The 213,330-nt window shown below is 39.0% G+C and overlaps 2 protein-coding genes and 1 long non-coding RNA gene across 14 annotated transcripts; 2 read left to right on the top strand and 1 right to left on the bottom strand.

Moving 5' to 3' along the window:
• Positions 1 to 5,809: 5,809 nt before the first annotated feature.
• On the bottom strand, positions 5,810 to 141,825 carry ABLIM2 (actin binding LIM protein family member 2). 8 transcript variants are annotated; one of them, XM_030491446.1, is made up of 21 exons: positions 141,690 to 141,825; positions 102,764 to 102,907; positions 90,203 to 90,386; positions 81,070 to 81,185; positions 76,849 to 76,975; positions 75,103 to 75,196; positions 59,437 to 59,524; positions 56,199 to 56,257; positions 51,812 to 51,889; positions 47,163 to 47,309; positions 45,476 to 45,508; positions 42,931 to 43,051; positions 35,648 to 35,749; positions 34,340 to 34,393; positions 30,322 to 30,374; positions 29,581 to 29,716; positions 23,370 to 23,428; positions 21,331 to 21,385; positions 19,926 to 19,990; positions 19,642 to 19,722; positions 5,810 to 7,571 (listed from the first exon to the last, which is right to left on the bottom strand). In XM_030491446.1, the coding sequence occupies exons 1-21, from the start codon at positions 141,703 to 141,705 to the stop codon at positions 7,458 to 7,460; spliced, it is 1,926 nt and encodes a 641-aa protein (XP_030347306.1). In that variant the 5' UTR covers positions 141,706 to 141,825; the 3' UTR covers positions 5,810 to 7,457. The 8 variants fall into 8 exon arrangements, with proteins under 8 accessions (XP_030347306.1, XP_030347309.1, XP_030347307.1 ...); XM_030491449.1 differs by having other exon boundaries at positions 19,983 to 19,990; XM_030491447.1 differs by having other exon boundaries at positions 30,322 to 30,371.
• On the top strand, positions 32,176 to 32,740 carry LOC115610251. Its single transcript, XR_003992165.2, has 2 exons — positions 32,176 to 32,389; positions 32,588 to 32,740. It is a non-coding gene; the product is annotated as an uncharacterized LOC115610251 (long non-coding RNA).
• A 12,850-nt stretch (positions 141,826 to 154,675) lies between the features above and the next one.
• SH3TC1 (SH3 domain and tetratricopeptide repeats 1) lies at positions 154,676 to 187,626 on the top strand. 5 transcript variants are annotated; one of them, XR_003992357.1, is made up of 18 exons: positions 154,676 to 154,750; positions 160,684 to 160,929; positions 163,467 to 163,541; positions 165,752 to 165,879; positions 168,493 to 168,598; positions 170,547 to 170,690; positions 171,338 to 171,500; positions 172,298 to 172,371; positions 173,259 to 173,454; positions 174,325 to 174,452; positions 176,579 to 176,620; positions 178,170 to 179,846; positions 180,514 to 180,694; positions 183,082 to 183,232; positions 185,227 to 185,349; positions 185,656 to 185,801; positions 186,606 to 186,802; positions 187,033 to 187,626. XR_003992357.1 is itself a non-coding variant. In XM_030492898.1 (18 exons), exons 2-18 carry the CDS (start codon positions 160,722 to 160,724, stop codon positions 187,261 to 187,263), a joined length of 3,966 nt encoding a protein of 1,321 aa, XP_030348758.1. In that variant the 5' UTR covers positions 154,676 to 154,750; positions 160,684 to 160,721; the 3' UTR covers positions 187,264 to 187,626. The 5 variants fall into 5 exon arrangements, 4 of the variants coding, with proteins under 4 accessions (XP_030348758.1, XP_030348757.1, XP_030348759.1 ...); XM_030492898.1 differs by having other exon boundaries at positions 170,556 to 170,690; positions 185,651 to 185,801; XM_030492897.1 differs by having other exon boundaries at positions 185,651 to 185,801.
• Positions 187,627 to 213,330: the final 25,704 nt, after the last annotated feature.

Genomic DNA, 213,330 nt, shown 5'->3' with positions numbered 1-213,330 from the left:
CTATTCGGATAAAACTGTGTTGTTTTACAATAGCATTACTCTTCAGTTGACTCGCTGTGATATTTCTCTTACTTTATATGAGTAATTTTCTTATTCCTTCAAGAAAGCTTAGCCAGGTTTGCTTTTAATTGCACTTTCAAAAGTAGCAAAGCCATACTTTTTCTGCTCCAAAAACCCTTTCCATTTTTTCCATTTAAGCCATTTAATTAGAAGGATTTTGAAAGAAAAAGACCTCATTTAAGTTCTGCATCTGCTACTTCAATGTTTACCTTCTGTACTGTGTTTGGAAATCAACGTCTGATAGTAGTATCAGACTACAATGTCAGATAGTAGTATCTTTGTGAGATTTGTTTTGCAAGTATTAAGCCTCTTCATTTATTACTGAATTTCTCACAGTAGATTTTTCATCATTTTTTAGTAAGCAAGATAGGGCTCAAGAAAATTTTCATTAATACTTCTAATTTCAGAATAATAGTAGTGTTACCAAACTGATATTAGTACAGAAATACTAATTTTAGTCATCTCATGAATGAGCCTATTTCAGAGGTACGAAGGTAAGGAAAATGTGAAAGCCATGTAGTCTAGTACTTATATTTTTATAGAAAATTTTAAAAACCATCCATTGACCTTGGAGGAAGGTGTCTGCCTTGAAATTCAGCACCTCATAATAACCTACAGCAGCAGAGTGCTTCCACTGATGACAACAGGAGAACATTTTTCTGTAGAACCCTTTAATTCTAGCCCTTACTCAAAAAAACTCCCCCCCCCAACATTTCAGCTCCTATCCTGTACTTATATTCTCTTCTGTGCCATTTAAAGTGGAATAAAGTATTTCAGTAGCATTTGATTATTGTTATTTTTATTGCACTATAAAAATAACCAGTTATTACAGTGAAAAAAAGGATTAAGGAAAAAAATGCATTTTGAACAATTTGATGCTTATAAAGTGACTCATAAAGTCCTGCAGGCACTTCCATCTATCAAAAACTAGCTGGGAGATGAAAAATGTCTAGCATGAAACTGGCAAAAACTGGCGAGCCCAAAGTGTCTATACTCCACATCCTTAACCTGAGAGAATGGGTTTTTAAAGTCTGACTAGCAAAACAGTCAAGTGACACGAGGGGTATTAACCTGTTCCCCAACTGAATTATTCTAGGCCAGAGAACTGGTAAGGAAATTCAGACCATTAATAACCTCAATTGTTTACTTTGCTGTCAAACATGGTACCTATTTACTTAGCCATTAATAGAAAAAAAAAATATAGATAGTAGTGTAAAAAATTATAACTAGTCTTATGTCAGAGTTCAGAAGCATGTCCACTTGGGAGGAAAAAACCCAGCAACTTGCAATACTGAGACTAGCTCAAGCAGGGCTTCAGCATAAGGTATACTTGTAGTAAAAAAGTCAAAGTCATTCTTACCTTTCTTCTTCGCCTGTAAAAAAGATATTATAGTATTTGACATAACGTGGTGAATATAAAGCAAATACTGTAATGCCTTTATTCTGTCAGACCACCTCCTGAATACAAGGTAGAACGGGCTGAGAGGAGGTTGCAGAAGAATTATCAAGGGCAAAGAAAGGTTTTAATCTTGAAAGAAATTGAAACCATTGCAATTTTTAGCAGAGAGATGAGTTAGAGGATGTAATAAAGGAGTGCATCAAAGCAAATAGAGAAAGCAGGTCAATAGCAAATCATCCACGACACAAATGTAACAAGATTCAGAAGCAGAAATCAAGGATAGCCAGACTTCTTCTAACAAATGGTAAATATATCATAGCTGACACAGTAAACTTCTTCTTTAAAGCCTTGAGTCATTATACATTTAGATATGTGGGACACATTGCTTTTGTCTCGGTTTGGTTTTCTACTGATCACTGTGCAGTTGCTGCTGCTGGGCAGTCTGGCATGGAAGGACTACTGGCTCGTCCAAACTTCTGCATATATTTGTTCAACCATTTTAAAAAAACATATGGAATCCACCTACTCAGTTGGACTTGATGATCTTAAAGGTCTCTTCCAACCCAGTTTGTTCTCTGATTCTACTTAGAAATACCTGTGTACATGGTAGGCAAGATGTCAAACACAGGGTGGTAGAAGAAAACCTGCGAAATCATGACAGTAAGATCACTTAGAAAAACACAAAACTACTTCTCTTAGCTGTAACTCTCAGAGATGGTGGTTGTGAGAGGGAATAACAACCAGCTGCACTAACCCAGAAAACTTCAAACTGCTGTGAGTGCTTCATTACCAGAGAAGTAAACTATTGAGATCTAATGTTTAAAACGAATGTGTTTTTACTGAGTACCATCTTTTCTGTCATGGCTTTTCACAGAATAGAAAAAGTGAGAAGGAATACAAAGACTCAAGAAGCCTGAGCTGGCATCTTCTGTGAGCCTTTGAGGATTTGGCTATAGCTCAGATATGAATTGGCAATGAAGAAGAAATGCAAGGCTCCAGTATAATTTTACATGTACAAGAGGGTTGCAGTCTGTCACTGTGATATTAAAAACAGTCGTCTTCAGATACTCAAAATATCTGAAAAATGGTAGCCATGTGTGTGACCTATCAAGTAATCACATTGGTCAAGGGTCAGTCATTGGGAAAACGTTAAATAGATGGTTCCTCATGAAAATGAGGAATGTAAGACAAGGCATTTCTCTTGGTCTGAACTGTATCTTTTTTGTTCATGTAAAAGTAGCCTTCTCTCAGGAGGTTATTGAATGCCAGGTAGCTTCTCACAACTATGTATTTTCTTGTTTCTGCAACTCCAGGTTTCAGAGCTCTCCCCTGAACCACAAGGAAAAGAAATAGCAGAAGGTCAGACAAAAATGTCCAGCCTTCTCAGACAGCTATAATGGTAATCTGGCATGCCTGATTTCCTATCTGGAATCATTGGTCAGATATTCCTCAGCAACCACAAAAATCCATGTGTTCCTTTGTCTCAAAGACTATGATGATGAAAGAAGTTGGCTCTTTCATTGCTGTGTTTGAGACATGCCTTCTTTAAAATACATGAGGTGAGAATTAGGTCATACATCAGGGTTGTCATGAACAGCTGGGACATACAACTCAGATCGAAGTATGAAAATGAAATCTCCAACAAAATACCCTTGCTTCTTCTATAGATATCACAATAGGTTACTTCAAGAGCTATATTGATCCTTTTGAGCTGCTCAGGCATGTCCACACTTAGCAAAACGCTGAAAGACAGCATTTCCTTGAAAACAAGACCATGGAACAGTATCTTCATAGCTCTAAAGAGTATTATCTAAAAAACAGCTGATGATTTGTCGAGACTTTTGGTTTGTTACTGCCAATGCAGGAGCACACTATCAGATGGAATATTCTGGCAAAGACTTACCTCATTACTCTGAAATGCGTTTTCCATTTCAGAGTGCTGTTTAAGATTAGCATATGGAACTCTAGAAATAAACCAGAATATTGATTATGCACATGTTAGTCTATTCACGTTTAACAAGACACATTTATGTTCCTGAAAGAAGACTACATGACTAAAATTCCAATTTTCAGTTTTTAAATGGGGAAAATATGATAAATTTTAGAAACAGAAACCCCCCCAAAGAGGCTGGTTGTTTTGACAGCCTTTCTCGTACTGAATGACAAGAACATACAGGCTCTTTCTTACAGGTATGATTTCACTTTAAGATCCTGAACATTCTTTCCTCCTCCCCCCTCTACCCCCCATTCTTGTAGAGGCATCTTGAAAGGTCTTACTGAAAAGTATTGAGCGGACCTTCAGAGGGTACCAATCATCACTTGCATCATCCAAGAGTTTTTCTTATACTTGTTTTCTCACCAGGATGTCACTGAGGTTTTGGGGCCTCTTAAACGAGTGAGTGGTCTGCTTATGGACTCAGTCCAAGGCAGATTTGAAGTGGAATTGAGTGTATCTTTAAAAACTGACCCACACTTTTAAAAACTGACCCATACTTGTATTCTCTAGTATGCTGTCTTCTGGTTTACAGAGTACAGGTGATGTACAGAAAACAGTAACGAAGTGAGTTACACCACCGCTCACTTCATGGCCCTTTTACACTGACATATTTGGCTGGTGCCAAATCCAGCATACAATATCATACTGTACATGAGAATTTAATTGGGCTAGAAAGTATAACTAAATAGGTCAATACAACACACGACAGTAGATGCTTTAAATATAGAGTGATACACCTATACGTGTCATCTGAAAAACAGAACAGCTTATTGAGTTATGCCACCTTTGCACAGAATAGACATCTACAGACCATTTCAAACTTTCAGGAAAATGAAATAAGAAGGACACACAAGAGTACTTGTTCATCTAACGTCAGCAAAGGTTTAGTGTATGGAAGCCAAAATTCCTTTTTGGTTTTGGCTGGTAGAAGGAACGTAAGTTGATAAACTGTCTGTCTTCTAAAACATTTTTGCGTGTTTGGCATCGAATACACGCCTGTTTGGTGAATAGTATAATGAACACAAAGAATTACTGTGTTAAGGAGTTTTGTGAGATCTGTGCAATTCAAAGTACCATTCTGATGGCTTGAAAGTGATGTGGTAACATGGTCTAGGAACTGCCAATGATTCTAAGACTGGTATTCCACCAACTTGGTAAGATCTGGTTTATTATTTTCACTTATAGACTGTAGGCAAAGAATTAATTTAATCTAAGATTAGATAGCTTGCAATGTGTACTTCTGCAGTTGGACTGGTTTTCTTTATATTCGTTGAGCAGAAATAAGATAGGTGCAGTTCATATAACTCATTTTGAACATTAGGATGTGATTGAAGTGTCTTTTTCACTTCACTGACCATAAAAGGGAGCACAGAATGACAAACTCACCTGTAAGCAAGTATGGACAGATGATGGGATACCACTCCTAGGTACAGTTGTGCATTGTGATAAGAACTGATGTTCATGAGCTATAACATCTCCATGGAGGTATGTAAAACAAAAGTTGTATCTGATTTAGTTTAGGTAGGACAAGGACCTTCTGGAGACACTTTTAAGGCTGTTGACATTCTAACAGACTAACTGTCTCAAAACAGCATAAATGGGTCAGACCTCACATGTTTTCACTGTCCTCACTTGTCATCAGCCATATTCTGCATAATACAGCAGCATGGAGCTGTTGAGCACGTGTTGCTTAGTAATACGCATTTTCTTTCCAGTACAGGTTGAATCCTACACCAGTACAATAGCTTCTGTGGTTACAATTTTCCAATCGTTATTAAGATAGCATATTAAACCTGATCTGCACCAGTATATGGATTTCTTTGATCAACCTGCAATATTCTTTCCTCATTGAGAAGATGCCTGCAATCAACCTGATGTCCCAACAAGGTTTAGATGAGAAGAGTGGTCTTCACCAATGTCCAACTTACTCATTCCCCACCCAATTGTTCTCCTGGATTTAGTTCTTCATAGTACCCATGGACCTTGCTGATCACATTTTGGACTGGCCCATTTCAGTGTGCTGCCAGTTTTCATATGTAGGCAAAATATTAAGCTATTCTGAGGTTGAAGAGCATTATGGATGTTGTCTACGTGTGATCGGGAGTTCTGAATTAAACTGGCTAATGGTTATGTACACTGAACATCACCAATGAAGCACCTTTGGCTTGGTGAGATGTGACAGTTGCTTAATGGATTGTTTAAATCCATTTTACAGTAATTTGACATTCAGAGGGACACATAATGCTCTCAGTGAGCAAATCTAATGCAAATTACATATTATTTACATTAATACCATGGGGAGACCCTATCCAGAGTAGCAGTACAATCTAAAAATTATACACACATTAGCAAAGTCATTCAGTTCTTTCTTCATTTTAATGATTTTTTTAAACATTTGTATCATCAGACAAAACATTTAGGTCATGAGAAAATATTTATTTCCAACAGCATGGACTTTCAAAGTTAGTTGGAAGGAGACATGTTCAATGCTATGATTTTTCCAATGCTGAGTCAGTTGAAATAGTGTGTTGTAGTGCATATATTAACCAGTTACTTTAAGGAAATGCAAAAAGACATAGTGAAGTAGGAAGTGAGTACAAACATTCAAGGCAGTAAAAATGCAGAATACTGACACATGGCTGAAAAATGTACTTTTCGTTATGCTCGTTTAGTATCACACAAAACTAGCAACTCACTTTAAAACATTCTTTGTCAGCAACCATACTTCTGACCATATGAAAGTATTATATTTAATACAGTCTTTCAGCTGGAAGAGATACTAAGGTCTAACGCTCATATCAAATGCTTAGATTTTGTTAGCTTTGCTTGTTATTTAAGATAGTTCCAAGGTACTGCATCAGTATCACACAGGTTTGTTTTCTTTTAAATTGATTTGCACAGAAACATGCGAATAGTAGTGCATGATGACTTTACATATTTGATTATAATTGGATGTATTATTGATAGAGCACACCAAGCTTTTTTTGTTACATTTTATGCTGAACCGTTCCATTTCCACACCTACCAATCGCCATCTCAGTTCTCATGGCTTAGCATGTAAAGCCAGAAAGTGGAGAAAGTAAGAATGCCTTTAATTAGGACACATATTTATGAAAACAATTCTTTTATAGATAGATATATCTATCTACATATAATTAAGATTACATGGTATTTTTATCAGCATGAAATGTAAAAAAAAAAGTTCTCCAAACACCCCAAACTAGCAGGAAAATACAGTTAACTGGCACAATACACTCTTAAACCAGTTTTGTATAAGGCTTCAGTTTTCCAGATGAATGGGACTAAGTTTTTAAGTAGTTCTGTATACATTTTAGTCATTATAACTGTTTTATGTCACAATATATTCTTAATAAAATAAAAGCTCTTGTGTTGTAATTAAAGATAGCTAGTTACCTTCTAGACAAATATGACCTTTCAAAGAGTAGGCTGTGTCTAAATATAAGAAGTAGAATTAAGGTGCTTCCATATTTTTGCTTTCATTCTTAAAAAGTACCACGCATAAACAATTGCAATAGTTGCTTGAGGACATGCTGTTCTTTGGCTTTTACCATATTTTTAATAGCATGTAATCCCCTGTTATAGAATTTTATATTCATTACTTACTTGATTTTGTAAAAATGGTGTTGTAAAACTCAATGGAACAAAATGTTGGATGTATTTCCTTTGTCACAGCTACACTTTTTTCTCTTCCTTTCAGAATTTCCATTTGCATCAAGCAATAACTGCTAGCAACAATAAATTTAAAGCTAGATTTTTTGCATGTTGTAAACTGGGTAGGACCAGGAGTTACTGACAAAACCAGCTGGTCATGCAAGATTAGCAAATTCTCTGTATTCCAATGCATTGCCATCTAATCTGTCCTGTTTCCCCTGACACATACTAACACAATGAAGCTGGACAATGGTTCAACAGCAAGTGCATGTGATAGTTCTGGCAAGACTATTTTTGTTTTGAGTAAGCACATATTTTATCTGGGAGGGCCTAGAAAAGCAGGGCCTTTTTCTTCAGATCATTCCGCTTCCAAAGTGCCAGACGATCAAATTCCTCAATGCTCATTTTGAAGACTTCCTGGAACTCTTCAGGAGACAAATGCCTCTTGAAAATGAAAATACAAAAGGTATCATTAAGCTCATCTGTGTGCATGAATATTTCTTCCCTTTCTAAGTTTTAAAACACACTGCAAAATAATGCATTCGGATTTGCACTTAAATTCCCAAACTGGTTCTGGAAAAGGCTGCATCAAAACCAAATATGCTCAGAGTAGCTGGGAAATGAAATTATTCATGGCAGTAATGACTTTGGAAAAAAAAAAAATCTTTTCAATATAGTTCCAACTGAGCAGCGCTATGAGTTTCAGGGGAAAAGACGTGTTTATACATAGTGCTTGATAACAGAGCATACTGAGACAAATTTAAGTTATTCCAAGACTTTAAAGAGAATTATAACAATGTAATTTCAGAGTTGGATTTATTTTGCCTTGATCTTTAATGAGAGTGGTGGACACCACACTGGTCCACTAATAGCAGCCTTGTAACAAAGAAGAAAGCACACTGCTAAATTCTTAAATCCCAAAATGCGCTCAACCATGGGGACAGACTCATATCAGAAGTCCAAGCTGCATAAAGTTTTGTTGTTTTTTTTATTTTTAAATGCCAAGAACTATGCTTCTATTTGAGGTTTTCATGGTGGTTTGTTTTTTTTTTTTAAGAGAGAAAAGAGCAGAATAGCAACATAAAGAATTGGAAGGACGTAGGATAACAATTGCCTAATAATTATTTGTACACGCAGAGGAAAAGCCGAAAAGATAAATGTGTGAATAAGAAATGAATATCATACAAAATTCTTCTGATACTTGTGGACTAACTCTTGCTCAAGCATTTCAGTAGTATCAGTTATGGTTCTCTGTTTCTAATGTGTTAAGCACACATTGTCTATAAGGGCCAGATTCAGTGCAATGAGAATTACAAATTCCAATTTTTAAACATGGACTCCCCTCTTTCACAGAGATTTCCTTGGAACCTGGAACCAGCCCTGCAATCTAACCCTCTCCTCCCCAACTCCCCCGAAGCAGTTCTCCTTCCCAGCACACCCAGGCAGCCTCAGCCTGAGCACCTCGGCACCTGTTGAAGTACCGCCTGCACCCAAAAATTATGTCCTCCAAAGCTGCTAAGCACAAGAAATGCTTGGATATGCCTCACACAGCAGAATCAGGCTCATCACACATTAGACAACTGTGTTATTTCAAAGGAAGGATATTGGCCCTTTCGTCTTACTATGTCCTGGCTGCAGAACTTCCCAGGATGTGAGAAACCTGGGTTCAATGTCCTCATCACTTGGAGAAGGTTCAAAACCACCATCTAGTCCACATCATTCACATTAATCAGATGCATGCTGGCAAGCCACGCAGGAGAGTAATTTTAAAGGAGATACAGCCCTTGCAAATGTGAATAATGCTACAAGGAAAAGTTGAGTGCAAGATGCTGAAGTCGGGGGAACACGGCACTCTCCGGGGTTAGGGGAGCCACTGGGTCCTTTAAACTGTTTCTACCAGTAACTCAAATAGGCCAAGGTCATTTGAAGTGGATCCTAGCATTGTCTGAAAGAGTGCTTGCTGCTATTAGCCAAAAATGTGGCAGGGAGCATGCTAATCTGCCCTGGTAACCCCACAATGGTTTACCTGACCAGAATGGACACAGCCCCATTGGCCCTACCTTACAAAGTTATTTTTTTGGCAAATTTGAAAGCAAAATTTTACTTTCTACTTATTACCAATGAGCTTATCTTTGTAATGTAAATTACTCCAGGAAAACTAATTAAATTGTTTGTAAGAAGTCACTATATTTAATTACCTTGAATAGTCATCTTGGGCTTTTGTGGTTTCTTAAAAAAGGACAGCCTTGGTTTTTTCCCCTTGAGATTCCACATATTCAGAACAATAGTGACTAAGACTTTGGAACTGAGCCTTCATTTTTCATTTGACCAATGACAGCAACCCACCATAAACACTATGCATAGCATGGAACAAACACGCCATGCGTATTTGGCAAAGGAGATCCTGTTTCGCATGGAAATGAGCAACATCTGACAATGTACTTTAGAAACAATATCTCACTAACAGAACTTAATTCTACTGGGTTTGGAAAGAAAAAGTAACTTCTTTCTGCATTGATTCCCGCTCCCCCCATATTTTCCTGGTAATCCAGTGGACAAATGTGAGCAAGCTTAACTTCAGCAATTTCTCACAGCAAGGAACATGTCTGTAAATTGTGGGATGATAAAGAAGTATGGATGAGCAAAGTGTGTCATATTTTGGTTTATCTTACTTTCTAGATTGTGGATAAGACTTGAGATGTCCCTTCACCTACAGGAGAAAGCAGTGACAAACTGCAGTTCACACTCAAAGAGAAAATCAGAAAGCCTATACCTTGCATGTAAATCCACTTTGCCAATCATCTAAAGACACAGGAAATGTAAAACTTCAAAATTAATATTTTCACTACCTTTTTTCTTGAGGCAAATTACACCATGTCTTGTCAGAAGCTGCTGTGGTCTCATCAGATGAAGGTCAACGGAGGGTCAGCAAGCCCTATGTCAGGCCTTGGGCCTTTTCTTCAGGGTGCCAAATACTCGCTACATCTTAACATCCCAACAAAGCTTGGAATCAATCTCAAGATAAGCTCTGCAATTCCCCCTTTCCTCCTCAAGGCCAATACTTCGCCATTTATCATTTTGCTTTGCCCTTGAGCGTACCAAGTTTTCAGTCTGCGTGCATCTATCCAAGCCAGTATGAATTAGATGTGTGCTCTGCTCCTCTGCTTGTACCCAGATGACATCACCTTCATTCCTTGCATGCACTCATTTTCTAATTACACTGAAGTTTTGTTTTACACCAGCACCATTTTTTGACTCAAAGAAGTTCTTAGTTGGTGCTGCCTGGTCTAAAGCAGTTGAGAGTTTCCAGCCCAGGGATGTAGTAGCAAAGATTGAGATTAAGGGAGCACAAGCTCATGTATTTCCACCTCCCATGCCACTAGACAGTTTCTTTGCTTTTAATTCTCTTCCACATACTGTCCCTCATCTCAAGGACTAACAACCAGACTGCAATATTAGCAAAGTTTCTTACTCCATCAATGCATTATCCATACAGAAAATTAATTCTAGTAGAAGGGAACACTTCCCCTTTGGTATGAACCCTCTTTGAGGACACCAGTCTGTGCCCAGTGTAGCATAATTCCCTGCATCTCAGAAACTTTCACCATCCCTTTCTTAAACATAAAGGGCTCTAGCTTTGGGACTGACTCTAGAAGCAGCAATGATTACAGTGCTGTCTGCAAATTTTGGAATAAATCTTGATCCCAGAAAGATGTTATCAAACTGGCAAAGCTTCAGATAAAAGTAACAAAAGTAATCATGGGTTGCAGAGTTTGATTTATGAGGAAAGACTAAAAGGACCAAGTATGTATAAGCGTAGCCAAATGATGACTAAGGGAAAGTATGGTAAATGTCTACAAGTATTTGAAGGGTCCAAACACCATGGGAATAGGCCAGTGTGGGAAGTTTATGTTCATACTTTTCTTCCTATGTGTGATGTTAAATTTTGTTTGCACTATTGTCAGGACTTTCCTAAACCTTATAGCATTAAGACCTAGACCTCTTTCCAAACAAAGGCAGAGAAAATGACCACTAAGAAATCTTAGCTTGATTTATTTTTCTTCTCAGCTATTTGAATATTAATTTGTCTTAACTGAAGCGTTACCTTGTCTCATTAACCAAACAAAAGAAGGGAAATTGAAAATTATGCATAGGGAATAGGGAGGATATTCATCTTGAGGCATGAGAGAAGATGTGTGTGTAAAGCTACACTTTACAAGGCCAAGAACATTTCTTTTTTCTTTCAGGATTGGATCAGCTTATAATATCCAGCTATGTCAATAATGCATCATTGGGCCATTAAAGGAATGGCCAAACTTATTAGTAAAAGTAACACTCATTCCTTTTTTTTACTAGTGTTGGCCTTGTTTACATAGGAAATCTGGGTGTCTTACAGCGTGCTAGTAACCGATTCTTAATTCCCTTTGTGACAATTTGGCTGTATTCAGGCAGCCTAACTCAATCTACTCCTCTGCGCTGCATCAGCGGCAAAACTGGACATGTTGCAGACACTGAGGAGAGTGCAGAGGACCAGATTAAGGTCCCCCTTCTGCCCTCAGTTTGAACTATTTAAGGAAGCTCAATTTGGAAGCTGCGTTGTGATGTTAACATGATGCTACCTGAAAATCTTGCTAAAAGATAAGGTAAACATTTTAAAGGTGGTTCTTAACTAAGGAGCCTGCTATCCCAGAGCTCGCAGCATCATAACATCAGCGTTTTGGATATATTTAGGCATAACATTGCCAAACTAGAAAGGACAACTGCATCATATTGTTTCGATAAGTATTAATCTGAGGCTTGTAAAGTCAATTGTGCTCAATCTTTTGTTTTGGATAGTATTTTGTGTCAACTTGCACGGGAAATCAGAAAAACAGTGAAACTCAAGTTCAGTAAAGTGGTGAGGATCCACCAGATGGGTCACAGCAGTGGCTTTGTATGAAAGAGGGGAGTCTTCTTTCCTCCAGAAGTACAATCTCTCACCTATGCTGACAGTGTTTTGGATTAGAGATATGAGATCACAACCCTGGAATCCCACTTTGGGAAGCCCAAAGATGGCCTGCATCTTGGGAATTGAATGATGCTGCTTTAATTCCTCACCTGGATGTTACCTATAAAGCACGGCACTATGTAAGAAGAGTCACAACACCTTGCAGTAATTATGTAGCTAGCTCTCCTAAAACATACGAACACACGATGGAAGAATTAAACCACAAATGTTTCTTATTAAGAGGTACAGAGCTAAGCAAGGGCTGAGCTAAACCTCTCCACTGCAACACAACCGCTACAATGGAAAATCCTCACGCTCTATGAAACACAGTCATTAAAATGAGTGGTACAGATATGCACTGAGTTTTGGGTGTCTCAAAACAAAAGTAATTAATCTACAGTCAAACACTTGCTGCACAGTGTTATCTTAGAAAGAAGTGGTTTTTCACTGTAAATTAATGAAGCTTGCCTCTATTTTTCTGTGACCTGCTAAAAAGCCAGTAATCATTCTAAATAAAGTTAGAATGTTTATTTACTTCAATGAGATTTCTTTTCCTTGAGTATAATTGTGCTTTGAATGAAATTTAGAGATGTTAAAAACTAATACTTAGGAATATGGCATTAGTGTGAATAAGTCATGAAAAGGGAAAATTGCAATTAACTTAGAGCCGTGCTGCAGTAAGCGGCGACTAGGTCATTCTGCACAAGCATGTTTTATTCTGTGTCAATAATTGGATGGAAGTCTTCATGTGAAAACCTGCTGACGTAGGAAATTCGGAGGATATCATACTTCCTCATGAGTCAATATTGAACCACTGAACCAACGCAGTGGATGGCAGGAGGTGATGAGTTGAAGACAAGGCAAATTGAAATCTTAATTCTAGAAGTCATTTAAAACCTCAGGTTTTTTCCTCTTTTGCTTTTTCTTACACTATGTTCGCAGGAAATAACAGCTGAATACCACATTGCCTTTGCTTGAACCCATAGTGAATCTTTCAGCTAGTCTCTCTCTGAAGCACTACTGTGCACTCTGTTTTATAAATTCTAATTTTGCATAGTTGTCCACTTCCATTCATTTTTATCCAGAGTACTTGTAACACTTCTGATCTCTGATCTGCCTTTTCCAGAGCCTTCAAAATGCAAAATACTCAAACTAAACTGGGATTTACTGGGAAAGGTTTATTCACAGGTAAGTGAGCATTCATGTAAATAACCAAAACTTATATCTTTAGGGTAATACAGAGGCTTTGCTGGTGCGACATAGTCTTTTTGTGTGTTAAGATTTAGGATGTCAGAGGTATTTCAACATTTGGAACAATAATAGCCTTCTCCCTTCTCCAGTTTTTCTCCTCTTCCCTTGTCCTCCATTCCCCTTCTCCTGTGCCTCTCAAAATTAGCCCAAATACTACTTTTGGATGCCCAATCATAATTCTCTGGAAAATTTTCTCTTTTATCTATTGCATTTTGAATCCTCATTTTGCTTTCTCAAGGTTTGCACTCCTCATCCTTCTTTCTGTTGCACTGCTGGAGCTCAGCAGGTTTTTCAGAGGTTTCTTCTAAGCCTACTGTATGGCTAATTACAAAGCTGTAATTAACCATGTGCCACATTTGCCAGGAGAGTATTGAATGTTGTGCTCATCTGTGGAGTAATTAAGGTTCACACTCAATAAATATTTCAAAGTATTAAGTAATTATGTGATCGGGGAGGGAAAAATAAGAATTGGCATCAGTTGCCACCTAATGAACTTCAAAAGGTACCAAAAGATAACTAGAGCAGCTCCATTGACTAGGGGATGAAGCAGGAGGTGCTGCAATTGTGGTCACGCTAGATCAGGGCACTCAGTCACAACACTGAAGAGTTGTGTTATCTTGTGCAAATAAGCCTTGGCAGGATGTGTAGATCCCCCTCTCTCTTCTGCTTCCACATAGCAATGTGGGTCCCCAAAAGGCTCCCAGGAAAAGTAGAATCATAGAATGGTTTGGGTTGGAAAGGATCATCTAGTTTCAACCCCCCTGCCATGGGCAGGGACGCCTCACACTAGACCATGTTGCTCAAGGCTCTGTCCAACCTGGCCTTGAACACTGCCAGGGATAGAGCATTTACCACTTCTTTGGGCAACCTGTACCAGTGCCTCACCACCACCACAGTAAAGAATTTCTTCCTTATATCTAACCTGAACTTCCCCTGTTTAAGTTTAAAAACTAGTATAACAGAAGCAGCAAGGAAAGGAGTCTGAAACCTTTCCCTGTGCTGATGTCACCCCAAATATCTATACAAGGCTCCTGGATCTGTGGCTATATGTCATTTAGTGTTTCAGGGTATCATAAAACTTCACAGAGTACCTGCATTCCACGCAGCACTACTACCGTGTGGTACTTAAAATCCAATGTCTTGTGAAATCACAAGGCACACACAAAATCCTCCACAGTAGCATTGTACAGTCAATATTTTCGCCAGCTGAGTCATCCATAAATATGCAAGAAACTGTTAAGATGCAAGTATTTTTCTCAGGGATATCAATATATTACCTACACAGTGGTACATGCAGAACATCTCTGAGGACAACCCGCGCCATCAGTCTGTCGTTCAATCAAATGAGCTTTTTCATACTGACATTATGTAATCACCTTCAGTGGACTGCTGATAAAAATGTTAATTAAGAAAATAATTCATAAATAAAACTATGAATCCCTAACAAATACTGAGAATATAAGAAGATTTTGAGTTTCAAAATTTTCATTAGATTTAGGCACAAAATATTCTTAAAGCAGATTTTCCAGTTTCCCTCAGTTTGGGCTTTAGTGTATCTGTAATATAATGCTCCACATCTAATCTTTGTTTGCTTCCACAGTGTTTCCATTCTCATAGGAATTAGCTTTCATATATATCACATCATTTATAATGCATATTTTCATTTTATAATGGCTCCTTTCGTAAGGGCTTTGAAAATTGATATACACATCCAGCACTGATCATAATACAAGCACATGCCTAGAATAAGAAACATCACACAAATGTTTTTCAAGTTAAACAGTGTGAAGGTCCACCAAAGTCAGTGACCTGCACTCTTTCACTCCAGGTTACGAGCTTCATCATGATTTGAGGTAATGAGCCCATTACCTCAAATCCAGCCCCAGACTAGAAACTGCACTTCTCTATGTTAAAACATAGAGCATTCCAGTTCTTCCCCATCCGAGCTCCAGAAGAGGTGGGACACACAACATTACTTGTGTGAATGACACCTAGGAGCTGGGGCTGTTATAAATTCAGGCTCAGTTACTGGAAACCAGTCCTAAAATGTTTGCAGCCCAAGTGGCTAGAGCCCAGAGTGATTGTTGAATAAAAACTAGTGGAAAAAATGTCATCCCTAAAACAAATCCAGACAAGCAGTTTCAGAAGGAAAAGCATGTTTGAATTAATGTGAGTGCTCTGTTCAAACAAGACCGCACCCATGATTAAATCTCTCATTTCTGTTTACAAGAGAACAAGGTGGCAGATGAAGGTTTGCTACTTAACATTCCAGAATATTTTTTTCCTTAGCAATTGTTTCAATGTATCCTTGTTAAACAAAGAATGAACAGGCTCAAACAAAAGCGGAATAATTCACTTTCCACTGCATTTGATAGGCATGAATGAATAATGCTTTTAGCTCTCTGACATTCAAAAGAAAAGGCTAAAGAAACGAAGATACATTAAGATAAGAAAATAAAATGAAAACACTAAAAGGTGGTTTCCAAATGGAAGACTCTAACTGTGTTGGCTTTCAAAACTACCAGCCTGTGACCACAAAAGAAATCTTATACTCTGTGATAAAAACTTCAGGAGGGGAAAGAAAATAAAAATCTACGCAGCTGGGCATGAACCATCAATTCGGATGTGGAAGCACTGACCCACATCGCTGTGACTGAACAACAGGCAAACAATACCCAAACTAAAAGTATCAAGTATCTGCTTTTAGGAGCTGAAGACCTAAATCATAACAGTATTCAAGTACTTAAAAGTTATCAAGTTTTTCAAAGGTGTCCATAAGACCAACTTCCTTAGGGAAAACAAAACAAAACCAAAACAAAAGGCCATGTAGAACACAGGGAAACTAGCAGGTAAGGAATGTGTACCATATATAATGTGTACCATAAAACGGTGATGTCTTAGATCCTGGAAACTCAGGATTTAAGTTGTCCAAAATAGGGAAGTTTGCTCCAGGACACTTATATTTAAGCCCCTGCGCAATAAAATGATCCTTTTGACAAAATGTTCCAAGATTACGTGTCTTTCTCAAATGCAACAAGATCACCAAATAATCCTATTTTATAATTACGTTAAGGCTTTGTCTTCACAGAATATACCAACCTAAGCAAATTAGGGACTCACGGAGGTCTTCAAAGCAGGACCGACTTAAAAATTAGACCACCTTCCTCAAGACCTTGTCCAGCTAAGTTTTGCATGCCTCTGGGGATGGAGACTCCACAGCCTCTTGGGCAATCTGTTCCAGCGCACTATTCTGCCAGTAAGGAACTTTTCCCTCATATCTAACTGTAATTTCCCTTCCTGCAACTTGTGACTGTTCCCTCTTGACCTTCCAGTGCCTAATTCTGAGACGGCTATGCTTTCCTCTATACTCTATACTATACGGTGGGCTGCTGACTTATGTTCAACTCCATCAGGACCATCAGGTACTCTTCTGCAGAGCTGTTCCTCCACCTTGTGCTGATGAATGGCATTATTCTGTCACCAGTGTAGGAACCTTCATTTGCCTCTGTTGAACTTCATGAAGTCCATGTCCACCCATTCCTCCAGCCTTGGCCAGGTCCCTCTGGATGGAGGCTCTGCTCACCTGAGCATCAACTGCTGTTCCCCCAAGCCTGTGTCATCTGCAGGTGTACTGAGCGTAATTCCTCTTCACTCAGACTGTATAATCCAAACTGCTTTGTTGTTCTGCAACATTATCTGAATTAACTTGTTCTTCACCATTTCCCATTAAAATAGGTGATGGGAATGCTGCTCCGTTCATTTAACATTAGAATAAATAGTACTACGGCAGACAAAAACTTCCAAAAAGTTCCTGTGTCAAATCTTTATCTAATGTAAATTCCTTGCATTTCTAACCAGCTTTAATACCAAATGAAGATCCAGGCTATTCTTTCAAAATCCAGAGTGCCAGTAATGCATTTAAAAATCAACAGGTTGTTTATTGTAACTAGTTCTCAATGCTGCATGTATTAGTTCACTGTTGGCATAAACATTTCCTGGAGGAGCATGAGGAACTGGGTACTTCTGCCCCACTGCTGAGTTAGAATGAGCAAACAAAAGCATGCCGAGTGTTTCCAAGCTTGGATATATGTGCTTTTGAAGAAAGAATGCTTACTATTTAAGTGCATTTATTACCAGATGAGCCTTCCTAATCTCTAGATACCTCTCGGGCTTAGAAAAATATGCATTTTTACAAGAAAATATTTTTTATAATCCTTAAAATGAATTTCTTACACAACAAGCATAATCTAAAAAATACTCACAATGGAAGCAAAGTCAGGAAAACACTACCACCCATTACACCCCACCCTCCTGCAGTCCTTGACCATTAGCCAAGGCCTTCATTGCAGCCTCCCTTAATTTGACCCGAAGAGCTAATACCATTTACTTGCGTTCACTTTTCATGACAGGAACACTCAACATAGGAGACTTCCCTTGGAAATGGGAATCAGAGACAAACAGAGCCTTTTCCACGACATCTGTGCTGGATCATTCAAAGTTCACAACAAAGTTTGTTGTGCAAACAGGAGCCCACTTCAAGTCAACTTGCAAGAGTTAAATAAATCTAGTTTATGCAGATTTAGTCACCTTATTGCTCTTAAGTAGACCAGGGAATCAGAAACATCATCTCTAAGTTATTCTAATCATACCAGACACTAAGACTGCTTTCAGGTTTGATAGTTGATATAAAACATGACAGTTTTAGGTCTTTCACTGGCACCACCTGTACCCTGTTCACAGCCATCACACCCAGGAGCTTGTTCTGATTTGCAGCAATGAGAGCAAAATTCATCAGAAGAGAACTGGAATGTTAGAACATATATTTTTGTTTTGTTTTAATTTCCTAGACAAATCACTCTACAGTTTGGATAATATATAGGCTTAGCAGTGCTATCACCTTCACCATTTCTGCAGGCACAACCCAGCCGTTTCTCAAGTGACATGGCTGTGCAAGATGGAAACAGATCAGCTGACAACCAATTCTGCTTAGAAGAGATCAGAAGTGCTCAGAAGAGCACTTGCATCCTAGAGAACTGTGAGCTTCGAATCATAACCTCCAGCAAATGCAAATGGAACTCTAGAAAAGCCTCCAGAGGTACCTTAGTACCTGTTTCCAGTATTCCTGGTGCTGCCTTCAAAAGCTTGAAGACACCAAGATATGCCACATAGGTCATCTACTAACAGATGGGGTGTGCGTGTCTCTAATCCTGGTATGCTCCTATGCAAAACTACAAACCCATGTAGTCCTGGGCTCCCTGAGTCCTGGATCTTGCCCAATCCTGAAATCTGCTGAAGGCACAAGTCAGCAACTAAATTACAATCTTTTTCTTCTTCTGCCACAAGAGAAAATAATGATAAACTGCTTTTCTATGCAAAGCTACTTATTTCCAGCAATTTTGTAATGCAGAAGGAAGGGACGAGGAGGAGGGAAGAAGCCAGCAGGGAAGGGAACAGTTTGTGCCTGTCACTCAGCTCTGCATATGGTTTGAATGTGTAGATGAGCTGCTGCCTCTGTTTTTCCAGTAGCTGTAATCCTATTAAAACACTGCTAATTTAATTGTTTAAAAAACTACCAATCCCTAATAAATGTAGGATGATCGACAAAGGAGTCCTTCCTGTAGACACCCATGTTTAACATAGTGCAGCGATCAGCGGGATCAGCGTGGTCCCCTTATCGCTTTTCTGGTGCAGGTTTGAAGCAGGTCTTGTTTATTGTTCTTTTTTTGCAAAACTCTGAGAGATCTTTGAAGTGGTTGGGCTCCTTGAGCCATCAGGCACCTGGTGAGAGGCAGCCTGAGCAACTCTGATGTTAAGCAAACAGTGATCCCAGCTGAGGATAGTGGATGCGTTACAGATAATGGCAGCCAGGACAGGCACGATCCATCCAAAGCAAACTATATGTTGTCTTAAAAAAGCAATTTGGAGCTGCATTTTTGATTCTGACCAGTCTGATGTGTTTAAACAAAAACTCTATCCTTTAACACACACGCGTGCACACACACTTATATCTACATCTATAAAAAGGATCCTTTACAGGATGTGTCCAGATGAGTATTCCTCCAACTCCCTGCTCCTTCTTCTGGACTCATTATGCTTTTTATTATTGCTATCACAACTAGTTAAATTGCCTACATACTAGTGTTTTGAAATAATTTATATAATGTTATTCCTCTCTCCTTTCTTTTTTCATTGCTATTACTTGGGCACAGGAGTATCTAAGATGGCAAACAGACAGGACAAAGACTCGGAAAGCCATCAAGCAAATATCATTCCTACCTCCAGCCTGGTCCTGTCCACATCCTTAGGCAATTTCACACGAACTCGGTTTGTTACAATAAGTGTTTCATAAGGATAAATCTGTTAAAAAGACAAGAGCATATGAACTCCAGCCATATCAGATTCTGATGTGTGGAAATGACAGTGGGGCGAACTTACTAATTTAAATGGTACATTCCTGCAGCCCGATTTGACAAGTATTTCACTGGGACAAAAATTAACAAAACAAAACAAAACAAAACAAAACAAAACAAAAGAAAAGAAAAAAAAGGAACACATGTAACCTTGCTAGGAAGTGCTGAATCTGATTGTTCTTCCAGTGGTGGAAAAGCCCTTCTTACCTTGTATTCTGCAAGAGAATGAGAACAGGTTCACAGTTTAGAATTTATAGGCTTCTTTTGGAGTCACCACAATGAACATCAGCAATTTGCTATACTAATACATTCCTCCCTTCTCAATAGTTGTTGGATAACTGCATGCCTAGTAAGCATTTGACCCCCATGCTCTGAATGCCTATTGCTGAAGCAATAATCCTTGTCCTTGAAATCAAATGCTTATTACAGAAAATCCATCTCCCGATGCTATTGAGTTACACAGTGACCATGTCTGACAAAATTGGGAATCTCTATTTACAGGAGACTTTTGTGGAGAGTTAAGTCAATCTGTCACCCAAAAGTCCTGCCCTTATTGCTCTTTAATGAAAATAGTTAAAATACTTGGATTACTAAAGACATGTCAGTTTGGGAACATATATAAAACCATCAAGTAAATAAAATATTCCAAGATGCCAATGTACTGCATTTTGGCTAACTTCACTTTTCTTCATGATAGTGAAGAAAAGATGATTTGGGGGTGGGGGGACAATGACTCCTGGATCTAAACTAGTACATGAGTATTCTAGTCAAATCAGTATATGGCTCTATGATATGACTACCACAAGGTCATTATTTACAACGATGATTAAATGCAATCAGGATAGCCAATATATTCATAGAGGTTTTTATGGTCTAAAATGAAATCAGAGATAAGTCTACTTTTCAAAATCTGTACTTCTAACTATTCAAACATAGAGACAAAGAATTGTATCAACACAGAGGCATAAAGTGAAGCATTAGAGTAAGATTTTTAAAATAAGTGTCTTGGAAACAAAATCCTACTCTTCCCCATGAGTAGATGCATGTTCCCAAATTGCTTAGCTCTATTGAAAATTCCAACCCAAGTTCCATATTAAGTTCATAGTCCACTTACACTGTAATAAAAAAAGTTAATGCAAATAAATTCTGCTTTTTGAATTCTGTATATTTTAACCACACTGTAGCACAAACAAGCAGCACAATGGACATTTTTTCTTTAAATTAGGTATGTCTTGAAGGAGGGAGTGATTATCTCAGATTTCTTCCTCTCTTTGATACAAGACCACCACCACAGAGGCTGTTGCCACATATTAAGGATACTGGGATTGATTGAGCATGGTTGCACCACTTGATGACGCACGACTTCAGTTAGGCCTTTGTTTGGTTAGATAAAAAGAAGATTCTCTGTGATAAACATGATATTGAGCTGGGTCTCTCTCTAGTCATTATTACATAAATTATGGAAAGATCTCACAGTATCTTTTATAGCAATATGTTAACAAGCATCCTTAAAGGAAGAAAACAAGAAGTGAAGTGGAAATGATTTGCAATGTACCTTTCATGCCCCAGCTCGCCTCCTGGTCCGTTTCGTATTGGCCCATATTTTCAGGCTGAAAGAGAAAGAAAGAAGCAGTGTAGCAGCAAAACACACAAACCCATTCTGCACACTGTTGGGAGAAAAAAGAAAACCAGCTCGTACTACACAATCAAAATACTGATCCTTGTGAAAGAGAAAGACTAAAGTCTCATTCAAACTCGACCTAATTGCTCCAGTAAGTAAGGTAAGACTGAAATTGTCATATGCTTTTCCCTGTGATGCAGATGTCTTGCTGCCATCATCACAAACCACTTATGCTGCATTGAAACTTGTCTCATTCTCCAGTCTGCTTCACACTGCTGATGCCACTTAGACCACGGAGAACTGTGCATTTGTGCCATAGCTTTGTGTGACCCACTCTCTTTTTCCTTGCTGGCTAATGCTATCGTGAAAAACATTAGGGGAGAGCATAAAAGCACTATTATATGACTTTTTTTCCCTGAATGTCATTTTTGCCTGTTAGTGTATCACCGGTATGCGCAGCTATGCTCGCAATAACCTGCATGGCTCCTTATTGTTTGGTTTTGGTTTATTTCGTTATGCAGCACTGGGCTGGCTGATTAAAAAATAACAAACCACAAAAGCTGGTATGAACCTGCAATCCAAACAGAGGACATCTATTCTGAGAAGTATTTTGGCTTCAAGGATTTGACCATGAGCAACCTTTTCAACTTCCTTAGTTTTCCGTTGTGAGGTTGGATGTTTAGGCGGGACAAATGCTGCCATCTGCTGCCTTTATATTACATTGCATGGCTTCAGCAATTGGCATTTCCATCAGCATTATGGTCAACTCCACTACTGATGGAGTTTACTTTGGCCTCATCTGTTAGAAGCCTTCTGATGGCTTCAGTGCCTCCCTAGCATGGTGGCTGGGCGCAAGTCACTTCAGGTTACTGAGAACTGTTATTCTGAAAAGTCAGTAAAATGCTGTTCCCTCCGGTCAGGGTTATCTGGTCCCTTCCAAATTCCTAAATCACATTTGATCAAGTTGCAGAGCCACAGGTTCCTTCAGAGAGGAATTCAAGCAATCAGGTATTGAAGCAACGAAGGCACAATTAGCCTTGTAATATTAACTCAAAGGGATGGACATTTCAGCAGCTACTGAAAAATACATTTAGCTACTCTCTGACAGTTGCTTTCTTGTAGCTCCTTCCAATGACCTGCAATTTGATTCTTATAACCGGGGAACTTTAATCCTGCTCATGTACTTGTACAGCTTTCACATTTTCCTTTGGAGAAAGGAGGGAATTTGGATGAGGTCCTGTTGATGAGATTTAGACACAAATCAATCTTCAAAATGTAAGTGCACATGCATCTATGTAATGCTAGCTTACCACTATTAACCATAATGGGTTTGTACCTAAAAATACAAGCTGTGAACTGAGAAGCCACAACGCCAGACACCACAGAGACTGCAGTGTCAAAGATGCTTTTTTCCTAAAGACATACAAAAAATATAAAAATGAATTAGAAAAAGAATGCCTAGTCTGACTGGATCATAATTTTGTTATGCGTTTTGCTTTCTAGATTGCTGCCTGTCATTTTCTTTATATTGCTCTCTCACCACTTTAAAATATGACAACTCTGTGTGTATATACACATATATACACACATGCATACTGGAAAAAAACAGAACAGATGGTTTAAGAAATGCAAGTGGGCTGCTCCACCTTTGCTCTAAGATAATTTCTTGCCTAATTATAGGCCTAGCCCTTTTTATCACTAATTCAAGCTATACTGCGATCTATTAATACACGCAGCCTGTACATTTTGGACCTTTGTTTTGGGAGGAGAATCAAGATTCCTAATGCTCATGATGGACACAATTAAAAGGAGAAGCTTCAGTCTGTCTTACTCTGGCAGACAGACAAAGGTATGAATCTGTCAGACAGGGCTGGCAGCCAAAACACCTTTGAAGTGTAGATTTTCAACCAGTTACTAGGCTGCCTATTTATGATACACTACTGCCTGGAGAATGCATTTAAATGTATACCTACCTGATGTAAGCCATTCTTTCCATAGCCAGGTAGAGAAGCAGATTTAGCGTATGGAAATCCTGTAAAAGATAAAACATGCAGCTATACTTTTTGTAAGTCTTTGTAAGCCTACTAAGTCACTGAATTAAGGAAAACATCCAGAAACAGCAATTAGAAGATCAATAAGTACATTCTATTAACAGGATGAAATATTACTAAGTAATGCTCATCTTTTCTCCATATTTAATGAACATGAACACGTGTAACAATGTCTATAAATAACAGCATGCCAGGATGCACTCACCTTACTGGGCAGGACATGACGAGATTTGTGGGACTCACTTTATGGAAGCCTTATGCAGCTATGCGATGCAAAGAAGATTTGAGAGCTTGTGTAACCTCTGCCCTCTAATTTAGTATTAAACCATAATTTGAAAATGGAATTAAAGGTACCGTCATTTTAGAGCTACATCACTTTTGATCATGATGTATGTGGTCTGGTTTTGCTTCTTAAAAAAGAAGGGTTGGTATCCTACCACTTTAAAAAATCCACAAAATTATTTCCTTTTTGCTTTCTTTAAAACTTCTTCTACTGCTTCAAGTAGAAAAAGGCATAAATGAAGATACGACAATAGATAAAGTAAATCAGTGAGAGTATAAACACTCTAGAGAACGAAACTTTTAAGATAGACAAAATTGGCAAAGTGCTGTTACCATGAACAAACTGGATGTAACATGGTGATGAAACTGTGTGTGGTCACTATGAAACAACTGAAGAGCCTTACTTTTAATATTGAGAATCTAACATGAGAGTTTGGAAATTCCTTTTGTTAGTGAAAGGACAAAAGTGTTTCATATTAGCTTTTAGTTAATAAAAATAATGCTGTATGTAAGTGACAAGCTGAATCAGTTTAAATTAAACAGAAGATGAACAAACACGTCTGTGATAAACATTCTTAATTCCAGCAGAGGAAACTTTGATAAATTGATGCAAAGAGTCACAGAAGTCAATTAGCTCAAAGAACTGAATGTACAACGCTTCTTTCTGTCAAAAATGTTACCAATCTGTGTCCAAAGGTGAATGCAGCAAGAGAATCCAGACCACACTGGATTAATACATACCCTAAGGAGATTATTACGAACAAGCGTACAGAAAGAAAAAACAAAAGATGGATCAGCAAAGAGTTCACGATGTGCTGAGATAAAGTAAGAAGTGCCAGAAGTCAAGCTGACTTAAGCACTGAAAATGATACTAAAACAAATAGCAAAAAGTTCTCCAGCTATCCAAATAAAAAGAGAACAAAGAAAGAAGAAATGGGATCACTGGGAGTTACACTATGTCAGTATACAGCAGAGGTGAAAGGTAACCTAGGTAGGGATCCAACACTGAAAGAGTATTTCACCTCCGTTTTAAGGAACAAAAGGTAGAGTACTCAGTAAGGGGGGGAAAGCTAAAGGAGGAAGGGTACGCCAACAAATCACAGGTGTGATGGAAACATAATTCAAAGCACATAATGTACTTAAACAGAGAGCAATAAACTCACATTGAATTGCAAGTCCAATACCTGTTACCATTGGAGAACTGCAACTATAGTTTTTATGTTCAAGAAGGGAAAAAAGGTAATAAAGAGCTACTAGTTTGCTCCCAACAGAAAACTTAAGGAAAGACTGAATAAAAACATTGAAGTAAACAGAAAATCAATTATATTCACATAGATTTTAATTGGTTTGACATAAGTTAAAGACACATTGACAGATTTGCGTGGTAGCTTTCTTTAAGAGAAATGACTTCTGCACATCATAAATTTTATCAGATCTCATCTGATGTGATGTCATTAAAGTGTTTCATATTTGCACATGGAATTAAACACAAATCTGGAGAAGATGGAGTTTATCAGAGGAACTGTAGAGTCAGTAAGGAAATAATGAAATTAAAGAAATGGGTAGTGAGAACTCAACAGAGCTGATAGAAATGCATCAGCATGGACTGGCGTTGAGTTGAAATTACCTCATGTTTTAACTAATATCCTGGACACCAAAAATAGTTATGGGCTAATAAACTTTCCTGTCTATACAGAGTTACAAAGCACTGAGGCAGGAGGAGGATTGTGATATCATAAAGAACTGGGATAACCTTGAACATTAATGTAATAGAAATTGATAAGGTTTAATAATTCATGGGAAAAGTCATGCACTTGTGGACTAATAAATACCCCAAACTTTTACAGTTTAAGCTGAGAGCTCATAATTTGGAAATGATGGTGAAGGATACAGCTTAGATATACAGCTCAATCACAAGATGACCTTGAGTTGCTAATATAAGTGTTAAAAAAGCACAAAAGTTTGAAAAGTCTGTCCTTTCACGTATTTTGTTATATATGTGGTGTTACTGTACAGGTACTGTACTGTACTGTACAAACTTTTCAGAATCATATTAGTGTTAATATGGTTAACTCTATGTAGTAAAGTTAATTCAATCTCATTAATCTTTGTTTTAGTCATCTGGGATTTCTCCTCTATATAATTTGTATTGCTTTGTTTTCATTCCATGTGGCTTGTGAAAGGGGTTTAAAAAAAACCCATCTGTATTATTTAGGAGGGAAAATCCTAGGAACAGCTAAACCAAGTGATGCTCCTGGATCACAGCGATATTATGGAGACTACAACTCTTAATTCCTAGCTACGCTTTTATAGTAAAACCTGAAAATATTTGTTATTTAGTTGGGATGTGGGAATTGATTTAAACTTCCTGAATACTGATTTAAAAAATATAGAAAAGATAGTATTTTCAGGCAGTGACAGTTGATCCTGGAGGAATCTTTTGTGCTGCTCTTGTTCATCCGTGTTCAAGTAGGCTAAATTAACTCCACCAGGTCAATGGCCTACAGGATAACTGGGGCAATGAAAGCTCATGACAGGAAAGTAAGCTTGATAAACTTCACTTATTTAAGCTAGTAAAATTAAGATGATTTATAAAAGCAAGAGATGTTTTAGAAACATAATCAACCACCATCGAGGAGTGGTATCAACTACAAGCAGAACTTTTGTTTTCAGCCTCGCAGGGGGTTTCCACGTCTGATACAGGGATGTAGGGCTGACTACTGAATTAGATGGATCATGTGGCTATTCTGGTTTGGAAACTAGAAACTTAACATTGCCTGTTATTCGAATGGCAGTGACACCAGAGGGAAAAGAGTTTAATAGTGTGAGGTAGAATGAATCTATGTGCAACAGAACTATCATCTCTGCTCCTGCCTGGAAGAAGATGCTGGTATTGAACATCAGTGCAGAGTTCAATTTCTTGGCCTCTTGCCTACAAAGAAAATGGGTGAGACAGTTTTGTTCTAAAATGCACCAAGGTAAAGCCTATTTTGAAAGCAAATGGGGTTCACTCCAGCAGGTCGCAGCTGAGGAGCTGCCTCTAGGCTGCCAGAGCTGAGCCACTGCTGCGGGCACAAGAGACCTCCTGTGGCCGGCTGGAAGAAACCCAACAGACGAATAAAGCTGCAATAGCCCAAAACAAGCTGGCAAGACCCACCGACTCCACTGAGAACAGTATTTCATTTAGCTTCTGTTTCCCATGAACTTAGTTACAAAGTTAAACACTTTTTATTTTGCCCTTTTTTTTTTTTTTTCAATATAAAGGAAAAATACAATACTAGAAGCCAACAACCACATACTGCTCATTATCACATCCAACCATTACAGTAAATTTTCTGGAGTAACTGGCCAAGATAAAGCAATCTTTCTCTCTAATTAGGCACTATCTGAACATCAGCTACTCTCTGCATGGGTATGGCTCCTGCTTTTCCCAGTACGATATTGACTTTAACCTGGATATTCTGAGGTTGCCTCTCAGCACATCAGGGGCACATGAACAACTTGGGTTATGCGCCCTGCCAGCTGTCTGCTTTCCTAAACATGCAACACTTGAAATAATGAGTTATGGTAAATGATTAATTATTAAACATCTACAAATACAGAAACAAAACACATTTACACAGGCAGATGTAAGGAGATGCAAGCTCCACTCTAGATGCCTGCTAATTATACAAGACTTGTACTGGTGTGTTTTGTTGTTAGATGTATTCTTCTGGGCATATAGCTAATGTAATGTGGCCAAATATCTTCCAGAGCAGAATAAACTTTCTCTGGTTTACTCAGAGGTTGCACAGATGAATGCAGGGTCATTTGTACACAGGGTTGTTTGCACAGGATGCTTGGACACATCACCAGAGATTCACAGTCTGATGCCTGCTAACCCCCTCCACTTTGCCTGTAACCACTTGGCACCAAAACTATACCCCAAAAGTGTATTTTCTCTGATACTCACTGACTATTGCCACAGAGATGCGTCTGAATGTCAGCGTTCTCAATCATAAGTGAAAAAGGCAGAGAAGCTACTTTTCCATGGCCAATGGAGCATGTGACAGACTACAGATATTCAGAACTAAGTAGGGAAACACTGAGTAAAGAAGAAATTACATAGGATGTCCATGGATATTAAAACAGTCAGGCGGCTGAATAAAATCATAAAGAAAAAAAAAGGAAATGTAAATGTCAGGAAGAGAAAACTTCAGTTTCATTTCTCTATGGCTGCTTATTGGGTAACAGGGCCAATTTTCAGGAGGGACAGAGAACTGCTGACAAAAAGCAATGGAAAATGAAGAACACAACCTATATTGCATTGGCACAGAGGTAATATTGACACTGACAGAGGTGTGAACCACCTTTTGCATTTCTACTTCTTATAGCTCCACATTCCAAGATAATAATAGTAATAAAAACCCCCCAAACAAATACCATAAAAGAAATGCTGGTATAGAAGAGTGACATTGACACTGTGTGTTGTTCCTGTGTAACACAGTTCTTGGTTGCTACATACTCCTCCATACTTAAAACTTGTGTACAAGGACTATCATAGAAAGCATTAGATCAATAGAACTATAGAAAATAGGACTATAGAAAAGCATTAGATCAACTCCAGGAAGCTCCCAAACACACCCAATGTGTGCATTACAATGAAAGGTTTAGATGTCAGGTGTGTGAGGTAGTCAGACTCAGTTTCCCTCGCACAGGCGAATCCTACAATACAGCTTGTGCACATGTATGCGATGTCCAGTTTTAAGGAATTAAGGAATTCCTTAAAATAAGGAATTAAGGAGGATTAAGGTATCAAATCCCTTCAATTTAGCCAGTGAGATGGATGATTCAAAATAACTTTTCTTTATCTTGTTACAGCCTTGTGACAGACTTTGTACCATCTGTTTTTCCTGTTCCTTGCATAGCTAAGCCATAATTTCCTTAATATAAGCTGATGGAGCCAGCTATCATATTACCAAAATGCCCACAAGACTGACATCCTAGTTCTGCTGCCAGACATGCCTTGCATTGGATGCATTCTTTTGGAAAACTGCTTCCCCAACTTGTTTACCTCAGATGACCTGCTACAGCCATGTGGTAGAGTGGAGGACGCAGGAAGAGGAACGGCCCAGTTATCTATTAAAATTCATTTAACCTATTTTTTTTAATTGTTTATGTAATCTAAATGTAATATTCGGACCCAACTCTGATGGCCATTTTCTTCACCTCCTGACTTGCTGAAATGTGGAGTAAGAAATGTGTAGACCATGCTTTTGGTACTGACAGCTAGCATGAGCATATTGTCTTCAGACCAGTGTTAATAACGAAATTATCCCATTATTCCACTTGCAAGATTTCTGTGAACTTACAGATATAACTGTGAGTGATAACAAAAAATGCCTATTCTAAGTTAACCTTTGGAGCAAAGTGTTCTTTATGCTTATCATGATACAGAAGAAATGGCTCTACTGATATTCAAACTCCATAATTTGAATGAAGGAGTTATTAGCACAAGTCAACAATCTACCATCCCATCTATTGAAAATAGATAGGACATTTTATGTACTAATGAGGGGTAGGTTTTTGTGATAAAGAACGTCTGCTCTTCAAAGAGACAATACAGCATCTGTAGAAACAATGCTGTTTCCTTCACTAACATAAAACTATAAACAGTTTCACTACCGAAATCTGAAGGCACTGAATGCTTACAAAGCCACAGCAAAACAAACTGACAGAGAGGTGTAATTATGATAGAGAGATGAAACAGAAAGCCAACTGGAGAGCTGTGTGGACTAGGTTGCAGCAGGGCCACCTTCCTTTGCCACATTCCAACTTGACAGCACTGGTGGCCAAGGGATGCAGTACTCACTGGAGTAGCCAGCAGTCTCCTGTGCCCTTGGGAAGTTTTCTCTGTCAGCAGCCAGAGACAGAGACCGTGTGTCTGAATCCGGGGAGTTAGTTCTGGTGTCTGTATCCCCTTTCAGAATAAGCCAACTGGTCTTTAGCTGGAAAGAGTAAAAGCCTGTTACAAGATTCAGGACTTAACATCTGAATGAAGTTCTCCTACCTTGCCTGTCATGGAAGTCTAGTGAACTGAGAGCATGTTTATGCTCAGTGCAACTTGTAGCATCTTTTATCAAATTGTAAAAGTTGACTATATCATGATTTAGACATCACAGCTACCAGAAACATTTAACTTCCAGCTAGGCTGAGGGTAGTTTCTCTGTTACTTAAGCTGCACACTGTGCCCCACTTTAGAAGATGCAATCATTTTCTTGTAACTAATCTGCTGCTAACATTTTTCTTCTATGCTTAATATGCACCCTAAGTAAAAGTCCGCAAGCTTAACTGAATCACCAATGTATATACTGAGTGAAAATCCATGAGCTTATTGCTTTTAATCTCAATATCCCTACTTCTTTCTTTATCGTAGAATGTATATTCTAAACCCTCTGGGTGAGAGATTAAGCTTTTCTTTATTTCCTTGGAAAGACCTAAATGATTATTTCAGTTATGTGAACGAATACCTTTACATATGAATATGTTTAAAAAAACACTTGCTTCAAAAAAGATCAATAAACTACTCCCTTTTGTTCTTTCTCATCAATACCTTTTTACTGTCTTGATCCAAGCTTCCATCCTCCCCTTCTGATCTTCTTGCTGCTGGAAGATTAAGTTAATTTTAAAAATTAGAACACATTACATCTTTTTTTGTCTTCTGTTTTGACTGTTCCAAATGTTTTTAAGAGTTAATAATAATAAAAAGAAAGAAACAAGAAAAAAATTTCCTGGGCAGGAAATTTGATGTGTAGAGCTGTAATTTCACAGAATTATTCAAATTATTTTGAAATTATTATACTAATACTCATCTTCCAGGTATGCAGTGAATTTAGACAATCTATTCCTGCTGGATTTCAAACCTATCTTTTTAGGAAGAAACTACTTTGAAGGAATAATTGGTGGGAAAAAACCTACATCATAATTTAGGGACAGATTTATATTGTCACTGCACACAGTGTGGTCATTTCCCCATTCTTCTGTGTTACCATGACCATGAAAGTACCTATGGTTTACATAGATATTTTGTGGTCTGCACACCTGGGCCTCCTATGGATGATAGGAAATGATGGCAAATAAGATAGGAACAAATTTGGTATTACTTCTTCATGAAATCAGCAAGAGAGACTGTGTCAGGCTCTAGAATTCACAGTTCTTTGACCAACCTCTTTTCTGACTATACTGCCCTCTTAAAGAGACCTTCAACAACAAGAAGAAAATATTGCTGGTATTTTACTATTGGCTTGTTGTCTTGTAACTTTCCATCTTGCTGAGAAAAAAGGAAAACCTAAAAGCTATTCATTAGATAGTCCCCAACCATCAAATGTGTTTTTCCTTGCCTTTTATGTCCCAGAGCATTCCAGACACAGAGTTACACCTCAGAAACTTGCAGAAAGATTTTGCACCAAATTTCACATCATTTCAGATAAATTCACAAAATTTGAGTCCTATTTGCCTACTTGATGTTGTTTTGCGGAGGGCTTTAATGGTACAAAACCGGAGCAATGCAGTGATCTAGCATTAATTTTAAACCCATGAGAAGTCATCACAGCAAGGGATTGTCTGCAATGCTTGAGTAAAACGGCAACACAAGAGCCCCATGCAATGCAATGTAGCCAGAAAACATATTTATTAATAATAAAAATAGTATGATAACACAAAAGGCTCAGATTAGGTTCTCAGAGACAGAGGCAAGGAGATTAAATTGCACCATCAGAAGTGCTGCAACACCCCCAGCAAGTCGGGAACAACTCTGTCCCATTTCCCCACCAGCATGTTAGGAGAGGATCTGCCCTTTATCTAAACAACATGGGCAAAAGGCCACCACCATAAGCATCTCAGTGCTGTTCTGTTTCATTTTCTGGTGCCATCATACAGATCACATCCAGACCTTAAGTGGTTTTGCTGAAGAGGTGATACTTCAAAAAAAATGACAAATTGTAAGGGAAAAATCTGTGGGTTAGAGGAGAAAATCTGCAACTCTAGAGTTGGGTTATTGTTTCTTTTTTTTTTTTTTTTTTTTTTTCTCAATTTAATGTGGCAAAACAAAGATGGGTCATAAAATAAAATTATGACAAAACTCAAGGTTTTCACAGTCAGTTAATAGCATCCTGATGAGAGCATTTTCCCAAGATGGAAAACTGCTTCTCCAAGAAATAAATAGAAAGAAATATCCATATATGACAGGTGAAGAATAAAGTCCCTACATTGTAAGAAGTACTTAAAACTGGTTCACTGATGTTTTGGTAGGCTCCTGCACTCTTCACTTTCTGACTCCAGGTCTCAGCCTGATCTCTCATATGCCCCATTTTTCCACCACCTTTTTTCATTCTGGAATTGGGTGTTTACAATAGAAACACAGAAGCTGTAGCTACAGCAAATCTGTTGGGCACTGCTGTAACTGAAACCTTTAAAGCCAAATGTTCTGGAAGAGCTCCTTGCACTTTTTGTTGTAAAGAACATTTTTGTGCTTGTTTGTTCAAACTTGCTCTCTTCAACGAAGGAATGTTCTCTGGCTCCTTTTCAGCATGTATTAGTTCAGTATCCCGTTAGCTTAAGGAGCTGAATCATCAGCTGCTCACGTGTTCATGCTTTAGCTGGAGGTTCTTCCAGAATAAAAGGTAAGATTTATTGTTTTATTTTTAATTTCTTTTTTATTGAAAGGAAAGCTCACTGATTTTTTTTTTGTTTGTTTGAGTTAGAGTAAGTTATGGTTTGCTCTTCAGTAGAAAAACAAGTGTGTATTTTCAATGTAACCTTTCAGAACACCTATAATCTATAAAATGAAGTTTAAAACATATATCTTTGTTAACCTACAGAAATTGCTGACTTGATAATTTAATTCTCGGCTCACTCCAGTGATTATGAGGAACAACTCCATCCAGCAGTGCAAAACTGACATAATCCAGACTTCGACTGCATATCTGATGGATGGAAAATTGAAATAAAAATGCCTTGCCTGGAAGAAAAAACCGCTGCTGCTTAGAATCCTCTTTTCAAACCAAAAAAGTCTATAAAATTAAACGATATGGCCAGGATACAGGACATCAGAGCCATACTGTCAGCTTGTGTAAATCAGTGAAGCTATGCTGATTTACACCAGATGATTTTAAGTTTGCATTTGCTCATGATCTTACCAAACACCACTACAATATGCAATTTTTTTTCCCTTGTCAGTAGCATTTTTTTTTTCCTCAGCCTGAGTACTTGCCTCAAGTGATTTGTGTATCTAAAGACAAGAAGGAATTAGAGAGCTTGGGCAGAATATAAGGTGGAAAGATTACATTAAATCAAGCACTAAACCAAACAGATCCTATCTTTTTGCCTGAGAGGTAACATTAGTTTGTCCAAGATTAGGACACTGTGAGCAGAAAATGTCTATGAAAGACCAACACCTAAAGTGCACTGAAACATTAGCAAGTCTTGCTTTGCTCAAAACCATACCCAGAAAAACCACAGAGGTTATCTAAATCTGGATGATCTGAATGTGCAGTTACTTCAGCATAAAGTACCAGTTACAGTGAACATGCACAGGCTGACTCACTGAGTTGGGAGACATTAGCTGACAATTTTCCTTCTATTGCTGTATCAGAGCCAAACTAGAACTTCATCCAAACCAGAAATAACTGTTGTTTTCCATGAAAGATAGCATAAAGATGGTAACTACCTGAAAGCATAATTTTTAAAACTTTTGCACTTTTCAGGCACCCTTATTGCAGCAGAATCCACACATATTTGTTTCCAAAGAATGGTGGAATTCATTTTGGGAAAATGAATTCCCTATTACTAATCCTGTATCACAAAGCAAGATCATTGTCAAACATTACTGAGAACATAGTAGGCAGGCACTGACAGCAACACAGTGATGCTCATTAGTGAAATATTAATAGAAGAACACAGACTTTATATTTCTATTTTTCACATTTACTAGGGTCTTAAGTCAGATTCTCAGTGGCAGAAAACATCACATATTTCTTGTGTTGTTTAGAAACTCAGACAGCAATCTTGTTGCTGGGTCTACCAAAGGTTTTCCAATCACATCTTGCTGATATTATCAGCTACTGAATTTGTTCCTACTGAATTTGTAGTCATGGTGTGACTACATTTATTCTTGATGTTTTATAGCTTGAAGAACTTGCAGATGAAAAGTAGGTATTTCATATACACCAATTATCAATGAACATTTTTTTCCCCAGCAATGTAGAAGTCAGAATTATTTAAAAAAACTAGGTATCCCAAAGCATGGTCTGAAAACAGGAGAGCAACCTTCAACATTTACATGTTTTGTAGCATTCCATAAATGAGAAACCTGCTTTGAAGCTAGTATAAGCTCTGAATTACCAAGAAAAATCAAAGTATCATTATTCAAGTTTTAGAGAACTTACTGAATCCTTGGATGGCATATTATATAAAATGCTATTTAATTTTCACATTACTTTTCTTCCTTTTCTATTTGAGATTATAGGGACATAATGAAATGCAAAGACTACAGCAAATTAATTTGGAAGTCAATATGCATTTCTCTACAAAGACATGTAGATAAAGCTGCAACAGAGAAAAGCAGACTGTACCATGCTGTTTGTAGATAGGAGGTTTCCTATAGATGTTATCTTTTACGCCAGTGTCTGAGGAAGAGGAAAGAGAAAGGAAAGAATAAAAGAGTAAGAAAGCAATTCAGACAATGCTGCTCGTTCTCCTCTCAGCAACACTCAAAATACAAACACTTCCCCAAAGACTTGAACATTCATTCAGTGGTTTGTCATTCACTGGTTATTACAAGAGAACGAAGCTTTATGCATCATCTTTATATATTTAAAACATTGGCTATACCTATCTACGCAGCATAATCCCCCCTAAATTTCTCAAAGTGCTTCAAGACACCTTGAATGGCGTCAATTTGCTGAAATGCAGGTGGTTACATCTGTGCTACCAATATATATTTCATAGACAACAAAAGGAGACTGGCTATACTTGCCACTACTTAAAATAAAACTCATATACAAGTACAGACTACTGTTATAGGCACGCTTGAAAAAGGAATTTCTCCACTAATTATGAAAACTGTACATGTTCAGATATAGATGTTTATATTTGAAATGCTCAATATTCTTACAGAAGATCCTACAATTTGCCTATATTTTGAATTGTACAGCTAACTCAGCCTTCTAGGATTTTTTTTAAAGTCCCCAGAGCCACAGTCCAGGGTTCTCATATCACATTGTACAGACATCAGATTTACGTAGTATTACAGACCTTAGCAGATACAATTCCTAATTATGGTTTCTTTACAGAAACGTTAGCCCTTTGAGCTAAAAATGAATAAGTTATTCCACTGAGCAGGTAGATGTGCTTAGCAGTCAAAAAGCTAAACAGTGTGGACATAAATTTAATGCTCTTGCTGACTGAATGTGAACTTGAAAACAGTATCGTACATATGCAAAGACATAGCCACAGTGAGCCTCCTGGAGTTTTAAAGTCTTCCAGCTATTTTCAAAGTCTATTTTAATATGACTCTAATTCAGAGAGTAGATGGATAAGGAAAAAAACCAAAACCAAAAAAACCCTTCAGCCTTCCCTCCTGCACACAAATTCAAGACCTATGCAGCCATGGCACTATAAATAATTGTACCTTTGTAGGCTTAATAACACTTGTCACTGCGTGCCTCCTCTAACACTTTCTTTTTTAACATCCACAAGCACACAGCTCTCTAACTTCTTTATTTCTGAGATGAAGGTAACAGGTAACAGATTTGCACTTATCAGACATTTTCTTCTCTTGAAGTTCAAATTGACAGATCAATGAAAAAAAGAATTACATTCAGAAGAGAATAAACAGGTGCCAGCAATTGAAGATCAAAAGCTAAGCAGTGAGTGCCTACCTGGGATATGGAAATGCCTAGGAGCCTGCTGATAGACAGAAGGTGAAGATTTGCTGTCTGAGTACATGGATAAGCTTGGAGTGCTCCGACCACTTTCACTGCCTCCAAGGGGAAGAGCAAAGAAAGCAGATAAAAGAAAAAATGGAAAGCAAAGTAGAGTATTTCAAGCATAAAAGCTTGTTCAGAATGACTTGTTAATCCAACAGTTTTAAATATATGTTTTTTGTGAAGCCCATTATTTTTCAGCACAGTGTATTGGCTTAGTCTCTGAGCATCTCATCGATAATGAACATCTGAAAGATAATATCAGATTAAACCGCCCCACTTTGAAACTAAAGCTTCTCTTTTAACAGCACTTCAATGAAGAAAATAAAAGGGTAAGAACTTCCACAGCCTTGCAATGTGTTTTGCATAGCCTTAACTGAATAATCTATCAATCAAGTTTTTTACAAATTTAATGCTATGGCTCATGGCCTGCCCTGAAACCAGTAATGAAATCATTCAGTGGTGTTTAAATTATCTCAGAGCAGGACTAGACTAAAAACCAGATGTTCCAGTAAAATAAAATATTCTTGCATATATCAGTGACAAAAACAGATGTTGAAATCTGGTTCTTAATTGAAAACTTTTCCCACAGGTAACATGCCACAGCTCTATTTATGCAAACAAGGTTGGATTATCAAGTCATAGATCTATAATGCCATAGTCACTTCACCAAATTTCAAGATATACATAGGATTGATGTGTATTCATTTTTACACTTGTTTTGTCAAATGCTCATTAGGTGCCACTTATTTCTTCTTAGCTTATTTCCCAGAAGCACACTCTATGGCATTATAGTGCTGCTTGGCAAACAAAAAAGTAAAGCTCTACTTTTTTGGGACTTGTAAAATCCTATTAGTTTACAGCACTGTTAAGCAACTTGAAGCCAAACATGACATTTATTCTAACATAAAATGGTTGTTAATTCACTGTTATTGTTTTAGTGCAGATGGAGCACAAATTTAATGGCTAGTAAGGATGAAATAATAGCAAGTTTTTTTAGGGTAAAGAACGTGCAGCAGCTCAGGGATACTAGATCTGTAACTGAGTTCCGATTTCAGGGAGGGGAAGTTTTATAACCATAAAACTACTGGATTACCACAACTTTCTAGGCCATGCCCATGGAGATGGTCTCTGCCTCTGCTGACAAACAGTGGGTGCATGGTCTTAGGTCTATCAGCAAAGCCAGCCTTGACATGCACCACTGAAGTCAGCTGGGTAGTGCCACTGTGTCCAGCAGGAGCACAAACAGGCCAGATGAGGTCAGAAGAGTGTGCTGTATATCTCATGATGATACACTAACTAATCCGTTCTAAATTGTGTGCCTGTTATTCTTACAGTTGGTGAAAAATCAGAACTCAAAATTTTTCAGCTGTTACCATTGTGTAGTCAATAAAAGAGATTTCTCCTTGAAAAAATGTAATCTGAGCAGTTGAGAGCTGAAATCACAACTGCACGTGCTGATAGCCTCTGGTCCTTCCAAACGGTAAGGGGAGAATTATGGAATTACTAAAATCCTGGTGTACCACCATCACCTTGAAGTCCAGCTGTCCTCAGACAAGGAAGCAGGCAGTTATTCGGTTTCTTGATTCCTGCTTTGCTCTTGGAAGGAAAGAAGTAGTGACAGGTTTTCAATGCACATTTATTAATTCCCTCTTTCTTTGCTGCTTGTTGCTCAGATGCCTGGCCATCCCTACTAAATGGAAGAAGCCTCAGTGTCACTCCCAGTTTGAATGCAAAGAGCAGTGGTACACACTTATTTAAGCAAGGTCCCTTATGACTCCAAACCCCTTAAAAAACTTGTCATTCATTCAAATGTGATGTTACTATTGGAATCTTTTAATTTAAAAAGAAAAGGAAAGTTTTCAAGTGATTTTCACAGTGTATTAATTCCTAATTTACTTAAAAACTAGCATATTATTAAAAATGTATAATCATATATGACCTGCATGAATAATCACTTCACTGAGCAGTGACCCCAAGGTGCTGCTATAGTACACACCTAGAGAGTCCTTCTTCAGGGATAGGATAGGTCAGCAAGGAATCAGAAGGAAGCATCGATTAAGAGGAATAAACTTCTAAGAGTACAGAATACAAGCACAAGCACTAGTGGACAGCAAATCTGCAAACTGCTTGATGCAAGGATCATCTGTGTGGAGTGGTCTGCAAAGTCATCACCTCTAACTTGCTCAAAAGGGAAGAATTAAGGATGAAATGAGGGAAAAGGCTCACTCATACAAGCTGATGCTCATTTAAACTTTAATTCTGCCACTGATTTGGACAAACACACAAGAGAAGTTGTATTCCACTTTTTGCATACAAAAAAAAGTATTTAATAACAAAGCAAACTGAAGACCCATGTAGAAAGTTCATGTGATGGTACTACAGACAGTCATTTCACCTAGTCTGTAATTAAAATCTCTCAAAAGAAACATCACCAAGAATCTCTCTCTTTCAAGATTTCCCTGGTATACACTGAAGAAGAACTTCAAAGAAGGTCTCAGAGAAATTACAACTATCCCCAAAGAGTGATTTTTCAAACATTTGGGTTTGTCTTTTGCCACAAGAAGCTGCAGGCTGTGATCTGCTCTACTGGTCAGTGCAGAGCAAAAAACAGAATCATGAACTCTTCCCTGGATTTTGTGTAACTTGGAAAGAATCTTACTTTGAACTTGAGTGTCAACCACAAAAACTTCCTTGTGTCTTTTGGCTGCTGACAGGGTAGGCAGCTCTTAACCTTGTGTTTGTGTAGCCAACTGACCAGAGCTCAGACCGTGCTCCCTTTTCAAGGGATTGTCAGGAAAAGTATAACATTGTTTATATCTCTTTCCTTGTCAGCTTTTCTCTTATCTGGGAGGACGGGAAATTTGATAACAAGTTACTTTAAGAGCTGTCTAAGTTCAGGATTGAACAACAAACAGATACCACTGGCCTGATGAGGGAGATGTCAGAGCCTACTCCTGAAACTGAATCCTTTAATATCTCTGCACATTGTGCATTAAGCAAGACAAAGTTTTTTGAAGTTTGATGACTAATTCTTTTCAAGCTTTCAAAGCCACATAAATGGGAAGCTGTGCACTAGAAAGGCAAGATACTTTCCACCATGATTTAAGTAAGTATTTTTCAGCAGGGCTCAGCACGGCTCACTGACTCCATCACCTCAAGAGTTACACCAAATGTAGGTACTAGGAATATCGCACTCTATGACAGTGAACTGTGAAGCTTTCTTGAAGTGAGGTTTTCAGAGGATTTATTTTGAGGACATTCCAAGACAAAAATCCTTAAAAGAGCATAACTAAATCACATGTCTGCATGATAAAGAACAGCTCACCCTACTACACTTCATGGGAGCTTGACTACAGCATACTGAAGAAAGAACAGGAACTCGGTAATCATATTTTTCACTGGAAAAATGATGAACCATGAAATTCTCTGGAAGAATATGATACAAAGTCATTGAAATCAAAAGAAAAATTCTGCCGGTTTTAATTTCTCCAGGGAAATTAACATTTTCTGTCTCCTGGAAGCCTAAAGAAACATTTTTAAAGCAACTGTGGAGTGCTGGTTTTACAAAGATTACTTCCAGTATTATTAAGTAGTGTATGATTTTTGGATTTAATAATTTTTTTTAAATGAGCTTGATTTCATTTTTTTAAAACTGAAAATAAGATAAAGGGAAAAAAAATACAGTCTGCAACTCAGAAAGAGGAATTAAGAGACCTTGAAGAGGATAGGGACAAATCTGACTCCTTTTGGACTAAGACATTAAATCCCTGTAAACCAGGAGGTAATCTATGCAACTTCTGCAGGGCTCAGGTTACCTATACAGGAAAGTGATAACCAGGCTCACCTGCCTCCCAGGAGCTCTGTGAGGCACTATAAGCTACTGCTTGCAAAATATTTCAGCTCCTTGATAAAAAGTGCTTCAGAATTGCAAAACATCATTTTGATCACATTACTAATAATTGTTTGGGCACAAGGAGGTGCCACTAGAGGATTTCTTTCTCCAAACAGAAGCACTAAGTAATTGTTGTTGCTCTGAGCAACAGCAGGTAGCACTGAACAGAAACTCATTTTAAGAGTGCTGCTAAGCAACTGCAGGCGGGCTTTCGAGTAAGAGCTTTCCATACAGCAAAATCATGCACTGCAGCACACGAAAGTGTTTTTCCTTACTCAGTACATCAGGTTGGATAACATCATCCAAATTTAGAGAACAGATCAAAAAACTGCTCAAGTAGTGCCTCAGAGAATACCAGGGTATGTGCCAGCCTTCCAGAAATGTGTGTGTGGGTGACTGCTTTGTGGTTGTGGGAAGGAGCTTTTCAGGTAGATTTTAAAATGGCAACAAATAGTTCAATCTCATCAGCTTTTTCCTCCCAAATTTTCTCTCAGGGATCATATTTGGAAGACTCGAGCCTGATTCTGTTCTTGTTTATACCAGTGAAATTCAGCTGACTGTGGGCAGAGCTCTTTCTGGATGTGTTAGGGCGCAATGAATATGCATCCATTATTTTTCCAAAGGCAATGAGTGCCTGCTATTCAGTTGAGTTTGCAAGTCTGGTTCCTGCAGAGGGTCACTTCCTCTTCCGTAATGTTACGGCAGCAAGAACAGTTTTGCTTTATTAAATCAAACAGTACATGAAAGTCAAGGAACAGGCTCTGAAAATGTTTGCCATTCATGTCTCCACCCCGCTGATATTGTCATTAGAGAGGACAGACTCAGGGGAAGACACATGGGGTAGCTGAATGTCTCCTCTTTCTGACATTTAACTAACTAGGTAAAAAAAAGTAGCCTTTGACTCAAACGTTCATGGCATTCCCCTGTACTGTCTCATCAGAACATGGAGTTCTTTCAAAGTTAACATCCACTGCAAAAAATAATAATAATAATAAAAATAATAATGGCAAGGAGAATAGATTCAGTTACTCTGTTTTAGGCACGGATTATTTGTTAATCAGTGCAGCTTTATTGATTTAACCAGCTTATCTGGCATATTTTTTGGTAATGCTACAAATAATATGAAGAATATCTAAAAGTAGGTTAAAAGATTAGATAACTGATCATCCAGTGTTGGATCCAATCATATGGTTATAATATTTATTTAGCACCACCAAAATAAGGTAAAGGTAAGCACTACATTTTAGAACAAACAGATTTCCAAATTATTCCCTCCCTTATTTTCATTATGGAAGCTAATTCCTTCCCTCCATCCCTTGGAAATACACTTAATGCTCACTGAAAAAAAAAGCAAAAATAAGCCCCATACCCACTCAGTTCTTCAAATTTACACAATACATCAAGAAAGCACTTGCACAAAATTAAGACAAATTTTATCCAAGTGGAAGCCATGCTTGCACAGACATAAAAGTGAAACACATCTGAATAAGTCTACAGTATCACAGCACGTTTTTGCATTCCTGGACCTTACCTTTGAAGAAAGGGATGTAATGATGTCTGAATGTAGATGTAAGGCTTGGGTGTTGGGGCAGAGAGATGCAGCTACTGGTACCAAGACTCTGAGTACCAGCTGGGGGCAACAGAGAGTAAGTGAAAATAAACTATTTAGTTCACTTACTGAAAGCCGCAAATTACAATGCCATCCTTTTTTCCAGGAACATTTTCCTCCTGATGCTTAGAAAACATATAGTTTATATGTGAGACTTCATCTTTCTCTAGTTATTGCTAAAAACAGCACAGTGGCCATACTATGTATTTGGCCAAGGGACACGGGCTTTCCACAGACAGAAAAAATATTACAGAAAACACTGATAATGTAATGCATCAGAAAATATTCCAGAAAAGGTACCACAAAAAGCATAGCTGCACTCAGGGGAAAATCTGCATATTCAAAAGCTGCAAGAGGGAATGATATATGCTCATAATGGATCTAATGAAATGAAATGGGGAGAGCCTTATCTCTGCCAAGAACTGTGCCATGAGTGGGCCCAGTTCTCCCTGCTGTCGGGTGCACATTCGTAGGATCTAGTTCACCAGGGCAGTCAAGTGCATGGCTAATTTAAGCATTTGAAGAAACATCCTGAAGTTATTTGAGCTCTGAAAGTTAGACATGTGGTTAAGTACTTTGGAAAACATTCTCAAAAGTTGTCTTTCTTTGCTTTGTTGTAATAATATCCTGATAATATATTTTGGCATTTATTAGAAGTGGCAGTAATGATGACCATCTTCTGAATTTTCAATGAAGCTGTAAAACATTAGAATTAATTTGGAATTTCTTTCATCTTTCCTCCTTGCTTTAACAGTGTGCAGCTAAACTTAAGCATAGTACAGCTGCCACACTTCCAGTGGAGACTAATCTTTCTGCTATTTAACAGATCTTTGATACTCAGTCTCATTTCCACTTTGTCAAAGACTTTATCTATATATATATATTCAATTCCTGTAAAAACTGTTTCTGTCATCCATAAAATTTTAATTTCCACTGGAAAGATTAAGAACTCCCAATTTACAAAACTGGTTTATAATTACAATGTATTCCCGACGAAATTAAAAGACACCCAAAAAAAAAAAAAATTATAAATGCTCTGTGTTCTCCATCGAAATGATGAAGTGGAGAAAAATTAGAATGATTCTGATCAATTTTGTTGATTATTTCCAAGGATAAAACTGTACGGTGCCCAAATATGAATGGACTTTTGTAATGGACTCCCATGCAAAGATCAAAAGGAGGTGATCTCTGTGTGATGAGAGCACTAGTGCAGCTGCTACTACAGCCCAAAGCTGCAATAAACATTGCTGTAAGCTTCTCAACTAAAGCAACTTGTCCTTCAAAATCCAGCCAATAGAATCACTAGTCATTCTCCAGCTCTTGCATTGTGGAGAGGAGACACAGACCATAATCTGCAGTACAAGGGCTCATGAAGTTACTCAATCACCCTCTCAGCTTTGTTTGCGTTCCCAACTACCACACCACACCTTGAAAGAGCTGGGGATTGAATGTGTAGCTTCAGGCAGGATGGGACCAGGACTAAATTCTTTAAACTGTTCTATCTTCTGTTTACATAGAAACAATCTTTCTAGACACCTGTTCTCATTTTCTTAGAAGCTCATTCCTGAAGCACTTGTTTTCTTTCTCCCCATGGGAGTCTCTGTTCACAGTAAATAAATCATTGTAAACCCACTACTCCACCTTAAACCCCTGTCTACCAGAGCCTACCTTACTTACAAAATAAGATAAAGTAGTAAAAAAACCTAGAGAATAAATAAGGGTGCTTTTCATTACCTGGTCTGCTGTAATGCTGAGGAGAATGGGAGGTTGGAGTGTAGCGACCATAGCCCAGTGAGCCAGCGGAGCTAGGACTTGACGTCCTGTACTGCTTGAAAGATCTGTCATCTTGGTCGCCCTGAGAAGAAAAGAGGAAATGTGTGTCATTAGGGAAGAGAAATAACTTCTGAAACAGACAGAATATATGATTTTGCACGTTTCTGTGCTGTGTAGAAGTCGATGCTATTGTAACACTCTATGGAACCCCAATGAAATGATGTGGCTTTCAGCCGTAAGCTCCTCCACTGCAGTGTGACTGAAAGAGCTATGCCAAGTATCAGAGACTGGTCATATTCCCGGGAAAGTCAGTACATACATGAATTTAAAATGACAATATAATTTGAAAAGAACAGAAGACTGTAAAAGTGTTGTTTCAGGACAGTGTAATTCTCTGAACATACACAGGTGAGTGGAAGATGGAATCAGGTTAGTATGGTAGTACTATAGTCACTTTTGTACCCATACAAATGGATGCATAATGGTTACAGGTGACAAAAAATCAGCATTTGTTGGCTTTATTGCATCACAGAAATGACTGTGTCTGCTGTATAAATTGCCCACCGTAGCATATTACGACATGGTCGTTACTAGCTAAATAATTGACAGAAACACTCATATATAGCATTAGTATTAATACTGCAGCATTGTGCAAAGCAAGTCATACAGCCCATTTCCCACTAAACCCTTGGTTTCAACCACTTAAAACCTTATGGACAGTCGTAGTCCAAAAAATGTTTCCCTTTTCCTATTCCAGTAGGAGTGAGTGAAGACATGCTATACCACAGCAAGTGCTAGTCACTTGTTATGAATACTGGGATATCTTCAGGCACCTGTATGACTCTCACTAGATCATTCACCATTTAAACATACAGGAGATCCTACTTTGCTCCATAATTATTGTCCAGATTGCTATCAGGACAACTTCATTACATCCAACAATTCATCTTTGGATACATTTAGCTTCCCCGGGATTATCCTTGACTCTATAGAGATGTACAATGCTTTCCCATCATCAGTTTTTCTTCTCTTGTCCAGGTGAGTTCCGTCCCTTCTACCTCACCCCAGACTCACTGCTTGCATTTTCAAAAATGGAAAATCAGTTTTATATAGTGGTGAGAAGCATTATTCCTTTAATTTCAGAAGAAATTATACAACCCCACCTCCCAAAAAACAGAGAACAATTGATGCCTTCCCAAGCTTACAATGGATGTTCTGAGGCATTCTGCCACCAACTCCTCTATGCCCAGTTTGAGATGTTTCCCTCCCAATGTAGCTACATTATTTAATACTCACTCAAACCCTTGCAAAGAGAGTTAACAAGCAGTATAGCAATGTCTCTAGAAAGTCTTGTGATGTTATTTAAATGACTGTTAACTGTCTATGATGTGTCCCATTGTATGATACAGTGGACTTTTCCTCTAATAAAAATCCCTGCAACAAAACTGGCGACAAGTTTGCAGATGATGATGCCTAGGCACCTGATCATAGACTCTTCAGAGAAAGAAAGCGAGTATGGCAAAGCTGGATAACATGGGAGCACTCGTGTAACACAAATCATGACAGCACCAACTTCCATACCAGTGTCACTTTTGGAATTTAATAGTATTGACATTTTGATAATTAGCAGCTAATTTAAACGAAATTATTATAATCTTCTATAACACCAAAATTTGATATTGTTTCAGACCTTACCTTTTGTGTATTTTGTGTCTCTGGAAGAAGCAATCAAGTGAAATCCAATATTAAATAAAGCACATTTTTATTTTTAAACTAGCAATTAAATTACATCCCTATTGGTTAACTTCTCCGTTTAACCAGTGCTTACAGTGGTAGTTTGTGTTTTAAAATCCTTGATAGAAATCTGCAACTCTCCACTATTATCAAAATTTTGCAATATATAAAATTGGGATAATGGAGAAATTAGCCAGGCCTGTGATATGTAACTGAGTTACTATCCGGGAAACTATGTGAAATGCTATCACTGCTTCCAAGGTGATGTTTTGTGAAACAATGACTGACTTTGATCATTAATGCACATCAAAACACACCTAGAAGTTCAGGTATGTGCAAATGATGTAACAGTATGTGTTAAACAGTTAAACAAGTAGTTTAACTATTTGTGGGGAAAAATAAAAAGACAAAGAGAAAGCTATGCTGAGCATTAATTCAAGTCAACTCATGCTGGCAGCTTATAATGTAAACATAAATCATATTTCCCAATGTAATTTATTTAGTAGAGCTTGAAGAAGTAACCACCATACAACCTTTATTTTGGAAAGCACAAACATGGATGACAGTGGAGGTAGATGTACATAGATGACAATCCAGAAGCAAAGCGCGTATTCAACACAAGTAACACAGTGGAAAACAAATTATAAAACCCCATGCACTGTAGAGGCTGGAGGCAAACCCCACATTTCAGACATTGCTGGTTATCAATATGACCAGGTTTATGCATCACAAAATGGGTCAGAACAGGAGAAACAAAGGCATTGGGGATTACCTCAGTAGGTGTTGGAGAGAGCAACTGAGGTGACTGCAAACAGCAACACACAACAAATTAGTGATACAAATTCATGCATGATGTTACTTGTGAGAAGAACTACCCTTAAAGTATCAATATCCATGTGTAACACATGATACAGTTGGAAAAACACCTGTCATTTAAGTTAGGGCAATTTTTGTTTTTAAATAAGTAAATAAGGAATAAGATACAAATAATTTCATAGGAAGATTTTGCTGATTTCTTTACTACAAAATCCTGGGGTCTGGCAAGGCCAGTCCTGTTGCCATTGCTGTTCAGTCATTTTTCTTTCAAAATTAAATACTATGTTTGGTTAGTCGAGCAAAGCAAGTCTACTGAAACTATCATGGCTGCAGGTAGTAGTGAGGATGCTGAAATTTGGAACACAGGATTTATTCCTGCCCTGGTAATATCAAGGATATAAATAATTGGAGCAACATGAAAATGTGCAAATTAGATTGCAAGCACAGCCCAAAACCACCTCAGAGTGGGTGCAATGACTGAGTCCTCACAGGAGCTGGGTGGGAGGTTGTTTAGTCTACACACCTCTGCCAAGCAGAGATGTAAATGGGCAGTTGAGGAGAGCAACAAACTATCAGCGCCCACAAGTTTTGACATAGAAAGGAAGTGTTTATACTCCATAGGTTCCATAGGGCTAGGCAGCAGCTTTTGGTTTTGTGAAATCAGAAACCTAAATCCTGTTCAAATCCTTTACCAGATACCATCTTAATTCCTTTAGGATGCATTATAATGGAGCAACTGTGGTTCAGCATTGTACAGAGATGGTTTGGAAGACAGTCTGCAAAACCTAACATATGTGCAGCATTTTATGTGAGAGTAGTACTGAGACTTTAGTGGTACTGATTAAGTGTAAAAGAGGTTATAATAAATAGTATGGCTATTATTTATAGCATGTTTCACTTAAACCTACAGAGAACAAAGCAGGTTTCCATTCTAGACCATGTATATCTTTCTAATATAACTAGATATATCTAAAAGGTTTGATTTGTAAAAACGCATCTAAGAGCACAGAAGAGAAATCAGAACTTCAAGTGAAAGGTAGAAATGGTTAGGGAAAAAAAAACCCAACTTGCATGACAGGAGCTATATATAAATATGCTTCACAAAAAAACAGAATTAGTATTAGTTAGATTAAGTTAAATTAAATTTCACTAGCACAAACTGCATTATATTAGCAGTGCATATGAATAGGTTGAAATGCATGCATGACATGAGGATGAACTTTAGTAAGGGACAGTTGAAAGAAATCTGTACTTGGAAAGTGATACCATTGTTGTGTTATAAAAATAACATGGTACACTTTAAAAAAAAAAAAGACATTTGGCTTCGCTTCTGATTTCTGTATTATAATTAGCAATGGCTCCTGTTTCCTACCGCATGCATGAACTCCTCTTGGAGAAAAACATATTTTAATTACATGTCATCTGCTTAAAAAATGATCACAGAAAGTTCCACAGACTAAAAAGTGAAATGATCATCTCGCTTGTTTTCATGAAAGGCCTTATGAATGAATGGATGATATGATTCAATTAACTGAAGTTATAAAAGTTGTTTTGTTGGTTTTTTTCTAAATTATGCACATGTTTAATGATGCACATAAATCTCAAATTCATAGTGAAAAAAAAAACAACCCATGTTTCAGTACCTCCCCGTAACTATGCCTGTCATCTGAAGAGTAACTGATATATGGAGAATAGGAGATCATATCTGGCCGGTCAATGTTATAGATGGCTTTATTTTTAGGAAGAGCAGCCAAATCCCTGTAGTCAAGAATTTCATCTCCAAGCTTTGCCTAAGAAAAGGAGGAAAGAAAGCAGTGAGAATAAGAAAGAATATGACCAGGATGCAAGCAGAAAAGAATAGATAAGTGTAGGTAGAAAAGCAATCATAAAATTAAACCACTTTTTCTGTTTGTGCACATTTAAATATATTTACTACAAAATGCTAAATATTACTGTTTTCTTTTTATATACTGGTGCTTTCTATTTTTCTTTGCCACTCACATTTGGCTAATAAGAGTAGCAAGGCATCATTCCAGTTCTCTTGGTTATATCCTACTTACTGCTAGCTGGACAAAGACACATGGGGGACAGATATTGAAGTATTTTTCAGGCAAAATGCCCTTCATTTTAAAGCGGTTTTGGTGTGCAGGGTCCCCCTACCATAAGCAGCACTGAATAATCAAATATGTATTTCCACCATATACTCTCCAGATGCTGAGAAACATTAATCAGGTCTTTAATTTTTCCCATTCAGTTGTGTCCCACAGCTTCACCTCCTTTCCTGACTATGTCTAAGTAGCCCTTAATTATGGGTCACAAACCAGCAGACGATGGATTTACACCAAGGTGGATTAGTTGGAAGATCACAGATGCCACTTAAGCAAAGTTCAAATCCTTTCATAAGACTCATGCAGCCAACAGAGGGAAAGGGCTGTGTCGCTCCCCATTCTCCTTTTACTATGCTTATTCCAAAAGCGTAATTATCAAAATGCCACTTTTGCACAGATTATCCTTAGGATAATGGTAACTTGCACCAAAACCCTGTCCAGCACATACTGTCTTGTAGATACAATGACAAGTTGACCAGATTCGGAGTGGAGAAATGGGCAGTGTAATTGTCTCATTCCCAGCTCAGGCTTTGCAGAATGATAAGCTCTTTCTTGGCAACAAAATGATGAGTGAACCTTGCTATTCTCTGAAAATCTCTGTATGATCAGCTATAAAACTGTAATAATTTTTTCCACATGCAAAAATATGAAAGTATCCAGGATTTATGTGTGTAGTGATAATATTTTTTTTCTTAGTATGAGCTAAGAAAAGTTCAATAGATTTTCCACGGAAGTTCTCTATTAGGTTAATCATACAGGAAAAAATTAGCGTGATAACTTTCAGTTACCCATTTTTCTAAAACAATGTATTAATTCGTGCAAATGTAAGCAACATGGAAAGGAGGAAGATTCCTCTTAACTTAAAAAAGTGGAACAAAGCTGCCGCAACCATCACGTATTCTTATCCTCAAAACTAATGAAAAAATGCCTTTTAATCAAATAACTGATTCTTCAGTTATCTACAGTTCTCACCTTCCATGCAGCTAGTTTAACAAGTTAAAGAGCAATGAAATAGCCCCTTAATGGAAATAAATCCTTCCCTACTGAGAACCAGTGGCAAGCTCTGATGCAGAGACAGGTCATGCAAAGGTAAGGAGAAGTCTCTCTATCAAGTCTGTTCCAGAAAGACTTTGGGCAGCATTGTACCTACAAGAAAGGCCAAGGAGGCTATGATAATTTCTTTTCTAAGGTATCCAGGCCTGCGGATACCATTCTATTGAACCCAAAGAAGTTCAAAATTGGGAATATTTAAATATGAATTATGGTAATTTTAGCCCCTATCTCTCCATGTAGATGTGCAAAACTTGAGATCCTCCCACTAGACTTCAGAACTGACAGGAGTAAAACTTAACTAGTTATGTAATTCTCTTCAGTTTAAATAGCAAAATGTAGGCAAATTTGGATTAAAAAACAACCCTAGAGATACAGTTTCTTTCTCAACACTCAATTCTACAAACATCCAGACTACATTGTTTTTTGTTTTATTTATTTCACCTACTTTCAAATATGTGAGTGGAATTCAAATATGCTAGGGAAGGCTCAAATTACAGTTAAGAGGCTTTAAAGTATCTATTTCATTTGGAATATGTAATTTTACAATTGTATAAATTGCAAATATGATCTGTATAAAAATGTGATTTCTATTCCTAATATGACAACGTACAACACAGCTATGTAACCTCACCTAAATCTTTGAGTTGTTTATATTAGGTTGAAGTACCTAATTCTATCTTCATAAAATATAGCTAAGTATAAAGAAGGACTTTTATTTAAGCCTTATTTAATCTCATAATTTAGAAATCAACTGATTTTTAAGTGATATTTAGGGACTCTGAAGGGATATCGGCACTAGGGTAAATTTTAGTCTGGATATAATGAAATCGTCATTAAAAATCATGAAAAGGTGCCCACCAACTTCAAAGGGCACTGACCTGTGCCCTATCTCAGTGAAAGAAAACACCAAGTCTGGTATCAACAGATGAAGAAAAAGTGGTATGGCTTTAGTAAACCGTCTGTGAACCACATTCAGGTGTAGTCAAAACATGCTTTCTCCACCATTCCCTAGCTGACCACTCAATCATGACCCTGAAACACGTCTCCCATGAGATGGCACACTGTTCGGAATGATGGCACGGCTGACTTGATGCCTTTGAACGTAGAAGCACCATGAATTCACAGTTCCTAAGCTTTAACCATTTTTTCTAAATTCTCTTCTGCCCAACATGATACTTCACGGAGCTCACCAGCTATGAAGGCACACTTTTACCATTGGTTTTAAGGGTCTGAATCCATGCTACTGCTGAAAGCAGCTGTTCTGTGTGCGTCTTCCCACTCTGCTCTGCCTTCTGTTCCACATTAGCATTAGAGGACATGTAGATGGCTGGGTCTTTTTTTGCCTGTTTGGTTGGCTGGAGGTTTTTCCTGGGTTATTTGTTCAGCTGAATCTGGTCTCAAATCTGACTGATCATACCTCTGTGTACCCACCAGTACTAGCATCAAAGAGGAGACAGGAAGACATGGCCAGGGAGGGACAGGGCTACATGTGTATGTGACCTTCCTTTCAGTGGTAGCATGAATTTAGGTTTGGTAAAAACAATCATGAAAGCACCCAAGTTAAATCTTGATCATGTCTGTATGTCATTACATTCCTGTAATAGAAAACAGATGCAAAAGATAGCCAAAGAATCATTCTGATAATATAGAAGTCGAGTAACATGGTTTTAATTCTTTTTACTTTCCTGTTCGTGAAAGCCAAAATAAGATTTAATCAATCTCACAGCTTTGACAATTAAGCAGTCAGAGATGAGACAGATATAGCAAGAACTTGCATGCCTCTGGGGAATCTTTTTTCCTAATTGACTCATATTTGCTAGACAACTTTATTTTTTCGCAGTCCCAGCTGCCTCTAAAGTATATTAAAGTAACAAACATTAGAGTTGTGTGCTGATTTAATGATATCCTTTAAAAAAAAATCCCCACACCCTGTTCCCTCTCCCCCCACAAAAAAACCCAGAAAAAGAGAATGGAGGTTTGACTTTTAGCTGCCTGTGAAGCATATTTAAAGCTGTAATCACAAACATCAAGAAAAACAGTACCGTCCAACAGTTAGATAAATGTCACTAAAAACATGTAAATCTTAGAAGAATGTTCATGCTTATAAAAACAATGAAGTGGTGCATGGCTGGAGAGATAGAGACCATCTGGTCAAAGAAAGTGCTTACATGATAATGTAAGCACAATGATTTGTCTTCAAAGTATTTGAGACAACAGTTTTTTACTGGGAATATACCACTGGAATCCACCAGCATGGAGCTCTACTAGAAGAAGGAAAAAGACATGTTTGGCTCCAAAGCACTTTTTGCTTGTCTTAGTGTAGAAGATAACAGCCCTTAATCTTCATAAAAATAAGCTCTCTGGCAATCAGCTGTATCTCCAGCAATTTCCTCTGCCTATGGTCCTATGCAATGAGAATGACCTGCCTACCTGAGAGATACTTGGACATGATAAAGAATAGCTCTGGCAATACTGAAGCTCTCCAGGAGATGTTTGTATGGATTGTGCCATGCTTATGGATATTTTTTACCTGTTGGTGGTAACCTTGGGAATTTGGCCATGAGCATTAGCTACAGCAATTATGACAAGCAAGGTACACCTGATAATGAAAAAATACTCTGCATAAGCTTTTATCATACTTGTTATTTTAAATTCTCTCTATGAGCTTTCCAGAGCTAGGACTTCTTAAACCATAAACACATCAAAGGTCCTCTGAGATTAGAGACTGGCATTTGCCAAGGCCCGAGTCACGCACGAGTGTTTTCATAAGCTTGATTTAGACAAGTTGTGTTCAAATCTAAGCTTGTAATCTACCTGTGGGCTGTACTGTTTACTTAAGCTTTTCTCTTTAGAAAGCACTGTGGTATTTTGCATGCTTCGGTATAAGCCAGCTCCAGTTGTAATATAAGTCCTATAAATACACCACAAAAAACAAGAGGAAACTGCCAGAATTCTGCTATGGCAAACGCAGTATTCAAATATTTTAAACGTGAGAAAGTAAATTCTATTTTAGAGGAGTCACCAGCTGCAGTGGTTTGGAGGCACCAACTTTCTACACAATGTGCTAAACGTAGGAGGAAGCACAGGGTTTTCCACATCCCACAGAATGAATTTCACTGTGAAATACTCACATAGATCACACGGCTTGGGGAACCTGATGTACTTGAAGCAGGTACAGAAATAATACTCTCAGAGGAAGTCCTCGTTTCCTATGGCAGGAGAAGTGAACCAGATAAGAAACAGAGGAGAGGCAGAGAAAATGTAAGTGTTACTTCAAAAGGAGTGTGCAAGACATTTCATTTAAGCTTTATCACTTAAAAACAGCTTTTTCCAGCAAGCTCAAAACATACAGGCATACCAAGGAGTTAAAAATAGAACACTTTTAGTCAATCAACTTTTTTAAAATGCAAAAATTATTTAACATATTACTTTCTTTTCTCCTCCCTTCAGAATGAAATGGCCTGGAACACTTCTGGGCTGCCATTGAGCACTATTAAGGACAGGTCAAATTACAAGATGATACAGTGGCAGCATTTTTACTGTAAGGTTATACCACCAAACCAATCTAAGTTGCATCTGGAAAGCGTTGCACTACTGTGTCATTCACTCAGAGGAAAGAGCAGAACATTCTGCAGAGCATCCGGAATCAAACACCCCATAGGTTGGCTTCCCCTCTCTGATCATAAGACTAGCAGATTGATTTTAATAGTCAACTGGTTTTGCTCCGTTTTCAATCATTCTGGCATTTAGAGTGACAGACTTTTATTGCTTTCCTTTTGCATCATCCTTTATGATGAAAAATATAATTACTTTTAAATAACAAGGGTTGTTATTTAAAGGGCTGTGAGACACAATGATATTAACCATGAGTGAACAGACCTGACATTCATAATTGAAGATTAAACAAATCTTACTATGAAATCAATAGGTTTACACCCTCTTTTATCCAGATATGTCAATTCTGGGTAAATACTCTTTCCCATCTACAGAAAAAACTGTCCCTGACTGCAAAAAGTACATATTTTCCCATGTGCTCAGAATGACCATCATTTACTGTCTCACCAAAGGCTGATACTTCTTACCTGGAGGTTACAACTGTTCAAACCCTTAAAAGGGTTTTAGCAGTATTGAGCTGTCAGGTCAAGGTAGCATCCTTCCTACTATTCCAGTCTTTATCTGAAGTATTTACTCGCTTTGAGAAGCAATATGTGAACATATTGCTGTATTGTATTAGCAGAGTGAACAAACTAAAAGATCACAACTATCCTTCCACTGACCTTCTTTAGCCCAAATAGTCCTGTGGCTCCTCTGAGACAATATGTGGAGGTACTTATCCATATAAAAAAGATCCAGTTTAATTGTTTTGGCATGTCTGACTGGGGCTTTGGAATTTTCTCCCTGTCATTTTCAATTTTCTGAAGCTCTGTACACACTCAGAAAGTCCAAGGGGACAAGCATGGAAATAAGAGTATTATCTGAAAAATACTTGAGGTTGCTGTTCAGATGATCATTTAATACAGACAGTGTAATTGCCCTGCTCTTCTGCATAGTTAAAACACACTGCCGCTTTCCAGAACTTGTGTAAATGACATGAAGTGTCATCAATGCACTGCTGTCATGTGCAAGCCACACTTCTCTTTCACAATGTCCCTAGAGGAGGCCCAATGCAGCAGAGGGAAAAAACTGAAGAAAACTGTACTGTTCCAATGTTTTAAACCCTGTTAAAGTCATATGGCTGTTTTGGACAAACATCAGGATTCCTGAGATAGAGCTTCAGAGCTTCTTTCTGTGTCATGTGCATTAGTGGGGTATGTTTTAAGATCAGAGTGTAGCATGACCTTAAAACACATGAAATACCTGGCTGAATGGCTGAATAGATTTAATAACTCTTCATTAATTCCTGGAGTTTTTTCATAATCTTTCCTCAATTTGGAGGTGCCATCTTGTTTTTAATAAGGCCTACAGGGATGCTGGAGACAGACTCTTCATCAGGGACTGTAGTGGTAGGACAAGGGGGAATGGGTTCAAACTAAACGAGGGGAAGTTCAGGCTGGATATAAGGAAGAAGTTCTTTACTGTGAGGGTGGTGAGGCACTGGAATAGGTTGCCCAAAGAAGTGGTAAATGCTCCATCCCTGGCAGAATTCAAGGCCAGACTGGCCAGGGCCTTAGGCAACATGATCTAGGGTGAAGCAACCCTGCCCATGGCATGGGGGTTGGAACTAGATGATCTTAAGGTCCTTTCCAGCCCAAACCATTCTATGATTCTATTACTACAATTCATTAAAATTTCTAACTTGTGCAATCCCAGTCTCATCTTACTAAGGTATTTCTGCAGATTGATTCTGCGATTCCTTATGGTATTCAGGTACGCCCACAAATTTTCCCATTTCTCCCCCCAGTGATTTAAAGCCGCTTGCTCCACATCTCATACATGCTCTTTTTTCTCTGCACAATCCATTACCCCTTTTAGCATTCCCAGTCCCTGCCTGCTGCACATAATCTAGATTTTGCAATAAAAACTCACATCTCTGTTCACTGCATTGCCTCTGTTCAGTTCTTTTCTCTGTACTACGCATTTTTATTCTTCCTCCACCTACCTATTTTTCCTTTATGCCTTTTGATAATCCTTATTCTTTCTCTTGCTACTTTGATTTCTTCTGTCTTTTCCAGCTTTCTGTCTTCTGCTTATAATCTCACTTTCCCATATTTTTTCTTTTTGCTGTCACTCTCTTTCACAACTTCTTTCTCACTTGACTCCATCTCCAGAGTTTTGGACTGGGCTCCTACTTACTCTTTCTGCCTTTGTCACCTACTTTAATTATATGCTGTGCACGTATCTATATAAATATATAGAAAGATAACTTCTAAAAACAACAAACCACAAAGGTTGACCATAAAATTTCTCAACCAGTATATCCCTTTTTCTGCTTTACAAGTTAGACTGAAAAGTCCGTAACTACCCTCTTTGAAATATCATTCTTTCTTCTTGGTTTATTCTTTCAATAATCAGTGTAAAGACCAAAAAATAAGAAAAACAAAGAGGAGAGAAAATGACTAGACTTGGGAAAATGCTTTGAGTTCCATTCTGGTTTTTATTCCTTACTCGGGCAAAACTCCCACTGACTTGCAGATACAGACGTCTTCCTCTCTGCTGGAGAAGGGGCAAACTCTCAGTGTTCAGATAAATGAATCAGCCTTTACACAGTATCTTACACATACACTTTCTTTGCCATTGTGAGGAAAAGGCAGCTAAGTAGGAACCCAGTACAACCTTGTCTGTGGTCTTTGAAGGAGGGGGTTGGAAAACTACTACATTTTCAATAAATTCCATGGGGTTTTAGCCTTACAATTTCAGTTACTCAGCTAGAATGAATGAAGCCTGAAATACTGCTTAATAGTACTAGGCTGAATCAACAGCACTTAAAGTATTTTTATAATTTAAAACATAAATATTATATATACATTGCATAATTTTAAATATACATTAAACCAATACATTTTCTACTGAAACGCTACATATTTGAAATTCAGAGCTCACCATGAAGAATACCAGAGCAATCGCTTCCCAAACAAATGAGTACAAAAGATACAGCTAAGATCCTTCAGGGTAAAGCCCAAACCAAATTCTTTTTCAAAACTGTAATTTAGTCAAAGTTGCACTTGCTAACACAACAGATTTGTAAACACTCCTTTTATAGCTGCTGCTTCCTGCTGTTCTGACTTGTTCCTTGTGCTTTCTGTCCAAGCCTGGATGAATCAAAGCAGAGCTTTTTTGAACAAGAGTACCAAGAGTACCACTTGGCATATCAGAGAACATCAGAACTGAAAAACCCCATACTTGGCCTCTGCATTAAATGAGATTGTTGTATCTCAGTCCCACCAATTCAGAGGGATCATTTCCCCAGCTACATATTAATTCTTCATTTCCTAGGGGCAGCTTATTCATCTGCTAACCTTGTAATCATTAAAGTTGCCAGAACTCCCCCCTTTTCCCCTTTGCACACAGACAGATGCACAAATCATCCAATTTAAGGAGGTACTTAAAGCCAGAGATTAAATTAAGTTGGGGCTGTCTTGCCAACATGTTACAAACAAATAATAAAGAAATTCCAAGGAGAATTTTTTTTTTTTTTGTTAAAAAAAATAAAGAGAAAGTCCTCTGATCTTTTAAGTGCAGAGTCACATAAAAAGGGAAGAGGTCATGAACTGATCACATCATAACAAGACAGAAGTTACAAATTAACTTTTTTTTCTTATTCATATTTTCACATTTTCCTTATTCAGCTTTTTCATATAACTCTTAAGTCAGCATTCTCCTGAAGTTGCAGCTTTAATCACTAAGTAAAGCAGACTATATTAAATTATTACCTTAACCTACCAGATTTTTGTAATCTAAAATTTAAAATTACAGTAGTGAAAAAATTCAAAATCCAGCCCTCCATGCTCACTGGGAAAAAAAGGATAGCGAATAAGATGATAATGGAATAAAGCTGGGTATTACATACAGTCTTTTTACCTTATTTTTTTCTTCAGCCTTTGCAGCCTGTCTACAAACTGGATGCCAAATGGATGTACCTGGAAGTAAATTTAAAATTCTGCTTAATTCTGTTGCCCAATAAGAACCTTAAAAGGATTAAAATAAGAACGTCATTAAACCTGCCTATAAGGTTTTATAAATCACAGCATACTGATTCCACTGTCATCACCATTTCATGGATATGTTCAAAGCTAAAACTGACAACTTCTCAGTATCAGTAAGCTTGATCAGATACATTTTAAACACTAGATGCACTTCAGAAAGCTACATGTTACTTCAATATGTGAGATCAGTATCAAAACCTGAGTCCTAAGAAGTGTGATATGTGATCTCTGGAGCTCTTCCAGCCCAATCTCTTGCTCAGAGCAGGTCCCATTACAGCAGGCAGCTCAGTGCTGTGCATTCTGCGTATCTCCAAGGATTGAGAACACAGAGCATCTCTAGACAACCTGTTCTACTACCATGTTAAGTTTTTCTTTTTCCATGTGTGTAGTCAGAATTTCATGTTCTCTTATTATACATATTCTTGTAATAATCTGGCCCAGGTCATACTAAGTAGCACACTGTGATGGGATGAAACAGCATTTAACACTAGCTGAAAATCCAGTCTGTCTTTCTGAATTATTCACTGTACTGACTTTGTGCACTTCTCATATGTTTGTCTCTCATAAGCCAAATACTAGGGAACTGAATTCATTCAGGGGAATATCCATCTTGGAGAAAGCAGGAAATACAGCATAAACCAATTCTCTACTGCATGTAATTATGAAAGAGAGGATTATGAATTCCAGAAATGAAAGTAAACATTAAGTGTGTGAAAGAAACTTAATAGTTTTGCATTAGTACAAAGGAAAAAAAGATCTTTTTAAAAGTTGAACACAATGATAAATATTCAGTATTCAATGGAAGTGGACTATATAAAAGAATAATTTGTAAGCTTTAATAGTAAAAAGGAACCTTTATGTCGGTCTGAGCTCAGATAAGCTACAAATCAAAGCTTCCACACAGATAAATAATGTGAGTGCACTGCAACTTCTGCTTGACTAAATGGGAAGCTGAGAACCTTTGTGTTTAAATATTTAATGTTTATACTGGGTGGAGAGCACCAAGAGGAGTTATTGGAAATGCTTTGTTTTCACAGCAGTTTGATAGTTTTCTAACCAGTGGATTTTGGAAACAAGATCGAAACAGAAAAATTTCCCAGAAGACAGAGATCATTACAATTTATTTCACAAAAATAACCCAGATGAACCCAGACTCATGCAGTAAGATACTATCTATAAGTACAGACCAGATAAATTATGTTTACTAAGTTTCTGAAGTTCTTTGGGACTGAACCACAAAAGAAATATCTTTATAGCTCCTCTAAATTCAATGCTAATTTATCTTCCAATTACAAGTAGGTCTGAGCTTGTCCACTGACAGCATTTGTCCCAACTGCTTCATAGGTTGATGTAAATCTTCCCAATGGTATTAAGAAGTATTTAGATCAACTTTTTTTGAATTACTCTTATTGGTGGTCAAGCAAAACTGAGAAACTTTTTTACACAGAAGAACAAGGACCTTTTCAAACAAAAGTCATCCGATGGATGACCACTGATGACTCAATTTCCAACACCTAAAGGTACTTTATAGTAGTTTATTAAGAGGATGAAAAGCAAGTTATCCTGGGCTCTGACTTTTTTTTTTAATCTAACACATTAAGTAAGGCAGCCCAAATACTTAATCACAGATCTTTTGTTAAGTTAAATGGAAACTGTTCCTCATGTGAAAATAAGTATTTGGTAGTAAGCTGGAATGAATGTTTCATGCATTAGAAAATAAAGTGATTAAGAAGGGTCCAAATTAACAGGACCTGTGCATACTTTGCGATTATTTGAACTAAAAGTCAGCACAAAACCTAACAAATATCCACCGTTACAACAAACTGAACTTAAAAAAGAGAATCACTTGCAACCCAGTTTCAGAGAGTTTGAAATCTAGAATCAGATTTGCAGTTTGATATCTTTTTTCTAAAGCATTGATTTCCCATGGGATTTTAGTACTGCTAAACTACTTTGCAATTGGAAGAACCACAGCATTTTCTGGCTCCTGAGGGAGAATTCATGAGCACAGACAAGGATCATTATGTCCTTTAATGAGCTAGTTCTTGTTGCAAACCAAACTGACAATAAAATTGTCATTTTAAGTAACGTACTAAATTATAATTAGATTTTACTGAGACCACTGTTGTGTTTTAAATAAAGTCTAACTTTTCCAGCTTAATGAATGATTTCAAAGTATGCTTCTAGAAAACTGTGGACAACTGCAAAGTTCTAATGCAGATCTGGGCAAGCATGTGATTTTAGGATAACACACCAGCCCTACAGTTCCCACATCCTACTGAGCTTCTCTTTTCTCTTTTCCTTTGAAAAGATACTGCCAGTCAAAGACATAGGCAAAATTTTCTCTGGTGTCCGACCTTGTATTTAACTGTGTAGACATCATTTTACTTGATTACTTTAGTACAGCTAAAAGTTGCTACATATGAAGTATAGGGTTTAGCTCATATCTATGTTAAATAACTTTTTTCCCCCCATTGAATAAATTATTGTGCAAGTCCTTCACTGAAATTCCCTGACAAGAAACTGAATTTCTCCTGTGCAACCTTATGACTGCGTAAGGTACAGGTGTATTCTGTGGTAAGGGCTTCTGCTCCATGGCATCCTCTTCTCCACTCTCTAAGGGCACTTAGGTCTGACTGAGAGGAATTCAGGTAAGGACCTTCAGATTTTCTCCTCATACTCAAATGGGCAATGAGTACCAGACTGGTCTTAGGACTGCAACAGCAGCTTTAGGGGACCTGGTATCCCACATGCATGTTAACTTTCATCTGGACCACTTACCACTGTAGAAAAACCCCACGTTTTCAGTAAATGGAACATTTTAATAATCCTCACTGTCAAGTACTTCCCTTCCATCTTCAGGAAATAAGTGTTACCACTCATCCTTCTGTGATTCACACTTGCTATTGGATTTTAACTGAGAAAGAAGTAGTAGGTGAGTAAGAAGCAACAATGGTTTGTTTTTGCTTTTCCATTGCATTGTTCACTTTATTTGGTAGTTACGAAGTGAGAATATGGGCAAAACAGCTCACCCATGCTAACCAGTATGGGCAAGAGGGCCATGCTGCCAAGTGTGTTTTGCATTTTGGGTTTTTGTTTGGTTTTGTTTTTACCTTGAAGATACATTTCTTCTCCTTCTGCAAACATCTGGTTGCACCTGACACATCGTGCGCACGTTGGGTGATAATGTTTTTCTCCTGCCTGTTTGGGAAAAAAGGTAGAGATGATTAAGTAGACTGATCAATTTAGTGGCTTCACTATGAAGAGTTTTTCTCTCATCCTCTAGAATATGACTAATTAGAGTAAATCAGTTAATGTCAATTAATTCAACAATCTCCTACAACCACAATGTAAATTTTTTATTATTGACAATTCATGACATAAAATGAAATAATGGTCTTGCCTACACAAACCTGAAAGTTAATGTGCAATAGTTAAGTCTCTGAATTTACAGAATGGAAACAATTTTATACGGCAAACACATATTCCCTGTAAACAACCATCATGCGCACCAAGTGCAAGGCAACTTAGGACTCACCTGATCAAGGAAGTTGGGAAGACATAAGCTTGACTGTCCTGCTGAATAGAGAATCTTCATGTACAGCAAGAACCACCTTGGGGAATGAATGTTTGTATCTGCTTTGAAAGTGTCTTGCAGCTAATGTGTACTAAAGGGTTTCCATGATGAATGTGTGTAGTGTGCCTATAGGGCTATAAGTTCAGAGCTGACACTTCTGGATACTGTGCACTAAGTCCCTCACACAGACAAGCCAGAGCTTTGTCACTTAGTTCTGAGATTACTCCACAAAATTTAATACCACCATTTTCAATGACTGGAATGAGAACAGGACTGAGTCCTAAATTTGCTCAGAACAGCTTAGTAACACAGCAATTTTCATAAATTTAAATTTCCAATTACCTTATAACCCCATTAATTTAAATTGTTTCACCATTGACCTCTGTGGATTTCTCAACAGGAGACATCTACCTGCTACAAAGGAGCAAGGGCCTATCTATGTCAGAACATTAATGTGTCACACAGACAAGGCTGAAGTTAACCTCAAATGATTATCCGACAAAAAAGATCTTGGATCAAGGGATTTATGCAAAGCTCCATTTTGGTAGCTTGGCCAAAATTCAGTTCTATGGCTGACTGTGGGCAAGTTTGTTAGCTCTGGTTCCCACAGGCAAGGACAGCAGCACCGCAAGGCAACGTTGGCTTGAGCCAGTGACAAAAATAGCATTCAGGGAGTTGTGTTTTTCTGAGTGAACAACATGGGCCAGCCCCTACAAACCGCACCCCTACCCCATCTTTCAGATGACACCCACAAATCAGAGTTCAACAGCTCAATGCTGGCTCTTGTGCATGCTCCCACACCCCTCATTCTTCAAAACCACTACATAACTGAAAGGCAAATCTTGGCATCTTCTTCCTCCTCTTTTGACCCCACACTCTTCTGTGCTAGATAGGATGGCCATGGTTTAAGTGGCTTAAAGTCAATGCCACTTGCATTATGAATAAAACTAGGAGACCAAGTAACTCTGAAACTTAGAGCTAAGTTAAACTAAGTTTAACTTAAAGTTTAAGTTAAATCTGACTTCAGCAGAGGTTCTTCTGGAGTTAAAAACAAACAAATTTTGATCCATGTAGAATGTCTCATAACCTGCTTATCTGAAAAACGATGGCAAATGCTACTAGGATTGTGTGTGCCTTTAAGAAATTACTATCAAGTATTGTCCCTCTGTCTTCAGAGTGTAAAAATGTAAATCCTCCTTCTATTAATCTAGAAATTTAACACTGTTACCACAGGGATGACCTGTGTTACTCCTTCTTATTGACTGAATGTCAAAGCTTTCAGAGGTATTTATACTCAAGAACATCATCATTGGTGTCTGGGGGATATTTTGCTCTTCACAATATCAAATATAGGAATGTGGTAAATTTAGGTTACAGAATCTCTGGGTTTACTTCATCAGTTTTAACTTCATTCACCTCTGAAACCTGTTGCTGCATTTTAAATCAGCAATAAGGAAGAGCAACACATCACATCAAGATTGCCATTTTGAAAACTGCTTTCTTCCAGTTCACTCTTCTTGTTATGGTGTCATTTGTGCAGACCACAGAGTGACTTTTGCAGCTTTAGACATGGAAGATGGTCACTACTGCGTCGACACCTTGAAGTATCAGACCATGAAGTATCGCTACTGGGCTTAAACCTTGAGTTTAAAATTGCTTGCCTGAGTGCAGGTGTTTAAGCACAGAAGCGTATTTAACCATCACCAGATAAACGTAGGTTTGGAATATCAATCTGAAAAGAAATATCATTTCCCTTGGAAGATTACACTACACAAGCACTGCTAATGCAATGCATAGCCTCAATAATTCAATTGATTTAGCACAGCTGATACAGTTTCCAGGCTAACACTCTCTAGGGGAATTTGATTACTCCTTTGCTAAAATAAACTGTCAGAACAGATGTGTTCTAATATATCAGAACCTGGATACATCACAGAATAAAATCTATTTCCCCAAATTTAACACTACAACCAAATACATAATTTTAATTCACTCTATATAGTGACTAATATCAACCGGCTGTAGAACAGCACAGAGAGACCTCTTTTACAACTTAGATACAATGATAACAAAAATCAAGGGAGAAAGGTATAGTGATCCTTTTGCTGACGCTCACTCCGGGGAAACTCCAATGAATTTTGAATAATTACCCCTGAATTAAAATGGGACATACTCAAACTTTTCATATAACTCTAAGTGCTTCCAATGGGTTTTGTTCCCCTGTTTTAGAAATTTTTAATTCTGCTCCTCTTCTAACCAAAGCACAAAAGACAAGACATGGTACTCTGCATCACTTCAAGTATTTAACACAGAGCACACCATCTTTATAAATAAGAAGCGATAGCTGAACCTGAGTCTAGGGACTTGATGCAGGAATTAACTAATAATATTCCCTGATACGTTTATACAGTTACCCTGATTAGATACTATAAATTATATTCATATCTAGGACCGGGGTGTGTTGGGTCCGAATGGGACTCATAACCTCACCTGATTACATGCCACAGAGGCTTTTATCAGTGTTCTTTCTCCTCTCTCTTCAGACTATTTCAGAGGCTTCACCTCATAGATGAACAATCGGGTCCAGCAGAACACAGAAATTTTATAAGCTTAGGGCATAAACTGTTCTATGTTTTCAGTTTTGTTGTAATGATGGCCTCGTTATTTTTTCTTTTCTTGGTTATATTGATGTGAGAGTTTAATGCAGCAAACAAATTCCCAACCATATGGTTACTTTTACTTTGCACAGTTTGAAAGCTTAGTTTGACAGATTGTTGTCTCAGTGTTTAATAAAATATCAACACACGCTTAGCACAGAAGAATTGACATTCATCTCTGGGAGATCTCTTATAGTTCAAATGGTAGACTGTAAGAAACCTTCTCAATATCCTACATTTGCACCAGGTCTTTGTGCCCAGGCATCCAGATGTGAAGACAGCATTATTATGAAGATCAACTTAAAGATTAATTCTCAACTGAGATTTCCGCAAACCTGAATAGCAAAGCATGTCCTTAACAACACAGTACACCACCAAAGTTTAATTTCTCTTCAAGTGACTATACCAGCTTTTCACAACCACCTAGTCAAAGTCTTCGTGTGTAGTTTAAAAGTGGAGTTAGAACAGTCCTCAACATTCTGAGACAAAATATTATGAATTACTTCATTCCCTTTGGGTATGAGGGACTGCTTTGAATGGTAAATCTTCTCTGTACAGCGGGCAGAGCCTTCTAGGCTGGGTCAACATGAGGAGCATTCTCCCAGAAGAGCTGAGGACCTCCCTGCACACTCTGCCCTAAGCATGGGAGGCACCACAGTGTTGCTACCTGTCCCACAGCACATTGGCAAGTAAATCCATCCTTCACTTAGAACCACGAAATTCTATGACAAAGTGCATACAATCGCCTTCTCTTATTTCTTATAACCTCAAGGCTTGAACTAGATAAAAAAAAAGAATGATCGTGATGTGACAAATATGAATCACATCGTTTCGAGCACAATTTGAAGACAGTAAGGGGTGTTATAAGTCTGTTGAGCAGCATGAACACCAGGCCTGGGAAACATGCAACGCTAGCAAAACCAGAGTAATTAATGCCAGAAGGAACAACCTTAACTAGTTAAGGTTGGGTTTTAAATTAGCTGTCATCGCTCAGGAAAAAGATACTACATTATTGCAGACAGCTCAGCAAAAACCTCTGCTCATTCTCTGGCTGTGGCTGCAGTAACTGATGAAAGGATAGAATCTATAAAAGATGATATGTATAAAAATTGTAACTCTATCACAATGACACTGCTCATCTGGCCTCTCATACTGTTGCTAGGAGTATGACTGATGTAATTTTTTACTGCAGTTGATGAGTGACAACTGCTTACGGATTGACACATGAGGGATTGAACCAGAGCAGCCTAAAGCTCAAAGCACGAGCTGAGCCCTGGAAGGAAGACTCAAGATTTCTAATGACTCTCTCACCAGTGAAGTCTAAGTACATCCTATCTCACTGCATTACTCAGTAAAATAGCTAATAAAGGGAAGAAGTAGACAATCATTTAATGTGTTAAATAAAGTCATAACTATTTGGTTTCTTTCCTGAAAATGAAGTTTTCAGTAAACTTTTTCCCATAAAAATAAAAAATAATTATAATAAAAATAATAAAAATTATCTTGTTATCAGAATGTGCAGTAGTAACTGACATCTTTTACTACTCGGAGTAAAGAGTATGTGGAAGTGAGGAAAGGTTAGACTGCTGCAATGATTCAATCATATCAAAGCATATTTTCCATTTTGAGGGTATGATACAATACAGGTTGCTGTAATAGTGTGTTATTACCACTGAGTGTTATCTATTGAGATAAGTCCAAATCCTGCCCTCGTCATATAAAATCTCAAAATGAAGTCCTAACTGTATCTTATCCTGAACAAAGGTAATGGAAGTCAGCCTATAAAGCACTGAGCCTGCTGGTATGCCAAGGCATGGTGTAGTTGCATGACCCAGAAACAAAGCCCACAGAAGCCTGGTATAAAGCATTCTTAGTTAGAAGCTTTTTCACATGGAACAAATCTGTTGGAGAATTGGGTCATCACCAAACAACCACCTGTTCAAGCAAAAAGAAACAGAATAAAGCAGAAACCTGCTGACAATCAATAAGCCTTTCAACCAGGCAGCATCTCACCCTGAAATGAAGGACTAAAGCTCTTACGAAAGACACAGGACTTCACTGCTGCTGTCTACGTGGAAGGGAGTTGTTATTTGGGATGGGAAGGGGAAAAATATTTAGGTACTGTTCTGATGGGTGGAAGTTTAAAATGTCAATAAGACAATAAATATTTCCTGAATAATTTTCATTCACATAGACATTCTCATTCATTCGTTCAAAGGCACTGAGATTTCTTCAAGTGGACTTCATAATACAGCTAATAGTAGAAATATAATTCAGTTTAAAGTCAGGAATTGTGCAAGGGCACCATAGAATGATAGAATAATTCAGGTTGGGAAGGACCTCAGGAGGTCATCTAATCCAACCTTCTGCTCAAAGCAAAGTTGATGCTCAATCAGATCAGTCTGCTCAGGAATTTATTCAGTGGGATATTGAAAACCTTGAAGGATAGAGACTCCACAATCTCTAAGATTGCTCCAATGCTTAGTTATCCTTACACGCTCATAACTTTGCCATTGCATCCACACAGTGGCATATTATGTGGACTATACTGGCCCCATAACCTGCATTCTACAGGGAATTTTCAAATTAGAGTGATGATATTCAGAAAATCAGATAACCTTTGTTGCTTGGAGTACAATACTCTGCACAGTTACCAGCCTTAAGTGTAAGCACAAAAAATCTCCATCATGTTTCTAGCAAAGCCAGCGTTTTGCATATATTACAGAAGAACTTGAAGAATTACTCGGTACTCAGTAATAGTTGTATACAATAATGGTTAAGTTAGTAAACAGCTATCATGTTATCTACTGGGCATGAAGGGACAGGCAACATTACCAAGGCAGAGGTATTTGGCAAAATATTTACTGCTTATGTTATAACAACAGTGCAGACGACAGAAAAGTGGAAGAGCCAGGGGACAAAGAGAGAATTATGTAGAGGAAAACTCTTACTAATTCCCTTAGTCACAGTGGACCTGACTCACCACTGAGTCACTTCAGCAGCGTGCCAGGGCAAATGAACCGTTTTCAATGGGGTTTACACCAGTGTAAATGTAGTGTAGTGTTTTGAATCAATCCTTCTCCTCATCTTCTCCATACTGGATTCATTTATCATCTCACTAGATGCCAAGAAACAGTCATGTCAAATGTTCAGTACATGCACCTGCAGCATTACTTAGAGTTTCAGCTGCCTCACATGTACAGTTATTTCATATTGTCTTGGTTCTGGCTCATCTCTCTGTACTTTGCAGAGCCTTGAGACTTCCCACCCACATCTGAGTCATTTTTTACTGCCTCCCACACACTCTTTGTTCTTCCAGGTATAAAGTGCAGATCAAATGTACCAACAGGGACATTTATCTGAGAATGATAGTAACCAGACTCATGGAAAGAGAGTTTTCTAATGCTTGTGCTAGAAAGAAAAAAAACCAAAAACCCAAAACCTGAAAAAACAAACACATTAACATCCTAAAGGGAATAATTAAGAAAAAGAAAGAATAGAAAGAAAAATCAGTGCTGTTATAGCTGTAATTCCATTCTGTGACATCTGCAAACAAGTTCTGACTCAAGAGCAAATTCAGCCCTGCTGCAGAGTCAGGCAAAAGTTGGAAAAGGCCAATAGTGTGGTTTTTTCTACAGAATCTGGTACATGATCTTGTAAACCAAAATGGTCTGTCATGCCTGAAATCACTGATTTTGCACTCAGTTGCGTTTGTTATGCAATGAGTGATCTGCCCCTTTTGTCTTTTTCTTCTCAGCTTTGCAAATTTTTCTTGCCACCCACTGAGACTGGAAGAGCTGTTTTCCATTTGCTCAACAATCCCCTTCATTTCTTTTCCACTTTGCTCTTCCACTCCTTAAAACCCACTTACAGGCCAAGACAAGCTGCAGCTGGCTCTCACGTCGGCCATCCGTTGATAGGGGAGAGGGAGTGCAGAAGGAGGATGATTTGCAGACATATTCTCCTTTATTTTAAACTTTGCAGCTATGCATTTAGCCCACCCATTTCAGAAGGGGAGGAATGAAGCTGCAACCAACACCAAACAGCCTTGAAGAGGCAGCATGATTTATCAGATGAAGTCAGCACAGCTCTTTTCACACTGGTCATAGTGATCCAGGCTGCAAACATCTGAGGACAGAAGCTGTCTCTTATTCTGTGCTTGAATAAAGCCTGATATTTAGAATCCCCAAATTTAGTTGGGTCTAGAAATGCTGCTGTTATATGCAGAATTGGTATTAATAGTCCTTCCTGGAAGTAGAAAGCTGCTACTTTCAGACTCATCCACACATTTCCAGTTCAAGGTACTATTCAGAAGTTCTTACTTTGGGGGTGAAAAAAGAAATTTGAAGCAGCACAAAAAATGCTGAAGGCTGGCATGATGAAAATTCTTAAAGACACAAGAAATGAGACTGCTTTCCTGCTATTAGCAGACACACTGAACTGCTGTCACATGGGCCAGAGCATTCTGCAGACAGTTTCCAAAGGCAATGGGCACTAAGTGCACTTACAGCTGCACCACTGTCATGGTTACAGGAGAAACCTGGAGGAGGCACTTGTGCTGTTGGCTGGATCGTGGGTAGGTACAGGGCACTGCAGAGCAGTGGCTTTGCTGACCACAGTGTACCCCAGGTGCAAGTCAGATCACCAGAAATTAAGGAAATTATGCAAAGCAACAGGATGAGGAACTGAAGACATCCAAAAAGTGCAACATTTACATTGTCAAAATATTCAAATGCTGACAAATACTACTAGATAATAATGCATCGCCACAGCAACACATTGCGTAGAGAGGCATTGTAACACATACTGTAAGCTGCGTCTGAGGCTCAGGAGGTATCAAGGTGACTATGGGAATCGCTGCTTTGATGCTTCAATTAATCTATTGAGATAGTTTAAGATAGTTAAATGGCATTATATTTTTGCATAATTTGAGAAGGCAGTGGACATCATGCACCCATCTGCCCAGCTCAAGAGTCTAAATCTCTAACACATACAAACCCACACAAGCACAAATGCACAGCAGCACTCGTGGAGATTTCTTCTATACATATGAAAGAAAACCTCAGCAGAAAAGCAAGCAACTCAAAACAAAAAAAACCCCACAAATCCTGCAATAATCATTCTTCTCTATCAACCAGGTTCCCTCAAAATCTGAACTTCTCTTTTGGATTATTCAGAAATAGTTTTCAGAATCCCTTACTTCGGTAAAAATGTAATAGGCTTAAGCTATTACCAAATGCAACTCTGCTCTTCCTCAATAAACCTAAAAACTGATTTACAGAGTAAAAGCTATGCAAACAGCTCCTTTTAATATGCACTGTTTTTTCCTGACATGTTAACAATTATTTTTAACAGTTCAGATAATAAATATACATAGTTGTAGCTCTGTATCTCTTTCTGGAGAAGGAAAGTGGTTGAAAAAGGGAAAGGATGAAAGTGGGATAAAGAGGAATGTATCTAAAACAATACAATTGGACTACAGAAAAGGCTAAAAGCTAAGGTCAAAAACATTTGCATCGCTATTTATATGCTTGTTGATAGCATTTTTAATGATGCTTGTTTTAAAGCAGAAAGTCTAAGTCAACTGCCAATTAACACTTACCCAGCCAAGTTCAGATACTATTAACTGATGATCAACCTACCTTTGCAAACCAGCAGCCCCAGATGAATGCAAGCAGCACTGAAACAGAGACTGTTCTCAAGCTGCAAAATGCCTTGCATCTTAGCAAACACTATGCATTGAAAGTGCTAGTTAATGTTTCCTACCTTGGATGGTTTCCTTTTGCAAGAGCTAATGCTGATTTATTTAGAGGTATCTCTTTCTGTCTTCTCTCGTGATAGGAGAAAACTGGTGTAGAGAGCAGTTTCTAACTGAAGACTAGTACTGACACTTGGATCCTTTTGCTGCTCTGACAACCTTCGCACGGCTGCCCATGCTACATGAAACCCTTCGTTCTTATAGACAGAGCTGCTTTTATTGCACGTTTCAGTATTAATGCTTATATTATAAGCTGCTGCTCAAGTACCTTTCACACATCACTAGGTTTTGTTGTTAGTGAAACAGCAGGGTAACAGACATTTCAGAATGAACCATTCTTCCACGCTGCAGGCAGAAATTGGTACACCCTGCTGTAAAGAATTAGTCTCATCTCTCTGCTATACCGAGACTTTCGGAAAGGGAAAGGCAATTGATTTACAAAGTGGATGTGGCTACAAACAAAAGTGGCAAAAAGTGGCTTAACCCTAGGGCAAAGCAAAAAACACATACAAAAATTAACACTCATTTTTTAATTAATAAGTCACTGAGGTATAAGTGGCGTTTAGCTGACATATAAATTATTGCCATTTCTAGTCTCATTCCTGCCTAATGCCTACTGCGTTTGTTCCCTTATTTTAAGGTAGCATATGCCCGTGATTAACAGATTTTGAAAAGATATATTGATTATACTTTGTCAGACCTTTACACATACATATAATCCATAAAAATGTTAACCCTTTCTTCCCCCACATATACTGAGTGCCATGCTGCCATGTTAGGATGTCAGACACAGCAGTGGGACCCATCTTTATGTTTAATAAGCGATACAGCCATTTTCACCAGCACTTGTAAAACACATTTACATGACAGCCATGTAGGTTTAAATCATGGGACAGTTGTAGACAGAAGTCTAATCAAGTACTGAAAATACCCTTCAGTGGTTACAGAAGCAGTTGGGTTGCATGTAAATAAGCCCCAAAAGACCTTTCCAAAAGCATAACTTCCAGTGTGCTCCACTGTCAACTTTTATTCACATGAAATTCAGAACATTGGCTAGTAGCAGCAGAGATTTAGCCTGTTCATCAGCTACCACTACAGCTGGTTATGGAGGCCTGCTATGAGGCAGCTCAGCCTAGCCATTGCTGGGCTGCAGTTGCCTATCCAAGCAATCACAGTTGATCCCCTCACAGTGTATACTGCATTTGCCATCAAAACATCCCCAGGAGGTTTTCTTTGGATATGAAAGCTGCCTATAACAATGCAGGAAATCATTAGCTGAAACAGCAGATGAAGGGAAGCCCCCCCCCAGCTCATATCTTGCTATGGGGTGTCAATATCAACAAAGCCACAGAAAAAAACCCACACTCAGTGCGAGATATATCAGGGAAAGTACTTTCTTTAGTAACAGTGGAAGGGGTTACTCCAAGTGCACAAGGTGGTAGTGAGACATCATCTGGTGTACAATGTTCATGCATGCTGACAGAGTGTGGTTCCAGCTAGCAACATATGGCGAGAATGTCCACCAGCATCACCAGAAGAGCCTAAGGCTGACTTTACTTTTTTGAGGGGTAATGGTTTTAAACTAAGAGGGAAGATTCAGGCTGGACGTGAGGAAAAAATCTTTTACAGTGATGGTGCTAGAATACTAGCACAGGTTGCCCGGAGAGGTGGTGGACGCACTGTCCCTGGAGACATTTAAGGCTAGGCTGAATGTGGTTTTGGACAACCTGACCTAGTTGAAGATGTCCCTGCTCATTGCAGGGGGGGTTGGACTGGATGACCTTTGAAGATCCCTTCCAACCCAAACTATTCTGTGATTCTATGATTTATGAGCAGAGGAGAATTTGGTTCATTCAGTTTTTCAAAACTAAAAGCTGAGAGAAACTAAGGCTGTTTTCTATAAATTATCCTTAGAGTTCATCAATTAAAAGGGAGAAGATAAAAAAAAAGCTAAAAATCAAACTGTATCCAAAGAATTAGTAATTATGCACAGACCACTTTAGAATAGAGAGGTGCCGGAAGTGAGACAAAGTTTCTAAATACGGGATGGTAAGGAAACCCGGGCATGTTTCCCAGAAGAGGGCATCAGGAGGAGTCACACAGCTCCTCCACACACCTCAACAGACTTCCAAGCCTCTGCACAGCCTGTTGTATGGGAAGGGCCAGGAGGTAGGCAACCCACCTCTGCTTCCTCCGAGCAAAACACAGCTAGAAGACTGATTAAAAATCATGAAACAAATGGGAAGGGTTTTCTTGATTGAAAAGGATTTGCATCAGGCTCTGAACTATCTTGTGAAATAAAGTATATTTTTAGAAAAGAAATAGGCAAGTACACTTATTTTGTCTATTTTTACGATATGCTCATTAGCACAAGTTCAGATTTTAATTAATAAATAAGTGCTTGTGATAGAAAAAGAGAGGAAAAAGTATTTTTAGTGCCAAATGCAGAGAAATAGATTGCAACATGACAAAAGGGAAATGGCTGGTTATAAAAATCAACAGCTCGTTATTTTAAAATGGGTTTATTTTCTGTGTTATTGCCTGGTTTTAGCTATTGCTGGATTGGCAACAGAGCTATAGCATAAGCACTAAAAAGACACCTTTTTCTCCTGAAAGGTTTGCAGTCACACAGCATTTTAAGTCAAACTATAAACTCCAGACACCTCTTGATCCCCCATTTAAGCTGGTAGGTTTATCAACATATAGGGTTAGTGATAAAACATCGCAATTTCTAGGAGAGGACTGACGCTGCATTGAACAGTGCTCTGTATGCTTCATGAGCAAAGGGAACCTTGACCACAAAAGCACAGGTGGGCAGGGTTTTTTAAAAAAGAACAGCAAAACTGTTGCCTTTGAAAGCAAAAGAAGAATTTATGGTCTCCGCAAACTAGCTGCTCAGTCCCTTTTGTTGCTTTTCCAGTTCAAGTTCCCTGGGAGACTGGGGCCAAGCCAAGGTGGATTGGAAAGGAAGAAAGAAACAAGAAAGGAATTCTAAACAGAGCTATCCTGTGTTTAAGCCCACTTACTACATGGAATGAATCTGGCCCTAACAAAATGGACCAAAGGACGAATTTAAGTAAATCATCATTGTATTTGGCTGGCAACCTACAAAAACAGTTATCAGTAACTCACACTAGTTGACTGCTCCTTCCTCCTTGGCTGAATAAACACTTAAAATGAACAAGTGTTGGAAAGGGAGACAATATTATAAAATCTGGGCACACAATAATTGTGGAAGCAGCTGTCCTGACATTATCACAGAAATCAGAGATGGAAAAAATCCTATTAGGTCATATAGTCCCTCCCTTTGTCATTGCAGGACTGTTCCCTAACATAGATTTTCCAGTCCCTTGTCCAATCTTGTTTTAATACTAAGTGATAGCTTCCAACAGCTCCCTTGGGAAACTATTCCTCTGCCTATTAAGCACTGCTGTCAAGATTTTCCCCCACTTTAGCAGCAATTTGCCCTATTATTTCTGTGTATCTCCAGATTATATTCAAGATGGTAAAAAAAAATACTGAAGTTTTGAAAAATGGTTCAGGATTCCAGACAATTCCACAGAAAATACATCCTATAATGAAAACCAGCCATGGCTACTTTTTACTTTTTTTCTGTCTTCATGACCAGGAGAATTACAAACATATCAACGAGTGACAAACATACACTGAGTTTGATACCAGACAGACGGAAGAGATCAGCCCCAATTCCAAGCCTTTTGAACAAGTCCATCTGCTGAAGACAAACAACAAATGACTAAACCATGTTAGCTATGGATATGGTCTCTGCGTTCTTTCTAATCTGTTTGCTTAAGTCATGACTTTTAGTCTATCTTTCTAATGAAATGAGGTGTGCACTACCTCCTCACCTGACTGCTCTCCATGGTCAACACTGAAACTCAATGGCCATTTAAAGGGATACCTTGTAGAAGTCCAAATGCTCATGGAAATCACAGGCTGACCACCACAGAAGGAGCCTCACACAGAGTATTATCTCTTTACCATGTAAACAGGCAGTGGAAATGTAAAGAAAGCTCTTCAGATGTTTTACTGGGAAGCAGAGGGTATGGGAGCAGGCATTTTGGGAGATGTCATACTGCGACAGCGGAATGCTAGGACACAGCACACGCACCCGTATTCAAGCTTCATCAGTTTTGTTGCACACAAACAAGAATTGCTTTATACAATCTTATGGAAAGAAGGTTATACACCATAAAGTTTCCAAGTTGTTGTAACAAGCCTCCAGATACTAAATACCACTGTACCTGTTCAAATCCATTGCCTGCTTCATACTAAGTTCATCCTAGCTTTCCTGACAGTGACACTATCCGACACTGCTGTGCTTTTACAGATTGTGAAAGTCCTTTCTCCTCATGTTTTACTAAAAAAGGTTTCAGAATCTTGTATCAGCATTTCTTCCACAACTAAATGCCACAGACTTCAATCCAAGTTGCTCCCAGCCTGCACCAGTATCAAAGAAAGAAGAAAATCAGTGCTACAGCACTGTCATCGAAGCAACACTGGGGATGAGGAGATGAGGTTGGCATACATGCACCAACCAAAAACATCACCTCAAACTACAAAGACATATGTAATCAGTCATGGTAAAATTCCTACTATAGCTTTAAAGAACTAACTTTTCTCAAGTTTGTTGTTGGTCCATCTATAACAAAACCAAGGAATTCTCCTCCCGTTCAGTATGCTCTTACCCAGCAGTTAGAAGAAACAGGTATAGACACAAATCCAACTTAGTACTGTTACTGTGCAAATCTTTTCAACTTTTTTTTTCTTTCACCATCCACAGAGCCAGTAATGACCCAGTTCTTAACCATTTCACACCACATGCTATTGTTTAACCATATTGTGCGTAAAATATTACCAAATAAGAGTATTTTAGTACAGATATTTCAAGGCAAGAACAGGACAGAAAAACACAATATTGTGAAGCCAAGAGAGTCAGTACAGAAATTGGTGCTTCTGTTCGTCTCCAGTCTTAGTATTAATCACTCCCTGTAGCCTGCTACGAGAAAGTGCACCTCTAATTTTCTATAGCTTTGACCACAAGATTCAGAGCAGCCCTGCAGAGAAGGACTTGGGGGTGTTGGTTGATGAGAAGCTTAACATGCGCCAGCAGTGTGCACTTGCAGCCCAGAAAGCCAACCGTATCCTGGGCTGCATCAAAAGAAGAGTGACCAGCAGGTCAAAGGAGGTGATCCTGCCCCTCTACTCTGCTCTTGTGAGACCTCACTTGGAGTACTGCGTACAGTTCTGGCATCCTCAACATAAAAAGGACATGGAGCTGTTGGAGCAAGTCCAGAGGAGAGCCACGAGGATGATCAGGGGGCTGGAGCACCTCCCGTATGAAGACAGGCTGAGAGAGTTGGGGCTGTTCAGCCCAGAGAAGAGAAGGCTGTGTGGAGACCTCATACCAGCCTTCCGGTATCTGAAGGGGGCCTATAAGGATGCTGGGGAGGGACTCTTCCTTAGGGACTGTAGTGGTAAGACAAGGGGTAATGGCTTCAAACTTAAACAGCAGAAGTTTAGATTAGATATAAGGAAGAAGTTCTTTACAGTAAGGGTGGTGAAGCACTGGAATGGGTTGCCCAGGGAGGTTGTGGATGCTCCATCCCTGGCAGTGTTCAAGGCCAGGCTGGACAGAGCCTTGAACCACTTGGTTTAGGGCGAGGTGTCCCTGCCCACAGCAGGGGGGTTGGAACTAGATGATCTTAAGGTCCTTTCCAACCCTTACTATTCTATGATTCTATGACACTCTTGCCTCTGCATTCACCTTTCTTCTCTATTGCATTGAACGTAAGTTAATTAGCTTCACCTTCAAAGCCCACCCTCTCTTACTACCTTTCCTTCCCTGTCAAAGGCTGACATCTCTGAAAACCTATAGCAGCTTCCACTGGTCACCTCTTACATTTCTGATGTTTTTTTAAATGTTTTCTTCTGTTTTGCCTCTCCCACTTGCGAAAGCTGTCTTTACAGTCTTAGAAGTCAGCTTTCCGAGATGTCTGTAAAAACATCTGATACTGGAAAAGCCTCCCATGCCTAACCCTAACATGGTATTATGCCATCTAGCATGGATTCACTGTTTCCTTTCAGTTGCTTCTCAGTTCCTACCTAGTTGTGTCTGCCATTCGGACAGTTAAGTCTTTGTATGACTCCCATCAGATTTTTCTCTGATGGAAGTCCTTTAGGACTTCTCCAGGCTTTCTTAACTGAGGAAGAGAAAGAAGTTAACTGAGTGACCTGGGGAAACTCTTCCTAACTCCAGTACTGCTAAGGCTTCACAAGATACAAGAAAAGGCAGAAAGAAAAACTGGAAAATCAATGACATTAATAAGATAACAATACAATTAGATGCAAAGATAAATTCTATTCAGATCAAAAGAATATATTCATTTCTGGGTGCAAAAATACATTTCAATTGATTCATTTTAGTTTTAAACCAGCTTCATCCTAACTCTGGGGAACATAGAATCAAAAAGCAGTAATTGCAAAGGAATTTAGCATAAGTATTTAAATGTGCCCAATAACCCATTCACTTATTAGTTCTGCTGCCTGAACATTCTCCAGCACCACCACAACATCCATTTAGGGAGTTTGTGTATTACCAAATCATTAACAGAAGAAACAAAAAAGAATTATAGAAAAAGTTCTTAGTATTCCATAAAGTAGCATTGAACTGTTGCATTAACACTCATTTGTAAGTACACAGCTACACTGAAAAGAGCAAGTCTCTTTGTACATTCTGAGATATTTTTTATCGACAGGTTCTCCTTACCTCGAGCACTCTTCCTGTGATGTACTTTTCACAGTTGTCACATCTAATACCAAATTTTGCATGATAGTCCGTTTCGCAGTATGGAACACCATCCCTAGGGAAGAACAATAGGACATACACAGATTGCTTTTCATATGCTTACAGGTTTTACTGGGAGATATACAGCTAAAATTTATTAATGCTTCAACACTTCATACGGAGTTTATGGACTTTCCCACCTCCCAGACATTTTTATTTAATAATTTTGTAAAATAATTGTATTCTTTTCTGTGAAGAATTGAATAGTTAATGAACTATTCTGGCCTGAGTCTACCACAATCCCGCTTTCCTGCTTTGTCACTGAATTCAGCCATCACCTCTTCCCTTGTCATAACACTGAATCTCTGAAACCCTTACACCATTTTTTGGTATAACGTTACTCATTAACTTCTTCCACATTTCTCCCCTACTTTGGAAAAAATAGGTATTTCTACATATTAGTCTTTCCCTCTTTACTGATCAAATTTATTTCACAACTTTACAAAGTTTTACACTTAGACCATTTAGCCGATGAATGAAAACAAACAGCTCTAGAAGAAACTGGAGACTCTTCTCCTGTTTCAAAGTGCAAGGTAAACATCATTAAATATAGTGTGTTACACTAAAACAGCCCATGATCAGTCAGATTTATTATCTGAGACATAATTTTATTAGACATTTCCCTGAAGAAACATAAAAATAATTTTATAGCACACAAGTTTGATTGCTTAGAGACTAACCTATAAGTTATCACAATAATTAGTTGAATTAATTGAAGCCAGTATGTTTCTTCTCTTGAGTTATTTTGCTTGGCATTTAGCTTTTTCAAAAAGAGGATTTAATGGTAATTATATCTTTAAAATTTATGGGGTTTTATTATTAAATAACAAGGAAAAAAAAAAAAAAAGCACTGTACCAAAATACAGCAGAATAGTAAAACATCTGAGATAATGCACAATCTTATTTAAGAACACCCTTTTATTAAATATTGTTTCTCCCCTGCAAGCTGTGAAATTAAATGTTATACTCCTATTAATCTAAACTCAAAGAATTGTTGAAAGTCAGTGGGACATTGGCTCTGAAACTCCATCATCTCTGGGCACCGGTGATTGAGTGAGTTAGCTGTTTAAGAAAACTTCATCATATCAACACACTTCTCTGAAGCAGAAATTAATCCCAGGTGCCTTGGCCAGTGAAAGCCCTGTATCTCACTGCACTGATATGAGTATTGACGTGGGACTTGGTCTGCATGTGTGCTTTGTGCTGCTTCTCATTGCTGTCATCACATCCAGTCCAAATCTGACAGCATAAGGGTCCAGAGCAGCACAAAAGCATGGTATGTACCTCCTTAATGAACTTTTGGAGAACATTTTTGCATATGTGAAACACATGGAAATGATAGGATGTGCTTGTTCATGTAACAGCATTGCGCAGAGTAAAGTCAAACATAGGTAACTAAGGGTGTATCTATGGGGATTTGCAGCATACTGCACCCATTCCTTTCCATAGCACAGCTGCTTTGTCAAGTCGCATTCCAGGTGAATGGACAAATTCAACTTTTTCTTTTTTTTTTTTCTTCTAATACAATTTAGTTAATAATTTATATCATAATCTCTAATCTTGTATATACCCCCAAACATACAAAAAACCAAAGGATATGAAATGTTAAATCCTTTGGTATTAAAAGAATGCTGAAAGTGAGTGTAAATGCTTCTCTATTTAACTTACTTGCTGATGTACTCTGCATTCAGTAGCTTGCCACATGTATTGCACTTAAAACAGCCCAAATGCCAGTGTTTGTCCAAGGCAACCAATGACTGCCCATTTTTAATTTCTGAACCACAGCCCCCACAATCTGCAAGAGAAAAATCCAATATGAGTGAATCATAGGCTTTAGATGGTCATGCAACAATACTGACTACTGCAGTATAAGGATCCGTGGGTGTCCTAGTAACAGGTTTGCGCAGTCTCTAAAGCTCGCTGCTGGCCGCTCGCTGACAGATGACAAGTGGTGCTGCCCTAATATTGCCCTAACATTGCTAGAAGACATGAACCTTTCAAAGAAAAAAAAATAATGACTTAGGTTTCCCAGTGACTTAGGTTTCATTTTAACACATTTATATGGTGTTTAAAATACACAAAGTTTTGCCAATTCAGTTTTCAAGTGTTGTAAATCAGGCCAATAAAATTAATAACAAAAACCTAACAGTCATGAAATTAAAACGAATAATTGATTCTTCATATTAGACTTTGCTTCTGGGTCTGAAAGCTTTACTTAGTATTTCAAAATTCTTTTTGCAACCATGAAAAAAAGCCTAAGCTTTTTTCTGATGTGAAATTCTGTAACCAGGAAAAATACACCAATACATGAGAGGCATTACACATTCCTGAGTAGTAGTGACATCGCAATATGTGAACGTGATGGCTGGCTATGTATTTATTAGTTGTAGAATTTCACTTATATAAAGCTCCAAAAAGTGGTAATCAAAATTTAATGTAAACCATGTCATAACATAGGATAGGCTCAGGATGTACCTGAACTAGCTATACTCCCCAGGAAAAGTAATTGAGAACAGTACTGTTTGGGGGGTTTGGTTGCTTTCTGTTGTTTTTGTTGTGTGGTTTGTTTGCTGTTTTCTTTTTTGTAAACAATAGATGCTTTTGACTATGCTAGGAAAAGCCAAATCTACTCTCAGATTTCACACCAACAGTCCACCAGTCAGCACCCTGTTTAGAGATGCTACGTAGACATGAGATTTGAATTTGGTTCACTATATCCTAAATGAATCCTTTAGTACTTTACAGGGTCTAGCTCTCATTCAGTCCTCACTCTGTAGATTCCTGTTTATGTATAGTTTTCTTATAGAATGTTAAAACAGTCTGAATATATGGAAAAAAATAGGGATAAATATCAGTAATAAACTGATTCTAGCATCAATATCTCAGTAACCCTTCAATTCCATACAATTATATCATCCAACTTCTGTGAAACCATGTATATATATTTAGGAATTACTCATATATAACAACAATTTTCTACAGAGAAGACAAACTCTAAGAGTCATTTAGAGATGCCAGAAGAGAAAAAAAAAAAAAAAAAACCACAACCATGTCTTGCATAGAAGAGAAAGATACATAAAAGCATTAAAAAAAAGATTTATCTAGTTATTAAGAAAACTCCAAACGTAGGAGCTCATTAAAACAGTCCTCTTAAAAACTTTCTGATTTAAGATTCTATTTAGTTGGTTACGTGACCCTAATGAGACACTCTGTTAGTGCAATTGTAAATGCCTCATTTCTGACAGCACAACAACAAAGGACAGTTCTTATTTTCCTTTAGCGGATTTGGAATGGATTAAGGGAGTAATAATATGTCTCTCTAATGTCACCCTGTAGAGCACCAATATGTGGAAACAAGCCCAGCACAAAAGCGTGTGCACCACAGATCAGAACATTTGAGTTTTGCTAATAAAAGAGAACATTTGGGTGTGTGCCTGGATTTAGTCCCACAAGAGAATAAATACTGCAGTATTCTGTAGTATCTATTCTTTAACTGCAATCAGAAATTCATTTGTGATCTGCCCTGCACTTGGGGTTCATGTGGTAATCTAATTTAATCTCACCAGTTGAGGGTTTATTTCACAAACTTAATAAAACACCGTGTGCTCAGATGTCATTCACCATTCATCTGGTTTAAGCTTGGGTGGTCAGAAATGAAGCATTTTGTGAGCTACCTTTTTCTTTCCAACTGCTGTTTTCTCTGTTAAGTTCCAGATAATTAAAAACAAATACTATAGTTGCTATGCCAACAGCGCCTATTGATGCAACATCCTTGTCTTCCTGTTTTGGATGCAGCATCCTTTGGTGACTCACCTAATTTCAACCAATAACTCTGCAGAACACATCATTTTCTGCTACATGTTGATATTCTTCCCTGAGTGCTTTTTCAACATCAACACTGCCACAAGAGGTTTTCACAGCTAGCGTTTTATAAAGGAAACAACACAGGTAGGTAGGTATTTACATAATAATAATAAAAAAAAAATTAAAAAAAAAAAATCAAGGACTCAGGCAAAATACTTGATGTTCTTCCTTTCTTTCAAATGTAACGCACAACAGAGGTCAAAACCAAAGTGGGAGGATGAAAATTGAAGTTGTCAGAAGGGGCAGTGATGTTGGGAGCTCAGTAAGTTCCCAGAAATCTCCTGAAAGCATTCTTGAGTGCAAGTCAGAGATAAACAGGCTGACAAATAACATACATAGTACGTATTGCGCAGTTCTGAGCCAGGAACAAAACCAGTGTAACAGTGGGACAACACATTACCATCCAAGTTTGAACCAAGACTTCACCAATTCCACTGAAACCTGTGGAAAGACTTCTTCCATTTCTAATGAGATTTAAAGCAGACCTGTATTTGAGGTTTAAATACCTATGTTTGAGATTTTACCTGTGGAAAAGCTAAACTTCTGTTTTCCAAGGTTAGGTTTTGCCACAAAGATATGCTTCCAGTGCCGTTTCCCTTTGAGGCAAGTGTTTTGCTGAGGTTTGCAGGTACCTGTGCACTGGGGAGACTCAGTGCAGCAACCTGAGAGAACTGGGGAGATGCAATGCTAAAAAATCTCTCCGTGTGTGTGTACAGGGAAAGGGAATGTAAATACATTAAATGATTCTGTATCACAAATAATCAAATGAACTTGTACTGTCAGTACTCAACCAGGCAAATAATGTCCATTAAAGTCAAAGGCACTTTCCTCTTATGACAAGGAGACAAACAGATGATAGGATGACAGGCCACTAAAGTATGGATCTGCAAATGCAGCCAGCCAAGATGGCTGAGGATGCTCCATCTCCAGAATAAGTGACAAGAGAAAGCATCTAAGAGAAAGAGCCATCGCCTCCCCAGAAGACAATGGCATTAGCAAGAGGGGAATCAGCATAGTCTTTCTCACTGCATTCACACAGCAGCTTTTGCTGACAAACTAGAGAAAGAAGATGGTGAAAACTTCTGTAGAGAGATGGAAGGGGACATAGGAGAAAAAAAAAAAAAAATAAAAATCAAAACCCCCAAAAAATATCCCAAAAAGAGAGAGATTTCTCCCTGAAATAGGCTGGTTTCCTCATATACAAAGATGAGCAATCTATGGGGCCCTTCCTCACCCATGACAAATCCAGCTCGATGTGATGTGATAGTCATTAAAATTATTTCTGTCTTTTGCTGTTTAATTGAATTGGTATTGTTGTTTAATTGCATAAAGGCAGTGGTTGACACTTAAAGCATTGTGCTACTTATGAACAAATCAGCAGAGGAACAGAGTTCAAAGCAACAATGACACTTCATGATCTGTTGCAAAAAAGGTGGTAGGAAAAGACCACATTACTTCTCTGCAGTGTTTGCATCTTCTGATAGTACAGGATTCCACTGAGGTCAAGGCAAATGTCCCTCTTGTCACGCTGCATGTTAACCCTTCCTGTGTGGTACTGAGCCATGCAGTCCTGTCACTGATATTTTCTGAAGCAATATTGCAACACTTACAACTTATTAAATATCATGCTGGATTTTATTTTAGCAGGAGTTGGACTAAATCCTCAAAAATAACAACACTTATATTACACTTCCTCCAAATAATCTCATTTACTCCAGGTATAATCAAATACTTTGAGAGGTTCTTTGTATTGTTAACCCTATAATGGCACCATTTGCTTTTCTTTTTAATATCACACTTTCCTTGAAAACTACCATATACTTTTTCATGTGACTACACTGCATTTCTTGACACCTTTTATGCAGCATAGTGCCTAAATTATAATGATAATTGTCTAAATTAGTGTCTAAATTAGATTTTACCGAGACCGCTGTTGTGTTTCAGTTACACATATGGGTGTGAGATTTTGTTCTGTAAACCTGCGCAGACTAAGAACAACAGAAAAGAGCAGAAGCCCCTACTTACTTCGCAGGTTCTGTACAGGGAAAGAGCCAGTGCTGCTGGAAGGGGGCAGGGAACATTTCTGGCAGATGCACTCCTTCCCATTAAAAGTTACCCGGTCCCCCGCAGGGAAAGGCAGCCTACATCAGAGGAAACAAAAGCAAACAGGTTATAGTCTCATGCCTTTATAGAAATGAAATGTCTTTCCACAAAGGAACTGATTATTACTCCGGTTTCTTTTTCTCTGCTTGCCCAGTTCTCATTCATGATTTTTCAGCCACTTGGAGGCTCAAGTATCAAAGGGACATATCAAACAGACAATTGCAAATACAGATGTTACAGCTACTTAGGAAAAAGATCTAAAGATACAAAAACACACTGAGCACTCAAGTCCCAATCCTTGTGTATCTAAGGAATGTAGTATCAGCGAGGGTTGATCACTAACAGGTTCAGTTACAGAATGAAAATAAAATTAGCATTACAGGGAATAACTACAGGCAAATACAGCTGCTTTATGTTGTTAAAATGCTGCATGAGAGTGATGACTTATATACATTAATAAAACACTTGTCCTCCCAACTTTTACCATATCAAAGTCTTTCTCTTAATCTATATGCTCAGAAAGCAAATGAACTCTCATAGGAGAAAATCTATCCCAGTTATAAACCCCAAAGCCTCTACATTACTACTTTGCTCTACTCAACAACAGCTCTTCTTACACTTAATTAAATCTTTCCTTTTTATCAATGTCCTTAAAACAGAAAGCTTTCCACTGTGAACTTTCTTGTCTGGGCACAGAAACTGCTGAATTTTTTTTCCCCCCTAAGAAGACCAAATGGAGAAATGACTTCATAATGCAGCAAAGGACGATGAGGATTTAGAAACGCATTTCACTCCACCCAAAGCTCATGTCCAACTAAATCCCAAGTGAGCTATCAAAACATGGCTTAAGTAGGGCATAAACACAGGCCTTCTGCCTCACGGTGAAGCCCAGCTGATCAGATTATTTCCTTAACATTTCATTAAAATTCTGCGTGACATTCCCCTACAAATGCTATTCAGGTTCATACCAATTGAGAGGTGGTCTTCACTACAAAAGCTGCACAGATACTTCTTGGTAAGAGTAAACTTTATTTTGCTCCTTAAACCACCCAATAGTGGCTTATTGTACATTTATGTTGCATTTAAAAAACTTTTGTTACTTGAAATAATAGTATATGGAGTATGTAATATAATAGTAGGGTTTCATGGACATCACCAAACAGTCGAGGTTGGAACGGATCTCTGGATGTCATCTAGTTCAACCCAGAAGTTCATTCAAATGAACATACATTTATTTTAATTTAAAAAAAAAAAAAAAAAAAAAAAAAAAAAAAAATCAGTAAATGTTATATACTTCTATATGGATAATAAAAATTAATGACTAATTATCAAAAACTGAGTCAAAAGTTGATAAAATTCAAATGCTGTCCTAGTTTTATACTGCCAATGTGAAAGAAACCATTTAGTCATGTTTTCGTTTTAACAAAATATTACAAGATCAAGTCTAGAACTTAGCACTATTGATTGATCTGGAAAGGCAGCCAAAAGGATGCTCTGTTTTATCAACATGGGCATCACCAGCAGAGATAAAGATGTCATTCTGCCACTCTACCCAGCCCATGTCAGGCCACACCTGGAATACTGTGTTCAGTTTTGGCCCCCACTATGCAAAAATGATGTGGACAGGCTGGAGAGGGTCCAGAGAAGGGCGACGAAGATGATCCAAGGACTGGGAAGCCTGCCACATGAAGAAAGGCTGAGAGCACTTGGTTTGTTTGGCCTTGAGAAAAGGCATCTCAGGGGAGACTTTATCACAATGTTCCAGTATTCAAAGGGTGGCTACAAAGATGATGTAGATGTAGACTCCGTTTTTACAAGGAGTCACATTGTAAAAGGAAAAGAGGAGGGGTAATGGGCACAAGTTACTCCTGGGGAGATTCTGACTGGAAACAAGACGAAAATTTTTCACAATGAGAACAATCAGGTGTTGGAATAATCGGTGGATACACCGATGTTGGACACTTTTAAAGATTTGGCTGGACAGGGTGCTGGAACACCTAGTGTAGGTCATGCTTTGCCAAGAAAGATTGGACCAGATGATACCTGAGGTCCCTCCCAACCTGGTATTCTATGATTCTAGAAGAGAAAAACAGGATAATTGAACTTCAATGGCACAGAGCCAGGCAGATTAAACCCACAAAATATACCAAGGCTCATGGGCACCACAGCATGCCACAGAGCCTCCTTAAAGAGGAAGGCATGTAGGGGCTTTCATAGCCGATAAACATATCTTGGTTTATTTTGTAAGAGTTTAGTAACTAACCACAGTGCCCTTCCATTTGGATAGGTGAGGGCAACAATTACAACTCTCTATTCAGTTTTCCACATCTGCAAGATATCTTGCTTTAAAAAAAGGGAAATCCTCCTTGGAAGATGTCCCCCAAAGGTACAGGCAGACGTTTCCTTCTCTTGCTGGTCTTCTAAACCCATAATTGAGTCTTAGAGTTTGTTTCACTATCCTGTTCATTGGGAATCCAGATTTTGCATAACACATTGCCCAGTGTTTCTGCAACATCTGACCTCTCCTTTTAACAAGCAGCCCTGTTTGAGGATTTCAGTGTCGGTATGAGTGAAGGCACAACAGAAGGTGGTAACAGTCAATTAACAAGGTTTCAGTTTCTGAGCTCTTTAACTTGTGAGCAGGACTATATATAGGATTTGAGGTTAACAGCACAGTATCTGCCTTTGAATACAATATCTCACCATCAGTCACCCACTGAACATTCCTATGCATGGGTTTTAATTAGTTCCTTATCTTTTTAAAAATATTCAGTGTGATTTTCACAGTTGGATAATCTATTTTTAAAATGAGAATTAAGAGCATATTTAGAGCAGCTCTCTGAAATGACTTGTAGGATTTTAATATATCTTCTATGATTCATTTCCCAATGAATTTTGTTTTATTCACCTGACTACAAAATTTGTAAATCCAGAAATGACTGGGTTTACAATTTTATTGTAAAACAACAAACCATTCTCAGTCTAATCCAGTGTAACTGTGCGCTGATACTGAAAGGTCTTGTCCTGCCTCATCTTGTCCCTCCCTGCACCATGCTTCAACCCATGCCACTGTGGGCAAGTCATTCAAGCTTTCTGGGGCAAAAGAAAATAGTACGTTTTTTCCAGATATGACAGATGGCCTTCTGTTTTTTAAATTGCTGATCTCTCTGTGGCTGAACAGTCAACTAAATTTGATATAAGAAAATTAACAGAAGCATATGGTCAGGCTTGCGGGGAGAGCAAAGCTATTCATTTCAGTAGCAGACTGCAGTTACACTGGGTCAGGTGTAATGTCAGACTGCAACCTAAGGACCTATGGGATCAAATTCTGCTTTAACTTACACCTGGTACAATCACATTCCTCAAGGTTGCTCCATAGGGACAAATTTGACCCAAGGTGTTAAACACGATGATATAAAGTGGACATTACTTGCTATCTACTGTCTATATGAATTTCAACAAGTGAAAATGCAAAGTCCTGCACTCAGGGAGGAATAACCCAATGCACCAGTACACTTTGGGGTTCAATCAGCTGGAAAGCATAAAAAGATGTATAGGTCCTGGTGGATACCATGTTGAACATGAGCCAGTAGAGTGTCCCTGGGGCACAGAAGGCCAGTATATCCTGAGCTGCATTAGTGTACTCAGCAGACCCAGGAATAAGATCTTCCTCTCTGTTCATCATTTGAGAAACTCCATCTAGAGCAGTGTACCATTTTGGGTACAAGATTTACTGGAGGGAGAGCGGTGGAATGGCCTAGGTCCAGAGCTGGAGCACAGGAGGCATGGGCAAGGGCTGAGAGATGTAAACTTAAAATGCTGAGAGGAGATCTTAGTGCTGTCTAAATCTACCCAATGACATGTATATAAAATCAGAGCCATGCTCCTTTCAAAGGTACAGAGTGAAAGGACAAGAGGCAACAGACATAAACTGGAACATGCGAAATGTCAACTCAATATATGAAAGAAAAAAAAAAAAAAAAATACCATGAGCATGCTTGAATGCTAGAATAGGGTGTCCAGAGAGCCTGTGGGATCTCCATCCTTTGAAATATCTTAAGTTAATGCCATCAGCAGCCTGCTCCAACTGGACTTGCTTTGAGACAGGGGCTGCACCACAGTGCCCCCGAGACCCCCTCCATCATACACAACTCTAAGGCTATAGGTACACTCCATATATAAACCTGAAGAGCAGCACAGCAAGACCCCTTTGTTCAGGAAGAACCACATATTGATAAATATATTTGGTTTAGAATCAAAATGCCAAGAGGAACACTCAGTACAATTTGAAAACTTCAGTCTCAACATCCAGATGAAGCAGCCAGCTTCAGGAGATGCTTTAAGAAGTAGCCAGTACTGCTTAAGTGGGAACAGAACCCTTGCAAAATTCAGCAGCATTAAAATAAGTGAGCAATTAAAAAGGATTAGCATATACAAAAAGTCTGGCATGATTGCTACGTTTCAGAATGAACTGAATTTTAGCTTCTAATTTACAGTATTATCTTAATTTCTGAAGAATACATATACAAAAGCTTGCAGTTTCTTTCTAGAAATAGCAGCATTATACGTAGGACTATAAAATCCTTTGTTACAGAAGAAAAAGAAAATCACTTTTCTGAATTTTTACATTCAACTGCCTATCCACAATGAATTACCTTCTTGAAGATAACAGAAATACAAACAGATTGAGGAAGCTTTAGATTTGATTTTGGCACAAAATCCTTGACGAACATCTAACTGCCTCTTGCCCCTCCACACATTATTTACCTCTATTTATCATATAATCAATTTCTACCAATATGCTCTTTCAAGAGAAAACTTCCTAAATGAAGATGAAATATAGAACTTAGATATCCAAATTTTCCAAAGCAAACACAAACGTGTTTGGTTATTAATATGGAATGTATGTGCTAATCTGTTCCCAGCTAAGAGTCAAATTGTCCTTCTCCATCATTTACATATCACGATAAGCTATACTTTTCCAACTTTCCATTATAAGAAAACTGAAATTAAAGGGATAACAATGATACTCATTCCTCTAACTGGGTGAATAAACACTCTCCTCAACTTTATCAATTATATCAACTCACAAAACTAAACCCCAGATTTTTGATACCCTATGCACACACAGCCCATCAGTAACACTGAAATCACAGTCTACGTACAACACATTATGCGACCATGCATCTTACATAGACGTATTAAGCATATATAACTTTTAACACACAAAGATTTCTCCTGAAGTAGTATCACAGGTATGATTACCCATTTCTTTTTGCAAGACTTAATTTCCTGCCCTTTCGCATCCTGCATATAAGAGCCATACAGTCCTGCTCTGACAGCCATATAGGAACTATGTGCATGATTTTAAGAAAATGCAGCTTCTATTGCTACAGATAGCCTTAATTTTCTCTCTTTTTCTATTTCACTTTTCAAACAAGTGAGCCTTTTGAAGCCTTTTGGCAGCCCTCTGGAGGACACAGCCTCATCCCATTAATGAAACTGTAAGAATGAGATGTCTCGCCCACTTCCCAGGAATTCAGAATAAGCAGTTAAGCTGCAACATTTTTCAATCTATGTTGTTTTTCTTCTACTCATTCCTATTTTAAGGCATCACAAAACACAACAACAGAAAACAAGTTTTACTGGACTATGAACAGCACTGGAAGAAGAAGGGACTGAGCCCTCAGTCCTTATGCCAGCAGAGCAAAAATGCAATTAAATCCAGATTTAAGAGCCACCTGGGCAATGCAAGACAAAGAAAAACAATTACAGAAGATGATATGTTATACTGTACTTTTAATAGTTTTTCTCTGCATACTAATTAATCTTTCTCACACTTTGACCTGTGGCAGCCCTGGGCAATTGCATCTGAGTCCCAAGGGATGCCCAGGGATGAGTTGGGTTTCTGACACACCACCTTTTTCAAAGAGGAGAGCAACAGGGAATCCAGCTCTTTTCTGTAACACTGGGGCACGGGGCACTCAAAAGTAGTAATATCAGGACTCCAGAAGATGACTGGGCTTGAATTACTGATTTTTTCCCACTGCTCTAGCTAGTCGAATGCACATTAGATTTTCTCACTGATTGTACCATCTGAAGCAAAATACACTTCCCACCAGTTTCTATTCAAATCTTCTCCAAGGATAAGAAAAAAAGGAGTTGCTACTGTCACTGGTTTACTATTCGACGTAGGAGCAGTTTAAAAGTGTTACTTCGGCAGCTACAGAAATACAGATTATAGAAGTGCTCATTTAAAGCACTTAACAATCTTGCAACATTCTGGAGACCCATGTCATGAGTGAAAAGCACCTTCTGCTACCAACACTTTCCTGCTGAAGTTGGTAAGAGTCTTGCTTGGTTGCCAGGAGAGAAGGATCATCCCCACTGTCAGGCAGTCACCTCCTCTCAAGTTCACACCATTCTGGAAGTCAGATTTCTAACAGAGCACCCACATTAAAGTCCAGCTGTAAAAGGCAACATCAAATGCAGTTCGCATGATCAGCCAACTGCCTCAGACAGTGTGATCTGGCCAGTTATTTGAGATTTCTGCCCAGCTGTAGGAAATGAGGAGACAAATGGTATGCCTGACTCTTCCACCAAAGAAAATGCCAAGGCAAGAGAGCTTTACAATCCTGTACCCAAAACCATATGGGTCTGGCTTTTTGCTTTTTTACATTATTGTTTTTAAACAAACAAATTCTTTTTCTTGCTTAAACCAAATGTATTTATAGTCTACCCATCTTACTTTAACTAAGGCTATCACTCAATAAAATAAATGTTGATGATGTTTAGACAGGACACACTTTCCCACAAAAAACATAAATTATGCCTGGCTTGAAAAGACTGGGGTAATTGAAGCAGAGCTGATTTAAGGCAGTTGAGGACCTGCTCCAGTGTTTTCACTATAAACAGATGACAGGATTCTTCTGTTGCTCTGCACCACAAGTCAGTGTTACAACCCCCTCGGGAGACACTAATTGAATCTTGCTAGTCAGCAGGTCATTAGTTGGCTCTGATGAAGACAACATGAATTTGTGTGTCCTTCTAAGGAAAGCAACGGAAGCAAAACTGGGTCTCTCTACTGCAGTTTTATATAGCAGCAATTAAAAACAGTGAAATAGCTTTTAATCCAATGATTTAGTTATACAGAAGGTTAGGGAACATCTCTGCGGTTTTTTTTTTAGTATGAAATACTTTTTTTATCAGGAACTTGATTTTTAAAAGCTTTAGCATGTCTTCAACATACATGGTATTTTGTAGCATTTCACTGTAGTGCAATTCAGCTCACCTGAATTGTTAGGTACTTAATAATAAATAATGTAGTCATATAGAAAATTATTCCAAATTTCCAGGGACATGTGACAAATTTTACCACCAAGCTCCAAACCATCAGCTGAAGGACTGACTAAATACAGCTGGAGTTTAGAATATCCCACAGTCTGGCTGAAACCTAAGTTAGGTACCAAGCTGCTAAGTACAGTAACACACAGGTAAATAATTTATGCGTGAATGCTAAACCCCAATGGTGTGGCTGAGGATACAAGCACATACAGCAGGAAAAGAGAATCAACCAGGGTTTTTTTCCCTCTTAAATGAAACCTCACTTTACAGAAGGTACTAGTGCTAAGAAGAAAGGTACTGGGAATTAGCTGTACTCATCTGCAGAAGAGCTGTAATACTGACAGGCTGCAGGCCAAGTGCATGTGCAGCCAGCCATTAACTCACAAGATCCACAATTACCCTATTGAATCATTTTCCTCGTATTAAAAAATGATATATATATTTGGGGCTTTTTTGTTATCTTTACTCTTTATGTTTGTTTGAAGTATCCAAAAGGAAAAAAATTTCCTATTAAGCATGGTAAAACTTGAACAGATGGAATATAATAATGGCTTGTCAGTTTCAACCTTCCCCTTAACTTGGCTATTTAATTATTCCTGCAATTGATAGATCAAAACAAGATCCTGCTGTGAACCATGGCTGTTCTGGAATTTGAAGTCCTCCTTCTGCACCAGCACAGCAGAACATCTGAGCTCAGCAGCCCTATGAGCTGCTGCAGCGACACGAACATGCTGGTTTTGGAGTGTACAGTCACCTGGATGAGGCACTAGCACACAGCACCTACAATGTGGTGCATCAGTGCCCTGTTGTGCTTTCCCTTTGAACACAGGGTTGTTTTTCTTGTACTGCTAAAGGTTCAAGTTTAGCTAAAGAAATCATTACAGCATTTCCCTTTGCTCCAAACTGCTGTAACAGTGCATTTTCTGAAAGTTTGGTGGACTTCAAGTTTCTTCCTGAAGTCTTCAACAGATTTGTTTGTCCTGTTTCCACAGAAGAGGATTAAGATGCAGGTCAAGCAGACATCAATCACTTGTACTACAGAGTCTGCAAACATCCCCACCGGCACTGGCTTGCAAGTTGGCACATACCCGTGGGGGAAATGATCCCACTGAACTACACTGGGCTGTAGCTGGGGAATATCTTGTGTGCTGCATCACTTGTCACCTTCACAGCTGCTAGAGATCCTCAGTGAAATCCAACGTGTACATAACTGTCTGTGAGTCCAGGACCTTTCTGACCTACTTTAAATGACTTTCAGAGTTTCTGGGAAGCACCACTGTGAAACTTCAGTTTAAATCTATTAATAATGGTACTCAGTCAGGTCACTGAAGACTCAGCCGGTGGCAATGGAATCCTTTGTAACTTCAGTCAACCAAAGGCAAAATAGCAGACACCAGAAAAATAAAGCATCATTTGGAACAAAAGGTCTGACAGTAAGGCAGTGGCAGTTTCACAAGTACTTTGAAAACCTCTCACATAAGACACCATATAACAGAAAAAGCATTTCGAAAAGAGGGAGGCACTCCAAATTTGCGTCTTTTTATTCTGCTACTTTTTAAGGAATGGAAAATTGAAAACAGAACTTCCCCCTCTCCTTCTTCCCCTTCCCCTCCCCACACCCTCACCTATAGAACCTTAAATTTGAACACCTGGCATTGGTCTTTCAAAATCTAGCTTTTAAATGAAACATGACTTCATGTAGAAAACATACCTGCAGACAGCACACACAAAACAGTCTGGGTGATAGGTTTTGCCCAGTGCTGAGACCACTTCTCCCTCAATGAATTCATCACAACTGAAGCACCGAGTGCCATAGAGTCTCTGGTAGTCCAAAGTACAGATGTAGTCTCCCTGTCTCACAAAAAATCCTCCTTGAGCCAGGTCACATCCACAAGCTGCAGGAAGAGGAAAGGCAGACTCAGAAGGCTGGAAAAGCAAAGCTTATTTTCTAAGACAATGCTCATTTTTCACCTATGGTTCCTAGTAAAATACTAAAGCACTTCAATATGTAGGCTTATGATCACAGAACAGTTGTGCATCTGAAAAACATGACTTTTATAGTAAATTATATCAGTAATGTATTTTGTACACTAATAGTTTGCACACTAATAATAAAATATGACTTTTATAGTAAATTATATCAGTGATGTATTTTGTACACTAATACTCCAAGTAAAAATATTAACCTCAGTGCAGCGGCTGCTAGTACCGAATTAAGTCTTAAGGAGTTGAGTTTAAGGTTAGCATATACAACACCCATCATATTTAATGGGTTAAAGGAAATGCAGAAAGCATATAAACCTGCAAGATCTAAAGCACAAATGTTACAAAGAAATGCCTCTGACAGATTACAATTGTCTGATATTCCTCCTGGACACAAAAGTGGTTGAAATACTGCTCCCTCTAAATGTGGGTGTGATTGCATGGTAACTACTTTAAACTTCCACAAGCTTACAAGATCCTTTTTTTAAATCAGATCTCATATTTACATGATAAACATCACTCACCAAGCATGAATTGGAAGGACCTCTATAACCATCTGCTCCAGGCAAAAGCAGAGTTTATAATCCTAGCTGTCAATTTATAGATTTTAGTCTAAATCCATAGGAAAGGGTTAAGGTTGATTAACCAAAAACTTATGAGACTTTACAGGGGCTTTCTCCATTGCACCAGGGATAGACCTAGGCTGGCATTTTGAGAACATGTCAGATGGGAAAGGAGAGATACAAGTCTGGCTGATGTACAGAAGTAGACAGGGAAGTAGAAGATAATCCTCATCCATATTGACCAGGATTTTTAAAAACAGACTTGAATTAATTTATTTCAGGAGAATTGGAATTCAGAATGGTGATTCTGCTGCTCTTCTGACTACTACTTTACTCCAAGTCACAGCATCACACTTGTTACTACATACTTCTGCTCCTGGGGATGTGCATGCGGGGAAGTGTTTCCAGCAGCAAACGGTGCTCACAGCCAAATGAGGCTGAACAGATGACTGCAGTAGTGTCACTACTCACATGCAGCCCACAGAAGGTGAGTGGGAATGTTGCTTATCATTTTGGGTTGCACATACAAAACACTGCAGAGCTGCTCAGTGCCTTGGTCCCAAAATAGCAGAGGTACCTAAATGTTTAACGTTCAAGACTGAGATTTCTCCTTAGGTACCTGAGAATCCACAGGCACTGGTTTTTAAACATAAAGCCTCCCAACCCACAGCAAAGCCTGTCTGCAATCCCAGGATCAGTCATCTTCCATCTATAATATGAGAAATGAACCCAGCAGGCACTTTCAAGGCACAAAATAGCACGTACTCACAGCACAGAAACCCCAAGAAAGCATAGGATCCTGAACATTCATTCAAAACCACATCCTTCTCAGTAGACAGAGACCACAGCACAGGAGGCCTGGGCTCAAGGCCCACTTTAAGTCATAAGTGGTCATTTAAAAAGTGGTATTTCTCCGTGGACATGGCCCCAGTCACTAAGTGACAGAAAACAACAGTCATACTAAAACTGTATTGCTATATCATAGAATCACAGAATCGTTAGGGCTGGAAAGGACCTTAAGATCATCTAGTTCCAACCCCCCTGACATGGGCAGGGATGCCTCACACTAGACCATGTCACCCAAGGCTCTGTCCAACCTGGCCCTGAACACTGCCAGGGATGGAGCATTTACCACTTCTTTGGGCAACCTGTTCCAGTGAATGAAGAAAATCAAAAGTGAATCTGGAGCACAGGAGGTTATATTCTCCTTCTTACCCACTGACTCTCCAGGATAGAGGAAGTCACAGCTTTTCCACAAGCCAAATACTCCTCCCCTGCTCTTCATACATCACTCCCCCACCAGCTATGCTCCACCAGCCACAACTCAAGTCACAAACCCTCTCCTGCTCCCACACTTTTTGAACCATTGGATAGCATTTAACTCAACACCCAGCTGACCATGGGAGAACACAGGGAGTCCAGTTCAATTACTGGCTTGGATATTAAAATAGTCTGAGCTTAAAGCTGGGAAGATTAGCTCTGAAAACAGACCCATTAGCCATCCCTCAGGCAAGATGCTGTGCCCCTTGCTGCTACTTACACGGCCAGTGGCCCTGCCTAGCTGAGATGATCCTGCACATGTGCAGAGACAAGAAATCAGGGAAAGGAAAGCTGAAGGAAGTCTAGAGAGCATGTTTGAAGGCAACTACCAGACCTTACTCTCTTAGGATAGGAAATCAGTGTTATGTCACAGATCCACTCCTACCCAACACTTGTCATCCAAAATAAGTATCTGGAGGTAGGGTTATTTAAAACCTAGAAACAGTTTCCAACCATTACTGATGTTCATCTTAGTAAAATGAGAAAAGCACTGCAAACATAGCACTTACAATAATGAGGAGAGTAACACTGAGTAACTCAGCTGCTTATCTTGGTATTACTCTGCATACCAAGGCAATGTCCTATCTGGAACAGTTACGAGCATTTGGAGTAATTTTTAAGTAGTGAATAAGTAAGTGTTTGTCTCCTCTTATGGTGTTTGGCAACAAGCCAGTACCTAGATGTGCTATGGGACTTGAGACGGAAGATATCCACACCATTTCTGAGGAGGATACCTGAGGAAGGCTTCTTTAACAACTCAGTAATTCCACTCATCAAGATGGTTTGCAGTTATCTGACACCAAAATACTACATATAGACCTGAGGGGTTCCTTTACTTGCATAGAACCAGGATACTTTTTTCTGTCCCAGTGTCTATAACAGCACTTGCAGCACTGTCATTTATGCTCTGTGATTTCACAGTCAATTTAACTTCATAATACTTTATTGCCTACAGCCTATAAAAATGTGACCATTTGAGGAACCTAAATATACATAACCCTGTGGGATCTGGACAAGCTCAAGAAGTGGGCCTGTGTGAAGCTCATGAGGTTCAACCAGGCCAAGTGCATGGTCCTGCATCTGGGCCAGGGCAACCCCAGGTATCAATATGGGCTGGGGATGCAGGGGTGGAGAGCAGCCCTGTGGAGAAGGACTTGGGGGTACCGGTGGATGAAAAGCTGGACATGAGCCGGCAGTGTGCACTCACAGCCCAGAAAGCCAACTGTATCCTGGGCTGCATCCTAAGAAGCACGGCCAGCAGGTCAAAGGAGATGGTTCTCCCCCTCTACTCTGCTCTGGTGAGACCTCACCTGGAGTACTGCGTCCAGCTCTGGAGTCCTCAGTATAGGAAAGACCCGGACCTCCTGGAGAGGGTCCAGAGAAGGGCCACATAAACAATCGAAGGAATGGATCATCTCTCCTAGAAGGAAAGCCTGAGAGAGTTGGGGTTGTTCAGCCTGGAGAAGAGAAGGCTCCAGGGAGACCTTACTGCAGCTTTCCAATACTTAAAGGGGGCCTATAAAAAAGATTAGGACAACATTTTAGCAAGGCTTGTTGCAATGGGACAATGGGTAATGGTTTTAAAGTAAAGATTCGAGGTCAGGTAAGACTGGACTCTGAACAACCTGATCTAGTTGAAGATGTCCCTGCTCATTGCAGGGAGGGTTGAACTAGATGACCTTTAGAGGTCCCTTCCAACCCTTCATCTTCTATGAAAATAAATAGCAGCAATAGTGATTAATTAATGCACTTTAAGCATATTGCTATTCCGCTATTGCGTGTCATCAGTATTCCATTTGCACTGTATGAATATAAAATGCATCTCTATTTTCCTTGCTGGCAAATGAGCCTACTAAAAGCAGATTAATTTTTTGGCTGTGTACTGGGCCTGAATATCATCTGCGTCCTGAGAGGCTCAGAGGATACTACACTACCGAAGGCTGTAACAGTAAAATGCATTGGTTTTCTTGCATCCAGAAAGTGCTGTTTTGCTTTAAGCTTGCCAGACAATCAAGCAGTTTGCTTACGTGTAACTGTATGTATGAAGTCTATTTTATTTTCCTCCCATTTGTTGCCTAATGCAAGCAACTAGGCGTGAATCCAACACAGGAGAGGGAGGCAAAGACCTTGAAAATAAAAGAAGGAACAAAAACCCATTCATAATGTTACAGAGAAAACAAGAAAAAGATCTCTGCTTGCTCAGAGATAAATGAAAGTTTTCTTCCTCTGCACTGCGGCTTCCTGTCCATTTCTAGCATTTTCCTCCATCCTTGAGATGGATGCTGGTGGCTGACTAAGATCCCAAGGATGACACGTAGTACGCTGCTGACATAATTCTCTTTTGGCAGCTAAATTGCATGTCTTCAAACGCCATTGATGCAGTCTGGGAGCTCACTGTCCAAAACCCCCCGATTATATCTGGAACATTTCTCCTGGCTGCTATGCCTGTGAGAAGCAATAGCAACCACCTGGCAAATAACCACCACTACAGCGCTGACTTAACTTCAAACTGAACCACAATTACCTTGAAGCAGTCTAAGCCCATTTCCAGAAGATAACTGTGACTGTGATACTCTTTCCTGCATGGCCGGGTGTGGATGAATCCGGGTAAGCTTTTCATGAAAGCTTTGAGGAAGTCTTCCCCAGTTTGCTGAACATGCAAAGTCTGCATGGTAATAGCAGCTTGCTGGCCCTCTTAGTCAATTCACATCTGAAACTTCCGTCTATAGATGAGGCAGCAGCAAGACAGAATAACCTCGCATTAGTATATAATACATGTAATCCAATCACACTTCCTAGGCAGGAGTGACCAAATCTAAGTCTTTTTAACCAGAAATCAAGTATACTCAAGCCTCCCAGTCATCAGCAGTGTTTGTCTCTAATAGCTGAAATACCAGCTATAATCTCAAGGACTAGAATCTCACCTTCTTTTGTTATAGTCCATGGTAAAAAAGAGCAGTATGCAGCTCCAGAAAAGTCTGGGGCAGACCTGCTGGCCCCTTCCCCAGCTCCAAGCTAGGAACTGCAGGAAGGCAGACAGATCTGCCAGAGGAAAGCCAGAAACTTTCTGGAGTGGAAAAAATACAAAGAACTGTGGGGATATATCATATCCATCTTACAACACCTCACCATGCATGTGTAGCATTGATAAAGATGTAAAGGATACAGTGTACAGCACATCTACATGAGCTCTCAGGCTAGACTAGCCATGATACCCATAAATTAATTTGTGGAGTATACACTTAAGTGCAGGAAAATCATTAGAGATTTAGAATGCTTTTATGAGACTGACAAAACATTAATGACTCAGGTGTACTAATTTAAATGGAGAGTTCGAGGAGTTTCCTGTGCACTGTGTAACTTGACTCCTATAATTAATGAGAACTATACATCTAGTAATTTTTGCATTAGAAAGTGCATTTCCATTTTCATTTCCCTATTGGAAAGCAGAATTTCCCAGTAGCTTAAAGACAGTGTTACTGCCCTATAAGAGCTCTCCTATAGCGTTACTGGTGAGAGACCCTCAATGCACTGTGTACATGGTTGGTCCAAGCTACCAAAACAACTCCCAGGAAAACTGGAGCAGATGTCTGGGTTATACTTATTTATTATGTTAAGGAATTAATCTGGTTATTTAAAATTTACAAGCATGCTAAAGAGGTTTAAGAAACAGAATAATGTGTTTTAATCATGTTCAACCTAATAGCATCTTAAGTGTTTATGATAAAATACTGCTGTCATTTGCCAAATTAATTAAAACAGCTAGCTTTAGAAAAAACCCAACACATGTAAAGCAGCAACATTAAATATTTTCTGATTTTTCATTATGATGCTTTGTGTGCCAGTTACAGGTTTGCAAATGAAGTGCTTGCTCTGACTATACACAGATATGGCAGATGGTCTCGTGTTAATGACTCGCAGAAAGCGGGAGGTGGAATAACACCACTGTAGCAGTGATGAATTTTATGCAGCTCTCTCTGGGTCTTCACACAGGCTTCATGCCACCTAAGAGCATTGAAACTCCCAGTAACTACTCCAGCATGCTGGCTGTATCCCTGCTGTACCCCCAGGTGAAAGAGCATGACACAGATGGAAAGACCCCCTGCAAAAAGGCATCCTTCCACTGACATTTTTTGCGTGGAGAAAAACATTACCCTAAGAAGAGAACTTGAGCAATTCAACAGAATTACAGGCTCTTCAGGGGCGTCACATTATCTAATGTGGGCTGAAATTATGTATGCTCAAAACTTCTTTGTATGAATAGTATCTTTACTGCCTGCAAAGCTTATGTTACCATCCAAAACTTCATTTAATGAATATCAGGCATAATTTTTAAATGCATTCTGTTTTGTGCCAGTTCTACTTTGATTTCGACTAGGATAAGTTTTACGACTCTCCGTTTGCTTGGTGTCCTTGTCTAAATCTACCTCTGCGTTCCCAGCAGGGCCTAGCACCTCTCCTGACTATCTCTCTACTCCCAGTTAGGAACCAGCCCCCTACAACGCAAACATCTGCACGTGGCTGTACCTGCAGTTTGGATCATCCCCCAGAAACTGCAGCACTTACTTCTCTGAAAATCCTATCCGCACTTAACTTTCTGGTATAGCTTCTCAGTCTTTGGACAAGAAGGATGTAAACAAGTGGAAGAGCAAGGCAATGAAAAGACTAAAGAAAAATATAATTCATAAGAAAAGAAAGCAGGGGAATTGTGTAACATCCTGGGTATAAAGCCAAGAGTAAGCATGTATAGCTTTACCATGCCCTAAAGATCTAAACCCCTGAAACTTTGTGTCTTTAGATGAAATAAGTCAAGTTGGAAACCAGAAATAACAGAAACCTGGATTCCTGTGGTGGATAGTTAGCTATCCAACATTCATAGAAATGTTAGTACTCCTTTACTTGTACTTGTAACCATGGTTCCTCCCCTGTCCCTTTCATCATACTTTACTAATATTACATAAAGTCATGAAAGATTCTCTTTAAAAAAAGATTAAAAAAAAAATAAAAATCAGACTTTGCATGAAACATATGCCACAAAATAAAGCTTTCAATTAAGTGCTGATGTGATTGGTATATGATTGGTACATGACCAAAGCAGCATGTTCTTTATGAATACAAAGAAAGGTTGCAACAAGAATATCATTAAAACAAAGAAAAATTAACAACTGCTTTGTGACTGTAAGAGTTGACTAACTGACCAGAAATTTCTTCATGCTTTAATTTCTGAGTTGCTTTTAGAAAGTTAGTGATTAAAGTTTAAGTTTAAAAACTCCAAAACCACAACACAGAACCATTGGCCGCTGTGTTAAATTACTTCTACACAGGTAAAAGTTATTATCATAATTATTTCAGTGAAATAAAGTATTAAGCTAAGATGACATTGGTAAGTCAGCCATAAAACTACCATTCTCTTCAAGCTAGAGCGTGAGCATTGTGTCAGAAGCACAGTTTTTCCTATTATATTGAGTTAATACGATCTGGGATCGCAAATCCTGGAGGACTTGGGAAGCGATGGGCATGTTGCTGAGTGCGCCTGATGAACAAGAGCTCCTATGCTCATTTCCAGTGCCTGAGATACCACACATGCCATCAACCACTACTGCTTGGCCAAAAGTTGGGACTCGGAAATCTTACTAGTGAGTTTCCCGTAAATGACTCCCATTCTGAAACGTGAAACCCATAGCTATGTTCAAATGCAAGTCCCTCAGATTACTCAGCATAGCTTTTAACATATTTATATCCTAGCAGATGCATTTGATCTAACAAACAAATCACTCCTATTACCAAGTTACTTGATTTTTTAACCTCTTCATTAAATATTCTTAGCCCTTCCCATTAATGTGCCTTGATAACAAATAATATAAAACCAGGTTGTGTTGTATGTTCTCCTGAAAAAATGGCATAGAAATGATATATCCAGCTCAGGGCCTTTTCACAATCCCTAGGAAACTGCAGTGCCACAAGAACAAGATGTTCTTTACTGTGAGGGTGCTGAGGCGCTGGCACAGGGTGCCCAGAGAAGCTGTGGCTGCCCCACCCATGTCAGTGTTCAAGGCCAGGCTGGACGGGGCTTTGAGCAACCTGGTCTAGTGGAAAGTGTCCCTGCCCATGGCAGGGGGTTGGAACTGGATGAGCTTTAAGGTCCCACATATCCAACTCTAAGCTGAAGACGTGATATGTTCTAACAGGTTAATTAAACCAATAGATGAAAATTCATAGAGAAAAAAGTATACTTGAAGCTGCTAACTGTGCTTGCATGGAAGACTGCATGTGCTGCATGCATAGCAAGACAGCAATCAGGGAATTTTGATTTTGATTAGGATTTTGATAGATAGCAAAGCTGATATTACACAATGATCTTGTTTTTACATCTGTGGCTTGGACTGCAAGCTTACCTCATTTCATCAAGATCAAACCAGTAAAGGACAAAGATGAGTTATGGTTCTTCTCACATACGAGTAATCTTGTACAAGGAACAGCTTTCTGCAGGATTGCAGGCATTTTCCCATTTAACTAGGGTGGAGGCTGCAGGATTTTTGCATGCAAATAGATTTGCAACTGCCGTATGAACTGTCTATAATTAGGTCTGCTAAAGTGACTATATAAAATACGTAAAGTGTACTTTCTGATTTTATATAAAGCTATAGAAACATTGGGCTTTGATTTACACTTCCAATATTTCCTAAATACTGCTTAATATAACAGTAACAAAGCTTACTGCTGCTTTGGAAATGCCAGGGTGCTATCACATCACAGAAAAAGAAAGATGTTACAAGAACTCCTAAACCACGTTAATTTCTATCTTTGTCAAAGGTCAAAGAGGCCACCCAGGATAACATAACCACAACACCTACATCTCCCCTATCTGCAATCCTATGTTAGTCTGTCTCTCTACTGGCTCACTAAATTATGCTGTTGTAATTCAGCTCCAAGTCAATATTTGCCTAATACCATACCCTGCATGAGAAGCAGTCCTGACCTGACAGACACCCTCAGAATGAACTAGACAACACAATTTGGTTTAATTTGATAGTCTGAGTCATCACCATTTTTCATTTTCCCTGGTGCTTTCATTACAGCAGTAAGAAATAAGAGAATTCACAAACATTGGAACCAATGCCCTTGAAGTCTAACGAATAAAATGTCTGCCTTATTTTTTCAAAGGAAACCTCTGCTATTATAACTGCATTTTTATTAAACCCAATTAAAATGGGAGATATTTTAAAGTAAAAATTGAGTAAAAACTTGAAGTAAGGCTAGATGGCATGTTCCCAACAGCCTTTTACTAGGAGATTAAACATGCAATTTAAGAATAATAGAAATAGCTATTATAAGTACCTTATTTATAATGCCTATTTACCTCCATAAGTCCTATTAAACTTTGATACTGAGCAAAACTAGCAGATGTTCACAGTATTCCTATTAATTTTTTAGATGTGTATCTCAATCTTGAATAATAATAATTGTTTGATTTTTTAGAACTTTTCTTATAATTGTTTAGAATCATTATCTGGGGAATATAAGAATAACTGGATGTGAATGAATGACTTTATACTGACCTTCCTCAGTTATACAATTTAATTTAAATACAAAAGGTACCTACATGCTTGCTATTACCATTATGAAACCCAGAGTACCCATAGGAATAATCAGATAGCAGTTTGGCAATACCCAAAACTACCCTTCTACCCTAAAAACAATGAAACAATTAATGTCTTTGCCTCCCTGAAACCTCATAATTTATCCAGCACTATCAAAGAAATGGTTTCACATTTCACACATATTCAACAAGGTAAACGTGGCTTCTTCGAGCATAATACCATCTGTCACAGATCAAGTCATTCAAACGCACCTCAACTGCACCTAGAGACCCACTCAAGACATGGCCATTTGTCATTCTTCTTCATGGGCTGTTTGTCCATTTGTTGCCTCCATCACTGTACGTCTGTAAATACTGTGAGCAGGAATGTAATTTTCTGCAGTTTTACAAATATCTAAGGTTTTCTGATGAAGGCTATGGCATGATTTAATACAGAGGCAGTCACCCTAGGCAGGCAGGCAGCTTAGCAGGGCAACGCTGCCAGCCCACTCATAGGATTTTCTGTCCTGGGACTGCCCTGTGGCTGCACTGGATGCTGGACACACAGCTTGTTTCAAAGTGCTATCTTTGGCAGATGAGGTGAGAGGGGGCAAACTGCATTGCTGAGTACTATCAAAATAAATACACTGCAGGGAGGAGCCAACTGTAAAGTAAATATATTCCCAGGATCACCCCCTGGCCTATGCACAGCAGTCCAGCAGCATGACAAGAAAAAGGGTTCACAAAAGGAGTCGTGGCACAAATCTCTCCACTAAGGCTGAAAGGAGGTAAGTGGTCAACTGACCAGGAGAACAGAGTACCATAATTTGCTAAATCCTAACACATTAACTATATTTTTTCAACCATTGATTTGAGCACATAATTAAAAACACAAATCACATTTGCCTAACCTGATTTTTTCCCCCTTTATGATAGCTAGTAAAGTGTATGTTCTGCACTCTGTTCTGATCCTAATCTCTTCTCACATAATAACACAGTAAATCCATAGTAGAAAGCAACTTATGCTTCTTAAGTAACAAATAAAACCCCAAAAGAAAACAAAAACAGATACCAGAAGGATGCCAGCAAATTGATGGAAACCCTTGAAAAGTGATAAAAAAATTATAGCATTTAAATAAGGGGGGGGGGGGAAGGAACTTAGCACTTAGCAAAATGTTTAGTAAGGAGGAATAAGTACTCCAAGAACTCTGACACCACGAAGCAAGTTTAACCACACGTCTCTGACACTATCTCCGGTGCCAGCTGAGAGTCTGATGGGTGGCTGACAGATGCTACCCGGCTTCTTCCTTCTTAACATAGTGAGTTTTTCTCATTTTATCCAAGAGCTGCCTGAAGCGAATAAACTCGTCCTTATCTCTTACAGACAGGTTGGGGCAATGCGGCTTCTAAAGCGCATTCATCATCATCTTCTGCATGACAGGGGGGCAGCCTCTGTACTGCCTAACTTTGGGATCAGCGAATAGTTTCAGAACTTGCTTGCTGCATTTGTGGGTGAGCTGGCAGTCTCTAAAAGCAGATGCCCTATGAAATGAAAACATGGATACGTAATTGTGTCTTGTTCCTTCTGTAGCACTTGCCATTTTTTTTCTCATAGCAGATCTGTATAAAAGGGGGCTTGGATTTCATCAAGGTAATTATACGGAGCATATACCAGCATGTTACTAAGACATCATGCAGGAGACAAGACTCCTGAATAACAAATGAGCTGCTCTCTTCCTGAGTTAAGTTTGAAAAGCTAATTTGGTAATAAAATTTACCATAAGAACAGGTGGCTTTAAAAGAGTTTGAGAGATGTATGTATGGGCTGTGTTCTGCTCTACGTATCAGTCTGATTCTGAACAGGTGACCGAAATATTTTTGCTATTTAGGATACTGCACTATGCTGATTTTTCTTGCTATGTAATTTTGCAAAGAATACAATTGTTGAGCTGAACATTTAATCCTGTCTAAATCATTAAAGACTTACTCAGGTATTGAATATTACGTACTTAATCCCACGCGGTTTATAAAAATATCAGTGTAACTAACAAATAATGTCGGTTTTCTTCCTGATAGTTTCCTTTAAATAGGAATGGAAATAGTTACATTTAACACAGCTGGGACCAGAGCCATGCCATGCCATTCGAAGCACTGCTTAATAATGAAGCAAGCAGGTTGTCCAGAAAACAGCAGTTAATATTTACTCATTTGTACCTTCAAAACAAATTAGATCTTTGCAACTTCCACATAATCTATCAACCAACCAAGTATCTACAGAAGGGTCATGCAATTAATTGATTCCCTGTTTCCTTGGCCACTCTTCTGCCATTCACAATGTATTAGATGTAATATTAGATCACCAGGCACCAACCTGGTGCAAACCAAGTAGCTTCCCCCCCAGACTGGAAAAGCACAGAGGGTCACACTAGGATTCAAATATCACAGCCCAGCACAGAAGAGTCTGAACAGATGTGGCCATGGCCTGCCCCATGGCACACATTAGAAATGCTGGGAGAGGGATAAACTCCAAGTTCCTTTATAAATGTTCATTTCCTCCCAGCCCCACACTGTGTTTCACTACCAGTTCTCCCAGCCTGTTGGTCTTCTTCAGGTCCCAACTCTACAGTAAACTCCACAGGTTAATATCCATTTAAAACATACTCTTTGGATTTAGGATTATTATAATCTTAAACAGCCATAGAGTTTACAGAAATTCTTTCAGGCATGGACTGGATTGTAAGATATGCTTGTGAACTTTCCAGGACCATTAGGTCACATGCCCAGTACTAATGCCCTAATCAGAGGAACAGCTCTCACAAACACTTACCTTTGCAAACAAAGCACTTAATATGGAAATACTTGTTCTGAACTCTCAAAACTTCTCCTTTGCATGGATTTCCACAGGTATTGCAGAGAATTGCAGTAGTTGATGGCTTCTCCAGTTGGCTATGTACAGCCTGCGATTGTGTTACTGCAAGGGAAAACAAAAGGCAGTGTTTTAAAGGCCATCAGATCCATCTTCTGTAAGAGCTACAATTAATGACAATTCACACCTGGGACAAAACAGGTCAAGCAGATAAAACAGTTTTAACTTCTGGTATTGGCCAACACAGGAGAAAATACCTGCCAAAGGAGCCAAACTTTTCATTTCTTACCTTTCAAAACTCATGCCTGCGAACATTTAAAACATAAATCAGAATTACTTATAGAGGAAAGAATCCACATGATCAAGTCTTAAGGGCCTCTGCCTGAATTTCGCAAAATGCTTTTGTCACATTTTCTCTTCAAGAAGTCAAAGACTATAGACAAAAGCTTTTTTTTCTTTTAAATCCAAAATACCTTTAATGAGACTTAGTAATAATTACACTGTGAGCTACTGATCTTTAAAGTTCAAGGTAATTATCTTTTTAACAGATTTTAAGATAGAAATACACTTCTGTAGATGTTTTGAGTTCATATTACCAAAACATTGACATCTCTGTAAATACCTCATACATCTGATCATTAAACAAAGGTTCCTGTCATTTTGTAAGTAAACCATGATTTCAAGAGATTAGGTTTAGCTAGGTTAGTAAAATATTAAGTGAATTAAAAACTTGCTGCCATCTTGTGATGTAAATTAGAAATTGCATTTATTGGGCTGCTGATAATATAAATTGGCATCTCCATGTGTTATGTGGAACAGGTGAGGCAGGACCTTATTCTTGCAATTCTGCTAAAGTACTTGCATCAATCTTTTAGCACAGTGTACTAGGAGTCTAGAGAGCAAACATCACGGCTGGAACACATATAACAGGTGATACCAAAATCAGTAACTGAGAGTCATCCAGCTGTTATTCTCTAATATTTGACCTTGCTGCTCTTCCTCTTCTATTCTCACCTCATCCCCACTGCTAGCACCTAGTGGTGATACCTAAAAGGCCTTTCCACATCCACTGACCTTAAGAAGTCAGTATTTCAATGAGATGCTGAGCCTCCCATCCAGTCTTCTAGAGGAGTTTCTGCACATTTTACCCAAAGATACATGGGATTGCAGTGCCTGTAGCATTATTCACCACCCATTAGCATTCTGCCTTGTCTGTTGAAATGACACATTCTGGATTGTCAAAAAAGTCCTGCTCAAGGCAACGTGAACTTTGGAACTATTACTGAAGCCCTGGTTATAATTAAGTACATCTCCAATAAAAACAACACAGCATGACAGGCAATTAGAAGTCTATAGAAAAACAGATGTCCAAATTTACACAGAGCAAACAGCACACACAGTCCAAGCTAATATGAGGGTCTGACTTATTCTTCATAGGAAAACAGAGGAAACTCTGAACTTTGAAATACTTAACTTTTGAGATGAGAATTTGTCTTTACTGTAACCTGCCCAAAACAAACTACCCACCCTAAAAAAGAATCAACCCTGTAAGAAACTGAAGTATTTTCCTGAGTTACTTAGTAAAGTAGCTGCTAAAAGTTCATAACTATGGACAAAGAACATTTGCTCCCTCTGCAATTATTAACAAGCATCAAATTTGTAGTATTTAACTCATGGAAGACTTAACTTTAAAAGAACTGACCTCACCAAGAACATTTTGGTCTAAAAAAGTTAGATTTGAAATACAAAATTCTGATTGGAATGATTAAACATCTGACTTCTGTTCACGTTTGATTCTTCTCCTGGCTAAGGCTTTTTGAATAGTGTCTCTTCAGAGGCTTCACCCTGTGCCTTCAGAGACTGGCCAGTGCAGTGGCCTGAAGATGGCCATGATCTTGTGCTGTGGTGTGCCCCATGGGCGGGGCAGAAACATAGGGTCATAATGCCATAGAATGGCTTGGGTTGGAAGGGACCTTAACAATCATCTAGTTCCAACCCCCCTGCCACGGGCAGGGACACCTTCCATTAGACCAGTTTGCTCAAAGCCCCATTCAACCTGGCTAAAAACTGGAAGAAAACAGAAAGTTTTGCTTTCCATGATGCCCGTGGTGCTCAGTGTCCAGAGCTACAGGGCAGGAAAACTTCACATATTTGCTTCCCTTCAGGTCTCTGGATCGAGGTTTAGAATTTAAAAAAAAAAAAGAAAAAAAAAAACAACAACTCACCTATAAAATAAATTTCAAAGGAAAAGATGTAGTATTTCTGTTGGAATTCTGCCATTAATCTTGAAGTAACACAAATCATATTTAAAATATTCATGGCAGACAGATGCATAATTATTTTGCTTTACTCTCAGTTCCGAACTAGACTACTCACTATCACACAAAACTCCAGTGGGAATACGTTGCCTTTGGGCTCATTATAAACGTGTGCTACTGAAGACAGTTTTAAATACTTATTCTTTCAGGTAGCACCACAAAATTATTAATATTAGTTTTATGTTTCAGTATTTTAAAATATATTAAGCTTTATGTTGAAGTTGCAACTGCTGACAATTTTGAGAAACTAACTATATCAGGGAACTTAACATTTTAACTTATGTTTCAAATCATATTTAAGGAAATGTGTTTACACGGTAATTTTTAGCTTTCTACTTTTATGTCTTTATGTATCAAAATCAGTCTTTGAAGCAGCAGAAGATACAATCAACATTTAATGTGTGAAATAGCAAACTACTGATGAAATGTAATGATCTGAGACTACTCACCAGATCATAACTAAAGAGCTCATTAAAAATTAAATACTTATACCCTGATTTATAGAATTGAACTAGAAATTCTCTTAACTATAAATGACTTTTTCTAAACAGAAATACAAATAAAATGCCTGGTTATCCAAATTTCCCTTTCTCCCAGACTGCATTCTGCTCTAGCAGAGGTATCTTCACCAATCCTTAAACCCTAACAGCACTCACTTTTTCACAAGGACAAAAACTGGCAAGAAATGAACTAGCAAACAATTTCCACAGCACTTTTTTGGTCTGCAAGACCCGTCTGCTGGGGATATCACTGCAAAGAATCTTGCCAAATGTCCAGTGCTCACGTATTTCTGATGTCAAGTCTCAGCCTCTCTCCAACAGGCTACGCAGTACGTAATTCTAGAGTTCTAGATAAAGTACAGCTTATTGAATTAGCAATGGTTTATTAAAAAATTGTCAGGTAAGATACATCCCTCAGATTTACTTCTATACTGCTTGTTCGAGACATATGCCATGCTGCAAGTATCACGGGGAAGAGGGGACAGTGGTATCACTCGTTACTTAAGCTGCATTATACACCTTATGACAACTGTAAAGTGATGTTTTCAGTGTGCTTATAACTTTGCCAAACTTCAACTGTTCACATAGACACTATTCAGATTTGGTGTTTTCGAGCTCATTTCTTCAGGGAAAATTTCAGACAACCTGTTTAAGCTTTTTTATAAAGGTGTAAAAAGGATAAAACACAATCTGTTGTTTTTCAATGTTAAAAAGAAAGCATAGCACCTTGGTTTTGGAAGTACTTGGAGTAAAGGCTGAAGACTGACAGAGATGGACATTGTGACATGTACACCGGATCCATAAAAATACACAACATGCGGTAAAAAAAACACTCCTTTGAATAAGCATGGCTCCTTTGGCATTGCTAGACTAAGTAGGATTTAACAGCAGTGGGGACCAGGATGAGGTGCCAGAGATAAGGACGAGATTTGGATGAGACAGGAGCATTTGGAAAGCAGCACAAGACAAGCTGATGGTGGTGGCATGGCAGAAGGGAGAAGATTCCCAAGTCCCTGGCCATGCTCCACTCTGGAGCCTGGCATGGAAAATGTCACCTTCTCTCTGCTATGAGCAAACTGCTGAGGGAAATCAAACCCTTGGCAAAAGATCCTGTCTAGGACCAGCCCACACAGAGGATGACAAACCCTTTGCTATCAGGCTGTCCGGCAGTCAGATGAGAAATCTTCACGGTAGGTTACAGAACTGATGAAAAAACATATGCCCACAAACTGCAGAATTTGATATAGTCCAAATGCTTTTTCCAGTTTGGTGCATTTTTGTTTTAATTTAGCATAAGAACCCATAGAAGCCATTACTGAGCTTAGAAATCAAATACTGAAAAGTTAAAAAGTGACATGATTAAGAATATACATTCAATCTTGGATCAAACCTCAAGTATGAAGCTAATAATAGAGACTTTCACTGGCTTTGTTCAATATAAGGCCACATATCCCATTTACTCCACATTATTTAACCATGTTCTGAAAAACCACCTGATAAGATTTACTGCTCTTGGTGCCTGACATGACAAAGAGCCAAATGACACAATTAGAATCATAGAATCCTAGAATGTTTTGGGTTGGGAGGGACCTCAAAGATCATTCAGTTCCAACACCTAGTTCCAACACCCTGCCATGGGCAGGGACACCTTCCACCAGATCGGTTTTCTCAAAGCCCCATCTGACCTGGCCTTCTGTGATATTTCACATGAACATTTTAAAGCATGCTGTGATCTAAACTAAGATGTAATTTGAATGGAGAGACAACATTTATGTCAATAAATATTTTATTCCTAAAGGACACGTTTTTGTAATCCCAACAATTACCTCTCAATGCAGGGAAAGTGCTAACTCCTCACCGATGTTTCTGGATGAATAGTGTGGAACCTAAAGGCCATGGTAAAAAGAAATCCAAAGGAGCTGGGGAGGGTCCTCTCTCCCCCATTCTTTTTGTGCACTTTTGTTTTCATCCAGTTCTGGAAGTTAGGTTAGCTTATACAAACAAAATATCATTTGCCTTCAACAGCAACCCTCCATCAGTGGAAAAGCTACATTAATTTTCTTTAGCAACAATCAGCACTACTGTTTCCTGTATAAATTCACCCGGAACGTCCCTTTTCACAATCCATTACATTCACTTCATGAGATGAAAACATTTTGTTTTGAGGAAAAAAATAAAAAAAACACATTAATATCTACAATTATCAATATCGGCTGTTTAGTTCATAAAAATGTTCAGCTTTTTCAACAAAGGCAGAGACCACATTCTAACTCTGAACCAGAAAAGCTCAGCTGTGACAGCAGGTATTATTTTGCATGAAGGAATTAGCAGAAAATCATCTCTGTGTGACACTGAAAGCTTTCATCTCTATAGCCAGAGGTGGTTACCCAAAATCAAAATAAACAAAGATGAGGCCCAAGTGCCATTTACTGACTATTTGAGAAACAGACATATTGATTGCTGAAATGCTGTATCAAGCGATCTGTGGAGGGTGTGGTGCACAGCAGCCCGGAGGGGAATTAAATTTGCAATCTTCTCCGAGCAGGATTAAAGGAGAAGCAGATGAGTGCAGCAGCACCAACCAGAATTAGAGATTGGAGTTCAAGTTGGTTTTTTGCCAAACCTGCCTTGTGTCACTTCAGTCAAAACACTCAGGATTGGATTTAAAAACACCCAGATGAAAGGAAAAGAAACAAACATTTAAGTGCCTCTAAATATCCCATGAAGCATTACTCCTGGGTTTAAATGCCTAAAGCTGGCCCCTGCTCCCTCCCTGTCTTGTGTCTGCGTGTAAAATACAATGACTAGGAGTTCTTCCAATGCTGGCATGGGGGTAAGGATAATATAACACAGTAATAAGTAATACATGCAATGTTCAGAGAACTATATGGGTGTGAGCTCTAAATTTACTTTAGATAAGGGAGGTTTTATTTTCCTCTAAGAACTGGTGATTCATTATGGAGCTTTGTGGGGGCCCAAGACCTCAATGGTCCTTTCCACAGAAAGGATGAGAAAAAGAGCGATTATGAAATGGTAACTCCACAAGCTTTCCCCATCCATCCTTCCAACCGCTCTCTGCAACAGGGAAGAGCAACTCCCTGGGCACAGCCCTGCCCAGCCATGCACCCCAGTGGTCCAGGCACCAGGGTAGGAGGGAGCCAAGTGTGCCCAAACGGACAGGCACCAAACCTGCCCAAGGAGCTTATGTGTTAGATGTTCTGCAACATTAAATAAGCGGTTTACCTTATTTCTCAATTAGCAGCTTGTGTTAAAAGCCACTTCAAATCTGTTTGCATGCTTTATGGTGGCTTTTCCGTATAACACAATGCCTTCCGTACATCTCACAACAGAAGCAGCAGCAGCACAGGGAAAACTCAAGAAGTTTTGCTTTCAATGTCCAGGTTACATAGTCCCCCAAGCCCTCCACTTGGCCATAGAGGGCTGAACTGCCACTCATGCACTCGAGCTTGCTCCCTTCCCCAAACGAGGCTTTTCTGCACCAAGCGGGTCCAGCCGCTCCCCCAGAAATATTGCTCTTCCCAAGACCTCTGCTGTGGCTCCTACAGCAAAGCACTACTGCTGCTTCTCTGTTTAGTCCCTACACCACAAGACAGGTAATTCACCAAATTCGGTAAACCCTTATGTTAATAGTTCTCTATTTAATTGAATTAATTCACAAAGTCCAAAAATACAAACTAACGTGGTTCAAGAATCACATTCCTTTCTGAAATGCATACCTGCTTCTATTACTTAGAATAGCTTCTACAGGGCCTTTCCTGTGGAACTAAGGAAAGGATTGCATGCCTTTTCCAGCACCTCCTATGTTCACAATCAGAAGAGTGACCTATACTTGATACAGGACAGCAAGCAGACAGCACAACTGGAGCAACCTCTGCTTTTACCGCTAATTACAGAGTTTATGGGATCAGAGGCACAGGAGAGGTGTTACCCAGCAGAATGCGAATACAACCATGCATAAGAGATGCAGCACAGCACAAGTACTCAGCATGCAAGAGCTCCAAATCTCACCATATGCTCAGTGCAGAATTCACATCACGTAAACAAGCTCAGCAGGAGGTAACCTCCTGCCCTCATTATTATGATAAAATATTTACCAAATCCAAAGGCAGTTAGTAAAAATCTCTGCTAATTTTAGGAACCGTTACTGTGGCAATGTAAAGGCTATTTTTGTATAGCAAGATTTAGCAAGATTACAGTGAGAAAGAATATAGGAACAGCACTCCAATATATCTGCTTAATGCAATAGGTATTGTTTTTCAGCACAACCTAATAAAGTCAATCTAAATTAAATGAGGAAAATTTTCAAACTAAGCTGTCAGCTAAGTGCCAGTATCATTATAATTCCCAAATCATCATTCATATAATTATATGAAGCATAATGTCAAATAAAAGTTTAACCATCTTCCTCCACTCTGCTGCGTTTCCACATAAACACAGAATAACTATTCTCATGATGGTATCAATGATTTAATCACCGCAGCTCTAGATGAAAGACAAATCATTTCAAGTCTAGGCTCTCCAAAATGCAGTTGTCACACTGTACCTGTATCTTCCAGCATTCCTGCATTAATTCCCTTCTGGAGGGGAAATGCCACCAGAAGCACCGCTGCTGCGTGGCCGGCTGGTGGTGAGAAGCTCAGCCAGAGTGGCAGGGAACCAGGAGTTGAGGCAGCTCTGACACCAACATGCCTGGGGTCAGATGACTCTTGCAGCACCCACACACAGCAGGACAGGACGTGAGCCAGCACCTCACTGCCGCTGTGTAAAAATAGCATCCTGCACAAGCCTAAATATTGTCATGTCCATGGGGTAGGGCACCGCTGGCAAAGTCCCAGAGGGACCGGACACAGAACATGCCAGAGATGGCTCTTTGCATCAGGTGATGCCACCTTATAGCTACTGCAGGGTGCTGCTTGGCATCTGGCGGAAAAAGTCTTTAAGGAGGAAAACCTGCAAATTGCCTGGCCACAAATCAAGAATACAGGCTGAGGTAGTGAGGAAACCCTTCTGGTCATCCCCCCAGTGAAGGCTGTCCCTTCCCCGTGGAGCAGGAGGGCACAGCACTGGTGTCAGGAGATGCTGTAAACTCGTCTCTCTCCCAAAGGTGATCAGCAAGACACCTGGCAGCCAAAATTCTCTCCCTGATTGCTCAAATGGAGTTGCATCATGTATCACTGGAATAACAGCAATGTGTTGAGTTATTTAAAGCAATACTTGCTGGCCCAGTTATCATGTGAATACTCCATGAGGATTAAAATCTGGAGTTCTCACTTGCTTTGGACTAAATCTGTATGAAGATGGTAAGGCGGCTTATGCATTGGAAAGGGGACTGATGGCTTGCAGAACAACTGTCTAAACCTGGAGTAAAATGCTGGAATAGGAACAAGATTGCACCTCCCTTTTTCACAATGCAGATCATTTTTCTCCCTGGGGCTTCACAGAAGCCAAATACTCTCCTCTTTCCATACTCACCACCGTTTACCCACTCAGTGCCTGCTTGGTTACATAGCAGCAAAGACACAGTGTTTTATCCTCTCCTTCAGCAAACAGAAACCAGTCAGAGGTGTAAACGTGAAAACAGGTCTCCACAGCTTCTGGCACTGCTGAGGGAGGGCTGTGAAAGCAGCACAGTTTGTGTAGCACCACCCACAAAAAGCACAGCAAGTTCACTCTGCCGGGCAGGTTGAAGAATAGTTTGGACTGAATTGTATTAAAATCTATTGAACTGATCCAATTTGCACTTATGTTAAAGGGTGAGTCCCCATTGACCTCAACAGTCAATGCCAAATCATTTCACAGATAGTTCAATACCTTCCACTCTCCATCAAAAAAACCCCACTATTGTTTAAAACTTGAAATATTGTGGTTTTTTCTTTGTTTAAAAGAAAAGGGGGGGCTTATTTGTGTAGAATAAAGTACAAGTTTCATGGCTTAGTGAAGCTCTTATCAGCTCACTATGGATAAATGGTTATAAACACTATATAAAGAGGGGGTGGAGGCTCTTTATTCTTTCTTTTAAAAAAAGCATCAATGCTTCAAAAGCATATACATGCCATTATGATCAAGTTTGAAAGCATTTCATGATGAGAAGCCAGAAAAAGCTGACAGTTTGTAGATCTTACAGAAATGCCCATCACTTACAGCAGAAATCAGGAATTCTCACGAGTTTCAGAATGTTTCCCTTTGGTTTATTACTTTGAGAAAATGTCTTTACATTTTGTAATGGATATGAAACAAAACATTTGTTTTTCCAGTATTGTCTGCTGGGAACAGAAGAGGATTTCTATAAGGCAGTTGAAGAGCTCTGACTTCAGAAATCTATATGGTTAGTACGTCACTGTCCAGGGCCATGCCAGATGTGGTCTATAACTTTTAAATAGCCCCCAGCCAACATGGCCTGAGACCCAGAGAGCAGACCTGAAGGTCCCATGTTCTGCACATTTAATCAAAACTATGAATTACTCAACTTATAAAAATTCTTACATACAAGTTATCTTGCAGCAACTGACTTCTGGCATTAAATCCTTATGGCAGGATTTTATTTTGCTCAATACTCTTGTACTGTCTGTGTGAGGCCAGATCCATCCCCACACTCTTCTGGATCACCATCGGCCACCCTGCCTGAGCTCTCCAGATACTTGCAAGATTTGGCCTACTTAGTTTTTCCCAGCGGCTACTTTAACTTGGCAGAAACACAGAAGGCACTTTGCTAAATAGCAATACTCCAAAGGAACGTAAATTAATAGGCAGGAAAAGTGAAAGCACTTTCACTCTAACACAGCCTTTCCCTCTGCTCACCAGGGTTTCTCTTTTCCAAGGCTAAATGATATATAATTTGCATTTTACTGTTATATGATCATAATGCAGTCACATAGTGTACTAATTTGTATTTACAATTCTAGGTGTAATCTTTGAGCTTCCCCTGTGGTCTCACTACTTGGCTACAGGAAAGCAGAAATCACACTTGAAGAGCTCAGAAGGGTTCGATGGTGCTTCTGTGAAACTCCAGCATCACTCATACACTTTATGGGCACAAAGCACAAGACCATTGTACTTCATCAGTGTGATGGGCTGGCTCAGGGGAGCCCGAGAAGAGACAGCAGTGACAGCAGCACAGGCAAGACAGCTCAGACACTGCCTCCTGACACTCCTGATGCAAATGATCCAGAAACCAGTATAGCTTTAAACTGATTTCTCAAATCAACATAGGCCAGACACCTGCAACTCCCCCGTTTTAAAGGCAGTAACAGCACACTGGCCTTGCTATAGCAAAGGATGAGGCACTTGGCTTCTCTTACAATTTCAAGTGAAGTTCTGGTATCCACAGCAATGCCCTCACCCATCCTCTGTTTCAGGTTTCCTTTCACCAAGGTTACATGGCTGAGGTCAATGGCTTCACTGATGTCTTTGCAAACAGCAGCCAGACAGCTTAGCAACGAATTTAGGCCACTCTGGAATGGATTAGTTGGCTGCAAACTCTTTATAGCTTATGATACCATTGGTTGTAAATGGCATTTTAAATAGATTTCAGATCTGTTCCTAATTAACTCATGTTTTTTCCTGTATTCACTTCCTTCTTCCCAGTAAAAGTTAAAATGAACGTCAATGCTAACTGAAGGCGACAGACAATATATATAGTCAAACTCAGCTCTTGCTCTTCCATGCTCACACCACACCTCACTAGACCATTTTGAGCTTTTTCCATACCCTGTCTTTGAAAATGTTTAGAAACATTTATTTTCTTAAATAGAGAAGAATGTAGATGTTTTTCTTCACTATAAAATAAGGAGTACTTTCTAAGTAAGCATTTTCTAAAAATCAGAGCTAACACACCTGAGATGTGGGGACTTTGCAATATACCACATGTATGTACCTCCTTGCAAACAGCAATTCTTACGATGCTTGGGATCTGCATACTGGTTTAAACTTTAGGTTTCCCTGTGTGGAGTCAGGAGTTGGGCTCAACGATCCTCATGGGTCCTTTCCAAGTCAGGATGTTCTATGATTTTATACAACTATCTCCCTGGGCTTTAAGTCGCTCACTTAGTTTCTAACCATCCACATATATGACTGTTTAATAGCCAGTGGAAACTAGAGTCCAGTCTCAATACAGATTAAGAAATTTATTTTCAGAAACAATCTATAATTAATGAATTTTACTTTTAAAATGCTGGAAAATACAAGAACTCATCATATTTCATAGAATTGCTTTCAGTCTCAAAAACTGGCTGTATTGCTGCTTCATATCATTTTTGCCTTACAGTGGTTTAGATCCACGTTAGTGTTTACTTGGATTTTCTATTGAGGATAATATGATCCTGAACAAACATCAAACAAAAATGCAATAAAATTAAGTATACCTCTGTATGTAATGGTACAGGCTTGGGCAATGCTTTATCACTAGGACAAAAATAAAATTAAGAAACAGATGTTTCCTTTTACCTGTCATCATTTATTAACTGAACTTACGTATTCCTTGGTGGTTGTGTTTGAAGTTGGCACTGCTGCTGAACAGTCCTTGCCCTTGAGCACTTAAGATCCAAATAAAGAGGAAAAACATGGGAGAAGCAAAAATGAACAGTAAAAGGGTAAAGGTTTAATGAGATAGAGTTGGATAAATGGTATCTCTAAACTAACCCCATGTCTTCCAACTTTCTCCCATCCTCTCTTGTGTCAATCCCATTCCTGCTGGGAACGGATTTGCAGAGTCACCTAGCTGTGCCCTCGGTGACCTGCCGCATCCTACCAAAACTTGTCCCGCTCAGAAACAGCCTGAATTTAAAGTTCTGGCTCTCAAATACCTTCATCTTCAAGTGCACGCATGAGAAAACACTTCTCATCTCCTACACAGCAATAAGCCATATACATGGTCATCTTTAATTGAAACACACACAAACAATTCACACAAAAAAATAACAATTTGTGGGCTCCTGCAGTACAGGTACTGAAGTATAAGACACTGACAATGCTGTATATTTATGAAATCAGGCTGAGAATCCATGCTGAGCTCTGCCTACCAGAGAGCAAGCAGCTGTGCTTGCTCCAGCAGTAACTGGGTCATGAGTCCTTCTCTCATCTCTACTATCTCTGGGGAATAAAGAGCTTCCTTCACCCCTGAAGTTCATGATGAAAGCCCTCGTCTGCTGGCCAGCAAGTCAGGTGAATGAAACCAGAAATTCTCCCACCCCCAGCTACTTTCTTACAAGGGGGACCTCTCTACAGCAGACCTAGATCCAGACTGAAGGGTGCACCATCCCCTTTTACTCTCCCAACTAGAATAAAAGCACCATCTAGTATTCTTCAGAAAACTGTACACATGAAACAGCGAGCAGCAATTGAACATAAAGCCTGCAAAGCCTTTAGCACAGATTTTATAATGGGAAAAAGTGATTTATCAAACACAGAAAAAGGGTGCAAGAAGATCCTTAGAGGACCAAGAAAACCAAAACCCTGTCTCATAATGAGGTGAGAGAGTACTGACATGTCCAGAAAGCTGTTTGCAAAGTGACACAGGTCAGAGGGCAAAGGGATACAGTCCAGTTATCAGCAAAGGGACAACGAAAGCCACCGCAATGGAACCGCAGGTCGCACACCTTCAGAAATGAACCTTACGAAACTGATAGGGATGGCAGGTAACAGACGGAGTAGACATCAGATAAGAAAAGCTGTGCTTAAGTAGAGGTCATAGGCTATGATTTAGTGCAGAAAAAACTGCCATGTAATAAGGATAAGGCAAGCAATTAACAAAAGGTATTAGTTTCTTAAAGGTCAGGCACTACAAGGGACTAATCAGAGAAAGGACTTGAGAGTGTGAGAGGGAAACTTAAACCATCTTCTGAATAGCTAGCAGTAAGTTGGGAAAGTGAACAGCATAATGGGATGTATTGTGTTAAGGGAAGGCATCCTGGCTGCAATAGAAATGGTACTGTAACAAGAACTGCCCAGATAAAACGTAGAATCCAAGCCGGGCATTTTATGGGAGGAAAATCTAAGAAGCAAAATGAGGCAATATATGTCAGTTGGTTCCGCCAAATATTGCACGTAGGGGAGGAATTAAACTACAATACAAATTTGACATTTAAGGAATCGTGTGAATGGTGCAAGATGACAGGCATTGCAAAGACTCCAAGATCATTTTCTGGTATTTCTTCTGGGAGTAAATGAATGCATGGAGTAGGTTTTAGGGATGGAATTTTCTGTGTGGGCTGCTGATGCTACATGCACACAAAGAGAGAAAGAGATCACCAAATGTTAACTTATCATTGTTTTACATACAAATTACCATTTAAATTGTCTGGATTTTTAATCTACAGAAATTTTGAGTGTTTAAGTAGAAAATAACTAGTATTAACTAAGTAATTAGGTAGAATAAAAGGATCTTCTTTGCTTTCCTCTGATCCGAAAAATTACCCAGACATTGCTATAGTTCTGCAATCACCGGCTACCTATCGTACCAAATTATCAGATGCTAACGTGGGTTGGGTGCTATTTAGAAAAAGAGATTCAACCTCTCCTGTGTTTTAATTAGAATCCAGAAATTTACGTTGGAGGTGTCTTATAAAGAAAAAGAAAAAGCAATGAATGCACACAACTCCCCTACCCCACTCATCCCATCCCTACCCTCTCCCCCCCAAAAAAGGGAGGATTTTGAGAGTTATGAGGCCTGGGACTTGTGCTAAGGAAAGATTAATGTGCCTGAAATGCCACACACCTCAGCCCAAAGCTGCAAGGCTGAAAACCAACTTCTCACGCCTGCTCCTCAGCACATCCAAAGGCAGAGCAAGCTGATTTTTCATATCTCATTTCCCAGCTGTCCAGAGGACTGTAAGAAAGTGCCTTCCCTCAGTTTTCCATATGTAGTGGATGGTAAAGCACCTATAGGAGCCTGTTGTAGTTTATCTCATTTGTGAGAGTGTAGGGTACTGAGTGCTTTGTTCTGTGTCACCCCACAAATCTGAGAATCTTCCGTTTTGAAGAGTTACCTTCCTTCCAAGAAAATATGACTATATTGACGTTTCTGAATCCACAGCACATTTGTTGGATGAAACCTGTGGAGACACTTCTCCCCAAGCCTAGGTTGCATAGCTGGAAGGCCCCACAGCTCAGCGTGTCTCTGATGCATGGACGGGCGTGGCCAAACACACATGCAGAAATCACTCTTAACAAAAATAAACTATAGTTTATTTATACTGGCTATAGTCTCCAGATTAGGGCAGTCTGGTGAGTTTAACCCCAGTAGATCCAACAGGGAGCCACAGATGCAAATTCCACTCACTCAAGGGCTTGAGCGCCACAAATGTAACCCCAGCCTTTGCATGGACAGCTCTGATCAGGTTCACAAAGGCACGGACAGACACTGCAATCAGGTTCAGAATCTGGAGTGTGAATACCAAGTGAAAAGCCCTGAACAAGAAACCTGCCCCAGAGGGCAGAGAGGATTTTAGACACATCCTCATCTTCAGCTCTCCGTGCCCCATGCGCATGTGCCCCATTCCCAGTGCTTTAATCCTTGCATTTAGCCCACAGCGACCATGCCAGAAAACATTTTTTCTGCCTGCTTTCCAAATCCCATTCTCTATAAAGGGATGTAGCTGCAATGCAGCAGGTCAGATCCAAAGCCTACTTAAATACATTCGTTTTGGTTGATGATCACTAAGGAATTTGTCAACAATGTGGAGTGCTGTTCTGAAAGTAAAATAGATAAAGGCAAAGTCATCATTAGAAGTGTGATGCTGTTGGCCTTCACCCTGTTCTCAGCGAAGCCCACCAATAAAATTATTATTGATCTCAGTGAAAGACTTTCAACAGCATTAATTTCATATCTGAACTCAGCCAAAGTTTTGATCTTAGCAATTTCCTCATCACTACCAGTTCAGCCTTTTCCCTGTTTGCCTAAGGTTACAATTTCTCATCAGTAACATCTGAAATGAAATTATGTCCCTCAGCTCATTTTAATACCAAGAAACAAACCAGAAAGATTGTTTTGTTTTATTGGAATACATCTAAACTAATTTATATTCTTTATATTGCTTAGTTCCACATAAGTAGCTCCAAAATTTTAAGAATCAATTTACAAAAACCCACTGGACTCTATGCCTGTTTCTGCTCTGCAGCTCTGTGGCTGCCTGATAATCACTCCTAGCACCTCCACCAGCTACTCAAGCCACATTCCTGCCAGTCTCCTCATCTTTAGGGCTTTAAGATATAGACAGCCATAACCCTAAATCAGAAATTGGCATTTTGGTGCTATTTCCTCTTCCCAGGCCTGTAGCACTGACCAGGCTGCACCCCTGCTCAGCTGATATTTGCTCCATCTGTGTTATTGAAAGGAGGAGGGGAACAAACACATTCCCTGGCTTGGAAATGACCAAATGTTTAGAACTGGGAAAAAACAGTTTAGAAGGAATTTCCATGGCTCATTTCTCTTTCCATTGACTGGTACAAACTGAATAATAGTAACAACAATGCCTGCTTGTTATAGCAACACCAAAAAGCAAAAGCAAGATAAAATAATGTAGAAAACAACAGTTCATTTTGCTAGCCAAGCCACAATGAATCACCCCTAATCGTTAATTGAATTATAATTTGCTAACTTTCCACTATATGAAATGGTGTTTCTAAAAGGATTGCAAACAATAATTTAAAGACCTTTCCAAAGGTTTTCTTTCTTTTTTACGTTGTATTCTACAGTATATAGAAATGTCTTAACTCTGAACTATAAAAATGAACTCCTGTTTTTTACTTGCTTCGCTTAACTTGGCATTAAGAAAGCGTTAGCTCTTGTTTTATTGCAGTCATACAGTTACTTCAAATATATATAGGTATTGACATTATTGAAGTGCTGGTGCTAAAGTCACACTACCTTACACAGGTGCAAATCAGTTAACTTTGGTGAAGTTGTCACAGCATTTCTTCTTAGATTCAGTTACATCCATACAAATCTAACTGTGCTTCACCCCCGTCAGATACATTAGCATGTTGCCTCTTTTCACATTCAGACTACAGAATTTCTGCAATCAATTATCTTTCAACACCACATTCATAGGAGAAACGTGTTACATTCACACAAACACAATCCCAGAGCGTACAGCCACTGTGCTACTTCTTGCACAGTCCTGCAACTAACAGTTCTGCCATTGATGGATACATTTCTGAGCTATATATGCACAACATCTTTTTGACCGAGGTTTGGGTTGCTTCATTTGCGACCTGCCAACTTATTCAGACAGCAAATGATTTTTATGTCAAATTGAGTATTTTGGTTTGAAGCTTTATATTCACCTTTTGCAGATAGAAGGGGAAGAAACAACATCAACTGATAAAATTGTGTCTTATTTACAAACTAAGTATATTGCAGACCATTTTCCCAGGGAATGTAGAGAAATGCAGTTCAGTAAAGAATGGATGAAAATGCAATGCCAAATCCCATGTTAATCTCACTCCCCTGATTTCAACAGGGTTGAAACACAAAGTTCATCGTGCTGTGGGAACAGTTTGTGGGATATGTGTGGTCTGGGGACAGGAAATGCTGGAGTGTGCTGGCCCCATCCGGCCTCTGTACCCAGGTGGCTTTTGCACAGAGACCTTAGTTTAGAGGAGGTGAGAGAAACTGATTGCCAAGGTCTGGTCCCAGTGCTATGTCAGAGTGAGGTTGTGGTGAGCACAAACAGAAGATGCCATGGTCTGCACATTGCCTGTATGTGCTTAGCTTACAAGGAAAGAAGGAAAAAGAGCAGGCTCAGGGGGACCTCATCACAGTGTCGCACTATTTAAAGAGCAGCTACAATAAGGATCAAGGCTCTCCCTTCACAAGGAGCCACATGGAGGAAAAAAAAAGAGACAATGGGTACAAGTTGCAATGGGAGAGGTTTCATCTTGATGTAAGAAAGAAACTTCTCACAGTGAGAACAATCATGTCCTGAAACAATGTCCCCAGGAACATGGTGGAGTCCCCATTGCTAGGAGTTTTCAAGATGCACTGGAAAGGGTGCTAGATAATCTCATCTAGGTTCCCTTTACCATGAAAGGTTGAACCAGGTGCTCTTTTGAGGTCCCTTGCAACCTAGCTCTGTAAATAAATGCAGCCCTGCATGATGAAAAACGTGATTCAGAAATTCATTTCTGTTCCCCAAGGGGGAAAACTGAAATATGGTTGGAGGAAAGCACCGAAGAACACTTTGGAAGTCAAAAAAAGAGAAAACAGAAGGAACTGTTTTGATTACTTACTTAATCTAAACTGGCTTTTAGTTTCACTGGGACTGAACCTGGTAAATCCTCACATTCCATGCAACAAATGCAATTAAACTAAAATTGTAGCCAAGGCCGGGTGAACACCAGATAGCTCTGCAAACGCATTACAAAACCTTTATTTTCGTCTGTCTCAAGAGAAGCCTTTATCTCTGTGCTTAACACAGAAAAGCCTAGCGAGTTGCTGTGACATGGAGACTGGCAGCCCCACTGGGCAGATGTAGGTCGCTCCTCTGCGCAAGGGGAAGGAAACAGGGAGCTTCATCTGGCTGCAAGCTGCTCCAATTGCCAATAATCCTACCAATTCAAGTCTTTAATAATGACCTACTAAGATGACAGTTACGTAGGATACTATTCCTTGACCTATATGCTGCTGAAGCAAGGCTCAGTCTGTTGGGCCATCGCTGATGCAGCTGTCCTGGTTCATGGACTCAGCTCATGACACTACATGTTTTACTGCATCCCCTTCTTGCTGTACGCATGGCTCTGAGGCTGTATTCACAGTCACTACTCCTTAACCACTTCAAGCTTCCTTCTGCTTCCCCAAAGGATAACTGCTTATGTATGGTTTTGATCTATGCCTTGATCACTCCTGTTCAGCCAGTTGGCAATATGTAGAAGCACGACAAATTCTGCACAGCCAAATCTTGGGGACCACGGGACATGGAGATGCATCCCACACACAGCCAGCAAGGAAACTGGGTGCCAGTCCCCAGTAAGCACACACACCCCTCACCAAACCCACACACAGTTTAAGATGACAGGACAGACTGTGGATATCAAGTTTTGGGCTCAGCCATGGGACACTGCCCAGCAGCCAACTTACTTGCAACCAGCCCTGTTTATCCCTAATTTCTCTCGATTTTCCCACAAATGCCCCTCCTTGACCCAACTTGATGCCTTCTTTCCCCACCTTCAGTCCTTCTCCTGGACATCTCCCTTCTTCACGCTTTCCTTCCACCAGCCCTGGGGTTCCCCATGGCGCCAGAGGAGGCGAGCCTCCCTTACTGTTTTGTAGGGCTGCAGAACATGGAAGCTCTTTTTACTCTTCCCCACTGCAGATCATACCAAAGGAGCATCAGGGCACAATCTGGCTCTTCTCTACTCACGTATCACACAAATATTGTTTTTAACGAGAGAAAAGTCCAACTTCAGTTCAATTCAACACACAGAAAGAGCAAGAGATCCATGCTACCACAGCACATTTCCAGTGTTGATTTCAAAAACAGAATATAAGCAAAGATAATTCTCCTCGTAGTCCAAATACTCATAAAGTAAATGGTGACTCAGTCAGTAAATACCCTTTCTATGGCATCCCATTTCTCTCTATCATTTAGAGTGACAGCCCTGCTCACTGGATTAGAAAAGGACAATTCTGCTTTGTAATGAATGAAATCAACATTCGCTCTAGTATGACTCTCTTTTCTGCACCGCTAAGCACTATCAGTATCTGTACTTCAAAACCTTTTGGTTTTAACAGTGTTCCTGTAGGAACAGGCCTGAATTTCAAGAAGTTATTTTGCTTTTCTGGTACTCTCTTAAAACATAGACATGAATGAAGCACTAATTGAGCTACCTAGGAAAAACATAGTCTAATAAAGTTATTCTGATCAAGCCGGAAGAAGTGACTATCAATTTTATATTTGAGGCATGATATGCAACTCCATGAAAAGACCAGTGAGGTCCTGAGGGTATGAAAAATGATAGGATGTGATTGAATTATCTCAGTAATACAGTTTCTTACATAAGAGCTAGAAAAACGTCACAGTAAGGGGCTAGCGCATTAAGTAAGCAAAGCACTAGGAACAATGCCTTAATGTGATCCAATCTTTACATTTGTAATAATTTTAGCTACAACTGTCACTGGGGATGTGCAAAATGAGACATCTTCTGGAAGTGCTTCTCTTTGCTGATTAATCAACTTGCTTGCACAAGCCTGTCAGAGGTTAGGTGCCAAAAGCGTAAGTCTCTAAATTAGCTACTGTGACTTGCAGAAACCCTTAATTCGACCTAGCTTCCAGACTCACTCATTCTCACAACATTATTCATATTGTCAATCATAAATCAGTACCATTTCTTTAAGCTAGTCTAGTAGTAATACTTTCCTGTATCATTAAGCAAGAAAAGTAAGTGCTATCTCAATTTTAGTCCCTCTTCTAACACTGAGCTGAAACAGAGTTGAAAAGTGTGGTTTGAATTTCAGTCTGGAAGATGGGAATGACATGCACTTATGCCCCAAGCAGCTTGATGACCCCCATCATGTCACAGTTTCACTGTCTGACACCATGCTGACAACCCAAAGCAGAGAGGTTTTAACACCATGCATTGTATGACTGATTTCATAACGACAATGCTTTTAGACAGCTTTACATTTCCAGAGCACTGTAAAGACTAACATGGCGTCTTTTCCAGCTGCAGTTGTAATCATCAAAGTGATGATGTAATCACCACTTCTTCAACTCTATGAAAACATGAATTTCATACAAATACAGAGATCGGGTAAAACTCCATCCTTCCCTTGTTTGCTAGGGTGGGAGTCATCTCGCTTAACTTTGAGCATCCAGACATTAGGAAAGTAGTTAAAGTAGGTTCCCACTATCATAAAAGAGACAAAACTCCCACCATGAAGTCCACCACTGCCACCATAGGCTGGCACAGAACTCTGGAAGTGCCTCCTTTCCACTCAGTGTTGGACTAGCTCGGGCTAGACACCTAATGTTGAGATATCAAAAGTCAGATGAGATACATCCAAACCTGAGCACATAACTGCTCACTGTTTTCTGTGCTTGTTTAAAATTCTTGTTGTGATTGTGAGTTTCTTTATTTCCTATGCAATCCATGTCTGAATATCCTAGATCCCACTGTTACTCAGCTGCCAGCTCTCCTGATCTTCCTCATCAATGCTTCAGTGATTCCAGAGTGGGAGCCCTGTAAACATGTGAAAATCTTATCCTTCATTAGGAACAGAAAAATACAGCTTTCTAACACCACATGTCAAGTTATTGGAGAATTGTGTTTAATCATTTTAAACAAATATGGGTTTTGAAAGTCAGATATTCTAACAATTTGGGGAGGCTGAGAACACTTCAGTATCAACTGTCAATCCATTACTTCAGCAATACCCTGTACCATTTTCTTCCTTTCTGTGTTATTTTCCCCCTTTGAGTACCTCTACATAAATATAAACTTTTAATTGTGAATTACACCAATTATTGTATATTTTGTCTTCTTCTAGCCTTTCTTTGATTTTCCTCTGCAGACATGAATCCATTAACAGTCTTTCATATTTTGGATGTTCATGCTAGTCAAGTGTATGCCAGTATGAACGTAAACAAAGAATGAAAAATATTAGCAGTGTTTTAGCTGTATTAATACAATATTGATTAATATTAGCTATATTGAAGTCAACTGGAATACGCCTATGTATAAAGTCAAAGACCTTCATAGATATTTAACTTGTTGGGTTTGGCAGATAACACTACAAAAGGATCATAATTACTTTGTATATCTATAGATGCCAGCTTTTGTTTCCTGAAATGCCAATAGCAATGCAAGTTTAATCAGAAGAAAGTAATACCCAAACAAAATCACTTAGCAAGAACATTGCATATGAAACAATGTGCAACTGTATTTTATTCAAACTAAAGGTATTATATGTAACGGTTTAAGCATTGCTCTTAGGTAAGAATTAATAGTATGTGGCATTGTATAATAAAAATGAAACATCTTTAATCTCTAAGCTATTAAAATTAGGCTAAGGGAAGAAGAAAGTCTCTTTCTGAGCAAGTATTCCCACCATGTTACAAACTTATTTCCAGATTCTGATTACACAAGTTCAGGATATAACCAAATATTAAATAAACAGGCAAACTGAGTCTGTAATGTAGACTTGTATCAAAACTTTACAGAATAAGTGAAAAAGAAGGAAAGAAAAAGAAAGCCACCTCTTTTAGAGGAAGGTTTGTAAAACAATAGAAAACTTCTGCATATAAACAGCTGGGAACTGCTGGCAAACACGGGTACTGCCCTGAGGACAGAAAGGAAGGACCAGGGGAAAGGCAAAACCCACTGATTACTAATCCCAATGGGAAGAGCAGAGCAACAGGTTCTCTAAAGTGGAGAAACAGCTGAAAAGGTGTTTCTGAATCAGGAGATTGCCTCCTGGGTGTTGGCCCTTCTATTCACAACAAAACTGGCCTTTCTTAATTTTCTTGTCTTAAGAAAATATAGTTTGGCAAGAAACACCAGCATTTGTTCTCAATTCTTCCTCTTAACCAAAATAATTAAAAGTGCCCCAAATGCCAGCTAACCATTTGTGAAAAAAGAAGCAATACTATGTCATTCCGTGATTACTATTATCTAAAAAGCTAAGATTTTTTGATAATATAGTCTTTGGTCAAGATGGTGTCATGGAGGTTTTCTATACAGATAGTAATAATATTATCTTTACTAATAAATACACCACTAATACAGTGCCATTCAGTATGGCACTTAGGAAAGCAGCAGAATCCCTGCACCTCTAGTTCAAGAACATTTTCTGCTGTGCTTTACAATTTGTTGCTTTTAAGCCTTCATTTAACTTTCTTTCAAATTGCAGGTCAAATGCATCACCTAATTCATGCCATCAGACCAAATACTGACAGCCTGCTAGCACAGTTATACCTATATAAATGTAATCAACACTTATTTATGAATTAATAAGGCCAATTCCAGTTGTGAGGTCCACTTAGCAGCAGAGAAGGGTAAAGTAAAATTGGTGTAAATCATCTCTTTGTCCCCTGGGTAGGCAGCCTATGTACCAAACACTATAGCGCTATAACAGCACTATAGCACTGTAACAGCAGTCCCCAAGGACCCACCAGCAGACTGACAGATTTCCTACTTCCATATTTGTTCTGTTAATAATTATCAGAAACTGGGAAAAGACAGAAAATACACTATCAACCAACCTGAAAGTTACCAAGACATTCATTCTGTATGTTCCCTTTTCAATCAGTGAGATTACATTTGTACATAGGTAGAATTATAACAATTGTTTTAAAGTATACTCTACTCACACAGTAAGATTTAATTATTTTACTTTAAGCACTGATCCAAAACCTTTCAAATATAGCCAGACCTACTCAAAGACTTTAATGCTTATAGGCTAATTCTAAATGCTGATATGTATCATTTATTGGTTTTATGATGAGGTATGGACATAATTAGAAAATGTAGCTTTTTAAACCTGAAATTGCTCTCATCTTTAAAAAAAGCTCATTTTCTTCAACATCTTTTTTCTATCATTTTACAGACAGTTTTATACTAATGAGATTCTACCTCTTCTATCTAGGAATTCACTGTATATTTTACATTCAGTCCACAAGAACATAATAGTCCCAAGATTCAACTTTAAATCAATACACTATCTTAAATTTGGCCTAGTTGTATTAACAACATATTAAATTAAAAATGACAAGCTAAGTACTCTACTATGCAGAAAATCTACAGAATATTGGAAATGTATTGTCTTTATTCTCAGGTCAGCTGTACAAGAGATTAGATCTTTTAATTATCTGCCACAGAATGGCAAATAGAAGCCTTGAATCCACTCAGCTGTTCAGTTTGTGACCTGGAGAATTAAATCTGACCCCTCACAAAGTACATCTAAGCATCACGCACACCCCGACACATAGCTATGGTTTTAAAACAGCAATGTAACTCTCAGCTGGTATATTGTTATGCTACAGAGTAACTGAGTTTCCACTGAAAATGTACGTGTGTCTATATATTTTTTGGAAGTGCTGCATTTGAGTCCCAGAAGCACTGCACTGCTGTCCTACTCTAGCTTTAAGCACAATTTTAACCATGCCATAGTCAAGTTTAGCACTCTCACGTGCTATATTTAGAACCACAGAATAATTTAGGTTGGAAGGCACCTCTGGAGGTCATCCAGTCCAGCCTCCTGCTCAGTGTGGAGGCAACTAGATCAGGTTGCTCAGGGCCTTGTCCCATCCATATCCGAAAACCTGCAAGGATGGAAGGCTACCACTTCCCTGGACAACCCAGTCCAGTGCTTCACCACCTTCTTGGGAATTTTGTTTCCCCTTATCTAATCAGAACTTGCTGTGCCACAAGCAGTCATGGTGTTGACTCTCATCCTTTTGCCATGGACCTCTGAGTCTGGGTCCACCTTGCCTACAGCCCACCAGCAGGAACACAAAGACAGTGATTTTCCCCCTTAGCCTCCTGAAGGAGCCTGGCTCCAGCAGCTTCTCTTCCTAAACCCAGCCTGTGACCATCCAGGCAGTCTGCCCATGGACCTGCTCCACTTCATTCCAGTGGCAGGACCCCGGCATGACAATAAACCAGACCTTCTGTCTAACATCCCTCTCTAACATGAACATCATCACAAGTGAGTGAGGGCACACGTTTTAAAGTGGGGTCATTAAAATTTGCGTTCTAAACTCATATTAAGCATCTATCAAAAAGTGACCTGATGTTCATCAGTGCTGCCGAGCACCTTTAACTTGCAGCATCTTTGCCCATCCAGGAGTTTTTACAAGGCAACCTTCATCATATGACATACCATAAGTAATAAAGCAAAACTTTACTCTCTGGATCTGCCATAAGGAACTTGAGATGTCCTGGGGTGGGGGGTGTCAACAATTCTGAACACGTATCTTTAGACCATTGGATTCTAGCAGAATTGAAGCTAATTTTAGGCACACTCCTGTATAAAAAATATGAACGACTTTTCTTCAGATACAAATGTCAGAATAAATTTCTTGTCCCTTAGTGCTATCAATCACAACGAATACGCAGATTTTCAGCAGTCTGGCCTGAGGGCTGACCCTGAGAATTCGGAAGGAATTTCATTACAATCCTACAAACCAAGTATCAGACATACAATGACCTCAGTGATCACCCCACCAAAAAGCCACAGTGAAGCAGAGAAACCGCGCTGTCTTTTTGAATCTAAGCATACACCAAACATACTAAGATGGTTTACAAAGTTACATATTCAACACTGCAATTTGCCTTAGAAGTAGAGATTTTGTTGTAACAGTAAATACCAATCCCACTTAACCACATATCCCATGGGTCACAGGCACTACTGCACAGGTATCCCGTTTCCAGCCTTTACACCCTGTGCAGATTCCTCACAATTTAAAGAACAGGCAGTGTGATTAACGCCGCTAATCTGGCTGCATTTTGGATTTTGGCTGACTCTTTGACATGGGAGCTCTGGGAGTTTTGATTTCAATATAAGAAGTATTGTTAAGTCTCACCATTTCATCACAGCCTTGAAATACTTGATGTTTTAAATTAAGTACCATCACTGCGAGATAAGTGATTATGCAGCAATCTGTTCTTTATTTCTTTTCTTATTTTAATTCAGTTCTAGCTGTCATAGTTGCGGAAAAAGGTTAAAGGCTTTTAACATTTCAAAAGGTCTCCTCGTCCCTTTCCTGTATGAACAACATAAAATCCAAATAGTTACAAAGAGGCTTCAACTTGTGTCCTGGTTTATGACTACAGATGCTACTGCTTGTGATTTCTCCCTTTTCTTGTGTGTGTACACAGCCTAATTGATAGATCTCAGGGATATGCACAAGGGTTTTGCTTCTCCTTGTATACTATCTTGTAAACTGATTTTTCTAAGCAGTGGTTTTGGGGTTTTTTAAATAATCTAAGTTCATTCCTAGAGATACACAATACTTTGCAGCAAGAATGCCAACGACACAGGTTTTGCTGCAAAGCTACCTTCCCAGGATGTTGGGAAGAGCAGACAAAGTAAGCAGGGCAGTTCCACTCACCGATGTAGCCCCAATGACATGAAAAAGTATTAAGAGAAAAAAAGACTTGCACAGCAAGTGATATTCTTCTTGGAAGCACCAGAAATGGCCCCTTCATTCCACTTACTGAGTTTACCACTCTCATGGTGGAAATAGGACATTGGTGACAATGCCTGTAGATGAGCATCTCCTACTAAACCAAGGCAGGGGCCCAAAGCATGTCACCAACATGACAAGTATCAAGGGACCCAAAACTGGCCTCCAGCCACAACTTGGAGCAAATCCTGACCTGCTGGATCGGTCCATGTGTCTTTTGCCATAACACTTAATTTTCCAGCCCATAGCCAACTGACAGAGCAGATGTCACCAGGATGACTTAATGCAGTAAGCTGCTATTTGTTAAATTCTGATGTGGAAAATGTGTCACACTAAATAGTTTAGTATGTTAATGTACCATTGCAGCAACCTACAGCAAACTTCTATAATTTTATTCTAGACATATTTGCTTACTGATTTTATTTAAAATCATAACTAAAACCTGTTTTCTCGGTTTCTACCTGCATTTTTAAGTGTACTCTTAATTTCACCTTTAGTTTTTTCAAGGTGAATGAACAGAACTATTATCTCAAATAATTTAATGGCCTAGCATATTCTACCTACAATTCCTTTGCATTAAAGAACGTAAACCCGATGCGGCCTTCCAGAATTAGTTGCTTTGTCAATAATTTGCAGCACAATAGTTCATATATGAGGGGACTCCTGGGGGGTTCAATGTTAAGGAACAACATGGAATCATAGAATGGTTTGGGTTGGAAAGGACCTTAAGTTTATCTAATTCCAACCCCCTGCCATAGGCAGGGACACTTCACACTAGCCCATGTCACCCAAGGCTCTGCCCAACCTGGCCAAAACCTGACCAAAGCTATACTTGGAATTGGTCTCTGAGTAATATTATCAGTAAAAATCTCTGAAATCTAAAAATATTCTTATTTGAATCAAACTTTTAAATAAAAAAAATTCAAATTTTCAATTCTAATTAAGGAGCAGTTTTAATAACTACAGCATGAAGTTTTATTTCTTATATTAGTAAGTAGTTCCTTATGCTTCAATGGGACTATACACATGACAGTGTATCTAGTCTTGAATTTGAAAATTGTTCATCTCAGAAACATGTTAGGAATCAATTTTAGAATACCTTTTAAAGCATTACGATGAGCACTACAAATGAGGAATTCCAAGCTGTAACCATGAATAATGGCCATTTCAATCTAAAAGCACAGTATAATGCCTGCTAAATTTAACTCTTTTGTGGATTTGCATTGGATGTTGTGGAGCCTTATTAGCTTGACAAACTGTAAGCATGTATTAGTAAAATTAATCCCCTTGCATGTAGCTGCACTCTTTTGATAACTCAGCATCCCTAGCATTAGCGCTTCTGGTTTCTTGAGACTCTATGGGCACACATAAGACAAATTTAATGTGCCAGTGTCTTGCCCTGATGCTCTGCCAAGGCACATTTTGACACGCATTCCCTATGGGGGCTGCAGGCTTCAGGGCTGGCTGCTGTTTCATCGGTGGCTTCATGTCAACAGCTCTGAAAATAACCCACTTGAATTTCTTAAAATAAACTATAATATATTAATTTTGGAGTACATATTTCAAAATCTAGCTTCTGAAACATACAATGCTGTGGTTTGAAGTCCAGTTAAAGCCAATTATTGCATGATATTGAGGATTTCCTGCAAAGAAATACCTTTAATACCTTTTTGCATTTTTATTTACACCAGGCCAATTCAACTTGATGGTGGTCATAAGAACACTCCTCACCAACAAGACTGCAGTGACCCATATGCACAACAAGTGCAGGCACAACCCATTGTGAGCCGCCTCTGGAACAAAGGCCAAACACTGGGAAAAAGGCTTCAGACAACACAGAAGCTGAAATGGGCTTGTTCAGCAACGCAGTTCTTCATAACCACCCTATGCCAGAGCTGTGCTGGTCCCTGGTGGACACCCCCCGGTGTTAATGGTTCTCATTGTGACGATGTTCTTTCCCCCAAGGATTAAATTATACCAATGGTTACACTCTTCTGGAATAATGAAACGACCAAAACCCATCCTTGCACATGGCAGAGGGTTGGAACTAGGTGATCTTCAGCGTCCCTTCCAACCCTAACCATTCAAAGAATCTATGAATATAGGAACTTGATACTTTTCTACAGAGAGCATTAGGGGTCAATCAGTGTGATGCACTTCAGTCAGATTTTTCTTAAGATGAACTTGGTTGTTTCGATGTCTTTTTAACAGAAGCGCTACGTGTGGCTTGGAGTAGGTCCACTTTATCTAGACAAATGTACCCAGTAAACAAACTTGACTGAGTACAGGCCCTGAAATAATCTTCACCCAATAACTAAACTTTCAGCTCACCAGGGGATACAAAAGCTGACGTGTTATCGGTCTAATACGGAAAGGATCACAAATATTTTCCAAATTACCTATTGTATTCATGTGATTGTAACTGATGAAAGCTGCAGAAATTGAAAAATTGGAAAGTTAACTCCATCCCAGCTCAACTACCCAGCTGGGAAAGGGAGATGGGCAAGCAGAGAGAAAAGCAGGGGCTTTTCCATCTTTCTGCACGTATCTGTAACGTGGGCCTTTGGGGAAATATTAACATAAGCCTGCCTCTAGAGGAAGGAGCTGCATGTGATCTCTTTGACATATTACGTCACCTTTAAAGAGCTTTAAACAACTGGCAAGTGACAGTGGCAGCTGCTGGCAGGGGTCTGCAGGGACAGGCGTCACTGTGGGCTGCACAGATTCCTTGGTGGGGCTGCACGCTTGCAGCTTGGCTGCCAGTACATGCAGCCTCTTCCTACCATGTAAAAATAAAAACCCCAACATTTTCCAGGGTTAGGTTCTTATGGAATTATTTTTATGTGTGTGTTTTACACGTGCAGTCTTATCTGGTGGGTGACATCAGTTCCAACCTTGATTACTTTTTGGAATGCATTCTTCTAGTGGATATGATCCAGAAACAAAAAGCAAGGAAGGGGGAGTATTTAGGCTGCCTGAGGCATGGAGTTAACAGCAGGAAACTGGCTTTGTTGCAGTTGGTTTTTACAAGCCCAACTCTTCCCTCCTTTCTTCATTCAACAAGCTAAGGACCACATATTTTTCAAAACTGAGACAAAAATGGAAAACAAATTAAGCTTTCATTTTCCTTTCTTACTTCTGTAGACAAAAGAACATGGCCACTCACACCAATACTAAAAATAACCCAAAATGTATTAAGCCTTATACACATGAAATCACAGTGACCTAACGGATGCAACATTTGATTCAGGCTTTCATATTCCAGTTTCTTTTTCCTCTTGACTAATCCTACCAAAGTCACAAATCTCTTCTCAGTTCTCCTGTGTGTACAACCAAATGCCCTTCTCTTGTGAGAGCTTTGCAGTCACTTGACCAAAAATGCCGTTAAAAAGCTACATGTCTTTGTTAAAAACACACAGTACCATAATGAAATTTTGCCAAAGAGAAATCCTGACACTAGAGAACATAAACATAAAAAGTGATACATTCAACCAAAAAAAGGAAGGAGTTCCTGCAAAACATGGCAGAGTTTTCCTAAAGAGATGTTATCTTTCAGCTTGGGACTAAAAATAGTATGGTTGCTTATACATACAAACAGTACAACAAGTTGGAGACAGCACTTCCTCCCAAAAGTTTACAAACAACGTAAAAGGCAGTCAGACGAAATGGAGGGAATATAACAGCAATTACCCTACTAATTATATTTTTTTGTATTTAAGTTTTCCAATTTTTTATTGCATTAATTTCTTTATGCTGTAAAACTTTAGGATGCCTAAAGCATGCAACGAAAAGTCTAAATACATTGATAAAAAAGTCTTTAACACTGACAGAGATGCAATGGTCATCTCTGAAGCATCAGAAAAGATTTCTGCCTAGAGACAAAACACACATAGGGTGCCTTGTTTATGGGCCAGTACAACAGCTCTCTTGGATGTGTAGCTCAATGTCCATCCAGAGTCCTCCCTCCCTCCTGCTCAAGTGCTATACATAGCTGTCAAGCTGAAATGCCAAAGAGCCTGTGACCAATATAGGTTCTTTGGTAACTGTTAATTCTTCATAGTACCATAATATCAACGCAGTGGAAATTCTTTCCATATCATAGTTTGTTTTTTTTCCATAGCACAACTACCATAATTTCCCTAGAAAATTGATGGGGGCTGCCTGTTAAACTTCAGTCTTTTGCCTTCCAGCACAAGCCATGACCTGCCGCCCAGATCCACAGCACGGAGCCACAGAGCATGCTAGGAGTAGGAAGCTTGCTCTAACACATCAAGGTTTGCTATTTAACCACTGCTAAACTCTTTGTAACCTGCACTGGATGCATGACTTCTTAAGATACATTCACCATTCACAGGTTCACTTATGAAAAATAGGTTCAATTAAATAGAAAACAATTTTAAGAAAAATATATATAAACCGGTACCGCATTTTCTAAGCAGCAGAGTGATTACTACAGAAATGGGCTATCAAGAGAAGCGATAGGTTCATTATCAAATCATAGAATCCTAGAATGGTTTGGGTTGGAAAAGGCCTTAAGATCATCTAGTTCCAACCCCCCTGCCATGGGCAGGGACACCCTGCACTGGACCAGGTTGCTCAAGGTCCTGTCCTACCTGGCCTTAAACACTGCCGGGGATGGAGCATTCACAACTTCCTTGAGGAACCTGTTCCAGTGCCTCACCACCCTCACAGTAAAGAATTATCTTTAATTGTCTTCAGGGAAGACAGCTCTGGTTTTGCAAACAACTCAGTATTGGGATACGTGAGTGAAAACAACCAGTTGTACCAGAGAAGTGGTAGAAGATTAAGACAGTTTAGCAACTGAATTTGACCCATCACCTAGATAATGTCATAAAAATAGTTTAGATAAATAACTAGAATTAAAGATGAATTTCAGAACTGAAATTAGTGAGCTTTCTGATGCCCACAGTGCAAACGGCTTATACTGAAAGTTTCCATCACTCTATTAAATACATAATTACTGACCTCAGGAAACATGTGTGAGATCAAAATTGCCAGGACTGAAGCTGGGAATACCTCCAATATATAGCATTCCTATATATTTCCAAAAATATAAAGTACATTCCTATTGAGAAAGGCTCTGAGAAGCTGCATTTTTCTAATTCATAACAGGACAGGTAAATCAAGAAAGTATCCAACCAGCATTATGGCAGCTCCTGACAGCTCTAGCTTAACAGCCAGGCTGCTTCTGCCAACTTAAATTTGCAGCTTGTGCTGTTTGCTGCTTTCTAAAATAGGCATAACTATGGCATGCTTCTAGATCTATGTAGATCTTACATGCTTCAGAGACAAGACGCAGAAAGCCCAGAAGAGCATTTCTTCCGAGCTCGCAGCATCACCCTAACATCAATCTCATTTTCTTTGCAGGACACTGACCATATTATTCCCACAGAAAATCAACCTTGACCTTGGAAAAGAGCTCAGACATATCATAAGCTAAAATTGTAGAGCTATGAAATGTGAAATGGGTGCCTATCACTTCAGCAGGTTTCCTGAAAATGTAGCATATCACTTAAATCCAGAAAGATTATTTAACCCAAAGTTTAGAAAAACAGGAATTAAGAGTCCTTAGCACAACCTAGGTTTTATTCTTAGGTCAAATCCAATTAATAATACAGACGCAATCAAATCTACAGTAGACTAACTGGGAAGCTCTATTAAGATATTAAGCTTTATTAAGATACAAGTTTATTGTAAGGCTGGCTTTCTGCAGGCAATGAAATTCAGGCCACACAACCAAAAATGAGCTAAAATTCAGCAGTTGAGGTGATGCATCACTTAGTACCACCTTGAAAAACATTCAAAACCAAGACGGTCACCAATAGCCACTGTTACCATTAGTTTGCAGGTCAGGACAATGGGCACAGCTGGACACAGGCTACTGATCCACACAGACCTTTATTCTGAGCTGGTACAGACAGTGTTATGATCTGAAATAATGACAATATATACAGCAAACTGAAACACAAAGGAGAGAAGCCTTAAAGAAGATGCTGGAAAAGCTTTGGTGTTCTCACAGCCAACAAGACACTAAGACAGCCTCTGAAATGCTTGTTATCTTAGTTGGGTACCATGAAAAGCTGTGGCTAGAATAAAAATGTTAAAATGTTAACATCTAATTCTGTACTAAGGCACATAAATAAATGTCCTGGTTTCAGAGTGACAAAACACTCTGCAGTTCACAGTGATTTCACCCGTGGGTGAGGGATGCTTAGCACTTCTCAAAGTCCCAGCATGAACAGAGAAGCCAGATGTTCACACCAAACTCTCTGAGTCAAGGAGGGGCTCTTGCAGCTGCATACGCATAACCCACAGAAGTCTGCATGTTTAGGCAACTGTTCAGCAGACCGGTGGTACATAAATCCTGTTTCTCCACAGAGATTGATGCAGGAGAGCTTACAAACCTTCATAGGTGAAGCTGACACTAGTTTTTTCCCAATTTTGAGCTGTCAAAACAAAGCCAGGAAGAACGGCTGGTGAATGGCCTCACAGAACAATCAAGATTAATTGCAGTCATGCTTAAGGATGGCTTCAGATACCCACAGACAAGTTTGGACCAGATGCCCAGAGGTCCAACTCAACAGCAAGTCAGTCTTCAAAGGTAGGTCAGGTTGTCAGGCATTTGCCAATCCAGTTTTGAACATCTGAGGCTGGAGATTTCACAGGCTCTCTGGGCACCTTCCTCCAGGGTTCAGGTGCTCTCAGTGATTGTTCTTTTCCTTACAACCAGCAGGAATTTCCCTTGGTACACCTCCTGACTGTTGCCTCTTGCCCTTTTCAAGCACCTGTGAAAGCAGCTTGGCTCCATCTTCCCTCTACACACCCATTAGGGGGTTGAAGACCACAATTCAACTCCCCTTGGGTTTATATTCTCCAGATGGAACAAAAGCAGACCTCTCTTTACATGACACACTCAAGTGATGCACACAGCAGCTCCTCTCACCACACTCACTGCATTAGCCCTGGTAGGATTTGGGGCTGGACTCTGTTGACGAAGTGGGTGGAAAGGCTGTACCCAAGTGTACACTATTAGTCACAGAGAGATTCAAGACAGCACACAAACCAACGCTGCTCTCTTATCATCAGTATTTACCTACCACCTGTGCTCAGGCACACTTCTGTCACTGCTCCAAAGCAGGGTTTTCTTTAGTCTGAGCAGCACAGGAGGGGCTGAACACACCAAGGCTCAGACCATGAGCAACAACCCTACAATTGGCACTCTCTGAGCCTGACTTACAGCCAGGTTAACAGACAGAACAGAGAGCATATGTGCAAGTCACAGGGGTGAGGTGTTGGAGTCACTGCCAGACACTCGCTACAACTTGCGGTACATACGCAGCCCCAGCTGTTCCCGATTGCCTTGTTTCCCAGTTATGGGATTTGGCTGCAAACCTTTTTCCATTCCTGTCTTCCTGTCATCAGGGGTAACAGTGGCAACACAGCCCACTTACATAGTTCCCTTTGGTCTCTGTGCCCTACACAATGCAACCTTAAAGATTAGACCTTCTGTATCTGCGTTGCATCTAAAATTGTAACCAAGCGATTGCTTTAATGCTGCTGGTGTTGCTCTAGAAACACTGGAGCAATGCAAACCCTGCAACACTCCACAGAGCCAAACGTGCCAGCTGAACTCTACCAAAAATCCTCAGTAGGCTGTTACAACATAAAGAACAGAAATACCTGTTTGACTTGCAGGTCTCAGCTAAGTCTGCAATACTGCGAACATGAAGAAAAGAAAGGTAAAGAATTTGTAAACAGAGCAAAGTAAACGAAAGTAACCAAGATTAAAATAAAAAGGAAACTGTGAAGCATATCTCATGGCTTCTAGAGCATAAGCGAATTTCAAGCTGCAATACGTGCAGCAATCTGGGATTTATAAATGTACATCAATAAACTCTCTTGACAGAGGTCAAAATAAGTCAAGAAAAAAACAAAGTGGTTTGTGATCGAGAACTCTCCAAATTATTCACTGCATATAAAACTGCCGTTTCATTTGGTCCCACTTAGCGTTCGTTGCTCAGCAGAGAAGATCCCAGTATATATTTAGATATCAACTAGTAAACTGCCTTATGTATTATTCTGAAATTCCCTGCTATACATGAAACCTCAAGTCCCCTGTGAAGGGAAGGAGGTATATGACCTATTTTCTAAAGTGACAAAAGCTCTTGCATGACACTCGAGCAGAACAGGTTCTGTGGCTTCTTCTTCATATGATATGCATCAAACTAACTCCTACTTCACCAAGGATTTCACAATACGAACAATGTCACAGGGATTCAATTTACTTTGTCATCGTCTGAAACAGACTTTAACAGGGGAAGTTCAGGTTAGATATAAGGAAGAAGTTCTTTACTGTGATGGTGGTGAGGCACTGGAATGGGTTGTCCAAAGAAGCAGTAAATGCTCCATCCCTGGCAGTGTTCAAGGCCAGGCTGGACAGAGCCTTGGGTGACATGGTCTAGTGTGAGGTGTCCCTGCCCATGGCAGGGGGGTTGAAACTATATGATCTTAAGGTCCTTTCCAACCCAAACCATTCTATGATTCTATGAACACAACAACTGTATGCTTAGTGCTCCACATTTATACTATATCCAGTTATTTCCCTCGATAAACCCATACTAGAGAGTGCCCCATGCTAGAAAACAAATGACAGAAGAGCGACTTGAAAACTTCCAAGGAACTGGCCGCTGCATTTGTGAGTAGCTACTATACACTAACAACCAAAATACCACACTAGTAAAAAAAATTTGTATTACAAGAACATTAAAGTCTCTTTAAATATCACTAGTGATTTCTTACAATTCAAGAATGTTTATTTTTTATGGACAATTGCATTTAGACTTTGTTTTCCTTCCTTCAACTACAGGTAAAGCAACTTGTCCTACAGAAGCAGGAGAATCTCCAAAATAGAGTTATTGATCAATTTGACTAACACCAGTAGAAGAATTACTTGCTTTTACAGAGAAAGGGAGAAAAAATGGCTCCTAAAGCAGGCAGAAATATTCACTGAATCGAGTTTATATTCCTCTCACATTCCTTTTCCGAAATGGAAAAATAAATAATCGTGCTTCATGCAAAACAATGTTCCATCTAGATTTCAGAGCACGAATATCAACTAATAAGCTGTGAAAGAAAACATCCCAACATTTCAGACGATAGCAGTTAAGGACCTTGACACATTGCTAATGGATCTTGACACGGGGAATAATCTAAATTCAGAAATATTTTCCCTAAGGTTATATTTAAGGATGCAGACAGCGAGCCAGGAAATTGTCCAATAATCTCAAGGGCCCATCCACTACCCTGCACCTGACACCAGGCTCATGCAGAGACACAGCTCTGCTGACTCTCTCATCCAGGCACTTCCAGAGCTCTGCTTTGTAAAGCCCCCAAGCAGCACAGCCCATTTCCAAGCAAATATGTTTAATTCATTATTGTGAGTGCTGGATGCTCGGTTTGAGAGCCCGAGGTCCAAAGGTGAGTTAATATCACCAGCAATCCCCTAGCTGGACTGGAAAATGCAGCAGTGCGCTTAAAAGTTAACAACAGTCAAGAGAGATGTGATTCCATTGCTAAAAGCCTGAATTCGTGTAGTGTGGAGTGGGGATGATTCATCAAATTAGGCAAAACTAAAATTATGGTTTCCTCACTTCTCCTTGAATGTTGGCCAGCCCATTGCATAGAAGAAGGCAAGAAAGGGAAAAGTTGATCTCAGTAGCCATGCTTTGAATAATTTTTCAATTTCTTTATATTTCCTAGCCCTCTATGTTTTTATGACAAAGTTGGTTATTGGGCATTAAGTACATAAGCCATTAATGTCCTGAGAAGCAAAAATTAAAGTACACTGACTTTAACATCATATTACAATAGCAGTCAGATGTGTAAAGACATCAGCCACAAAGGATGCCTGTTACTATACAGATGCTGTGCTGCAAACAGGCAAGCTGGCAAGAAATAGACCTTGCTCAGAAAGCCCAATATCTGTTCTGTTCTTTTAAAGCAGAACCAGTTACCTTTCCAGGGATTTGCTGCAGCGCTGGGACAGCACATGAAGGCCTGTGGCAGCCAGGACGTCCTGTAGTCTCAAGTTACCAGCTGATGTACCATCACCTATTTCTTCTGACCTATTTCATCCTCTCATAACCGTGCTATACATTCTTACAATCCAAGAACATGATGCCATTTAACAGATGTCATACACTGAGCTATAATCTTTTTCTAAAGAGCTGTAAAGAAGAATCTTCAACCAAAACCTCAGGAAATATGTGTCATTACTCATTTTTTCAGGGAAACATGGCTAAAATGGCAATGAAATGGAGTAGTTCTACTTCTGTTTAATTACAAAACTTGGAGCATTGCATGTTATAATCTGCACGTGTTCATTAGGTGCAGAAATCCAAAGCATGTCGAGCCCTTGCTGTTCCTATCTAGTCAATGCTCTCTTCTTCTAGTGTTCAAAATGAAGGGCTGAAAGTAAAACACTGTAACTAACTGTATATATACTACAGTCTGAAACAGTCGTACTATTGTCTCCAGAGATGATTCCTATCATCATAACTGTATGTGAACACTGAAAAGGAATTAAGCAGGTCCCAAGCAGAGCAGGATCCTGTGTGACAAGCCAGCATAACCTCTTTTGTAACCAGAATCACTGTGTTTCTGCTCTGTTTGGGTTGTGACACTCCATTAGCTGTTCTCTGATCCATGCCATCAAATTCTCCCTTTAATATAATAGTTTAAAGACTAAATAGCCATGTGAATTTGTGTCATGACATTTAATTTAATCTAAGATAATTCACCTCCTATGTAATTAGCACCAACTTACCCTATTTCTGGGAATTGATGGGAACCTCATTTTATCAATATCAGATTTTTAACTTACTCTATTCTTCTTGCTGTGACTTCAAGATGACAAAGAACCGAAATATTACACTGATAACCATGTTATAAACACAAAAGTACATTTAGAATCCTAAAAGCACAGCCATGCCATGTAAATCTCTGAAGTATTAAAAAGGAGTGAACAGGCTCTTTCTTAGAAATAGCTTCAGCCGAGATCAATGCTAAGTATATGGAAGGCAGCTGAGGAAAATCACACGCAGAAAAATCTAATTACAACACAGAATCACAGAACAGTTTGAGTTGAAGGGACCTTAAAGATCATCCAGTTCCAACCCCTTGCCATGGGCAGGGACACCTCCCACTAGACCAGGTTGCTCAAAGCCCCGTCCAACCTGGCCTTGAACACTGACATGGATGGGGCTTTCAGAATTTCCTTGAGCAACCTGTTCCAGTGCCTCACCACCCTCACAGTAAAGAACTTCTTCCTTATATTCAACCTAAAATGTTCCCCGTTTCAGTTTGAACCCATTACCCCTTGTCCTATCACTACACTAATAACACATTTGAGCTGTGTTTTACTATGCCACATGATCATATGCTTTCTAGATTTAAAATGATAGCATGGGTCTGCAACCCATTAATGCAGAATAATGGTTCAAAGTATGTACTACTGAGCCACTTGAAATTATATTACCTGTATCTATATATGACAAACAAATCATGTTTACCAAATATAAGCATTTCTATATCTAATGCTAAATCTCATGGTTAAAACAGCAAGGCAGCGTTGCAGGGTATCCTGAAACCCTCTTGACACAGAGAGCTAATGACGTGTTGCATCAGCAGAAGAGGGGACACAGACTGAGCAAAGGTTTCTGGAGCAACAAGCACAGACCCACAACATTTTACTCCATCTCAAGACTAACAGGAAGAGCGGGTATTTCTCCTGGATTACCAAACAGTGCAGCAATCCCTTGAACCTTGTGTGGGGCTGATTTTAAGACCACATTGCACTCTTATTTTCTTTGCAGGACCAGAAACATCTTTCTGTTACAGTAAACATCAAACTTTGAATTATAGCCTTTCCATAGTAATTTTGGTATAAATCTTTTGGAAACAGTGATTTTAGTCAAATTGTGGCATTGAATTTGCTGTATACTTGCCCCATTGATGTTAATGGAAAATTTCCATTGATTTTGCAGAGTAGATGTGGGCTCCTCACATTTACCATTAAAATCGATTGTAAATAATTTTACATGTCCACATGGACATACCAAATCAAAATTTGGGAACATCAAAGCTGAACCTATACTTAAATCCAATACTCCCCAAAGTGCTGGTTATTCTTTCAAATGAGAGCTCAGAACTCTCAGGGGTTTTTTCCACTCTCTTTTCCCAGGATGTTATTTTTATCTTGGCACTGTTCATTTTTGCTATTTCATTTACACCATGTTTGGTGCAATTACAGAGATAGAATTGTGTCAAGTCTCCTCTGCACTAGACTGTTATGCACTAACTCTACTACTGGGTTTATAACTTTACTATCTATTTGATTGGCTTTTTAAATCATACAGAGATACAACTTTGGACTTTAATATTCCCTCTACCAGCCTCAGTTCTACCACTACAGAATTTAAACGTTTCACAGTATTTCATATTCTCCAGTTCCAAATTACAGATGGGTAACTGGATTCTGTGCTGGAGTTTAATCATCTCCATTGCAGATGTATGCCACCATCTGCGTTAACCATCTCTATTCTCCTCAACGACAGAGAACAGACCCAGGATTTCCAGCACATGATTCAGTCCACCCTGCAACACACGCTTACTCTGCTCTAGCCTGCACCCATAGGCACCTGCCTTGGCCTGCACACTTCCCCAGAGAGGACATTTCATCTACAGACCCTGTGAGAACGTGGATGATGAGCACGCATGGAACCATCTACACCTTCAGTGGACCTGAACAAATGCCAAACTAGGTTCTTAGCTGAGGACTCTGGCAGGTGCCTGACCCCAGGTCTCACACTGCTCTAGCAGGGAGCTTGTTTTCCTTGTTATTTGCGCTAGGCTCTCGTTTGGCTCACTGTGAGGATGTGAAATGATTAAGCATGTTGACATACAGAACCACCACATAATTGTAGCTATTCAATGTGTCCCTGTTGTTGTGGCAGAGGGTATATTTAGCAGCTACAGTTACCCTCAGAAACGAAATACACAATCAACTCCCAAAGCTTCCCTCTTCCCCACAGGCACAACCCTGTATTTGCCTTAAGGACTATAATATTTTGCCATCAGCTGTGCTCTGAAGTAACCACCCCCCGCTGCCACACCACGCAGATGAACGCTGAACCGCCGGAAAACACAATTCCAAGTCAGTTCTCAAATTCTGCACGTATCACAGGATAAATTACTTCTGTATCACCCTGGGCAACTGGATCCCTCCGGGTGTCAAATCCCGCCTAGGGCTCCATGAAACCTCCGCGATTTTCACCTTCTCTATCACCAGCAGCAGAGGCCGAGCTTTTAACCCAAATACCCCCGCCTGAAGAGCCCCGTCGCTCCCATCCCTGGGGTGCCAGGCAGCGAGCGAACAGCACCCTTCCAGCCAACCTCACCGCGGGGCCGGGGCGACACAGACACCCCCCAGCCGAGCCGTAGGGTGCCGCCGGTGCGGGGGGGGGGGAGGGGAGAAAGGCCAGACACGGGTCCCCGCCGCTGCGGCCGGCCAAGCCGGTCCCGCGGGGGTCCCCGCCGGGGTGCGGACGACGCCCGGGGCTGGGGCGGCCCGGCCGGAGCCCCCCGCGCAGGGTCCGGGCACCGCGGCGGCAGCCGCAGCTCCTCTCGGCCGGCAGCGCCCGCGGCTGCGGCAGCTCCCCCCGAGCTACGCGCACATACACACGCGTATTTAATATGGTTTTAGGTTATCAGTGTCCAGCCGGCTCCTCCCGCCTGCACCGCGGGCAGCACTGCACAGCAACGCGACGGACCCCAGCGGGGCAGCGGCAACGTCCCCCTCCCAAAGCACACAGGGGACCCGCAGGAGCTGCCCCCCGCGGCCGCCTACCTGTGCCGGTGCTCATGGCGCGCAGGAGGCGCCGCGCCCGCCACTGCTGCTCCCGCTGCTGCCGCCGCCCGTCACTGAGCCCCCGCGGGCGGCACCATCCCCGCCCGCCGCCGCGCAGCCCGCAGCGGGCAGCGCCGCCGCGCTCCGCCCCTCGACGGCAGGTGCCGCGGAACGGCGCGGAGCGGCGCGGCGGGCACCTTGGGAAGTGTAGGCAGCCCCCCTCCGTGCCGTGCTGCGTACCGGGGGGGACTTCGGCCCTTCCGCTTCTGCGGGCAAAGCTGCTGCAGTTGCCCCTCCGCCAGTCCTCGACAGCAGCAACTTCCCTAGCATCTCAAGAGCCGCAGTCTGAGCTCACCTTGCCCGCCACCCCTCCATTTAATCCCACCGTGCTCGGGTCGTGAGGTCTTTCCCTGCGTGTTCATGCTCGACCTTGTGCTCGGTTTGTATGATGCCCGAGCAAGGCAAATTAGCGCACAGGTGCTTTAGCATGTCCCCAGAAGGGCCAGGGAATGACGGGTATAATGTTCGCAGCGTTCCTCGGCTCAGCCCAGGCTCCAGGCAGCGCTGCACCGCACAGGCGGCGTTTAGCACTAGGTCTAGTTGTTCAGAGTGGAAAGTACTGCTCTCTGGAGCAGGTGAATGCTCGCTCATCCTTCATATTTGAAAGTACAAGGAGGCACAATGTTTTATTAAAGCCAGCTTGTTCAGTATTTCATCAATCTGAAAATCTATTGTAGTTCTGGAGGAAATAATGTTTAAAAAACCCCAAACAGCTGTTCTAACAAACCCAGAAGGAGCTAGTCACAGTCAGGTAAACGTATTGCACAGCTCCTCTGATGCTGACTTCGGACTGGGTTCAGGGTAGCTTGGAGTTACTGTAACAGCCATGAGGAAACAGGGTGTGAAGATTTGCTGTGCATGTACATCAGTGTGCTTATTATGCTCTTTTCCAGCAACAGGTATCTGAAAGTTAAAATTTAACTAATAGTTGTAATCATAAAAACCTGCAGAACTTTCCTATCCAACACCAGTGACTGAAGTAAGATTAGCCCTGTAGCAGTGTTTATATGTCTTGAATTCATAGAGACTCGTGGTCCTTGGCCCTGTGTTGGTGTGAACTGAGAACCCCTGGAGATAATCGTTGCCATTGGGAAGTATGTGGACCTGCACTCAGAGCAGCTGTATGGAATCAGACAATCCAGCCCAGTTTCCCATTCCTGACAGTCACCAGCTGAGGGGACTTCCTGTGCCAGGTGTGTGTTCTTTGTGTTGAAGAACCTTCCATGGATTTTCTGCCATTATCTTGTCCTGTTGTTGTTTGAACCCATGAACACTTCATGCAACTACAACATCCTGTGCGAGGGATTTCACAGCTGAACTATGTGTCGCGTGAAGAACTATCTGCTTTTGTTTCCATCCTGCTATTTACTATCTTTATTTGATGCCTGCTCCTTCTTGTCATAGAAGAAATAGCAAACATATCATTCCCTATTCACTTTCTCTGTGTCAGTCATGAATTTACACTGCTCTACCAGATTCCACCCTTCACTCCTACTCAAATTAGTCATTCCTTAAAACTAGTGACTTGTAAGTTTAGTGCCATGCTGCTATCTGTTGCTTTCTGTCCTTTGTTTCGGAGTTGCATTATTGATTCTTTAGCATTATGTTCACTAAGCACTTTTATCACCTGTTTTCCATCCTGCAATCTTCTACCACCCATTTTCCATTGAAAGGTCTCCTGAGCTGCCCAGCTGTACTGATGCATGCAGCTGAGTTACATTTGGCCTTGTGGAACTTCATTAAGATGCAGATGATGCATGAATATCCATGTGTGTATGTATGTTACATATCCCACTAGTAGAAATGTGTAGAGCACCTCAGTTGTGGCTGTGCACCAGATGGATATCTTGCCTGTTTGCATTCATTCCAAAGAGATCTGGCTTCCAGCATCACTGCAATTTTTGTTTTAATGAACTATCTTTGCATATAATAGCCATCATGAGTTCAAGACAATCTTTGAATGATGCTAGTAGGCCTGTGGCTAGGCAGAAGTGTTGTTTTAAAAGCTAAATTAAACATAACTTGTATTGAAGGTGGTGGGCCTGCAATCCATACTACATATAGTGAAATTGAAACAGCTGTGGGCTTTAAGGCTGCTGAAGGGTAGTTTGAGCCTTCAGCTGGGCAGCAGTGCAGAAGGAGACTGCATGCTAAAGCCTTTTCTTATTCATTGCAGTGGCCACAAGAGGATTCAGGGCGTTCTCTCTACCAGTCACAGAAACAACTGAAAAGCCCAGGTTACTACACAAATACTCAAAGTGCCTACATGGTGCCAGACTTTAGGGGACACTATGAGAAACAGGTCATGGACTTCAAAGTTTTCCTTGTTTAAGACAATGCCAACTGCCACAAGCTTAATTAGGAGATTCCATGACCCAATGCAATAATCATGCTCTGCCACTGGTAAGCCCCCATTACTCCAACCAATGAACCAGGGAGTAATCATAAATGACACTAGCATTACTTGCAAAGAGATCACAATTCAGTGTATAAGTGGTCTATGGCAAAAAGAATTTCCAGAGTTTATTCTGAATTCTGTTGGATTTTATGTTATCCTTGCTCTCCAGAAAGACATTGTCTCTTCTGCTAAGGAAGTTGACTTTGAAAGGGTTGATAGCAAAAGTGTGGTGGAATTGTTGGCTTCACAGTCAAAGTGAAACCATCTAGAAACAGTTGCCAGAATGCTTACAGTAAATGATTTAAACCAAGCATCCAATCTCAGAGATGAAACAGCTGGCAGGACTCTGATCTATCCTGAAAACAGGGAGATACACCCATTGGGACACTGTAAGATTTAGTCACTTGTTACCAGCCCAAATCTCAGGCTAGTAGGCAGTCATCTCTTGATTTTAATTTCATTTTTAAAAGCAATCAGCTTGTCCGGCCAGTGCAAAGAAGGCTGAAAAGTCACCCTCTAAACTGTCAGCACTTTGCACCTCTTCTGTCATTACTGGAAATTGAATTGGCACCTGGCAATCCTGATGATCCTGCTCCTTTCACATCCTCAATGTCATCCTGAATTCTTTTAAGAGCATCATTATTTTTTGGACGAGCTTAGAAGCTCTATGTGAGGCAAAAAAGTTTACTTTTCAGTATATAATATTTCTCCATTAATGAATCTGGACAGTGCTATGGAAGAATTTATATTGCACTTTACTGCCCCTGAGTATTTAAACTGTATGTGTTTCTCAAGTACATTCATGCATCCTGCACTGTATTGGAAAAAAAACCTCTTCACTATCTGTTGAGTTCCTAACTATCCCAGTTATCAGAAATGCATCCTCATCATATAAGGGAATACATCTTCATTATCTTCCCTCAATATATAAGGGAATATGGCTTCATGTAAAGGAAAAGGAGCAAGCACCAAACCAGAACAATCAATATAGTGTATATTCATTAATAGATATTAGCATTACACTTGACTGTGTGCTTCTGCATGTTAAGGATACTGGAGATTTATGGACTGACAAAATACACATCCTTGCAGAAGCTGGTGTAGCTCAATCTCAAGTTTGTTTTTTTTTTCCCCTGTGTATCTGAATGAAGTTAACCACATCAAAAGGCATTTCCCTTTCTTCATTCTTTTTCATTATCTTCAAAATTGAGGGAATCCAATTGGGGTAATATTCAATTAATAATACTGTTATTTTAAAATTTGGTTTCACAGCAAAGTTGTCATATAATATTTTTATTTAGTACTTTTCTTGAAGCATCGTAGAATCATGGGATAGTTTGGGTTGGAAGGGACATCGAGCTGAAGCAAGCAAAAGGGTTTGTTTCTTATATTTCTGAACTTTCCAACAATGGGGAGGCCACGGGCTTCCGGCACAATTAAATTATTACTTTTATTTGACTGTTTGTCTGCAAAGCTTTGTAGGTCATTGCCAGTTGAGTAGGAAAGGGGTCATATTTTAAAAGTATTTCAGTGATGGAGAGCCCTGCAAGAGGGAGAGAAACCAGGACTTGTGCACTGGGAATGAAGCAGAACCTTTTCCTCTTGAACAAAAAAATACTTGTGAAAAACCATCAGGCAGCTAGCTGTCAGAAATGATTTACTTGCTAATCCAGAATACAGAAGACCACAAATTCAAATAGCTGCCTAACCTTGTGAAGCTGGCCCTTGGCTTCATGTTCAAAGCTGACATAGTATCACAAGCCATTTTGGTCAAATAACAACTTGAATTGAAACTTAAAAAAGCAATTAGTCAGTTTGTGCCAGCTATACTATCAGTTGTTCAAATCCTTCTAAAAATATCCTAAATGGTTATCTCATGGAAAACAAAACAAAACAACCCCAAAAACAACAACAGAAAACCCCCACATAAAAAAGAAAACCTGTAATTAGACCTCAACTAGTCTAATTTTATGTCTAATCCCAAATCTGTGTTATGACATTTTTGACATTAAAGCTACTATATCTGGGAATTACTGGTTCTGGGACAGCTGCCAAAATAAACCACGCTTGTGTTTGTAAACCAGTGTGTGCCTGTGACAGTTGTTACCTCTCTACCACCTTACTGTGTTTGTTGTATTAATATGACATGATAGTAAATAAAATGTAAGTCAGGTCTGCAGTTCCAGAAGAATAACAGGCTGGGATCTTAAAATGAGATTCTGGGTATGGAAATAAATTGCCAACTATTCACTGAGCCAGAAGTACACGTGTTTATAAATAATGAATTAGCGTGAAGCAGCTGTAATGAAATAATAACGTAGCACTATATTGAGATGTCTGCATCGCACTATCAAGATGTCTGTAAACTTTCCTGTGAAGCTCCTCTCACACTGTGGGCAGAATATAAATATTGCATCAGCAGTTATAACTTAGACATCAATTACCCATTACAAACCTAAATGCATTATGATCAAATAAAACTCCCAGGGAAACTTTGAAAACAGCAAGAATGAAATAACATCAAAGGGAACAATGGCTGAGGATGAAAGAAATCTTTGTTACAGCGAGACAATCAGGGACTGTTCTCTCATGTCAGCAGTCAGCTTTTGGGAAGTGGGTCAGAACAAATACATTTTAATATCACAGACTGCCGCATGTGACAGGAAGTCTAGCAGGTTATGATTAACATCACAATAAAATTTATACACAAGAATGACAACCACCCAGGTTACAGCAATGGAATGTGCAGAAATACAAATGCAAAGGGTGGTTTGGGGAAGAGCCAAGTCAGAGCATGAATAATATGAAAGTCGCTAAGCTTGCAAAAACACTGGGAAAAATTAAATTTTAATTTGAGAATGGCAGATGAAGTTTGCAGGGATTTCAGTGCAATTTACACAGTCTGCGGAACCACGATATCAGTACTCCTGAGAGTAAATAGTAAATAATGTTGTGCTCTCTGTAGTAAACAAGCAAGAAGTATAATACTGTCACTTTTGTGCCTTTGCAGAGAGGTTAACGCTTATTAAGCATATTGTGATCTCTTATAAATGTGACTCCTTGGAAAAGTACTCTTTATTTGAAGCTACAGCTTGTCACTTGTAGCAGATGATATTACAATCCACTGGCCCTGGGTCGACTTAACTCTATTTTGCAGTACAGGCCAATTTCCTATTGCTCACCCTGCATTGCATCTCCAACACTGTTCTTATGTAAAAGAAAAAGAAAACCAGCATCATACTTCCTGGGTGACAAAATTCTCACACAGCACTGTCTGTAAGTGAGGCTTCGCCTGGTGAGATGCATGACAGCTTACTGAAGCTTCCAGCACGCTCTGCCAGGGAACATACCTGGGCATGCAGGCATTAGACCCTGGAAATATGCAGCTGTGACTGAATCCTCCTGTCTGTGTCCTCAGCTGCGTCAAAGCTTCTTGTACTATCAGTGTTGCTTTGAAGGTTTGATACAAAGTGAAGGACCCAGTCTGTAAGTGATGGCCTGGGCCAAGCATACCTAAAAGATAACTTAAAAGTTTTAGGTGAGGTTTGTGGATAACATGCACAGATGTCAGCTAGAAAATAAGAAGGAATGGAAACATAATGTTTTTTTTTCCTTTCAAACACAGGAAAAGCGGACAAAATGTTGCTGAATATAATGAATGGACATGGCACGTACTGTGCATTTAATGGAGTTAATGCTTATTATAATTTTGGGGTTTAGCTGCATACCCTTAAATGTATTAAGAATCTTTTTGTAGCATGCCCCTGCACATTCACATCTTAACATCATTATTGTCTGTGATGGTAAATGAAAGCCCATTTCATTTCCTCAAAAATCCATAAATGGGATTGTAAGATGGTTCCAAGGCCAAAATTCAGATGGGAAGCATCTAGAGTTTTGATTATTTTCAGATCCATATTGACAAAAGCTCCATCGTGCCTCATCTTTTCTATTAAATAGAAAATCTTTCTTCGTAGTTCTCAAGACTGTTGATTGCATTATACCTTTTATAGATTTTCTTCTTCTAAGAAATACTGCCCAAGCACACCAAGGCTGGATACTTCAGAAGCAGAAAGTGTTGTGCTTGTTATGTTTATTACTATCTTTTTATATCTTACATATCTTTTATATTTTTATGTGTTTATATTTTTATATCTATATATTTTTATATCTTTTGTATCTTTTCATTTGTGGTGTCTGTGGCCAAGTGGTCTAAAAAGATAGGTATGAGAGGAAAGATGTTACTAGAAGTTGTAACTTAGATCTACAGATAAAGCTGCAAAAAATGGACTCCATTTTGCATACGTGAGCCCTTCTTCAGGTCTCAACTAGAGGGCAGCAGTAATTTGGAAAAATCCCAATTACTTTGCTGGTTTTACACTGATAGTCTTTTACAGTTATTTTTGTAGTCAAAATCATCAATATAGGATTTTCAATACCATAGATATTTTGGTGGCTAGAGATGTTAATCCAAAACTATAAGATAGTATTTTGGGCTACCTTGATCAAAGGACAAACCCTCTTGTGGATGCCTACCACCAACATTCATTCTGGTTTAGACAAAAGCCACTGACACTAAACTGTGTTGTACCTCATGAATGGCACAAAGATTAAAAGATGATAAATTACAATTTTACTACTGTTTCTAGCCTGATGGCTGTCTATCATTTTGGGTCCTCCAGATATTCCTTCAGGCATGTTCTCCCACAGAGCATCAACAGATAAAAAAGTGAGCCTTCGTTTCTACTGAATCCATATTTAATCCTAGAATCATAGAATATCAGGTTGTAAGGGACCTCAAGGGTTGTCTAGTCCAATCTTTCTAGGCAAAGCAAGACCTAGTCTAGATGTCCCATCATGCTGTCCAGCAAAATCGTAGAAGTGTCCAACACTGGGGAATCCACCACTTCCCTAGGGAAATTATTCTGATGGCTGATTGTTCTCTTTGTGAAAAATTTTCTCTAGTATCCAACTGGAATCTCCCCAGCAGTAACTTGTACCCATTACCCCTCATGACCCCTTGTAAAAAGGGAGTCTCCATCTTCTTTGTATCTATCCTTTAAATACTGGAACATGGTGCAAATATCTATGCTGTCGAAATCTCTTTCCTCAGCTTTGGATGCCTAAGCAAGTCAAAGTTTACTTCCTCAACACCAAAACTAGCTCAAGAGATATCTGTATTCCACGTATGTTCAAGCTCCCATAAATAAAGTTCCCTCACCCCACATTTTCTAGCACTAAGAATCATCAAGCAGATGGGTGAAATTTCTGTACTGCAAATTAAGTGTTTCAGTGTACAGCTAAGGACTGTAAGTGCTTTTCTATTGAAAGTCTTTTTATCCATCCCAGAAGTGCTTTAGCACCCTACTAAAAAAAAAAAAAGTGTGAATGTGTATAGAAATATGAAAATGTATTTCAAATAGCATACATTTATGCAAATCCTTAAAAGGGAGAGGAATTGAAGCAGATCTAAATATTCATTGCTGCTGCTCCTCCCCATTCTTTTTTAAAATCAGGGAGCCATGGCTTTCTGCTCTACTCCTTACAATAAACTGTTTCAGATATACTGACATAGTTTTCTCTGTTTTAAAAGCTAGCAGAAAAACTATGACAACCTAAGTGAGAAATCTCACTTGGGAAACAATCTTGATTAGTGCCATTTTTTGAATGCCTAACATGGAAAAGATTTCTTTGAAGGAAAAGAGATATCAAATTCATTTGAGCAACATAATAAATAATCTCTACTCAATACATTATCATGTATTTCCTGGCCATCTATAAGAAGGTTTCCTTAAGAGTAAACTCTTATTTCTACCTGCAAACTTCAAGCAGCTGGAAAAAGTTAACCTTGAATGATAAATTAATTCACCTGGTTATAAAAGGAAGTACCCCCCTTTTCTTTAAACCACCTGCAGTGGTGGGATTTTAGCCTGTGGAGGGTAAGAAATGTTTAATTTTTATTTTTATTTTTTTTTAATAGTTGGTGTTTTATGGGGGTTTAAGTGTAAATTGAGTTGCAGGTAGACATTTGTTTTCCTTTTAATAGCTGGAGGTTTGTGGAAGAACAGAATTATTGTTTCCATGTCAATATGTATTGCCTCAATTCTGAAGGCTTGGTTGGATGTTTTAGAGGTCTCATTTACCAAGTGGTTTGTTAATCCAAGTAAATAAGATAGAAGGAATTTAATTTCACTTTAAAAATGGAAAATAGAGAAAAAACAAAATAGGGAAAACTCATTCCCTATGTTGAAGTCTGTGAACACAAACTCTCTAAATGTTTTTGGTTTTGGGTCATTGAGAAGTAAAAGCTTTCTGTGCTGTGCATGGCTTGAAAGTCTGTGCCTAACTTAAGGAGGTTGTTATTTCTGTGGGGCAGAAAATAAATCCTGGTGACCCAGAGAGTAAAGGAAGGAAATGATTAGTCTTCCAAGTGGTAAGTGACACTATTTATTCTGAGCTGATGAAGCTGTTTTAGAAGGTTTCTCTTTCTCTAATACATGGAGGCCTATGGTTCATGTCATGGCTGAGACCAAACAGGGAATCTGATCACAGCTTTCTTGCTTGCTGTGATTTGGATATAAGCCCAAATTGTTTCCTTGGTAGGACCATGTTGGCTTTTTGATTGATGGCTAAAAATGTCCTCAAGTGAGTAACAGTGGCTCTCAGGAGCTGCTAAACTTAGGAGGAAGCTCTGTCAGGTGTGTACCATGTTACTGCTTGTGCTGAGGAATAACAAACTCAGTAATGTCTATTATTAACATTTGGTAATTACAAGTAAACTTAGCTATTATTTAGTGAGCTTGGATAAATAGCTTAGGAACTGTTTAAGCGGTGTAACAGCTGGATGTTTTGACTCAGCATTTTCCTGCAGACTACAAGGCGACAGCATTTCCGTACAGATGGATGACAGTATGTTATTCTTTTCATGTTTTCTGTTTTTTCTTTCTGAAGCAGACTATGGAGCTGGGGTGGTGTTTTTTTCAGGACCTGGGGGATGTAAAGCTATCTGAGTTCCAACCAGGCAGATGAAAGATGACAGGACTCCATGAAAAAAACACTTTAATTCTTTAGTTAATTCTATATGTAGTTACTGTGGAGAGATAACATGCTAATCAAAAGGAAACATATGGCTAAACCTATTTCTGTGGAATTTTTGTGTGAACATAACACAGCTAATACCCATGTATGCTGCTAATCCTGCTAAAATTAATATCATTATTTCAGTAAGTTTGCTAAGTAAAAGGTTGCCACTGTGAGTTCACACTTTAAGCTGGAGAGATTTCACATGTAGGGGCTCAAGTGATAAATCTTTGTGAAATTTGCAGTACAGATTGTATTACATTACATGTCTTTTTAAGTGAAAATATCTCAATCACTGGATAAAATAAGAATTGATAGAGATTAATTTAGCCAAGAAAGCAGTATCTTCTGTGATTTCAAACTTGTCATGCCAGCTGTAAAAAGTGAAGAATGCTAATTGCAGCAAAACATGAAACAAAGAGGATCCTTTAATGATAGGGTTCAGCAAGGTGAAATAAGCTTTGTAACATTGAGTGGACTTGAGAGGAAAGAGATCAGACAGAAACTTAGTAAAGCTGGTAGGAAGATCCCTTCTTGCCTAAATCTGGTATTTGCTATTAGTTATCAGTCAAACAAGTCGCATTTCACTCTGCTTACATGTTGAATTCAGTTCCTTTGGCAGCAGACTATTCCTTCATAGGTATACCTCAAACTGTAATGGAATAATAGTTATACTGGAAGGTATAATTGGCCTTAATTTCCCTGCCCATGGTAGGGGGGTTGGAACTAGATGGTCTTAAGGTCTTTTCCAATCCAAACCATTCTATGATTAATATTAAAACGTGCTGGTTTTTGTAAACCAAGCTGCTGTAGTGAAAAGCAGTCAGACAAACATGCAGCTGCAGAAGGGCAGACAAACAGGATGATGAAAGCAATGCCAGAGAGAGACAATTAGAGGAAGTGTCTTATTTCAACACGCAATGTCCTCCTCGGCCTCCTGGCAGCTTCTTTTAATAATCCTGAAAAGATCAGGGACAACCCAATATAAACAAGGCCAACAAGTCTTCATGTAATTTTCATAGTTAAAGACTGCCTATTCTTGAGCCTATTTTTTTAGCATAAGGAAACCTGAATAGGTAGCACAATTTCTAGTGAATAAAATGTGGTATAAGGGATGAGATTACCAATACGGAAACCACGTTGTGCTACCTTTGTGTTTTTCCTGTTTGCTACAATATATTGGTCTCTGGAGTTATTTCATGAGAGCAGCTGTTCACATCTTCAGTTTCTGTAATGCAGGTTGGTACTGTTTTATTAAAACAACAGGAAGTCCAGGGCCAACATTTGATGTCATTACCCTGAAGCTGAAAAGTTTGTTTTCCTTGTTTCCACTTAAACCACATATCAGTATATACCCCCAAGAATTGGAGTACCTTGCATGGCATGATTAAGTATGCTTTGGTGCAAAATCAGAGGAAACTAAAGATTCCTGATGTAGTTGAAGATGTCCCTGATCATTGCAGGACTAGATGACCTTTGAAGGTCCCTTCCAACCCAAACGATTCTATGATTCTGAGCAGGTATTGAAAGGGAAGTTAGGAGTTCAGTTGTTGCTATTTTGTTATTAGTTTCCTTAAGTGAGTTGCACCTCCCCTAATTTAATTTCTCTATAATAAAAATTGGGTTTTTTTTGGTTTTTTTTTTTTTTTTTTTTTTTTTAGATTTTAGGGACACACTAATCAGTGGTAGATTCTACAATGATTGGGCCATAGAAATAGAGAATAGAAGATTGGTATTCATTAGGAAAAATAGAGGGTTAGATGATATTGATTTTTTGCAAAACTAGCTTGAGTACACATAAGAGGTGATAGGAATACCAGAGAAGAACTAAGGTTGTAAAATGTAACTAAAGATTATCCTTAAATATACAAATAAAATGTGATTTAAAGACTTAGACATTCTTGAAACTCATAGAAAATCCTTAAAATGGTAACAGAAATATGTTACTTCATGCTGTTGGCATAGCTACAACATAAATTAATGAAACCTGAAGTGGCATGCTTTGTATACTGCACTATAGTGCAACATCAAATTAATTGGGATGATTGGTTAGTTGTGATTTATACAATTACTTGAATACCTTCCAATTTCATAATTTCTGGAAAGATGGAGAGTTCCCAAGCATACTGCAGGAACAGATTGGTCGATCAGTGTGAAGTAGCATTTATAATTCATATTAACATGGTGTGACAGGATGAAGTAAGATAAATAAGAGCATGACTTGTAATTAATACCAAGTTTATAAAGTCTAAAGCCAATTTTTAAGTGCATGTTCCTTGAAATAGTTTAGCAGGGGTCATAACTAAGGCATCTGAAAGGTCAGGGGTTTTTTTCTGTTCCCTCTGGAAAGAGCTGTAGGAGGGCAGCATGCTGCATGGGACAACCCATCACCTCAAATCACATTCTCCAGGTGCTGCCTGGTTGCATAGGTTCTCTCTGATGTGTCTCAGGACAACACACCCACCACATGTGGTCAATGGCCTGATACCTCAAACACTGTGATGCTGCTGACTGGAGATGTCTGTGATAACAATGTACCATCTTTGGGGGGGACAATGTATGCTTGTTCTGTTCTCATGTAGTGCCTGCTGCAATGCAGCCCAGACCGATGGTGTGTAGGCTACTTTGTGCTCACCTATAAGAGTAGCATAACTGTGACTAACTTCATGTGAACTTAATAGTATGCTAGGGAGGAAGAGAATATGGAAACATCTCAAGGTGTGGAGGACAAAAAGCAAGCAGATTTGAAATAGGCTGGATTATTTTCAGTTTCTCTCATCCTTGCCTTTCTGGATCACTTAGGATACAGCATCTGGATTAGTGATAAACTCTTGTAGCACAGAAGATATGCTTTGCAGGTACTCCACAATAGACTTGCTGAACTCCCCAAACTGACATTAAATGTTGCATAGTGCATGATAGATCTGCAAAACTCTACAGGTCTGCAATTTAAACCCAAGCATATCAGAGTGAATTCACTGTCAAACAGTTCTTCATCAAAGAAGCAAGTCAAACAGCTTTTTGTAGCCAGAGTGATAGCAAGAAACCTAATTCTGTGATCAAAAGCAAACGGGCGACAAAGCCTGGTACTCTATCTGAAGGACTATTTGTTACCTTGTCTGAACAATGCTCACTTAACACAATGGTCTGGATGTGTCCCGTAGAGCCTTTTAGCCACTAATGCAAAATGCCAACATGAATTATTGCTTTGAAAAGCAAGAGTGTGTGAACAAACCTTCCAGCACACTTGATCTGTTTCTACTTTGCGTAATGAACTTTAGTAGCTCAACTCCATGCTCATGAATGTTTCTTTTTAAAAATACTGAAGTTTTTGAATTAACAGTATTGGTTAATAGAAAACTTTTTGTACTTGCCACATCCAAGCCAGGCTGTGCAATCAACAGGAAAGATAAGAAGGTCAAACAGGAAGAGCTGTGCTGGAGTCAGTTGTGAGCAGAGTTGAGGAAGGCACAGATCTGTCTGCTCTTTACCAGCATGTTATAGTGAATCAGACTTGGAAAAGGTAGGAGAAATCCTGTACTCTATATCTGCATGCTTGTCTCTTGCTCTGTTTTAGGTACTCGTGGTCTGGTATTTGACTGTAGGTTTATTGTTAACATGTTAGAATTGCAGCCAATTAAACAGGGGTAACTTCAGTAGTGGTCAATAGTTTCGTGTGCCTGTAACGAAATGACTGGAAAATATGTGTAAATGTGATCTGTCATGATTACAAGAACCTGCTGGGAGTTCCTGTACTGCTCCTGTGTTCCCTCTTCTAAGTAGTGTTGTGTGAGCTGAGCTGCTGTTCAGTAACAAAAGCATTCCTCCTACTTCATTCTTCTGCGCTAGCTGCCACAGGCCAAACTCTGTCAAATCTAGCACTCAAAATGAAGTATTGAGATTCACAGATGCCTTTTATAGTTTTCTAAGAGTCATCTGATTTTTATTTTTTTTTTTTTTTCCCCCCGAAGCACCCCTAGAGATTATGCTGATATTTAATCAACTATGAAATTGTGGATTTTAGCCTACAATTTTCTGTATCTAAACTTGGAAATATTTGGCTTGTGATGCTTTCAGAGCTGGATGGTAAGTGGAAAGTATGCTAAAGAGATATGAATAAAATTAATCATAAGAGAATGTTAAAACTTTTAAAGGAATCTGTTGTATCTCTGAAGCTTGTTAGGGCTTTTTTGTTTGTAGCCTGACTGTGAACAATGATACTGCTTGCAACACAGTTCACAAAGAATTGCTAACTAACCTGAAGTTACTTCAGTGATAAAGAAGTCAATCTTCCCTTTTGGAGAGTACTCACATTCCTAAGTCTGTTTACCCTGATCACAGATTTGCTTTACTTTTGTGTAATGCATAGCAGCACTGCAGGAAAGTGTTCAATGCTGCCTATACAGTACACAGTATGGAATTCTTTTAATTCATGCCTGTGACTGAACTTCATAGAGAGCAAGGCTGTGGTTTACTTTGTCTGAGGACAAAGCTTATAATCTTGGCTGTAAGATGTTTGTAGCCTAATACAGGAGACGTGAAGCAAATGTGAGTTGGAATTTGTGAGAAGGAGTAATAAAATAACTACTCAAGCATCAGTTTGGTATAATGACCTAGATTAGTTTATGGCAGCATAGTTGCAAGACTAAGCTATTGTATGACATGTGGGATGTACAGGAGATGAAGCAGAGCAGAGGATCAAGGGTGTGCACCCAGCCAAATGTCCTTTAAATAAAGGCAATGCAGGCTTCACTGGCTGTCTTGCCTGATTTGGAGCCCTGGAGGAACACAACGCACCACATGAGAAAAGTAAAAATTTGGGGGCCACAAGAGATCTGTTGTCTCGGGTACAGCAGCAGTGGTTGGAAGAGTCTGGAGACTTTACATTTAGGAGCATTGCTCTGCTCTGCCAGGGGCTAAGGTGAGATGAGGGGAGAAACAAACAGTAGCTGGTGCTCATTTTCTTTGGATGAGATAGGAATTGATGCAGAGAGGAGCAGTGGCAGTAACCTTGTACCATCCAGGTTTCCAATAGGTATGGGGTAAATTAATTCAACTTTACATTCACCTTTGAATTCTTTCTATTTGTCCAGCACTTCTATAGCACTCCTGTATGACCATAAATAATCTTTGTCTTGATTTCCATCTCTGTAAAGCTAGAATAACTGTAGTTGCCACTGGTAACTTGAAGTTAGTCATTAATAAGTTGTCCCAAGTCTTCTAAAGGGAAGATGAGTGAAAGAGAATTATTGTATTGCATGCAGGTTTTAGGCAACTAGTTCAAGTATTTTTATATGTTGGGTCCTATTCTCATACTTAGGAATACACTCTTTAAAGAGAGAGGCAGAACCTGTTCAGTAGATGTTAATAACTTTCTTCAACCCCCTTTAAGTGGAAAGGAGTTGGTGGGAGAGAAAGCATTCCTGTCTTCAAAAGCTGCCCCTAAAACAGCAACAAAAGGCCAGGGCGTGGAAAGCAACTTCATCCTGCATAGTTAGGGAAATGGAAAATGTTAAGCTATACGTTTTTTCTTCTCTTCAGCTGTATTTTGAAAACAGAGATAGAAGCACTCAATGAAAAGGAAATAGCCACAGAGGGAAAACTATGATAACATTATTGTTCTATTTAACTTCCAGTAGGAAAGAAGTGTCTTATTTCCACCTCATGTTCAACAGCTGTGGAATACAGACAGTTCTAGCCTACTGTGCTCTGTGAGAAGGCAAGGGGAAGGTGGCGTGACCTTCTGAGCCTTGCAAGCCTGGACAGATGCTGCCAATGGCTCTGTGCAGCGCAGCATGTCCAGGGAGCTCAGACCACAGGGAAGGGTTAACACAGTAGCACTCCTGTAGCAGTTGTTGAGCTGTCCAGCATCTGCCTCTCCTCTCTCACTCTGCATCCCCACTTCGAGTGTCTGCTGTAGAGAGTGAGGCTCCCCTCAATTAGTGCTGAGTGCCACCTCTTGCCTGCATAGCTTTTCAATAGATGTTGGTTCCTGGTTTAGAAAATGGAAAGATCATTAAGTTTTATGGCCAACATCATGCACCAAATAAAGATTTCTTGGTCAAGCCTCAAGGAGCATGAGAAAATCATTTGTCTAAATTCTAAGTACAATGCTTTGCCAGTGCACATTACTAGTTCTTACAATGTATATTTACAGAAGACAAGCTTACTTTACAAGGTGAGTGTTAGACCTTTGATCTATTCCTTCATCTTGTATTTCTTCCTATTAACATATGACCAGTTGCTAGTAAGTATAATGGTAAGTTAGCTTTATAGGTTTATGTAAAATCTCTAATGATGACAGTGACTAAAGCACTGAAATTTAATATTCTCTAAATCTGTTTTATAGTGGATGAATGTGTTTGTGGGGTTTTTTTGAGGTTGGTTTTTTTTTGGTGGTTTGGTGGTTTTTTTTCCTCTGGTTTTATGCCTCTGAATCTGTTTTAATTTGTACTGGAATGGTTTAATAATGAGACAGCATGAGCATAATAAATATGGTGATTATACTATAGCATTGCTTGTCTGTTACGATTTTGCTCCTTGGAGTACTTTATGATAGTCAATGGTGAATAGTAAAAAGATGGAGATGTGATGCAAAGTTCTACGAAATCTTTGTCACTTGGTACCCAATTTGTATCCCTTAAGACACATTTAGATGCTAAATAAATATTCAAAACCACCTAGGTAGACTAAGTGCCTAGCTACAGGGAAGTTTACTATCTTCTTCTCTGTGCTTATGCAGAGCCATGTGGGTTGACGTTCAATAGTTAAGGCAAACATTAAAGATGGGAAAGGAATCTGTAAAGGAGAGCATGACTTAATGTTTTTGAGGTCTTAATTTTCATTCTGTGTATCTTGGAAGAGCCAAGAGGAAATAATGATAGGAACATTCCAGTTTTGATTTTCTTTCACTTATTCTGTTTTTTTTTTCTCTTGGAATAGGCTCTGGGATACTATAACTGAATCTTCTTAAACAGATCATATCCATTTTGATTTGTTCAGATGCCCTACTTGCTCTTGCAGCACCAGCCTTTACAGGTTCATTCACAGCCCTGTATATATGTTATGCTTGCCAGTATGCACTGATGCAGAAGATATGGAAATGATATCTCTTCTCCAATTCAACTAAATTCTAAGAGTTCAAGCCACAGTATATTTGTTTTCCTGAATTTTGTTCAGAATGATATTTTTACTTGTAGATAGAGGCTGATGGAAAAAATTTGTATTCTGAACACTGAATTTCACTTCTGGCATTAAGGGTATTCCTAATCTAAAAATAACAACTGGCTGTGGTTCATAGAACAATGTAATTTAAACCCTCACCTTTGGAATTAAATTACCTTAATTTCACAATATTTACATCTTCATCACCAGGAGTTAGCAGTATTTACAAAATACATGCAGAAGTGTGTTTAGTTCTTAAGGGTGAAAATTACAGTGCATTACGTATAATCCTGGTACAGTACCGAAAATAATGGTCTTGGCTACTGTCACTACTCTAAGGAAAAATTCAGCTATATAAATGGAAAAGCATATCCCTAGCAGAGTTTGTTCTATTCTAGGCCTGTATATTTAATCATTTATAACTAGGTCACTAAGTCTGATAGACAGTTTTTCAGGGAAGTTAGTAAGAGAAACTGAGATGCGAAATCAGAACTACGATGTTAATTAAATACGTTAGTGGAAATGCTAGCATAAGATTTCAGAGAAAAGGCATCAAAATTACTTGTGTTTGAGTTACTATCTGTGTTTCATAGGTGTATATATGAATTTATACTCGTAACTTTATATGGAAAACTGTGATGCTACACCACAAAGAATCTTTCCAAAATTGGCCTCACTACTCCGATAGGCATGTTTGAATAAATGGCAAAATGGGACAATGAAATCATTAAAACAACATCCAGCCCACATTTCTTCATACTTCGTTAACTTACATGCTTGTGGTAGATATGGTTATGGTTTAATTCTCTGAGTTGGTCATACTGCCTGGAAGTATACCTCATTAATTTTTTTTATAATTGCATAACATGCTTCTGTCTATATTTAGTTTACTGTTTATTCATGTGCTCAATGGGATAAAGGTTTCGATAACTGCAGACCAGTATGAAAGTTGCACAGACACATCAGTGCCTTATCTTGGGTGCCTGTCTACCATGGCAGACAAGCAGGAGCTGTTGTGCTGTTCACATTGGCACTCAGTTTGCTCAGGTTTAGGGATCTATGACATGAAGCTTGGAGGGCAAAAAGTGTTGGAAGGCATGTATGTGAAGAAGCAAGCCAGAATATCGTGCTTTGGGATACCCCATTGCGTGGTCATCAGATGAGGGTGAAATTTGCTGACCCATCTGAAGGCATGGGTATTGTAAGGTATGGGATTGTAAGGGGTTACTAGGTGACTAAGCACTAGTCTGAGGTTTTGGTAGAGCAGAAGTAATCTTCCATCAAAACCTTCAGTTTTAACCAATTTCTGTTGGAAAGCAAACAAAGGAAATATCACAAAGACTACAAGTTTGTATACTCATAATGTAGCTCATTAATGAGTATGGCTGGAGTAAACACAGAGGAATTTGGATTAAGTCCAAGTGACGGAACTGAAACAATCTATCCAGTGGCTTTAGGAAATCAATTAAAGAGGCATGTGAAAGCCCACTGAGGAAAAGAGTCTAAATAGCAGTGAGGCATGTGCTGGCTACATGAGTCATGTCCTTTCTGGATGCATTGGCTGATGGTCTGGCTGCACATTTTCTGAAGCTGAAGTAGTTTGTGCCCAAAAAATGGGATTGCAGGATGTCTCACGTCAGTGACTGTAGAGGGGGCAGTGAAGCTTGCAATTACTTGTGCCCTACTTCCATTTCTATTCCTTTTTCCTGATGTTCATGCCAGTAACAGTCTTGCTGCCAGACTTTACCTCTAGCTTCAGTGGATCACTCTTCTGCTTTACTGCAAAGAAATCTTTGGATCCATGTATGACAGCCTTCCTGCACTATGGGTTCCTGCAGAGGGTTCATTCTTCAGCTGGATTTATAAAAACCTTCCTGCTTGTTTGAATTAAGAACACAGTATCCATTCCATTCTTGTCACCCTTAGAAAATGATGTTTTTCCCCTGCATTGCCTCTGTTAATGTGAATGATGCCATCCCTTGGAGGCTCTGCAATAAAGCTGGCCAACGATGAATAATTAGCAGTGGGCACAAGTACACTTCACTTCAGGCCTTGGACTGTGCCGTTAGTCAAATCTGTTGGTTTGTTGCTGAAACAGTGATGCCACCTAATTGCAGAAGCTTATTTGAGGATGAATTTAGGTGTTATAATTCCTCTGAAAGAACTATAAAGCAAATACTTTATGTATATTACAACTAAAAATAACTCCTGCAGGAGAGGACAGCTCCTGAATATGTGCATGTATTCTGATTTTTTTAAAAAATATATTGTCTATATTTTTTTTTCCCTCAGATTGTTGATAATGGCATCACTGTGAGGAATTGCAAATTATGGAGAGTTTGGCGGCAGCAGGCAGCACGTCCATGCTCAGCACTAATGCCATCATTCCTGGTCTAAAAGGAAAGCAAGATGGGAACTTGGAGATGAAAGAAATCGAGCAGGGAAGGTGCAGGTCTGACTGGAAATATGTGGAGGTCAATGATGCCATCAGCACTGTCAGTGATGGAGTCAGGATGGACACATTGCAAGAACAAATGGGTAAGACCTTGATTGATATATTCTGGTCACTCTGCTCTTGACTTTTCTTTGCATTTAAATTACTGTGTTCTTCACACATTGCTCACTGTGCACAAGCAGAAAACTGTCATGTGTTTTTCAGCTGAGAATAATTTTTTTAAATGCAACAAAACAAACAGCTGTATTTCCTCCGTCACAATGCTGCATAGGTTGGACTATTTAATGACCTATATTGAATATAGGCTTTGGGCAAACAAATGAGTCATCTCTTAGGATGAGATTAAGTTATCGGAACCAAGAGCCAGAATACTGAAATAATTTCTATGTCTAGCACTTTTTGCTATAATCTTTAAGATTCAGAAGCAAAGTTGAGTTAGACTGTGTGGTTCTCCTTTTCTCGTTTTCTTCTTTTTCTTTTCCTCCCCCCCCTTCATCTAAAGATCATAGAATCTTAGACTAGTTCAGGTGGGAAGGGACCTTAAAGCTCATTAGTTCCAACCCCCTGTCATGGGCAGGGACACTTTCCACGAGACCAGGTCGCTCAAAGCCCCATCCAGCCTAGCCTTGAACACTGCCAGGGAATGGGGCACCCATAACTTCTTGGGGCAACCTGTTCCAGTGTCTTACTACCTTCATAGTGAAGAACTTCTTCCTAATGTCCAGCCTAAATCTCCCCTCTTTCAGTTTAAAGCCATTCCCCATTTTCCTGTCACTACATGCCCTTGTAAAAAGTCCTTCTCTAGATTTCTTGTAAATTTTATTTTAAATTATATGTCCTATGGCTTAGACAATGTCTTTCTGCTGTCTTTCTAACTGCAACTCTGCTGACATCAAAGTGTACCGGGCACAAGCATCCCACAGCAGTATAGAGTTTCTCTTTAGCTTGCCAAGAAGTATGCAAGTCATTCAATTAATTAGGAATGGGGCATGGAGTTCATGTTAAGTCTTTGAATCTAATTGTAGCACTCAAAACAGTCTCAGTGTTTAAAATGTATTTATAGTGACTGTTACGCTTTTGCTCAAATTTAATAGCAAACTATTATTTTTAAACAAACTCCCACAAGTAATAAAATGCTTGCTCATGGTTTTTTCTTTCTTCTAAAAGTAATAAAATTGGGTTTAGTTTTAAATAAAATATAACCTGCTGGTTATTTATCTTGATAAATACCTTTCAAGGAAAGTCCATATCTGAAATAATAGTAATGTCAAGGTCACATAGCAAAAACATATGCTACTCGATTGTCCTTATCAACTGTTAAATGATGATCAAAGTGATTGATAACATGTTGTTTAAGTTTTGACAATTGCTCTCTTTGTACTTCTGACTAAAATGAGAAGCAGAATTATAACTACATAGGGTCTCAGAAGCTGCGGAGAACAAATTTATAATGTTCCTTAAGTACAGACAGCCTGCACTTCAGTGAGCTTACTATCAAATTTCTGCTTAAAAACAAATATCAGAGTCTAAAAAAAAGAATCAAATAAAAAAACCCCAACACCCCTGTCAAACACTCACCCAAAACCCAAAAAATACCAAAGTGCTTGGGAACTCAGTTTCTAATTCTAGTATATGTTAATAATTGGCCTTAAAGATGATGTTTTTACTGCTTACTGCTTTTTTTCTGAAGTAGGAGAATTCTGTGTCTATGTATCCTTATTCATCTGCGTGACTGTTCATGTAACATCAATAGATGCACTCAAGGGAAGATGAAGAAGACTTGTAGTAGGACATGGTAATTTCCAAGTTTTGTTCTTAAAAGCTGCAGAGGCAAATGTCTTTGGATACATGAAAATTGCCTCAGACAATTTTTCATTTCTTGGAAATATCAAGCCTTGTTGTCACTGTTTGTTTGTTTTGTTTGGTTTTTTTTCCAAGGAACCTTGAGAAAATGGAATTGGTTGGAGTGCATGTTTCTTCAGCATGAAAATGTAGAATTTCCAAAAGGACTGAAAGAAATATGGGCTGAAAAACAAAAAGCAGATTACTGTCAACATAAAATATACTTCTTTTGTGTTGTTTTTCTAAAACTTCAGATCACTTGTTTTTACATTACCCCCTCCCAAGTATTAAGCTTGTAACAAATAGAGAAGGATTATTTTTCTCTATGAACTGGTACAAGGCACTTGTATAATTGAAGCCTCAGTGGTATAAATTGTCAGTGGAGGGCACTTCTTACTCTAGGTATGAGGGAGGAGAAAATGAAGTCTGACCTTTGCTCCCTCCCAAATGAGACTTCAGCTTCCTGAGAGGATATCTTTCCACAAGTTCTCCATGTCCTTGAAGATTCACATCAAAATGATGACATCAAGATTTAGCTTCCTCTCCAGTAGGAGAGAAATGATCTGCAAATACTTTTTGTGGGATTGAGGAATTATATAGCAGGAAAGCAAAAAATACAGTCATTTTCTTTTAGCAATTATCCAATGTATCAAATGCTTTGAAAGCATGGGGTGTTTTGTGGTTGGGCTTTTTGTTGCTTTGGGGTTTTTTTGGTGTGCATGTGACTTATATGGCCTTAGAAAATGCACTTACCTATTCCTTTGATTTATCATAATAGAGTGTTCTCAAAGTGAAAAGTGCATGAATGTCAGTTCAAGGATTCTTCCCAGTCAAGCAGAGAATTTTCCAACTGGTAAGGCATTTTTTTCCCCACCATATCTTATAAATAATATGCTCCTCTCATTGCTTACTCTCTTTTTGAGACAACTGTGTCAACACTTGCAGTCTTCAATCCTGTAAACTTTATAATATACTTCAAGGAGCTGTGAAGTGTCCAACTTCTACATAAGATCTGTTGAAAATTTCTCATAAGAAGAGAGAAGAACTGCTATAAAAGCCAGAAACTGTTTATGGACTATATTGTAATGGCCAAGAAAAAAAAAAAAAGGCAAAGTTTATCACTGATTTTACATATGAGTTTCAGTTCTTCAAATACCTCATTTTTAAGTTTGTGGCCTTTTGAAGGTTTCTTTTTTTTTTTTTTTTTTTTTTTTTTTCCCTTAACACTGTATTTTCAATGAAGTTGCAATTGAGTGCAGTTCTTCAGTAAGTAGATACAGTAGCCTTCACTTCTGGAGGCCTCATGGCCTGCTCTGTGAATTTAGGGTCTACTCACATTTCCTTTCTTGTGGAGGAAGAGAAATAACCATCAAAAACCAGCACTGGGATGTGCTCTGCTTTCTGGCTTGACCTGAGAAGTCACATCAGCAGTAGACAGTCTGCCCCAAGCATATGGTTATTCATAGTTAAATTATTTGTGCTTATGTACCTGTTTGTCTCACTCTAAACAATTTTGTTCTTAAGTGGTGGTATGGATCAGAGCTCACAGAAGCGGACAGGAAGATTACTGTAGGTGTGATGGGGTTTTGGACCATGTTTGACTTCCATAAGACACTATTAATAGTGCTTTTGGCAGAAGCAGCCATATTTCAGTTCTAAATCACTGTAATTATTATTTCAGTAATATTAACTTTATATAAGACTTAAATGTTTACCTGTAGAAACACAATTTAACTTGGGCTTAATTTGATTATGTAAAGCCAAAATTTAAAGTTTTAAGTAATAGTCTTGTGCCAGTGTCTTTTATGGCTTTACATAAAATGAAAAGGTTGACAATACCATTAACAGCGATCTGAGTAAAATTCAAAGACTAGTTTGTGTTCTTAGTACTACCAATTGACTATATGACCGCTGCTTAAACAGAGAGGTCTTCTAACACTGCTTTATATTTCTGAGCAACCCTTCTTTAGCTTAAAGTAATGAGTAATTTAAGCACAAGTCATTGTAAAACTCCTGGAGACATATGTAGGAAGCCCCCTGAAAACAGATTAAGATGCAGCATATTAGACTAGCATGTGAAAAATACCTATTTCACCTGATTAAAAGGTGAAACTAATAGTAGGTGGAATAATTTAGGATGTTTAACAATCTCACTTATTGCTGGAAGCATGACCTATTTACACACTTGCAATTGGAGTGCTTCCTGAGTGGCTTATTTGCTTATATGTGCCCATCCGGATATCTGAAAACATGAATATGATTTACTGTTATTGAGTTAAATTAAGACATGCAGAATGAAAGCAGCTTTATTAAAGAACCTCTTTATCTGAGAGAAGCTAGCGGAAACTGTTCCCTTAGCTGTAGTAAAAGCTTCTCATAAACAGATGTCAAGATTTGAGAACAGGTATCTAGCTTCTTTCAGATGTGCTAGAAAAATCATGTAAGTGAGCTTTTAGCTAGACCATTTATATATGCTGGTACTCCTCAACCAGCTTATCTGAGAAACACCTTTTCAAAATATTCAACTTATAGAAGCCTTCTGAAGTAGCGGGGGTGACATGTTGGATAACCATGAATTGGAGATTAGCATAAAAAGTTGTTGTAACATGCTGAATTATCTGTATATTTTTGGTAAGTTATTTTTGCAATTCCAGTATCTGTTTGCCATGGGTTTTAAAATATGCACAGTATACATGGAAATCTGGGCATGTTCTCGATGTCCATAGAGCTGTCTAAAACTGAGAAGTTACCAATCTGCTTGTTTTTTCCCTCTTCTCTCTTCTCCAACCCAAGTGTATCAGTTGTCTCTCAAAATTTTTACAGACTTTCATGTCGTCCTCCTTTTGTATAGCTGTATCCTTTATTATACAACTGAAAAAAAATCTTGTTTCATGCTAGGCTACTATCTCTGCTGGATAATAAAAAAGAAAAAGCAGTAAGTCTGTTTCTGAAGCTGAAAAAAAATTCATTCTTAATGTGGATTGTATAATTTTGAGGGATTTTCTTGTTCTCCAAAGCTGATTCACAAAACTTGTAGTGCTGTAAATGGATATCCTTCTCCAGATATCTCCTTGAAGCTAATGATGGTAAGACGAAAGAGTGGATGTCCTGATCCCAGACTCCAGAGACAGCTCAGAAGGCAACTCCGTCTTCTTGAAAATGACAGCAGGGAGGTGATGGCAGTTTTCAGTGTAAGTCAATTGCTTGGGAATTGTTCCATTTATTCAGAGAATACATCCTGTGCTACTACCAGATATCTGTGAGATATCTGGTTCCCATTTCCATCTACGTGTTGTATGCTTGAATTTCAGTGACCAGTTTCCCATGGCCCAAAACTATCTAGAGACACTAGAAATACTGAACCATTGAAAAAGACTTGAACACCAAATTGATGTAAAATAAACCCAGCTAAATAAGACATTGAAGGGTTTTATTTAAAAAATGTTCTGCTTTTATTTACATGAAAGGAAATAATGGTTTTCTGATTTATTTTTTATAATTGCCCTCATTGACTCTTCACTTCAGTTTCCAGTCACTTGGAGTCATTTGGCGTGCAAGCTGCCTGGGAAGCCTGCTGCTAAACCAAAGAGGAAGTCTGAAGGCGAATAGCATAAATATTTGACTTCCTAGGGCTAGTTGGCCATAGCTTTAGATAGCACATAAGAGCACTGACCAATTTTTATTACTGTCTTTATTTTGTTTGCATACAGGAAACCCATCCTCTACAACCAATGAGGTTCATTACAAATACAATTTAAAGTCTCCTCTTCCCTCTTGATGAAAAAGCAGGATGACACTATTTGACATTTGGTGTTCCTTTTTTGTCTGAGCCATGAGTTCCAGCCTCCTTCACTAGGAAGTCAAACACTGAAATCTTAATTAGTCATGAATTTGACTGTCTTGGATGCATGTGTTTCTACAAGATCTTCCTTTCGTGTGTTGTGAACTCTATCACCAACCTGCTGATTTTGTGGCTGTGAAAACAGTCTGTACTCCTGCTGCTCTGCTCTGGCTTACACTTAGGGGAAGGTGGAGAAGGGGAGAAGGGATCAGGAGGAGAAGGAAAAACAGCATACAAATAGACTAGATTTGTGGTCTTATTAGAAACAGGCTGGCAAAAGGGCTTTGAAGGAAGCAAGATTTATAAGGATAAGTTTCCTTAGAATGATGTTTCGATATTCAGCAGTGCATAAAGCCCTTGAGGCTGAGATATTTTAGCATGTGTTGGCAATTTATTAATAGATTTCAGGCTCTCGTTAATATTTAACCAAGTGTAGAAGGGGGCACGCAGAAGATCAAAGCGGTGATGATGCATGCATGTTGAAGAGGCTTAAATTGGACTTTTGTTTTCAAAAAGGAATTTCTGTTTTAATCTGTTCATGTTGTGTGAATTGAAAATGTGGAAGTTAAACAGCATTGAGATCTCTTAAAATCATCACTTAAGTCATAAAAACAGTGGATCAGCTTCATCTTGCTCAGATTACAGAAAATGTTTGAGTGATGATTCTTCCTCTTCTTCCCCCCTTCAAAGTTAGAATTAGTTTCTTGATCAATCCTTAAATTGTTTTAAGATGCATTTTCAATTTTGATGTGATGGGAGCAAGGATACTGTACTGGAAAATATAGAGTAGCATTACAACTGTTAGCTTCACATCTGATTTATTCTGTTTCATATACTGTTTCATAACTGTTTCATATACTTCTCATAAATTGCCACAGTTCTTTGTATTTCCCTGAAAGACAGTAGCCAGCATCACTGGAGACCCCTGTTTTTAAGCTACTAATTGAAGTGCAACCAGACTATGTATTGCAGCTTTTTGGCTAGAATCCATTCAAATGTATATTTCTTTCACTTATTTGAAGGTTTATGTAGTTCTCCCTTTTAGCATTTCTGAAATTCCTCATAAAATCAATCATTTACAACAATCATTGCTTATCTTTCTTAAATGCACAGTTTAATGCTATTCTTTCTAGCAATACAAACCAGTAAAAATGAGGAGAAAAAGATCTTATCTTTTAAAAGACAACCAACCAACAAAAAACCCCTGAAACCCACAAAACAGCCCCCCACCTGCAAAAAAAGAATACTCCACTACATTTAATTGTCTTAACCACGGGAAAAGCAAACTAGGGAATGACTAACCAATGTCTCCTCTGGAACAAGACTCAAGCTACCAGGGAGCAGGTTTAAAGGTGCCTCACATTCTCAAATGTGAAGAGAGCTCTGCAGCTAACCCATAGCAGGATGTTGTGGATCCTAAAACTTTACAGTAGCTCAAATGACCTACATAAATTTGAAATAAAAAAAAAAAAAGCCCAAACCAACAAACAAAAGAAACCTTTTCTGCTATTTAATATTGACACCCACTGGAAAAGGCAGTTCCCAAGCTGTAAATTGCTCTGTGCTTGGAGAGCATTCTTGCACGCACCAGCAGATGCTTGCCCAACTTTCACACTCTAATCGGAGAATACCAGCCACTATGTATAGACATGTCTGAACCAGACAGGCCTTTAGTCTCACTCAGCATGGTCAGTCCTGAGGTCTTAATTTCTGTGTAAATTAACGTCACTGGAACTGTTGGTACAATTGGTATGGAAAAAGCCAGATTAAAACTTGGCTTACTGTATGTAGTATGTAAGTGTTAAAGAACAGATATATCATACAGGTAAAACCCGGGATGATTATTTTATCTTCCTTAATACACAGCATTTTAACGTGTTACTTAGTGAAGAATTGTGCTCATGTCTACTATAATTGTAATTAAAATATTGGTTTTGTGTTTGTATTTGTTTTGATTTTTTAGGAGCTGTCTGCCAGACTGCTATCTATTCATAGTGATCAAGATCTAATAGTGGTGACATTTAAAACTTTTGAAGAAATATGGAAGTTTCTCACCTACCACTCACTGGGTAAAGCTGTTTCACCATACAGCAGTTCAATATTTCTTTTTTTTCTTTTGTTCCTCTGCACACAATTTCTGGGTGACTGGGAATATGTTGAACAGGATTTTGAGATTCTTTGTATTAACTCCTAATATCATTAAGTAATGTTCTTGAACTGGGTACTAGTGATAGGTCTGGAGAGACACTTAAACCTCCAGGAGAACCTGTCTTTGTCCCAGAGTGCATAACAGAAGACATCTGTTCGTGGCAGATGTCTTGTCTCAGTTAAATACTCCAGAATCAGATCATGTCTGCTTTCTAAGCATAGAGTCATAGAATCATAGAATCGTAAGGGTTGGAAAGGACCTTAAGATCATCTAGTTCCAACCCCCCTGCCATGGGCAGGGACACCACACACTAAACCACGTGGTCCAAGGCTCTGTCCAACCTGGCCTTGATCACTGCCAGGGATGGAACATCCACAACCTCCCTGGGCAACCCATTCCAGTGCTTCACCACCCTCACTGTAAAGAACTTCTTCCTTATATCTAATCTGAACTTCCCCTGTTTAAGTTTGAAGCCATTACCCCTTGTCCTACCACTACAGTCCCTAAGGAAGAGTCCCTCCCCAGCATCCTTGTAGGCCCCCTTCAGATACTGGTATGAGGTCTTCACGCAGCCTTCTTTTCTCCAGGCTGAACAGCCCCAACTCTCTCAGCCTGTCTTCATACGGGAGGTGCTCCAGCCCTCTTATCATCCTTGTGGCCCTCCATGAGGAAGCAGTCTATTCCAAGCCAAGTGGTTTTGTCCTAAAGTCTAACCTGTGCTGCAACTTGAATGCTTTTACAGCTTTTTCTGCTCACTGTAGATATGTGAAGGTAACTCTTGCTTTGCACCACGGAGACATCTAACGTGCACTTCCACTCAGTGTTGTTCTCACTAGGAAAATCAATCCTAATTCCTGTAATCCTTCTTCACAAGTGTATTTTCTAGACCTCTGATCATGCTTCCCACTGGACTCTTCTGGTTGTTCCACATCTTTCCTGAATAGTAGTGAGCAAACTGGAGAGTTGGTAAGGCTTCAGAGGAAATATCAAGTAAAACAAGGATTGCTTCATATGCTTTGCCTGCTTCAGTTTTGTTTCTAAATCTGAGCATGGCTTTTGTAACAATATGATGCCACTGATTTGAGTTCCATTTTTAATATCCCATGACTTCACAGGTCTTTTTTGATGAGTAGCATTTGAATCAGATCTTTGACTCCACTTTGTGCACCTGATTTTTTACTTTAATAATCTACTATCTATACCGTACTGATCATAATATACCACTCCAGATCTCCCCATAACACTATATAGCTTTGAAAGCCCTAATCCCTAATGTAAGGAGACCCAGTTTCCAAGATCAAGCACTACCTTCTTATGATTTACATGACTCTGGAATGCAGCATCATCTCCGTCCCAAAGAAATTCCAGGAAACAGATAGCCAGGCACAGTACCTGCATTAATTGGCACAGCTGCATCGGGCAACAAAAATTCATAAAGATTATAATATAAACCTAATAAATATAAACTTATTTTATGAGATTATTTCCAGTCATCATTTATTAAGTGTTGCTAAGCACCTGTTGCTCAAAGCTGGTTAGTGATCGCCTCTCTGACTGCAAACCTTTCAAATATAGTTAAACTAAGGGCAACCCACATAAGCGGAGGACACAGCCTGCTTTTTCAGCAGGATTAGGCACAGAAAAGTTGTTTGCCTTTCAGGTGTAGTTTGTGAGAGGTAAGCATTAAAAGCAGCTGTAACGCACATGATTTGATGTAATTTTGCCAATACTGTGTAGTAAAATTAGTTCTATATTTTGATTTAAGCAATAAAGTTATCTGAATGTTTGCCCCAGTCTCTGACTTTGTGAAAGGTTATTTTCTTGTACAACACTGCAAGGAAAACCAAATTGGATTATTTTTTTTCTAGGTTTTATAGATCATTGCATGGAGAACTTATTCCTAGATCAGTCTTTCTGGCTCTATTCTCAAGAGGAGGAAGAAACAGGCATTGAAGTCTCTATAAGTGAAAAATCACTAAATTCGATGTACAGAAGCCTGCTAATACAAGAAGGTAAGGAACACTGTACATGCTAATGCTAAATTTAGAGAAGCACCTTTCTTTAAAATTCTCAAATCAAACATTAAGACCTATTTAAATAGATAATGAAGTTGAAATTTGAATATATTCACTCAAATGCTCCAGAAAGAGAAAAAAGAACAAACACAGATTGGGTTCAGTAGGATCATTAATGGGATTAGAGAAATTCATGGGCAACTGGTCCATAAATGGATATCAAAAGGATTAGGGAGGGAACTTGCTTAATATTATTGCAGATTCTGGAGATGTACAGGAGAGGGTTTACAGATAGTCGCCAAGCTTTTGTGTTTCTCCTAAATAGGATGACCTGCTGTGACCATCAGAGATGGAATGATAGGCTCAACAGATCATTGCTTAATGCAATAAGAATGTGCAAAATGGTGCAGCAGCAGAAGGTTCTACATATTGCCAAACATTTTTTTTTTTTTCCTTAAAAAAAAAAAAATGGAAAGAGAGACTAGACAGGAAAATATGAATATCTGACAATCAAAGAAAAATCTTATGGAATCTCATGTTTTCAATTTCTAATTGAATATTACTGATGGTCTTGAAGCCAGTTTTAAAGCTTGTATGACACTAAAACAATACGTAAAATATCTGCTCCACTGATTTCTTTTTAGGGGCATTTTTTGGTTTATATCCTGACAATCTGATACGAAAGATAACAGATAATGAAATAAACACTTATTTTGAGACTGGGGCTTTTACTGAAGACATAGCAGGTGGATCTGTGGATGGTGACATGTCTAATGCTTCTGTGGAGCCATTGATCCCTTTTCATCAGTAGGTACCTGACTCTAGCTACCTATTTCATATGCATCTGTTTCATCTGTACACGTCTGTCTTCCATACCACACAACTGAAACTAATCCAGATGTCTGCAGAGCATTTAAAGATGGCTTACCATTTTATGAGTTAGATACTGTTTGTGTGGGGTTTTTTGTTTGGTTTTGTTGGCTTGTTTTTTTTTTTTTTGTGGTTTTTTTTTTTTTTTGCTTTGTTTTTGTTTTTTTTCCTGAGTCTGAAATAAAATCTATTAACATTTATAGAATAACATGAAGTGAGAATTTTCAATTTTCATGATGCTTGCAAATATGGATAATAACAGGTGGATACTTGGAAATGCAGATGATAACAGTCTAGAAGTGTTTTTACTCAACACTATTGACAGGAGCCATCCGCCTCCTTAATGCAGTTTATTTCAAGGTCATGTCCGACCTCATAAATGCTATAAAGCAAAAATTACATCAATGGACTCACATCAGGAATCACCATGAAATCATTCATTTTTCGTCCTCTTGGTAGTTAAAAAAACTAGAATTTTTCTGTTGACCTTGGGCGGGGAGAAATATCCTGACTTTCTCAGGTTTGTTTGACCGAAGTAACTCTTACTACTAATATTACTCAAAACATAGCTGTGTATGGACAGTGCTGAAACTGAAAGATAACTGTGGCAGGGGTGCATCTGTTTTTAAATGGGTATAAAATATTTTAAAACTTTTAAAAATAAAAAGTTTTGTCAGAACTTTTAATAAAATATTTTATACACCAACTTCAATTTTTTTTTTTTCTACTTTCAGATGGTTTCTTAAAGGGTATTCTGATCCTATTGATTTTACATTCAAAACTGAATCACAATGCATTAGGAAAGTTGGTAAGAAACTCATTCAAACATCAGCATTGAAAAAAAAAAACCCATACTTATTCCCTGCTTTTGTTAGAGCATGCTCTAAAGGTTCAATAACTTTTTCCCCATTGTATTAGAATGGGAAAACGGCTTTCAAAATTGCATTGCAGTAAAATTAATGAGAGCATAAATCTCTGCCTAAGTTGAGTTAAACTCTAAAGGCTTATCTCTCCCTTTTTCCCTCTTAAATACTATACTAAATAAATGCACAAAGTAGTGAAGAGTAATTAAATTGGGGCTGCCTGTTTGGGTTTGAGAGAGTTTGAGAGAAACAAATTTTAAGAAAATGCACCAATGTCATTATTGCGGACCTTTCACATGGGTATTGCTTTATCTAATACTACCAGAGAAATGAAACTTCTACAGATGGTCTGAGGCTTGTGATTAAATATGTCTTATTTTCTACATACATCTTAGTCTTAATACTGGTATATAACTGCACATTTATCCAACATGGATTTTATTACTTGGTTCAAATATTTTTACTCTGGCCCAAGTTCAGGGCCCTTTATAAAAGGAAAGTAGGGACTTAAAACATTTCTTTTCATTGCTTCATGATGGAATTTGCTAGAATTTTGAAAACATTTTAGACTTGCCTTTCTAATCACTGGGAAATTTGTATTTTTATGCTGTTATTTACTATTCTCATTGCTCAAATGAAACCTATTAGGCTTGGATGCTTTAAATCTTGCTGCAATGGATGTTCATATCTCATTCCATGAGAGCTGGAACTCTCAAGTTCCAAAAATGTCTTTTGCTAAATACGCTCTTTTGATGAGTTGCTACTTTATTAAGTGTATTTGTGTTGTTAAATTACTTTATCTGCTAATGTTATTTCTCTCCTTATCATACAGCAAGGGGATCCTGTCTAGCTGTGATGAATTATGAAAGTACTGTGTTAGAAGAGATGAGCTTCCAGGAAGGGGACAAAATTGAGATTCTTGGATACTACATTGAATGCATGGAGTGGTTTCTTGGAAGACATGTGTTTACTGGCCAAATAGGTTTTGTAAAGACAAGTCATGTTAAAGTGGACTTATGTAGAAATAAGTAAGTGATAGATATCTAACTAACAGACAAAAAGGAACTTAGTCTCCTGAGCTTTAACATACTGAATATTGAAGTCAGGTTTGCTTTTTCGTGTTTTGTTTTTGATTGTTTTAATGAGAATTGTCATAGTGTATATCAGTCACAACAAATGCAAAGAAATTAAAATAGGAAATCTGCTTAAATGCTGGAAAACATCATCAGCCTCTACCCAAGTTTCTTACTGGGAGAAGGGGTTTCTGTAGTTATATCTGGTTCAGTTTCCATTTTCTAGATCACAAGATCCAAGAAGCTTTACTCTTGCAGAAGATTCTATTTTTGCTGGTCTCTGAAGGTCTATGTTAAAGCATCCAAATTCTGGTTTTGCTAGTACCCTTAATTACAGGACTTGCTTCAAATGGGGCTCCTCTTACAAATAATTGCTCATAATGTGGACAGAAACCTGTAAAAAGTGTGCATTTCAGCATGCATTGGCACCATGTAAATGAGCTGCTCTTGCTACTTTTTCTGGATTGCTTGCATGCTGAAACAGGTTCTTAACCATTGTTTGCAGGTACAAAGATGTGTAACTAAGCTTATATTAGAAAATTAATGCCATAGTGTCTTTAAAGCTTTGTGCTTTTAATAAATTCTCATAAAATGCTATGCCATGAAACAGACATAAAACTTAACCTGATCTGGCAGAAACTGTTATCTGCAAGCAGAGCTTCTACCAGCTTGTACGTATCTTTATAAATATGAATGTTACTAACTTTTAACATGAAAGGACCTCTAATGTAAAGATTGTATTAGTCTGTCTAACAACCTCCTGACTGAGTTCCTCAATCCAAATCTGCTTTCAGCCACCTTCAAAGCTGCTCCTTTCTTTGTTAGGACACAAGACCTGGATTTTCTTGAAGCAGAAGAGCTATCTTTTTTTAGAAAAGAAAAAGATTTGGAAGAAGTGATACATTTGTTGAAACAAACATCCATCACAGATGTATGCTCTGTGTACAGAATAGGTGAGTTTTACTCCTCCTTAGGGAACAAGATACAGTTCCTATATCCCTGTTATAACTTTTTTTTTTCTTATTTCAATGAGATTCCAACCTTTACAACTACCTTGAAATACATTGATATTCAGTTTGATCAGATGGCATCTAAAAATCTTTTATATAATCTTTGTATTTTCCTGCTGATGCAAGACTTTCCCCAGCAGAGCATTTACAAATCTTCTTCTGTCCTTTTTTGAGTGAATTAAACAGCAGGGTTTTAAAAACTGAGCTGAACAGATCTTCAAGCTTTCATATATCAGCATGCTGTATTATAAAATGCAGTATGTTCACCCAAATACTGCTGGCTTTTCATTCATCTTGGGAAAGTTGACATAGTAATTATTGACAACTAAGGCAAACATATCCCTTCATGCTTGATTTAAGTTTTATAGGTATGGATTTTGCTGTTTTCCTATTCCTACAAAGAAAAAAATATATACTTCTAGCTACACGACCTCTGATACAGCTGTAATTTCTAAGTGCTCATTCTTTACGTGAACTAACTGGGATAATTGAGGTTTCACCTTTACAGATTCAGTGCAAGGTAGTGTAATATAATTGTCTCGCTGAACTGAGCAGGAGCAGCAATTCTTATCCCAGCACAGGCTGTTCTGTGGCAATGTGTATGCTTGTCAAATATCTAACAGTTTTACCTCCTTTAGTGCCATCCTAGAAGACAGGCCCGTAGGCTCCAATTTGAAAGGAGCCATGTGTAGATTGGACTTGGGTGCATTGGTTTAATTCTGCAAATCAGTGTGTGTTTGTGAACAATAACCAAGGCTTTTCAGATCTGGGTTGCAAAATGACTCCACATCTCACCTTCCTTGCTCAAATAGAAAGCCTGGAAATGGGCATCAGACTTCTATTAGGTACTAAATCAATCTCACAGGCTTAATAGACACACTGTTATTTTTGCCTGTTGCACATTTTTTCACCACATCTCATCTCCTCCCTAATCTTTACAAGTGCCAACTTCTTTTCACGTCTTCTCCAGCTAATAGTACCATCTTTATCACTTTTCTCTCTTAAATTGCACTGTTGCTCAATGTAAATTGACTTACCCAGAGCAAGCATTTCCAATATTCACTTGATATTTTATTGTGTGATCTGAGTAAATGGGGGTTTTTATTCCTTCTATCTACATCGATCTAATGAGAAGTATTTACTTGCGAGCGATTCCCCAGTGGAATATTCAGTGCATTAAGTCATGACTTTTGTAAACATCTCTGGCATTTGTCCACTGAAGTCAGGAAATCATTTAAAGAAAGAAGATTGAGAAGTAAATAGTCAGTGAAAGGACATTCTTAAAGGCTAGTGAAATAGCCTTCCACACATCCTTCATACACTCAGTACCACTTATGTTGCATCCAATGTATGAAAGACAGTGAACAGAATCCTGAAATGCAGTATGACAACTGAAATGCTATTTTTTTGTAGAAGATATTTCTCAAGGTAATACATAAATGTTCTACAGATGTGCCATGTTAAACATTTGAAACTAGATCTATAGTAGTAGCGTCTACGGAATTTAAAGGTACACCTTTTAAAAGATAAATAAAAGGGATTTTTCATCTACATGCTATTGGAATGGCCAGAAAAGTCTGACACACTTATCTATATGCAAGCTATGTTAAATAGTTATCCCCCTCCCCTCCTTCCTCCCAAAGTGATGCTAAAACTTGCTTCAGTAATATTAAGAGCTTTTTGTTACCTCATCTTAGGGGTAGGTTGTAGGGAATGGTTGTATCTATGCTGCTCATTTGAACTTCAATGCAGCAGCGATGCATCCCTCATGGAGAACACATTGGCTTTAATTCTAAGTGCAATATGCAGATATCTCCCCACCTTACTGAGCAGTGGCAGGTGCATGATGATAAACATGTAGAAATCTGAATTGCGTCAGTAGGAGTGTAAGTCCCTAGTATCTGTTAGCTTTGGCTCAAACTTAAATTTCTTCACTTCTAAATTTTCAGGACATACCCAATTCTGCTGACAAAGAATTCTGAAATGAAAAATAGCCTTATTTTAGGATGTTTAAAACTGAAAAGGAACTAAGATACCATAACTAACATGACTTTTTTTCTTTCTTACAGACCAATTAGAAGAACCAGAATTTCAGAAAGCTCATGAATGCGGTAATACTTCATATGCATACAATTTTTACATAAAATTAATGTGAATGCCGGTATTTTTGGCATCTTTGCCAACTTTTCTTCTTCTAATGTCTCTGTATTCTTAAATTTCTTGTTTGTTTTCTTAGGTTTTGCTATAAGACATTGTGGGCTTTCACTGATGTCTGTCTTGGACTTTCCTATCTAACTGCAAACTGCATGACCTCTTTTTACTGCTGTGACACTCATATATGCACCACCCCCCAATTTAACAGGGCAAAATACTGCTTATGGGGCACCTGGCAAGTGCTGACTTCGAATTCCAGCAGATGTTCCATCTGCTAGAAAACTTCATCCCATAAATATATTTTTCAAAGGAGATATTTTGAGGATGCAGAATTATTTCCCTTTGGCATTTAGATGCTAAGCTGTCACTATCATTGCTTATAGTACATTTTTTTTTAAATACCAATTTTTATATTTATGATTTTGCTGAATGGTTTTAGAAATGAAATTCTAAGAAAACTGAGCTCTAAATCTGCAACATTGATAAGCCCCTGTTGATATGCAGCTGTAAACTTAGGCACTGACTGACTACAAACTATTTCCCTAGTTTCTGCCCTACTACCCTGTTACCTTGCCTGAATAACAGTGGGAGGACTAAAGAAATGATGGCATGTTTGTCTTTTTTTGGTGTGTTGGCTTTTGTGGTCTTTTTTGGTTTTGTTTTTTTTAAATGTATTTCTAAGATATTCAACAATGTCAGTAGTAGGAGAGTTTAGATTAATGACTGCATCAATTGCCACAACTTGGCCATTTTAAGGAAGTTGATCTGTGCCAGCAGAGAATCAGGGTTGGTATTTGATTAGAAGAAGAAATCTTATTACACATCATACAGGCACGGTTGGCCACACAGATTATGCGGACAGGAGAACAGAACCTTTGCAGGCATCCTTGCAACACCCCAACTGCTCAGTCTTGTTCACCCCTCTCCGCGCCCCCCCCTCCCCCAGCTTTCTGTCAGGACATCAGCATACTTTGCTCAGCTTGTATGCATGCTTGAATTCACAGTTCCCTTAAACCTTAAGCCCATTCAGTATCCACAACCTGACCTTGGGACCCTTTATTCAGGTCTTCTCTTCCTGCTTACCAGCTAGTCAGAGTTGGAATTCATTGGCAGATCTCTTGCTCATACACACGCACAGAGAACAGAAAATATACACTCAGACACAAAACAGTTCAAATTAATGTTGGACTTAAACTGGATCAGTGTTGGATCAGGCACAGGGCCTGGCTAGGCACGTGTACTGATCAGCAACATGCTTACATGTGGCAAATCCTGTTTATCCCCACTCCTTCACTCTCCTGTACTTTTCTTCCCTGATCCTTCTTGATCTCTCCCTTTCCCCATCTTTGGCTTGTCTCCTAAACATGGTGTTAAGAAAGTGCAGTAGGTTTAGATAATATTTTCCTAACAGCATCTTCTACTGATAAATGTTTTCTTTGATCTATGAAAGACCATGTGTGTATGCACACATGAAGTTGTGATCTGTAACTTATTTTTGAATTTCAGAAACTCCATGTTCACATTCAAGCTCAGAATCTACTATCAAGAATGGCAAGATAGAAGAATTCCTGAAGAACTTCAAGAATTTGGAGGCTGCTTGGGCAGAAGAGCCAGCTACTGAAGGAAAAAATTCTGCTAGCTCTCCGAATGAGGAGATCTTTCCTCCACCTGAAGCACCTTGCTTCCACATACATCAAGATGATGATCAAGCATGTGACATCTTTGAGTCATTGTTACTCTTTTTAAATAGGAAAGAGTATGAGAGAAACTTCAAAGACCTGTATGATTTTTCTTATCCATTTATCAACAGTATGTTCTATGGGTTTTCTGAAGAAGAAGAACTGGTTAGTTTTCTTAGATTAGCACGGGAAGCAGCAAAGAAAGCAGGTATGTCCTGGGCACTAGCAAGGCTATGCTTTCTCTTAGGCAGGCTTAGTGTTAAAAAGCTGAAGTTTTCCCAAGCTCGGGTGTATTTTGAGGAAGCATTGAGAGCAGTAGTTGGAGGGTTTAGCGATTTGTACTTTGTAACTGCTCTTTATACAAATCTAACAGTTATATATTTGACACAGAAGAACAAAGAAAAATGTGCTCATGTTTTTGACAAGGCTACAGCTCTCCTCATGGGAATTCCCAACTACATTTGCAGTGCTGACCTGGAGTCAGATATTCTGAAATATGCTCTGAAGAGGACAATTCTGAGCCAGAACAAACATGCAGAGGCAAGGGCATGCTTTCTCCTGGCAAAACACTACAGTGCACACAAGCAACATGAAGAGGCACTACCATTCTTGGAAAGGTTTCAACTGTTGCTTAATGACTTGGGCTTACAAAACAACTGTTATATCAAACTAGCAGAGTCCTACAATGAAAAGTGTTTGCCACACATTGTATTAAGTTGCATAAAGGTCGCCTCTTCTCAGAGCTCCAGTGCTTTAATGGATTTCTTGAAAATGATTGATTTAGTCATCAAAAATGCTCCCAAGCTCTATGGCCTGAGGAAATACAAACCAATACTCCCATCCCAAGTGGCACCTTACCTCATACAAGCACTTTCCTCTGTGTTTACTAATGAGCAGCAAGGACTATGCAGCACTATCTATCTTAGCTTAGCAAAACTGTACAGCCACCACAAACGGTATGGAAAAGCCATTGTTTACATGATGAAAGCACTGGACTCTGATGTTTCTTCTAAGCCAGAGGAAACTATGAACTATTTGGTTGCACTTGCTTGGCTATACATTCTCTACAGGCAATATGATGTGGCTTTAGCCATTTTAAATGCTGTTGTAGATTCTTCATGGAGCAATCCTCAGCAACTAGGCTGTGCTTATAATATGCTTGCTATTGCTTTGAAAAGAACAAACAATACAAAAGAAGCTGCTGAGAGCTACTACAAAGCACTGCGTCTTTCAGAAGAGACTGATATGACCCATAACCAAGCTATAGTCCTGGCTAATTTTGGGACACTCTGTCTGCATGCAGCAGCCAGCAAGCTGGCGGAATATTATTATATCAGGGCAGTGAAGCTGTTCTCCAAACTTCCAAGTATGGACTACAGCCAAGACTTTATCCAAGTCCTCCTTCAGCTGGGATGTTACTATGTTGGTGGAACTCAAAGAGAAAAAGGAAGGTTTTACTATGAATGGGCATTTTTAGTTGCAATGGAGACGAATCATCTGGAAAGTAAGTATATTTTTTTTCTTTCAGTTATGAAATGTGCCCTGTTTGGGAATGTTTGTTATATAGATATGTTATAGTTGTTCCTTAACTGGACATAAAAATGTTGTTTATGTGACAGCTATTGAAGTGATTCTGTCCCATAATGGTGGAGAAATAAATCCATGTTGGCTTGCTTTTCTGGTGGTGCTTCGGTTTGTCAGAAATTGTAGAGAAAATGAAATGTTAAGAAAAACCTAAACAACTTAATCAGTAAAATGTCTAGGGATTTTTATGTTCAATAATACTTACAATAGTTCTATTGTTGGTAGTATGAAGAGCACCAGACTCAAGTTTAAAGGTAAGAAAACAACTGGTAATCTGGATTACTTTTGCATAAAATAATTGTATTTAGAAGACCCATTTATTTATTTATTCTCACTATCATGATTAAGGCGATTTATACAGTTGAGTGTTTTATTATTTTATTTTGGAGATCAAGTTTGAAGTAACCTCTAGTCTTTGTTAACTTTGGGAGTGAAGAAACTGGCAGTGGAATCATCTTGTTATGACTTTTATATTGTTATTCATTGTCTGGGCTGTGATTTGTGAAATGGTAAGAATGAATTATTTTAAAACTAATTTAACTTTCATTTTAAAATCAAGATTCATGTTAGTATTTCCAATCTCCTAGGTCAACTACAAGCAATTAAACTGCTGTGTCAGTTCTACAGTACAGTTGTTCCCAATGAGGCTCAGTGTGTCATCTACAATGAATATCAACTATCTTTAGCTAGGAAGATGTCCAACAAAGTTCTGGAGGGACAAATTTTAGAAACCATTAGTCAGCTCTATTTGTCTTTAGGAACAGAAAGGTAAGATATGCTGAATGGCTTTGCTTTTATTCTGGTTGTAACTTTTCTGTCATGCTAAAGGATCTCAGTTTGTGCAATAGCTGAATGTGACCAATTATTTTTTCTCTTTGCTTTGCCAATACACTTTGTTGGAATTGAAGGGTCCAGTGGTAGCGGAAACTTTTCTTGTTGTGGTTGGGTTGTTTTTTGTTTTGTTGGGGTTTAAGTAACTGATTTCTCAAAGGAGACAAGATGTTCAGTGGGGATTAGCACCACTTCACAAGCCAAATTACTCTTAAAATCTGTGTAAATACCTTTAAAAGATATCGTCTGTCATGCAACTCTTGATGGCTGCTACAGCTCTAGGATTATTGCTGGCAGGTGCCTTGTTCGCAATGATAGATTTTTACAAAACAATTTTTCCACTAGAAACCAAACAACATATTCCAAACAGGTCAGACATCCCATTGTCTCTGTGTGTTTCTCTTTGAGGAAATGCTTTTTTCCAAACTTAAAGCAGCACAAAGCCTATACGCAAAACTGCATCGTATCAGGCTCCAGAAGCTTCTATACTGCTCTTATTTTCAGAATACCAGTATTTTTTGCTTTGCTTAATGGAAAACAGACTACACAAGCCGATTTATAGTAACTAACAGGTGCTGGGGAAATTTACAGGTTTCTCTAGATGTTTTTTAAAGTGTTTAAGACAGCTTTGATATTTTTTCTTACTGTATCTCACTTCAGGGAGTCACTCTAGATTCAGGTATTTTCAAGCATGCCTCAGTAAGAATGGAAAAAAATATCCTCAGCTATGGAAAGCATAGATACTTATTTTAGCTTTAAGTGGCTGCAGTCCAAGCCTCTAACTTTCCTAGTATATCACCTAATTTATTTTGATTTGTTAACTGCTGTTTAATGATACAGTTGGCGAGCATCCATTGGAGACAAAGGAGTTGGTTAAGATTACAAACTACCTGGAATTTGCAGAAGGATTTCACTAGCTGGAGAAGCTGCTGCTTTGTGTGCATGTAGTACATGGAATTTATATATCCTAGGAGCCTGGCTCCCAGATGTTGGCTGTGTAACCTTAGTAGATAAGGTTACATAGGCTAATAGTATGCACTCACAATATGGTATTAGACCATAGTATCACAGTATTTTTTGAGTTAACAGCCCTGAGTAACAAGGATATGCGTCTATGATGAAGTAATGAAAACAGTGATGTCTGTGGTGTCGCCACCTTCACTGTAAACTACTGTGGTCGTGCCAGGAGAAATAGCCTGACCCAATCCAGCTGCTGTGCTGGGTTATAGGCTGGTATATGCTTCTGTGTGCTGTAAAAGTGAAAACTCTGAAGGGGAGATAGAAGTAGCATTCAGTAGTTGGGTTGAGTTAGACCATTTCAACTATCTTACCTTTCCTCATCTTGCTTGTTAGCAAAAACTGGAATGTCAGGCTTGTTCCGTTGATCTTCACTTTCTCTCAAGTATAAAGGGAGTGACAGGTCTTTTCAATTTCTGTAAGAATCAAAAAGTGCTAAAAACTCCCCTGCCACTCCCCAAGATGACATAAATTGTTGAGACAGAACTGAAATCTTGATAATACGAAATACAAGGGAAAGTATTGCTTCCAGATCCATTTCTGATCTCTTTGGAGGTCTAAGTATGCCGTTCTAAAGATGTGCTTTGTAACTTCACTGTAACTGTGCAGTTCATGTTATATTTTAATATATTTTTCTTGTGCTTGGAGGAAAATGCATCAGGTCAAGGTGATGGGAGTCTAATGCAAGACAGAAGGATTTAATTTGGGGATTTCTAGGTCTGGTATAAAGCACCATAAGCTCAATCAATCTGATAGGTCTTCCGATAAAGAGCATGACCACTCTTCTTAGGGCACAGTGTCCTTACACTTGAAAGTTGCACTGTTCAGTGCTCTGATAATTTAGGTGCTTCTAAAACTGTTCCAACTTTCTCTGCAATTGCTGATTAGTCTGAACTGTGCTTAAGCCAGATGCCTAAGTGATTTTAGCAAAAAATGTTTACAGATGCAATTCCTTTCTGAAGTTTCTAGGAAAAAGCCATAAATTATACAAGAGCTAAAGATGAAGAAGGATTTTTTTTTTTCCACCTGTCACTAGCCTGAGGTAGAGGAAGGACACATCTAAACTAAACTATCCTGAAATAACATTATGTGATAACAATCTAACAGGAAACATAAACTGAACAAAAAAAGGAAAAGAAAAAGAGACTCAGTTTGCTAGTTACTAGTGTAATAGAGATAAGAAATTATAATTTTTGCATTGAATAGGGGAAACAGCTTGTCTTTAACATAAAGCTTTTCTCACTATGAAGAAAACCATTCGCTGATGCGAAGAACCCCTCGGTAATTAGCAATTTTCCCTCTTTCAGGGCTTACAGGTCAGCTCTGGAATATACCAAAAGAAGCCTTGGAATATTTATAGATCTGCAGAAAAAAGAGAAAGAGGCGTATGCTTGGCTACGGGCAGGAAAGATATATTATGTTCTGAGGCAGAATGAGCTTGTGGATCTTTATATTCAGGTATGTTGTCAACACTTCGAGGCATGCACATGTTGTCAGCATAGTGCGAGTGGTATGGTAAGAGAGTAATTCAATATAAAGATCCCAGAGATTTTGCTGACTGATGAGGACATGTATGTAATGCTCAGCAGCTGAAAGCCTCAGCATTTTCAGTTGCTGCTCTGTTTTAATCTGTTGCTTGACTCTGGAAAGATTTTTTTTTTTTTTTTTTTTTTTTTTTTTTTTTTTTGGTACTAACCTTTCTTAGTGCCTTGTGTGTTGTAAATTCTGTGTATTTCATCATCTTTTCCAGCTCTGTAGTACCACAGCGATCAAACCATGTATGCTACATGCTGGTGGGTAACAAATAACAAACATCTCAGCATGTCAGCTTGTGGGGCAGGCCCCCAGGAAAAGAGAGGAGCTTCTTCAGGAAGCATTTCCAAAGCACCTAAAGCTCTCCTTCTGTGGCTGTGCACAGCAAGGCATGGAGCCAGCTGGAGCTGCTGCTGCCTTTGCCACAGTGACACCAGAGACACGAGGCTTGCACACCTCGGACCCTCTGCCACCAACTGGGACTTGCTGCAGCTGCTACTGTTGTGCTAACATAGACTGAAAGACGACTTAAAAATGGGATCTAGCCCTTGTGGCTGCTGAAACTGGACAATCTAGAGCCTTTTTCAGAGCGGCACTGCCACCTGGATCTGACTCTGTTGTCCATATAGCTCTTGGCCATTCACTGAAGTATTTGGGGAATTAGTTTCTTGCTTTACTAAAGAAGTTAAAAATACTTCTCTCCCATTATAAGGGAGAATACTGCCTTGTAGTGCAGGGTGTATACAGAACCTGATACAGTAATATCTGAGTCTTGGCTGTCTGAGCTGTACCAAAATATGATCCCTAAATAAAATAATTGGACACCTGCTAAGATGGAAAAGTGAATACATGTGTTTACAAGAAGGGACTGTGCTATAGGCCTGTAATTTCATTTAATAAATGACTTTAGCTGATAGCCCTCAAGACAGTCACTTGATAGTACAAAATCCAAATCAGCATGTGGGATGACTTTTCTCCATCTGCTTTATTTCCTCAAAGAAGAGGAGTGGGCCAGGGACATGCATGTGTATTCCATACTGTGCATATATGGAACCTGATATTTAGAGCAGAGAGTCAGCGCCTGTCGATGAGGAAAGTCTCAAACAGGAGTCTGCCCCCTAAAAGGTTGACCACTGGGCCAGTAATTTGTGCAGGTCATCACATCTGAACTTCCATATAAAACACAATTTCTACAAGATGATACAATAGAGTCCTTAGGTGGAAAAGTGTCACTGCCTTCGTGTTTAGGTAGAGCTGGGCTTGTATTAATTGAATGCAAATTGAAAACTAAAGATCACAAAGCCAAAGCAAGATTTTTAATCTTGCTGCATGTAGAAGTCCCCTTTCTCATTACTATTATTTCTCATTTTTATGTTATTTCTCATTATCCTATAACTGACTATCCTGGTATTCTTGCTTTGAGGAGGATGCATGCAGCCTTTCATAAAATCCTTTTTGCTAACATGGCATGTACTTATTTCAGACCAGAACAGTGGAGCTGCATTTATTTACAGAATTCATGTCACAGGCTTTTAAATCTGCACTGCTAGCAATATCTAACTTGCAATTATAATTTATTTCTATGATAAATTCTACCTAATTCAAATTTAATATGTGGCAGCTGTCAAATACACTATTTTAGTGCCACATGCTGACTAAGGTAGCAGGATAATATTGCCTGAAAAAGGGAGACCATAACACTATATGTGCCCAGGTTCTTATGTTCCTTCTTCAGCAGCCAGCACCAACCTGCTCAAAAACAGGGTACTGAAAAAGACAGAGCATGGTCTCATCAAATACAGCCTTTCCTATCTGACAAAAGGCCTTAAGATCCTTTTCAATTGCTAGTATTTATGATTTGTTTTAACCATGAAGTAACCAAGATTTATTTTCTTCCCCATCCCCTGTTTTTTTTTCAGGTTGCCCAGGATGCTGCTCATTACACAGGAGATCCAAATTTGGGAATGGAATTGTTTGAAGCTGCTGGAGACATATTTTTCAATGGTACTTGGGACAAGGAGAAAGCAGTGACTTTCTACAAGGTTTGTGCAGTTTGTCTACTGCATTGACAGTTATGTATCCTCCCATCATAGCTGGTGTTCTACAAATGCTGATCCAAAAGCTGATCCTCTCAGCAAAGAGTTTATATCCTACTGCAGCTCAGCACTTTGCCATGGTGTTAATAGATATCACCTCCTCTCCTGAAAGAGTTTCAACTACTCTTCTGAGTGTAAGATATAAATAAAGATCAAAATGAAACCAGAAGTTGCTTGACATCAGTGGAAGTCTGTCAGTGCACATCTTGGGGTTTAGCTGTACCTAAGTTGCTGTTACATATTTCAGGACAGGGCTCTTCCACTTGCTGTTCAGACTGGCAACAAAACCACCGAACTCAGATTATACAATAAACTGGTGGAATTACTGGTGAATCTGAAGGCTTATGAGGAAAGTCTGGAATATGCCAAAGCATCTCTCATGCTCAGTGTCAATTTAGGTAAGGCCAATTTAAATTATAGCTGAATATGTCTGGTATCTCTGAAACACAACAGAACTCTTAAAAGGTTTTCTTCCTTTGAATTCAGTCAGATTTCCCGCCAGGATTTCATAACAATACTATTATTGCTATTTTTGCTCTGTTCGAGAATGAACAATGTTACTGCTGCCTCTTCTAACTCCAAGTTCTATGGAAAACATTTGGTAGAGCACAGAACTAAATCTGGGATTGTAGATCCAATCTGAATGTTGCTTCTAACAGCTAAAATGTAATACTGATGAATAATATAATCTCAAGAGGTTTTTGAGTGTCTAGGGCTAGTTTCAAAAATTACTATTCTTAAACTTTGAGAGCTGTTCAACTGATCAAGAACCCTATCACTGTTCCATACAAGCACAGACAGGTCATTTGGATCAGTCTGAGAATTATCTTTTTGTCTTAACTTTTCATGTAAATTATGTACTGGGAAGGGCAAGGGAGTCTTTAATCCCATTAACTTGCTTTCATTACTTTTCTATGTATGCATAGGGTGTATGTATCTAAAAATGAGACTAATATGTGATTTCTTAAGAAAAATCTCAGACACTTTTAAATCCTACAGCAGAAAACTCAGGGATTATGTAGTTTTTTTCTTAAAGGGTGGGTTTTGACCATGTATTTATTGAGGAAAATTAGTTTCAATAAAAGTTCAGCAAATACCATATAGAAATAAAACAAAAAAATAGCATAGATGTATTCTGATTTGAGATTATTTGACTATTTTGTCTCTTTGGTTTTATCCTGACTCATACATTATCTCATTAGGAAATCAGCTAAATGAGCGAATAGCTTACCATCGGCTGGCTGCCATCCATCATCATTTGGGTCACTGTGAACTAGCTGAACACTTCTATTTAAAGGCCTTGTCCCTCTGTTCCTCTCCTCTGGAGTTTGAGGAGGAAACACTGTATTACATGAAGGTGTACTTGGTATTAGGAGACATTATATTCTATGATCTTAAGGTAAGAAATACTAGAAACTGCTGCAGAAAATGATTACGTTAAGTAATGTTTCATAACACCAGGTTTTACCACAATCCACTTCTATGCATTTAGAATGTAAGTAATAAAGTGGGAAAAGCTGCTGAAGTTTCAGAATCTGTTATTCTTGTTTGATACCTAATAAACTGAGCTTGGATGTCCTCTTACACTGGTTGTGCTATAGAAGGTAATATCTTTGTGTCTCATTTCAGGACCCCTTTGATGCTGCAGGCTATTACCATTTGGCACTTGCTGCTGCCATGGACCTGGGCAATAAAAAAGCTCAACTGAAGATTTACACAAGACTTGCGATAATCTACCATAACTTCCTTGTGGATCGGGAAAAGTCTCTCTTCTTCTATCAAAAGGCAAGAACATTTGCAACAGAGCTGAATGTTAGGAGAATAAATCTAGCTCCTGATCAGTGTTACAAGAGCTCATAAGCATCTTTGGAAAATGCAGTCAAACAACTACAGAAGTACCTAGAGAAATATTGCACTGGCTTTGTAGGAGGATGCAGAATGCATTCAATGTCTCATTATACAAGTGCTGTAAGCCAGAGTTCAGCATTTCAGACTAAATTACCACTTTATATGACGGTAAACTACATTTCATTGTCTTCAAGATATACTGTCTTGTACTTGTTGTTTGAGGATCAGCCTCAAACTGAACTAAAACCAAAATCCAGCAGTTTTATTTAAAAAAGTTTTTCTTTGCTATCTGTTTCTGCCAAACTGGATACCAAAATATTATCAATGTATAGATGCAATGAAAAATACTTAATAAAGTGTTAGAGAGAAAAAACACTCCATGTGAATTGTGGCTTTTCTTGTATGATCTAGCTCTGTTATTTTTATGACACCAAGTAAAGACATTTGCACAAGCATGTCAGGTGGGGTATTTGAGAATTGGTTTGATCCAGTTCCCCAGACATCACCCCTCACTTCCTATCAAATTCATCTATTGCAGTACTTACATGCACTAAAGATTTACCTTCTAATTCCAAAAAATACTTATGTACATGTTGTCATAACTAACTGGTTTCCAGAACTGAAATCTCTAGTAATAGACATATTACTAGACATATTTTCAGTTTTGTGGATATCAATGGTAATGTGAAGGCCCCCTTTCCCTTTTTTCAAAGACAAATTATCTGTCTCAACTGACCCTTTTCAGAACTGTCAGTATTGTCTGCAACAATTTATTACATTTCAAATCATCTTGCATATGCCTACATTTTGTTAAAAAAAAATGTACTACAGTTGCAAAAATTCTAGATTGTTAATTTTTGTGGTTTAAAACTTTGTGCCTCCGAACATTTTCATACCAAAGCTATGGTTGAAATGACCTATTAGATCATGCTGTGTATTTTGAGAAGAAATGTCAATGTCTCAAAGTCTGATATCTTGCAATTAAATATTCAGATATGTTTTGATATGTTGCCTTTTCATTCCCTGTAAAACCTTCATACAGAAACTGCTAGTTTTTTAGAAACATTACAAGGAATTGAATTATCAAAGCATCTCTGGAAGATGCACATACTATCAGAAACCTGCTAGGGATTTTTGGTTACACGTATTTTATTAGCTTATACTGTCAAATCTGGGGAAAGGTGCAAAAACCAAACTTCTTTTCTGATCTATGTAGCTATGTAATCTCCTTGCTTTTGGTCCTTTGCTTTAAAATCTTTCTTTCCTTAAAATCTCTCATTCACAGCACACTCTGAACACTTTCCATATATATATTCAGTAATATGACTTTTTTGACCTTGTGAATTCTTCATTTTATTTTTTTTTTTTTTTTTTTTTTTTACACTTCTTACCTGCAGGGAGCTAGGATAATGATATCTAATTGAGATAGACTGACATTTGGGATACCCTCCAGGGAGGGAGGAATTGCATCTTCTTCCTCAGTGAGTGCTGTAAGCAGTATTCTATAGAGCAGATAGTTGCCACTATCATGATAACTGTTACCTGGCAGTTACCTTGAAGAGAAACTTCAACTTCTTAGGTAGTCAAGGTAACTGTTTACAGTCCTGCACTTGGCTCAAAGGTCCAGAAAGTGAAGTGGTGCTTCAGTGCTATACTTTTGAACTTAAACACTTTTTAGTTGCTATTTTGAGAAGGCTCCATGCTCAGTAAGCACTTTTTTAATTTGTTTGTTTTGCTGCTGTGAAGAACTTCCATGATCCTCATGGTGAGGATTAGATGGCTAAAAATAATGAACATGATAGTGCTTTGCCTTGTAACTATGCAGCATTATTAAATATACCTCAGCACTTTGTTTTTAATAAAAAAGCTCTATGTTTGTAAATCAGACCTCTAATGTCTTAATTGTAGAAATGCATGTACCGCTTGAAGCCATTCTGCACACAATTTTTCTGGACACTCACAATTCATCTGGAACTAACCATTAAGGTTGAAAGTTTTACTGTTTCAGTGTCTTAGGAACTTATATTGAATACTCAGATTCAGAGTGGCATATTGTCCCAAGCATGGGAAATGGATTGCCCCATATCCTGTTCCTTGCCTTGACTGACAACTCAACAGAAGTCCTGTACAATCTCTGCAGATGTAGGAAAATTGTGGATGTTGTTCTCTGTTCATTAACTTGCTTTTCAGTACTTGGCAGTCTATTTTCCATTTCATTTGGCTTTTAGACTAGAGATAAATTTATAACCTCTCTCTGGCTCTGACTGCTGTAATCACAGGCAGTCTCTTTGTATTCTGGGAAGGGAAGCTGCAGTTCCTAATCTGGAATTCTGTTCTGCTGCTAAGACCTATCTTCATTTTTGCATTGCTACTTCATCTTGTTGCCTTGATTCCACAGTGTGGGGTTGGTTTGTTTTTTTCATAGCACTCCAGTCCTTTATTATTAATTCACCTTTTAATGTTAATTTGTGTTTGAGCAGCGCACAGCATACTGAATTTCTTGTCCATTCCCTTCAAGCCAGTTAAACGGCATACAAAAATGTATCTGGCTTTTGAAAAGGCAATACCTGATTTCTCTCCTTGCTCTGATGACACAGGAATTCTGTGTTTTTTCTACTCGGTGCAGTTAAAGTGAGTCATAGGCATAGGATTTCAAAGAACCGAATTCCTATCAAATACATAAACGGCATTTTAGGTTTTTGAAAACTGCTTCGAAACCTGGTAGACCTTTAAATATATCTTTTTCTCCAGGAAGGAGGCACATCATTTTACAATTCGGTGATGATAAATGCAATGCACTTGGACAGCAAAGTTGGAATTTACAAATTCTGGGAGGAACTGAATGTGGGCTAAAGTATTTCATTGTGAAGTTGTTTGCTTTGATCAAGAGTGGTAGGATTAATCTTCCCTTCAGAGGACAGCTGTTAGATAGCCCTATTCTCTTTAGCATCAGAGAATTGTCAACTGCCTACAGTGCAGAAGTCTATAGGTGGGCAAGATGAATCTTACCTGCTGTACCTTCTTGTGCAAGTCTCTACAAATGTAAGTCTGATTATTTGAGGTATAAAACTCTGTTTTCCTGTAGCTGTTATGTAAAGGATAACTGGCAAGACATTCTTCTAGCTTAATGAAGTGAAAAGGCAGAACAGCATGGAGTCTAGATGCCTCCTAGATAGGGTATAAAAGGCTTACCTCTGCAGAGTCTGTCTGTTAGAAAAGAAAGAGAAGAAAAAGACTCTTAAGGATGAGGTATTTGATAAATGGGAGGAGGAGGGGGAAAGGACATAGGAAGCAGATATAGATTCAGAGGGCTTCTACCCAGAACTAGTTACATAGCTAGGCAGCAGCAAAAGTTTGATACTCTTAATGAGCCAAAAAAGCCCCACTGAGCTGTTAACAACTCTGCAAGCACTCTCACGCTGTAGGTATTTCTGCTTGATTTGAAATAACAAGGTTCTGCTTCCAGGCATGCACGAACTGGTACTTGTGAGCAGCTACATATCTAGAACCTTGTCAGACATAGAGCCAGATTTGTGGTGGTTTTTTATCCAGGAATAATATATATTGGTGTCACCCCTCCATTTTTAAAATGGGATTATGAAGAAAGGAAGGGTAGTGATGCTGTCATGGTATGGAATACTTAATTACTGGAAAGGAGTGACCCCAGCCCCCATGCTTTCCTCAGCCTGTAGAAGCTCACATTTCTGAACAGGAAAATGCAGAGCATCCTACTCAGTAGGTGAGGAGCCTGTCCTCTCCATCTTTTTGGGTTAGGTGAAAAGGCGTGCCGAACTCTCTATGCTTTCCTGGTGCGTGTAAAAGGAAGCGCAGCCCTGGCCTCTCTTGCCTAAGGAATTCACTTTGGAATAAAGGAAGGCTGGGCTCCATCGTGCATGCTCTGAAAGGCTTGCATTAAGCACCTTTGCATAAAATACAGGCTCTGGAGTAGAAAGTTACACAGGATTCCTGGTGGTTGGGTGTCCATTATTCTCTTTTTTACTACAGTAAGAGCTCTGCTGCTTTCTCATGTCCCTAGTTTTGCAAGTTTGGCCTCCTCAGAAAAGATAAGCCTGCGTCATGTTGTTGTGGTTTTCCAGGACCTAATCCAATCAATTTTAACAATTTTTTGCAGCACCAAACTACAACGTTTGCCAGCCAAGAGAGCCTCTAGCCACGCGGTGGCACTCTCTAGCTTTGCATCAGTGGCCTTCAGACCAGAAGGTTAAGAAAGGAATTCAGAAACCTGAAAAAATAGCATGCACTTCCTCCATTAACCTTCCTTTCCAACTAAAATCTGATACCTTTTAAAAGAAAACAAAACCCACCAAAAAAAAAAAATAAAAAAAAATAAAACCCTTCAAAAATGATGACCTAAAGCCTAGAAGCCTAGCTTTTTTCCAGGAAATGTGAAACAGAGTGCAGAGAAGCATCTGTGTGCTCTGTCACAAAGGAAATATGCTCCAAGAAAGCAATGGGGCACTTGTAGGGAGTAAAAAGAGTTGAGGATAATAATTTGAAACTACTTTGAAATGTTTAAGGTTCTGACAATTGACTTGTCCACAGACAACCTGGAGAAAGTTGGCTGCCCTGAAGTAGCACACAGTTTTATTTGGCAATAGGAAAACTGAAGTGCAAATACAGGAGGCTGTGGTAGAGAATAAACCTAGTAAATGGGGTTAGTCAGGCACATGCTGAAAGCTGCTGGTGTTAGTTTAAAATGGTTAATTTTTGACAGCTGCTTGTTTTGTGAAGAGAAATGCCATATGTATTGCTTTGCATAAGCCTGGTGCTACACTATTCTAGGCAGTGACATTCAAAATACTTAACCTATGGAACAAAGCAATTTTCTGAAAATGCACCAAAGACATTAGCAGAGTTAGTAGCTGTTTTCCCACTTATATAAATTGCCTGCCTGGTGTTTCTGCCTGCTGAAGTGCTAAGGAGCTGTTCCTCTAAACCCAATGTTTTTCTGCCTTCATTTTGTCATTTCAGATAATGAAGGTAAAGAAAATAATGTTTAATCTCCCAGATATTTAGCTCTGGCACTTCAATCACTGAGTGGCAGGTTAAGCTGCCATTGCAGTGCACTGAATGGATTGTATCTTTGCATGAGAAGGCAAACCAAAGAAGATTACTCTGACTTACAATATTGTAAAACTTACATGTTATTTAGATGCTGAATTACTTTATGGAGTTATGTGCTGGGAAACTCTTGAAATTTTTCAGCAGGTGTTTTTCCTGATGCAGCAGATGTACAAAATCTGCCTGAAGTACCCTTTCTTTGCCAAGTCAACAGAAGGGAATTTCACCATTGCACACAAAATATTTAGTTTTTTGGAAGTTGGAATGAGTATAATAAATGGAGTGTTTTAGCTTGTCTAAAAATAACACTGATTCATTCTGAATGTTTCCTGAAGGATATGTAACATCCATGGCTGGTGTTAGATATTTGTGTTCTCTCAGGTTATTAGGGGAAGAGAGAAACTTCTTGGGAACCAATCCATTCCCAAACTGGGAAAAGTCTATCAAGAATTATGGACCATTATCCACCTGCTCATATTTTGCTTAAAGTGTAGATGCATTTCTGTGTGCTTACCTTTTCCAAGATACGCTATAGTTGTATGTCTGAGACACAAAACACCTGTTTCTTTCTCTCCCTTGAGGAGATTTAACACAGTAGCAGTGTAACTGGGCACTTTTTGTAATAAATGAAAGGGACAGCATGCAGGTGTTAGAAACACACAAGCAAACACCTAAAGACATGACTGTAAGTGACCTTGAACCAAAATATTGTCTCCTTTTCTGGAGTCCTTGTACATCTTGGCCTTTGGTCATGAATAATTGGGTGGAGTGCATTTAGGAGAATTGGGGGATTAGGTCTACTGATGTACTGAACCCCCGAGTTAATTTCTGCATTTTTCCGTGATTTCTCTTTAGCAATTCATATCCATTTAGTAACATAAAAATTTCCAAATACAGCTACACTGTTTAGTGGCAACGCAGAAAAATATCTATGTTTGCTTGAAATTGAAATGTAAATTAGTTACATTTAGTCTATTTTACTTTCAAAGAATATTTCAGCATTGAACAACCTATTGAGGCAATTTTATTCTCAATTCAGAATTGAATTGCTGAGCATCATTGTAAAACGTGGTCAGGATGTTTTGTCTCATGTTTTCATGTTTTCAAATTTTATATTAGTGCTAACTATGCAGAAGCATCCAAATAAAGAAACAGGGTACTAAAATAAATACATTCATTCTCTCTATGAAACTATTCCCTGAAACCTATTACTGCACTAATTATTACTATTTCTATTGAACTTTTGAGTCTTGGCACAATTCTGTACTTATCTTTGATAAAGTGATATGCACTGCAATTTGCTTTAAATCCTGAAGCTTTGTCTCATATTGGTCAAGACTTACAAGAGACTCAGAGCAGCCCCGCGGAGAAGGAGTTGGGGGTGTTGGTTGATGAGAAACTTAACATGAGCCAGCAGTGTGCGCTTGCAGCCCAGAAAGCCAACCGTATCCTCGGCTGCATCAAAAGAAGCGTGACCAGCAAGTCGAAGGAGGTGATCCTGCCCCTCTACTCTGCTCTTGTGAGACCTCACTTGGAGTACTGCGTACAGTTCTGGTGTCCTCAACATAAAAAGGACATGGAGCTGTTGGAGCGAGTCCAGAGGAGGGCCACGAGGATGATAAGAGGGCTGGAGCACCTCCCATATGAAGACAGGCTGAGAGAGTTGGGGCTGTTCAGCCTGGAGAAGAGAAGGCTGCATGGAGACCTCATAGCAGCCTTCCAGTATTTGAGGGGGCCTACAAGGATGCTGGGGAGGGACTCTTCCTTAGGGACTGTAGTGGTAAGACAAGGGGTAATGGCTTCAAACTTAAACAGCGGAAGTTTAGATTAGATATAAGGAAGAAGTTCTTTACAGTGAGGGTGGTGAGGCACTGGAATGGGTTGCCCAGGGAGGTTGTGGATACTCCATCCTTGGCAGTGTTCTAGGCCAGGTTGGACAGAGCCTTGGGTGACATGGTTTAGTGTGTGGTGTCCCCGCCCATGTCAGGGGGGTTGGAACTAGATGATCTCAAGGTCCTTTCCAACCCTTACTATTCTATGATTTTATGTATAAAGACTTAGCTAAAATTAATGCGTTCTTGTACCAATGAATTGAGCTCAAGAGAAAACACTTGTGAATTGCTTACAAGTAATCCAAAGTGTTTTTCTTTTATGCTGTGCTGTAGGTCTGTCAATTATACACTGTATAAAAGCTCTTTTTTCTGTTCTTCCTGCATACCAGAGATAACAGTAGTCTTACATGCAAACATACAGCTGAGTAAATATGTTGTTCACCAAGAAGTAATGATAATTATATGACTATAATATTATATTTTCTTTATTATATGAGATAGCAGCCATTCTTCAAATTTCCCATTTTATGTTACTTAATGATAACTACAGGTTTCTTAAAATCTTGAAAGACTCCTAACTATGAGAAGAAAACCAAGGTGTATGTCAGCAAGAATCTTAGCCTAAAAATCTGTCCTTTACTAACAAATTTTAATTAATATCTTTGTTTCTGACATAATTTTTTCTTCTTTCACAGATAAGTGGAATTTTTAGGTAGAATCACTTTGTTAGATTATCTTTTCTCTGCCTACTTGTTGATCGATGTGTAAAAACTTGCGTCTGTGATTTTCTGGGTCATTTAATGGATGACAACCCTTTCTTATTAAACCAGAGAAAAGTTGTCCTTATTGCACCTTTTGCCAATTATGTTTGCTCTATTGCTTTCGTTTTTTGGACACCATTTTTACTTTGGTTTAGGTCTGCCAGGCTTTTCATCACCCTTGCTGGATGCTGGGTGTCTGCCACATACCAGTTAATGCTGGAAAAAAGTCAATCCTATTTCTAAGAATGAGTCTAGAGAAAAGTGCACTAATTGGTCAATGTTTATTTTAAACTAAGTGAAGTCTGGTTACCTGTTCTCTGTAAAGGTTTAGTGACCAGAAGCACTGATTTACCAGCAAAGTGGGGTTGCTTTAAGAATGGATTTTCTCCTAAAGAAAGAAAGTATTCCTGTCACAAGCTTTTAAAAATTATAATTTGCGTAGGAACAATGTTTTGACACATGCTACCAAAATTCTATGCCTACTGAGTAAACTTGAGCCACTTGCATCTTGTGGGGGTGAGACAGCTCTGCCATGCATATACTTCACACTGTTACAAGGGTGAAGCAAATAAACCTATGAGACTTCCAACAGAAAGTAAGATAATAGCTTTGAGAAGTATGAACAAAGTTTATCCTCTGCTCAAAATGAGGAGGAATGGGAAGGCAGCTACTTCTGAAGATGCTGCTGCATCATGTTCAGTCTCCATACTCACAGCTATCATATATTAGAAGATTCAGAATTCCCTCTTGCTTTTTGTTAAACAGCCCAAATCACATATTTTTTAACTGGCAAGAGGCAAAACTTAAAGCAGTGCACTGAGTATGTTTCTTTATGGTTTAGGTTTTTGCAATGTGCAGATATCAACAACTTTGCAAGCTACTTGCATAGTGCTTCTGAACTTTGCTTTAAAATCTATACCTGGATTACCCAAATGTATTTGTTGATCTTTTCTGAACTCACTTTCTTTTATTTTAAATTATTTTTGATAAACTAATCCTTCTTTAAGTATGCTGGATATGGTTTATAACAAGATAAATCTAGTATAAACTTAGACTGAGCATTTAGAAATATTTATATTGCTGCCTTTGGACCTCCATGTTCACAAGTTAAAGTTTTATTTTACTCAGTTGCTGAGACATGGAATTCTGATTTAGACAATAAACCACAGTTCACATTAATCAGCTAAACTCCATTAAAATAAAGCCCCAGATTTGGGTCAAATTAAGAATTGAGATTTGGCTAAAGGTCTATATCTAACATTATATTTCCTTGCCATGAGTAATTAAAGCTAAGTGCTGAGATTCTGCATAAAGGCTCAAGTTGAATCAAATCCTGGAAACGGACACTGTATGTGGGCTGAGAGACTGAATCTTCCTCCACCTGATTGATAGCTGCTGAGCATCTCTGGTGTGTGGCTCTGTTTTCCTGTGTGAGAGTCTGAAGGAGTGGACTACGTGGGCATAGACAAACTGGAGAGACTTCCTCAGCACTGTGTTTGCACTAAATCGTGAGAAGCACATCTCCATAAGATGTACTTTTGGCATATTCCTACACATTCTTCTTCTTGGTTGTCCTCTCAGTGAACTTATGCTCCCCTCGACTGTTCTACACAACATTAGAGTTTCTACTGCAAGAAGAGCTGCAAATTAGGACACATTTTACAGGATTTGGTTTATAAGACCCATTAAAGAGGTCTGATTCTGCAAGGGGGTCACAAGCGCATTGTCTAAAACCAGTCTCTCAATTTCCGTATAGTTCAACATCTTATGGAACTTTCTATATTATCATAGAATGATAGAGTCACAGAATGGTTAGGACTGGAAAGGACCTTAAGATCATTTAGTTCCAACCCCCTTGCCAGGGGCAGGGATGCCTCACACTAGACCATGTCGTCCAAGGCTCGACAGTGCCAAACACTTTGCACAAGTCCAGGTAGATGACGTCAACTGCTCTGCCCCATCCATCAGTTCTATAGCCCCCCAAAAAAAATCTGAAAAAAAGTTGTGAAAAAAAATCTATAATCTTTCATTGGCTGATTTGTATTTCTGTAATCAGAGTCTTCTCCAATTCCACAATTCATAAGCCAAGATCCTCTCTGCTTTGTTTACATTTTCGTGAAGCTAATATTTGGCTGATTTTACTGGAGGGTGATTTTTAACAATTTCTGCTTGGATTTTTTCTTTCTTCTTTTGTCATCTTTTTGTCATCAACCTTACACAGTTAGACTATATGAGAGACTGTCAATGGGAGGATAATTTTATCCTGCGTTTAATTTTATATAGGAGGAAGACAGGAAATTGTAAAATTGAGCCTTCATTTCCCTTGAATTAAGGGAAAATATATGGGAAATTGTGAACTATTTCTATTTCTCAAAAGTGGTATCAAGGCATACTTTCACATATTTTGGTGTAATTTTGGAAATTTTAACTTAAAAGCTGAAACAGCTTAATATAAAGGTTCATATTAAGCAAGCACATATATTTTCATTGTCACTCAGCTGGTTTAAAGTAGTCTTGTGAGCATGTAACAGAACATGCATCTAGTGTTGTATTCAAGTAACAATGTGTGTGGGATATTCAAGTGTTTTTCCACTGTGGTCAACGTAGTTTGGAGAATTCAAATGTAACAAAAACAGTCTCATGACACTTAGAGATCCTCTTCTCTCCTCCCCCTCCCCCCCCCCCTTTTTGTCTAATACAGTGTTAATACAACTTCTTTTGATGACTTTATTTCTATTCAACAAAAAACCAAGCATAATCTCTAAAATAAATTATGCAAACTGTTCTTTTCAGACTACAGAAAAAAATGAAATCTCTGCATTGGACAAGCACAGGAGAGCAACGAATCTCTAGTATCTTCATTGCATCTTCAAAAGTCGTGTATTTTTTTCTCATGGTATTGATTAGTTATGCCATAGCAACTAAAGAATAAAGCTGTTAAGCCCCCTCCTGTACTACCAGTAATAAAGTTTAAGCAAAGAGGCTCAAATTGGTAACTGAAGAATGTGTATGCCAATAAGATTCAGGCATTCATTAGCTACATTCCCATATGAAGTTCTTCGTAAAACCTGTGTCAAAAAAAGTACCAAATGTACAAGAAAAAGTACCAAAAAAACCCACACATAAAAAAAAAAAATTACAAAAAAATGAAAGATTGCAGAAGCAAGATTTGGTATAATATGTCTATTTACAAGATCTTAGGTACTTTTATTCCTTTACTCAGGGTCAGAAATTCTTCATGTTGTATTTTTGCAAACATAAAATTCATGTTAAGATTTTAGCCCTACTTTTTATGTTGTTAAAGTGACTGCAAAATTTTTTTTGTACAGTAGGAGGAGGACTGGGACACTATAGATGATATGTGAAAACAAAGATAATTGTTATATCTCATGGAAGAAAGCACCAAAGTTACAACCCTTGAGTTCCCCAGGACTACAGGTTCAGTCAGCCAGGTATCAATGTCTCAGATATGGCCAACATCTGAATTTTTACTATCATTTTTAGTTGCTGTATCCCATATTATGGGGTGTGGTGGAATATCCATGTTTAAAATCATCCACATCTTGAGGCAATACTTCTGAGTAAATGGTGGAAAACAAAATGGATTAAGTTCATCCAACTTTAGAAAACCTCTGAAAATAACCTGAAGCTATTTTTCTTTCTTTCAAATGCTCAATCTATTAAGGGGAGGTGGCTCCTCTTTGCTGGGTGGAGTCAAGTATCACTTTTCATTTGGTGCATACTCTACCGTACATTAAAATCATGTTCATTCTTTAACTTCATCTTTCATGAACAAAAACAAACTAATAAAAGCCTCTGGAAGAACTCACCATGCGAATAAACTATTTCACTATTACAGAGGCTTAAATCATCACTTAGAAATAGCTTTATGTACTTACAACTGATTAAAATAAAAGATCTAGTTACAGACATTTCACACACCCTTTTCCAAAGAACATTCAAATTTGTTTCAATCCCTAGAGCCTACTCTTGGATGGTTTTTTTTTATTTATAAAGAGTCCTCTAGAAAAGCATGAAGTCTCTGTGCTTTGGATTTGAAAACAACATTGTAATTCCTGGATTGCTATTGTCCTTAGGCTTTGCAAAATCTGTAGTGGTCACTTAGGTAGCCACCTTTGTTCTGGAACCCCAAGGACCTCAGAAGTGGGATTTAATAAAAACAAGGCATAATATATGCCACTGGCATGACACTGGCAGTAGGAAATACCAAGATGATGATAAAGTGTCTTAGAACTCACACGTCAGAGTTTGACAGGATAAGTACTTTAATGGGACAGTGGATGAAGCTGAAGTAACAAATAACAAACTATTTAAAATAGTGTCACATCATACATCCTCTTTTACAAGAATATGATGAAGACATGCGATTTACTAAAAATTTGAAAATAAGGTTTTGGGACTTCGTATTAGCAAAATGGAAAGGATTTCAAACAGCAGCCCCCAGAGAGATAATTTTGGGCTTGTTTACATGTTCTGAGGAAATCTGGATGTCTATAATTAACCAATGATAACAAATTCAAAAGGGTTAAATGCACTGCTGAGGGTAGGATAAGAATTCAAATCTCATTGAGAGAGGAAACTTGTGTTAAAGACCTGTGTTATGGAAAATATATAGGGAATCGGGAATTGCTGGCTGGTTGACAGAAGAGAATGAAGGATTGTAATGGGTGACAAGTCAGACATGAATAAGCATTTTGCTGTAGTGTAAAAATGGCAAACTTCAAACCATCAGAGGTGCCACAGACAACACACAAATTTATTCTCTGTCCAGTAAGATCTTGGATGAAGAACTGTATCCAGTTTAGGCACAACACAAGAAAGATGTTGACAAATTAGAGTGCAAAGAGGAACAATAAGGCTGATAAGAAGTTTAGAAAATATGAACTTTGCGGAAGGGTTGAAGGAACAATGTTTGTTTAGTCTAGAGCAGACTGAGGGCAGATGTGACAGTCTTCACAATGCAAAAGCCTTACACAAAGAAGATAACTCTTCTGATCTGCAGGGGAAAGGGAAATAAGATTTATAGTGTGTATTTTCATAATAGTAGAGTAATGAAGTACCACAAACTGTTACATAAGGAAAGTCTCCTTCATTGCTGCTTTTTAAGAACAAGCAGCAAAAAAAATTACATAGTAAAATATTAAAATATTAAATAATAAAATATTTAAAATAATCTTTTTAATATTTTTTTATCCTGGTTGTAGGTATTTCTGCCTCAGGGCACCAGGGTTGCACTGGATCCCTGGCGATCCTTCTGATCCCTTGCATTTCCAAGCTTTCAGGATTTAACTTGACAAAATAGAACAGCTTAAGCTATGGAGGGATCAAAAGACCTCCATCTGTAAATGTTCCGGGGCTCACTGGATACAAGCCAAAGGAGATGGTGATTCAGACTCTTTTATGTCTGGCTGTCCAACCACTAACTAAAAAAGCATTATTTCATTTGGTTGTGTTCTGTAGGAACAAACCATGCTTATATCACTATAGTGAGAGATAGGGGAAACCTGTTTTCTTTCAATTTTGTAAGGGTATAGTTGTTTCTTTGGTACTGTCAGTGCTGATGTGTATGTGACCAGTGCCAAAGCGTACATGGGATTTAATCAGGCTGAAGAGTTCAGATGAGATTTTGAATAGTGGTTATACCAAAACACTGGATTGATGCTTAGTAAGGAATCCCCATATCCTACAGTGACTGAATAGGCTTTGCTATACCCAAGCTAAACAATAAAAAATCTTTTTGGAAGATTTAGCTTTTTCATTGTATTATTCTTGTGCTCAGACAAGCTTAGTGCTTGTGAATGAAAGCAGATATGACAGCAAAAGAGACAGACATAATTTCTTTATCTGCACAGCATGAAATACAGTGGCAGTGCTGATGCTAAAAGGCTTTCTCAGTTTATGGGAGGATAGTTTAGTCTTCAGGCTGATGCAGAAACACTTACCAAGACTGACAATTCTGGTAGGGGTGCCTGTCCACTAGGAAATGAGATTGAGAGAGGAGTGTAGGCTAATGAAAAGCTATCAATCACTAACGTCTTGGACTTTAAACCCAAAATTTAGAACACAAATGTAACATCCGATGTCTGTTCAGTAATCCATTTCCACTACTAAAACATTTTTTACAAGCAGAATTGTTTTACAGGCACAGTTTTATTTCAGATGAATGTAAGACTCCCTAATTTTAACTGAAAAATGCAGCTACTTCCAAAATTTTACAGTATTTATCAGGAAGAATAAAATTCAATAGTGGATCAAGCATGACACAATCTGTTCCAGTAATTTTTCTTATATGTTTCTGCTGGCTTACATCTCTTTTCCATCCATCATCCTCAATGAAAATACTTTAAGGTACTGTTGTGTGGGCTAGACTGATGAATAAATAGGTCGGATAGTAGGCACCTGACACCTAGCTCCAGTCCTTCAAACTCCTGCTTATCAGATGCTTAAAGCATTCTGAAGTCCATAGACACACAGTTGGTCACTGGATTCTCTTGACTAGATGTTCTTCCTGTGGTATAACCATAGTTCCCACATTATGAGTAGGTCAAACCTGATTTCTAAGTCCTATCAGTGTCCACTAACAAGACATTCTTCTGCTTATTTTGGGTGACACCTCAATTCAGAAAGCAGTTTCAAACTTGCTTAATAAATCAGTGTTTTAAAAAGAATAACTGAAAGAGGTTCCTCTCCCTAGCCATCAGGCACTGTTAATTTTGAGGAAGAGGTAATAGAAAATGGAGGATGTTCTATCAGTATGTTCCTAATGAGCCAATAAGACTGTGAAATCACACTGAGTCTCTCTGGCTTTGTGATTTACCATAAGCTGATGGACACCACCACTGAATATCTTAGTACTCATCCTAAGGTCCCAGATAAACTTATGTGGGCTTTGCAGTTCCAAAAGCAGGTTCTTATTGGAAGAAAAGTTTCCTTTTGGAAGTCACACCAGTAAAACAGAACGGCAACTACTAGGTGCCTACCTTTGCTGGCTCTCAGTTGGATGACAAGTACGATGATCCCAGTGTTGTAAACTTCCATTACACATCCAATTGGCTTTGTTGATTGACCTACAATGGCCTTTCAGCTTTGGGCACTGTGGTTTGAAGTTGATGGCAACTCAGGCAAACACCCTAAAGACTAAAAGACAACTGCTTTTTCAGTGACTACAGTATTACTCCAGCAACACTGTGAAGTTTACAAAGTTATAATCAACAATTCCGCAGTATGAACTCAATAACGTGCAATAGATTATCTGTATCACTACTCCAAAAACCTAGACTAATGAGAGCTTTCTTGTGTTTAACTGGCAGAGTTCATGCTACTGTAGTAATTTTGCCAGCTGAGAGATTTGTTGTCATTGAGTTTGGCGTCCTATTTCAGGTATAAACCAAGAAACATACCCTAGAAAGTACACCATTTTTAGGCACTGAGTTTATCACTTTCATTGCCAAGGAAAATATTTTCAAAATTGCAAAACACGCAGGCTTTATTCTCATACTTGTTGAAAAAAAATTTCCACTGCTACACAAACACACCCGTGAGCACAAATCCTCAGTGAGGTAATGGCAAAGCTCAGAAGCAAGTCTGCAAGAACTGAGGCTTGCTTATGTGAACAAAAAATTACTGAATTTATAGGCTGGGTGGCTGACTGCTATCTTACACATAGGCTAGACATAAGTTAGCAATAGATTTTTTTTAATTACTGCATACAGGTTTTAGTTCTGTTTGTTGTTATTTATAGAATATGCCTGTCAGAAGCCTTTGATCTTAATTACTATCTTCTAATTACCCTTACTGAGCTCTTTTAATTGTAATGGATATCTGTATTTGTGCCTGAGACTAGTGAAGAGAAAAGACAACACTGAGGCTATGGTTTGCAACCATTATGCTTGCCCTTACGTGGCATAAGGGAGAATGTGGTCCTGGTTCTGTTATTAAGAATAGCCAGTCTATTACTGTAAGCAGTATATTTTTGCAAATATTTTTTTTAATTAAAAATTACTTTCCTTTTGGTGTAAAAGCGTATAAAATATTGTGAAAAAAGTATTTATTAGAACTGTGCAGAATTTTTGCCTTTCTATAGAAGTGGTGACTTTGTGAGGACAGAGGAGCGAAGACTGATAAATTCCTTTCTTTGGTTTTCTATTTTCACTAAAAATGGATTTTTTTATTAAGTTGTAACCTGAAAATCCAACAATTCCAAATGCACGCTCAGGCAAAATGGCTATTACCACGTATACAGAAAGAGATGAGAATATTTTGTCTGTGGGTTTCATAAAAACAGACATCTGAGGACAATTTGATCTTTCTCCAATGGAAAATTTCTGTGGACTTATGAGCCATTTTGAGTTATGAAATTATACCAGTGCTGATTGTATTTGTCCACAGAAAATGCTGACCTACATCATGAAGTCTAAAAGAAAACAAACCCCATTTTCTGTAGGAGGGAACTATGAAGCTGGTTGTAAGAATAACAGCTTATGTAAATGAGCTTCTAACCTCCCACATAAACAGCTTCTGGGATCTTTACCAGGATTACCCAGATGGTAAGAGAGCAGATGATACCACACAGAACAGAGATCCCTGAAGCCTGCAAAGAGAACCAAAGATTGCTCCTGCAAGCTATGGAATGAAATACCTTGACACAGATGTCTATGTACTCTTGGATGTGCCCACAAAATCATCTCGGTAGAATGAAGACCATAACCCCCTTCCCTAAATAGTTATAGTCTAATAGCAAAGGTGACACAACTACTGAGAATTAGAAACAATGGCTAATAATAGATGTGGGCAACAGAAAAAGCCACACCATACTGAAGCTTCTAAGCAAGCAACAGAGCCACCAGTGAAAGCAGAATGAGTAAGGAACACATCATTTAAAACAAAACAAAACAAGAAACCTCAAAAAAAACCCCTCAAATGACCATCATAAGTACTACAGCATACACTGGAGAAATCACTATTTCACAGAAGTTTATGGCTGCAGAAATTCAGAGCTTCTTTCAGTCCTTCCATGCAACAGTCTGGACCTCTTTGACATAAGTTATGCATAAGGCAGCTTCTTCACAAGCTTTTTGGGAAGGCAGACACATGTAGTCTCTTTCCCTGAGAACTTACACAGTGGGCTTAATGTGAATAAAGCTGTTACCTGCTATGGTTCCTTGGGAAATGAAATGTCTTAAACTGTAAGAATCTGAGGAAAAAAAGGATGTATTGCCAATATCTGCAGGGGGCCTGCAAGGTTGCTGGAGAGGGACTCTTCGTCAGGGACTGTAGTGATAGGACAAGGGGTAATGGGTTTAAACTTAAACAGGGGAAGTTCAGGTTAGATATAAGGAAGTTCTTTACTGTGAGGGTGGTGAGGCACTGGAACAGGTTGCCCAGAGAAGTGGTGAATGCTCCAACCCTGGCAGTGTTCAAGGCCAGGCTGGACAGAGTTTTGAGCAACCTGGTCTAATGTGAGGTGTCCCTGCCCACGGCACAGTGTTGGAACTAGATGATCTTAAGGTCCTTTCCAACCCTAACTATTCTATGATTCTACGATTGTATGTACACATATCTATTGGTTTTCTATCTACAGGAAAACAAGATACATTTTGGATAAGACAAAACAAAAAGTGAGACTCTCCTGAGCCTACCTGAGTGCTGCTTTATTAATATCTGAGAAAAAGACTTTTAAAAATGAAGATTACACTGGTGGTAAGTTTAGGATAGTGTAACAATTTTTTTTGTTTTTAAGATGATATCTGCCTCCCTGTGAAATCTGTAATGATAGCACTGGACTAAAGGGTAATGAGTCTAATATTAAAAAATAGAAAGCACACTAAAAACAAGTTGAACTATGTATACGATCAGAAAATGGTAACAATTTATCTGTCTATAGCATGTCAGATAATTTCTAGGTTAAAACCAAAATGGAAGACCAAAATTCCTACTACAGCAAAATTCTTCATTATGCTCCACTGTAACATGGTAATTTTTGGAATTATTATTGCACAAAATAAATATTCTATCTCTCAGGGTTTCAAACTCGTCACTGAAGAGGCCTGATCCAATGCCAAATGAGAAAAACTAGTACAGACTTGAGTGAGAGTTGAAACAGTCGTTGGAGGAGGAAGCCTGTTATGAATGAAGTTGCTTCCTTATGGTGTGGCTTTCCTTGAATGGGTGTATATCTCCACAATTAAAATTGTTTTCATACACGAGGTACATTAACTGCTGTGGGCCTTAATGAAGCAGACAATCTGAAAGTCCTACGTTACCTTCTTTGCTCTGTGGCAAAAGCATGGTTGCTACATCTCAAGTAATCTACTCACAACTACTTGCTGAAGGGCTTTCAGTGACATTCTTGAAAAAAAAGATAGAAAGCAACAAGTATTTATAATTAAAATGTATAACTTGAATATCAAACTAGGATATTGAGGAGAATATTGGCAAAAACAATGCAAATCTCGCTACTGTTTCCTAAAGGAGAGAGATCAGAGCAGTTCCAGGTTCTTAGTTTCATACACATACACTGAAATAATTTTAGGTTCTTTCTGAAATTATAATTTCTTCCATCCCACAATCCAATTGGTATCATCAGTTTGGTACTGGTGCAGTGGAATGGAATTGATGACACAGGGGGATCGTTGCCCAACCCAAATGAGTCTATGTAATCAATTTTTTAGCTAACACAGATTTTCCTGCCTCTCTGGTAATCTTTGCTATGCAGGATATGCTCCTTTCTTAAGGGAAGAGATATTCCTTACATTACAAAAAACACAGCCCTTTGAATGCAAATAAAATGACTAATGCCTCTTTAAGCTCATAGTGGTTCCATGCAGTAACTTAAATGAGAGGCTCTTAGTTCATCTGTGACTGAAAACCAAAACCAGATGGATTAGCTTGTTAGAGTTCTCACAAAATAGAGCTACGAGTTATGGTCATGGTGGGGAATACATTTTTTTTCAGTTGCCTTCTTTCAAGCTTCTCTTTCAGCTGTTTCATTATACTAGGCTTTTAGAAAATTGTTGCATCTAATCTCTTCTAAAAAGTTTTATGAGTAAGAGGGAAGGAGCAGATGTTATTTTCGAATGTAAAAATGTAGCTAAAAGATGAAACACAAATTTACTAGGGACAATTCATAAAACCTACATGTTCTACTACTCTTTATCAAAGAGAAGCCAAATATGAAATACAGTTAAAACAACAGGAAAGAGATATTGGTCTCCTTTTAAAAGCATATTCTTTTTGAGTCTTTGCATGAATTTAGGACTACTGCTGTTCATTGTTTGATGTGTGAATATGAACATGTCTAGTGAAGCAAACTCATCAAGGGAATTTGGCATGAAGATGCCAACAACCACATGAAGATGCAATCCGCCAACAGTGTGGACTACAATGGGCTTTATCAGAAAACAGGGAGTTAGATATAATCATAGAATCATAGAATAGTTAGGGTTGGAAAAGACCCTCAGATCCAACCCCCCTGCCGTGGGCAGGGATGCCTCACACTAGACCAGATATCTAGCTTGGTCAGGACACTACAATTGTATGCATGCCAAGAAGCACAAATTTATATGTGTAAGAAAGATTTAATAGGCAAATGACATGTACTGCATTTCAACTCACAAATGCACTTTTTTGGTTGTAGAAAGCTTCCGCTCTGAGAGTTCTGGCAGCTGAAGTGTGCTTTTGAGTCCCACTCCTGTTCACACTGGAGTCAGTGGGAAGGCCTCCACTGCTGTCAAGTGAGAGAGTAGATTTGTTGGATTGTTCAGCATGTTTTCAGAATGCTCCAGGCCCTCTCAAACATCTTTGTACCCCGTAAGCAGTGTGGATGCTGACAGAAAAGTCCGTGACAGAAATTCCTGAAAAGGTTCATCAGGACTCATCACAACATCTTTCCACTACATAATATGCCTCAACTACAACTGTTAGGGTTAATGGCCATGCCTCAACCCTCTGCTGTTTGAGTTATTGGAGCTAGCAAGCTGAATCAAACTTTATGTGTATAATATTATAAAATCTGAGTCTTGCATACATTTCTAGTATCAACTTCATTGGTTTTATTTGGGATGTAGATATCTATCTACAGGACTGAGATACCCAACAGCCATTAGATGAGAGTGAGTTTTGATTCTGACTAGCTTCACTTTTATTTAAAGGGAAATAATGCAGTCTGGATAGTGCCAATTTGCAGGGCTATGCAGTCTCACAAGTTGTTACCTTTATTGCACACAGCTGAGCTGATTCCCATCCAAACCCATGGAAAGACTCCCAGTGTCTTCTGTGAAAGATGAAATAAATCCTCTCTAAGCTCTCAAACGAAACAAGACACAATGCATGTGATTCCCCTCACCTAACTTCAAGGACTGAATTCAACTGTCTAAGTATCAGTGCAGACTGTGATTTTTATCACCACGTATTCAAGGCATCGGCACAGGGCTGCCAGGAACAACAGGGCATATGAGAAAGCTATGCCCTTCTGGAGTGTCAGGACCCTTTTGCAGACCAGACGGAATACACTGGAGCAGGTCAAATAGCAGTAGATCTTAGGACTTAGTAGTCCTAAGAAGTTGCAATGTACATGTCTATATGTAACTTGGGTGTCCAGGCTAATCTTAATATCAATCGAGTTAATATATATCAGTAAAATACAGAGAATTATTTGTCTAATCTGAAAGTAGACACTCACATTTGATCAAATGAATTATACCTTAAACTCCACTGAAAATTCATCAAATGAACTAAACATTTTGCTCTTCTATAACTCAGTCTGTAACAATAAAAATAGCTAAAGAGCCTTTGTTTTGTGGTTGATCACTGACACAGCGCTGGAGTTTTTGTTTCTCTTCCAGTGCCTCCCGATTGACACATAAGGATTTCCTCTCCTCAGAGAACTGTTATGGCTCTCCAACTCATATAATTCTCTTCCCCAAATTGAGTAGAGCTGTTTCAGTCTAACCATACACTTGGATATCTAAGGGAAAGTTGACAGACTGAAGACAGGCATTTTATTAAGACATCTAAGTTCCCTACACATTTTGCCTTTTCACTAGCTAACTCAATTTCATCTTCCTAGTTGTGTCTTGAAAGCTGTATTTGTATCGTGGAACCTGTAACAACTCTGGGAATTTTAGGCTGTATAAAGAACCTAGTTATCAGCTGTTCATTTAAAGATTTCTTAAATTGTAAGCCACTTCCTTCAAAACAGCCTCTATACAAACTTAGGTTATGATCTCTCCAGGTCTTGAAAAGCAATGCATGCCTAGAGTGGCTAAAATCTGAATGGAAGCCGTGATCTCGAAGAACTGCCAGGTGCTGCAGGAGAAGCATGGTAGTGATTCAGAAGATGGCAGTCTTCCCTCCAAGTCAGCATCAAATCAATGTCCAATGTGTGTCATAGAGACTCTGTATTGCTGAGGAAGATAAACCTGACTCTTGGTGACTTGCAGCCAATTAAAGATCTCATGGAACATTTCACAAGAGGAAAGACATTACCCTCGGCGTCCCAGCCAGATTATACAGTATTAGTAAAAACAAGTCTGGGACATTTTTGATCTAGTTTTGCATTCCTCACTCTGAATTGGGTGCCAGGATCTCTCCTGGTGCCCTCTGAATCCAAATGAGTTCTATCAGCTAAAAGCCACATAGAATTGGCCCTAGAATCAGTTCCTTTCTAGATCTGGTGTCAGCTGTGCATTGGGAAATTCATTCACCAGGAAGAAGCAGATGAGCTTTTGTTCTGGTTTGGTTTTGGTGCTGTCAGGTGAGTGGGAGTTATTTGAACTCCAAAGGCAGAAGTGGAAATCCAAAAGCAACTTAAATCCCAAGTGATTCTGTCCACAAGCAGATGGTTTTAGACCACTACAATTAAAAAGCCTGTATAACAGAGCATCAGTTACAATAGAAAAACATATTTTTGGCACTTAGTGCATTTCAAGAAAAGAGCATTACAAATATGGGGAAAAAAACATTTTGGTGTTGCTAAATCATATTTACTCACCAAATATTGATACCAGATGAGTTGCCGGTTGTTGATAGGAACATTTCAGCATGATAAATGCTTTCATAGAAAAGTTTTTGTGAAACATATTGTAAGATGTGGAATAGTTAAGAGAATAAAAAGACAGGACAGGTTGGTTTATTTATGAACAAGCATTGAAAGTATCTTGAGCATGAGATGTAGGGACAAGTATCATCACAATTCAGTAGGTTATTTGTACCCTGAGGACTGGATACAACTGACAGATCTGAGCGATTAGTTTGGGAAACTAAAATTTTGGGATACTTGCAGTGAGTGTCTGAGATACCAGTGTGAACTTGCACTGAAAGTCACAACTTGTCCCTAAGCTGACATACACATATGCAGCAAAAGCACAAGGATTTACAGGACTTTACTAGGCTTATCCTACTGAGCTGAATATCCTAAACAGTAGACTGTAGAAACCATCTGTCACCTGGACTCTTGCATGTTCATGGTCAGAGAAAATTATGGGAGCTCTCAAAGCCAATTACTTGTCTAAAAGAAAAAAAGGAGATTCAGGCTGAAACTCCATCTGAGTGAGAGCGGTCCAGTGTTTCTTTTTTCCAGGATGAGTTCTCCAATGAGAATATTGCTATATAAAACATGAACAAATCTCCTTCTCCTTCAGCAGACCTTCTGAAGAAAAGAATTAGGCAAATGTGCAGCCGAAGATGACACCGATATGCCTAAGTGCAGAAGGAACTTCAGTCCTGAATTTGTTTCACTACAGTGACTGCCAGCCAGCAATGTCACACTCAGCCTGCTTCTAGAATTCTCAGCTACTTGGTTGTGAGGAATTCCATCTCCTCTCAGTTGCTCATGTCTTTGTGGCACTGTGTAATGCCAAGCACCTCTTCTCCCACCTCTGAAAACTGAAATTTACCCTAATCCTACTAACTGAAGATTTATAGATTAGTGCAATACCTTCTTTCTAAAATAGTAGGAATGGCTGGGGAGACAGGGATTGGAACACGAAGCTTTGAGAGTCTGTGAATTGACTAAATAGCAGTTCAATGGCAAGAACAGTATGTCACTTGGGACCTGACTGGATCACTGCTGTTGTTCCTAAATACCAAGAACCTGTCCTTCCAACTCATCTTGCCAAAAAAGTCCAAAATTGAAAGGTTTGTCTGTGGACACGCTTCATGAGTCTGTGCACTGCTACAGATGGAATTTTTGAATCCTGGTTTTCTCTCACAACCATGAACACCATGGTACTTAAGTTTCTTTTCAGATTTGATCTCAACTGCAAATACTGTTATATTCATCTTGTTCTCTTCCATATGTAGTCACTGCTCTTTCCTAACAACTCTGAAATGCAGCTGCTCCATGACAAGTAAAGGATGAGAAAACAGGCATGCATGACTCCTTGACTAGTAAAATTTTCCAAAGACTGGGCCAGGAGCACACAGAAGTCCTGGGGATAGCAGTAAATATACATTCCCTTGGGTTCTTTGGAGTGGAGAGAAGGCAAGCATCTCCTCTTTTTCCTCCCTCACATAAAAAGAATACCCTTAAGATCTGTACATTTCCAAATACATTTTATGCTCTGATTTCACTGTAGTAATATGATTCAGTAATTTCATTATGCAAATACCTCTAACTTAGAGCACCTATTATTTGCTCTTCTTTTATCCAGTCATCACCAAAAAAACCCATGAAAGTTTTAATCTATTTGGTTAAAGCACATTGATAAAAAGAATTTGGTGAGAGTACTGATTAAAACAACCTTTTTCAAACTGTGGCATGTTTTATATAAAAGGCAGTTCTTGGCCCTGAAAGGAAGAGGAGTGTGAAGCAGACGTGAAAGAGGTACAACACCCATCTGTCTTTCAGTGTGGCTTTGATAATGATACACAGAATTTCAACAGGCATCTATGTAGACAGGGTGGCAAGCAGAGAGCCTTGTCATGACCGCTAGTGAGTTTTCACAGATAGTCATCCGTGGAGACAAACCAGAGAAATGTGATTAACGAGCTGGAACAACACGATCTTGACGAGTGCTGTAGTTTGTGCTACAGCGTTTCTTCACACTGCACACATCTGTCACAAACAGGCTCATGAAATCATTTGCCTTTTGCTTTATCTGCAGAAACATTCTTTGTGTGCTGACATCATACTAAACGTGCCAGGGTAAGCAAATAAAACCCTATGGCAAACAGCTTGGTCTAACAGTAACACCTGTCTTAACTTGCTTTAACCAATTATTTCACAGGGCTAAGCTGATAGAAATGCCCACAGCTTGGGTGAGAAGGCCCAACGACCATCTTTTCGGGCTAGCCCTTTCACTCAAAGTTAGTCTGAGTCACACTGTTGGACAAAGAGCTCCCATTTAAAATGCAGTAGTGGTGGCAGGATGAGAGAAAACTGCTGCTTTCAAACTAACAGCACTAATATGAGAAAAGTCAGTTCAGACATATCCTGTTCTGCAAAGATCTGTTTTAAGTCACTGTAACTGAGAGGACACCGGCCCTTTGGACTGATCCGGAAAGGCCACACTTCATTTCTTATCTTCTCCACACTTGATCCATTGTTCTCTACTCTATGGTTTCACTCATCCTATCGGTCTTTCTACCCTAGTTCTTGAGTTCTACTAGCTCTCCTGCCGTCATTCTGTTTTCACAGGGAAATCTGAGGCAGTGTTATAGTTTTCCTCATTGTGCTTAAGTTGTCTTTTTCTTCAATTCCTAATTAGTTCTAACTTACCTTGAAGTTCTAGGCCTTTAACTTAAACCAAAGTTTCCAACTCCTAGAATTTTATGGCAAATCTGGAAAATGTGGTGTTTTTATAGAATCATAGAATCGTAAGGGTTGGAAAGGACCTTAAGATCATCTAGGGTTGATGATCTTAAGGGGGTTGATGGTTCCAACCCCCCTGACATGGGCAGGGACACCACACACTAAACCACGTGGTCCAAGGCTCTGTCCAACCTGGCCTTGAACACTGCCAGGGATGGGGCATCCACAACCTCCCTGGGCAACCCATTCCAGTGCCTCACCACCCTCACTGTAAAGAACTTCTTCCTTATATCTAATCTGAACTTCCCCTGTTTAAGTTTGAACCCATTACCCCTTGTCCTACCACTACAGTTCCTAAGGAAGAGTCCCTCCCCAGCATCCTTATAGACCCCCTTCAGATACTGGAAGGCTGCTATGAGCTCTCCACGCAGCCTTCTCTTCTCCAGGCTGAACAGCCCCAACTCTCTCAGCCTGTCTTCATACGGGAGGTGCTCCAGCCCTCTTATCATCCTCGTGGCCTCCTCTGGACTCGCTCCAACAGCTCCATGTCCCTTTTATGTTGAGGATGCCAGAACTGTACACAGTACTCCAAGTGAGGTCTCACGAGAGCAGAGTAGAGGGGCAGGATCACCTCCTTTGACCTGCTGGTCACGCTTCTTTTGATGCAGCCCAGGATACGGTTGGCTTTCTGGGCTGCAAGTGCACACTGAAGCCGGCTCATGTTAAGCTTCTCGTCAACCAACACCCCCAAGTCCTTCTCTGCAGGCCTGCTCTGAATCTCTTCTCTGCCCAACCTGTAGCTGTGCCTGGGATTGCCCCTACCCAGGTGTAGGACCTTACACTTGGCTTGGTTAAACTTCATAAGGTTGGCATCAGCCCACCTCACAAGCGTGTCAAGGTCCCTCTGGATGGCATCCCTTCCCTCCAGCGTATCAACCGAACCACACAGCTTGGTGTCGTCGGCAAACTTGCTGAGGGCGCACTCAATCCCACTGTCCTTGTCGCTGACAAAGATGTTGAACAGGACCGGTCCCAACATCGATCCCTGAGGGACACCACTCATTACAGTTTTCCAACTGGACATCGAGCCATTTACCACAACTCTTTGCGTGCGGCCATCGAGCCAGTTCTTTATCCACTGAGTGGTCCATCTATCAAATTGATGTCTCTCCAATTTAGAGACAAGGATGTCGTGCGGGACAGTGTCGAACACTTTGCACAAGTCCAGGTAGATGACATCAACTGCTCTGCCCCTGTCCCTCAGTTCCGTGGCTCCATCATAGAAGGCCACCAAATTGGTCAGGCAGGATTTCCCCTTAGTGAAGCCATGTTGGCTGTCACCAACCACCTCATTGTTTTTCATGTGCCTTAGCATGTTTTCCAGGAGAAACTGTCCCAAGATTTTGCCAGGCACAGAGGTGAGGCTGACTGGTCTGTAGTTTCCCGGGTCTTCAACCTTCCCCTTCTTGAAAATGGGGGTTATATTACCCTTCTTCCAGACATCGGGAACTTCACCTGACTGCCAGGATTTTTCAAATATGATGGACAGTGGTTTAGCAACTTCATTCGCCAGCTCCTTCAGGACCTGCGGATGGATTTCATCAGCTCCCATGGACTTGTGCACGTTCAGGTT

This window comes from Strigops habroptila, chromosome 7 (genome assembly GCF_004027225.2).
Source record: "Strigops habroptila isolate Jane chromosome 7, bStrHab1.2.pri, whole genome shotgun sequence".
Lineage (NCBI taxonomy): Eukaryota > Metazoa > Chordata > Aves > Psittaciformes > Psittacidae > Strigops > Strigops habroptila.
This window is presented reverse-complemented; position numbering and strand designations above follow the sequence as displayed.

Coding starts and splice junctions, on each gene's coding strand:
- SH3TC1 (XM_030492897.1), top strand. CDS start 160,722: ATGGAGAGTTTGGCGGCAGCAGGCAGCACGTCCATGCTCAGCACTAAT. Junction 163,542..165,751: donor AGCAGAGAATTTTCCAACTG/GTAAGGCATTTT, acceptor ATCCTTCTCCAG/ATATCTCCTTGAAGCTAATG. Junction 173,455..174,324: donor GTGGACTTATGTAGAAATAA/GTAAGTGATAGA, acceptor TTTCTTTGTTAG/GACACAAGACCTGGATTTTC.
- ABLIM2 (XM_030491446.1), bottom strand. Junction 45,509..47,162: donor ACAGGCATAGTTACGGGGAG/GTACTGAAACAT, acceptor TGCTGTTTGCAG/TCACCTCAGTTGCTCTCTCC. Junction 21,386..23,369: donor GAAAGAATGGCTTACATCAG/GTAGGTATACAT, acceptor TTTCTCTTTCAG/CCTGAAAATATGGGCCAATA.